General features: G+C 51.6%; 12 protein-coding genes across 28 annotated transcripts; 6 read left to right on the top strand and 6 right to left on the bottom strand.

The window, feature by feature from the left end:
• Positions 1-44,955: 44,955 nt before the first annotated feature.
• F9 (coagulation factor IX) lies at positions 44,956-57,263 on the top strand. The gene is made up of 8 exons (XM_061359720.1): positions 44,956-45,091; positions 47,874-48,037; positions 48,335-48,359; positions 50,205-50,318; positions 51,984-52,112; positions 54,266-54,504; positions 55,281-55,398; positions 56,679-57,263. Exons 1-8 carry the CDS (start codon positions 45,025-45,027, stop codon positions 57,224-57,226), a joined length of 1,404 nt encoding a protein of 467 aa, XP_061215704.1. The 5' UTR covers positions 44,956-45,024; the 3' UTR covers positions 57,227-57,263.
• Positions 57,264-58,698: 1,435 nt separating this feature from the next.
• On the bottom strand, positions 58,699-120,545 carry MCF2 (MCF.2 cell line derived transforming sequence). 3 transcript variants are annotated; one of them, XM_061359708.1, is made up of 30 exons: positions 120,393-120,545; positions 108,668-108,736; positions 108,056-108,170; positions 103,612-103,702; positions 97,162-97,281; positions 95,997-96,113; positions 87,988-88,137; positions 85,187-85,311; positions 84,518-84,632; positions 84,022-84,141; positions 82,496-82,687; positions 80,782-80,973; positions 80,471-80,642; positions 77,518-77,606; positions 76,873-76,961; positions 76,570-76,636; positions 74,650-74,765; positions 74,467-74,536; positions 74,023-74,115; positions 73,274-73,366; positions 72,206-72,331; positions 71,260-71,481; positions 68,817-68,909; positions 67,821-67,899; positions 67,272-67,335; positions 66,652-66,758; positions 66,459-66,571; positions 66,070-66,182; positions 64,491-64,591; positions 58,699-60,641 (listed from the first exon to the last, which is right to left on the bottom strand). In XM_061359708.1, exons 1-30 carry the CDS (start codon positions 120,517-120,519, stop codon positions 60,601-60,603), a joined length of 3,381 nt encoding a protein of 1,126 aa, XP_061215692.1. In that variant the 5' UTR covers positions 120,520-120,545; the 3' UTR covers positions 58,699-60,600. The 3 variants fall into 3 exon arrangements, with proteins under 3 accessions (XP_061215692.1, XP_061215694.1, XP_061215693.1); XM_061359710.1 differs by lacking the exons at positions 103,612-103,702; positions 108,056-108,170; positions 108,668-108,736; positions 120,393-120,545 and adding an exon at positions 101,425-101,660; XM_061359709.1 differs by lacking the exons at positions 103,612-103,702; positions 108,056-108,170; positions 108,668-108,736; positions 120,393-120,545 and adding an exon at positions 101,071-101,247.
• A 5,014-nt stretch (positions 120,546-125,559) lies between these two features.
• Positions 125,560-186,487, bottom strand: ATP11C (ATPase phospholipid transporting 11C). 6 transcript variants are annotated; one of them, XM_061359705.1, is made up of 30 exons: positions 186,309-186,486; positions 165,037-165,156; positions 163,277-163,366; positions 159,684-159,764; positions 158,596-158,703; positions 157,865-157,993; positions 155,408-155,511; positions 154,463-154,513; positions 153,532-153,596; positions 152,910-152,991; positions 152,408-152,558; positions 151,448-151,645; positions 150,449-150,610; positions 149,980-150,137; positions 149,048-149,119; positions 148,166-148,239; positions 147,409-147,512; positions 146,651-146,832; positions 145,889-146,152; positions 145,009-145,183; positions 144,240-144,342; positions 142,110-142,255; positions 141,695-141,754; positions 140,552-140,679; positions 138,066-138,201; positions 136,551-136,616; positions 135,402-135,505; positions 133,789-133,942; positions 131,193-131,283; positions 125,560-128,920 (listed from the first exon to the last, which is right to left on the bottom strand). In XM_061359705.1, exons 1-29 carry the CDS (start codon positions 186,333-186,335, stop codon positions 131,194-131,196), a joined length of 3,384 nt encoding a protein of 1,127 aa, XP_061215689.1. In that variant the 5' UTR covers positions 186,336-186,486; the 3' UTR covers positions 125,560-128,920; position 131,193. The 6 variants fall into 6 exon arrangements, with proteins under 6 accessions (XP_061215689.1, XP_061215688.1, XP_061215691.1 ...); XM_061359704.1 differs by lacking the exon at positions 131,193-131,283 and adding an exon at positions 130,001-130,096; XM_061359706.1 differs by lacking the exon at positions 125,560-128,920 and adding an exon at positions 130,001-130,096.
• A 9,509-nt stretch (positions 186,488-195,996) lies between these two features.
• On the bottom strand, positions 195,997-200,175 carry ARL13A (ADP ribosylation factor like GTPase 13A). 2 transcript variants are annotated; one of them, XR_009726430.1, is made up of 8 exons: positions 200,089-200,175; positions 198,828-198,898; positions 198,407-198,656; positions 197,997-198,102; positions 197,563-197,920; positions 196,867-196,911; positions 196,307-196,408; positions 195,997-196,032 (listed from the first exon to the last, which is right to left on the bottom strand). XR_009726430.1 is itself a non-coding variant. In XM_061359719.1 (6 exons), exons 1-6 carry the CDS (start codon positions 200,145-200,147, stop codon positions 196,898-196,900), a joined length of 858 nt encoding a protein of 285 aa, XP_061215703.1. In that variant the 5' UTR covers positions 200,148-200,175; the 3' UTR covers positions 196,755-196,897. The 2 variants fall into 2 exon arrangements, 1 of the variants encoding a protein (XP_061215703.1); XM_061359719.1 differs by lacking the exons at positions 195,997-196,032; positions 196,307-196,408 and having other exon boundaries at positions 196,755-196,911.
• Positions 200,176-201,833: 1,658 nt separating this feature from the next.
• XKRX (XK related X-linked) lies at positions 201,834-211,653 on the top strand. 2 transcript variants are annotated; one of them, XM_061359699.1, is made up of 4 exons: positions 201,834-202,257; positions 206,904-207,240; positions 209,082-209,341; positions 210,903-211,653. In XM_061359699.1, the coding sequence occupies exons 2-4, from the start codon at positions 206,951-206,953 to the stop codon at positions 211,646-211,648; spliced, it is 1,296 nt and encodes a 431-aa protein (XP_061215683.1). In that variant the 5' UTR covers positions 201,834-202,257; positions 206,904-206,950; the 3' UTR covers positions 211,649-211,653. The 2 variants fall into 2 exon arrangements, with proteins under 2 accessions (XP_061215683.1, XP_061215684.1); XM_061359700.1 differs by having other exon boundaries at positions 202,134-202,257; positions 207,152-207,240.
• A 1,274-nt stretch (positions 211,654-212,927) lies between these two features.
• Positions 212,928-217,892, top strand: NOX1 (NADPH oxidase 1). The gene is made up of 13 exons (XM_061359721.1): positions 212,928-212,976; positions 214,138-214,253; positions 214,771-214,881; positions 215,232-215,316; positions 215,391-215,536; positions 215,613-215,794; positions 215,917-216,055; positions 216,144-216,236; positions 216,325-216,560; positions 216,633-216,795; positions 216,892-217,038; positions 217,211-217,335; positions 217,426-217,892. Exons 1-13 carry the CDS (start codon positions 212,928-212,930, stop codon positions 217,550-217,552), a joined length of 1,719 nt encoding a protein of 572 aa, XP_061215705.1. The 3' UTR covers positions 217,553-217,892.
• A 908-nt stretch (positions 217,893-218,800) lies between these two features.
• Positions 218,801-225,760, bottom strand: CSTF2 (cleavage stimulation factor subunit 2). 5 transcript variants are annotated; one of them, XM_061359713.1, is made up of 14 exons: positions 225,701-225,760; positions 225,494-225,572; positions 224,668-224,837; positions 224,208-224,344; positions 223,996-224,115; positions 223,754-223,903; positions 223,509-223,626; positions 222,764-222,826; positions 221,591-221,650; positions 220,894-221,035; positions 220,407-220,558; positions 219,842-220,119; positions 219,358-219,483; positions 218,801-219,234 (listed from the first exon to the last, which is right to left on the bottom strand). In XM_061359713.1, exons 1-14 carry the CDS (start codon positions 225,756-225,758, stop codon positions 219,112-219,114), a joined length of 1,776 nt encoding a protein of 591 aa, XP_061215697.1. In that variant the 5' UTR covers positions 225,759-225,760; the 3' UTR covers positions 218,801-219,111. The 5 variants fall into 5 exon arrangements, with proteins under 5 accessions (XP_061215697.1, XP_061215698.1, XP_061215700.1 ...); XM_061359714.1 differs by having other exon boundaries at positions 223,509-223,575; XM_061359716.1 differs by lacking the exon at positions 221,591-221,650.
• Positions 225,761-226,375: 615 nt separating this feature from the next.
• TRMT12 (tRNA methyltransferase 12 homolog) lies at positions 226,376-229,532 on the top strand. Its single transcript, XM_061359698.1, has 7 exons — positions 226,376-226,496; positions 226,640-226,787; positions 227,116-227,305; positions 227,383-227,533; positions 227,612-227,721; positions 228,450-228,607; positions 228,681-229,532. Exons 1-7 carry the CDS (start codon positions 226,426-226,428, stop codon positions 229,119-229,121), a joined length of 1,269 nt encoding a protein of 422 aa, XP_061215682.1. The 5' UTR covers positions 226,376-226,425; the 3' UTR covers positions 229,122-229,532.
• Positions 229,533-230,312: 780 nt separating this feature from the next.
• SYTL4 (synaptotagmin like 4) lies at positions 230,313-238,500 on the top strand. 2 transcript variants are annotated; one of them, XM_061359711.1, is made up of 17 exons: positions 230,313-230,426; positions 231,007-231,169; positions 231,260-231,475; positions 231,936-232,045; positions 232,187-232,301; positions 232,454-232,561; positions 232,749-232,869; positions 232,955-233,042; positions 233,171-233,274; positions 233,354-233,440; positions 233,906-234,084; positions 234,210-234,312; positions 235,097-235,258; positions 236,221-236,326; positions 236,658-236,757; positions 237,175-237,383; positions 238,216-238,500. In XM_061359711.1, exons 2-17 carry the CDS (start codon positions 231,060-231,062, stop codon positions 238,356-238,358), a joined length of 2,061 nt encoding a protein of 686 aa, XP_061215695.1. In that variant the 5' UTR covers positions 230,313-230,426; positions 231,007-231,059; the 3' UTR covers positions 238,359-238,500. The 2 variants fall into 2 exon arrangements, with proteins under 2 accessions (XP_061215695.1, XP_061215696.1); XM_061359712.1 differs by having other exon boundaries at positions 230,316-230,422.
• Positions 238,501-239,291: 791 nt separating this feature from the next.
• SRPX2 (sushi repeat containing protein X-linked 2) lies at positions 239,292-243,867 on the bottom strand. The gene is made up of 10 exons (XM_061359725.1): positions 243,266-243,867; positions 241,658-241,744; positions 241,371-241,562; positions 241,092-241,268; positions 240,616-240,742; positions 240,404-240,525; positions 240,141-240,320; positions 239,939-240,072; positions 239,740-239,861; positions 239,292-239,511 (listed from the first exon to the last, which is right to left on the bottom strand). Exons 1-10 carry the CDS (start codon positions 243,333-243,335, stop codon positions 239,331-239,333), a joined length of 1,392 nt encoding a protein of 463 aa, XP_061215709.1. The 5' UTR covers positions 243,336-243,867; the 3' UTR covers positions 239,292-239,330.
• A 525-nt stretch (positions 243,868-244,392) lies between these two features.
• TSPAN6 (tetraspanin 6) lies at positions 244,393-250,431 on the top strand. 2 transcript variants are annotated; one of them, XM_061359696.1, is made up of 8 exons: positions 244,393-244,544; positions 244,628-244,816; positions 245,693-245,767; positions 246,408-246,506; positions 246,655-246,810; positions 247,383-247,466; positions 249,057-249,156; positions 249,783-250,431. In XM_061359696.1, exons 1-7 carry the CDS (start codon positions 244,458-244,460, stop codon positions 249,123-249,125), a joined length of 759 nt encoding a protein of 252 aa, XP_061215680.1. In that variant the 5' UTR covers positions 244,393-244,457; the 3' UTR covers positions 249,126-249,156; positions 249,783-250,431. The 2 variants fall into 2 exon arrangements, with proteins under 2 accessions (XP_061215680.1, XP_061215681.1); XM_061359697.1 differs by lacking the exon at positions 245,693-245,767.
• A 1,537-nt stretch (positions 250,432-251,968) lies between these two features.
• Positions 251,969-261,967, bottom strand: TNMD (tenomodulin). 2 transcript variants are annotated; one of them, XM_061359723.1, is made up of 7 exons: positions 261,853-261,967; positions 261,597-261,731; positions 258,196-258,336; positions 257,001-257,102; positions 254,426-254,579; positions 253,225-253,397; positions 251,969-252,682 (listed from the first exon to the last, which is right to left on the bottom strand). In XM_061359723.1, exons 1-7 carry the CDS (start codon positions 261,898-261,900, stop codon positions 252,473-252,475), a joined length of 963 nt encoding a protein of 320 aa, XP_061215707.1. In that variant the 5' UTR covers positions 261,901-261,967; the 3' UTR covers positions 251,969-252,472. The 2 variants fall into 2 exon arrangements, with proteins under 2 accessions (XP_061215707.1, XP_061215708.1); XM_061359724.1 differs by lacking the exon at positions 257,001-257,102.
• Between the last annotated feature and the right edge of the window lie 17,756 nt (positions 261,968-279,723).

Below are 279,723 nucleotides of genomic sequence, written 5' to 3'. Positions count from 1 at the left end.
TCACCCAGGATCCAAAGATGAACCTCACCTAGATTACACTGAGCAGTGATGCACCGTTCCTCCCATTTCCTCTGACCGTGGCACTACAGCCATGCCGTATCACTCCCATGCCTCCTGTTCGTTTCCAACTGAGCTTGTAGCTGCCTCATAAACCTTTCACATGTCTTAATCAGATGGCAGCTGGTATTTCTCATGTGTCAACTGAGTTTTGATGCTATGACATGCACATTGCCACGGGTGAGCACAAGCAACGAAAGGAGAAAGACATTTCCCTTTGGTTTCTATAGATTCGCTTGAGCCCTCATGACCCATTAAATTCCCACCTCACACAGTGGCTGGCTGTGACAGTGGCCTAGCAGCTTGCTTCATCTTAGAGGAGAAGCAAAGCTTTAGCTCTGCAAGACAAGTACTGTGTGACCCAGAGGCTTTCCTTTACAAAGCAGACCGCAGGTAAGCTGGGGATTTGGATTTGCTCAAGGCAGAACATGCAGCTACAGCCTCTCTCCTTCCAACCGGCATCAGGTGCAGGTCCTTGCCTCACCAACCCAGGAGGATGTGCCTGCTCATCCTTTGAAGAAAACCACAACCCTTTAGGAGATGTTCCCTGTTCAAAGAACTGCGTTTGGAACCTGTGGCTGTGCAAGGGGAAGGAGTTTTAGCTGCTTTGTGTGTATTTATAAGTCTCTTTCTAAAGCTCCATATCAACTACGTGGACATAACTGATTTTCCTTTGACTTCTTGCTCTTGCCTCCTTTCAAAGCAGTAACTAAACAGTGCATTCCGATCAGGAACATTGTGTGCAGCACTGGGGTGCGCCAGCACTTGGCATTTTGGTTGAAGGCAGGACTGCACTCGGGTTCAGGGCTGGTGACAGCAGTCAAGTGTAGCTACAACTTGATTACTTCTTGTCATTCCATTCTGATTTGGCCTTTTCCTGAGCCGTTGCTAGCTGCTGCCTTGGAGCACCACAAAGAAATGGTGTTTTCAGGCTCCTTGTTCACCATTTTTATCCTCCCAAATTATTCCTAAGGTATATATATAGGTATACATCATTCCCACTTCCTGGTGGGACCAGGCTATCTACGGGTACGTTCTTTATAGCCACAAGGTTTGGCTTCCTGTGACTCCAGTGTGAATGATCCCTCAGCATCTTTTAATAGCTATCGCTATTTTGCATCCCTTTTTGGTCTTTTTTTCCCCTCGAGGGAATATGCCAGCAGGGATGGGGCTGAAATCCTGCTGGATCAGGAGCAGAGACAAATGCTGCTCTGTTTGTAAACACTCCGTGGCTAAAATTAGCAGGAGTCAGAAGAAGCATGGATAGACTTTAGGCTCCCCAAGCCATCCTGAGGAACGTCACAGGCGCATTGACACATCTGCTGCTGGTTTAAATAGCAACCAGCATTACCCAAGTGCCCCCCCACACTGACTGAGGATACCACCACCAGTGATGAAGCACATTTAAAGCTGGAGAAACTATCCAGATCCTCCTTAACACCTTGGAGATACTGGATGGAAAGCCTCGGTGAGCTGGGATGTTATCCTGTGTTTCAGGGTCTGATTAAACGTTGGAAAAGCAGGAAAACCCTCACAGTAGGAGGAGCAGTTTTTAAGCAGGTTTGTGCTGTGCAGTTTCAGGCTTGAGGGAAAAGTAAGCCACGCTGGGTACTGCAGACAACATTAAGCAGGATGGGTAACCTCTATATATGTCTCTCCTTTCAGCAGTCGTGGGCAAGGGCATATAAAACTGACTTTGGCTGTGTCTGCAGGGAAACAGGACAATAAAGAAGCAGTGGTACGTTCAGTGTGCTCAATAAAATCTATGCTCTCAGAACACACTGCCAACCAAACAATCTGAATGTATCGCGTCAAGCATTAAACTCAAGTCTCCATAGATCGTAAAGGAACAACTTGGCTGGTTTTGTTTTGAAATGAGCGCATACAAATACCTATGTAAAGCTTCTTTAAAAGGCACAGCAAAACCATGGCATCTTCTATTTTTTGTCATCTCTTGGTGTCATAAGACTGAAGGAGATTAAAGTGTATACAAGAGAAGTAGGCGGTATATTGGGGGTTGGAACTGGATGATGTTAAGGTCCTTTCCAACCCAAACTATTCTATGATTCTATATTCTAGAAAGAAACAAAAAATAGTGGTAAAGCCAAATGAAGCAAACATCTTCAGAAAAGGCTGGAACAATACTATGTGCAGTTTTAGTCAGTGTTGGAGGATACATTCACTTTCGATAGCTGAATGTTATGCAACGCCTCTGCCACCATCCTCCAAATGCTCCTTAGTTGTTATGTGATCTTACAGGCCTTACAGGTTGAGCTCTGGTGCTAAAGCACTGAGGAAAACACTGATCTGTGTTCTCATCCAGTGCCTTGCTCAGGGCAGCCTTTACAAAATCAATTGCAAGGATGAACACTTGGGTTTTATAGCTGTATAAACCATGAAGGGATTCTTAGAGATGTCTTAACTGGTTTCATTGGAAAACTTCATAAAACCTGTGTTTGCCAGTGCCAGGCCTCTGCGAATTTGGAGGTGTAAGCATTCTTATGAGAAAGGACAGGACCATCTTGTGGACTGCAGGTGCCCAGCTGTACTCATATACTGGGTGGTCTTGAAATCCTGCCCAACCCAAACAGTTGTGATGCCCTATCCACCGTTGGTTGGAGGTGGAATATACACTTGTCTAACTCTGCACTGCCTGACTGGATCCTGCTCTTCCCTGTGAAGTTCTGGAAAGGATGCTGGGGATGGACTCTTCATTAGGGACTGTAGTGACAGGACAAGGAGTTAACGGGTTAAAACTGAAACAGGGGAAGTTTAGGTTGGATATAAGGAGGAAATTCTTTCCTGTGAGGGTGGTGAGGCACTGGAATGGGTCGCCCGGGGAAGTTGTGAACGCTCCATCCATGGCAGTGTTCAAGGCCAGGTTGCACAGAGCCTTGGGTGCCATGGATTAGCGTGAAGTGTCCCTGCCCATGGCAGGGGTTGGAACTTGATGATATTAAGGCCCTTTCCAACCCTAACTAGTCTATGATTCTATGATAGTGCAAATTCATGCCTAGAAACCTTAGGTTATCAAAAGAACTTGCTGTAAGAATAGATTTTATTTAAGGCAGAGAAACAACTAAGCTGAAAAGTCCAACTCCTCCCTGCTTTGTGTTACTGGCTCCACTGGGACAAACCTAACATCTTCATCTCCTCCAAAGAAATGGAGAGAAGAATTCAGAGAGAAGGGATTGCACCCCATTCCCTGGCTAGGAGATCTTACTGAGCTTATTCTGTACAGCTAATACAATTAGTGGTGCTGCTGGGATTTAATTTGAGGGGAAAGAAAGAGAAAATACTAAACTAGAGGTTTGTAATGGGCAACCAGGATATTGTGGACACTCAGCTTTATTAAATATAGCTGCTTACCACCCCACTGACTGCTCAGTGCTTTGCTCTTGAAGAGCAGGGGAACTGCTCCAAGGGAAAGGGCTCCATACAGTCCTGTCTATAGGAGGCTACACAGCGAGCATTGACCCTGGTGGTTCTGACTGCTATGCTCTTTACAGAGACACAGAATTAACCAGGCTGGAAAAGACCCCCAAGATCACTGAGTCCAACCATTCCCCAGCACTGCCAAGGCCACCACTGACCAAGGTGATTCAAGGCACAGCCTCACCAGTGCCCAGTACAGGGGGACAATCACTGCTCTCGTCTTTCACAGCACTTCCTGCAGCAGACCCATCTGAGCCCTTCAGTAACAGGGCATCCAGCATCATCAACAGCAGGGACTTTCCTCTTGGGACACCCCAATCCATCACTGCTTCTCAGGGTGCTGCCGTCATTGGCCACAGCTCCTCTGCACAGCCTCATGCTGTCAGATGCTCTCCATTTAAAAAGGGGTATTTCTTCCCTCATTCTTGTCTAATCCTGGACATTAAGGGCTTGTTCCCATTTCAACCAGTTGTAATCATGGGCTGATGCCAAGCACAAAGGACTGGGGCATGCTCTCTTGAAACTCCCTCCTGCATGAAGCACAGTAGGAGAAAACCTCACCATGATGGGAGAGGGCTGCCTGGGCAGGCTCTGGGGGCAGCAGCCATCCTGCTGCACAACCACCACCAGCAGCAGAGGTGTCACTGGGACTGAACAGCCTCAGGTTCAGTCTAGAGAGAAGCAAAGCCCTAACTTAGACCTTCCCAGTAATGGACATGGGGACACCAGAGTAGGTGACAATGCACACTGCCATCCCTTGGGCAGGCACATGTTGTGCAGGAGGGATGCTGATGCACCCAAGGCCACCAAAAGCCACAGATCCCATCAGACAGGCTCACACATGAACCCAGAGCTGCTATATTCAGAAAGCAACAGCAGCTCCTAAAAAGAAGCAATAAGAGTCAAAGTACGTGACTGGAGGCACTTTTGGAAGAGCCATATCCTTTCCATTTAAAGTGTGGTGCCTGTCGGCATTCCCGTTTCTCTGCCCTTGGCAGAACACACGCACATACACCCTCTCATGCCCACAGAATCCTTGGCTGCGATTGAGATCCCCCAAATCTTTACCATATGCAAAACATCCCATCCATTTCAATAGGAGGATTATGGGAGTAGGAGGAAGCTTAGCACAAACAATAGCTGTGATCAGACCCAGCATGCACGAGTGGTTTGTGGGAAGTGCAAGACATATCGAAGATGGCAGGTGCTGCTCCTGAGAGCTATTTATACTCATGGAGTCACTCTAGAAACCCTTCTTACTTAGCACACTCATAGGCTTCCTCTTCAGAGGGAGAGGAGAGGTGTGGAGCACGACTGCACGGGCCAAGCCTGTCTTTTGGCAGATAACAGAATTAAGCATTGCATCAAAATCCCTCTGCTGTCTACAAAGAGGGGTAACCTGCTGTAACCAGCTTCAAAAGCAGGAGATATATAACAGGAGGGAAAAAAGGGAGTAGATGGGAAGCAAATAAAGCATTTTCCTCTTGGAAAGCACTGATCTTAGAGATCCAGGCTCTGCTGGGATTTGGCTTGTTCTGTTCTTTGACAAAGGAATCCCTGTCTCCCATAAGAGGTAAACATTTGGTAACCAGGACTGGCTGCTTGCTTCTGAGGTTTAAGAAGGTGATGACTTCTTGTCCAAGAAATGCATTTGGGGGGGGTTTGGCCCCAAAAAGGGCTTTGGCAGGCACAAGACTCAGAGCAATGCTGAGGGGCTTATGGCTGTGGCACCAGAAGATGCTCTTGCACCTTCTCCCCGAATCACTGCAGGGCCCTATTACAGGATGAAGGCTTCTGAATTCAAATGGAAACAAACCCTAGAGCAAGGACCATCTGGGGACATCAGAGTCTGTCACAGCATTTCTCAGTTGGAGTGAGATGTTGTAAACCCCAGGGTTAATGCCTTACACACTCTCCTTGGGCTCGGGGAGGAGTAGAGATGCCACCACTGAACCCTGCATCCCCACTGTGGAAACAGAGGGAGCTGTGATTCGGGTGCCCTTCCAGTGATAACACCCCCAGTGCTGTCATCCCCGCTTGTGTGTGTCTGCAAAGAAGTGTTTGAGTTGGAAATAACTGCTATTTCTGACTGAGGGCTCCAGTTGTGAGCTGTGTACGATGAAAAGGTTAGTGCCGACGTTATTGACATGTCAGCACGGTTCAGAGCCTCTAACAGAGGTTAAAGAAAGCAAGTCAGGATGAGTGTGACCTATCCTTTGTAGTCCTAATCTTTAGGCTTTTAGCCTGACAGATCTGCATTAAAATTAATGTGAGTTTCTGTGCTAAAGCTGGGAAATGGACTAAAAATCATTCTCCTTGTGTTCCCTTATTACAGCTGCGTAGCTTTCAGTCGCTCCGCAGACGCAGTTCTCGGAGGCACGAGCAGCATCATTACCAAGTATCACTGTCACTGTGTCAGAACTAAGGCAGTAACCCAAGTCTCAGCAGTGAAAAATACCCCCAAACCTCATTAGCGAGCATCTTCTTTAAAGCAAACAGCCACAAGCCATTAATCAGAAAAGTTTCTAATTTCAGACACGAGTTAACTGAACTTAAAGGGAACAAGCAGCTCTTAAAAGCTGCCACCACAAGTGCATACGCATTAAACTGGAGAGCAGTGCAAAATGCCCTGTTTCATTACCGATTCCAGGAAGTGCTCTGCCAGAAACAGCTTGAGGAATCTAGGAAACCTGCAAATTCCTCTCAAGGATTCTATATATTTATGGTACTTGGTATTCCGGGACAGAGCTGAGGTCACCACCATGGTATGACTGCAGATACTTTTGGAATTAGTGAAGCAGATTCCATGCCACATCCCAAATGGTTGCAGATGGTGAGAGCTGTCACCCGCACCGAGAGGCGCAGGGGGGCAGAGACCTCCCCCAGCAAGAAGGCTGTTGGAGGTAGAGGAGGGCTCCATCTCATGCATGATGCTGTTGTGTTCCCATCTCTCCTGTCCTTAAGTTTGTTAACCCATCAGTAACCTGGGGCCTGTGGGGATGCTGGAGGAGAACTCTTCATCAGGGACATTACAAGGGGTGATGGGTTCAAACTGAAACAGGGGAAGTTCAGCTTGGATACAAGGAAGCTCTTTGTTGTGAGGGTGGTGAGGCGCTGGCACAGGGTGTCCAGAGAAGTGGTAAATGCTTCATCCCTGTCACTGTTCAAGGCCAGGTCATGGCAGGGGGTTGGAACTGGATGATCTTAAGGTCCTTTCCAACCCAAACCATTCTATGATTCTATAAGTTGGGAGGGAGAGGAGTAGAACAGGGAAGGGCACAGAAGGGTTGGCAGTGGCCACAGTATATCCCACTCCAGTGCCTGGGCTCCTAAAGCTCTTCCAGACCAGTGTTTCTGTGATTAATGACCTTAGGACATCAGGATGGATGCATGCATTTAAAACCAGTATAGAAGGGAGCAACCTGCTCTAGTGGAAAGTGTCCCTGCCCGTGGCAGGGATTGGAACTGGAGGAGCTTTAACTCCCTTCCAACCTAGTCTGGGATTCTATGATTCTTCAGCAGAGATCTCTGCTCAACATCACTGCTGGGTCCTCAGAACAGAGCTCTGTCCCCAGAGAGGAGGGAGGGATGCGGGTGCCCTGAGCAACCCCAAGGCTGGGGAGCAGCTTTGCGGATGCTGTGTGCCTGCATCTCGCATTGCCACCTAGTGACTAGCACCATAGCCCAGCAGCCTGCAATAGGCTGGGGGCAATAGATTTGCTCCCATAAGAATAAAACCACAGAGAGGCACTGGCTCTCTGCTCACCTGCAGCCAGGGTCACTCCATTACCTGCCCTCACGTCCAGGCACCACAAAGCCACAGGGTTTTAAATGAAAGCCTTGAGTGGTTAATGTACCAATTACTGATCACAGCGGTTACTGCTAAAGCAAGCAGCCAAACACATCAGTAACGTGCATGGGAGGGACAGATGCTTTCTCTTGCAAGTGAGCTTGCTTTGCCGGATGCTGCACTTGTAAAGCAGATTGAAATCAACAGTACAAGTGACTTCATCCCACTGAATCTAACCAAATTTGACTATAAGCAGTTTAAGGATCTTTGTACGGTGTTCTTGGGTACAATATTCTGTCATATTTGTTTTTCCATTAAAGGATAATTAAAGCAAACAGCATCAGGCAATAATTTGAAGAGAAAAGGGAACTGAATCAACTAAAAACTCCCTTCTTTGTGCAAAATGTTAGGTACACCTGTATTTACTGATGTCTAGTGGGGCAAGAGAACGCTTCTTGAGAAACAATTCAGTTTCTATTCCTGAATCGGTAAGAACAATTCCCATTAAGAATACCTAGAAGAGCTACTTCTTCCTGAAGCAGGGATGAACTGAGAGCTCTTCACTAATGACTTCTGATTCATTTCCTCAGCTACCGGTAATGAAGTGCTGCTGCATTCACTTCCAGGAGGGAGGCCCCTACTCCTTCACCTTCTGAGCTGTGCCTAGTACATGGTGCCAGGTTTTGCCCTTTCCTTAGTTAGAACTTGGAAATGAACTTGCTCTAACTGGATACCTTTGGTCCCATGGAACAACAGGTTATTCCTAGCAGAAATATTTGCTCTCCAAACTTGCTGTTTTAACTGTGCTGCTAGGAATACAGAACGGTCAGCAAGGACATCAAGGCAGCACCCATCAGCAAAGAATTAAGGTTGGGAATCACCACAGAGTCACATAGACAAATACAAGGAAGTGATGTGCAACTTCATCTTTTTTTCCCTGGAGCCACCCAGCAAGTAACATAAAGCATTGCCATACCCAGAAAGCATTTTATGGCTTTTCTGGGGCTCTTTGTTATCCAGCAGCACTGAAGTAGCTTCCCATGGCCGGTCCTGCTCTGAGCTATATGGAACCAGTTCTCAAAGACGCAACATGCTTCCCACACTCCAGAAAGAGCCAAAGCTCATTTCATGAAGCTCGTATCAAGCAGCACAACCCCAAGAACTGAGAGCCCTGCCTGTGGGGTCATTACCCACAGAGGAGAGCCTGGTGCCTATTCCTTCCCCTCAAAGCTGGCGCTGGTTCCCATTGCTGCCAGTACATTTCTGCTTGGTTGTACAGTCACAAAAACTCACATCAATTCTCCTGCTCCATTAGATGTACTGAGCCCAATTTGGCCCTTGGTCAAACTCATAATTAATGTGCAATGATTTAAAGATACTTCTTAAAGAGCCCACTCTCCATACTATTATTGTATGCAGTGCGGCTACTTAGCTTGGACTCACCTTAAGCAGGTTAAAAGGGCTCTCCAACTTAATAGAGAAAAAAGATAGGCTTTTAAACCACATGAAATATGCCCTAGAAACTGATATAACAGTATTCACCATTGCCGGACTCTAATGTCACTGCTTATTAGCTGAATATAACCAGGTGATGACCCTTCAAAGCATTACTTACAGCTAATGGCAAGATGGTTGTTTCTGGCAGCAAGCATAGGGGTGCAGGTGGGCTCTGGGCATCTGAGCCTCTCATCCATCCATCTGCTTTTGAACACAGCCTAATGAAAGAAGTTGCCCTTTGTTCCTTGAAGGATAGCAATCATAGAGTATTTTGGGTTGGAAGGGACCTTAAAGATCATCCAGTTCCAACCCCACTGCTACGTATAAACGCAAAGAAAACAAGGTTCCATCCAAAAATGTTGGTATTCCACAAATTCCTTATTTGTATCTTTTCTCCCTCTGTCTCCTTTCTCTTACACCATTAACTAGATGCTAGGAAAAGCAGGGCTGGACCTGTCCTAGCTCTGAATCATATTAGGCTTTTAGTTAGAAAAGTCATGTCACCTAATCCCATGCAAGAAGATGCTCTAGAAGCACAGTGCTCATGAAATGCTGAACAGAAGAGCACTGCCTGTGCTCCCAAACATCACAAGCACTCAGGTCCAAGGTCTGGCACATCTCATCCCCATGTTCTATTAACAATGCCTTTGTCACTATAGATTAAACAGCAATGGATCAACTCTCATAAAAGCCTCTTGTTCTATTCCCTTCACCCTTTCCCATCTCCCATCAGTGGTGCATCAGCCAGTTGCAAGTGCCTGCTCGTGTTTGCTGGGCAGTAGAGCTGGGGCCCTAAGGATGCTCTCTGGGCACGGAGGAGCATGGAAGTCCCCAGGCCCAGGGAAACACACAGTGTTTGGCAGCTGCACGGTGCCCAGTGCTCTTTGTGAGCTGCTTTTCAAGGGTTGGGTTGTATGAAATGTTAATTATGATTCTGCAAGTTCCCAAACGCCCATTCAATTAAAATCAAGCTGAAGATATAAGATCTGTTGCAGAATGACACAGCAAAGCTGCCATTCAGTTTCTGTCCCATTTATGGTTGTGTTTCCTTGGATTAGCCCCATTTTGTTGGGCTGCAGAGAGACAAACCCATCTTTTGTGCTAATCTGGAGTGTCTGTAGCAGGGATCACGATCCTCTCTCAGAATAGGGTCTGTGCAACACTGTGGGTGTGAATGCCTCTCTGGTTTGAGATGCTTGTAGCATCACATTCACTGATTCCTGCTGTCGGCAGGAAAGTCTCAGTTACCCCCATGAGGGGAAGAACATCCCCACAGAGAGGAAAAGCTGATGGAGTGGGTGCTCTTGTGTTAGCTGTGGGAGAGGGGGAGCTCTCTCCTCCACTTTAGAGCTCAGCAGTCACTATTAGCACTAGATGGGGGTTTCTAATGGGCTAGCTAACGGTGACGCACACATGGACCTGACTTCCAGGTACCCTAATCAGAGAGATGAAAGGGCTTTTTTGTCCATCTGTGTCTGAGGGAATTTTGCATCCATTAGCAATTATGATAATGGATCTATTTCCCCAGAATTAATTGCTCCTTTGCTCGAGTCCTAGACAAGTTTGCTGTAAAAATTAATTACTTGGCATATACAATATGCTTAACAGTCAAGTAATAAGCTAATTTTCAGGCAATCCATGCAGGGTCCCAGTCTCCCAACTTCTCAGAGGTGTTTCCAACTATAGAGTGAAAATCAGCTGTTGTCTCTCTTTTCCCATGGTATTATACAGCCCCAAAGCATCTGACCTGACACTTGACAGCTCAGGACCCAGCAAAGAGCTCAGGAAAGCACAGGGGTATTAATATAGCCTACATCTTCAAAATCCCAACCAAGCAATTCCCTCCTCCCAAACCCCCTGATGCTCTCCTGAGTGTCAGCGTGCATTATGCCTGGAAGTGGATGAGGATAATGCCAGCAAGCAGTGGAGAATCAGATTGGACAAAGCGCACTGATCTCCTTTCTCAATTCCCATCTTCCTCCTGGGAGGGCATTTACACCAGTGCTATGTGCCAACAGGGAAGAAAAGGAATAGTTTTGTTATCAGGAGATCCCCCAGCGCTAAAAACGTTCAGCTTTAGATCCCTTTCTGGTTCAGGGACTTGATGTTGCATCTCCCCACCTCCCAGGAATGCACTACATCCATTGTTGAGGTAGGGGACCCAAGACACCACACATGGATATCTCTGCTCTCTGCTGTCTAAGACAACTTGAGCTCCCATCACTGCCTCTTCTGCAGGCATCCTGCTTTCTGCCAAGCTACCAGTTTTTATAAAACCAGAAGAAAGCCAAGATTTTGCAACCTCTGCTCTTTTCTCCAATTTGGTTGGAGCTGACCAAGAATATTCAACAGAGAAGGACAGCAGGATCACAACAAGGCTTCTTTTCCTTAGGAAAACAGGCTGACAATTTGCAGAGCATGTTTGCAAGCAACCTAATTACCTCTCCTGAGCAAGCTGCCACCCACCAGGTAGCCCACGGTAACTGATGCTACATACTCCTATTGCCTGCCCCGACAGCAAAGCAAAACAGTTTTACTTACATCAGCACAAAGATGTTGGATTTGATCAAGATCTGATCCTTTTGACCAAATGCCTACAATAAGCAAAGCTAAACTCTTTCTGTGCATGCATGAACATGAGATAGTTAATCTGCTTAGTCTGTAGTACCTTAAAAGAACAGGGATGCTTGGGCATTTTTCTTGCAGTTTATTGTAGCTATTTGCAGTCCCTGTTTCTCTCAGTAGCTTAAATATTAGGGTTTTTTATAGCTCTCAAGAACATATGTAGTACTTTTCACAAAAACCCCATACAAACAGATGCAAAGGGATTGTACTTGCATAATAGACATGACCCAACATGTAGATGCAAATGAAAGGAGACAAGCTGGCAGAGGACAGAGAGGCTGGGTGCTCAAGCGGGAGAGCATGGGTAGCAAGGGTAGGAGCCTCCTGGGGCAAGCTGGCCCCTGCAGACCTCCTCAGAGCCAGTACATGGGAGGTTTTGCTCCTATTCACTAATGAGAACTGAGCATCCAAATGTGAGCATCAGCAATCACCAATACAGAGATGGCTTTCAGAAGTCCTGCCCCAAGTGTGGAAAGTGCTCCAGCTCATGAGGAAATCAACGGTCAGTTCCCATGGGTATCAATGGGAATAGCATTAAGCTAAGGTTGAGCATGTATGGAAGGAAAAATAGCAAACATACCTAGAGAAAAACCCCCAGACTACCAAACCAGACAAACAGCACCCTCCTGATAGTAAAGACCACAACTTCCAACATAAAACTCTTTTTTAACCAATGTGTTTCACAAAGAAGTGGTAAATGCTCCATCCCTGGCAGTGTTTAAGGCCAATTTAAACATTGGGTTACATGATTTAATATGAGGAAGTTAGAGCTGGATGATCTTAAGGTCCTTTCCGACCCTATCAATCCTATAATACAGGTGCCTTTAGCAGTAAGACCATCCTCAACCCATCAGCAACCAACCTAAGTGTTAATATATCTTCTCTTTAGGGAATCAATGTTGAAAATGCACGGAAGAGCCCTGGCTCAGTGATTTTCTTAACCTCCTCCTTGCCCTTGAGCACTCACAGCCCATACAAGGAAAGAGCATTTCTAATTTCACATGGACATATGTTATACAACCTCGCAGAAGAATGCTGGAAATGATCATCCATGGAGAGCATGGGGCTTCCATCTGGCACTGCTTTAAGACTGACAAAAATACCCAGCAGAATCACATAGAAAATGCTGGGATCACCCATGGCCTGGATGGGGTCTTCTAAGGGAAAAGGTGGGGAAGAAAGGCAATAAAGGCAATGAAAATCAAGCCCTCTGCAAAAAGTCATTTCAAGTAGAAAAAGGGGGATTTGTGGTTTGTTTTTTCCCTGTGGTGATGTGAATGTACCGATTCCTGCTGCAGGGAGCCACACAAACCTTTTCCTCAAGTTTTAGTCACAGGAGGTGGGGAAATCACAAGCACCAAAGGAAGAGAGATCAGGATTAAAAGCATGGAATGTGTTGTTTCTGTCCCAGAAAAATCAGTAGAAAATAAGCCCATCAGAAACCTTCAGTTCTGTGCTGAATGCAAACTGAAATTTGCCTCCATTCGGAGCCATAAACAGCATCTGTTTAATGGAGAATTGTAAGGGTACAAAAAGGTAGGAGAAGAGATATCACATGGGAAATCATCACACAGTCCTCATACCCAAGGATAACAGCTTGAACTGGATTCCGAGTTTGGAATAACAGAAAGCAAACAAATATGGACAGATCCATTTTAAGCCTCCCAAGTGGAGGCTTCACCCCACTGTGATCCAAGACAGAGATGGGAAAGTTTCCACAGGGCCTCTTGCTCCCATTCAACCAGCTGCACTTTTATGTGCTGGGAAATGGAGGCAAAGGGCTAAATCTCACATAACACAGGAAAAACACTTGGCGAGGAATAACTCACAGTGAAAGCCAATGCAGAGGCTGCAGCATCACACTTGTACAGACTTCCAACCATCAGCCAGCCTGGGTAAGACTTTTTACTGTAACCCAGGGTATTTATTTCTGGGGAAACTCTCAGATTTATTTCATAGCAGGGCTTTAAATGGAAAAATGAGCTGCTTTCCTGAGCCTCCAGAAAGCCCATTACGGCTTATTATGGCCATTTTGCATCTGGCTGGAGCAATGAGAAGTTTTCATCTCATTTAAAGGGGGTTTATTAAGTTAAGACCACAGATAGCATTTGGAGATATTGCACAAGTTATGAGTAACAGGGAAATGTGAGAAAGGACTCTCCAGACAAAAAACATAAGGCAAAGCAAGCCTATAGCACGACCTGATGATAGCAAGGACTGTACCTCTCCTCTGTTGCTGCTCCACTGGTGGTCATAGAAAGAACATGACATCCTTTCATCCCTCTCACATATCTGGCAGCCTCACCATTCAGCACAGGAAAAGGAAGGAGATCTTCATCTTCTCTTGCTCTTTGCAGCTGAAATGCTGTGTGGTACCAGGAACAGGGACCCCTAACTCAGAGGCTGCTGCTGCAGTTGCCTCTTGGGGACCATTTGCCCCATCTACTTCCCAAGCATGAAACAAACAGGACCACATCCCCAGTCACATTGATGCAAACACCTCCTCTTGCCTTGGCTGTGTATTTTATCTGCAGCACCTCCCTGCTCCCCTCCCCTCATCACACACCACATGTGCTTTGTTTCTCATGAAGGGGCTCAGCAGCAGGATGCTTCAGTGCCTTCCACCACCTGCACTCAAACTGGAAATCAGGAAGGTCAGCACTGAACCCAGGGCTCCCTGCTCTGCCATTCCATACTGTCCCAACCTGGGGGCAAGTAGATAACTGCTGCCACCCTGATGCTGGGCTGGACCATGTTATCATAAGCTGGCTTTATCCCTGCTTATTTGCCCAGGCTTGGTTCCCAAACCATCACAGTATCCACACCCTAAACCTCCCCTCTATCAGTTTAAAGCCATTTCCCCTTTTCCTATTGCCCCCTATCTATAGGAAAAGTCCCTCTCCATCTTTCTTTCAGGTCTCTTTAGGTACTGGAAGGCTACTGTAAGGTCATTATCATAGCTTAGCTCTCTCCATATCCCCAGACAGACCTGCCTGCGCTCTTGACACACACGTATCCATGTGTTTGGGCAACATGAAACCTACTTTGCAAGCCCCATTCCTGCCGGAACACATCCCTTCAGCATCCCTTCCTTCAGTGGTGTTTCTAGGACTGGTACAGAAAGCATTCATTGAAGCCACTTCATCACAAACCCTTCCAGGGCCTTTGGCCATGTCACTACCTTATCGCAGCTGGGAAGTGGGTCAGTATCTCACCAGCACAGGGGGTGTAACACAGGGAAAGCACTGAATGAAAACCAGCTTCATAACTCCCTGGCACCGTTCTTAGAGGCTTAGCTGCTCTGCCTGGGACCGGCTATTTCCCAGCCTGCAGGTTTTGCTTCAGAACATCCAGAGGAAAGCAGAGCAGCTTTAAACACTATGCTTAAGGGAAACAGCTGCTAAATGCCTTGGTTCCCTGCCTCTCTGCAGAGAAGGATGCAAATTTCTGAGTCTAGGCAGTTCCCAACCAAGAAAACCCAGTTTCTGCCTTGCAGTGTTACTGCTCAGTGCTAAGAAATCTTCCCCTTTCTCCGAGCCACGATGAACTCAATCCAGGGGGAAATGTTCTCTTAAAATAAGGGGAAAAGCAAAAGGTACAAGGCATAAAGCAGTGTGGTGCCAGTTCTGGCACCGGAGCACCCCCAGCTTCACCTCCTGGCACAGCCTCTCCGTGCTGCCTCCCTTTTCCCATACACCAATAGCAATAAAGGCAAGCAGGTTTTATTTCAGGGTGTGCAGCTCCTCATTTTATAGAGCTATAGACTAGATGTAGATGGACTAAATGTTGATAGATCCTCTATCTCCCGATTGCTCCTCAAGGAGAACAAGTGCCTTTGAGACCTCTGAATAAGTATGCTTTAAGACCAAAGTGAAGAGGCTGCAGAGTGCATCCTGCCTGTGTGTTACCAAGGGAAGATCTCAAAGGAAAAAAACCCACTCCAAACTGTGTGAAAACAAACTTAACTGGTGAAAACCACAGTTGGGAAACACCCCAGGCAGCTGTTCTTCAGCTATCTGGGGACCTGCCAACTCTTACATATCAGCTTTGAGATGAGAACAAGTGTGATACATTCCCACCAAGAGGGTAATGGTTTTGAGCTGTTAGCACCTAAAAATAGGCCTGTGTTATGAAACTACCTCCTCAGTCATAACTGGGGTGTCACTGGTCTAATGCACCACCTCCACCCAGAAGCTGATGGGGGTCCTGCATTTACAAGGAGTCACGTGTATGAGGAGTACAAGTTACTCCCAGGGAGATTCCAGTTGGAAACAAGAGGAAACCTTTTCCCAATGAGAACAATCAGTCATTGGAATAATGAGAGAACCCCCAAATGGTTTGGACTGGAAAGGACAGTAAGATCCACTAATTCCAACCTCCTGCCATAGGCAGGGCTGCCTCATCCAAGCCTCTGTCCAACCTGGCCTTCAACACTGCCCTGCCCAAAGGAGTTGTGGATGCCCCAGCACTGGGCACTGTTAAGATTGGGCTGGACAGGGTGCTAGGACATCTTGTCTAGGTCATGCTTCACCTGGAATGGTTGGACCAGATGATCCAGCCTGATGTTCTGTGATCCTGCAAACCCACTGAGTCAGGGAAAGGCTCCTGTTGCTGTTGGTATGCACAGGGCATCATCAGTGCAGGGCCTCCTGCAAGCCCCACTCACCAGGCTGCCACACAGGCTGAAATCATCACCAGGAACAGGTCCTCCCACTGCCTATGCCCAATTCACCCATGAGTCAGGCAGAAGGACCTGCTCCATCCCCAGCCAGGGCAGCAGTGTCTGCAGCACCATTGTCCATGTTTCCACCGGGGTAACACAGGATGATCATTTCTAAACATTACCCTTTCAGTGCACACAGAAAGCTCAGTGTTAATCTCTCAACATTTGCAAGGAAATCTTTTTAATCAGTAATGAAAGCCAAACATTATCTAGCCCTTATTGACCTGCAATGACAGAACACCGCTGCTACATTTCCCCCGTGCCTCTTGCCCAGGTTCGTTTGACTCGATCTACGGTTGGTGTTTATTCTTAGCTCACAAGGCTCAAAGAGTTTATATTATTGATTTGCTGTATTTCAGGTCCAATCCCTCGGTGCCCCTCAACCTGAATGAATTAAGTCAGAAAGAGTTAACACCTTTACGTCCAAGACACAAACACAACGGGGGTTTATATAGTCCAGACATCAATTTGCACCCTGCCAGTGTTCAGCACATTAACTGGGAAGTGCCAAATGCTGCAGTAATATTGATAGTTGCAGCAGCAAAGATATTCACAAACAGAGCCTGCTCCTAGCAGAGGAAAACGCGATGTATTCAGGAAAGCAGAGTGAAGAGGCACAGCAGAGACATCCATGCAGCATGGGAACCATCCTTCCTTCACTAATGGCTGTACTGGTGGTTTGTGACCCTGTGTGCAAACGCAGACACTGCAGCACTTTCCATTCCACTTTCTCTCACCACTTATTCATGTCATGTACCTCATACAGCTGGTCTACAAGTAGATGGTAAGCACACAGGGACAGGGGTTATCACTTTATCAGGTGGTTACGTGGCACTCGCTCGCTATCTCTCACCAAGGAGTGTGAACTGAAACTAGTAGATAGAAGGTTCCAAAGCAAGGAGAGGCCATTGCCAGCAGCAAGCAGTGACCCATGGAATGCCTTCCCCTGCAGGTTTGTGGGTGCTCATAGCCCACAGTGATTTAAGGAGTGATTGGACAAGTTTATGAGGGAAAACTTCATCAGGACCATTAGAAATAAATGCCTCTGCTGCAGGAAATCCTTGAGTCACCGATAAAGAGAAGCTTGTATGTGTGTCCCAGGCATTTCCATGTGGCAAGGAACCATGATATTCCCAGTTGCACAGGATGCTGTGGTCCAGCATCTGTATATACAGCTCCTCTTATAGAGCTTCCCATGGTATATTTAGCTCTGCTTTGGACAGGTTGAGACATGCTGACAACCATAACCTGGTAGGCTTCAGTCTTTCAGATCCTCGTGGCTTCTCTAACCTCAAGAGGGGTCTCTAATGCTCCTACCATGCTCCACTGATGCCTGTAGATGCTGATTTGGCAGCAGAAAACACATGTGTGTCATTGCTCTCCTGAGAGCTCTATGGTACATAGTGCTGTTCCTTGGGCTTTCTGCAATGTATGAGCTTTTCCTAGAGCATCTGCCTCCTTCTCAAAGGGGGCTGACCCAGTGTTTATTTTCAGCTTAGAGGAACCCGAAGCCACAGTAAATGTTCCATAATTTCCATGTTATTTTTATCTCAATATATTGCATCCCTGAGGACATGACAAGAGGAGCTTCAAGAAGATTTAATAAGTAGCGCAGAGAGGGTAGGAACAGGCTGGACCACCTCCTACTCTGTAGTAGCTATGGGAAAAGTCTCCCAGGTATGTCAGCTGCATACAAATGTGTTATTTCTTTCACTCTTCAGAGCACCAAGCACCAGCCTGGGGCATCGCTGCCTGAGTGCAACCACAGGAACACACTGTGCCCAGAGGCATCTGAAAACTGCACTGATCCGCAGCGAGGTGGGAGAGCAGACACAGAGATGGCCCAACTGCTTTTATTTTCCCTTCCTTGGGAGCCTTCCCAATGGATCTGAACTGAAAACGTGCCTGCTTCAATTTGGCTACACCAGTAACATAAGAGCAGCATCAGCCACTGCTGTGCACCATAAGTGGCAAAAAGGTTCCTACCTCTTATTCCCAGTGTCACAGATGCATGCCGAAGTCACCTCTGTAGTCAAACAAGTAGTATCCAGGAAGCATTTCAAGCCTTGGCATTGGGCATTGTCATGTAACAATAAATCTTATAAAGGAAATATGACTGAAAAAGCAAACTATTGCACTAAAATACGGAACCCAGGAATAGAAGAACCTCAGACAGGAGACCCTGCAGTACTTTAACCACCAGTAATGGGAATCTTGAAACAACTACTACAACAGCTCACCTACCATTAATGTGTTAGCCATCAGCCCTCTTTTCATTGCAAAAAGCAGAAGCAGAGTACTCCAGCACTTGGTAGGTCCATAATCACAATCTCACCCACCTCCTTGTGCCAAGCAGCATTTCACAGGTTCAGCTTAGCCCTTTTCCATTCATGCGGAGTGGGTCAAGAGATGCAGTGTGCCGACGTGAATAGTCAGCTTCTGCATTAATGCAGTTGCCTAGCTAAGTGTTTTTCCAATAGACTTGTGCTGGGGCTGCATGCCCAGCCACAGCAAATTTATAGTGACCACAGGGTGACAAAGCACTAGAATATTAAAGCCTTTGTATTGCAATAGTACTTGGGAATTGCTCGGTTGGCTCTGAAAAGTAGCTGTAACTCTATAAATAGTAAGTACTTCATCACTTCTTGCCCACTTTAAACACACAGCTGTATTTCAATCATGATTCAGAGTAAATCAAATCCCACGGGAGGTATGGTAGAAGTGGTGTGTGTGCCAGAGATGCACCCTAAGCTCATATAAATCAGCACAGCTCCATTGATGCCTGGGGAAAGGATTCCAGTTTATGCCAGCTGGAGACCTTCAGGGCAGTGTTGGTATCACTCTCTTAAGACTGAGACACAAGTAACTAACAACGAACATCAGATTATTCACTATGGTCCTCACTGTCCTCCTGGGATCTACTGAATAGAAGGCACTGTAAAAGGGCTTATCCTCTCCTACGCAATTCACTCCTATAAAAATACTAGAGGACTTGTTTAGAACTACTCATGGTTTGCCATAAATCTCAGTGCTATGCAGTGGTACCTTTGGCTTCGGAATATTACCTGGAAATTAGAAACCCAGTGAGCCATTGATTTTTAAAATGCCATCAATCCAGGATTTCTTCACAACAGGACGCAAATAGCCTCAAAGTAAATTAGTGTTTACCAGAGGGGAAACGGGAACAGGATCTATATCCTAGGTAGTGCTATAAACCAAAAGATTAATGAAACCTTCACTTGAAAACCCTAATGGCCAAGGATCTAAAAAATGTCCTCGTAAAAGGTAATATTAATTGGAGAGCTATGGGGAAATGCACAGCTGTTGGGTCACGAATGTCTTTTCCTCTTCTCTGCAGCTGTACAGCTTGCTGTGCACACCGTGTTCTTCTGAGGTGGGATTATAACTGCCTTCTTAATGCATAGCTGCGCAGTCTTAGGTCAGAGGGAATCAAATCACCCAGCCTGGCTTCCCATGTAACACAGGAATATGTATTTTACCTATTTATCTCTACACTGAGCCCAACAACTTGATGCAGCCGGTATTGTCTTAGCCTCAGAAAAGAGGTCTTTGGCTCAATGCTGCCTTTTCTCTGAGGGTGACTACACTCAGTGTCTCAGAACGAGTGGAAATACTTCTATGCTGCTGCTTTCAAAGGACTGTGAGGTACCAAAAAGGCAGAAGCAAAGACTCTTCTTATCCCATGTTCCTGAAACCTGGCTTTCAAACACACTCTGCTGGTGGCATCAAAGCATCAAAGTCCTCATCTGCTCCCGCAGGATAGTGCAACAGGCAGAGCCACCGCGCAGCATCAGCGCATCCACTAAAGAGTTAAGGCAGCACCACATAAAAGCAGGCAGCAGTGCTAAAAATAGAAAACTGTTCAAAAAAAGAAAGAGAAAAAGAAAGGAAGAAAACCCTCCTTCAACACATCTGAAATAAATCCATTTATTCCTGGGTTTCATAGAAACCATACAGCTGAAATTGCTACAGGATAATTCCTTATAAGCCTTATACGAAATGTTGCTGTCCCAGAGCCCCAGTACAAATCCTGGCAAGAATATTGGAGATAACAGATTGGATGCCATGGAAACCGAGACAGACCTAATTTGAGCAGTAACCATCGCTGTTATTTATTTAATTCCGATAAGCCATCTAAATGTAGAATGACGAAAGGTTCCTCTTGCACTAAAAATAGCAGGCTTGTAATATTTTAAATCACAAATCGCTTGTGTTTAACAATATTTTGGGCAGCTGACAGGAACATTGTGCATGCACTTTTGAAAGCTCAAAATTAACCCCCTTCTGTTTCATATTGTAAGAAAAGAGCTTCATCCCTTCCTTTTACATTAACAGTGTGCATTAGGGGTCCCTTCCACCAGCCCAAGCTTCTTAAGGGAGAGTGGGAGCTTGGATGTCCCTGCTGCCCCTCTCATCCTTCCTCAAGCCCATGTTGGAAAGAAGGCAGAACTGGGCCATAGGAACCAAATTCCCCTTCTCCAACCGATAAACAAGGATCTTCTGTGGTTGTTTGATGTGAATATCTCCATAAATACAACACATCCCGAGGCTTTGCGTTGGTTTGGAGCTGGCTGACAGCTTCCATCTGGTTTTGCACCCCTGCCTCCCATTCCTGAGCTGGAAAAGCAAAACCTCACAGGTGTAAATTAGCTATTTCTGGAGCTTTGGCATTCTGCAATGCTGCCAAAATGCCTGGAAGCAGAGGAGAAACAAAGCTGCTGTTGGGATGCCAGTATCACCTCAAGGACCAGATTGAATTTCATCATGTCTTGGCTATGTTTGTCCCCCTTGTAATCTTCACTGTTTCACAGCAGGAATAACACCTCCATTTCTCTCCTGGTTTGGATTTTAACCTGGAAGTGTAAATGCAGATGTATTCCCTGGGAGGTTGTACACACTGTGTACAACAAATAAAGAAATCCTAGATGTGCTCTGCTCCTTAGGAATTCACTCCTTATTGCACTCCTACCTCTGAACAGATCTTCATCAGCCCTACTCCTGTCCTTACAACCCGGGTCCTCACAGCAGCATTAGCATTTGGCTTTTGTAGGGAGCATCAGGAGCCACCCATGCCTTGGGAACCTCCTTTTCCTTCTCCCCCTGCCTCAGTTTTCCATTTCAACATCTTTGGTGCAGGTGGCAAGGAAAAAGCAGCTGCTGACAGCACTAAGCTGTCCAGAGAAGCCCAATGCATCAGCTGGGCTAATGACACTATAGAGCTGGATCCTTTTAGAATCATATAAAGGTTTGGGTTGGAAGGGACCTCAAAGCTCCTCCAGCTCCAACCCCTGCCACGGGCAGGGACCCCTTCCACTGGAGCAGCTTGCTCCAAGCCCCTGTGTCCAACCTGGCCTTGAGCACTGCCAGGGATGGGGCAGCCACAGCTTCTCTGGGCACCCTGTGCCAGCGCCTCAGCACCCTCACAGGGAAGAGCTTCTGCCTAAGAGCTCAGCTCAGTCTCCCCTCGGCCAGGTTCAAGCCATTCCCCTTGCCCTGTCCCTACATCCCTTGTCCCAAGCCCCTCTCCAGGTTTCCTGCAGCCCCTTTAGGCACTGGAGCTGCTCTAAGGTCTCCCCTTCAGGAGCCTTCTCTTCTCCAGGCTGCCCCAGCCCAGCTCTCTCAGCCTGGCTCCAGAGCAGAGCTGCTCCAGCCCTCGCAGCATCTCCATGGCCTCCTCTCCACTCACTCCAACAGCTCCACGTCCCTCTTGTGTTGGGGGATTTGCCAGTTAACACCAGGTAGCACTGATGACATCCACACAGCAGTGCCAGCCTGCATCAGCAAAGGGTCCTGGCCATGGCACTTCAGGGAAGCCTGGATTTTGTACAGAAAGGAGGGAAATGACCACAATTCCATTTCACTGTGCAAGTAGCTGAGCTCTGTAGCATTAGCTGAGCCTTTCTTGTGTGCAGCACAGGGCTGAGGGGGGACTTGTCACTGCTGTTTTCTTCAGTGGTTCAGAAGTAGGACTGCAAAGAAAGATATTCTGGGCAAGAATCAAAACGAATAAGCATCGCCTTCAGGATCTGTCACACTGGAGTCAGCACGTACTGAGCTTCCATTGCTCCCGTTTAGAAACAGGGAGCAACGCTGGGATATTTATAGCCTTCAAAGAGCTTTTCCAATGGGTTGAAGCTCCAAGGGTCCATGCTAGGATGGACAGCAGTGATATGCTATATTAGTGTACCATGATAGACCATGCAGTCTATATATGGCACAATAAGACTGGATTTATTTGGGGCAAGTACAGGTTACGACTACAGCTCTTTCCCATTTCACTGACTGTATGCCACAGAACTTAAAGCCAGTGTAAGGCTTTAATGGTTAGCAATTACACTCAGAAGTGAAGGACCCATTCATCAGGTTGGGTTTAATCTCAAATATGATATGACTGCAGAATGAATTATTCCACAACACACAACTCATGTTATCATGGTAAATGAGATCTTGTTGGGCAGGCTCAAATGAAGAATCAGATGTGGTGGTTTCCTCCAAAACCCTGCACAAGGCTCCTAACAACCAGGTTTTGTCTGTCACAGGAATTGGAACTGCTTCTAACCCAACCTTCCAAAGGAAAAAGCTGTAGCAGGGAGAGGGCGTGTGAGATCTCACATCCTGGTTAGCTCTTTTCTCATTAGCATCTGCAAAGATGCTCCTCTTCTGAAGAGTATCTGAAGGCTGCTTTTCATAAAGGAAACCTCTCCCCAGTTATCCAAGTAAGAGCAAAGAAGCACTTTCTGAAAGGAGTTTTGTTCAGGTGGTTTCACAGCGCAACAGAACGCTGATTATTCAAATATAATAGGAAGATGTTGAATAATTTCAAACAGATTTCACAGAATAGATATCAGACTGTCTATGCGGAGCCACCTAAATCTATACTGAAATCCCTATGTTAAAATGGCCAAATAGAAGTTGGCTGTTACAGCTCATATCGTTGTTGGTATGAGTTTGTTGGCACCATTTCAGTTTTCCTTTCTAACTCTCCTCCTTTCTGCCACTAAGCTTCTTCCCTGCTGCCTCTCTCTGCCTTTCACTAAGGACACATGAAAACTACATTTGGCTTGGAAGGTGCTTGAACAGCAGCACCTTTGAAAACTTGGACCAAGACTTTGAACGATACCCAAAGACTTCAGTGACCCTAAAGGGGTGATGTGGTGCAACCACTCTATGCCCATCTCCTTCCTTCTCCTTTGGAGACCCCATCCACCACCCACCCATCTGTGCTGATAGCCCAAACCACCAGAGAAGGACCTGCAAGGCTTAAATTGATTCCTTGAATTACACATAATAGTGTGTCCTAAATTTAAATAGGCACATTTGTGACTGCAAACTTCAAGGGATTTGTCTCCATACACAGTAGTGTGCTCAAGATGAGAATCCAGCCACCATCTGTATAACAACACAGTGCTGTTCAACACCAAACCCCTTTGCCACCCCTTCACTGCTTCAAAGCTGAAGCAACTTCATTACAGCAGAGAACATGGGAAGAAGTTGTTAATTCTCTTTAATTCTCGAGCTGCCCTTGACATTCAGCCCAAAGACATGAGTGTACCGAAACAAGTGTAAATAAGGTTAACACATCAAGAGAATTGCTCCTAAAACTGAAATATGCAGTCATCTGCTGACAGCAATCTATTCTCGCCATGCAGAGTCATAGCAGGGCCACTGTGACTACAGCTACGGTTGAGTCAGCATTCCCATTACCAACTGCCATTTCCAAGGATTTGTGTCTTGGACATTTGAGAAAACACAAAGAATTCTTGGCTGGAATTTCCATACAAGCTCCTTGGGCCTGATCACGCTTCTGCTCTCCACCTGGTAGTCAGCTGTTCCTACACAGCGTGAGTATGAAACACTCCAGCACCGAATTACTGGAGCTGGAATCACTTTGCACAACCAGGACTGAATCCATCCCTGCAAAATCACTGCCTCCGCTGAACGTGTGCATCAGCAGCCTGCCAGAGCTGGAGAGTTATTTGAGTTAGAATCACAGAAATAGGCTTTGGCACACGATTTCCCCACTGTGCTGGGTAGCACCATCACAGAACCGGGTGTGTTATAACCTGCAATCACAACTGTTGGATTTGCAGTCAAAGTTTTTCCCTTAAAGACAGCTGTGAATGGGTTTACTGGAGTTTTGACTCCTGCTTGCTGTAGACAGGCAGGCTGACAGCTCCTTTGTGATGCAGTATTCACAAAGCTATTACCAGGGCTTAGAGACTGTTTGTAACATATTGTTCAGCTGCACAGGATAGATCTTCTGCAATGAAGAGATTATTCAGTGACTATCAGTTTAGCCATGGGAAGAGGCACTTTTACCAAAAGAGGGAGTAGAAGAGTGGTTGTGTGCACATCGGCTGCCTCACTATCACCCTGTGTAACCAGAGGGATGCTTAGCTCAAGATTTATGTCAAGGTTCTCCATCTGGCACAAGTCAGACCACAGATTCACACACCTACATCAACTGGGTGAATTGTGAGAGCCACCAAATAACACACTGGAAGTTACACCAAGGGTTCATTCACATCAATCATGGTTTTGCCTGCCCGCCTGGCCACTAAAAGCAACTTCTAGTCATAGAGATGCTCACAGAGACCATGAGTTAATTTGACAAGTTAATTTTAAACTACTAATTCACATCCTACAAGCTGGTTATGTGTAGCAGTAGTATGTAAAAAATACAACTTAGAGTTGCTCGAATGAATCTGACTTCACCAGGGTTATTCTGAATGCGAATGGGTTATTCTGTCCCTTCTCAATGTTACAAGAGCATTACAACACTACATACTTCTCATAATAGAGGCTAACCTGGGATGGAGAGAGTATTTTTCCATAGCTGCTTTCCCTGTCTCCCCCTGCCCTCATCAGTGTCCTGGGGTAGGTATGGAGCTGCAGGAGCCTTTGCAAGCAGTGATGCCACCTGCTCTACCTGCTCTTTTGAGCATCCCCAAGCTGGAGGACTTCTAAGTCTTCCTAACCTATGGACTCTACTGGCAGAGCTGAGTTCTCAGCACATACTTCAGTAAGAACTACTCTGTTTGGTGGTGTTTATACAAAGCTTTAATGAGCTTTGTGTTTTCACTCCCTTTTCTTTGTGCTATTTTTCCCCTGAAGAAGGTGATTTTATGCTACCGGCTCTCATGCACTAGCCCTGAGTAGTAAGAAGACTTTGTTCTTTCCTGCCTTATGAAGCCTTCATCACCACATCCATTCCTCTGCGCTGTTTCTTCCCCTGTGTGATCCATTGTGGCTGTCACCCTCTTAATGGCATTCAAATGGAAGTGCCATGCTGTCAGCCTAATCAGTGCTAATGATATAATTTAAACGATCGACTACTCTTCAGAGACTGTGTTTAGTTGTTTTAGACATTAAAGAAATTGAAGAGAAACAAAGCTAAAAGCTGTAGACCTCAGAATGCTGCAAAGTAAATCAGGCACATGTAATTTTGGCTAGAAAACACCTCACAGCAACTATTTATGTAAATATTGAGTGCGCCTCAATGAGAAGTGTAATTCATCTTTTCTCTGGCTTTTCCTAGCTAGAACTAAATATTGCCATTGGGATATATTTAAGTTACACAGAAAAATGAATACAAGTCTCAATGGGAGGCTTCAACATGGAGAAATACTTAAGCCCTTGTGTAACTTTAAAAGGACATGAATAGTCCCACTGAAGTCAATGGGATTTAATACACATGCTTTAGAGACAAGCTGAAGCACAGCCTGAACAAATGTTGGTTTCATCTTGCAGAATTGTGTGACCTGATACCCTACTTCCAGCTGCAGCCCAGCTCTGCTGACTGCTCTGCATAGAAGCATAGAATGCCCAGAGAAGCTGTGGCTGCCCCATCCCTGGCAGTGCTCAAGGCCAGGTTGGACACAGGGGCTTGGAGCAAGCTGCTCCAGTGGAAGGGGTCCCTGCCCGTGGCAGGGGATTGGGACTGGAGGAGCTTTAAGGTCCCTTCCAACGCAAACCAGGCTGGGATTCTATGATGGCTCTATAGTACAGCTATTATAAAACAAGAAGCCAGGGAAAACTATCCACCAGTCTATTCATTTTGTGCACTTGTCAATCATTAACCTATCATCACTGACATTACACTAGGGGCCCTACTATCTGTTTCTGACAGTACCCTCCTACAGGCTTTTTTCATCACCAGCACATGCCTCTACAGCAGCAGGAGGCCCAGCAAAGACTTAAAACACAAACACACCTCTATAAGGCCATGAAACCTACAGGAGCCCTCAAGGTAGTAGGTGCAACCACAGGGATTGGTATCTCCAGGGATGGACATGGTCCTCATCTAACTGGGAGAGGTGCCATGTGGGAGCTTGTAAACCATCCTAGACAGTGCTAAGGAGAGGGAGGGTATGGACAGGGCACCGTGTCACCCATGTGGCTGTCAGGCTCCCAGCCATTACAACCTGAGTGTGGGACCTCTCTCCTCAGTGTCTCTCCCTCTATCCCAGCACAGGTAGACATCAGGCAGGGCCAGTCACTGGGGTCAGGAGAGGGGCTGCAGCACACCCATGACCCCCAAAGGTTCTTCTGCCCCCAGCATCCCTCCTTTGATCCTATGGATGCAGTTAGGGACCTACTTGCTCCATACAACCCATGCAAGGGGGTCAAGCTGAGTCCAAATGCTTGTCATCTAAATCACTATTTCGCCTTATATTCTAGCAGGTTTGGGTCTGTGAGCTATAAATACCTTCTAAAAAGGGAAGGAGGAGATAAACTCTGTCAGGCAGAAGAGCAAAGAGGTGATTTAAATATTAAACTCTCCTTGTCTTTGAAAGGGTTTGATGTGCCTACAAGATGATTTCCTTTCTGTAGGCAAAGTTTCTCCGTAGCCTTCAAATGAGCAGCATCAGAGAGGTTTAACTGTGGACAACACAATCTCCCAGCTGTGTCAGACAAGGAGCTTCATCCCTACCCTATTTAGAAGGTTTTCCAAGCTTCTGTTGCCAAAAAGGGAGCAGGCAAGCTGAGCAAACCTGTTTGCTTGCCAATTTAAGGATTACAATTCGAGTGAATGCTATGGCTCTGCACACCAAAGCGACTAAAATATTGACAAGGCTACTTCCAGGACTGATAGCGCTGCTCAAAAAGCAGCACAGTAAATAGGGCAATTGACTGGAAGCTAAAACGGTGCAGGCTTTCTGGACTAAAAATTCCTTCAGAGATATTTATTAATTCATTATTCAATGATGACGTGCACAGTGCTGCACACACTGAAACAGGAGGCACTGCTGAAACTGCTTCTTGAAATTCTGATTTGCTTAACGTATTTAGTCCATTTTCATGCTAATTAAGGAGCAGTCAGGAAGGGAAACCATAGACCTGTGAGAGGAAAAGCAGACCCCATTGAAATGAGGTTTGTCCCTTCCACCCTTCCCCACAGCTGGAATTGTAAATGACCTTATAGACACCGTCATGTAATTCAGCCGTTTGAAGCAATCACAGCTACAACACAAACTGCAGCTAGCATGGGTCATGGTCAAGAGTTAGACGTAGAATCACAGACTGGTTTGGGTTGGAAAGGATCTTAAGTCATCCAGTTCCAGCCCCCTGCCATGGGCAGGGACACCTCACACTAAACCATGTCACCCAAGGCTCTGCCCAACCTGGCCTTGAACACCGCCAGGGATGGGGCATAAGACACAAAATGCATTGCAACTGCTGGCAAAAGCAAATCAAGCTACCTGGAGCCTGCCGTGCTCCCAAGCCAGGCTCTTCTGCTCCCTCAGTAGCAGTAATTGTACATCTGGCAGCAAGGATTGGAGCACAAAAGCAACTCTCCAGCCATTGCAATTGGGAGTGGAGGATGCCAGAGCTGGCTGACCAGCTGGGAAAGAGCAGGTTGTGCCAACAGGATCAAAGACTAATCTTTCTGAACACTGATATTATTACTCTTGAGCTGCAGGTTTTGGGGGCTCAGGATTTTCAGCTCCCTCCATCTGTTTGCCATCCCCCCCACCTCCTTCCTCAGGCAACAAGCAAAGTCACCCACAAAGAGCCAGTCTGTGGAGAACAAGGGGCTGGCAACTGCAGCCCAAATCCCAGATTCTGTGCTTACAACAATTGCCTTTGGACCCCATCTAACCATTAAAGTAGCATTTGTTGAGACAATGCATTTCATACGGGTTCCAAGGCTCTTCCAGACAGAAGTCCTTCCTTGACTGACAAGAAGAGGCTGACCACAGCGTTGCAGCAGGCCTTGCTGGAGGTTGGCATGACATGGGAACTGCAATCCATCACAGTGGAGAGAAGGCAGAATTCCCATTTCATTTTACATATCAAGCTGAAAGCAGTTTTCAAAACGTTTCCCAGAAAATGTTGCCTAAAAAAAACTGGCAAAATGGGTAAAACAAAAGCCTGTGTTAGAGAGCACTGCTCCAAGAAACTCTCTCTTTGCAGGTACCTATTCCAGCATTTCACAGTTGAAGTGGAAGGAGAACTACCCAAGAGATTTTGTTGCAGAGACTTGGTATAAAGAGACTCCAGAGAGGAAACAGGCAGTTGCATCTTCCTAGATCGCTCAATTCTTAGAGCTATTTGCAAAGGATATGAAATGGGATCTGGGTGACTTCAACCTACGCAAGCTTTATGAGCAACTTCATTACTTCTCACTGCTTTACTCTTCTGTTGTCATTGAGAAGCACCAGCAAAGCTTTGGTGATACTTAGTCCTCTCTACACACTAAGAAAAGGCAGAAAGGAGTTCTCCTTCTAGAACAAGCCCTGACTCACGGTGGTGAGTCAGGCTATCATTCATTTTAGATTGTCTGATAGCTCTGAATCTCCAGGTTTGGATGGGTGCACAGATCTTTCCATTGGCAAGTGCCAGAATTAACTCTCTACACACTCATTGAATGCCATGACCTCCTAAAACCAGCTTGAAGTGGTAACTTGCACTGCCTTTAGGAGCCATAACTGATCGTTGTCTTCAAAGCCTATGCTCTCAAAGTGCATCTGTTTGCATAGGAACTCCAAAGCTACTTAATATTTACAACTCATCATTTCAGCTTTGACTCTTCTCTGACATCCATCTCTAAATAAATACCTGATCCACCCAAAACCTGTCCAAATGCACCCACCCAAACTGACCCTATTGTGCCTCTGAGGGATTCCACTGCACTTCCATTTGCTGGTGCTCTTGCACCAGCTGCAATCTCAAGCTGCAAATTCCATTTGAGAAGATGTGCCAATATTTTAGGTGCACAATCAATATGCTGGAGATGACAAATTATGAAGGAGGAAAGGAATAGCTGGCCGTAAAGCATGGCTTCAGTGCTGAATTAAGTAGTCTAATAAAGTGACAGCTACCATCATGCAACACAGAGTTCTGATTCACTCTGCCAATGAGTCCATTATTTCAAAGAAACATTTATATGGTATTTATCTCGGCCTATTCATCAGCTCCCATCAAATCAAGAGTGACCCTAAACTACGGATTCTTTACCCTTAAGATAGAGCTGTGAAAATTATAAGGCAAAAGAGCTGAAAGTTACATTATGGATAATGCAAAACCATGAGCTAGCTCTCTATGTATGGAGAACTTCCACTGCAGCTTTGAAAGCAGTGGTCTGCCTATACCAAGCAGCGAACGACACATGTACAATGCATGTGGGGAAAGCACTTTGCAATGTTTAGTAAGTGTTTTCCTATTAAATTTGATCCTGATTTTTAAAGCAATCACAGAATCATTAAATGGTTTGGCTTGGAAAGGACCTTAAGCCGCTCAATGGAAGGATCCATCCATTTGCACCACCTGCAATCACAGTGCTTTGGGAAGTCTTCCCCTTGCAGCTTAACGTTTTCATCACTGCAGGAAGAAGCACAAGCAAAACTGGAGCTTTTTGCCTAGAGGTTTTTTCCCCAGATCACTCTATCTGTAGAAGCTGGTCCCTAAATTCCTTATCCTCCTCTTTAACCTTGGTTTTGGACAAAGACCAACCCAAATAGACTTTGTTAGGGGACAGCCCATGCATTCTTCTTAATGGACATTAGCTGAGCCTTGCATTTCCTTCTCCTATCTGCAGCAGCTGGTGCAGGCGAGGGCTGACTTTGTGGCCATCACTACATGACTTTTTAATCTAGAAGTACTGAGGTGAGCAGTTAGATTCAGAGGTGTTGAAATGAGATGCAGAGACATCTGCCTTCACAATTTGACGGAGCGCGGCATTATTCCCTTTCAAGTGTGAGAAAAGCAGATGGGTTTTGAAGTCTGCTCCTCTAATGGAGGAAAAGGTGCTGGAATGTGGCTGTTTTGAATCGGAGAGAATAAAACAGTAAAAATGAGTGTGAATGAATGATTGCCCTGTCTCCCTCCTACATAAAAATACCATTAGCTCCTTTCTTGTGCCTCATGTTATTTACTGACTAGGTCGCTGAGAAGCCTGTGTTCTCCACCCCGAGTGCTGCTGCTGAATGCACAAATGCTTTGTTCCAGAGGGTAGATTGAGGGAGGAGAGGCTCTCCCCAGCAGCAGCTAACACTGTTAGTGGGGTCAAGCATGTATTTCATCTGCAGTGACAGCAGGCAAACCAGCACCTGAAACTCTTCCAGGTCATCCAGTTCTAGCCCCCTGCCATAGGCAGGGATGCCTCACACTAAACCATGGCACCCAAGGCTCTGTCCAACCTGGACTTGAGCACTGCCGGGGATGGAGCATTTATCACTTCTTTGGGCACCCTGTGCCAGCGCCTCAGCACCCTCACAGGGAAGAATGTCTTCCTTAGATCTAACCTGAACTACCCCTGTTTCAGTTCGAACCCATCACCCCTTGTCCTATCACTACAGTCCCTGATGAAGAGTCCTTCTCCAGCATCCTTGTAGCCCCTTTCAGATACTGGAAGGCATCTCCCCACAGATGATCATGTTTCCTCCATAACCACCCATGAGGTGTGGGGAGATGCAGAAAGCAAAGCAAATCTCATTGCACACAGGAATTTGCGATGCAAAAACAACATCAACTCCGCTAGTCACCTATGCGGAGGCAGAACAGAGGCCAAGCAACAACCCAGCTCCAACCAAAGTGAGAAGCCTTGAAAAACAGGCTCCTGACTCGAGCAATAGACATATTTATTTATAGAAATAGAAAGTTGAAAGCTTTTCAAAACATTTCTCAGTAAATAGGGCCTTAGGTTCCACTGCGTGATAAGGGAGCATAAGGAATAAACAGAGGTAGAGAGCCCTCGGGGACAGGAAGAAATGTGAACATTAAATCTGTTTGTGAAAATACTTTGCTTGTAAAATAATCTTTCAAGCACATTGGCAGCAGTTTATGCAGCAAAACCCAGCAACCTCAGGATCAGGCCATTTTGGAAAAGATAATGAAACAGGAGGTCAAAGCACATCTGAAGAGGCAGGGACGGCGTTTACTTAGCCTCAATGCTTAACGGCAGCTGAGGGATGAATTTATACAGCACCCTTCTGGGCAGTTTCAGCTTCCATTCTCCTATTCCAGTGGCTTAAGCATTTCTAAACCAGCTAATATCTAATCTGCAGTGAAACAGCTTTTCTCCTTGTAGCTGGGCTAAAAAGACAATCCAAAACGCCTCTCAGACTGTGGGGAGCTGATGCTCCAAAACCTACCTAGGCCTTCGATTTCCCCCCATTCTGATCCAGGCTGTCATATTGTATAGGCTGAGAAAACAGACACAGTCACCTTGATGCCCATCACTTGCCATCTGCACCAAGTGAAGCCAGCTAGATAAAGTGCCCTTAATGACTTTTGCCATGGAAAAGTATGGATTGTTGTGCCCAGGCAGTTTAATAGAGGGGAGACAGACTAGAATGGAGAAGCGTGGTGCCCAACAAATGGAGAGACACCCCAAAAACACAGAAACCACCCCAGTTCTGGCCCCCATCAGCAGACTCTCAGCTACTCCTAGACACCAACGGCTTGCAAACTCACTGCTGATCTTGCTTTGAGCAAGAGATCAGACTAGATTCCTTAGGTCCCTTTCCACAAGATCTCTCCTCTATGGTTACAAAGTGCCTATATGGCATTGCAAAATGCCCAAAGAGGAGGAAAACCACCAGCAGAAGAGTGCTCAGCAGCAATTTGCTGTTTAATAACTGGAAAGGGAGACAATGAAATAACTGAAATAACAGTGGTGGTATTTGGGACCCTATTTGGAGGCCTCAGGATGGAGGTGTAATAATACAACACCTTTTTGTATCGCATAAAGACATCTACTTTGAATCAGCCCATGTCACCAAGCCAGACTCTTCACATTTGCCTTATTCCCAAGAAACATTCAGCTTCCCCCCACAACAGTTGCATACATCACAGCTTTGATCCCAAAGGGAATGAGTACAAGATAGATGCTTCCCTGGTGGTTGATAATGAAGGCTCAGGTGCGAACACTGGGCATCAGGTAATGCTTGCTGCTGAATGGGCTGCCTGCTGTAGGGCAGTAGACCAGAATGCTTGACCTCCTCTTGTTCAAGGCACCTGCATTACTCCCGGATGCACGGCTCGCTGTGTGTTGCCAGTCAAGAAGATAAACCCGTGAACACCAGCCTCTGCAGAGCAGCAAAGTGAAGTGGTGTTATGCCAAGAAAGGCAGGATGATTCAGAGTTGCTTTTAGATTACAGGGTTCCTTCAAAGTGGCAGCCATCTGCAGTCACACAAGCTGCAAGACAAGTGCCTAAGGGAGACAACTCAGTTGCTTGACTAAATGAAGTGGAAGAGGCACCTTATTTGCTCTCACCCGCTCTAATTGCTGCTGTTTCCATCAATTTTGGGGCATGAATGTTGAATAAGAGAGTTCCTATTTTAAAACCATCCTTGGTTCTTCACTTGTGTAAAGCCAATGGGAAATAGAAACAAAAAGTCTAACCTAAAGCTTTGATCCTGCAGATTCCTGGAGATGCCTTTAATAGAGACCCTCTTGGTGGAATGGGTTTCCATCTCCATGATGTGCTGAAGCCACACAATTCTCCCCAGGCTGTTAGATTTCAGGTTCAGAAAGAAATGGGGACAACCTCTGGGTTTGGATTCATTCCTGGGACTCCTACCCTGGTACAGGGTGAAAGAATTGCTTTGAACCTCCAGCCTAAAGTACATAAAGGTCTTCCCAGTGCATCACCTCTGTAATTCCACATCAATGCTAAATGCATCTAGAATTCTCCATCAGTGGTCCTTAGCCATGACCTCTGTTATTGTCCCAGTGACCATTCACTCATATTTCTTATGTGAAGACTCTTTTCTTCAGCTTCCAAGATCTCATTAGAGCTTTATCTGCTATATTGAACAGCTTCCCCTTACAACCTTTTGTTCCAGATGTGGAAAGTTAAGACTTGCCTTGATTAACACCAACCTGTTATTCTAATAGCTAAGCCAATTGCTCAGGTTTCTCACAATGAGACTTGTCAATCAACCCTATTGTTTTGGTAAGTCTTCTTAAAGGGAACCCCCATTAACCCCAACCCATTTTGAACTGCTGACCTAGACAGACTTGGTGTATATAACAAGTACATTAGCACAATGTGTCCTTCCCAGTCTATACGTGCTCAAGAACCGCATATATCAAGAACCACTAACATTTTGGCCATAGAGGAGCTCATATTCAGCTTATTTCCCCTCTGGCCATTCTTTACTATTTCTTCCCATGGCATTATCCCAACCTGTGCACTAGAATCTCATTGCCAATGCTATTTCCAGTCAGCTGGAAAGTATCATGGAAAGGGAGAAGGGAGCGAGCTCTCAAGAGCACTCACAGCACCACCAGCTGACAGGGATCATTTTGAGGACCATTAGTTAGGCAGTTTTAAACCCATCTAATACACACAATAGTAATTTCATCACTATTTACTCCATACAAAGAGCTCTGCGGTAACAAATTAGGTGTCTTGCAGAAGCCTATGCATATTCTGTTGTATCAAAGCATTTTAACCAACTAACCTTGTAATCTCACCCCAAATAGACTATATCAGACTCCTTCAGCAAGACTGCATTTCCTTTAACCCATAGTGATAGGAGCAAAGGAGCTTTTTCCTTCCGTAACTCACTGTTCATACCAAGAGTCCGTTAAATCTGTGATTCCCTGCATACATTCAAAACCCAGCTCGTTTAGTCACTTTTTATTCCCCTTCACTCTGCCATCACTGTTTTATTTGCATTAGCTTGAAGCATAAACACCAAAGACTTAAAAACCTCCCTATTCACAGCAGGTAAGAAAAAGAAAAGAGAGGAAAGACAGAGAAGAAAACAGCAACAAGAAATAACTCTTTCCTCCTGCATTTAAACTCATTTTTATTTCAAAGCACTGCCTGGTTTCTGCTATTAAATGTACCACAGAGGCTACAGGGTAGAAGACTACAGAGATCTGCCAGAACCATTCTGTGAATGTAAAGGGAAGGAATGGCTGGCAAGTTATCCGCACACTGAGCATCAGCAGAAGGAGGATGCATCAGATTTGCAGGGCGGTTAAAAACAATGGAGAGAAACCAGGCTTACTCGTGGCTCTGCACAGGCTGCTTTCTCAGAAGGGCTTGGTTTAGCTCGAAGGTTGCTTCTGTTAGAAAGGATTCCTCAACAAGGATATTCACTAATCAGGGGTGGCAGGTTCTGCAGAACATTTACATCCCTTCAGGTCTGTGAGGAAATGCTACAGAAAGACCCCCCCACAAAGAACTCTTTGATCAGCTTCTAACGCCGCTTCGACTCCTAGAGGTGAATCAGCAGCTCTCTGAGCTTTCAGTTCTGCAGCAGAGGACCAAAGGCCTCAAAGATACGCAATCAGCTCCTCTAAAAGATCACAAGTAAAAGACAGAGGGGCTCTGGGGCTAGCTGCAAAATCAAAGAGATGCGTTCCCATTTTGCTTCTCTTTCATTCCGCAATCCCCGTCTGGGACTCAGACCACTTGTACAGTTGGCAGTGGGTCTTTCCACCCAAGAGGCTTTCCCTTTAAATGAGCCTAGGGCAAAAGCCTGGATAAGCCTTGTGCTTGGTGGTCATAGGTATGGTTCTGTCCCTTCCCACCCCAGTCCTAGGTTGTGTACTCTCCCAACCAGTTGTTTTTAACAGGTTTTGCTTTTAAGCTTCTTTTGATTCCTTCCCCTCCTATCCCCCATCCCCACTGCTACTGGGCAATTCCCAGACTCTTCCCTTACTCTGAGGGGAGGAACCTGTCTCTAAATTCAAGCCCGGATCTATGATGACTGCTTTATACTCTGCTATAACATCACTGCTCCTTTCCTCCTGCAGGACACAGAATGCAGGTTAAAAAGTGCCAACCAACAACAGATCCCAACCAGATTCTGTGTCAGTCTTGCAGAGTACCTCCAGCCTTCGGGCTGTGTGCACACTGGCAGGATCTAGATCTGCTCTTTTCTGTAGGTATACATTTTGTAGTGCTTAAAAGGAAACCAGAGAGAAAAACTGATATGGAAAAGAAAAACAAAGGTCTTCAAACTCAGCTTGCTTAAGTCTCTACAGAGCCTGTGCTGGGGAAAAGGGTGTTACTAAGGTTTAACTCTGACTAAATTACCTTCTGGAAGGCTTAAATTCCTTCTCCAGCTAAAGAGAAATCTTCCCCATGCAGGACCACTGCTCAGTGGTGTTGGTTTTGCAGGAAGCTGCCTGCAGAAGGAACCCACAACCAGACCTTTCCATGTTGGAGCATCCAGGGAGAGGTCTGCTCCCAAGAGACAGGGCTGGGAATATGGGGCCTGTGTCTGCAGTTCTCACACTGCCTAACTGGGAGCAAGTCAAATCCCAGTTCTATGCGATACTTAAAGCTCCTAGAGGTGGGATGCTATGCATGAACACCAGGGATACTGTGTGTTCCCTGCAATGCATTTCGTACCCAAATCACTCCTTTCGCTTCTGGTACGTTCAAGTTTAGTGGCACACATTGCAATTTGTTTGCCTCTGATGAGCTTGTCACTGTTTAGAGCAACAATGAAGACACAAATGGCATTTAGAGCTTTCGCTCGGTAGATTAGAGGCATTAATTAAAACTCATTTGATTTCAGGCACAATAATTTGTTTTCCTTCATTCTGCCATCAACAGTTTTGGTGCCACCTTATCCTTTGCAATGAAGCCCGACTGCAGCAGCCCTTTTAGCTGAGGGCTCAGCCAAAAGACAGGCACCAGAGAGGGGAAGAATACAAGACAGAAAGGATGCCTTCAGAGGCTGAAGTAGCAGACTCAAGAGGGAGGGTTGAATGTACATTGTGCAAACGAAGTTAAGAGGCTCAGCTGAAGACAAGGTGTATTACCTAGCTTTATATTTGCTTATCTATGCAATTACACACTTGTGAGAGAGTCCTGCCTCATTTAATAGGTAATATTTCCTTTTCTCAAGCTTCTTATTGCTCCGTGTCCCAGAAATTTTCACTGACAATTCAGTTATACGTGGTAGGTTTCATGCATGACAGGAACAGTCTGTGCCCTGTACAGACCCTCCAAAAACACTACTGGTCTTACTGGAACAGGATGCCTAAAGAAGGGGTAAATGCTTCGTCCCTTGCAGCATTCAAGGCCAGATTGGACAGAGCCTTGAGTGACATGGTCTAGTGTGAGGTGTCCCTGCCCATGGCAGGGGGTTGGAACTGGATGATCTTAAGGTCCTTTCCAACCCAAACCAGTCTGGGATTCTATGATTCTATAATGGGGCATTGACCTGAAAGGAGAGTCAGGAAGCTGGACTAACTCTCTAGAAAACCAGAGCTCTCCAATCTGGCTGGGGCATTCTTTCATTGCACTGTCATGGGCAGGCTCTGCTGGTTCCATCTCTCCTATTTCCCTGTGGGTTCATGGTGGAGAGGTTTTCTCTCCCTGTACATTGGTACAGATGACCATTGTGAAGCCCTTATTTCCACTGAACTCTGCATGTGTTGATAGGGTGCACACACAAATGCAGGACTTTCCCATAAGAATAACCTTCCTACTAAGTCATTAAAACAACCTACCGTGATCCTTCCAGCTATAGTTGACCCAACAACCTTTACAGAAGATAACTTCGCAGGCATTTACCAATGAGACAATTCTCTTTGGGAACACACATTTCAAATGAAGGTTTTCACCACTCCTTTCCTCCCAGGAGGTACCAGGCACCCCTCCAGGCAAAGCAATGCCAGCCCCATGTGCACTCACCATTCAGGGGTTCTTTTCCAGCTGACAACATGATGCAGATGAAGTCTGAAGTTGCATTTGTAGTCACCGTTTCCTTCACCACTGTTCACTACAGTGTAGAGAATAATTTTGAAGATTTAAAGCTTTTTTACTGGTTTTTTAAAGAAAGAAATAGTGCAGGCAGTTCAAGGCGTGCAGGAGGAGATAAAGTTTCCTCACATTTCCCAAACCTCAAGTTGTTATCCTCCGAGATTACAGCAGCTGTTTGCTGCTCAGCTAAAGCAAGGGAAAACCAGAACTTAAAACAGGGCAATGAGCACACAAGGGCCCCACGTAGAATCCCAGAATGGTTTGTGTTAGAAGGGATCTTCAAGCTCATCCAGTTCCAACCCCTTCCCATGGGCAAGGACACCTCAAACTAGACCATGTCACCCAAAGCTCTGTCCAACCTAGCTTTGAACACTGACAGTGATGGAGCACTTACCACTTCTCTGGGCACCCTGTGCCAGCGCCTCAGCACCCTCACAGTAAAGAATTTCTTCCTTAGATCCAACCTGAACTTCCCCTGTTTCAGTTTGAACCCATCACCCCTTGTCCTGTCACTACAGACCCTGATGGAGAGTCCCTCCCCAGCATCCTTGTAGCCCCCTTCAGACACTGGAAGCTGCTCTGAGGTCTCCACGCAGCCTCTTGTCTCCAGGCTGAACAGCCCCAACTTCCTCAGCCTTAGAGAACAACTTGGTGGATCTGCCTAGAGAAATCCACCATTGCTCCTGTAAGGTCAAGCCATGATAAAGAACCACAAAGGAGATTTAAGGGAGGAAACAAAACCAAACCCCATTTCCAGCTGTACTATATAGAAGACAAAAGCATCAATCATTGTTCCAAACACTGTAATCTGACTTGAAGGCCTTCTTTAGAAATGACATTTGCTCTTTGGTTTTAATCAAATGGATTGCTTTCCTCTTTAGAACGGGGCTGAGCCTTTGAACATTGCTGCAGAGCAGAGATGCTAATAATAAATCATCGAATCATAGAATAGTTAGGGTTGGAAAGCACCTTAAGATCATCCAGTTCCAACCCCCGTGCCATGGGCAGGGACACCTCACACTAAACCATGGCACCCAAGGCTCTGTCCAACCTGGCCTTGGACACCATCAGGGATGGAGCATTCACAACTTCCTTGGGCAAAATAAGTATTTAAAGACTCAGAGCTCGAACCTTTCACTTAAACTGTTTGGTCACCATTGACATTGAAAATCTTCATTTTATGGTGATTGCTCAAAGATGTTCATTCACTTCCCCAAGAAACCCATGAGCCAGGAAGGTAGTCCATAAATAACTGCCTTAGGAATAACCTTCTGGGCATTGGACATAGCCCAGATCAGATTTTCAAGCGTGTTGTAAATTACCCACAGTCGGAGCACAGGTCAAACATATTTACAAGCATTAAGCTTCGTTCACCTCCCATTAGTGTTTTAAACCTGGAGCAGACAATGCAGTGTCCCAAGATTCAGTTGTGCTTGCCTTCAGCCTCAGGGGGTTATTTATCCCTGTGCTAACACAGCAGCCTTGTCTCCTGGCCTTGCACTGGTGCAAATGTCCGTAATAACCAGAAACATCATCTGAATTTCCTATTATAGAATCATAGAATAGTTAGAGATCTTAAGGAAAGGACCTTAGAATCCTCTAGTTCCAACCCCAAATGATTGCTTGTGATTAAGGATGGCTTATGATTAATCTGACTTGAGTAGCAGCATGATAGCTAATGCAGGAGAGCAGAATTGTATGGGAGGAGATAAGGGAGAAAGGAAAAGGGAGGGATTGCCCCTCCTGAAGAGGATACAGATCTCCTCTTTAAAAGCAGCAGAGTAGTGGCTCTGTGGGATAACAAGCACTAATTTAGGTGCCGCTTTGTACCACGGTCATTTAGGTCCAACACAGGCTGGAGGGTGACCAAGCAACTCCTGGGGAGGTTGACTCCAGTCGCTTGTGCAAGGTACAAATAGACTCATTTAAAAGCTCATAGACTCCCATAAAAGCTCATAGGCTTTTATGGATTAGTGCCTCAACTCCCCTGAAGTCTCAACTCTGTGCTAGCTAGTCCTGCTAGCTGCTTTGCTTACTAGCCTGGCTTTGTCCAGGGACTGGGACACCAGTGCTATCACAGCTCCAGACTCCCAGCCACAGAGTTTTACAGCAAGGCAGCTCAATGAGAGAAGGCCGAACTCACAGCCCCCTTACAATCAATGATGCTGGCATGAAGGGGCAGCACAATTTGGCCCTAAATCTACAAGAAGATCCAAGACAAGGTCAACAGTTGAACAACTTGAGCAAGATGAATTGTATTTCCATCCTGCATTCCCTGCACTCAGATGGAAAGCTCAAAACTTTGAAGAGAAACACACAGTCCTATATTCATTTATGGGAAGAGCATCCGTAGCATCTTCCTGTCAAATCAGGATTCATAGCTGGGAGCTGTGATGCTTTTTAGAAGGAGCACACATCACAAACTCTTCATGTTCCCATGAGTTTGACACAGCCTTCAAGATAAAAAGCTGATGTGAAGAAGCACCCATCAAAACCCCTTGGGAGATGCTTTTTGTGATTTCTGAGATAATCCTCTGCAATTTCAAATTGGGATCCAAGCCTGAGCTGTGGAACTCATGCATTTTTTCAGAGACGAGCCTAATTTAGGAGTGTGTCGTATATTAGACATCGCATCTTTTAACTGGCTGTATTGCCATGCATGTGGGAGATTTCATTTGATTTATGAAGCTTACAATCTGCTTCAACTCACTGTATATTCATTGTCATACAACCCTAATTGCAAAGAGTGCTAGATAGGGCAAGATGGAGACTTTGCCTAAGGTAGGATAGGAATGCTGCTTCTTTGAGATGCCTTTGTATTAGTTTAAATGAAAACCATTCACTAAAGCTGAATTTAGCAACTTAAAGTTCAATCAGTGCAAATCTGATGAAGCACCATTGCATTCTGTACCATCACCTCGGGTTCCAGCCCTCATCTGCCCCTTTGCATCCATCCTGTTATTGTCAGGGCTCTCAGCATCTTCTGAGCAAAGCATCAGCAGATGGAGCAATGGGTTTGATGGAGGAGAAACACCTTTCAGAGCTCTGTTTCAAAGCAGCCTCCAGAACTCACATTCACATCAGCAAGCCTGGGGTAGCACAAGCCTCTATCCCACACCCATGTGCCTGGGCTGTGACAGAGGTTGTGTCATCTCGTGCCAAGACACAGTGGCAAGCCAGCTTTTGAGCTTACATTTAATCTAGTTCTTGCTCTCTACAATGATGTTCGAACTTGGTGACCTACCTGACCCATCCAAACCCGCAAGAGCTGCTGTCTCCTCTGAGCTTTGTTTCATTGCTTTATCCAGAGGCTGAAGGAGAGATGGCAAAGTCTAAATTCAGAGCAGCTTTGGTATCCCGGTGTATCTATCTGTATTTGCACTTTCTGCAAAGATGATGACCAAACCAAATCCAGATTTCCTTTAAATTTGGCCTATTTTAAACCAAAAAAAAAAGACATTAAAGCTGCTCCTGTGAAACATGCTGCTCCATGAATTAGTAATTGTGTTTACCTTCTACATTGGGAATTCATTGCCTGTGTTTCTGTTTCTTGCTGCCACTCAACACGAGGAGCTTTTATTCGGATGAGCCTGTTTCAAAGCACTTTAACACCCGTGCGGAGTCAGGAACTGATTTGCTTTCTGACAGTTATTTACTTCCCGTAAATATTTCACAGGCACAGGATCTCCCAGATGAAAGCAGAGCTTGCTCCGTGCTCCTGCTCAGGAGTCTAATTAAAAACTGAGTAAAATGGGAAGGATGGAGCTCAAGTGCTACCCGCGATGGATGTATCTGGAGGGAATTCAACAAGGGGATGTTGCTCCTTGGAACAAGTATTAAAGCCTCTGTGTAAGAGCAGAAGAAAAATGACCAACATGGGAACTGAAAGCCCTAAGATGGATATAAGGGGAGTGGGGGAGAAGCTTTCAGAGCCAGCACAGCTCCTGCAGTCATCAGCAGCATCTCCCTGTGCCTTCGGTCCCACCAGCCCAGAGCCAAGAGGACAGGGCTTCTTCATCCCACCCATGGCATATCCTCACCTGGGGCAGGTCACTAACACCACTGACCTCCTCATACACCTCAGTACCCCCCAGAGGCTATGGGGCTTGTAACAGAACCGCTGCTTCCTCCTGTGTGTTAATCATTACAACAGAATGATAGGCACTGCAAAGGACTCCCTGGCTGTGCTGCATCTATATTTGGATAACTTCCACAATCACTTCTCCAGAAAAAGCCAGGGACTTCAAAGTAATCAAATAAAGAAGGAAAAGAAAATAAAGATCAAGCCTTATTTTCCCTGGCTTCTTTTTTCCCCTTTCTCTTTCAGAAATAGCTTGTTTGCTGTTGGTTAAGGAAAGATTATTTACCACCCTGTCTAGAGGGCGAGGGCAAATTGCAATTTGCTGAAGGTTTTGAGTGAGGATTTTTCGCTTAGAAGAGTGCACTTGGAGACAAGGGAGATTATGAACAATCCTTTAACAAGATCTTCGAGCCATCAGGATATTTAACATTATTGATCAGTGCAGGCAGAGCACATTTTAAAGGAATCTATCAGATTAAAATGGAAATAGCTTTCTTGTTCTGACTTCTCATAAACTTCATTTCCCCTTGCAGCAGAAAGCTTCTCCAATCCAAAAGACAGGCAGAACTCAAACCTGAGGTGGTGGCTATAATGGGAGCACACTGCATCCCTGCCACCTCCTGCCTTTGACACAAATACATCCTCAGCAACTACATGTGCGTGATGGTTCCAATAAAAATGGGATATTTCAACAACAAAAAGCCGCAAACCTAACAACTCCAACCAGAAGACCCATCTCCTAACAGCTTATTGCCACAGAAAGCCTTTGTAATAGGAAGGAACATGACTTGGGGATGTATTTTCCAATACATAAAGGGAACCTACAGGAAACATGGAGAGGGGCTTGGGACAAGGGCCTGTAGGGACAGGGCAAGGGGAATGGCTTGAACCTGCCCGAGGGGAGACTGAGCTGAGCTCTTAGGCAGAAGCTCTTCCCTGTGAGGGTGCTGAGGCGCTGGCACAGGGTGCCCAGAGAAGCTGTGGCTGCCCCATCCCTGGCAGTGCTCAAGGCCAGGTTGGCCACAGGGGCTTGGAGCAAGCTGCTCCAGTGGAAGGGGTCCCTGCCCGTGCAGGGTTGGAACTGGATGGGCTTTGAGGTCCCTTCCAACAAAAAGCAGTCTGGGATTCTGTGATTCTATGATTTCGAATAGCCTTTGTTTGAGAACAGGAAGACCAAATCAAAATATATCCAGATCTGATTGATGTCACCCACCTAAATGGCTTTAATCTCCAAAGTGTCCATGGTGGGGGTCAGAATTCTGGGGATTTTGTTGGCAAAGAAACACTTTGCTTTCAAGTTAGTGCTCCAGAAGTTGATAGGAATTTGTAGCAAACAATAGAAGTCATTTGTATTAACAGCCTTGTTTATTCTAACGATGCTGGTGTTTTCTGTAAAGATTAATTAGCAGTAATGTTGCAAATACTATTACACGTGAAATATGCACCATAAACCCAAAATAATTTGACTGACCTATGTTCTGAAGTAAAATATTTATAGTAATGAGATTCTAATTATCCTTTGTTACGGCAGGCCATTCTCTACACTCCTCTTTATTGATAGGAGATGTATTGTTTCAGCATCTTAGCTGAATTTATTGCCTAGCATTTGCATTTGCTCATACACAGAAAATGAGAGATGATCATTACCACCTTCTCTTTGCATCCAATTTACATCGACAGCGCGTTGCCTCATCCTAACTCATTTATCTACCACAGAAATTTGATAACAAAAGCTCCTGTCAGTGATGAATAAAGATCATTTCCAATGGAACAAGAAGGAACAAGATGAATGATAGGTTCCAGGACCTTTTGTTTGCTCAAGAAAGGGAAAATAAAGGATTTTTTCCACCTTGGCAACACAGATCTCACAAGGCTGCAACTTGCATTCAGCATCTCCTGTTTACCTGCAGCTGATGGGTCTTTTCTGCATACGAAAGTAACTCGTGCAACCATCAACGCCTCTCCCATTTGCTTCACAAAAGAACATTTTCAATCTTTTGGACTGAATGCACAGGATTTATGGTTCAGAAGCTCAAGCAAACACCTGAACAACTTACCCAAGGGCTATTGGAGCCTCATAGCAACTAACAGCTCTCCAGCCTGCCAGACACAAGCACATCCAACACAGGGCATGCTCTGCACCTCACTGGGTGGCACAGACCTGCTTGTGAGCACTTGTGAGCACTATAGGGCTCTCTTGCATTGACAACAGCTTGCTTTGCTGGGTGAAACCTGCCAGCTCCCCTCTACAAGCTCTTTTGCTGTAACAAGCCATCAGATCCTGCTCACCTCTTGCTGCCGCTCTTAAGCACAGTATTAGATCTAAGCCAACGCCAAAACCAACACCACCACCAGCACAGTCAGAAATGGGTCTCTGCTTTAAATTGCCTTAAAATGCCTCCATCTAAGACCTTTTGGTAGCTGGGGCAGAGCACTGCAAGCCCCAGATGTGCACGGGTGCAATGATGGATTTCAGCTCTGCCTTGTGCATAGGAAGAAGCAGAAACTGGGAAGCAGGTTTTGAGGACCAGGCCATCAGCAGAAAGCCCCCAGGGTGGAATGAATTATTTTGGCCTACTTCTGCTACGAGTGCTCACGGAAGGGAGGGGGAGAGAGGGGAAGAGATTTCTGACCTTTCCAGAAGTGAATGCTTCATTTATTTCTTTACAATATTCAGTATTTTCCCAAAAGCAATCACTTGCTATGAAATAGCTCTTCAGATTGAGGGATAGTCAGAAGAGGGGAAGAAACAGGGTTTAAAAGATGCAAGTAACTCAACATTAAATACAAATAGTTTCATATGAAAACTTATTCTTTCTTTTCTGTATGAAAACCTGCTTTTTTCCCTGTTTAATTTCCCTATCTTCCCTCCTTTTCAGTCTGCTCTTTGGCCAGAGTGGATCAGGAGCAGCTTATAAACCTGCCCTAGACAAAGGCTACCCTGCAGCCAGGAGCCAGCATCCTATCAGCACATCCCTATGCCAGCCCATTGTCCAAGCCACCAAGTAGCAGGTTCCTTCCTCAAACTCCATGTGTTTCCAGGATTTGCCCCAGCAAATCTGGATAATGGACCATTAGTCTCACCTCACTTCATCCAGGTTTTCAGTTAGATAACCCACCCAACACAAGGGATTGTGTTTGCTGACACAGCCCTGCTCCAAGAGTGCCTGTTATCCCAGAGGAAGCATCATCTATAGGGTTGTCTTCAAGGGAATTGTGCCTGCTCTTTTGGACAAAACGGATTATGCTGAAGCCTTTGTGAACACTGCTGTGGATTTTCTTATGGCCAACAACATCACCTGGATAGGAATGGGAATTCCAGTGCTTTAAAGAGGGTCACTGAAGCTGAATTGATTTACTGTGCCATGCTTAACCCACAAACACAGCAGCAATACCCTACAGGGCAGGTGATGAGCCCAAGGACTGCAATTACCTTGTACCTGGACATGCCCCCTCCACTAACACCCACTTCAAGCTTCAGCAATGGCACATCTGGCGACCTTCAATTAAAGGGTTACCCAGAGTCAATAAACAACCACTTGCACTTTGGAACTATTGACTGAGCTCCACCACCCGCACAATCTGTTAGCGAGTGGCTTGGCCAGTGGGAAGATGGCAAAGAACCCCCTCGTACTCCTCATCTGGCTTCTGGGAGCTTGTCTCGGGGCCCAAAGTACAGGTGGGTTCCTTTAAAACCTATGGAGTGCTTGGCTTTTGGTGCAGGGGGTGTTGGCACAGTTTGTCACTGGATAGCGGGACAGCTTGTGTTGTGTCATGAGACAAGAGACTGGAGGGACTGCTGTGTTTCATAGCTCCTTTCTCTAAAGCTCTGGGGATGAAATAATAGTTCTTATGTCGATCTTCCTCAAAAAGTGTCACAGGGATTAATTTATAAGAATAGGATTTTTCTTTTTTTCTTTTTTTTGCAGTTTTTAAGCTGGATTCTGCCATTTTAGAAGGCACATTAAAGATTAAAAAGGGGAGAGCGTTGCTGGTGGAGTAACATCCACAGCTCCGCGTGTGCCATCGCTTTGTCCTGGAGTACAAACGAGTGCCCACATCCATAAAACAGCCAGTGGATTTGCCACTGTGAGAGCTGTTTAAAGCCAAACCCAGCGTGAATTTAACAAAGGCTGTGAGATGCAGCCAAAACCGTAGACAAGGTAGAGTAGTTGATGGATGTGGGCAATCACACATAGTAATGCAGGCTGTTGCTTGATTTAACTGTAGCAGCAACGTTTCCAGCAGAGGATGGTTCACACCCAGGGTAAGTAGTTGCTTAGTGCAAGGCCTTTCTTCTCTCATTAAAACATGGCAAAGAACAGGTTAAAAACGTGGTCTTTCCCCAAAATGTTGGCTTAGCAATGAAGAATGAGCAGAGGCTCATATTGGTACCATCACCAGGGTGAATCTGCTAGAAAATACCACCTTCAGCTGTCAGGACAGGTCTGTCCCATAGCCCAGAACCCCACCACACTGTCTCAAACACTGGTTCAGAAGTTGCTGTGTCCTGTGTGAGTATATTCCTGATGTGAGGATGGCTTCCAGACAGGGTGAGTACAGTGCCTGTGACCCTGTGGGGCCTGTAACCTTTAGTTCAAATCCAGTTCTGCTTGTAAAGCAGTATGTGAGGTCAGGAAGCGAAGGAGAAAGCCTATAGAGATGTCAAGGAGGTGAAGCTGCTTTCATTAAGAGTTCTCTCCATTAAATGCATTAATTGCAGCCAGTGCCTGGCACATCCCTCTGGGGAGAGGTGAAGGAGCAGGTCTAACGCAGCTATTCAGTTCACACATGGGGATGTGTGGCTGCTCTGAGCCCTTTCTCCAAGCTAGAGGCTTGCCCATGCCATGGGGAGAAGGGAACAAGTCTCCTCCAGCAAGGCTGTACTCCCTCCATGTCTCCATGCTCTCAGCCAGTCTTGGGGGTCTATATTCATGTAAGCCACAACACTGCACCCGAGAGGGGACCAGTCACCCCACAGGGGTTGCAGTGATTGAAACCAGCCCAGCTTCTTCAGAGATCAGAGCTTTGCCCACCAGTATCTAATGTCAAACAACCAGATGAAGGTCAGGATCTTAATGCAGCCCAGTTTTAACCAAAACCATACCAGCAAGAGGAAGGCAGAGGTGCCACCTTGCTGTATGATGATTAAAAGCATTGCAAAAACTATTAGTTCAGTCTCTTACAGAGGGATCTTTAGGCGATGGAGCTGGTTACACCATCAGGGCAACGTGTAAATCACAGCAACCTGCTTGGGGGTCATCAGATCTCACCCAAACTGACCCTATGTGGGTAGAGAGAGGCTGGGACCTGCTCTGGATCAAGAGCAGAAGCCGGCCATGAGAAGGAATGAGCCCTTGCCCCTCATAGTCCATGCTCTCCTTAACCCTCAGAGGAACCAGGCTCACCCACAGGTACCTGAACTCCTTCCAGCATAGAGCCCCCAGAGAAGGCTCCGTGTCCTGGGTATCCACCAGCAGCTCCAAGACTTGCTCCAAGACTCTACCGTGCCATCTGGTGACTAAAAGGGACATGGCTGCGAGCACTAAGGGAGGTGGAGAGCGAGGAGAGGCTGGGGAGGCCAAGCAAGAAGCTGCAGTGAGTGAATGATGTCCATTTGAGAACGGAGGGATGCGGGAAGAGAGCTCAGCAGGGATGGAGGGCTCCAAGAGGTGGGTCAGGAAGAACCCAGAGAAGATGCTGACCTTGCTGATGGGGTGTGTGACCCTGTCTGATGAGCATTCATGGTATAGCACCATAATGGGACTGCACATCCTTGTGCCCTTCACCAGGCAGCCACCAATGCTGGTGGCCACCATGGACATCCCATCTAGACTGGGGGTCCCTGCTGCTGCTTTCAGCCCAGCAGCTTGGCCAGCAAGTGGAAAGTGGATTCACAGCATCCCACTGACATAACATGGCCCACGGGGTGAGGAAGGCTCATGCCACCCCTCCTGCCATCAGGAAACAGTGGTACCCAGGCACAGAGAGAAGCAAATGACCCTGGCTTCCAAATGGCCTTTCACACCCAAAACAGGCAGAGACAAAGAAGGACAATTTCTGTGTCCAAGCAAGACCTCCTTAAAGAGCAGCATGAAAGAGCCTATCATTTCACCCTCTCAAACAGATTATTCCAGTCTGTGCATCTGTGATAGGAGATACACCATCTGCTTTAGGGTATATAAGCACCAAACGTCAGCACTCCCAATCACACCTTCACCATCAGCCATTTCTATCTACTGCTTTAACCCTTGGTTCTCCAGATTAGATCCTAAAGTTAAACACTAAAGAAACCTCACGTAGATGGTAACACCCCTGAAACATCCCCAGCCATGGGGCAACAAAGGGGTGAACACATGGAAAGGGCCTGCTTTTGAGGAGAACAGAGCCCAGAGAGCCCATCCCTGCTGCATCACACGGTGCGTGCTCCTCTCTAGCCCCTATTTCTTTTCGAATCACAGTCTTCATCGCAAGCAAAGAGGCCAACTCGGTTCTGCAGAGGCAAAGGAGAGCCAATTCAAACAGACTGGAAGAGGTTATTCCCGGGAACCTCGAGAGGGAATGCATAGAGGAAAAATGCAGCTTTGAAGAAGCCCGGGAAGTGTTTGAGAACACAGAGAAAACAGTGAGTATCGCTGCTGCAGAATACCAATACCCTGCTCCCTCCACCTCTGTAAGCCTTTCAGGTGAGGGGAAGGAGTGAACAGCAAAGGGAAAACCTGCCAGGGCCAAGTGCAGATCTACTGTGGTTTATCCTCACTTGTGATCCATCAGTTGGGCTGGGAACTGCTTTAGAGGGATGTTGGTCACCACTGGGATCATGGAGGTCGCTGGTTTCCTGCAAGTTTTTTGCTTTAGAGTCATCCTTTTAGGACTTCAGGAATTAGAAACCAAAGGAAACTTTTCTTCTTTTCCCTTTCAGATGGAGTTTTGGAAAACATACATTGGTAAGAAAACATACACTGCTTTCCTCCTGCTCAAATGCACAATGTTCATCCCTTGGTGCTGCCTGTGCACGCAGGACGCGTTATCCCAGAGCTGGTCAGAGTCATGCACCCTAAATCCTGCAGGCACCCATTTGTACACAACCCAAATACTTAACATTTTCTTTGCTCAAGCATGGTTTTTAGAGCAAACTCCAGAGAATAAAACCAGTCCACACAGAGCACTGCATCTGTTGAGCCCGGGTCACACCTTTGGGTTTCTAGTTTCAGCCCTGCTGTAGACTAAACAGGAGAGCAGTAACTGAGAGCCCTTCAGCAAACAGCAAACACTGTTCTCAAGCAGAGCTCTCCAGATAAGGCACAGCCCCATGCAAGCACAGTGTGAATCCCTAGAAATGCCATATTCAATTGCAGCCTTAACATGACCGTAACAAGCAGCTGTTTGCAGTTCATACCCGCGCTCCCAAACCCTTGCTTCTCCATCATTTTCCTTCCACCACCTAGGTTTTGCTTTCAGCCTCCATCCACTATGGCTCCTCAGTCCCTTACCAAACGATTTCAATGCCCACTAAAACATCTGAAACTAATTCTAAGGATATTTCAATAAATGAACTGCTCTGTAGGCTGGCGAAGGGCCCAGAACATCTCACTAAAAAGCCTTAAATAATTCACATTATTCAGTCCAGACTATGCCATATAAAAAAGTTACATTTGCATTGTAGGATTGTCCTCTGAAAAAGCAGCTCAAATGAAGCTCAGCACTGCATTTCCCTGCTCGCTGTAACCAATTAGCTCTTCAGAAGTAATGAATGCCATACATAACACTATCATCCAGGTTCACTGTTCAGCTTACAAGCTGCTCTTCCCAACAGCAGCCTGCAGGAGCTCACCCCTTGCACAGCACCAAGTGGTACCAAGCACTGATTGCAGCCTCCATCACCATGCCTTAGACAAGCTTGGAGCAACCTGCTCTAGTGCAGGGTGTCAAGGGGTTGCAACTGGAAGAGCTTTAAGGTCCCTTCCAAACCAGTCTGTGATTCCATGATTTTGCCCCTGTTTGTAACCTGCCTTCTGCATTCCAGCCCATTCCTGGAAGCACCATTAACAGCCACACTTACTGGTGGGACACAAACACATCAAGACATTCGTTCCCCTTCCTCCTTGTCCTTGCATGACCATTTCAAAGCACACTCCCCTGATATTCAACATCACTGACTTCCTCTTCTGAAGTGTTAGATCACCAGGTTTGCAGTACTGGGTATTTCTGTTGAAGCCTCAGCTTCTCAGCTGTAGGCAACTGTGAAAAGGAAAACCCTGACATGCAGAGAGAAATCTAGACCAGCTGATAGCAGTGCAATGCTTAGAAAGAAAGAGCAACTGAGAGTCTCAATCCTAATACAGTGAGGGCTCCAAACCCAAGTGGCCATGTCCCAACCTTCACAGAACAAGGATAGGGGTGTTAATAACTCAGATTAGGACATCCTAACCACTCTCAAGGAAGCAAACCTTCTAACTTAGCCTAACTTAGCCAGGACATGAGGTCCTGTTGAGATGTTGCGTGAAGGACATTGAAGAGTGTTGCTGAAACAAGCAAAATTCACCTACATGGGACAGGCTACATAATAAGGACCCTGGTTAAAGCACTGATAGTGATGTTACCCCAGTGCTGATGCTGTCTGTTGTGCACTTGGGTGTGAGATCTGACTTACTGTCCGTTCTCAAGAAGGAAGGTGTGCAGTCCCTACTTGTCTTTAACAGAGGGCTTGCACAGAGCAATGCTCCAGTGCTTGGTCAGCACCAGCCATGGTGGATGCTCATGTGTGTTAATTCTCTTCTCTTCTCCCCCAGATGGAGATCAGTGCGATCCCAACCCATGCAAAAACGGAGCTGTTTGCAAGGATGCAGTAAGTTCTTATGTGTGCTGGTGCCCACCTGGGTATGAAGGCAGAAACTGTGAGATAGGTATGTACTGGGGGCTCATCCTGTGGTTGCTCTGCCCTGTTTGAAGTCAAAGTGGACATAGAGTTTCATCCTACTAAAGGGCTGTTTCAGACACATTTGCCTTGCTGTAGGGCACAGCATGAATGCACCGTTTCAGCCCGTTGGCAATGGAATTAGGGGTGAACACGGCTGGGGATGCAGGAGCAGAAGTGCCTGTCCTCTCCTGCCCTTGGTGAAGCCTCCACTGAGCACTGAGATGCCTGCTCTCACACAGGGGCCAACAGAGACTCAGGCTCAAGGTCTTTTGCTCAGCACACTGCGGGCTGCCAGCACAAATGTTGACACAGAGACCTTCCTTTATCTCCCCAGCACAAGCCCTTCTGAGGCTGCTCGTCAATCCGGGACGACGTGCTCACCCACTGGAAGCAGCAGCTTTCCATTGACCCCAGTGGGGCCCCCATCCTCTCCCTCCTTCACCCCATCCCTCTTGCCAGACTGGGCAGCAGGGCAGGATTACTGCAGCCCCCTCTCAATAGCACTCAGCTAAATTCCTAATTATAATTATCACCAGCAACCTTGATTCTGAAGGCAAACAAAAGGCAAATATTTTTCCCCGATGGGTTGAGGAGTTGATGAAACCCAAAGAGCTGATAATTTAAGCAAGAGGGATATTCAGCTCTTATAATATAATCAGGCCTGTGCGACTCGCATAATGTGCTAGACACGCTGCACTAATAAAAGATTCTCTTTCTAGTTGTGCTGCTGCTCTGGCAAGAGGAGAGTACGTTGAAAAGAGCATTTCAAAGCCGCATCCTATTTAAATAGTCTTATTTCAGGTTTCTGGTGGAAGTGAGACAGGGACAGAAATAGAGCAAGAAGTGAGGCGTGAAGAGGAGCTCTGTAAAAATAGTAAATGATGGCATGAAAATGGCTACAGGAAGGGAGGTGTCCTTGAGAAGTAGGAGTGGAGTTAATCTGCTGTGAAGAGACTGGAAAACTCACTGAGAATTAAAAGGGTGTCTGTGGTTTAGTGGCTTCCCACCTGCAAGAGATGGGGTTCCCACCGCAGAGTGCAAGTGGGGTGGGAGAAGACACAGGCGAGCATTGGGAATCTCGCTGTGCCTTGGGTTGGGACCCGTTTCATCAAGCATCCTGCTCAAATGGGTGTTCCACGTCAAGCTGTGATGATTGATGGGTATGTCAGGAAGAACATATGGCTTTGCCGGAGGTTTTAAATACAGAGCCCAGCTACAATCCCAGGACAAAGCCCTTCTTGGGGTCAGGGTTTGCTCCCATTCGGCACACGATGTTCCCCGCTAGCATCCCGCATTGCCTAAGCACGGGGGGAGGAAAAAGCAGCACCACGGTGGGGAAATCACGTGGCTCCTGACCAAATATTTGCAGGAGGCCTTTGTGGTCCGGCTGCCAAACCTCAGACAGCAGCAGGAGGCTGTGCCAGGGCTCAGAGGGGCCAGTCCTCAACCTCCCGTCTCAAAGAGGTGCCCATCATGAGCAAGGATGTGATTTAGATGGAGGACACTCTCCTTGCAGACAAGCATCTGTTTTCCATAGCCTGGAACAACCAGGGTTGGGTTATAGGGTGACCCCAAAGGCCCAAGTCCCAATAAATCTCTGAGCAGTTGTATTTCAAGAGAGCTTTCTCAGTTTTGTTTCTATTTCTTTCAGACTTCACTTGTGCTATTAAAAACGGAGGCTGCAAGCACTTCTGCAGGCACGACCCGCCACAGAAGGTTGTGTGTTCCTGTGCTGCTGGCTACAGACTTCATGAAGATGGAAAGTCCTGTGAACCTACAGGTTAATTTTTAAGGGCTTTTAAGAGATTTGGGTGAAAGTTTCCACAGTCTTGTCCTGGATTTAGATACATGAATCTCATAGAGATGCAATAACCTGTCAGAAACCAGCCTTGTTTTCCTGCTTAGCCAATGTAAAGAGCCTCACCCTGCACTTTCTCAAAGGCAGATGTGGGGTCAGGCATGAAGGATGCAATTTAAATACCCTTTTTTTAGCCTAGGTGAGTGGAGAAGGAGGATAGTTGTCCAGGAATTTGCTCACAAAGCAAAGGCTGCTTTCAGATGGCTGCTCACACAAGACCTCTCTCACTTGCATCTTACCTTTCTAGATATGGATCAGTAGATTTCTGGAGGCAGAAATGTGTTGTTCAGCTACACCAGCCTATATGCTGGTGTTCATCCATCCATCCATCCATCCATCCATCCATCCATCCATCCATCCATCCATCACTCCCATGTTCTTCCAACAGGAGCTGCTATTCAGTTACCAATCCTACATTGAGGATGCTGTAGACTTTTTCCAAACAAAAGACAATCTTTCTTACTGTAAATCCTCCTGGGAGTTCATTTCATGGCTGATCATCATGCAGTGTCTTATAAGTGGGTGGAAAAGTGAAGCTTTAAGGTGGTGCTGTCCTCCTAACAGTGCATACCTTCACACAAAGACCCTCAACAACACTTAGACTGTGATTTAGCTGTGGTATTGAGTAAGGTGGAGGGGAAATGCATTGCTTGAGGTTACAATTTCATAAAGGGCTAAAGAATAGCTGATTCTTGTTATATTCCCCAACTTCACCCTGCTCGTAGGCTGTTACAACATCTCTGAAGTACACCAACACGTGCAATCCCAACCCACCACAACACAGCAAGTTAACTGGGCATGAAGCACACCTTGCAGAGGAAAAAGGAGATGGAGTAGAGAAATATTTTGTCATCTAAGGTCAATCTAACTCTTGATGCTGCTTGATTTCTAACACCTGAGTGTAACAGATCTGCACACCTAAGCAAGCACATGGCACCCACCCAGATGAGTTAGTTTCTGAAGGTCTGCTAGCTACAGGAACACTCTGAGCTCCTAAAGCACTGACTTTCAGCAGTCAGTGTAGGAAGTATCTTAGGCTGGGAGGCCTTCTGTTGATGGACATTGTTAGAGCTCAGGCCTGTGTTGCCCAACACACTGTATCACTTTCACTGGACCAGAAAGTTTCACTGTTAGCAATAAGATCATCTTTCAGGTTGGGTAATTGCCCTTCCTGCAAAAGCTTAGCTTTGGTTGGCTCTGAAACCTTCATTTCCCAGCCTAAACCACACAGGTAACACTGTCCATCACTCAACACTGACTGAATCCCTATTCCTAAAGCGACCTGTGCAAAAGAAGCCTGAAACCCCAGCAGGCCACACTTAACATCTGATTTTACACTAATGTTTGTTTGCTGTCGAAAGCTTTGCACATGAAAGACAATGCCTGATGCTATTTACTGTTTTGACTGCCACTACCAGCAGGAACTCGGCGCACGCTGCGTAGGAGAGAAACGGGAAGAGCTCATCTGAAATGAAGCTACAGATGAGATCTTAATTAACAGGGGAAAGCTACAACTCTATAAAGAGTTTATTAATGTTTTCCTCACCTCGGTGCCAAGTGGGATTATCTGTACAATTGGCAGATACGAGTATTTCCTGCCCTCTCCCAGCTGCACTTCTATTGTACTGGAATTACTGGCTATAGAAATGTCAGCCAAACTCCCAGCAGGAATCCCTGGTATGCACCTCAGCATCCCATGGGATAAGGGCGCAGCTGCACTGTCCCATCAGACACGAGCTCCCTCAAGCTTTCTTTTTTCTCCGAGCTGTTCAGATGTCATTTCTACAGGCCAGAAACAATGCAGGATTTGATATTCTATGCAAGGGGGTTGGAACTAGGTGATCTTAAGGTCCTTTCCCACCCTAACTGTTCTATGATTCTTGTATATAACCTGCACTGTGGCTCGAAGGCACAGCCATCTATTAGCAAGGAGAGCATGCAGTGAGGCCACAGCCTGTGTCAGTCCTAAAAGAGGGTGCTGAGACGAGGCAGCATTTACCTCCTCACCTACCCCTCTGATGGCTGTAATCAGTGTGACACACTGCCAGTCCTAACCATGCCCATTTCTCTCCCAGTGCCCTATCCCTGTGGGAAGATCACGGCTCCTGAAGCAAAGAGCAAGCTCACCCGTGCCATAAACACCTTTGAGCACTGGAACGTCACCACCGAGGAGCACGATGATGCTCCCGATGAGGGGCTCGACAACACCACGGAGACCAGCACGGCTGCCACCACGAGAATCACACCCATAGTCAAAACAGGCACCCGGGTTGTTGGTGGGTCTGACAGCATGAGAGGAGAGGTGCCCTGGCAGGTACTGCCTATTTCTGCAGCTCCCCTGCAGCCCCAGCAATCGCTGCCTATTCATTCCCTTCTGAATGCAGGCTTATCTCCCTTCCACATACCCAAAGCCTATCCCTGAGGTTAGTGTATCAGTGGATCTCAAGGCTAACAGGAGCACAGCTTCTTTCTGTAACAGCTCTATGGCACAGTGACAAAGCTTACCTGGCTGAGGGTCTGCCTGGGAAACAAGCTGGAAGTCAGAGCCACAGAAGCTTTATCTGGGTGGGCACAAAGGATGCAGTTTTGAGCTATAGCAACAGATTGCCCAGCAGTCCATCAATTCACTCAGGTTAAGCTGAAGGCTGAGTGAGGGGAGCTTTGCAAGGAACAACGCAGCTCCATCAGCCTCAACAGATCCATGATCATTTATACCACCAAATACCCGCCCTTGTATGACACCTGCCAAGCCCTGCTGCTCCTTCTTTATCCAGCCTGGGACATCCTAGTCCTCTCTACCTCACCAAAGTGCCATCACTGCAAGGGGAGGGATGCAAAGAGACCCCCAACCCACCACTCTGCAAAGGCCTTTTAATTGCTGTCAAAAGGGAAGTTAGCTCCTAGCTTGGATCTTTCCCAAAGCATTGGCCACCCTCTGTGACAGCACAGGGCATGAAGGCACAGGGACACTCCAACAAGCAGCACTAGGTCTGTGCAACCTAACCACAGCCAGACAAAATCTCTGCTCCCCACTCTCCTTCCCCATTGACTTACACAAAGCCTGGGTGTGATTTCCCTCTGTTCCCACAGGTCCATCTGGTGGACAGTAAAGGTGTGGGCTTCTGCGGTGGGTCCATCATCAACGAGAAATGGGTGGTGACAGCGGCACATTGCCTGCAGCCAGGGGACAATGTCACTGCTGTGGCAGGTGAGCACCCAGCACAGGCGAGGGATGGGGCACTTGCACTGGCACAAGAGACTGCACAGAGCCCTTGCGGAAGGCCAGGGATTTCAGTTAAGATGCTGCTCCATGAGGAGGGAATGGAAGAAGCGTTCCCCTCCTCTGTCCTTTGCCTCCCCATTCCCACCCCTGAAGCACGTTCTCAGGTCCCCAGCAAGAGTAAGCAGACATTGCATAGGAAAAGCCTTCTGAAAGTCTTCCCCCACATCAGTCTCGCATCCCCACTGCAGAAACACAGCTGACGTCCACAGTGTGCTGCAAACCCTGCTCCCAGAGCACCCATCACCAGCACCAGCCACCACCCCGCATCCCCCAGCACTGAAAGCAGCCTCACCTCTCCCGATGGGCTCCGTGCTGCTCCCCGCAGGCAGACGCAGCAGGCACAGGGCGCTGCCGGGGCCAGGAGTGCTGCAGGTGCTGTTCAGAGGCCATGGTCTGCTCCGGAGCTGGCAGCGAGGCAGCAGGGGGGAAACGCACCCTGAGCCTGGTGCGCTGCGAGGAAAGGAGTGGGGAAAGCCCCCCTGCTGCGCATCCTTCAGCAGGACACAGCCGGGAGAGGGGACCCGGCTCCCCGCACACCCACCCGCTGCCCCTTTGCCAGCCCAAGGCCACAGGGCACTGTCCCTTCCCTCTGCCTGCTGCACAAGCAGGAGGGCAGGTAAGAGGCTGCCGGCAGCTCCATCACAGGAGCCCGAAGCTGCACCTTGCAATCACGGGCACCTGAGCCTCGTGCAGGGACCCAGGGGCACCTGTGAGCATCAGGGGGGCTCTTTGTAGCCTCCTCCACCCGTTCTGCCCTGTGGTGGTGTGGGTTTGGAACAGGGAAGGTCAGGTTTATTTTCAATGAGAAATGGTTGATTTCAAGCAAAGGGTTTTAATTCTAGAGGTTTCCCCCTTTGATGCAAGGGCAACGTCCCCTTACAAGGGTGCTAACCCCCTGAAACACCCACACTGCTGCTAACCTTGGCCAAAGCACCCGGGCCCTTGGCACTTGATGGGCTGCTGCGTGCCTGGGGGCACAGCTGGGGGTCAGGCCCTGCTGGCTGCAGGGACCCAGGAGGTGATGCTGCGGGAGAGCCTCCAGTGCCCCTTGACAAGGAGCAAGCAGCTTGGCCTCAGCAGAGCCCGAGGGCTGGGGCGTGCAGAGCTCCCCCCTTTACACCCCCCCATGGGGATGGCATCCTCAGGCCACGGTCGCTGGCCCGGCCATGGAGGGCTCCATCCCAAGGCACCACTTGCCTCTGCAGGTGAATACAACACCAACGAGGACGACCACACGGAGCAGCGGCGCCAGGTGGTGAAGATCCTCCCGCACCCCACGTACGACGCCAGGATCAACAAGCACCACAACGACATCGCCCTCCTGGAGCTGGACCGGCCGCTCACCTTCACCAGCTACGTGACGCCCATCTGCACGGGCAGCCGGGAGTTCACCAACGCGCTGCTGAAGCACGGCATGGGCACGGTGAGCGGCTGGGGCAGCACCCTCTTCCGCGGCCGCCCCGCCACCGTGCTGCAGGTCCTCAAGGTGCCCTTCGTGGACCGGCCCACCTGCCTCAAGAGCACGGCCACCACCATCCTGCAGAACATGTTCTGTGCCGGCTTCCCGGCCGGGGGCAGCGATACCTGTGGGGGGGACAGCGGAGGGCCCTACAGCACCGAGATCGAGGGCACCTGGTTCCTCACGGGCATCACGAGCTGGGGCGAGGAGTGCGCCAAGCCGGGGAAGTACGGCATCTACACCAAGGTCTCCAAGTACCTGAAGTGGATAAAGGAAACCACGAGGCTTACCTAAACTAACCCAGTGCTGGCGATGGACTGGTTACGTGCAGAGAGAGGCGTGCGTCAGAATCACTGCGTTGTAATAAACCTCTCTGAGTGAACTGATTTCTGCTCTTGGAAGGTCAAAGTTGAGAGGACGCGGTGGAAATGGGGTGATGAGGAAATAAAAAGGCCTTTTAATTACCCGTGGCTGCACTGCTGAGTGGGGCAAACCCCCAAACCCCGAGTGCAGAGGCTGGTGGGGATGCCCTGCGGCACTGTGCCACCAGCATCACCCGTGGCTGCTATACCACTGGCAAATAGAACCCATCTCTGCAGCAGGAGGAGATGAACACACAAAGCATTGCACCTGCAGCGCTCTTGGCCAGATGTTTTCACATGAACAAAGCCAAGATGGATCACATCAGTAAGAAATGCTCCTCCTGCTTTAGGATAGCATAAAACTGGCTGTATAAATGACCTAAAACCTGCATAAAACTCATCTAAAGGCAGTGGCCTGCTTTATGCTAATGGTTTCTGCTAAGCCTTGTTGGCATTATGAAGAGAACTGCTTAGTGCTCATTACCTGTCTTGGTCTCCAGATTAATCATGTTAAGAGGCTGCAGCCATAGATGCTGCTTGTGTTGATGGAGACAGTGCATTGCCCTCCCCATGGGGCTTGTGGGATGTCCCCTGAGTGCAGACAGTGCGGGACACCCCAGCCTGAGCAGAAACCTTGCTAGGAGGTGCCTGCCCTGTGCCTGGGATGGGCAATGGCACTGGCACACAGGGAGAGGAATGTGGCATCCCATGGAAAGGCTATGATGGGCAGAGGTCCTCTGTCAGGCTGATTCAAATGGGCTTAGTTCAAGGGGAGGGAGTGATGCCAGAGGAATGGAGGTTACCTCTGATCAGTGCTGGTTCATCTTGTATCTCCTTCCATGGAAAACTGCAGGGGTGCACAGGGAAAAGCATTGCCTTGTGGAACCACATCATGGATGTGCAGCTCTGCACAGGCTTCACCTCATTGCAGCCACCATGCACAGGATCAGGCCATGTCTCCAGATGCAAAACCCCATTGACAGGGGTCCCCCCTTCCCACTGGGTGACATGTGTCCCCCACACCACCTCCAACAGGTCTGTTGCTGCCCCTATAGCCCCAGTGTACCCCACCATGAGCATGGCCCCATGGTTCCCAACCTGGACCAGTGCTGGGATGCGGGATTGTGATGGAGACCCCCTGAGCCAGGGCAGAAGATCAATAGCTGCTATTTCAGATGCTGGTATGAACACGAAGGTGCCTCTCCCAGTTTCATTGCCACTACATCCAGCAGGAAGCTAATCAGATCATCCCCCACTGCTTGTTTTAAAACCAAAATGCATGTAAAGAGGTTATATTTGTTCCAAAGAAATTAAATAAAACCAATACTGTGAGAATCACTTTTTTTCCCCTCAAATTCCATAGCAGAGGTTCTATTGGGACAGAATTGCATATTCCCAGATGAATTTATTTAACAAGTTTTTAATCTTTAAATATAGATTTAACACATTTTTTTACAGGTACATATACAATATAGTCCATTTCAACTTGCAGTCAGAGAAAACTCTCCACTGTGATTTACCCCTATACATGAAGAGCCTACTTCAACAGCATACTTAAGGTAAGATACCATGTCGTGTGCAAAGTTTCAAATGTTAAAAACCTCGGACTGTACATTCAGATTGGCAGAACGGATCAACCTCATAAATTAGGAAAAGCTCAGATTTAAAACTATGGAAGACAAAAAAGGTTAAAACCATCGAATATGCAATGTGTGCTCTGTTTGAGACAAGTATTTACAGTTGTACCTCAAAACGTGTACTCTTACCACAAGAATCCTTACCACTAACACCAGCCCCAAGAGTCACTGCAGACACTCCTGGTTTTCCACCTATCAAGTGCATTGTGACCAGTTTTGATGTGGATGGAAAGAACCATCAGTGACTTTAAACCCCTCTGCTGTGGTTGCCAGTGGCTGAAGAACACTGGGACCTTCCCAGTTCCTGCTCAGTCCATACTCAGCTGGTCACGTCTATGAGGGTGTACAGGGGTTACCCACAATACTGGCCACCCAAACTGGAACCAGCCCACTGCTGAGTGCCAGCGTGGTGGGGAACCCCCCGAGCACCCACAGCCATCAAGTGGGTCAGTGATTCCCCCATACAAAAACGGTCACCAAATAACCCAACCCCAATGTGTTTGAACTTAACAGCGTGGGACTGCATCTAAGAACCCCTGGATCACAAATCAGAGTCAGATCATCAAGGTCCCCCTTTAGTCCATGGTATAAAGCAGTTCATTTTGACGGGACAGAGCAAACTCACTACCACATGCAAACTATTAACCCTGCTCTCGACACAGTCAGATAGATGCTCTTTGCACACATCTGCTTAAAAGTCAAACCACCTGTACCTATGTTCTACAAAAGCAAAACTAGACAAAGAAACACCAACTTAAATGGTGAGTGTTCAAGATGCTGTTTTCTTTCTCAAAAGTTCAATAGATACGTTATTGTCAAAGATGCTGAAAAGTACAGTCTTAATCACAAGAACATCCTTAGTGCAAACATGGACATTTAACTTGGATTTATGGCACGTGTTCCAAAAGTACATACATTTAATGTAAACTTCAACACTTGCTCTATACAGGTTTCAGCCTTGGGATGCTTTGGGACCCTAAGTGATTGGTGACAACCCTGAGTTGTCAGTTTGACCTGATCCAAACCTCACTGAAATCAATGGGGCTGACTGCAAGGGGCTGGAGTCAGGCCCTAAGTGCAAAAAGAGGATCTTGAGTGTTATTGCATCTTCACGTGTGAGTCAGCCAGATGATGCTCTTACAGAACATTACATTCACATAGCTAATTAAAACCCAGCCATAAAAATCAATTCAACAGGACACAGAGCTGCTTTGTTTGCTTTTCTTTTTTTGGTGGTGATGGGTTTTTGGTTTACCAAACCTCAACTCTTTTATTTGCAACTTCAACAGTGGTCAGCTAATATATGGAGGTAAAGCCTTCAACCTGTAGAGGACATTTCAAGCATCTAAACAAAGTGTCAGGGAACTGTAGTGTACTTTTCTGATGAAACGTGATGAATGCCATGGAAAAACAGCAGGTAAAATGAACAAAATACTGTACTTTCCAGAGGAGAGGAAAGAACAAAGGGATAGAGCAGAAATGGCTTCCTTGATGACTATGAGAAGCTGCTTAGGACCCCGGTCCCGTTCAGTGCAGATGAAGCTGTGGAGGTCTGTGAATGTGATGAACAGTACAGGACAACTCCAACTATTGTGTTATTTCTCTGTAACACTTAGTTGAAAGCTTCCAAAGAGCATCGAAAATGGGATGCTACTAGTTCACCCTCAATTCAAGGGGAACTAAACTTTCTCGTGTTACACAGGGCGGCATCTATAAAGTAATGAAGAATGATGTTAATATTAAAGCATCTTACTCCGTGAAATACATTGCTCCCTGCAATCACGTAACATTTGTATAGCATGAAAAACCCAAGTGCTCTCCTGTGGTTCTCCTTACAAGCTGAACTCCCACTTGCTTCAGTGAGAGCCTTGCTTAAGGCAGGACCACAGGGTTTGACTCATTTCCATCACCTATCACTTGAGTATCACAGCGTGACCAGCCAGTGTCTTCTCTAGACCCCTTATTTTGTCAGGCTTTTTTACAGCATTAGGAAATAGCTGTTCTGCAAAGCTGGCTGGCACTGGGTTGGGCAAGGAGACCCTGCTTTATGTTTCAAAGGCCCAAAAGAACTCAACAGTACCTCTAATGGACCCCGCATACATACAAAAGCCTGTGGCTGCATGTTAAAGTGCATGAGTTCTAGTGCAAAGAGCTGTGCTACATCTGCAAAGCTACAAATGGCATTTTAAGTGGAACTTAGGCAAAACTGGTGTGTTTCAGCCAACATGCTCATGCCAGCCCGCAGGAGCTCAAGAGATCAGCCACCTCTGATACCCCTTATAGGGCAGATTCAGGCTGCAGAAGGGGCTTCTCAAGCTCAGCAGACTCCATCCCCACCGCCCTGGCCAGCAGGAGCAGAAGACATGCAAGCTTGGAGCTTCAGGCACTACTAGTGGGGGAAACCTTTACTCAGCTTTATTGCAAGAGCACACGCAGGGGATCCCCTTAAGGCTTGGAAGAGATGATTTAGCAAGAGGGGTGTTAAAACAAACTACAAGAGGGTCTGGTGTGTAGAACAGGAGCCTGCATCCTCCTTAAGCCAAGTGGGTGCATGCCCCTTGGCATGGAGCATCCTTCCGTACCTGCTCTGAATACTCCCTGCCTTGGGGCTCTAGTCAAATCCTGCCATGGAACATGTTTTGCTGCTTAAAAGAACTTGGAAGTTGTAGCAATATTTCTTTTATAGATATAATAAGCAAAGGCATTTATCACTGCTCCTATTTTTCATCTGAATTCCTGGTTTTGTTCAGCCTACTCTATTTGCTGCTCTCTCTAAAATAAACCAGTCTCATGCAACCTCCACGCAGCACGTGCAAACCAGACACTTGCCCTTCTCTCTACCCAGCTTCTAAAGGCCAGGTGAAAGAAGCTGCAAATGCTTTGGTTCTGTTTTGCTCTTCCTTCCCCCTAAAAAATCCACCACGGATTCACACAGGAGATAGGATAAATCTATTGAGCAGAAAGCAGCAGAAGAGGCGCACAAGAAGTGGTTTTCAAAGCAACCTCCAAGCCAGCTATCTTCCACCCAAACAGCTTCATAGCTTACATGCAAGCCAAGATGTACATAAAGCTTAATCAGGTTTCCTCCTTTGCAAAAGGGCATATGCATCAAAATGCTTTCTTTATCAAGAGTTACGTGGCATTGCCAACAGTAACCACTCATCTATAAGGACATTTATTTGTGCCAACATGTGAAGGAAGGAAGAGAAATCACCTGTGGATGCGTTCGGGTGTTTCAAGCTGAGCTCTGCACGCAGGCTGCATGGTGGATTTGCAAGGCTGGCAATGGGAGGGGAGCAGAGCATTGACCAAATACACACCTGATAACTTAAACTGGGCAGCAGAAAGTTCCCTGCAACTTCATTATGGTTTGTACTGGCTCAACACTGGGATAATTTGCAAGAGGGGAGAGGAACAGCTTGGAAGCGTGTGGGTATCAGCCATCCTGTGGTGGGAGCTTTCTGTTAGGGCCTCAGTATAAATGTAAGAAAACATGTTAGGGTAAGAGAACCATTTCATCTATCCATCTAAAGGCTTTGCACTGAAAAACATCCACATCTCAGGTCTGCATGGATTCTGGTTGTGAAATTCTGTCATTGGAGATAGATTTCTATTTACTGTGGGCACCTGGAGCTGAGCAATAACCCTATAAAGGGCCAAGAGTGCATCTATCCCAGCACTGAAGTGACCCCAGCATGCTCTAAGCTCTTGGGGTCCCAACGTGTTAATCAAGCTCACCCTGCTTACATGCAAAACAGCCCTTCAGCAAAGCAGCTATTAATGTATGAGGGCTACAGTGCTCCCTCCTGCCCCTACTTTGCTCTACAAGCTTGGCTGCCTAATTCTACCTCTGTTATACTGGAGCAAGAGCTCCATCTTCTGCAGAAGCAGGAAAGAGCCTAATCCAGACTGCATCCCTGAGCAGGCAGTGGGACAAAGTCACCTGCAGTATAAAATGACCAGCCCATAGAGGAAAGGGAATTGCTAAATGCAAAGGTACGGTTTGAAAGTGTTTTCAGAGTGCAAGTACATTATGGCTATAAGGACACGTCACTGAAAAGCTCTAGGAATAGCTCTAGGAAAACATCCTGCCTCATCCTGCAATATTGCCTGGAGTGCATGTAAAATTAGAATCATGCCTGGAGACTGCATACACCATCAGCAACAGGGAGAGAGAACAGGCTTCATCTTGACAGGGAAAACAGAGCCCAGTGCAACACGACTGCAAAGCACCCGAGACTCCCAGGAGGAGCTCTCTGTGGTTCTGCCTTGTGAAATCCTCATCCAGCAACATTACAAAGCAGCTTGGAGCTGTGGGTCTCCAGGCTTTGGGGGATATGACCACTGACAAAGTACACTGGTGTTCAAAGTTTGCCAGCACCCTGTTTTCTAGATGAATTTATGGCTGGAGAACACTCCTGCACAGGCTCTGGTCCAGGACGCAGCGAGATGTGATACCCAGGCTTGCTAAGAAGACAACACGCAGTACTCCAGGGTGGGAGTGTGCCAAAGGGAGTCCTCTCAGCCCCACTGAGATCCTGCTACAAGCTACCCCTTATATACAGTCAGAAAACCTCTAATCTGTGAAATTCAATTGCCCTGCATCAAAGGGGACAGAAAATACCTTCATCTATACGAAGGATTTCACTGAAATACACTGGAAAAGCATCACAAGCTGACTGGGATTTTAAGCCTTTTAAGAAGGCTTCCTTCATGCTCAACAAAACAATAGATTCTGACAAAAAAAAAGGAAGTATTTAAAAAGAGCTCTACTTGCAAAATGTGTTTCATATGGTCAAAACGAGTGTATCTTTATTTTAACTGGACTAAATCTATGTGGGTTTTCTGAGCTTCTCCCATGGCAAACCCTGATCTCCCGTTTCCAGCGGACAGCATGGTGATGAGGCAACACATGGAGCGGTGATGGTGATACACAGCAAGGGCGACAGGCTGCTCTTAAGGCATTTTCTTGTGTCCTCTGTTATGCTTCCCTGCCTATTTCTATGTACATTTATGGCTAGAAAATGAGCAATAGGAGGTTTGAGACTAGAAGCCTTCTGCCAGAACCTGGTAACCTATTACAAATGCTCTTCTAACAAGCAGGCAGCAATGAGGGCAAAGGGAGGCAGAAATGAAGTATTGCCCCTAAAGTGCTGGGGGTCAGGCTACGGCGTCTTTGGCAGCAGGAGGAGATTTTGCCTAGACACCTCCTATTCCCATGGGATTTGAGCTACAGCAGCGAGGAGGCAAAGCAGTCCTGGGAATCCCTGCTCAGACTCCATCTCTTCTCCCCAATCTTCTACTCAGCGCTCTTGCAAAGAAATCTATGTATTTAAATGCTTGGTTTTAATTTACTAGTGCCTAAGTGTCTTAAGGTGTTAACAAACAGCAAAGTAAAAGCTTAACTGACTACTTTGGCAGGCTTTTGGGAGTAGCTGCTTGCTGGTTTTTCCTGCAGAGGCATATGCAGCTGGATTTAGTACATCGAGTGTAATGCGAATGGCTTAAAAGACCTGACTGGAGTTACAAGACACGCCTGCTAGGCGTGCTATATGATACCTGTGACTTTGGCATTCCGAAATCTGCAGTCGCCCACCACCAGCTGCAGGCTGTGCACAGGAATCCAGCCTTCTTTTCTTCTGTTGAGGTTTTTCACCAACCTTTGAACGACAACGGCATTAGTAAAAGCAGCAAACCAGCCCAAGGAGCAGTTCAGTATGGGCGCACTACACAACTCTGGGTGCAACCAACATTGTGCTCAAAGCAGGGAAGCATTTTAACAGGAGCTGAGTGTGCATTTAAAGTGTTCTTTTCGCCTAAATATAGGAACCTAATTAAAAAGCCTACATAGGCACAGGTGCCTTGGGCCCCTCTCTAGTCAATGGAGAGGAACAAGGCTCTCCAGAGCACACATTATTCTGCCTGAGACCTCCAGAGGTACCAGTTTTCCTCTATTGACTACTGATGGAGCCAAGGGCAGTAACTTCCTTCACTTCTCTGTTATTGAGCTAGACTGGTGGATGAATTTAATCAGGATACTGTAAGTATATTCAAGCCAAGACTGAGGCAGCTGCAAATACTCATGCTCATAAATGACATCCCTCTGTCTCATGCAGTGAAATATGTCTAACAGAAAAGACTTGGTATGAGAAATCTGTAAGAAATCTTTGCTTGGCACTGGCCAAAAACACCATGAGGGGTGGTGAGCATCCAGCAAAACTGAGATGCCTTGCATCTGGCTTTTGCTAACAACAAACTGGTTCTGCAGGATGCAGCTGGACCAGATGATCACAGTAGGTCCCTTCCAACTAGAACAGTCTGTTACTATTCCATTCATTCCATTCTGATTGCCCTTGAAGTGCAAGGGCTGAAGATGTCAGCCAGGAATCCTCCACAGGGCTCCACGTCTGTGCATTTATGGGCTAGTGACTGTGCCAATCTGATCCAGGCTCCTGCTAATATCACCCTTCCCACATCCCAAACACAGCCTCAGCGTGCTGTGCGCTCTCCTACCCAGAGCCTGGGCTGGCTGATGAGAGCTAGGCAGGAACCACCCTGGAAGGGAAAGAGAGCCAGAAACCAGCCAAACTGCCCCAAGAATCAGGAGAGGGCACACTGCCCTCGGACACAAGGATGGTTCAACAGGCAGGAGACTGGGCATGGTGACTGCCCAGGCAACGCTCGCAGCACTGTCATCTTGTGAGCCACAGCTTTAAATACAGCAGAGGGATGGTGGTCCACAGCCATTAACAGGGTAACACTCATACAGCTGTTTGAGGGAGGAAAATATCCTGCAATTACTCAATATTGCTATTAATAAGCCCAGAGGAACAAAGCCAGCAGCTGAGCTGGGTGGGCAAAGAGCTCAATCTTGAAGCATCACGAAGCACGGCTGTGAAGACATTGGTAAAACAGAGATCACCCAGACACCCATGGCAACAGAGGTCCTCACATGTTTTCCCAGCCAAGCCAGTGCATATGGCCTCTAGTCTTGGCAAGGGAATGAACTCTCCAGCTTTCTGGAATAGTCTAAAACTGAATCAGCAGCTGCAATGAGCGTATCACCAGGCAAGCAAAGCTGCACAGCACTGCCTGTATCTCTCTTAGAGATAAAGCAAAGTCATCTTAAAATACCTACCACTGTCCCTCACCATCTTCATGCAAGAGCTGAATCTCATCCCCGTTTTTCACCAGCAGGTCCTCTGATCCTCTCCTCTTGCAGTCTGCAAGGGCTTTGTACCTTCCTGGAGACTGTGGCAGTAAGACAAAAAGATCCTCTTTAGCTGCATTTCCTATCACACAGCTGTTATACCTGACTGCCTCAGGGAACATGATGGAGCCTTATCAGCCACCTTAACTGAAATTACTTCTACAAGCTGCAGCTTAGACACCTCCCCATTCCCCACGTTGAGATATGGGAAATAGGAGAGTCCTGGAGGAGACACATCCATGATGCAGTGAAGCAAAACAGAGCAAGATAATCAAAGCAGCACCCGGCACTGGGACTATTGCATCTCTTGTACTAACCAGCTGGTTCCCATCCTCCTCTTCAGTGTCGGAGCAGTTGGAGAGGTACTGGTTACCGGACCACTCCTCCAGCCCCTCGCAGATCTCCAGGGACTGGGACATTCCTGGCCAGCCTGCAAGAGAGAGTTCAGCTCAGGTTGGGGGTACCCCAGCACCTGCAAAGCATGCCCGAAGGAAGGGGAAGGGTCCGTACTTCTGTTGGGCTTGTTTTGGGGGGACGGGAGACCACTGTCAAGCATCACCGGGCTGGTGCGCTCCGAGTCATTCTCTTCTGAGCTTATGGAAGCTCTCTGCTGCTTTCTGAGGGGTTCAAACAGAAAAGGAAAGAAAAGAAAAAGAAACAAAACTTAGCTTTATTTTATGAATGAACATAAAATACATGAGGTTTTACAGAACAGGGCCAGAAATAATAATAGTACATCATAGAATCCCAAATTGGTTTGGGATGGAAGGGACCTGAAAGCTCCTCCAGCTCCAACCCCTGCCGCAGGCAGGGACCCCTTCCACTGGAGCAGCTTGCTCCAAGCCCCTGTGTCCAACCTGGCCTTGAGCACTGCCAGGGATGGGGCAGCCACAGCTTCTCTGGGCACCCTGTGCCAGCGCCTCAGCACCCTCACAGGGAAGAGCTTCTGCCTAAGAGCTCAGCTCAGTCTCCCCTCGGGCAGGTTCAAGCCATTCCCCTTGGCCTCCTCTGGCCTCACTCCAACAGCTCCACGTCCCTCTAGTGCTGCTGCCCCAGAGCTGGATCAGGACTGCAGGGGGGTCTGGTTTACGTTTTTTGGGAGGGGAAGTACAGTTGCTCATGGGACTCACCCATCACTCAGCTGGGAGGACAGCGGGAGTTGGTCTGTGCACAAACCCGGCTGCTGCTTTTCCACTGCAGGGAGGACAAACACCAGCTTAACACCCATTTCTTTCATTAGGAACCATCAATCTAGAAGCATTGCTTTAAAGGTCAGACCTTTTATACAACCCCAGTGATTTCTGTTTAGAGAAAAACAGACCCAGGGACTCTGGCAAACACAGACTTATTTATGATTAAGATGGCATCTTAGCACAAATTCAATAGTGAGCAAGCTACTGAAGATTATAATATGCTTAAAACTAGGCATCTGCTATGGATTTGTTGAATTAAGCCTATGATAACAAATTTGAAATTGCACTTCTGTAATTCGTTTTCACATAAGCACCTGGCCTCAACTGCTCCAAGTTATGTTATTTCCCTGTGTAAGACTTCACTCTGGTATCATGCTGCTAGGCTGCTTCTGCAAATCAATTCTCTGGTGAGAATGAGTGGATTTGAAGATCAGCAATGTGAAAATAGGGAAGGTTCTGCTGCAGAGAAATTGGTCAGAAAGGTACCTTTTATAAGCTCCTGCTGCTTGAACAAGATTTTTCTGATTTCATTCAACCATGCCATCTTCAGATCTACTGTTTGGGCCTGGAAGAAGAGAAAATGAAGAGGCATCCATTATAATGGTTGAATGGAACCTTACTTTTCTGTGCTGTTATTATCCGAAATCTCCTTTTATCCACAGCCACCACTAAATTTTAACCGTTCCTGACCTTTTAAAACTGGTGATCCTCATTACAAAGGCAAAACACAGTGGAAATTGTGGAGCCATCAGTACAACACAGGGAGTGCAGCAATAGCACACGTGTGCATGCATTGTACCTCTGACAAAATACCTGAAGGGCCAAATCTGCCTTTTGAACATACTTGGCTACGTACAACTGCTTTATGAATGTAAGCAGGCTGCTGTGTTGTAACATAGAGGAAAAAAAGTATCAGTGAAAGCTATGGGTTTTCCTTTGAACACCCTCTTCGAAAAACATTCCATCATCATAGATTTCTATTCAAAATGCTATAAAAGGAAAGAAAACAAAGCAAAGCAAACAAGAAGGAATCTGGTCGAGTTACTATTTTGTAGATAACTCAAAAGACTACTGGAAATTGCACCACAGAAGCTAAGACTTTGCTCTGGGAGTAGTTCTGACATCTAATTGTAGAGGAGCACAGAGAATATATGAAGTCATGGAATGATTTGGTTTGGAAGGGATCTCAAAGCTCCCCCAGCTCCAACCCCTGCCACAGGCAGGGACCCCTTCCACTGGAGCAGCTTGCTCCAAGCCCCTGTGTCCAACCTGGCCTTGAGCACTGCCAGGGATGGGGCAGCCACAGCTTCTCTGGGTACCCTGTGCCCATGTCCCAACACCCTCACAGGGAAGAGCTTCCCTGTGAATGAGGAAGAAGAAATGCAAGTTAAATGGCTGCTAATCCCATAAAGATCGATGGGAGACACTTCTTTAACACTGTTGAGAGCATGCACAAATATCCCGGTATCTGAAGCTACCAACCTGCACGACATAGACCTCTTCTCTCCCACTGTACCAGATTTCAAATTTCCGATGATCTCCTTTCACATTCTCAGTTATTCCAACTGCATTCATCTGAAAAGCCAAAAGAACCCCAAAATCAAAACCTCTCCCTTTTCCCTACCAATCCGGGCTCTTTACAGCACATCAAACAAACCTGTTTTCAGCCAATTTAACACATTCCATCAACTTTCCTTTCAATAGCAACTGAAAGTCATTACCTGACTTCCCCACCCTGACTTCCCACCAGCTTGCTGTACTTACAAATGCTTTCTGAAACCAACCAATGGACCTCAGGGGACTTTCCATTCGGCAATCTGTCGAGCGAACTGAAAAGTCATCTCATACCACTTCCAGCATGCAACTTCTCAGATGGGGTACATGAAGCTCTATCAATGCATGGCACATTATTGTTCTACATACATTTTTTTTTCTGCCATGTTATTATTTTCTCCCTTTAATTTCATGTTTCATTCTTTCAGCAAATCTTTAAACCCCATTTGTGACACCCTTAGGTCCTTCAGGAGTTTCAGGTCAACTTCATTCAGTCTCTGACCTAAGTCCAGAGGTATGCAGTGTAGTGCCATGATGCCTTAGGAAGCTGCATCAGGCTTCATGCTGATTTTATGAAAACCTAGAAAACTTAAAAGACAGTGTTATGAAGGATGTAGAAAGGGCAGCCTAGAAAGCACCTCATCCAGACACTGCAAGCACTGTGCATCTTGTTTAGCACAGCAGCTTATAGAGAGGCTCCAACACCACTACCCAGGCATCAAGGAATTAGAAGTTTCACCTCCTCTGCTATGAGGAGGTGAAGAGAAGTGTCAGGAATAGACATATTTAAGGTCTATTCATTCATGTCAGTGGAATCCGAAATTCAGTTTCCTCCCTCTGACCAGGATTTACTGTCCTCAGTAAGCTGGGGTTCACGGCAGTGCAGACCATGCTGGGTCAGTGTAAAGCTCATCTGCATCCTCTGCAATGGTAGTATATGGCACTGATTTCCTTGCCATCACAGTGAGCTATGAACCTGCATCCTGTAAGCTACTGAATTCCAGCTGAAGAGATATTGACCACTGGATGTTTTGCATAGCGTGTAAAATACTATCCTAAGGGGTTCTGTTGTTCGTGTTAACAGACATCCAGTTACAGCTTGCTTTAATTCTGAATCCCAAGGAAACATTCCTGCAATGAAAAACAATTCCCTGATATGACCATGAATCAAATACATGTCACATTCCAGGGAAATTATTCTGCCCTCAGGACAGCAGTTCTGAAAATGGCTTTGTGCGGATGCAACCCTGCAGCATCCATGGGTTCTCTAACCCCAACCTCTCCATGTGGCACCACAAACAACTGGAAAATAAGCCCTCTTGAGGCAAAGCAAAAGCCTGGCCCCATTGCCTGGAGTTCTAAGGCAGGATTTTCTCCTCCAAGCAGGCTTTCCCCAATCTGCCTCTTCAGTTCTTTCAAAACCATGCCTGCTAAAACAAGTACTCCAGGGAAAACAAGCTCTCCAAAAGGAAAATGATGCAGTTTGGGGAAAACATTCAAGTACCTTAACATATGGCCTGGGATTTGCTTTTAATACACAATGGGTAACATGCACAGACGCATCTGCTCTCACTTTACTTTCTGACTACTTGTGGCATCTCCTTCCCAGACCCTGCTAGGTCAGGGACCTGCAGCATCTAGGGGCTCAGCCTCCAAGTGCCCTTTTTCCCCCATTTTAAGATAAATCCATATTGGGGGTTAATTTATCAAGATGTTAGAAGTGCTCATCACACACAGTATGCCAGAGGGCCAATTTTGGAGGAGCACTTTGGGATTTGTGTTGATAATAGTTAGCATTTACAGCTAACAGGGGTTTATGCCCCTCATATATTGCTCTTATCTGAGAATTGTAATTTTAGCTGCAGTTAGAGCCTGACAAAGAAGAAAGGCAATGAGGGAGAAGAGTTATCTGCATCCTCCTGGCTGGGAAATAGGGCTCCAGAGCAGCCAGGCAGACCCCAGCCCAAGGGATAGCCCTGGGGACCAGGAGCATGAGGAGCTTCCCAGATGGAAGATGCAAAGGGCCTCCCTGGTTCCATGCCTTGTATCCAAGCCTGGAAAGCAGACTAGGGCAGGGGGAAAGGCACCTTCTCATCCCTGGGACTTGCCCACAGCTCCATGTCCCTGGCAGATGCCATCACATTTGTGCCTCCAAAGTCCACAGCCTCTCCCAGCTCCTGCTTCAGCTATGGGTGTCCTCACAGCTTATTACAACCAATAGCTTTTCATGGACATAGCACTTTCATATGGGGCATTACAGCCCTTAATAGCAGAAAACAAGCCACTGCGGTAGAGAAAAAATACTCTCTGGGTCTGCAGGGTTCCTGGTTCACAACAGACATGGCAATGGCCCCAGGTAAAAAGTCCTTACTTTCAAAAAGTGCTTAAAACTGTAAGATGAGGTTTTGTCATATCCATCTCCGTGCTCCTCTCGCTTCTTGCAGAAGACCAAGGCCTTCTCATACAGGAAGAGATGCCTCTGCATTGGCTTGAACCTGGCAAGATCCTTCATTTTTGTGGGGCCTTTCCGGTGTCCTGTCCAAACACTGAACGATCCTTGCATCAACACCTTCCCCAGTTCGCTCAGGTCACCCTGGGGAGAGCATGAGGAATAAAGCAAGTAAGAGAAAGGCATCAATTGAAACATAAGGATGGGCCAAATAATGGCAGGCAATGGGGCCAGCTCTGTTCCAAGGCACGTTGCTCTAAGAATAGGTCTTCCTGGAAAGATCAGATGATGTTTTGGGAGTGAGGGCATGGTGCCAGCAGGGAAGCAGAGGTGAAGCAGGGCTGTGGCTAGGCTGTGTAAAGGGATGCAAGTCAGTAAGTAGAAAACTAGGAAGATAGGAAAGCTCTTCATATCCTACGGAAGTCCAGACCAAGGGCTACATCAGTGGGAGAGGGCAGATGAGGTTTGAGGTCTCAGAGGATGGACTTCTCACAGAGGCCAGGACTGAGACCAGCAGCTTAGAAAGCCCAAACCTCACCTTTTCCTGAAGCCCTAGGGAAGACAACGACTTCAACAGGCAAGGAGCATTTTGTTAAATGCTGAATGCAGACACCTCACAGCAGAGCTAAGATGCACGCTGGAAAATACTCTCAAGAGCCACCAGGTGGCAAGTGTGGGCACTATGCGGCTTGGATAGGTCCTTTGGACGTGCCTGTTTTCCCAAATCAGATGGAAAACTGTCCCCTGTAAGAGCTCTATCATCCCATTCACTTTGTAGCTCTTCTAGTACAGCTTTCAGCTCATACATTCTGGGACACTGTCTATTCCCAAGGCATCATCCCATCTCTCATCACCCAGATCTACTCACATCATATCCTGTTATTGAAATCTGATGCATGGAGTCATTGACCGACTTTAGTAAATCCAACATTGCAACCAGAGCTTCTTGAAGTTCCTGAACTCCATCACAGCTCGTGCTGTACTTTAGCAGCTCCTGAAAATAGGAATGGGAGAGCACAGGTTTGCACTTGAACAAAGCAGACTTTGCCATCTCGCCCAAGGTTTCCAGTGCCCAAGAGCAACCTACACTGCCTGGGTTTCTTCTGTCATGTCATTAGAAACAAGACTCACACTAAAGTACAATGAGTATGAGGTGTGGGACACATCACTGAAGCATGGCCCCTTTTTGCTGGGTTTCCTCAAGGATGGTGTCAGGTTATAAAGCAGCATCACGCTCATCTGAGTTCTTGGTGTTGTGTTCTCCTGCTTGGTAAGAAAGGGGAATTGAGGCTCAGGTTTTCCATTAGCTGCCAATATGCCTTCAAATGAGGTCGCAGCAAAAAAAGAAAGAGAATTTATAAAACCCAGAGCCTTAAAGTCAATAAATGGAAGGCAGATTAGGGAATAATACCATTGATATAAAACTACTTTCATTTCTGATCTCCTGTGCCCACTTACAGCTTCCTGTGTGCTCATCCTTCACTCAAGAGGTGGGGTTCAGAAGCCACTACCCCAGTGTTATTCCCATTTCACCAAGTGGGAATAACAGCACTGCTTTGCCTTCAACAGGGGACATGAGAATAAATGTGTTAAACACTACAGCCACTGTAACAACCCAAGGAGACGAGATGCATCAATCTCATGTATTTCATTCATCACACTCTTATGATCATCTCTGATTGCATTTGCTTAGAAGAGTTTCTATCATTTTGTGTCTCTGAACAGATTCAGTTTTTCTCCCCTTAAAAAACGGCTTCTTCAAAGCACTTATTCCTTTTTCAGCTCTGTGAGTTTCCGTCTTCACTGGAAATCACTCCTAAGATAAGCAACATGTAATCTAGAGCTTGGTGCTGATTTACAGGTAACCTTCAACTGGAAAATGAAGTGGCAAACAAACCTATCTCCTGATGCCCTTTAACAGCAGAAGAGGAAATACCTTCAGAAGTAATTGGTATTTTGTCAGGCGCTGCACTGGTTTGAGCAAATAGGAATCCAGCCCAAGTTTGTGCTCTAGTTTTCTTTGGCATTCCTGGAACAAAGAATTCTGAGTGAGTTCTGAACCAACTCAGTAGTTATTCCTACCACTTATTCCTAGGGAGCCTATGAGGATGCTGGAGAGGGACTCTTCATCAGGGACTGTAGTGATAGGACAAGGGGTGATGGGTTCAGACTGAAACAGGGGAAGTTCAGGTTGGATATAAGGAAGAAGCTCTTTACTCTGAGGGTGCTGAGGCACTGGAATGGGTTGCTCAGGGAAGCTGTGAATGCTCCATCCCTGGCAGTGTTCAAGGCCAGGTTGGACAGAGCCTTGGGTGACCTGGTCTAGCGCAAGGTGCCCCTGACCTCGGCAGGGGGTTGGAACTGGATGATCTTAAGATCCTTTCCAGCCCAAACCATTCTATGACCCTATGATTCCAACAGCATGACTAGTGTGGCTTAATGACTCCAAAGATTTCATGTAAAAATGTCATATGCTGCCTGGAAGTAAAGGAATTTTATTAAAACATGCAAAATCATATAAAGGATGGACTTCCCTTAAAATCCTCGGATACAATGAACTCCAACTGCTATCTTTGTGAGGCTTCCATGCAGCAGTAAACAGAACACATGGGATGCTGAGGAGGGTGTTTAGGACAAGTGAGTGCCCCAGGATAATGCCTGGCTCAATGGGAACAAAGAGCTCACCTGGAAGAAGGTGCTTTCAGAGCACTGCCTCCACAAGGACTCCGACCGGGGCTTGTTCTGGCAGTACTTCTCATACATCTGGAAATCCTCACGCTGTAAGGGAAGCCGAAAGGCAAGTCATTCACATGCACAACACCTGCTGGACAGCCAAACCACACGAACACCCATGCTTTACATTTGCTTTTCTCTCTGTTGCCAGCTTCAACATCTAAAAGTCACAGAGTTTGGGTTAAAACACCCCATTGCTGGGAACCACAGTGTAGTCATGACTGCTGCTTGCCCCATCTGCTGCTGGCCATGCACCCACGCTCCCAGTCTCGCTGCTGGTGCTGTGGATCAGAGGCATCAGGCTCAACTGGCATAACTGAGATGTCTCAGAGTACGACAAACCAGGAGAAACATTGGCCTTCCAGCCTGCTTTATATGTGAAAATGAGTCACCCACCCTGTCTAGGAAACAAAATCCCACTCTCTCGGGTGCTCCCAGGCAGCTTTCCAAGCTGTGCAGGAAAATTCTGCAAGAGATGGGAGAAGAGGCAAAACGCAGCAGTGAGCAAGGTACGCTTTGGGTACCGAATCGTCACAGGAAATCAGTCTGACAAGGATGGGAATAAAGCCAGCATCATACTTGTTGTGGAAGTCATATATCTCAGGCATGTTACCGAAGAGGACATCCTTCCTGTTCCTCAGCACAGGAGGCATGAGGATGAGCATGGCAGGGTTATCCATCTCAGCTCTGTAGCCCTGCAGGATGCAAAAGGGGCTCATCACTCAGTTGGTAAGGGTTTGGCCTGTCATCCCCTCAAAGGCAGATGAAAAGGGGACATGAACAGACTTTCAGTACAATCTGCTTTGTTTCAACACATAACAACCCTTTTATTTCCTTATTTTTGTATCCAAACCCCTGTCCTTCAGTCCCTGGGAACAACGGTTGTGGTGCAGCAGGGAATGGCTTAGGATGACTCCCATGGGGCTGGCCAGCACTGCAGAGATGCTCTTTATTCACCAAAGGCAAATCTCAGCCGCTCTCTCCTTGCTATGGCCTGGCTGTGGGGGAGCTCCCAGAGGAACACTAGTCCGGGTTGAACACATCTGCTGCTATGACCATGGAACAGGGGAGTGATAACATGTTTGGGGTATACAGTTACACACAACCTCACGAGAAGCAGTGCATGAGGTGGCTTGTCACAAGGCAGAGACAGCTTGAGATCATATATCAAAATCAACAGGCTTCCTGCTCTTGTGCAAGACCTGCTGAGCACTAGAGTCTTGCACTCCTTGATGCCTCATGATCTCTGTCCTCTGTGGCTCCCTAACCCTCTCGACATCACAGCCTCCCAAAGGAGAGAGGAGCTGGAAACCACACCACTGCACTCTGAACTGTTGGGTGGCAGCAGGAAATAATGCAAAGTTCCCCTTGGGAATGTCACATCAACACACCAATGCAAAAACATCACCAAAATGGGTAGGGAGAAGGCATGGCTAGAGCTCAGGACCATCACCACAAAGAAGACATCAAGTGGCCATTAGCCACAGCTCAAGCTGGCCACGCTAGTCACTAAGCATTGCACAGGGAGCTAAGGCCACACTAAGAACTGAGGCCCTTTTAACACGAGCAGCAGGAATGTTCACAAGAATTTATTCAGTATGCACAGCACATCTTCTCTGGCTTCCCAAATTAATCTCTCACACTCGCTGTGCTTGGAATCAGTATTCCTTACACTAAGCAGGCATCTTGTAGTTGATTAAGGATGCAGGAGAAGATAACTCTCTGGAAAATTAGTCATTTATATTTACCCACTGCAAGCAGGCTGCGCCCTTTAAAGGAAACACTATTTTCAGAAAGCTTTAGTCTATCTGTCCATATTTCTCTATCTAGACTTGATATGCATAGCAATAAATCTGTGTGCTTGCCAACTGCTGTATCACACAGTGTGGTTCAACACAACAAACATCAGCGCAGAGCAATTACACGTAACTACCTGGAGCCCGACAGATTTATACCCTGCTTGCTCCTGGGTTAAACATGAAGGGGGAGAGCTCTTTAACAGCCAGCTTGGTTTGGCCATCAGCAAGAGCTCTATTGGAATACATCAGAAGTGTCTACAATGGCAGGATGAGAAATTATAAGCTGGTTTCTAAAGCAAAGTGCATTCTGTGTTCACAGACTCAGGACAGGATTCTCCCAAGAAGAAAACACAAGCTTCCTTGTCTCCAAAAGGTAAAGGAAATGAAGGAACAGCTACAAAAATCACAGCTTTTTGTACATTTCCCCAGGCACTGATAAATTACCGGTGCCTCTGTGTACAAACAGAAGGTTTCTCCCCCATTCTGGATGAAAAGCTCATCCTGACACCAACTGTTCCTGCAGATGCTTCCAACAAAGAAAACCTAAGGAGGAAACATGAACATTTATGACTAGCTTGGGATCTGACAGTCTGGTGGAAACCTGCCCCACCACATCTCTGCTTGGTTTGAGAGGGTGGCAGGTTCTGCTCTGTGCAAGCCACCAGGGAACTGTAATGAGCAACCTGAAGAAGTGACTCACCGTCAGGACCGTGAAGAGCTCCTCCACGTACACCCTCTCCGTTTCAACAAGCTCATTTATGACATGGCTAAAATACAGAAAGAAATAGAATTATATCATCTTTGTGTGTGTAAAAACCTCCATGGCACAGTTCAACCGGCCCAAACCATACTGTGACCTCATGAACAACCAGCATAGGGATGATAAACCAGGTAAAAGCACAAGAGATGCCCCCTACGTCTGGTTGGAGGAACCCACGGATGGGGCAAGGACTGGCCAGAAGTAAGCATCATGTTGAGTGATGTAAATGGGGTTAAAACTTACCCTTTTAGTATATCCAAGCTGTCATCACTGTCTGAAATAAAATACTGCAAGGAATTCCTTTTTTCCTGGTAGTCGTGCATGACTTCAATCTGGAAGAGAAATGGGATGCACTGGGAATTGCAGCAGGGAGGTCATGCAGAGCCAGGATGGGCCCAGCCCCTGATGTTGACATAGGAACTTTTAAGGAAAGGATGGAATATGCTTCCTTTTAAGAAAACCTTTGTAACATACAGCTTTTATAGGGCATAGAAGATAATGGACAGCCAAATATTCCCAGAAAATGCTCTGCTACATAAAATCTGGGAACACTGGTAACGTAATTCAGTAGTTCATAGGAGAAACATCAGCAGATGGGCAGCTTTCCTGTCCAGTGACAGACACCTCTGCTATACAAACAGCAAATCCAGGAAATAGCACACAGGAAATCAGTCTCTGTGACTTGGAAAAACAATCCCAGATAGATCTCAGGTACTGGAGTAACCCAACTAAACCATATGGATATGAAAGGGTTTAGGGTTTGCTTGGGTTTCTGAAGGAAACAAAAAAGAGCATCCTCGAATCGAAAGCCTAAATACAACCAGTTATTAGAAGGGTTTCAGCTCTTCAGTGCATAAAACACATTCAGATTTCATGAATAGTTTTTACCTTGCGAGAACTTGGGGTTTTTCTTGATGTTTTCTTCCCAGGGAGAGAGAGATCAAATGAAAACTTCAAACTGGAATTAAAATCCACACCTTGGGCAGAAGAAAACACAAAGGTGTCATGTGGGTCTGTAGCAAAGGAGATGGCTCACACGGAAACTAGTAAGTCACAAAGAAAAGCGGGATGTGTTTTAAGAAGGAATAGTTAGCTAGTAAGAGAATCATAGAATAAGAGACTCAGAATGGTTTGGGTTGGAAAGGACCTTAAGAACATCCAGTTCCAACCGCCTGTCATGGGCAAGGACACTTCACACTAGACCATGCTGCCCAAGGCTCTGTCCAATCTGGCCTTGAACACTGCCAGGGACGGAGCATCTACTGGGATAAATGGAGCCTACTGGGATACTGGTTTAAAGTCTTTTTATGAATGCAAAGATGCTCAGCTGTATAAACTGTTTCTCCACCTTAGAAGAGTTTATTGCTATTGTTAATAAATAACTACGATTTGTAATACTCATACAGCATCTTTCAAATACTTCTTAATCCTGAGTAGTCAATGTCACTCTTCACCCAAAGGGTCTTTTTCCTCAATAGAAAACAGCAATAATGGATTTCTCCAGCCTCAGTGACAGCTCCACATGCCAGCAGCTGCACCAGATTCTGACATGGACCAAAACTGAACATATTCTGATGTGCAACATTCACCTTCTTTGCATATAGAAAAAAGAGGCTAGAAAAGGAAAAACAAAGAATTAACTGGACTAATGAACTATCTTTCCATTAGGGTGAAAAGGGCATCACAGCACATACAAATGCAACAGCAACTGTATCGCCACTGAAGGCTTGGAGAGGACTGACACTGAAGAGCCACCTTTTGTGAAACAGAGTATGTAGGGATTAAAATGGATGCAGAGGAATGCAAAGCCCTCATGGAAAACAGGGCCCCCATCTTCACATGGAGCTGCTGTAAGATAAAGCTATGATGTATTATCACACCACAAGGCCTTAGACCTCCACATGTAAACACACCACATGAGGAAGGAGAGAGATGTGGGTGCTGGAGAGCAGATTGGAAGCATGCATTGTGGTGTGACCCATCACAGACAGAAAGACCTAAAAGCAGCAAGGACTTGCCAGTGGTCCCAATGGGAGGAAGGGAACAACCGATAGGAAGTGAGACAGGAGATGGTCATCAGCTGTACCCCAGTGTTCTGCTGCAGGGGTGAATTTACTCCATCACTAGGGCGCTGTTGCAGCCTCCTGTACCACTTCTCCACATCTCACTACGTTTTATGGCTCAGGATAGGATAGCTTTTATACTCCCCCCAAAAAAGCAGTTTCAAAATTAAACCCACATTTATCAGACAGGCTTCAAATCCAGGGTAGAGATGAAAGAGGAAGTGTCTGTCCTCAGACAGAAAAAGAAAGGGCTGGGGGGACAGAAACAAAGGAGAGAAAAAGAGGACAAAAGCACCGTGCTCGGAGGTGGTTTGGTTTCAATCCGTGCCATAAAACCCATCCATCTCAAAGCACTCCCACCAGAGCCCAGCATGTGTCTTTGACACTGCACATCACACCAGCAGGCAGGCAGCAGTTTGATGTTTTGTATCAAACAGGGGTCCTATTAAATGCTCTCTCTGCATGATCTATCCAAAGAGGAGCCTTTTGTCTTTCCCTGCTTGCTGGCTATGCCCATTTCAACACACTTTATCATCTCTTTCAGGAAGAGGATGGAGTGCCTTTGCAAGAAGAATGTGCATCCCATAAAGGCATGAAATGAGTCCAGCCAATTGACGAAGGTCTCACAACATCCCATTTACCCCTACTCTTTAAGTCAGTATTTCCTCCCTAATGCTCTCCTGTTTCTAGAAAGCTGGGTAAGCTGTTAGGTAATGGGCAATACTCCTGTTTAAAGACCCAGAGCACTTTCTCTCATTGAGGAAAAGGGTTCAGAAGGCAGCATGGTGTAGTGAAGCCTGGGAAGAGGAAATCTGGGATTAATTTGCTGCACTGGCCTGCATCTCAACTAGTTTATCCCCCTCACTGCCTTTACCTTCATCCCCATCCCTCCACTAGCTTGGCTATTCACATTATGGACTGGAGCCACATTACTGTTGCATGATACCTGCTACAGTTCACCATACCAATATTCACTAATTCATCATAAAAATTCTGTGTTAAAACACAAATGTTTCATTGCTTTCTTCAGTCAGATCACCAAATTTAATATTCCCACAAAACATAGCACGTCCCTGGTTTAAAATACATGGATGTTATTTCAGAATACTGCCAAGGATTGAAGCTTTAATGTTATCATTTAAAGCTAACACTGTGTCACATCCAGTTACCAAAATCAGGGCAGAACATTCAGTGACCTCAGCTCAACCAGAATCTGTACTTTTATGGGCATTAATTATTCCATAATTGGGATTTAAGGAAGACATCCTCGAGGAATCAAAGGGAATTAAGCATTCGGCTCAGTTCTGTTCATGAGATTAGAGCTCATCTCTCCAAGCTTCTTTACAAACATTAGCCTAACTTCATGTCAGCTCCAGCTCAAGACAGTCACAGAGAATAGGTGTGCTAATGCATTTATAAACCTTGCCTTTTCTCCCTGGAGTACTAATTCACCAGTGTTCAGCTCCGTAGGATGCTAGTAAAGCAGAACTGGAAGCACACAGTGTTTACAACTCTCTTATTTCACTGAGTAGGAAGTGAAAACAACCACCAAGCAACCAGCCCTATTATTCACACACGTATGGGAACACAAAATGTGTTTCCACATGAGGCAGGACACAAAACTGGGAAGACAATAAATCATCTCATATACCTTCAGCATCACACAACAACTCTGGATCAGGCAGCACGGCTGAGCTGGTTTCTCAGAACCATCCTCAGCTTTACTCTTCAAAAGGAAAAATATCATCTGAAAACACCATGAATGTAAAATATTTTACCATGTTTAGGGGAGAATAACGGTGATTTTGATCTGGGTGGGTTCTCTGGCCTTGGGGCTACCAACTGGACAGGCCGCACGTGTTTATCCAGCAGCTTCTTGAAGCAAGACTGACGGTTCTCAAACATGCTTCGGACGTTTTCAAGCTTGACCTGCACTGACTGTATCTGGCACTGCGGAGAGTGAGAGAGACTCCTGTGATCAAATAACTACCACTATTCTGCACTTTGACCCCAAACAGAGGACTATAAGGCTGACAATCCCACTCACTTGCTGTATGCTGTGTCACAAGGAACTGGAGGGGTTGCTTACCTTTAGTTCTGACGTTAAGACTGACTCAAAATCGCAGTGTAGGGCTTGGGGATCATAGTTTAAGTAGGCTGAAGAGCTTTCAAGAAACCTTTCTATGTCCTGGAGAGCTTTCTGAGCGCCTTCTTTAGACTGGCACTTATCCATCTGCTGGTTGGCAAGCAGGTAGGCACCTTCATCACAGCACTGCAGAGCCTGGTGACAGCACAGGGCAAGCACAGAGAGCGGGACCATCAGTGGTACCCCTGCTAAACCAGCGCTCCCACGAGGAATATCATTTACCAGATCTGTATGTTCAACAAGGAGCTAAGTAGTACTCCTAAAGAGCTCAGCAGCTATTGGGTTTTGATTAATAGAAAGGCTACATTTTGTCTGCAGGGCCCTCAACATAGCTAAGCTGTGCTCCCACTGGATAAAATCAGAGCTATAACTGACACAGCAGCACTGCTTGGTGCACAGTTGAACCAAAACATAAGCAGATCTTTATCCATCCAACCCAGAAAGCTGAATGAACACCACAGAGTTTACAAGGAGACAGGCAGGGGTTTTGTGGTAAAAGCCTGGCTCGGTGCAGGCCTGAACTGTGAGAAATTATCAAAGAAAATTGCATTCATGTCTGAAATAAAGAAAAAAAAGGATTTCAAATCGTACTTTAAACTTCCAACATTTAACGCACATTGGCAATAGGCTCAGCTGGCACTCACACACTGCAGTGTACACAGGCATGAGAAGATCACAGAATGGTTTGGGTTGGAAAGGACCTCAAAGTTCCTCCAGCTCCAACCCCTGCCATGGGCAGGGACCCCTTCCACTGGAGCAGCTTGCTCCAAGCCCCCGTGTCCAACCTGGCCTTGAACACTGCCAGGGATGGGGCAGCCAAGAGGACCTGTGAACAGGAAAGGAGACCATGCAGGGCAGGACCATGGCATGCTCCAGCAGAGCCCCTAGGCTACCCACTAGCACCAATCAGGACTGCCAGGAGCCCAGGAGAGGACACTGCCTTGCAGCCAAGAGGCTGCTGAGGACTGAATGGCCTCGTCCCCACACATTAGTGCAATACTGAGGTGAACACACAGAGGTAAAACAAGTCTCAAGTCCCCCAAACCAGTGAAATGAAACAGGGCCAAACCTCACTGCTTCTCTTAATAGCCTCAAGCATATTACAGCCCTGTGCCTTCTGGCCTAATTAGCGTGAATTTCCCTAAATGAGTATTTGATGCTGATTAAGATATCAAGAAACGTTGAAGCCCCACGACTCCACTTCCATGCTAGCGCACAGCAGCTGTGCCTATCTACCAATCTGTCACCTCATTTTACAGTCAGCTATGCTCATTCTTAATAAATCTCTAAGAAAAACGGGCTGGCATTTATCCAAAAGCATCCCTTCTATTGCATTCAGTGTAAAAACCTCGAAAGTCAATGAATAGATGGATGCAGAATGAAATCATGACCAACAGCAGCAGCTGAACTTGGGTGCTCTGAAGAGATGCCCACCTCTTTCTGCTGACTGTTCACAGCAGCAGCAGGTAGCTGTTTGCTCATTTAACCAGCTAAGTGAGGGGTGAGGCACTCCTCCAATCCCTGCGGTTCACTTTCCTACTCTGAACTGCTGAAGCAAAGCTGCAACTTTTAGATGCTCCCAGCTAAGAAATGGAGATGCTAACCCCATGGAGAAGCTAATATCTGCTTCTCAGGCCTGGCTGTCTCTGAACTCTACCTGCTGAAGGCGGGTATGGAGATCCAGGGTCTTCTGCAGTCGCATCTGCTTCCTTTTGATCTCATCAGACAAGACATCAGAATGGTGCCGCAGCTCGTTGCATTGCTGGCAGATTAAGTTGAGGGCATAGTGATGGTTCGCTGCGAGCTGGTGTCCGTGCAGTATCACCACCTGAGCCTTCCCTATCAGATCCTTCAGTGAAAAGAAGAGAATGGATTGCACACTTACTGAATATCAAAATATCTACATATAACAACACAGAATCAGAACATCACAGAATCACAGGCAGGTTTGTGTTGGAAGGGGCCTAAAAGCTCATCCAGTCCCAATCCCCTGCCACAGGCAGGGACCCCTTCCACTGGAGCAGCTTGCTCCAAGCCCCTGTGTCCAACCTGGCCTTGAGCACTGCCAGGGATGGGGCAGCCACAGCTTCTCTGGGCACCCTGTGCCAGCGCCTCAGCACCCTCACAGGGAAGAGCTTCTGCCTAAGAGCTCAGCTCAGCCTCCCCTCGGGCAGGTTCAAGCCATTCCCCTTTCCCAGATTTCAGGTACCCAGAGATGACTGCTGTTAGTAGGCAGAATAGGTGGCTTACACAGGATAAAATGCCACCCATCAGCTGGGAAAAAAACCACCCTTTTGCTATCCAAAAAGAGGATGAAGAAGAAAACAGCACTTCTCCAAACTAGCAATGCTGGAAACGTACTGCTGCCATCCCAGGAGCTGCACTCCATAAAAACCTGTGTCTCATATCCAGTTTAAACACACTGTGCTCATAAACAAAGGCAACTTGGGCAGTTAAGGTTTATGGTGAAAACAAACTAGGTCCTTTGCAGCAAAGCTTGGTGCTGGTCAGTGCAATGGTTGTGTCTTCTCCAGGGCTGGCTTTCTGCTGGGACTGCTGCCCTGTTGCACCCTGCCTGCCTCTGTCCACACACATTTCATCCAAATGGCCAGAAAGCCTTCGATCCAGATCCTTCAGGATCCCTCCGCTCACCCTGACCCACTTGCCAAGCACATCCCTTTAGAGAAGTCGCATCCTCCACTGGGCTCCTGTGAATCATCTCTCTTCCCTCTTCTTTCCCCTGCATCTCTTAGTCTTTCTTCATCCATATGTTGAGTTCAAACCACAGACACATCAAGATAGCAACTTTTTTTGCTTCTCCATGTGCCTGGGAACCAGTCTCTGCCTATTAGCACTGCTAGAGCACTTTGCATATAAATAATTCTTCTTCCAGCTCCTTAAATCCCACGCCTCCCCTATGTTCAGACATTTATCTGCTCTAGATCTTCCTGGTGGCTCAGCGATTTATTTTAACTATGATAATTAAATAGCCTGTTTCTGCCTTGCAGAGTGATCACAGCATTTCTGCACACAGCAAAGACACAAAATCGATCCTTTTCGTGCAGCCACTTCCCAACAGATTACACTAGAAGCAGGTAACATCAGAAAACACCTCCTACCACAAACACAGAACGTGCCTCTTGCGTTTCATTAGTGCCTCTTTCTTATGCAAGATTCTCTCACCTGAGCCATACCATCGAAATGAGCCAAGTCTTTGAGCCTTTGTTTTACTTGGAGGGCACTGTCACCAGTGTCAGGCAGCTCTGCTTGCTGCCCCATGAGAAATTCAATGGCATTCTTGACCTAGACACAAAGAAGAAGACTGCTGCAAAAAGGATACAAAGCACAGGCAGAAAATCATTTTCAGAGTGAAGTTAACCACACTTCAGCCAAGACTGCTAAATCCAAGCATAAAACTACAGTCCAAGAACTAATTACTGCACTCAAAGATGCTTCTATCAGCAAAATCTCTGTGACTGCAGGGCAGGGATACCTAAATTAGCTCTGAATGAGGAAGCACAGTGGTCTCCCCAAGCTCGCCAGCCCTGCCAGAGCCAAGGAACTGCAGCAGGAATCAAACCCTCCTAAAATACAAAGCACAAAAGCTTCTCTCATCTCCCCTCCTTTCCGTCTCCAGCTCTTCCTTCCACCACCAGCAGCAGCATGGATCCAATCCTACCTCTTGAAAACTTTGCTCAAACTTCCACAGTTGTAAATACTGCTCCATTTTTAACTGGTGCTTTTCCCAGAAGCCATCAAAAGCAGTCTCCATCTCACGCAGCTGGCCAAGTAACCTGCAGCACAGGAAAAGGGGAGGACTGGAACAAACAGAGGACAAGCAGAGATGGACAATCCCTAGAGAACGCATGTTCAGGCTCTTGGGATGAAGTTACAGATGCATATATATGAGTTGTGAGGAGCTCAGAGAGAATGCCCATGGAATCACCACTGCAGAGGACAGCACCCATGTGCAGCAGTTGTTGCTATCTCTATTTACCTGAATAACACAGAATCCCATTCTGTTTTGAGTTGCAGAGAACCTTAAAGCTCATCCAGTTCTAACCCCCCTGCCACGGGCAGGGACACCTTCCACTAGATGAGGCTGCTCCAAGCCCTGTCCAAAGTGGCTTTGAATACCTGAGAGCCTGGCATGAGAACCCTGCATCTGCTCCACAGCCTCCTCAAATCAGTGCAGGGAAAAATCAGAGCACATCAAAGTTACCTGACAAAAGTCACCCAGCAATTCGATGGCTCTGGAGCAAACACTGGCATCTTTACCTGTTCAACAGGTGACTTAATACATCTGTGCTTAAATCACTTGAGCAAAACAGGACCCTGGTGCACTCACCGATTCACAGTCTCCCAGTCCCCAGGCCTTTCGCGGGGTTGGTCCTGGCTGCATTCCCCAGAGTCTGGCTCTTCAAAACTGCTCAAAAGCAAGTTTCCCTCTTTGGTGACTGCTGTAATATCTTCCTGCATAATGCAAAACAGTTCCGAGTCATTTGCTGAGGCGAGGATAAGTCGTTTTGTGCTTCTCCTACCTGAGTTTCTCTGTATGAAATGAAGCACTGGCATCCATCAGAACAAAGGACTCCCAGCAGATGTTTTAGCACCCTTAATGTAGGGTTAGCCCCTGGAGCTGGAGGAGGCTGAACCACAGACTGGTCACCAAGCTGGGTGGAAACTGGCACACTTGAAAACATCAGGCCACTAAAGGATTCAAGAGGCAGGAGGACAGCATTACCATGGGTCCTCGTTGGGGAGCAGGTGAGTTGGTATTAGATACCTGTCTACAAGTTCATACATTCAAGCAAGTATTTCTGCTTGAACGCTGTGCTTCTCCATCAAGGCCACTGTAGGATGTTGTAAGAGGAGCATCCCATAGTGGGATAACTGGGACTGAGCCTGTACCCATAAACCTGTAGAAGCAAATCACCACTCTCGATGAGGCTCCACTTAGAGACAATTTAAAGCCTTGGTGTGCTCACTAGCATCAGCTGAGGTGCTTTGTGCTGTGCTGGGCTCAGCCCCATACAAACAGGTGCATTTAGTCACTTATTTTCAGGAAGAAAAGAGACCACACATAGAGGTCAGGAGGAAGGAATAGGAGTGGCTGAAGAAGCCCTGAAGGAGAAACCTGTTGATGGCTCCACTGAGCAGCCAACTCACAGAGGAGTGAGAGCCCATCCTAGGAGATGGGCACATTTCTATTGCGAGAAACAATGGCAAAACCACTTTAAGGAGAAGATTCAGAGAACACAGACTTGCTTAAGCATCTGTCTGCCCCATACAGCTCAGAGCAACCTAAACACAAAAGCACCTTTAAGGCAGTAGCCCAGGAGCAGGACATGGCCACAGGAGCTTTTCCTCTCCCACGCACAAAGTGTCCACTGCCAAATTGCATCCCTGTCACTAAAACATCCCAGCAGATGATCACAAGGCAGAACCCCTTCTTCCTTTGGCACAACCACATGCAGGAGACCCAGAAGGGATGAGGAATTCTGCAGCACGCTTTAGACTGCAGGCAGCTGGTATTTCATCCTCATACATCTCCCTCCCCAGAGCCCCGCACTCCCCTTTTGATTCAAAGCTTTCATTATACGCGTGCCAAAGTGGCCTATCAGAGAGATGTTAACTTCATTTCTTCCCATTCAGTCTATCAAAGAGGTTCATTTCTTAGTTACTCTGTTTAATTAATTTCTGCCATTTTTGTCATTGTGTTTGCAACCTGCTCCTGTTCAGTATCACAGCTACAGAAATCACTCTGATCAACTCATTATCTGGACTCAGGAATCACATGTATGAGTCTTGGGCATGTCATGAGAGAGACAAGGACCCCGTGTCTTGCTGTCACCACAGTCTGTGCACGGTTTCTCATCTGCTTTCATCCTTCATGGGCTTAGAGGGAACAGAAGAATAAATCCAGTGGATTTCATTTCAGTCAAAAGCCAACGAGTGGGTTTGATATTCAGAATTAATAGATGAGGCATTAAAAGCAACAGATGCCTTGTACCGAGTGCTGCTGTGCTTTATATGCAAATGGAAACACAGGACATAGTTTATTTCCCCACAGTGTGTTACTGTTTTATACACAAGACTGCATTGTGTAGTTTGTGTTTTCTCCCTACACTTCAGATGTAATCCTAAGCATGAAGTTTCAGTCAGTAAGTCCTACTGCAATACATGTAGCTGCTGTTTTACACTACAGCTCTCTCCATGCTCAAAGAATAAAGGACTACTGGCAGTATCTATAAAGATACTCCCTACACACACACACATTTATGCCTACTCACAGCACACTTTGGATGTCATTCTGCGTATTTCTTACAGGCAGCCTTCTGTGAACTCACAGTCATGTCAATGACAAGAGATTACAAATGAGAATAGATACACTTCTTTGACTGATGGAAACTAATCCTGTCATACAGCAAAGGAGCTCATCCTTGAGGCACACAGCATAGCTATTAACAAGCGAATTGTTTCTGAAGCGAGGGTTTGGCGACAGGCTTCTGCTCACCCCAGGAAGATGCAGGAGCAGCAAAGACAACAGGATGACATAGCAGCATCTGGGGGCACTAAAGCTTTCCCTAAACCCTATCACAATATTAACCTTAAAATATTAAAGAAGCCAATGCTGTTTAAGACAAAACAGGAAGGTTCCTGCTCATTCCCATCCGGAATGCTCTGTGCAATGTGCTCACACAAAATCTTCACTTTGGGTGCTCTCCAGCACCGTTCACTTTAATCCCCCCCAAGGGAAGCAGCATCAGGCAGAGGGTCCTTGGGCAAACCACCCCTCCAGAGCTGCCAGTGATCTCTGCATGCATCTTTCTCCAGGATGGGAATGAAGCAAAAGGACTCCCATCGGGGGCACAAACACTGAGGTGATGAAGCCTCCCACCCGCCCTCCTGCCAGCGAGACATGCGAATCCCGCAGGAGGAGCATAGCACAGACACCAAAGAGCAAGGAGGCGGCAACAGAGACAGGCTGCTGGATGCTGGCAGGGTAATTGGCTTCAGCGGATGGGTAACCTACAGAAGGAGTCATGCTGTGTTTTATCTTGTCTGTCAACACATACACATGGCAGGAAGGCGGAGATCCCACCTTGTGGTGCAAACAGGGGCTGGAAACATGATGCTGATCCTTACCTTGAGCTGGTAGTACTTCTCTGTGCGCAGGGCCAGGATGCGTTCAATGGAATACATGTCATCCGGTAGCTCGGTCTCTGCCAGCTCCGTGCCAAAGGACTGTAACAACTGGGCAATTTCCTTCACTGTTAGAGCAAAACTCTCTATGGCCTGGTGGGAGATGAGAATTACAATCAGCATGGGATTTGGGATGCTCCTGCAGCTCATTATCAGTGCACAAAGACCCACGGCTCAGATATACAGGGAGGCAAACAGCTTGGTGTGAGAGAGGTGGGTGGGATGTGCAGATGTGTGCTGTGGTGGATCAGCTGGCGGCCACCAACATGTGGCTCACAGTGCAGACTAAACCCACAACAGGAATGTACTGGGCAGAGACACCCGATACTTGGCATTTGCTACCTGTTCTGATGCATTCTCAGATTTTTTTCTGCTACATAGTGGAGGTCTATGGCAGAAGCCACCAAAGGATCCATCTCACATAGTCATAGAAACATTCCATAGAATCTTGGATTCGTTTGTGCTGGAAGGGACCTAAAAGCTCATCCAGTCCCAATCCCCTGCCACAGGCAGGGACCCCTTCCACTGGAGCAGCTTGCTCCAAGCCCCTGTGTCCAACCTGGCCTTGAGCACTGCCAGGGATGGGGCAGCCACAGCTTCTCTGGGCACCCTGTGCCAGCGCCTCAGCACCCTCACAGGGAAGAGCTTCTGCCTAAGAGCTCAGCTCAGTCTCCCCTCGGGCAGGTTCAAGCCATTCCCCTTGCCCTGTCCCTACATCCCTTGTCCCAAGCCCCTCTCCAAGGTTTCCTGCAGCCCCTTTGGGCACTGGAGCTGCTCTAAGGTCAGGCTCCATGGACTTCAGAACCTGCAGCTGACACAACTGTTCCTGCAGCCATGGTCCTTCAACTCAGGAGTGGGGTGACAGCTTTCAAAAGGCTGAGAGAACATCACTGAGTGTCCTGGCTTGGGTCTAACGGTTCTGGCTCAAAGAAAAGCAGAGGAACCCATCCCAAAAAGGCACAGGAGTGCAGAGCACCGCTTTATTTCACATGCAGGATCAGTGCAGGTGGTGTTTCACTTGTACTTCATCCTGCAGAGCAGCACGGAGCCCTGCTGAAAGCTGACAGCATCACCCAGCACATGCACAGCTGTGACAGCAGCAGCGCTGCTGCAATCACAGCGGGGTTACTCCACACAAGAGGCCTGGGGCATTTCTGCATGGGGGGAAGGTGCCCAAGGGAGAACCTTCAGGTCTGGGCACTCTGATGCCCAACGCTGCAGCCTTCCCCATCCCTGCCTTGGGGACCAGTTCCCAGGGGCAATGGGAGGCAGCACGGCCCCAGCAGCACAGGCCAAAGGCAAATACAGTTGGGGTCACTTCTCAGCTCTAAACAGCTCCCTCCTGGAGAAGGCTTTCTAGCAACTTCTGCTGCTGCCCCTTGCTGTTGCCAGGAGATGGGCACCACCCATGGAACCCTCATGGAACCCTGATGTCACAGTGATGCTGGAGAACTTGAGGGGCTGCTGGGGCCACACCCCTTCAGTCTGCTGAGCAGCAGGACCCAGCCTGGCTGCTTGGGGGATGCTTGGAGCCAAGGGCAGGAGCCAAGTGATGAGAGAGACCTCTTCAGGGGAGGCATCCTCAGCTTGGGCCATGCCCCAAAGAGGTGACACGGGAGCACCTTGGGCTGCTGCCACCGCACCTCCCACAAAAGAAAACTCCTTCAGGGTTTGCCTGATGAACCCTGGGCCCTGACCATGCAATTCTGTGTTTCAGAGACCTCCGCACCCGACTCCTTCCTCGTCTTCCTATGGAACCTCGTCTCCAGCTTCCAGTTCCACTCCATCTGGTGGGGAGACAACGGGAGCTGCGTGGTTATCGCAGATAACCTCTTCGAAGATGAGGTTCTCAGCAAGAGGACCGCACGTCTGGCCCTCCAGGCTGAGAGCCTGAATGAATTCCTCGTCCGCCTCCACCTCCACGGCTTCTGCAGGATGGAGGAGGATATGGCTGTGGAAATCCCCATCAGGGAGCTGCAGGCAGTGGCAGCAGCAGGGCCTGCTCTGGGACAGGTACGTTGGTTCCCCCGCACACAAAAGAACCCTCAATCACCTTGTGGCAGCTGCTCAGTGCTGACAAGATACACGGCAGCACCACCATTATTCCCAACAGGCCCATGCCACACTCAGGTGCTCTAAATGAGACCTGTTTGGGTTTCTCCATTGGATTTTAGCCTTTTGAAGCCCCTACACTTCTCTGCTCCCAGCAGCTGGAAACACAAGGGTGGTTCTGACTGACCAAAACTCTACCCTACCATTGCATTCAGCCAAAACTGCTGAGGTTTAAAATGCCCCACAAAGTCCTTTGGAACACCCGCGTTTGCCTTTTCCGATGCAGATGCCGAGTTACCGGCTCTCTGTCTCTCTCCTCCTTGCACCGATGCCAACTGACTCCTCTCCTTTGCATTTTGTAGCTGCTCTTCTTCTACCATCCATATTTCCAACGGGATTACCCCAACCTGGAGCAGATCCAGAGGATGGCAGAAAGCGCCATGGAGCGCCTGAGAGCGGCCGCTGCAGCCCCCCCGAGCACCAGCGTCCAGGACACCAGGACGAGAAGCCACCAGCGTGGTGCTGAGCCTGGTGCAGGAGCTGCAGAGGAGCAGCACAACACCCAGCCCTCTGCAGCCACCCGCTCCACCCGCACCAGGCGCGGGGCTGCTGCATCCAGTGGCCCCTCTGCCCCAAAACGGAGGCGGAGGTAGATAGGAACAGCCATAAAGTAGAGAGAGGGTATAGGTTAGGGTAGGAGTAAGTTACTGTTGTTGTTGGTGTTTCAGTAAGTTATATGTTAGTATAGGAGTACGTCACTGTTGTTGTTGGGGTTTCAATAGGTTATAGGTTACTATAGGGGTAAGCAGTTCTGTTGTTTGTTGTTCTCTACAATATTCTTTTCTTAGAATCATAGAATTATAGGATAGTTGTAGTTTAGTTTAGTTTAGTTGTAGGATAGTTAGGGTTGGAAAGGATTTCAAGAGCTTCCAGCTCCAAGCTCCCTGCCATGGGCAATGACACTTCACAGCAGACCATGGCTCCCAAGGCTCTGTCTCACCGGGATCTGAACACTGCCAGGGATGCAGCATTTACCACTTCCCTGGGCACCCTGTGCCAGCGCCTCAGCACCCTCACAGGGAAGAATCTGCCTCATTCCTCAACTGAACTTCTGCTGTTCCAGTGCAAACCCATCACCCCTTGTCCTGTCGCTGCAGTCCCTGACGAAGGATCCCTCTCTGGCACCCTTGGAGGCCTCCTCACACACTGGGAGCTGCTCTGAATAAACATTTCTGATGTAAATGCCATCATTTCTCATCAATAAAAGCTGCCGTGTGCTGTCTCTGCAGTCTCACAGTCGCTGTCTCCACACCCAGGCCGGGGGTTGCCTTCAGGGACATGAAGGGTTTGGCTTCAGCCACAAAAGCCAAAGGTCCCAGTTCAACGGCAGAGGCTCTGCCCGTGCTGCTCTGCAAGGCAGGGGAGCACAGGAGCAGCCTGGCTGCTCGGCTTCTCCTCTGCACCTTAAAGACCACCTCAAAGCTCCTCCAGCTCCAACCCTGCACAGGCAGGGACCCCTTCCACTGGAGCAGCTTGCTCCAAGCCCCTGTGTCCAACCTGGCCTTGAGCACTGCCAGGGATGGGGCAGCCACAGCTTCTCTGGGCACCCTGTGCCAGCGCCTCAGCACCCTCACAGGGAAGAGCTTCTGCCTAAGAGCTCAGCTCAGTCTCCCCTCGGGCAGGTTCAAGCCATTCCCCTTGCCCTGTCCCTACATCCCTTGTCCCAAGCCCCTCTCCAGGTTTCCTGCAGCCCCTTTAGGCACTGGAGCTGCTCTAAGGTCTCCTCTTCAGGAGCCTTCTCTTCTCCAGGCTGCCCCAGCCCAGCTCTCTCAGCCTGGCTCCAGAGCAGAGCTGCTCCAAAATCACTTCTGCATTAATCTTCACCCCATCCCATTTAGCAATCTTAAAAAGCTTGGATTTAACAGGCACCCTTTAGTGGTGCAGAGCACCACTTTATTTCACATGCAGGATCAGTGCAGGTGGTGTTTCACTTGTACTTCATCCTGCAGAGCAGCACGGAGCCCTGCTGAAAGCTGAGAGCATCACCCAGCACATGCACAGCTGTGACAGCAGCAGCGCTGCTGAAATCACAGCGGGGTTACTCCACACAAGAGGCTTGGGGCATTTCTGCATGGGGGGAAGGTGCCCAAGGGAGAACCTTCAGGTCTGGGCACTCTGATGCCCAACGCTGCAGCCTTCCCCATCCCACCTTGGGGACCAGTTCCCAGGGGCAATGGGAGGCAGCACGGCCCCAGCAGCACAGGCCAAAGGCAAATACAGTTGGGGTCACTTCTCAGCTCTAAACAGCTCCCTCCTGGAGAAGGCTTTCTAGCAACTTCTGCTGCTGCCCCTTGCTGTTGCCAGGAGATGGGCACCGCCCATGGAACCCTCATGGAACCCTGATGTCACAGTGATGCTGGAGAACTTGAGGGGCTGCTGGGGCCACACCCCTTCAGTCTGCTGAGCAGCAGGACCCAGCCTGGCTGCTTGGGGGACAGTTGGAGACAACGGGTGGAACCAGGCAGTTTTGGAGAGCTCTTCAGAGGAGGCATCCTCAGCTTGGGCCATGACCCAAAGAGGTGACACGGGAGCACCTTGGGCTGCTGCCACCGCACCTCCCACAAAAGAAAACTCCTTCAGGGTTTGCCTGATGAACCCTGGGCCCTGACCATGCAATTTTGTGTTTCAGAGACCTCCGCACCCGACTCCTTCCTCGTCTTCCTATGGAACCTCGTCTCCAGCTTCCAGTTCCATTCCATCTGGTGGGGAGACAACGGGAGCTGCGTGGTTATCGCAGATAACCTCTTCGAAGATGAGGTTCTCAGCAAGAGGACCGCACGTCTGGCCCTCCAGGCTGAGAGCCTGAATGAATTCTTCGTCCGCCTCCACCTCCACGGCTTCTGCAGGATGGAGGAGGATATGGTAGTGGAAATCCCCATCAGGGAGCTGCGGGCAGTGGCAGCAGCAGGGCCTGCTCTGGGACAGGTACGTTGGTTCCTCCGCACACAAAAGAACCCTCAATCACCTTGTGGCAGCTGCTCAGTGCTGACAAGATACACGGCAGCACCACCATTATTCCCAACAGGCCCATGCCACACTCAGGTGCTCTAAATGAGACCTGTTTGGGCTTCTCCATTGGATTTTAGCCTTTTGAAGCCCCTACACTTCTCTGCTCCCAGCAGCTGGAAACACAAGGGTGGTTCTGACTGACCAAAACTCTACCCTACCATTGCATTCAGCCAAAACTGCTGAGGTTTAAAATGCCCCACAAAGTCCTTTGGAACACCCGCGTTTGCCTTTTCCGATGCAGATGCCGAGTTACCGGCTCTCTGTCTCTCTCCTCCTTGCACCGATGCCAACTGACTCCTCTCCTTTGCATTTGTAGCTGCTCTTCTTCTACCATCCCTACTTCCAGCGGGACTGCCCCAAGCTGCAGCAGATCCAGAGGATGGCAGAAAGCGCCATGGAGCGCCTGAGAGCGGCCGCTGCAGCCCCCCTGAGCACCAGCATCCAGGACACCAGGACGAGAAGCCACCAGCGTGGTGCTGAGCCTGGTGCAGGAGCTGCAGAGGAGCAGCACAACACCCAGCCCTCTGCAGCCACCCGCTCCACCCGCACCAGGCGCGGGGCTGCTGCATCCAGTGGCCCCTCTGCACCAAAACGGAGGCGGACGTAGATAGGAACAGCCATAAAGTAGAGATAGGGTATAGGTTAGGGTAGGAGTAAGTTACTGTTGTTGTTGGTGTTTCAGTAAGTTATATGTTAGTATAGGAGTACGTTACTGTTGTTGTTGGGGTTTCAATAGGTTATAGGTTACTATAGGGGTAAGCAGTTCTGTTGTTTGTTGTTCTCTACAATATTCTTTTCTTAGAATCATAGAATTATAGGATAGTTGTAGTTTAGTTTAGTTTAGTTGTAGGATAGTTAGGGTTGGAAAGGATTTCAAGAGCTTCCAGCTCCAAGCTCCCTGCCATGGGCAATGACACTTCACAGCAGACCATGGCTCCCAAGGCTCTGTCCCACCGGGATCTGAACACTGCCAGGGATGCAGCATTTACCACTTCCCTGGGCACCCTGTGCCAGCGCCTCAGCACCCTCACAGGGAAGAATCTGCCTCATTCCTCAACTGAACTGCTCCTGTTCCAGTGCAAACCCATCACCCCTTGTCCTGTCGCTGCAGTCCCTGACGAAGGATCCCTCTCTGGCACCCTTGGAGGCCCCCTCACACACTGGGAGCTGCTCTGAATGAACATTTCTGATGTAAATGCCATCATTTCTCATCAATAAAAGCTGCCGTGTGCTGTCTCTGCAGTCTCACAGTCGCTGTCTCAAAGCTCCTCCAGCTCCAACCCCTGCCACGGGCAGGGACCCCTTCCACTGGAGCAGCTTTCTCCAAGCCCCTGTGTCCAACCTGGCCTTGAGCACTGCCAGGGATGGGGCAGCCACAGCTTCTCTGGGCACCCTGTGCCAGCGCCTCAGCACCCTCACAGGGAAGAGCTTCTGCCTAAGAGCTCAGCTCAGTCTCCCCTCGGGCAGGTTCAAGCCATTCCCCTTGCCCTGTCCCTACATCCCTTGTCCCAAGCCCCTCTCCAGGTTTCCTGCAGCCCCTTTAGGCACTGGAGCTGCTCTAAGGTCTCCCCTTCAGGAGCCTTCTCTTCTCCAGGCTGCCCCAGCCCAGCTCTCTCAGCCTGGCTCCAGAGCAGAGCTGCTCCAGCCCTCACACCTTCTCCATGGCCTCCTCTGCACTCACTCCTACAGCTCCACGTCCTTATGTTGGGGGTCCCAGCGCTGAATCCCTTTAATTCCTCTATTTAAACCACACTGGGAACTTCCTCCAGGTCACATGTTTTTGGAGATGTATTTGGCTTCTTGATGATGGATGTTTCTAGCTTTACAAGCCCAAAGGGCAGGTTACAATGCAGCACGGAACCATGGGCAGCTCATCCGCAGCTTCATCAGAGGGTAAGGGAGGGAGCTAAATGGAGATGAACCGGACAGAGTGGGATGGAAATTAGTGCTGTTGGTACCTCCAAACACATGCCAGGCAGACAGTGGGAGCTCTGGACACACAGCATAAAGCATCACAAAGTTCATGGCGCGAGAGTGGAGTTACTCCAGCTACAGTGTCTTGTGCTTTTGACTTTATGCTGATCTCCACATCTGCTTGCGTGGATGATGCTGAAGGACAAGGGACGCTAAGATGGCTGGTGTATGTTCCATTGGTGCTGTGATTTGTTGGGAAGGTAAGTGGGAAACCAATCTGCCATTCAGCTTATAATGATAGGATAGTGTGGTTTGGAGGGGACCTTAAAGATCACCTAGTTCCAGCCCCTCTACCACAGGCAGGGATACAATCTGGGAGACAAAGTCCCAGTTAAAACTAATATTACAGCAAGCATAGAAACACGTAGCAAGGAACAGCTCAGGGAGTTAAACACCTCATTCCTGGCAATATTAAAGGAAAATTCTTGCAAAGAAGAAAAACCATAAAGGAAATCACCTGAATCCTCTGCATTTGGTCAGCATGCAGAGAGCAGTCTCATTGCTCTGGTTCCCAAACACATTTGTGATATTAATCACATGAAACAGCCATTATGTATATATAAAAAAGGCCTATTTTTGTATCTACCATGAAGGGAATTTTAATAAAGACTTAAAATAACAAATCTTTTGGAAGCAGCTTCAAAAGGAGCAATTTCAAAAGGAGGGAGCTCATCATCTAATTCCTTTATAAACCCATCAAGTGCCTAATGCCACTTGATTCCTTTGCAAATATGATACAAGAAATGCATTTGGCATCAGGGGTCACTTCCAGCTACCCGTTACTCATTGCCTTACAGAAAACCTTCCTCCATCCATCCCAAACGCCCAAGACCCCAGTGCTCAGCCCCGGTACCTACAGTCCTGAAGATGACCCACTCGCTGTGGCAATACTCCAGGGTGCCTCCAAACTCTGGGGTTAGTTGTTGTTCATCAATGTATGTCAGCAGGTCGCTCACTGAGCTCAGCATAACAACCTACAAGCAAGGCAACACCGTTACTTGGTTGAGCATCACTTCTAGCTACACACGATTCAAGCCTAAGAAGCTTTTATGTATCTAAAAACCAGGTTTGCTCTAAATACTGTTCTACAGAATGGCTTTCTTCTTATGCTTATGGCTTAATAGGGCTTTTATTTGATGTATTTGACCATTCTGGTAGGCCAACCCTGATCTCCTAAGTGCTTTCTTCCTTGAATGCAAAGCACAGAGCAATGCTGCAGCATCTAACTGCAGAACAGAGCTGGAAGCAGAAGGAATGCAGGGTTTTGCAAGGAATGACCAGTAATGTAGAAAAACAGATATGCACTTTAATAAGTTATGAAGCCAGCTTCACACAAATATATATTCATGAGGCTTTGGGTGTCTTGATCTGCCCTGGGATAAGTCATGAATTTTCAGGACTGTGCAAATGGCAATCATTCATTTTAGAGTGAAAAATGCAAAGCTTGTGAAAGTCATATTATTTCCTAAAGGAAAATATTAGTTTGCTTTATGCATTTGGAATTGCATCAACTGAGACTCCATAAATGTACTGTACTTCTCTTAATTATTATTATGTCCTGTGATCAAGGTGGCTTTAGAAGCCGTGGAAACTCTGACTCAAAGAGCATAAAACACCATTTCAGTCGCTGTTTTAGAAACAAACACCAACATGGTGATGGTATGGAGTTTAGACTGAGATGAAAATGGGTGGAATTCATTGCAAGAGCCTCACTGGACATGCCTTTTGACTTTTTAGACATTAAACAAGCTCTTGAGCATGGTTTTATCCTCCATGCAGCCTGTATGGGGGATGAGAACAGGCTGAGAAGCCCACCAGCCACTACCATGGTACTCTGGTGGGGAGGAAACTGCACAAGAGAAGATGAAAAATGCTCAAGGAGAGGTTTGATGGAGACTGATTTGGTGGAAATAAGGCATTCCTGGCAGGGACACTCTGGGTGCCTGCAGAGTGGGACACTGTCACCCTCTGACCTGAGGTGCACTGATCCCACACAAACACAACAGCCCTGCATGCTCGTACCGGTAACTTGAGCAGAAAATCCTCCTGACTGAAGCGAAACCCAATGTCAGTGAAGGTGCGCTGGAAAAATCCCGTGGGACGCAGAACCATCACTAGGTGCAGGTTCCCTGGGAAAGATGCCTGCAAGGGAAGAGAGAGGAAATCCACTCTAAGGACACGGCAGGTCCAACAACAGCTTCCAAACACCTATAATGTACATAAAGTTCAGCATTAGGACTTGAGGAGTGAAACTACAACTTAGCAAGGAACAGAGGAACATCGAGAGGAATAACAGACAGATTGAGGCAGCAAAATGTATTGCCAAACTCACTAATCACCCTATAACTGCATCAAGCATAGTCTTGTTCCTGGTAATTACCAGGCAACATATCATTTATGGTAAGAATTTGGAGTTCCTGTCTTCAAGCATATGGTTGGCAGGCGCATTCCAAATGGATCTGTGGAAAGGGTGTTTAAGAGTGAAAATGAGGTTTTAAGCAAGTAGGTGTCGTATCATTAAATTATGCCTAAGTGCATGATGCAAAGGATTAAGTTAATTAAGACATATGATTTACTCTGAGATCCTGCCAGGCCAGGTTATATTTCTCCATATATTCCTCTATATATTACTCTCCTCCTTGAAACACAGTAGTAGCATCTATACCAGTGGTGAGAGTAATGAACACGCTTAGGTGTTTTGCACTGCAGGGCACTTAATCTGTGCCTTCTAAACCAAGACTGCTCCTGTAAACATGCATTAGTGTTCCTTGAAAAAGCCATGATTTACAGTTGAGATCTCACATCCATGAACTGCATCATAACTCGTTTTCTTGTGTAGGAAAGGTCAGGTTGTGGCTCCCACTGCCCACAACGTCACTTAGAAAAGGACAATGAGTTTTAGGATCAAATAAGCCACATTAATTCAACACATTGATCTGTTATTATTTTAAGTAGGAGCAGGGAAAAAATGAATTCATGTGAATTAAGTGCCAGATTCCTACCCTTTGGAAGTCAACAAGAATGGTGCCAGGGACAAAGATTTGGCATTACAACCAAGCAGACCATTAAACAACAGACACGTTGGCTGGCTCCAAGCCCTGGGTGCTGCTCCTCTGTTACCCAGTGCCTGGTCAGCACACAACTGCTGCCAGCCCCAGGCACACAGCGATGGCCACAACCCATCCCTGGGGAGACCCAACAAACCAACATCCAGCCCCATCAAACATGCCAAAGGTCTAACCCTGACCATGGAGTCACCAGAGATTTGCAGCTCCGAGGTCTTGCCCAAGAGCACATGGATGAGAGGCTGCAGGAGATCCAGGTTCAGCTCCCTGCTCCAGTGCCTGCTCAATTAGCTCTACAAGGAAGATCAGCTCTCCTGCAGGACAACCCCAAGTAGGTTCTCCAACAGCCCAGCTACAAGACACAGCTTTGATGATAAACCCATCTCAGAGACCCTCCTCAGTTCAGAACTCGTAACTTTAGTTTCTCATATAACTAGAAAGAAAATCATCCACAGGGTACTGGGTATCTCCAAGGAGTTGGAGTGGTTCCTCACTTTGAGGACAGTCTCTGCCTGGGATGCAGAAGCCCTTCCCTGAAGAAAGCATCACCAGAACTGGGATGCAGAGAACCTTCCCTGAGGAAAGCATCACCAGAACTGGGATGCAGAGAACCTACCCTGAGCAAAGCACCATCAGCTCTGGCACAGGCTTGTAGGCATCTTGAATGAGCTGAAAATTAACAGCATTCATATTTCACTGGAAGGCCTCTGGCAAGTTCATCATCATCCTCTCGTGCAGTCCAGAGAATTGGCTGCCTCTCCCACCTCACTACATTGGCTCTCTATTGAACCCAGCAAACGCTGGTATTGCTCTTTCCAGGGCTGTTGACTGACCAGGCTGGCCCTTGACACTCTTCACTAGGCACTAGGAGATCCCAGAAAGAGATCTGTCAGTCTGCATTCATGGCAATGTCAAGCCCTTCCCTCCAGACCTGTGAGTCCATCATGTGTCATTCCCTCATGCCCACCCCTATGTCCACCTTTGCTTCATTCTACATCCTGGTCATTTCCCAGTGGGAATTTCTTTGCAGACAGGCTAACAGTAGCATTCTCCAACAAGGTTTCAAAGATATCACCAAGAAGCCACCATAAGCTGTAAACCTCGAAGGAAATGATGCTTCAAGACAGGCCCTCCATCCCCGGCATTACGGCTCAAACTGACTTGAACCAAAGCCTTGTGAGGCCAATGGTCTTCCAATGCTTTAATTGCTTGGAGGATGTAATTTTAGGTCCTTCTGCACGGTAATGAGTCCACTCTTAGTGCAACCAAAGGTAAAATGCCTGCCAAAACCACACTGGAATAGCTACAGGGTGTGAAATGCCTCGCTGAGAAGAAAGGTGCCTTTGGACACCTTTTGCTTCCTGAAGGCAGGATGCCAACACGACATAGGGGAAAAGAGCATTACCTGGCACTCACATCCTTCTGCAACACCCCCCACAGGGCCAAACTCCCCTTTGACACAACTTCACACCCATACACACCCAATGGGCAGCTGGGTTTCCAGGTGATTTGATTTCCATTCAGTTCAGAAAGCATTTGGGCCTTTCTCAGCTGATTTTATCCACATAGATCCGAGGTCAGCGCTTGTGAGTAGCTACAAACCAAGAAACAGAGCTTTGCAAACGAGACCTAATGTATTTCAAGCACTGAAAAAAGACAAAGCCAAAAATAAGCTTGCAGAAAGATAACCACCGATCAAACCATGTCCTGTACCCTACTACAGACTTAAGAGAAAGGAATAAAGGTTAAAACCCCCGTATATATATATATGTGTGTGTGTGTGTGTGTATAAATAAATATACATGTAATTATAAACCAGTAATTTCTCAGAGAGATAACAGATGGATTATATCTGTTTAATCACTGCTGCAGTTGTAGTTTCTAAGGGCTGAGGTCTAGTAAGTTACCTGCAAACTCAACTCTAATGATGCTGCTGGAAAAAATCCCTTCCCCACAATACATTCGGGAAAGCAAAGACAAAAGAGCCTTAATCTTGCCTTATGTTTTATCTTATTACTTACAACACTACAAAGAACCTTGTGCATTTGGTGACCTTGGGGTTAGGTAACAAAACACAAAAGAACCTCCTAAAGCCTGTGCCCTCTGCTATTGCTCTGCAGCATACCAGGAAAGGGGAAAAACTCTGGGCACAATTCCACTAAACCAGGCAGTTGGCAACACTTCATTACTATTAACTCTCTCCCTGACCAAAGACCATGCTCAGGACATGCTCCCCCTTCTGAGGACACAAACGTGTGTACCTTAAGGTCCCAGCTCAGCAGCTTGTTTAAATGGATGCTCAACTATAACCCCACAGACAGCCCTGATATAATCAATATAGACGAACTAGGCTAATAAAGCACAAGCACAGGCATGCACTGAAAGCATCATAGTTATCTCTTCAGTGAATATATCATCCTGATGCATTTAATGTGATTTTCCCCCATTTTAGGAATTCGGTTTGCAGGGAATATTGTTCCCTGCAGCTCACTGGGATATTCAGAAGGTCGGAAATCAATGAACACAAAGAAAAAGTAGTATCTGCCACTAAGTTTGCTTCTGAGTGATGGAGACTGAGGCTAGTGGTCCTTACACATACAGGTGCTGAAGTTCATAGAACCACAGAGCCATAGAATCACAGAGCACCAGGCTGGAAGGGGCCTCAAGGATCATCTGGTCCAACCTTTCATGGCATAGCATGACCTAAACAAGATGCCCTAGCACCCTGTCCAGCCGAGCGTTAGAAGTGTCCAACCTTAATGACTTTCTGCTGTCCCTTAAAGTCACACCGCAAAATGCCAGGCACTGCTCGTTTGAGCTTTAACTCCCCCCAGAGCTAAAATGAAACTCCCAAGCGCTCTGCTACCTTTTTTACAGCCGGCTGCAGAATTAACCCCCGAAGATGCTGCGAGCATCGCTGCCGCACACCTCCCACCCAGGGCCCGCTCCCTGCCAGCGGCTCTCTCGTACCGTACAGCAGCGCGCACAGCCTTTCCCAGGACATGTCGCGATGCGACAAGCGGCAGCACTGCGGGACAGCGGTGCCCGACGCCCGCCCGCACGGAGGATGCTCCTATAATCACTCCATTAAACCGGCTCCGGTCAATACTCCCGCTTCCTCCATCACCTCCCGCACACCCCCCCGGTACAACGAGGCCTCTCTCCGCCGCCCCCCCCGCCCTCTCCGTGCTCGCTGCAGCAGCCGGGCCCGGAGCCTTACCGCAGTGCTGCCGGCCCGCCGCCCGCCGCGCCGCGGGCTCGCCTCGGCCATCGCCCCGCAGCCGGACCGGGACCGCACCGGACGGGGCGGACGGGACGGAGCCCCCCGCGTTCCCCCGCTGCTCGCCCCGCAGCCGGGCAGGGCAGGGCAGGCAGCAGGCAGGCAGCAGGCAGCCCTGCCGGCACCCGCGCTCGGCTCGCAGCACCGCGCTCCTTCCTTAGCGCCGGGTTTGCTTTTAAGGTGGAATGCCCAAAATCATCCTGCAATCAAGGCCGGCGCTTTTCCCTCCGAGGATTGGGCTCGCAGCGATCCTCTCGCCCCTTCCTCCCCGCCTTGTCTCAATGCGTCTTGTCAAGTTCTTTAGGATTATAGCGGTGGGGGGGGAGCGAGGAAAGATGCTCCTGCCAAAACCTGAGGTTCGACCCGGGCTGCACGGCCTTGCTTCCAAATGCACGTAGCACCAGCGTGAGCCTGCTCTGCCCGTGCAATTAGAGACATACACAAAGAGTTAAGCAAAAATCGGTCTGATCCTACATTTTTCTGGATCAGATGCACAAGAGCAGAGCTGCAACCGCATATACACATGCTGTAAAAATAGGACACTGTGCATTTGAAATGCAGCTTATTTGCACTTCTTTATTCCAAACTCATACAGAGATCAGAAGACTTTTTTATCGCAGCATGGGTTTATGACTAGAAAGAAATCAAGATGTGCTCTTTTATGTTACCTGCACAAAGGCAAGTCCAGCCAAACTCCTCCTGGACACAAAGACCAGACCCTGGGTTTAAGGCAAGATTCCCAAGTCTTAAGATTTAGTGGACATGGGTTTCCTGCTTGTCACTCCTCTTTACACAGAGCACCTCCACACTATTGACACAGACAGCCCCGATACTCCAGGCAGAGTCACTCCTCTACATGGACACGCAGTGCACACAGGCACACAAATAGGGTGGATACTCAAAGGTCACCCCATAATTAGATTTCCTTATTAAGCACAAAACAAATGACACTTCTGTAGAAGCCAGAAATTAGGACAGGGTTCCCCCCTCCATCTGAAACTTCCAAACTACACAAAGCAACCGCATCATCCTTAAAAGATGCTCTCAGTAGTAGCGAACGCTGGCAGTGGAATTGAATTTTGATGCTCCCTTTACAGAAGTACTTTTAAAAAGCTCTTTCTTCCCTGGTGGCATGGTAACCACGCTTGGAAATTCAGCTTATGACATCCAGGGAAACCAGAGCCCAAAATACCGACAGAGGCATCTTATGCACACTGCAAAGAGGTAAACCCTTCTTCCTTCCACAGGATGCCCATCAGCAAAGCCTGACTTTCTGAACCAAGTTCAGCTGGACCAGTGTTACATACTAAAACAGTGTAAGAGTTAACTTTATCAGATCTAACCACAGTGAGGTAAGAGCTTTTCCTTCAGTATAAACCGTTTGCTCCATTCTCCATCAGATGGACCAATGCCTTTAACTGTTCCATGATTAAAGGCACCCAGAATATTTTCATTGACTTACCCACATGGCATGGGATGGCTGGAAAAGCATTTATTGGCTCCTACCTACCCGTGCACCTATAAACCTGACATTCCTACATGTGCATGCACTGCTGTAACCCCATGATCTGATTTCACAGCACACAATGCACTGCTGAGCTGTAAAAAGCTCATTTTGAGGTAAGTTCACCCAGGATATGTGCTGATGATGTGTAGCACCTCAACATATGTTGTATTTAAAATACATGAATGCATATATAGACATTTAAAATAGCTTTTGCCACCCATGCCCACATACAAACGCTTGTGAAGCCTGTTTTAAGATCCTAACACTTTCAGTCACTGACAATTGGGTAAAACATAGTCTCATTAATAACCAGTGTCTAGAAAGAACATGTATTAAGCCACCATCAAAAGCACAGAACAAGGCACAAACCCCATTTGAACCACTATGAAGAAGTACAAAACCAAGCAAATGAATCAGTTAATACTCAAAGAGCTCATTTACACCCTCAAATGGGGCACAGAGCTGTGCCTGAGTTAATTATAGTGCCATAAACCAAACTACGACCTAGGGAGAAAGCATAAACATCATTGCTCCTAGTTCCCACTGATTCCTTGAAAATGATACATAATGAGGACGATGACTTAGTACATTAAAAGATATTAACATTAAAGAGGACTTACTGCTATTTTTTGGAGAGTCATTTTGACTGATGTCCATGTGTCCAATCTTCTATCCAGGATCAGGATAAATCTGGTGTCTGACTCATGTTGACTGTGAGATAAGAAAATACCAATAACCACACAACACCTTAAGGGAATGTGATTCTATTCCCCAAAAAACCTCCAGAACACGGAACACAAACCACAGTGTGCCACTGCCACAGTTCCCTGAGCAGATTCCAACAAGAAACTTGGGAAGCCCACCTTAGGGTGAGCCCAGGGTGAAGCATCACTTCGAACTGCGCAGGAGGTGGAGGCAATACATTAGTGAAGACACACATCACTGTAGACAATACCTTGCCCTTGGAGCCCACACTGGTCTGGAGAAGACCTCTGAGGAGGTCCAAGGAGGCAGCAGCAGCTGCTCCAAGATGCACATCCCTTTGTGGTCAGCTCTTCCTTCCGATGGGACTTGCCACCTCCTTGCCCAGGTTACAGGAACCAAGCCATGACTTGGTTTGGCATAAGGCAATAGAGGAGACATCACACCAGGGAAGAGTGATGCCAGCCTGGCAAGGGGAGAGGGGGAACTGGGGCTGGAATAGGCTATCAGGGCTTCCCGAGGCCCCATTGGAGAGGGGGTGAGTGGTAGGAGGCACTTTCTAACACCCTCTGCATGCACAGGTTTCCTAGCATCCCTCTGACACCCAAAGCCTTTAAGCTGCTTTGAAATCCCCATCCTTACCAGTCAAGACAGCAGCACCAGGGATGCCTGGGCTGGCAGTGAGCTCCTTACCCACCTGTAATTCAAACACTGCCTTCCCAAGCTAACTGGGCACAGCTCAACCAGCTCAAACCATGAGGATACACACCTCGGGGCACCCTGAGTTACAAACTGGCATCATGTTTGCACACAGGTAAGGGTACACCGGCTTGTAACCCAGTCCTCTGATGTGAATGTATTTACAGGAGATGTAGGTAACATCTACAACACCTACTTAGTGGATGTTGAAACCGGATAACACATCCCATGTGCTAGGCATGTCCCTACCCTATTGCTGCAGAGAGGCTCCCAGTACACGTGCTGGGTCAGGTATCTGCACTAGGCATAGCCCCATGCAGGCACCGGCTTTGGTACTTCTCATGTTTGGCAAGTGAAAACACATGGGGGATCACTGGGAGGTATCACATGGCAGACAACACTTGGCAACTCCACTGCATGAAGCCAGTGAAGGAGCTCTTGCTCCATGCACATCTCGCTGCTCTGGCATGTGATAGCCACACAAATACACTTAAAAGGAATTAGAGGTTGCACCACGGGGAAAAGACACAGAATTCCCTCTGGCTCATAATAACAAGGCACTGATACAGCAGATACAAAGGCACCCAGCTCTGTCCTACAGATAGATCTTTAGGATCTCCACCATCACACCCCAAGTGCAAAGGTTTCGTGTGAATGTATACATTGCTATTGAGGCAGAGCACACAAGAGCAGACAGAACTGATGGTGTATTTTACACATGGGTGGAACACAGAACTTTGGCATGTAATGAAGTGTGAGATTACACACTGGGAGCAGCACCGGGCATGGCTTTTCAGCCAAAATCTTTTCCAGCTAAAACAGTTTTGGCAACATGAAACTGATGCAGGTTTCTGACAGCTCTGTTCACCCCCTCCATGAGATAAATGACTCAGGTGGGAGCGAGGGGGCAAAAGGATCCTTTCGTTTGAGGGACAATAAAACCCTTTTTCAGCCCATCCTAAAGCTTTTAAAAGTCTCTGTTCTAGGTGGAACAATTCCTCAACCTCCACTGTCTCCCAGTCTGGAGAGGGGCTTGGGACAAGGGCCTGTAGGGACAGGCCAAGGGGAATGGCTTGAACCTGCCCGAGGGGAGACTGAGCTGAGCTCTTAGGCAGAAGCTCTTCCCTGTGAGGGTGCTGAGGCGCTGGCACAGGGTGCCCAGAGAAGCTGTGGCTGCCCCATCCCTGGCAGTGCTCAAGGCCAGGTTGGACACAGGGGCTTGGAGCAAGCTGCTCCAGTGGAAGGGGTCCCTGCCCGTGGCAGGGGTTGGAGCTGGTGGAGCTTTGAGGCCCCTTCCAACCCAAACCAGGCTGGGGTTCTGTGATTTCCCAGCAGGCTGCCATTGAAAAACCAGACCCAGATCCATAGTGTTCACAGAGCACTGCTCCCAGCGGAATGAAACCTGAAGAAAAAACCTATAATCCAAGTAATTTAGCAAAGGCAGCCAGGCTGTAGCGCACTGTCCATTCATAACCACATGCCAAAGTTTGCCATCTACTCAGGACAAGGTTATACTCAGCTACCTTTAAGCACACTCTTCTACTTCTATCAGTTCCCTTACAGACACAGAGAAAGTTCCAAAAGCCTTGAAACCTCCTGTGGGAAACGCTGAATTTACCCTGGAGCAAGCCCATCACTGTTTGCAAGCCAGGCCTTGCAGTTTATCAGCTATCCACTCCCACAATGTACCTTTTAGACGGACAGTAACATTCAATCAGTGCTTTCTCACTAAGGTTGCAAGGGCTGCGCATCTGCATCCAGCAGCAGAATGATGGAGACAGAGAACATAATCAAGGATTACTTCTCTCCGGGAGCTTCTTGTCACTTCTTTCCCCTTCCCCTCAATTTTGTGTGTATTGTAGAACACATCAGACTAAAAATAAAGGTTTGGGATGCTTTGCAGGAGGACTTGAAATCAGATCCCGGAGGCTGCACTTGTGAGGTTTATCACAGGATGGACAGGCTCCCTGTGGCTGGTGGGCTCAGAGCAGGACTGCAGGACCTAGGAGCTGCCTAACACTGAAACTCAGGGGTATTTATAGCCACCAGCACCCTCTGCAGTGTCACTACTCTGTGTTATCAGCCATGGCTCTGAATCACTTTGTACCACACTTCCTGATCTAAGTGAAACATGCAGAGCTTGTCTAACATCAGCAAGTTGGAGAGTCAAACAACATGGAATGGAATGGAGCAGAATGGATCAGAATGAAACAGAATAGAACAAAATAGAATAATCAGAAATAGAGTAATTACAAATTTCATTAGAAATTAGATTAGAAATTTAATTAGAAACTGAATTAGAAATGGGATTAGAATACACCATTTCAGTTGGAAGGAACCTACAATGATCATCTAGTCCAACTGCCTGACCTCTATAGGGCTGACCAGAAGTTCAAGCATTATTAAGGTCATTGACCAAATGCCCCTTAAACACTAACAGGCTTGGGGCACCGGCCACCTCTCTGTAAGCCTCTGCCAGTGTCTGACCACCCTCTCAGGAAATAAATGCTTCCTAATGGCCAGTCTAAACCATTCCCACATGTACTTTCACTGGATCCCAGGGAGAAGAGCATCGCCCTGGCCACATCCCATCCTCAGGAAGCTGCACAGAGCCATGAGGTTGTCTCTCAGCCCCCTTTTCTCCTAACTGTGCAAACACAGGGGTCTCAGCCACTCCTCAGAGGCCGTGCCTTGCACTGTTTCCAAGATGGTCAGGTACTGAGGCAGGCTGTTATGATGGCAGGAGGAGCAGAGAAGCATGACTGAAGTGGTTCTCCTATAAACATGCTGAACGTGTCTGAATCACTGCAGGCTCGCAGCTCTCATTAGCTTCTTGATTGAGTTGGACCTATTAGAGGGACAGCAAGACTGCTCATCATGCTAATGCCAGGGTGTTTCCAGAAGCCCTGGAGAAACTGGGCAGAGCTGGGAAGTGCAGATGCCCACAGGACTTCAGAGTCCATCCAAAAAGAGGCCAAAGGAACCCAAGGCTCTTTTCCTTTCCTTACATCTTCCAAGGCAGCCGCTGATGGAAAGCTCCCATGGAGCTGCTGTCAACCTGCTCTTTCTGCAGGAAGAAATTTGCCAAAACAGGCACTATTCAAGGAAATTAAGCATTCCAGGTAACTGAGTCACGAGGCTCAGCAATAAGGAATAGGAAGGCCATTAATCTAAGTATGTGGCACAGGCTGCTTAACCCCAAGACATGGGAGCTGTGGCACGCTGCTGAGCCAGCGCGTGGAATGGGGACCCCGCACGCTTTGTCCCTGTAATTAGTCCCTTCCTTGGGTTCATTTTGCTTTTTCCACAGTAATGACTCTCCAGTTGTACATGTCAAACACTGCTCTGCAGCAGCACGGCATATTTAAGCAGTGACACATGTCCAACCTTAAGGAAAGCTTGTTGTTAATGAGAAACTTAATAAACTCAATTTATGATACATGCAGGCCAACAAGTCAGAGGGATGATGGCCACTTTTTACCCTGCAGTGACTGGCACATTAAATACCACGCTTGGACTCCATAAGGGCTTGCATCATTCCATCTTTTCCCTCTTACTTGCTTTGAGGGCTGAAGATAACGCATGGCACTACCATGAAGATCCCCTGCCTGACCCAAGCAGGTCTTACCCATCACAGACAAGAGCCAGAAGGGAGCCACATACCTGGGGACTGATGTTAGGTATGTGAGGACTTTAGATACGATCTCCTCAGGTACCTCGTTGAAGCGAGCGTTGTCAGGGAGGGTGATAATCCAAGCCTTGTCCTTCCCTCGGCCACCTGGAATAAGGACAAGGATGCTTCCCTGGGTTGCTTTTGAGGAGGGCCAGCAGCAAAGCCCAGGAACACAGGTTAGGTCAGAAAACACACTGCCATCATTACAGAACCCTGCCTTTGATTTCAAGCACAACACACATGCAGACGTGCTAGAAAGAAACGTATTAGGTACCAGGTATCTCCTTTATTTACTGAGTGTACTTTACATGGGACAGCAAAAGAAGGCAGAAATACAAGGACAATCTGGAACCTACAGAAAACCATTTCAAACCAAAACCCTTGTTAATGTGTTGAGTGCTTGAAGGCAAGAGCATTTTACATGGCTTGAAACAGAAACCCAATATGCTCTTTCAAACTGCCTCAATGTTTTATTAACAACCTTTCTAGTGGCACTGGAGGCTACCTGATGGATAATATCCCATGTGGAGTATCATTTTGCCAAATAGCATGGAAGTTTGTCTGGGCTATTTAATTACCACAGAGAAGTTCACTGTACTCACCAGAGAGAAAAGCAAACCCCTTCATCAAATCATCGCTGATGTCCTTTGCACAGATGGGTATTGTGGTTTCTGGCGAGGGGGAAAGCAAAAGCAGCCATCAGAAAGGAAAGTAAAACTCCAAATGCTTATCAGTGTGCTCACCCAAAGGTGGGACTTGAACCTAGTGCAGCTTCCCTGAATTGTATATGAAATCTCATAACAAAGGACATAGAAACCTCCTAGAAAACACTGATTCTAATGACTCCAGCAGGGCAAATGCCATAAATCAGCAGTTAATGTATTCTAGCAAGTGTACTAAGGGAGTTTGGGTGCTCAACAGGGTGTATCCAATGTTAATTGTTATATTTTGAAGTTACTAACTTCACTCCCTATTCAGGACACTCCCCCAGTGCTCCCTAACCTCGGCAGTGCAATGGGATGAGGCTTCTGCTGGCATCAGCAGCATCCAAGGCTGCCACGCTGGGAACAAGGCTGGAGTTTCACACTGTTAGAGTCTTTAATTTTGAGCAAATGAGCTTCTGAACTCGTGGTTCCATGGAAAGGCTGTGCTGGCTTTGGGTTATTAGATTTCTTTTTAATTAAATAATGGGAGAGGCTGGTTCCATGCCACGTTTAGCACACTGACCATGTCAGCAGCAATGGAAGGTTACACATTGTTTTACCTGGGAGAAGGAAACACAAACCAGACTGAACACAAGGGGTGCTTAGAGCTGGTCCACATTTATCTATAAACAGGATGATAGCTTAAAATGAAACAACCTTCTTCCTGCAAATAAAGGTTCCCAAGCACATCTATACAGATTAGAGTCATTGTGCTCTCCAATAATCACATTTTAAACACTGATTATATAGTCGGTCCTAGGGAGTAATCTTCTGGCTGCTTCAAATGACACAGGTTGCATACTTCAACACACTCCAGCATAATCAGTATTTATTCTACTTCACTGTTTCCAAAGGCCTTCTGCTCACTTCAGCTTTATCTATGGATTTTTTGGGCCCTTAGTGGGCTGCACGGAACAGCAGCACCCAGCGGTGCAAGAGGTGATGCTCCTGCATCCCCACTTGCCATGGGCTCCTCTCTGCTCTGCCGTGCACATAGCTTTCCCTCTTATAGATAAAAATGTGATTTCTGTTTGGTAAGGACAAATTGGCATCTACAGAAGCATTCTTCATTTTAACAGGCCACAGAACGGGTCTTGCTAAGGAAGAAGTTTGTCTTGCAAAGCTATTTCAAACATTCGCATTCAACTGCTTCACCTGACTCGAGGACAAGCTGCAGCCACACATTTCTCCTCTACCAGTAGATTTCGTTCTCCAGGTCAATAGTTTCACACTGATAAAGATGCATATTTAATAACTTCAGGGGCTCCAACACATGAAGCAGATGGTATTAAACACGCTGGGCTTTGAAAATACAAGACCAAAGACATAGCCACACTTATTTGCCTCGGAACAGCGTGGGGCTGCTCAGCAGCCTGTCTGCCTTTGTAGTTGCGGTGAAGTCAGCTCACCTTCCCTACCCACGGCTTGGCCATGGACTAGAACACCCCTGTGTGACTCAAGTGCTCAGCTGTAAAAGCAATCACAGCTACAGGTGTACAAGTAAATGAGGCTTTTGTTTCTGGTTCTGCAGTGATATGGGAGGGATGTGCTGGTTGATTGAGAGCTGTCAAGGAAACAGGCTGGGAGAGCATTAAAACAAGCTGGAGACAAGTATGGTTGGGGAAAAAAGCACTTTCCCACAAATACTTTCAAACCTCACTTTATAGAAGGGAATACAATCTCAAAAATGCATGTTTTAACCCCAGAGTGCAGTGCTTATTCTCTCACATCTCACCTACACTTTATCATAGAGTCATATAATGGTTTGGGTTGGAAGGGACCTTAAAGCTCATCCAGTCCCAACGCCCTGCCATGGGAAGGGACACCTTCCACTAGAGCAGGGTGCTCCAAGCTCCAAGCTGCTTCCCAAGGGATGACATTACTGGAAAAGGGCACCCAGCCCTGTCAGAAAACCAGCCCCTTCCGAGCAGTCCCAAAATAACTCATTTGAGGAAAAACTAGGTGGGAGTACTTCACTTCAGGCAGGGAAGACTCAGGGAGCATTTCCCTTACATCTCCCATCTCCTGTAGTGCAGGAGAATCCAACAACCGACAGAGGAGCGGGATAACTGCCCTTTGGTAAGGTCAAGGCACAACAATAGGCTGATTGTGCTCCCATCAGAGCTGCTCCTTGGCCACCAAACTCAACCTCTTGGGCAAACATTAGGGAAAATCAAGTGTTGGCACCAGATTCACAAGCGTGTTGCTGTGCCTGAGGCACATCAGTGGGATGCTGCTATAAATCCTCTACAGAAGCATGACCCTTGTCCTCAAATATGAACCTCTGGAAAAAGAGCAGTGAAAAGCAGTGGGGCCCAGATAAAAACAAGGCTTCAGCTGATGTGCATTAGCAAACTGGGGGGGTTCTTATTTGGAGGACTATCTTGGGACAGTAAAGACCCCAGGGATCAGCCCACACTGGCTATGAACCGCACAGCTTGCATCTCGCTGGCACAAGGCAGAGGAAGTCCAGGTTTCATGCAGGTCCACTCATTCCTCTTAAAATAGGCTTTGAGATCATCAGCTACTATAGACTAGAGCTGTGCTGTTATAAAATCAAGCCTGAACCGCCTTGTGTTACAGCATCCCAAACAACACTGCTAACCCCATACAGTCAGTATGACCTCAGGCTTTAGGGTCTTACTAAAACCAAGCAGCATCTCAATGATAAACTGTTAGAACAGTGTAGTAACATCTTTGATATAGGCTCTAACCTGGGTATTTATAAAATGCTGCTGCAGTTATTACACTCAGAGACTCCTCTATGGAGGAGATCGTTGCCATGACACAGAGTTTTGGAGGATGCATGAAGCCAAGCGGGGACAAGACAAAGGGGAAATACAGAGCTCTGTACCCCATCGAGAAAAACTAACGTGGCTCAGCAGGCAACCTGCTGACTCAGCCCTGTCCCCATCATTTGGCTTACACAGCCCACAGCGTTTTGCTGGGTCCTCTCCATAGGACCGTATCTCGAGGCTGTTGCACAGATTGCAGCTGTGAGAATGATGCTCACTGTCAGCGATCCTCCCTTTTGGGGGGATTCAAGCATGGAGGGACTTCCACAAAGGGTGGGGAGGGGACACCTACAGTCTGAGTCCAACTCCCTCTCATACACCTCAAACGAACACTGAAGATCCTTGCTCTTTGGTCACTATTGTTTTCTTTCCCTTTCCAAACTTCACAGCAGACTGCAGCTGTGTCACACATCTGCCAAGCTGATGGAGAAGCGCTTTGCCCTTCACAACACTGCCCAAATATTGTTTGCAGCTACAAAACCCGTTTGGAGATGGCTTTGTTGTGAATGAAGAACGGCAGCTCTTCAGAGGGCTGCTGCCGTAGTCTAGGAAACAAAGATGGAGTAAATCAAATGAAACGGGTAAAGGACCACATTGAGCTTCTTGTCGGCTGCTTGTCCATTCAGACGTCTGCACCCAGCAAAGCAGCATTTATTTGGTGCCAAGGGAGCCTGCGGAGCAGCACAGTTATAACCTATTCCCACTTCTCGCCGTGACTTTCTGGGCTAACCACCAGCCAGTGTCTGCCTCTGGTTGTCCTCCTGTTCCTTTGAGGCTAAGGATAAACCAACAGCATTTACAGGAAGGTCTGGTGCTTGGGGGGCCCCTGTGTGATGCCAGCATCAGTGTGACCCTCCCAGAACAGCCCATGGAGAATAAGCAAGGCTGGGTGTGAGGATTAAGCCATCCCCATCTCATCTGCTTTATGCAGGAATGGGAAAGGAAATCCCTTGGAGAGAGTGCCCCAGCCATGAACCCAGTGCAATGCAGAGAGCAGCCCTTTCCCCTCCTCCTGCTGAAGCTGCTCTGCTTGGCAAAATTAAACATTTATTGGGGCAAGGAACAGAAACACAGTCAATGCACCACCCTGCAGTGTGATCCCCTAACTCAGTCTGCATTGCTATACCCACACGAAGCACTCAGAGAGGCCCTGCAGCCCATCACTGGGTGCACTCAATGTGGATGAGGGAAGAAGAAAAGGGGGACATTCAGAGTGATGGTGTTTGTCTTCCCAAGTCACTGCTATGTGTGCTGCTGTGGCTGAGCACCTGCCTGCCCATGGGAGGTGATGGATGGATTCCTTGCTTTGCTTGCGTGCATCGCTTCTGCTTTACCTATTAAACCGTCTTTATCCAACCCATGAGTTTTCTCTCTTCCACTCTTCCAATTCTCTCCCCATCCCACCAGGAGGGCAGAAAGCAGCTCTGTGGGGCTCAGTTGTGTGCTGGGGTTAAACCACAACCATGTCCTAGGACGAGCGGCTGAGCCTCACCCTTCTTTCTCACCGAACAATTCTCAAAGCCTCTGGACTCAACCCAATCCACAAGGAACATCCCCGTTCTCCCTATCAGCACACCACATCCAGCAAGCAAGATGGGGGAAGTGATGATGGCAGAAGCACTGGGTTACACTGCCTGCCAAGTGCCAACCAGCAGTAACCAGCATGCTTGCAGGGGGTCTGTCACACAGCACGGAGACGAGTGGCCAAGTGCCTGTCCCTTGGGAAGGAGCAGGGCAGGGCATGGCAGAGAGCAGTGTTCAACCCATATCTTCCCATGGATCACACCCCACCTGCATCATAGGACAAGGGGTAATGGGTTAAAACTGAAACAGGGGAAGTTTAGACTGGGTATAAGGAGGAAATTCTTTCCTGTTAGGGTGGTGAGGCACTGGAATGGGTTGCCCAGCGAGGCTGTGAATGCTCCATCCCTGGCAGTGTTCAAGGCCAGGTTGGACAGTGCCTTGGGTGAGATGGTTTAGAGCGAGGTGTCCCTGCCCATGTCACGGGGGTTGGAGCTTGATGATCTTAAGGTCCTTTCCAACCCTAACTATTCTATGCTTCTATCATGTCCAAGCAGTGGCTGCCCTGACGAGTGCATACCCTGGAGTAGGATCCTCATTTCCTCATCCACCCTCCCACACCCCTGTACCTGTCCAAGGATAGGACAGGACGCTGTGTACAGGCAGAGCAGCGTTTACACAGTGTTTGTGGGAAGCAGAGCCAGGAAGGGCCGAATCCTTAACAACAGAAATAACATTTTTAGCTATAAGAGGAACAAATGCGTGCATGGAAGAGCAGCGAGAGCCCCTGGCCAGGCAGCGTGACGCTGGTGGAGATCCCGTGCTGAACTGCATGTCCATGGCAAGCAGAGAATGGGACATTGTGCTCCCCAACAAGGCCTGCTGTATTCACCAAAAGCTTATCCCCAGGACCTGGTCTGAGCAGAGAACTGACAGCCAAGTCCTGGGGCTGCTTCCTGGCTTCGACACTAAACTCTTTGGTAGCCGGGAGCAAACTGTGTCTCCTGCAGCTTCAGTTCCTCACTGGGGATGGGAACAGACACAAGTGCCAACAGGATACGGTGCTACAACAGGGCAATGAGCATGTCTGATGCCAAAGGGCAGAAAAGACCTCAGCAGCCCCCATCCATCAGGCTGATGTGGTGTCCATGGGTCGAGCAAGAGCTAACATCAAAGGGGGGTGTTAAAACCCCTGCTGACCCTAACATTGGACGGTGTAGGACCAACATGGACAGCTGGGGAAGAAAAGGTCTCCACAACCCACAGGACTGGTTTCTAGATGCACCAAAGAGCTGAAGGTCTCCGGATCAGCACTGAAGTCCACCAGCATAGACTTGATGGCTTCCTCCCCATGGATCTGAGGCCAAGGGATCATTCTTCCCTACAGGTGAGTTTTCAGAGCACGCTGGCTTATAACAAGGACTCCTAAAGATTCATAGTGCAGAAAAGCAAAGGGGCCCAATAGTAAGAGACATTTCTACTCATTTCCACTGCAGTCACCCAGGGCTGCAGAGCACACAACAGCCTAATGCTTTATAGCTGAGGTAACAGCTTGGTCACAGATACAGACCTGTGGGGACCTTTTCCCCATGTGAGGAGCAAAGTACATCCTGCATCCATCAAATTCCCTCCTCTCCACACTCGCAAAGTTCAGCTGCTGAAGAAACTTAAGGACTTGGTTGTTCAAAGTGGAAAACCTGCTGAGGTCCTCTTCTGCATTTGCAATTGTACATTGCAGAAGCTACCTGTGTAACCGTCAGTCATCTCTAAGAGTAGTGCTCAGCTGCACACACCTCTGTATGCACCAAAACCACCTTCAGCTGCTCACACATCCTGCCCTGACACACAGACACCCACTGGGGGTACCTGTTGCAAAGGCACTGATGCTGTCCATGGACCAGACTCACCTTTAGCCATCTCAGTGGAAGAACAACACTTGCTGCTGCTGCACTAACCTGGCACACTGCAGAGTGTGTAATTCCAGGTGGGGCAGCCATTCCCTGTGCCAAGGGAGCAACACAAAAGAGCCATTAAAATATTTATGGCAGAAAGCTTCAATACCCTCAACTGCTGCACGTCCTTTGTGTCCCCTGCCCGTGGGGACAGCTTGTACCTTGCTGTGACTAGAAACTGCATGGGAGCATCTGCATCCCCCAAACGCTGGGCACCAGCTCATAACTACAGCCAGTCACATCCAGGTTTCATTTGGAGGAAAGATCAGTAATTAGATTAGGTCTATAATGCCTACACTTCTGGAAGACATGATGTATTGATCCTGAGGAAGATGATGGGGCTTCTCAGCCTGTTCTGTCAATAGGCTGATGGCAAACCTCCACCTGCCACACGCAAACCTCCCAGTACACGCTGAACAGAGGCGCTTGCAAACCCCACTTGTGCAGGGTGATTGAGCTGCACCTCCATCATCACAATCCAGGGGACAAGAGATGGCAGAGCTGAACCCCATCCCTGGCAGTGTTCAAGGCCAGGTTGGACACAGGGGCTTGGAGCAAGCTGCTCTAGTGGAAGGGGTCCCTGCCCATGGCAGGGGTTGGAGCTGGATGGGCTTTAAGGTGCCTTCATCACAAACCAGTCTGGGATTCTGTGAAGTTCCAGTTCAGCAAAGCAAAGGGCGTTTTCATCAGGGACCTAAAGGGCAGCAGCCACCACACCACTGCTTCAAAGGAACACCCATGCCTTGTGCATGATAGGCACCGGCCCCCCAGTACAGCCACCACCCTCCATGGCTGCATGGGCATGAACACAGACCCCTCTTCCTCAAATCACTGTCCGTATGTGAGCACGCTGCAGTGAAAACCATGATGTAAACTTCACCAGGAGCATCACCTCATGTCACAGATGAGAAATCAAAGCACTTACATCAGGCAGAAGCACATTAAAAGCACCCAAGGATCTAAAAAGGCTGTGGAAAGCCTCAAGAGGGTTGGTCCAGCACTAGGTGTGATGGGTTGGTCACCACGCCAGGCTCAAGGACTCCTTAAATTAACCTTTGTCAGCCTAGGGAGGATATTTTAAGGAAAGGCTCGCTCTTTGCAAGCCCTTCCTTTTATCCCTCCCCAAGCACCTACTCCAGCACAGTGTAGGAGGCAGGATACGGCACCAGATGGTCCTCTCTTCTGACCTAGTGGCTGTGCTTCTCCACCGAGGCCTTCTGGGGCTTGTCTGCAGCGGATGTTTCAGCACAGAGACATCTCCATCCCCCAAAGCTGGGAGTGTGTTCAGCTAAGAAACCATGCAGCAAAACCACCCTGAAATGAAGCTTCTGGAGGACTAGAATGACCTTTTCAAAAGGCTTTAGATTTATACACACTCGGGAGAAGAGTACAAATGCAAAGGAAAATGATGTGAAAGAAAAAATAAAGATAAGAAATAGGGAGAAAATGTTAACTCAGTGCAGAGCAGGCTTGTGGACCATCATGCAGGCAGCTGAATCATCACCTTACAACAGGAGCTGAGCAGCCATTGAAGATGCACTGCATCCAGGCATGCACAGAGTGACCCTGGATCAGGAGTGATGCTGGATCAGGCCCCAGAGCAGGAACCTCTGCACATGGGCATCCCTCCAGCATCCATCCATCAGGAATCACTGGCTGAGAGCAGGAGCACCCAAAGCACTGATGTGGCACATCTGTGGTACCGTACTGACACACCAAAGCAGCACAGCCTCCTTCTGCTCACCATGGGGCAGTGGGGCAGCCAGCTCAGGATCCCCCCTTTATGGGAATACCATCCAGCAAGTCAGTTCTGAGAGCTGGAGTGAGCACAGAAGTGCCCCCAAGAGCCAGGGCTGAGCCATGCTGACAGCAAGGAGGATGCTCACAGGGGGTTGAAAGCTCCAGGGTGTTCGCATGTAATGGAGACCACTGAGGTTTTCTGGGGTGTGGAATCTCTTCCCATTTAGATTTGACAGCTGACAAACTGGAAGCTTCACTTGGAAAAGGCAAAGCAAAAATCAACTACATGGCAACAAGGCTTGTGTGTTCCGGAAGATCCACTAATGCACGGGAACAAGATATTGGATGCTCCCATGTTTCCACGCTCTGTCAGATAAACTATCTGTCTTCTCGCATCACCCCAAACCTAAGTGAAAAGTGGGAAAGATAAAAGCCAGCTCCACTATACAGGAATTGACATCGACTGCAAGAAACGTAAGAGAAGTTTCTTAACACCCACCCGTGTGGATTCAAACGCAGTGTGGGAGCTGAGAAAATCCAGTTCCTTGTGTTTCTGCTACTTAGGAGCTTCAATGTACTTTTAGTTGTCTCCTAGTCCCAATTTCAGGCATTACGAGAGGCTCAGGTGCGCATCAGCACCAGGGCACGTTTAGCATCTGCCACCAGAACACACCTTCCTGGCCAACATCAGCAGCCTCCAAACCACAGCCCGGTTGGAACTAAAGGCTTCCAAAGCCAAATAAAACCATCACAAAAGCATACACACCTCAAGCACTTCCCCATCACCATTCAACCCCATGCAAGCGGTGTTTTTTCCAAGCCAAATTCCAGCTTTGTGCACAAAGCGACCCTTGGAAGATAGCAGTGAAGGACCCCATCACCTGCCTGGGAACATGGAATTCAGTTCACTGAGGTCAGCAGAACAATGGATTTGCTTTTACAGCTCATAGAGCCAGGGAACTAAAAGGTGAAGCCAGGTTCCCACAGTGGCATCACCTGGAAACTCAGCTGCAAATTGTTTATGGCCAGGTTGGAGGGGGCTTGGAGCCAGCTGCTCTAGCAGAAGGTGTCCCTGCCCATGGCACGGGATGGAGCTGGAGGAGCTTTAAGGCTTCTTCCAACACAAACCATTCAGTGCAAATGGAGATGCCCAATTCTGGCGTTCCCCTGTTGACAAAAGCACATCTCCAAACCCAGCCAAGCACTCTCCATCCCGGGAGCTCCTGACCCGGCACCGCTGCCAAACCAAGTCCAGTGTTGCCCATGAGGAAAAGGGGTTTGGAAAACAAGGCAGCATCACCCAGCCCCTTCCACCACAGCTCCTCGTACTCCTGGTCCTCTGCACCCAGGTTTGCAATGGCCTTCAGTGGGGCAAGCTGGCAGATAAGAGCACTGAAGCTTTGGCAGAGAGCAAGATGGGGAGTGCATGACCTGACACCATACATACCGAAACAAGCAGCATCACACCAACATGGTCAGTCAGTGCAAAGGTGCCTGTTTGCAGCTCCAGGATCTCCCTGCAAGTCCTATCCACCAAACCTGACTTGAACAAAAGGCTCCTACCACAAGCACAACCACTGACATCGAGCTCCGACCCTCCAAGGTAAGCTCCATGTCTCCAAGCATCCTCCAGTTTGATGCCAAAGACAGTGCTTTGGAAGAGTCCTTCTTCCCTGCCCCCCCATATTTCCACTTCAACAACACTTGAATTGCTTTCCTCCTACTCAGCCCTGCTGTCACTTCACTTTTGTCCTGCTAAATGAATGATAAACCATTAAACTGTGGTTGTAGCAAATGGGACGTAGGGAGAGGAAGCACATCCCACATACTACTGACTGCTCCCAGACTACTACTGCTCCGTGGTCCACCCAACAGGGCCTACCTTGATGGCAGCACAGAGCTTCCACAGGGAGGGAGCCCAAGCCATTGCAGAGATGAGAATGGCTCTAAAAGGCTTGGGATTTATACAGGCTTGTCCCAGGTATGGGGAAAACACCACCTTCTACTGGAAACAACCAAGTTTCCTACACCAATGCATGAAGAGAAATGCTTAAAGCACGGTCCCAAATCAGGCTGAATGCTCGGAAATCAGCGATGAGAGGAGAAAGAAAACCCTCTGATTTACTTTTAATCTCGTGATTTAGGAAACCTTACTCCACTTTGTATCTTTCTCAATATCTCATCTTAAGATTCTATGTAGGTGCCAAACCGCATGTCCAGACCCTGCAGCTATAACCACACAGAAGTGCTTTTGTGGAGATATCTTGATTCCCTATGAGCATCATACAAAGGTCATCTGCCAAGAGCTGGTCAGAAGACAGGGCTCATGCTAAGGGAAACCCGCTGCCCGCTCTCACCCATCACATTGCTCACAGAAGACACTGTTCACTATCTGCATCCCCATCCTCGTGTCACCCCGCTCCTGTTCCAGCAATGTGGGTGTTTCATCGCTGGTACCAGCACAAGGAGGATCAGACTGCTTTAATCACATCCGTTCCAGCAGCTCCCTGTGCTGCCTGACCCCATCACCCCTGCCTCTGTTTCCCTACTCCCCATGGGGGGTGCAGGCAAAGGAGCAGGGCAGCAGGGGTCCAACAGGTGGGACCACAGCAATAGAAGGTGCTGCCATGGGCATCATCCAACAGGACATTAGAACACAAGCAGCACCGGAGAAGCAGTGACACACTGGTAAAATCCTCACCTATGACTTGTACTCCCAATACATTCCTCCTGCCCCCCAAAGTGTGCTCTGGGATGAGACTGGAAGCATTTCTGGGGTCAGTGTGTCTTTGGTGTGCCGGGCAGGGCTCCAGGCTGTGGACAAGTGAGCAATGATGAGTGCCTTCACCGCCTGACAAGGTACACATCCCATCGCAAGGCTGGAGCACCCCAGAACGCCACCACATATCCGGGATTCTGAGAGACCACTGCAAGAAAAGCCACTGCTCTCCTCCACAAGGGAACAACATAAAGAAGCCAGGGCTCCACAGCTCCTGAGCAGATCGTTGTCCATCCAAAGAGGCAGGAGAGCAGCTTACAGCCAGGGAGCAAGGAATCACATTGCACTTGCTTCTCGCATGGAGGGTCTGCAGCCATACAGCACAGCAACATCATCACCCATCAGTGCGTTCCCCGACACAGCCTGGAACTGAGCGAGGTTTAAAGCCCGAAGGGTGAGGGAGGGAATAGGGGGAGACACTTCACACCCATCTACTGCTCTTCCACTTCAGAAACGGGGAAAGGCACATCACAGCCCTCAGTCCTCAGGCTAAGGCGCAACTTCCCAGGGAGGACTTCTCGAGCTCTGCCCATGGGGAGCCTGAGAGCGGGGATTAACACCGGCAAATACCCGAGAACAACCTCCCGTCTTCCCACGGCATTTCGAGCCGTGCATTCCAGCACAAGGACACACCGGCAGCACAACGCGAACAGCTTCTCCTCACGAACCCGTCCTCCCCGCAGGACACCACAACACCGACCCCCCCCCCCCCCGATGACCGGGTACCCCCGAGCCCCCCGTCCCCGTCCCAGGGCCCCTCCGCGGAGCCGGAAGCCGCGGCGCAGAGCGGTGTCCGGATAACCGCGGGTACCTGTGCCCCCCGCACCAGCACTCACCGGCGGCGGCGGCCTCCAGCAGCGCGGCGGCCCGCAGCAGGCAGTAGTACCGCTCCATCTCCCCCGCCGAGGTGCCCCCCGGCGGCGGGCGGGCCTGGGCCGGGGCCGAGGCCGGGGCCAGGGCCATGCCCCGCGGCTCCGCTCCGCCGCCCGCACCGCTCCGCCGCCGCCGCCGCCGCCGCCGCCCCGGGCCCGAGCGGCCGCCGAGGCGGGGCCAAGGGAAGCGGGCGGCCGCCGAAGGGCCCCGGGCCCGCCTCTTCCCGCCCCCAGCCCCGCCCGCTGCCGAGCGCCGCCGGTGCCGTGGTTCCGGCTGTGGTCAGCCCCCTTTTCGCCGCTTTTTATCCCCATTTTACCCCTTTTATCACTTTTCCCCTTCTTCTTCCCCCCCCCTTTCTTTCCTTTGTTTCCTTCTTTATGCATTTTTCATTTTTTTCCTTTCCCCCCGTTTTTCATCTTTATTTTTTTCCCTTTTACTTTCTTCCTTTTTTTAATTTTCCTTCCCTTTTTTCATTTTTTTGTTCTATTTTGTTTTCTCTTTGTTTTTTTATTTTTCCCTTTTTCCTGTTTTCCACCCTTTTTTTCCCTTTTTCCCTTTCTTCCCTTTTTTCATTTTTTTTAATTTTTCATTTTTTCCCTTTTTTCTTTCCTTTTTTCTGATTTCCTTCCTTCCTTTCCCCCCCTTTATCCTTATTTCCTTTATTTTTCTTTTCCTTTTTTTTCTTCCCCCCCCCCTTTTTCCCCTTTTCCTATTTTTGTTTCTAATTCCCAGCTGCTCCCCACTGTCCCAGCACACCCCCAGCAGCCAAACCCCCTCCCCACCTTACTCCCTGTTGCACTTCACTACGGAGAATCTCATTAAATCATAACCAGTGTTTTCCTGCAAGCCCCATTCAAGCAAATTCCCCAACCAACACATGGGAACATGAAGCCATTCCCCAGCCAGAGCTGTGCAGAGCCCTAAGCACAGCACCGGCCTGACCCACCAGCCTCAGTTTCCCCGATGCTGAGGTTCAAATGATGCCAGCTCATTCTCAGCTGGAACCTGAGCAGCCCAGGAAGGCAGCACAGAGAAGTGGATGGTCTTGTTTTTCCAAAAGAGCCTTTTAATTACGCTCCTCCCTGGAATAGCCACCTTTTCCCAGCACTCCAGCAGGCAGGGCCATTAATTCAGGAGCCGAGGTCTAACAATGGTACTATGAGAAACCCCTTCTGGCAGACCTTGTCCCTTCCTACGCTGACCCATTCAATCAGTGCTCCTCATTCCTAGCACAGCAGATCCTCACTAACTGAACAGCAGGCAATGTTCTGTCTGGTTATGAAGCATATCTTGTGTGACATCGAGGGTTCCTGTGCGGTTACTCATCAAAACACCCAGCTCAGGTGCACAGCACTGAAATGTGGTTATAAAATAGCCTTATGGTAGGTTATGAGCACAGAAACACAGCCATGCCACGTTCATCCTCCTTTCTTATCACAGGAATGCTCTTTCCCCTAAACTGCTCATGCAGAAATGAGGCCCATCTAAAATCTCTTCTTTATTCTGACTGATACATACCCACTTCTAACACTGGCTTTGGCACAACTAAAGCAGTGGAAGATACAGCTATGTTATCCCTAAGGTTTGGCACTCAATCCATTTCTTGCCCTTTGAACAGAAAGCAAAACAACGAAGCCTGGATCTGGACCAGGTCTTTGCAGCCAATGCACCCTATCCGAGCCCCTGGACTGCAGCAGTGGATGCCAGCAGGAATCCCGCACCTCCCAAAGCAGCATCTCCTCCAGCCAATTCAGCTGGCACAAGGAAACACCAGCCAGCTCAGCACGGAAAAGCTGCGCTGGCTCAAACAGAGGGATAATTGGTCATGGCTTTTCCTTAGCATCAGTCCCTCACAAGCCTGTATGGCCACAGGGATTCCTGTTTCGGAAACCTGGCTGCGTACAGTCCCTCCTTTTGGGCATGTCGGGATGAATGCCCAGCTATCCCAGCAACACACTCAGCACAGGCAATGTCCACTTGTATTTACACTGCCAGAAGCTGTTCCACATATCTGTCTCCCCCAGAGACAAGTGTTACACTCTGCCCGCCCGAGGAACGACAAGCTGAGATAAAAGGAACAAGGAAACAGATAAAAAGCAAACAAAGGCAGCCAGAAACACGGATATTTCTTTTCCAGGGATTTTCCACCCAGGCTCCATAACAGCATTCAGTGCCCTTCCAGAGGCAAAACCTTGCCTGCAATTGCAGCACCTCTGTTTGCAGAATGGGTGCAATTCCTTCCCCTTAAATCAAAGGGAGAAAGGTGTAGGGAGAACTCCTCCTAATGTCATTAATTCCAGGTTAAAGGCTAGAAAGAAACCCCCCAACCCCAAACAAAATTCAAAACCTTCTTTTTCTCCCCCAAAATGAAGGCTAGAAGGTTCTGTTGGGAATGGTGCCATAATCCAGATTTGAGAAATCACCCTTCCAAAATACCCATTTATTCAGCCAGGAACGGTCCATTTTAGGCAGCCACAGACATCTGAGGCCTCACAGTGATGCAATCACCTTTTGTGACTGATCCGGATAATCCCAACAGCCAATTCTCTGCAGTATACACTTGTATTATCACTCAGAGAAAACACAGGTTTCATTTCTGCAGCTTCCATAAGCTCCTGCCTTCATCTTTCATCATGGGACCACAGAGAAAGCAAAGGGCTGAGCAGCGAGTCCGGCTGCTCCAGCCCCACGCATCGCTGGAGGCATCCCTTAGTTAGAAAGCATGTTGGTAAATGTTCACCCGTCACCATCAGCTCAATCCACCCCATCTCCCAGCCTGCCCTTCAGAAACACCTCTCTCCCGACAGCTGCTGGGGAAAACACGTTCTGGTCAAAGGGGTAATTTAACTTGTCACCCTCAATTCAGCCTGCCCCAGCTCCCACACACAGTCCTGCTGGTGCCAGGTAATTTCTCCAAGTGCTCCCATCACTCCAGGGCTCAATTGTCGCACTGGTTTGCCCTGGCTTACCCAAATCCCATTTTTCCTGCTACGCCACTGCTGCAAGCATCTTTGCCCCACGCATCACCTAGCCCCATCGGCCCCAACTCCAACAGGCAGAAACGGGGTAAGAGGGCTTTGATTTGTTCTGAGGGTGGTGCTGAGAACTGGAAAAACAGAGCTGGTTAAATGTAGTTTGGAGTCAAACTGATGTGGAAGGGAATTGCTCACCTCTGGAATAAGCATAGCAACATCAAAGACTTGTGCAGGAGTGTAATTAAGCTCTGGTTGGTTTTCATAAAGTGGGATTTTTAGGAAGGTTTCATGTGCAAGGCAGCATCACCCCCAACCCAGGGGTACCATCCACTATGGACTGTTTCCGAGCTGGTCTAGGAGGAGCAGAGCCTCCAGACTGGCACAAATCCTGGCCCCACTGTGGCCAGTTAATCCTGCACTGATTTCATAGACTGGTTTGTGTTGGAAGGGACCTCAAAGCTCCTCCAGCTCCAACCCCTGCCACGGGCAGGGACCCCTTCCACTGGAGCAGCTTGCTCCAAGCCCCTGTGTCCAACCTGGCCTTGAGCACTGCCAGGGATGGGGCAGCCACAGCTTCTCTGGGCACCCTGTGCCAGCGCCTCAGCACCCTCACAGGGAAGAGCTTCTGCCTAAGAGCTCACTCAGTCTCCCCTTGGGCAGGTTCAAGCCATTCCCCTTGCCCTGTCCCTACATCCCTTGTCCCAAGCCCCTCTCCAGGTTCCCTGCAGCCCCTTTAGGCACTGGAGCTGCTCTAAGGTCTCCCCTTCAGGAGCCTTCTCTTCCCCAGGCTGACCCAGCCCAGCTCTCTCTATGTCAATGCGAGCAAGAGGAAGGACTCCGCTGCCCCACTCTCACTTGTTCCCTGGGTAAGATGTGCCTTGTTTGTTGTTACAACCCCAGGTTGGAAGGCAGCACACACTCAGGAGCACACACACACACCCTTTCTCCAGGCCACAGCGTGTTTCCAGCTCAGCAGGTTATCCCCAGACATGTGGAGCTTTACCGAGCAAACCCCTTGTGCCAGGGCTGCAGGAGAACAAGATGAGATGGGGACACTGCGGCCCCTTCACTTACCAGGAGCTGCCATCACACACTACCAGCCTGACCTTTGGAAACATCCGTGCTAAAAACCACCTTACCAAATGACATTGCTTCTCCTTCCTAACATGAAGGCCTACATGAGCATTTTAAATGGTAGTTTGGTGCTCCCTGAAATAGCCGGTGACCCGCAGCCATCACCCATCATTACATTTACTATGGCTGTCCCATCCTCCTTGCTAGCCAGCGCGGAGTAGAACCATCCCCAGCTCTTCAGATGCTTCTCACTATCACTCACTCGGGCTATTAAGATTCTGAATGCGTGTATCTGGTTTCCAATAGTACAAGCTGCTTCTTAAAGGTTAGAGTTTGTTTTAAATAGCACAGCCATCTGTCCTCCGGTGGCTGATGGGAGCTGGAGACATCCAAGCAGCCAAAACAGAATCCTTCAAACTGCCGCTTTGTCATTACAAACATTTAGGTTTGAATCACACGCCTCCTATAAAAACTCATAGGAACTCCATATATTTCCCTTGTGTCTTATACAAACACTGAGTCCTGAAGTTGCATTGGGTTGTTGGGGGCTCATCCATGCGAATATCCGGCCGAACTTCAGCAGGTACTTGACAAACCACACAATAATCCTCATTTGGGTGCTTTTAGTCTTCGAACTAAAAAAGCAGCTCATTTATTACAGGTAGCCATGGCAGAACCAATGCACAGCATTAAGAACAACTCTTTGTGCCTGTATGGAAGTCAGGCACGTGGACCTGCCTTGTTTTAGGCAGCTCCTAAACGCCAGCTAACGCTCTAACTCCTCTATAAAGATAAATCAGTTTATACCCTTAATTCACATGTCTTAATTTGACATGAGTCCTGAGGGAAATGGGGTCAGAGCACATGGGGCAGCTATGTGTAACAGCTACTAAGAGTGAAATTGTTAGTAACCTGCTGAAAAACACACAAAAGGAGAAGCAACCGGTAGTTCCCATCGGAAAACCAAGTATGGCCTTGCTGGTATCACCCCCCAGTGAAAATGCCCATGGTCCCTCTTGTACTGCCTTGGAAAAGACCCACATTAAAACCATCACCCAAGGAGACAAGACCAATATATCTATTAATCAGAACAACATACCAAAGTTTATTGATTACTTCAAACAAAAGTCTCTGTAATGAAAAAAGAGCAAGTTGCATTCAGAAAAGGTAACATTCACATTCAAGTTCCTTTTTATATAAAGCAACATAAATGTATAAAATTGCATTTAAGTGAAAAAATGTAAGGTTGCAGTCCTCTTTATATATATATATATATTCTTGCAAGAAGCTGAAAATGTATCTTCTTGTTGCCTGTATAGAATTTACACCTCCTATATACTACATGGTTTTAAAAACCCCCGAGCTGGGCAATTGGATAAATGGTGCAGTATTGGGTAAGTTTTCAATCTGTGTGGACACAAATTCAATTTGAAGCTTTTCTGCAATTCCAAGTCATTTCTAACATCCTCAGACGGATCAGGGTTAGTTTTTGAGAAGTAGCTGTGACTACACCAAGTTCCTCTGTTATCACAAAGCAGTTTTAGAGGGAATCTTAATTACATTTCTTCTCTTGCAGTGTCACTAGCCAGGGATTAAGCTTCAATCAGTTCTGATGAAGAAACCCCAGCCTTTTTTCCTTCAGGTTTTCCCACCGATGAGCCTGTACTGACCTTTTAGCTCACTAATGAGCACCGTACCAGTGCAGCGTGTGTACGGGACATGAACAATCACAGCATCGCACTGTCGGGTTACTGCCACTCCAGCATCCCGCTGGCTTACACCCTACAGCTCCTATCACCACTTTTTCTTCCCTTTTCAACCCAAAAGGGGTCTCCTGTTTGCCCTGATCTCAACCCATCCACAGCAACAGGAATTTCACTTCTGCTGCTTCTGAATGATGAGGATCAGCTTCTTCTGCCCAACACCATAGCAGTGCACTAGCTGAAGATCCAAGCCCAAGAAAACCTGCATTTCAGCCCAAAAGACACCTCCTATTAATTCCACCATACCCCTCAGCACACCTGCCTTGGGTTTGAACATACAGCTATTGCAATGGCTCGCTCCATCCTGAGACTGGACACTTGGAAACGGGAAGAGAAAGGTTTGGTTCTCAGAAGGCTCCATCTCAAAACAGGCTGCAGAAATGAGCCCGTTTCTGTGGCTTTACTGGGACAGTTCACACATACATGGCAAGCTTTGCTCTGTTCCCACTAACGTAACCAGCAAAACCTCCACAGGAACAGACTTGGACCATAGGAACAGAGCACGGCACAAAACAAACCGAGAAGCAAGGTGGCAGGCTTGGGACCATCCGGGCTTGGAATGGTTTTGAATCACAGGAATCAGGCATTTCAGCGCCTGCATTTTAAAGGTTATGTAAACACAAGTCAGCAACTGTATAGTTAAGGAGAAAGGTTAGATTTGGCATATAGAGCTTATCTTCATTGTAGTCATCGTATGCTTCATCTGTAGGCACCACATTTTAGCAAGAAAAGTTGAGAATGGGACAAGGTCTGCAAGTTGAAGTCTAGGTCCATGAAATGAGCTAGGAAAAGGGGAAAAAAAAAGAAGGAAAAATAAAAGCTTTGCCCATGGGACACATGCTGGAAGTGCAGCTCCTTACTTGCATGCAGCAAGGAGGCGAGCCGCGGTTGCTAACGAACACCGCTTGCATCAAGGCCAGTGCAGTGTGTATAATACAGTGGTCCTCTCCGTACATCCCCTCCCATGCTGGGTGACAGAAGAGCAGCCACTGGCCATAGGGACTGGGCACATCCCTTTCCCACTCAGGTAAGGCCCATTGCAAAGTCCTCGTGATGCACACCACAACCTGCCTGAGCTGATCCGCATCCTGCTTCCCCCGCAGACAGAGATGGAGCTCAGGGATCGCAGCTGGAGAGCAAGACTCAATGAAATCTGTTGAATGGCATCTTCATCTAGTCCCACAGGGTTGCTTCTTTGCATGTAAGTGACACAAAGCCTGAGTGAGCAGGAGCCAAACACAGCCCCTCTGGAATGAGGCTCCAGCACTTCCCACAGCGGTGCCTCTGCAGCGCACCGGGACCAGGGGAAAGCAGCATGAGGCGGGACCTTCACACCCAGCAGTGGTGGCACACAGGGTGCTCCATCACTGCTTATGACTCCACGCAATGAAAAAAGCTGCTTTTTCCACATATCAGAGAAAAGAATAAAACCAAACATCACATCAGGCATCTCACCTCAGCCTAAAGAGGAAAGTTCCCGTGACCATGGTACAGGTAGAATTAAAAAGAACATGCCAATTTAAAACCCAAAGAAAATGTAAAATGAAATCCAAGTTCCTGCGTTCCTTTCATTTTCAAACCGGCTTCTTTTTTCCTTAGTGCAAATAACTCAAGATGCAGTTTGATAAGCCTGCAGGATTACAGGCACAGCCCATGTCCCCCGGGATCATCCAAGGGCTGCACTGTCACTCAGGCCTTTAAAGTGTTGAAGCAACTGCACAGTGCAGCAATGTAAGCACAACCACATCAGCCCGGGCAAAACGGCTCAGCACAGCCCAACTTCCAACATCCACGACAGCTTCCTTCCATCAAACCCAGCCACAACATGAGGGAAAAGGATCTTTTCTTCCCCCTCCATCAGGAATTAACCCACCAGCAAACAGTCTGCGGAAGGATGCTCAGGCGCTTCCTGAGCATCAAACGCTTCTCCATATGGACACCACACTGCAGATGGACCACAGGCTGCTTCCAGCCATTCCCAGTGGAGGGATGTATGTGACTGAGCACTATGCACTGTCGGTGAAGATTCCTCCTGGATTTTCAAGTATTTCTGCCACGTGCATCCGGCAACCCACAGTTGGGAGGGGGCAGCCCCGCACCAGGCGGATGCTCACAGGGCTGCATCTGCAGGAGCAGGCTCTTCCCGTGCCTTTGGGGAGCCCAAAGGGCTGTTATGGGGTTTAAGTCTGTGCTACTTCTTTGGTCAGGCAGAGCAAGAGACTTCAGCAGCTCTCTGCTTGGACAGATCTGCAATGAACAGAGGAAGCCCCCGTATGAAATGGGGCTGGCATTGCTCTCTTGCACTTCAATTCATGCTGTTTTGGATGAATTCCTAAAGATGCTTTCTCAGCCTCCAATGATGTAGAATTGGTAGGTTTAATTTCTGGGGGGTGTGGGGATGCTGCAAGACCAAAGACAAACGGGTACCGTGGGGCCAGTACCCTGGCTACTGCTTTATCAGCATGGCTGCTTACTGTTCTTGGTGAGACTAAAGAGAACTGTAAGGTTAAAACCATGGTTTTTCCTACAGCATGACAAGATGCAGTGTTTGCACGGAGCACTTCAAAGTATCCTGAGAGGATATCTTTCTGCCAGATTAGTAACAGCATCTTCGTTCTTCACGTAACCATTCTCTATACGTTTGTACGAGACTAACATAGGCAGATCAAAGGGGTCAGTCTGCAAAAATCAGAAGGAAAACACACGTGTATTGCAATTGTCACATTCCCAAACTCCCAAACCTTTTCCTGGGTTACTTTTAGAGGGAAATATTTCACATTTCATAGGAGAAGAAGAAAGATCAGCCCGTGGTAAAAGTGCCAAATGTCATTCACAAGTAACAGGCCAGCAAAACGCTGCATAAAGTCCAAAAGTGGTGCCTGCCCCAGCCCAGCCGCCTCCAGCACCAGTATACGGCAGTGGAGAGCACCACCTAACGTCTGTGGGGAGGGATCACGGCTCAGGATCCATGCCAGATGCATTGGAGGCATGGCAAGCCTGGCTCTCTGTGCCAGCCCGATTACACTGATCGCTTCTGAAGGGGCTGCAGCACTAACAAGCTTTGCACCAAACCTGCAGTTTTAGGCTTGCAGCTACATAATATTTCACCTAAAAAGTGTGAATTCAATCAGGCACTTTTACTGTTTTACCCTGCTACCAGCTTACTACGATGTTTCAAATCAGCTTGTACCAGGATGCTCTCTGTGTGCGTATGTGCATACAGACACTGAGGCATACACTGACATAGACAAGTACACGTGTTTAGTATCAATCTATGCAGATGAATTAAAACGTACTTATTTCTATCTGACAGAGCATGCACCCTAGAAAAAGGGGGTTTGATACCATTCAGATGCAATATTGGAATCATTTTAATAGCTGACACTTGAATGCTTCACTGCAAATACACCAGTGTTAGCTTTTATAACCAGTTAGCAGGATTCCCCGGCTGCATTTTCACGTTCAATTATCTGTTAATATCAGACTAAAATACCAGTTCTATTGAGAGCTTTATTGACATACTGCAAAACACTTCAGTGTGAGAGGATCTGTGCACATCCAGGATGCTGAAGAGGTTGGACCGCACAACATCCCCACATTAAAATGCATCCCAAGCATTGCATCTCCGTTCCACAAGGACAGCTGCCCCACACCGATAGTCAAGAGGATTACAAGAACCACAGCTTAATTGATCTGGGGAGGTTACAGTTGGTTAATCGATGCCTTTGAAAACCATCCCGACTCCTTTGGATAGGGTACCTGTTACAACACATTAGACTCATCTGAGAATGTTCTGAAAAGAAGTGGTCTGACAGAAGGTCTGGCCGACACTGAATCAGGTGCCTTCCTGCTGCTCTGCAACAGCGAGGCAAAGAGACTTATAGAACATGCAACACACACCCCTGCCTAATGGTCAAACTATACAAGACACACACCATTTGACAGTTAAGTCACATCCTAAGGGATGGAGCAATACACATACTCTAAATACCATGGTTATGAATTCTGGATGGGTTCTGCAGCGTAGGAGGCACAGAGGGTGTTCAGAAAGTAGCCCTGAAATGGTCACCTTTGGGTGAGGTTTATGCTACAAGAGCTTTTGAGGGAGGAGGAAACCATCCGTGATCTGCACGTGACTGGTATCTTACAACAGTGAGCAATACTGGAGATCTGCAGTGAAACCAAATGCTTGAGACATGGACTCCAGGCACCCACCATCCCCATGGTCAGCAAGTCAGAGACCATCCCTTGTTGTAAGGGTTGAGTACAGCAGGTTATTCACTTGGACAAACAACGGCAGCACTAACAGTGGTACCTCTGCTCCTGGAGCCAGGCTGAGAGAGCTGGGCTGGGGCAGCCTGGAGAAGAGAAGGCTCCTGAAGGGGAGACCTTAGAGCAGCTCCAGTGCCTAAAGGGGCTGCAGGAACCTGGAGCAAGCTGCTCTAGTGGAAGGTGTCCCTGCCTGTGGCAGGGGTTGCGGCTGGATGAGCTTTAAGGTCCCTTCCAACACAAACCAGTCTGGGGTTCTGTGATGCATGGAGCAAGATGGGCACTTGGGGACCTCCTCCAACATCAAACAATGCGGAGCTGTTTGCCAAATCATCCACAGGACCATCAATGTTGAATCCACCTTGCCCAACGCTTTAGAGTAGTTTGCATCTAGTCCACTAACACACAAAACTACAGCTGGGGAGAGTGAACCAGCATTGGCTGCATCCACCCTACTTGGACATCCTGAGCACGACCAGCTCATCCACCTGAGGTGCAGCTGGAGACTGAAGGGGAAGAGACAGCCTAAGTATTAAAGCAAAAGATCTAAATTAAAGCAAAAGGAGAAGGGAAAGCAAGGTTTTGCTGGGTGAGCAAATCTAAACATAGGTTTCCAGGAGTTAGGCGTTAGGAAAAAAAGCAGTGGAGCAAGCAACACATAGTGACTCAGAAAGGAAATCACCTTATTCACTCCAAGAAAAGCTGTGATTGCTGGAAGTTTGAGAAAGCATGAAGATAGTGGATGTTCCTGAGGAAGGAAGGCGCTTCGTTACCTGGTTCACAACAGCACAAAAGACAGAAAATTGCAGTACAAGAAAGGCAGAAACCGAGGCAAACACAAATGCAGTAAAACAGGATAAAGAAAGGAAAACAAAAGGAAAACACATTTCCACACAGGAAGTGTAGTAAAGACTGAGCAGAGCCAATGCGCTGTTATAGGGAACTTGGGGTGGATCCCTGTCCCATTGACTTAAGGGCCAATACCCACCGACCTGGCTTCAACTCTATCCTCCCATTCCAAAGGGGACCCTCAGCTGTCAATTTGGGGGTTCAGGCACCTAAATAACATCCCTCATCCTGTTTGTCCTTTAATTCTCCCCATGGGAAACTGATCCCCAATATTAACCTTAGAATATTCATAAAGGGTCTTGATTTGAAACCAACTAACCTAGTCTTGGATGCCTTTACAAACGAAGGGACTGACTTTGGTGCCTGAGTGCTGACACAGACATCTAGAGCTGGTATCTGCTGCAGGCATCTTCCAAAGCTCAAAATGTACATGTAAATACGGCTCAGCCCGTGCTTAGTTTGGCTGCACATATGAAGAGACTTCTCTGGTTGAAATGTACTTTGCTTTGCTAAATCATTTCACAAGAGCCTTTTTTAACACATCTAAAGGACTCCTGAAAGCAAGCATTGCTCAAGGGAATGGATCCCCTGGCCAAGTGCTGAAGGCTGCTCCTCCTCCTCCTCTTAGGGGAGTTGAGCTTGGGCTCAGAAACCCCTGGGTCACCCTTCCAGGTCAGCCTCCTCAAGTCACTCCCAGCCTGTTCAATGGGGGTGTCAAGCTGGAAACTACTAAATCATACTTAATAGGAGGAAATTACATGGAGCCTCAAAGAATTCAACCACACTTCTTCAGCCATCTCTATCGCTTTCAACTTGAATGGTTTGAAGGGGTTTTTGTCTTGCAGATACACATCTCAATCCACAGACACTGGGCCAAAGTTTTACTTGGAATGTTACAGGAGAGGAAAACCTTTACTACTGCATTGAGGCTTTTAAAATTGAGGTTAGCATCAGGCTGAGAGCTGGGCTGGGTCAGCCTGGAGAAGAGAAGGCTCCTGAAAGGGAGACCTTAGAGCAGCTCCAGTGCCCAAAGGGGCTGCAGGAAACCTGGAGAGGGGCTTGGGACAAGGGATGTAGGGACAGGGCAAGGGGAATGGCTTGAACCTGCCCGAGGGGAGACTGAGCTGAGCTCTTAGGCAGAAGCTCTTCCCTGTGAGGGTGCTGAGGCGCTGGCACAGGGTGCCCAGAGAAGCTGTGGCTGCCCCATCCCTGGCAGTGCTCAAGGCCAGGTTGGACACAGGGGCTTGGAGCAAGCTGCTCCAGTGGAAGGGGTCCCTGCCTGTGGCAGGGGTTGGAGCTGGAGGAGCTTTCAGGTCCCTTCCAACCCAAACCAGTCTTATTCTATTATCATTTATAATAAAGACCCAAGGTAACAAGTTATCCCAGTTGAGGAAAGTGCACTGAAACCTCACAGCATACAAGAGTTTCAACGGGAGAAGCCTATTTCAAACCTCAGTGTTGGGAAGGTCTCCCATGGTCTCCTGGGACATGGACACCCTCACTGGGCACCACATTGCTGGTCTGTGTTACCTTCCAGGAGCCACCAAAGCATCTGCTGGGTGTCAGCACAGGGGTTATCGCACACTAACAGCACCGGCCCCTGTCCCTTCTCCTTGCCCTAGCACTGCCTAAGGACATGAAACCCAATGGCAAGGCACCACGTGCTAACCCAAGGCAGGACTTGCTGCTGCTGCTGCAGGGAAAGAAGGGCTGCAGGAGGGAGGGCAGGCACAGGGAGCAGCGGGGGCATGGCTGGGGTGACAGCGCAGTGCTGCAGGGATGCTGAGCACCACTGGGCAAGCAGAGAGCAAGGGAAGGACTCAGCAGGGCGTGAGTGGTGAGCCCGGCATTGCTGGCATTCACCATCTGCAGGAGCAGCAAAAACAACTTGCAGGAGATGGCTTCCACTGCTAAAACGAGCCCTCCTCCTCCTCTATAGCAGCAGAGGAGAGCTGTTAAGGAACCAGACCGCTTTGAAGGAGACCTTCTCACTGCAGGGTAACACAGTACGAGCCCTTGGTTATTAAGGGGAGTGGGCAGACATGACAAGACCTGACCCTGATCTCCCTGCACCAACACCCGAGGACAGACTCAAGGGGAGCACCATGGCTGTGCTCTCTGACATGAGTTTCTGCAGGACACAATAAGAGGGGTTTGCTGCTCAGCTCAGGTTTGAAAGGGACATTGCATTTCACAAGAGACAGCAGTTTCCATCCAGTGATGGCAGCCAAGGAAAGTGAGTCTCTCCTCACTACATACACAGGCAGTATTTTTAGACGAGCTTCCTGACATTTCTGGCATGTGAAAGAGTGAGATGAGACTCTAGAAAGCCTTCCTCGAGGTGCGAGTGGCGCACGGTGCTGCTACGGGTTCAGCTGGTGCTGGAGCCTAAAAATACTGTGCAATAAATACATCCCCTTGCTCCTTACCTGATGGCTCTTCTCTTTCATACTTCTGAAAACTATCAGGAGAATCTCGGGGAAGAGGCTGATAAAGATCAGCAGGATTATTGCCAGCCACGTGGAAACTGAAGTCAGCATGTGGGCAAATACAAAATACATTCTTTGCTGCTTCAAGAAAGGCCTGAAAGGATACAAATGCATTGTGGTTAACACAAACTCCCCAAGAAGGTCAGGATCACAGCAGGTTCAGATCACACCATCAGCAATAACACCTCCCTTTCAGATGGGGATGGGTACAGCACAGACACACACTGCCCATCCGCTACCAGTGCATCTCCTGCCTTCAGCTGCACTAGTGCTGGAGGTCCTGTCACCTTACATGATGCGTTCTGCATCTTCCACATCTGTTTTGTTCCAGGGTGTGGAGGGGTTTGGATTTTGCTGCTATCACTGAAAGATAAATTATTCCCCTTGTCAAAAACCAAATCAGTTCATTTCAACTTTGGGCTTTGCTGTAGCTTCTGGTTTGCTTTTGATAGAGGGAATCCAGAAACTCTTGGTCCCCACAGGTTATTTGTTGTTTCTTCCCTCCCTTGATGATGGAGAGGAGCTGACAGATGCTCATGAAAAGTGCCTCATAAATGACTGATGACAAGGCTCCCCAGTGCTGTGCATGAACCCCAAAATACGGAGCTATGAGAGTTAAACACACCAGTGGAACACTCACACATTGCAGCACAGAAGCCTGGTTAGATCTCAGGTCTGCATCTGTTGGTTGGGAACACTGAAGAGTTAAACAAAGCCTGTGACCCTCAGTTTAACTGTTTAAATCAATTGCACATCTTTATTAGCAGGCTGCTGGATCAGGGATTTAGCCAACAACCCATGGGACAAGCCCATGGGAAAGCAAAGGTGAAAAATGGGAGATGCTCTCTGCTGTGAATGCCAACATGAACGTCTAATTCCAGCATGGAAAACAGGAAATTAATAGTACTTGTAACATACTATTTGTTTTCCTGCTTTTGCAAGACATGAAGACTAAAATCCTGATTGCCTTCAAATCAATGAGAATTCCTTCTCCTCATCAGATCCAGGATTTCAGCAGCAAGATCTGTGCTTTTATCCTGCTTATTCTCTCCCTCTTACGCTGCCCCAGTGTTGGGTCCTCTTGCTCTGCATCTGCCTCATCTGCTCCTTCCCTTCTGTATCTCTCATGGGTTCTTCCTTTCGTTCCCATCTACATGCACAAACAGATCCTGAAATATTTATCCCAAAACCTCCTAATGAAAGACAAGGGTCTCAGCATCAGAAATGACCTCAAAGGCAGAAAAGCAAACCATCTCTTGCCAAAGCCAAGCACTTCAATGACAACGAGGGCTTTATCTGCTTTCAGGCTGACAGACCTCCTCCAGCCATCTCATCATGCAACAGCCCTCCTCCAGCACCAGCCGTTAGTGTGAACTGGATGGAGATACCATCCCTTCCCTTCCCAGTAGAGAAAGGAGCATGGCTGCACACACCCTGACATCCATAAATTACTGGATAACCCAAATGAGGGGATGCTGCAGCCACGTCTCCCACACAGCCAGTGCTGGGCATTCCCCTAGGAAAGCACCACGGAAGGAAGAACAGATACTTGCCAAATGACTCCTCCCCAGAAGAATGAGAAAAACACATAGAAGGCAAGGGAGCCCCAGATCACAAAGTGGTTCATCCACGTCCAGAATCGGGTGTCTAGTGCTAGCTGTGTGAGTAACAAGAGAGAGAGAGAACAGGCATTACATGCAGAGCACACCTCATTGTATTTATATGACATCTCGGGCTGGTTTCACGTTAAGGGTGAAGGTTCTCCAAAGAGCAACCTCTGTACAGGTGCACCAGGGAACACAGAATCATAGCACCAAGGGACCTTAAAGCTCCTCCAGCTCCAACCCTGCCACGGGCAGGGACCCCTTCCACTGGAGCAGCTTGCTCCAAGCCCCTGTGTCCAACCTGGCCTTGAGCACTGCCAGGGATGGGGCAGCCACAGCTTCTCTGGGCACCCTGTGCCAGCGCCTCAGCACCCTCACAGGGAAGAGCTTCTGCCTAAGAGCTCAGATCAGTCTCCCCTGTTGTTAGTGCAGGTGTTTTCAATGCAGATTGGCACAACATCAACAGGGAACCAGTGAGGTTCTAACTATAACTGACACTTTTTAATGGGATAAATCTGATACAAGCTCTGCTGTGACAGGGAAGAGATGTCTAAAGGTTACAGGGTCTGTAATTGCCTCCTGCCACCACCTGCTGTCCTGAACCAAACATAAAGGACTTTTTGTAAGGTCTTATGCAAACTGTTCCTTCTGGAATGCTCTGGGAAACAAAGCAGGTTTGCTGCTGTTATCTGACAGATGTGCTTCTGTGATCCTTCTGGTGCTTGTTTAAGCCATGTCTGAAACAAGGTGGACAAACACAAGGTCTCTGTTGCTGCTCTCTTGCTTGAACTGAATGCCAAGGGGTAAAAGTGTGGGGAGAAATCAACCACAATCAACTGAAGCTCTCAAAAGAGGCCAAATAATGGGATAATAGTTCAACTAAGACATAAATACTTTACAGTAGTACAGCCCAGGAATACAGACCACAGACTACACAAATGGTCAATGAGGAAGTTCTGCCTCTATGGAAGAGAAGATTTAAGTGGTGGGAAGTCCTAGAAACTTCATCTTCAACACATTGACTGCATGATCCGACAGCACATCCACATGCATTGGGAAATTACTACAAGTGCCTGCAGAAGGAAGGCAGATGCTCACCTTCAGCGTGACGGTGAATACCAGCACGGTGAAAACAATCGTCCCAAAGGTCCAATTCCCAAAAACCTGGAAAACACGTTACATTGCCACAGGCATCTGGGTCCATCCCCTTGGAGAGGCACAGCAACAGCGATGAGGACAGGGGTGCAAGCAGGGACCGGACGGGAAGGATGGGATGGAGCAAACTACTACGAGGTGTTGATGCTCAGAGAGGCGATTGCTACCCACTACTCTACCCTGTGCCATGCAGTGCCACACAGACGGAGGACCCAGAGCTGGGATGGTGACAGGTACAACCTCCTACTAACAGCAATGTCGATAACAAGTCATTGGACCACCTGTATGCCACGATTTCTTGGTAATTTACTCAGTTTCTGCTTTCTTGCAACACCTGTGCTCATCATCTCAGTTTGCAGAAGGCACCAGGGTGTATTCTGCCATCTGGTTTGGGCTGCAGGTAACTAGCGACTGCGCACAACAAAGAAAAGCAGATACTGTCTATGAATCCAAATGATGGCAATGAATGGGAGGGATGCTTACCAAAGGCTGTCAAGACCTGAATGCATACATCAAAACAGAAAGTGAAATGTAAAAGCTTCCAAACAATGCAACAAAAATTCAAGTCAGTAGGAGCAAAAAAGGAGTCAGTCAAACAGACATGGATACCATGAACAATTGCTGGTAGCAGTTCTCACAGGCAGAAGTGCCAACAGAACAGGACATAACCACACAGCTTCTTTTAGTGCCACACAGACTTGACCTCTGAAGGCGTTTGCAGGGCAAATCAGTGCTTCATGTTCTAGTAAATATAACCTGAATGGCTATGAATACAGAAAAGCTCTGAATCTACAATGTGGGGGCTTGACTATATGTAGCTGGGGCTATAAATGTCGGCACTGATGCAACATATGCAGACGCATGGATTTCATCAGCTTTTTTCCAAGTGTTTGCTGCTAAAAAAAGCCTAAGGTGCTCTCTGGGGTCGGAAGAGATGGGGGAAAGAGGCTTCCCATGGATGGAGATGGGATAACACACTGCACACTTCCATGGGGAAAGGGTCCTGAGATAGCCCAGGACACCGCATCTGCACCAGGGCTTAGCTCTGTACTCAGTGAACCAGCAGAATTAAAAGAAAGAAAGAAAAAAGGGAAAAAAAGAGAAATCCAATTTCTTTTTTAACCTGCTCCTCCCCTGGGCCATTGCCTGGCATCACACGGAACCATGCAATAGGCTGTGCAAAGCTCGCTGGGCTGGAATAAAGCTGTGTGTGAGACTTAGTTCTTTTACCTAGCGAGTTTAACCAGCTCTGCCCTGTTTCCATGGCGATTTGGGAAACGTTTCATCTGAAGCATCTGCTGCAGAATCACACCATAAGCAAGGCTACGCTGTCGGACAAGACTCGAGACACCGCACACATTAAGCGTGTAGCTATTCCCTGCCAGGCGTAGAGAGGGGCATAGGGCACAGAGGCAGCAGTCCTCGCTCTCCCCTCTGGGTGTGTTTTGGTGGCATTACCTTTCCGTTATCTTCCAACGATGAGTTTTGGAACAGAAAATAAACCCCAAAGAAAAACACGAGGCCTTCAAAGGCGCCCAGAAAGGTCCAGTACAGGAACGGCCTCCACTGCAGCATGGCATTATCAGAAACCTTCCTGCCAAAAGAGGGAGCAATGAGAACATCAGCATCACGTTTAGGATGTGCTGTAAAGCCCTCTGCAGCCAGGAGATCAGCTCTGGAGCAAGGCCTTGCTGTAGGGGACAAGGAGGTGAAACACAAATACCTGCCATAGATGTCTGCTATAAGCAGCTGCTGGTCATGAGTGACCGTATGAGGTTCAGCATATTCTCTCCCTATCAAAACAAAACCCAGCCCAAAGTGAACAGCTCTAACACCATCCTGAGCCTCTCCCACACCCCCTGCACCACGCACGGTGTCTGATACCAACTGCTCAATTTCAAAACCACAGCAGCCATATGGGATGCAGCGAATGCATCGTGTGCTCCCCTCTTTTTGCTGAATGCACCAAGTCCCTGGTTGAAAAAAGCTCTGCAAAGCCCATTCCTGGAAGCGGTGTCTTTCTGAAAATAACCTCCCGAATCGTTTGGAGGGTGTTTTTAACACGGGGGCTGCAGCAGGAGGCTTGGAATACTGCATGGATGAGATCTGGCACAGAGGCAGCAGCAGCAAAGGGATGCGCGATGGGCAGAGCTCTGCATGGACCACAGGCAGAGCCCAGGGAGCGGGGGGCAGCTATCAGGGCAGGAGGGAGTCAAAGTTTCCTGCATCTTTATCTTTGCAGATTACTTTCTTTAAAATCTGAAGATTGATGGGGGAGAAATGCACCAAAAATCCCCATTCTTTTCTCATTTTAACCTTTAACTGTTGAAGCAATACGTGGATTCCCAGCAAGATGCACCTTGCAAACCGGTGTGGTGCTGGGCTCCTAAAACTGCAATTTCTAAACCAACCCCCTGTTGAATCCTATGCACGATGATGCAGCAACAGTGCTCCAGCATACCACAATCTGGGCATGAGTAAAGAACATGGATAAACCAGACTGCATTGCAAGGAGAGAAAATACATCCCTCTGTGAGCTCTGTTTTGCATTCACACTGAAGTCCTGCGGTGCTCATCGTAAACAGGCTTTTAGAGCCCCTCAGACTAGAGATCTGCAGTGCAGCAGCTCAGCACTGCACACAGCAGCAGTCCTGCATTCAGCAGCACATACATAGGCATGACTATTCAACCTGCAGCTACCTGCCTGCACAATTCATGCTTTCCCTCAATGAACAGACCCCAGAGATCAGTCGCCAGCCCAACGCACGGGGCTGTTGTTATTGGTCTATGTCACACAATATTCAATTACCTATTTAAAGATACAAGAGGTGGCATTTTGCCATACAAGTGGAGGAAGACGGAGGTCTAATCAATCACAGATCTGAGCATGCACTTCAAAAGCACCCAAGCCCTTTCCTACCCTCACAGTGCTTGTTGCATTCTGATTTTTCCATACCTAAAGTAACATTCACACAATGCCTTTAGGCTGTGTGATGTCTGATTCCCCACCCTGACCCTGCAAAGGCATCACTCTTGGCTTGAGCATGGTCCTGCCACACACAGCTCCTCCATGCTGAGGAGCATCTTATGGTGGTGACAGGGCTTGCACAGGGCAGTGGCCAAAGCAGTCCCAACCTGTGCATGTTGCCCATCAAGGGAATTAGCAACAGGGATGCACGAACAGGGTCCTCCCTAAAAAAGCATCCTCCTTAGTCCTTCCTAAAGGGCTGCACCCACGTGTGAGTACATGGACAAAGGTGGCAGGAAGACGGAAAGCACCTCTGTTTCCATGGGAGGCTGGATCCTCTCCCCACTGCAACCAAGGAAGGGGAGAAAGCAACCAGCAAAGCAGAGAGAGGCAGCCTCCTCTTAAACTGCCTTTTTCCTGGGCAATGCAGCAGAAAACTCCGAGTGTGTGGATCAAAGAGCAGAATCCCCTGGTAACAGGCTCTGATCTGGGGATTTGGCCTTTGGAGGGGAAGCCTGGGGGATGATATCCATTTAGACAAGCTGAGAAACTACCTGCCTGAGCTGGGCTTCAGAAACATTTGTCTTTCTCAAACTGAAAGGACCTCCTTTTCCCCCTGAAAGGCAGATCTTCCCTCCATCCATTACACGCTTCATCATTGGCTTGGCGCACGCTGCCTGGCCCAAAGCTAAGGTGAATGGATTGATTTTTCCTATGGATGAAGAATTCCACCTAGAGTTTATTTTTCTTACAGACACACAGCAGTGCAACTGGCCAGACCAAATTCTGTTATAGAAATAGGCAGCAAACAGGACATTGCTCAGCTCTAACACGGAGCCAGCAGGGACACACTGCAGTTCATGGTGACCCCATCACCAACACGGGTGCTGACACCAGCTCACACGCCTGCACCAACACAACTTAAACCATGGTTAACCAAGCTGTGCACAGGCTTACCCAGTCCAGTGCTACTTACATATAGAGCTGAGGATCCGAGGTCAGCGTGTCGATGTTGATGTGCTGCTCCAGGAGGCTGTAAGCCAGGATGGGTAGTGATGTGAAGCAGATGTTGTACATGGTAAGATAAGCAGCATCGTACAGTGGCTTGAAAGAGGAGGAAAGGGTCAAATGAGACAGAAATTCCACTTTAGAAGTCTCCCCATAAAGAGATTTAAAGTTTCAAGCTATTGCCTCTGTATGTACCCTATACAGATTCATCCCTTTGTCACAACCACATGGGATGGTTCCATTTGATAGGGGTCATGCTCCATGCAATGCAAGCTGCATGGCCAGCACCCCGCTCCCATTGCCAGGAAGTTTGGTAACTGGCTGGTCTCATCTCCAGCTCATTCTCCACAAAACCATGATTCAACAGCCCTTCTCACAGCTTTCCTGTGGCTGCTCTTGTGCTGCTGGTTCTATTTATACACTTGATGTCTCCTGGGACTCTCTAAAGGCTAGAGTGGTTTAGAGGAACTACAGCTTCTTCTTTTAAAGAGGGGGAAAAAAAGGCAAGTGCTTCTGCCAAGAGAAGCAGAGAATTATCTCCTATCATTTACCCTTCCTCACCATTGCTTCGGAACCCAAACAAGCCCATTAAGCTGACACAAAGGCCAAAGCTCTCATCCCCAAGCACATGAACCCCGCTGTCCGCATTGATCTGTCCCTCTGACGCTCACTTGGACTAAGCAAGTGATGACACTTGGGATGTCTCTTTTCAAAGGCTGTCACGAAAGAATGAGCTGTTCTGCCTTTTAAGAGGCACTTTCAATGCAGGGAAATGCAACACAGGGGAACAAATCAGGGCTTCTTTGAAAACAGCTTCATTTAAGAGAAGCAGAAGCAGCAAAATCGGGTGGTGAGAAACCAGCTAAACCCCTCTCTCATTACTTATCCCTGGGTGGCGGATGGGAAAGGAAAGAGAGCAGATTCTTTTCAGCTATGGGTCTCAAACACGTTATGCTTTAGATAACAGCATTCAGCAATAAGGTCAGTTCCTACTGTCCTCTATGGCAAGGTAAGGAAGGGAGAGGGTGCTATGAGCCAAGTCTCTGCTAGGACACCTCACTGCGCCACTTGCTCTTTATCCTGGCTCCACACACACGTCACTGGAAGTTACCTGCTGTGAGAATCCACAGAAGAACTGGTATAAAAACTGCGGCAAAATGAAGCAGAGGTTCTGGGGAAACAAAGGACAGGCCGTGAGCAGGGCACTGAGGGCTTCTCAGCCTAAAGCCAAATCATTGTTCCTATCAGCAGCAGCCATTGGCGCCTGACATGACGCTACCACACAGATCAGGGCACTGTCTTCTACCAAGCACAAAACTAACCCAAGGAGCAGTTACTGTGTGCAGAAGGGAATCACGCTCACATTCCCCTGTAAGCAGTAGTTCCAATTGACAGGCACATGGCAGAGCCATGTCCTGATCCAGGGAAGGAAAACAGAGCTACACATGATCCTGTTTAGTATTTGTTTCTCTTCCTGAAGTAATGCATAGCATAAGCAAAGGCATAAACTGCACACAGCCCCTTACCTTATAGAAGAAATACTGTACAAGGTGTGCAATTCTCACATAGTATAAATGCCCATGTGCTAGTAGCAATTTTCTTAAATGTTTGAACTTTGGCACAGCATAGTCACTGTTTCTGGAAGCCTGGCGTCCTTCTTTGCCTTTTATACCTGGAGACAGAAGCACGGCAAGGGGTTAATCCCTAAGGGACTGGAATCTGGACTGATGCTACAGTATAGGGTTAATCCCTAAGGGAGTGGAATCTGGACTGATGCTATGGTATAGCGGTAATCCTTATGGGACTGGAATCCAGACTGATTCTGTGGTATAGGGTTAATCCCTAAGGGAGCAGAATCTGGACTGATGCTGCAGTATAGGGGTAAGTCTTAAGGGTCTGGAAGCTGGACTGAGGCTATGGTATAGGGGTAATCCTTAAGGGACTGGAATCCAGACTGATGCTGTGGTATAGGGTTAATCCCTAAGGGACTGGAATCTAGATTGATGCTGTGGTATACGGTTAATCCCTAATGTACTGGAATCTGGATTGATGCTGTGGTATAGGGTTAATCCCTAATGTACTGGAATCTGGATTGATGCTGTGGTATAGGGTTAATCCCTAACATACTGGAATATAGACTGATGCTGTGGTATAGGGTTAATCCCCAATGTACTGGAATCTGGGCTGATGTTATGGTGTAGGGTAATCCCTAAATGACTGGCATCTGGACTGATGCTGCAGTATAGGGTTAATCCCTAATGTACTGGAATCTGGGGTGATGCGGTGGTATAGGGTTAATCCCTAATGTACTGGAATCTGGATTGATGCTGTGGTATAGCGTTAATCCCTAATGTACTGGAATCTGGACTGATGCTGCAGTATAGGGTTAATCCCTAATGTACTGGAATCTGGACTGATGCTGTGGTATAGCGTTAATCCCTAACATACTGGAATCTAGACTGATGCTGTGGTATAGGGTTAATCCCCAATGTACTGGAATCTGGGCTGATGTTATAGTATAGGGTAATCCCTAAGGGACTGGAATCTGGATTGATGCTGCAGTATAGGGTTAATCCCTAATGTACTGGAACCTGCAGTGATGCTATGGTATAGGGTAATCCCTAAGGGACTGGAATCTGGATTGATGCTGCAGTATAGCGTTAATCCCTAATGTACTGGAATCTGGAGTGATGCTGTGGTACAGGGTAATCCCTGAGGGACTGGAGCCTGGGAAGATGTTAAGGCAAAGGATTAATCTGGACAAATGCTACCTAGGTTTGTTCACATCACTGTCTCAGGGCATGACATAACGCAGTATTTCCCCCCAGTGCCCCAGGAGAGTAACACACTGACGTGCTGCAATCCTCAGCATGGTTTTGGCTGCACACCACTCAGACCTGCCTCTGGAGGTTCTCAAGCTGTATTTAGGTGGAGCTGTCTGAGCTCCTATGGAGGAGTGTGGGGTGGCGTATCTCAGCAAACCCAATAACAGATAAGGAATTGGTTTCCCCAGGGCTTGCCCACATCTCTCCCAGCCTGGTTATTTCACAGCACACGCCTGGTTGTTGCAGATGTACCCACAGAGCTGAGCTCAAGAAAGGCAGTTTTGTTCTCTCGAAAGCCACATCCAACCCAACTGCCCTGGGACCTCATTCATTAGAGGGCACTGTGGCATTTCCAACAGCCCCACATAAAGAGGCTGCTCCTTCCCTTCCATCAACCCTTCTTTACTACAGAGGTCTCCAGTGGTTCAATGTCACACACATGGGGCATACAACAGAGCGGAGCATCAGCCCCCAGGAAACACATGGGGGTGCCCAGTGGACTTACTGGCAGCTATGATCTGTTATCCTAATACAGTCTGGTGCTCTCATTGCACTGCCTGTGCCACAGCTGCCGGTAACCAGCATCAATCTGCTGCTTCTGCCTTTATTCTGAGCAGCAACCAACCTTTACCACCTTCAGTTTGGCTGTAGAGTTTTTGAAGGCCAACTGTAGCTATGACTGATGAAGAGTGGTGCTGCTGAAGGTGAGCAGTACATGATGATACCCCCTGCAGTGGGATCAGTGTAGCCATGTGCAACCAGAAACACCGACTGAGCCCCAGCCAACAGCAGACAGCTCTTAGGCATCAGATGGGTGTTATCAGGTCTTACCTATTCCAACATGTGCTTCCAGAATCATACTGACATCGTTTGCACCATCCCCTATGGACAGCGTTATCGGGCTCCCTTTGGTGTTCTTCACCATCCGCACAATCTAAACCAACAAAGGACAGAGCAGAAACCAAACACTCAGTTAAAAAGCCTCCAGAGACCCCAACTGCCCCATTTGCAAGAGCCCCCCAGGACAAACAACCAGGCAAAAGAACACCAGGAAGGTTCCCATCAATAAACCTCCTTGTTACTTCCTTCCCAGTCACCAGCCAGAGCAGAAGCCAGGATCCAGCTGCACAGGGATGAAGGACAGCGTTTAAAAACAACTGCCAGGCAGCAGCATCCCACCCTTCCCTGCTGCCAGACCCTGCTCTCCCAAAGATGGGAGTTCTCATGCGTTTTGGGGGGCAGGAAACCCTCCTGTGTGGAAGAGGGGCACAAACACACTGCTTATCAGGCTTGGATCCCATCCACTGGAGCGAGGATGTCATGGACTCCACTTGAGGAATTTGGAAAGGGAAAAAGAAGAGGGAGATTTGCTTAATTCTGCTTGGCTTGGGTATGTGGCTTCCTGCAGGCATATTAAACAAAGGGTTTACATTTGAAAGACTGACATGTTCCCATCACACTCCCAAGCTCAGATGAGGCTTACACATAAGGCTGTAGAAGCCCTAGGTGATCATGATCAGGTCAAGCCCCAGCTGATGGAATAAAGGTGCATCACACCACACAATGATGTGCTTGAGCCCATTAAAAGCAGCGTGAATACCTGTGCTTTCTGCAAGGGAGCCATCCGGCAGCACAGGACTGCAGCACACTTCAAGCAGATCTGCAGAAAGATGTTCTTGTAATTACTAGAACCGGAGTCCTGAGAAGGGTTCAGTATCAGCGACAGTGTTGAGCCATCTATAATCAGGCCGTACTCTTGGGTCAAAGTCCAGCTTCTGCAATGCAAGGAACATGCTTGAAACAATATCAGACTTCAGGAAGTTAGCGGCTTGCATCATAGAATGGGTTGTGTTGGAAGGGACCTCAAAGCTCCTCCAGCTCCAACCCTGCCACGGGCAGGGACCCCTTCCACTGGAGCAGCTTGCTCCAAGCCCCTGTGTCCAACCTGGCCTTGAACACTGCCAGGGATGGGGCAGCCACAGCTTCTCTGGGCACCCTGTGCCAGCGCCTCAGCACCCTCACAGGGAAGAGCTTCTGCCTAAGAGCTCAGCTCAGTCTCCCCTCGGGCAGGTTCAAGCCATTCCCCTTGCCCTGTCCCTGCATCCCTTGTCCCAAGCCCCTCTCCAGGTTTCCTGCAGCCCCTTCAGGCACTGGAGCTGCTCTAAGGTCTCCCCTTCAGGAGCCTTCCCTTCTCCAGGCTGACCCAGCCCAGCTCTCAGCCTGGCTCCAGAGCAGAGCTGCTCCAGAATCACTTCTGCATTAATCTTCACCCCATCCCATTTAGCAATCTTAAAAAGCTTGGATTTAACAGGCACCCTTTACTAATGGAACTGTGTAACTAAGTTCAAAGCCAACCATCACTAGAGATGATGAGCAGAGTGAAGGAGCCGGTCCCCAGGGCCATAACACGGTCCTATTTCTCTATAGGCTTTGCATCTACACCCAAAGCACACATGTGCCACGTCCTCTTGCTCACTCACCTCTTCAGTCCCCCCCGGCTTTTGGGAACATCCTGGATCAGCTTTTTGTGGTACTCCATCAGCAGCTCATGGAGCCGATCCTCCTTCCTCTCGCTGTCGCCCACCGTCCTCGCCGTCAGCTCCAGCAGCTCGGTGCTGGTCTGGAAGAGCCTGCAGGCGTAGCACGTGGACTTGGCAGTTTCCATCTTGTCTCCTGTCAGCACCCAGACCTTCATGCCAGCTGCGTGCAGAGCTTCGATCGTCTCTGCCAACTGCTCCTGCAGCCTGCGAGAAGCAGCAAAGCATCACTTCATGGGCTGGGCCTTGCTGCATCCACAGAACCCTTACTCTGCAGGTAGGAAACACCAGCTCAAGACAAGCTGGAGAGACCACTGCCATAGGAATAAGGATTAGAAGTCAGCAATCCCAAGCTGTTATTTGCAGTCAAAAGAAGCAATCACTGCTTTACACTGCCAGACCTCAAGTCAAGAGTAAGAGTTTAATTTACACATGCAGTTACTACATCTGCAAGCGAAACGGGATCTGTTTTGATGTGCAAATTAACGCTGCGTGCTTAATTCACCCTCTAGAAGCTCGAGTACTTCCGTAGTTTCATTAATAAATCCTAATTCTTACTACACCAGCCAATTTTAGCAACTAGGGCACTGTGTAATGGTTGTGCCATGGAGTAATTAATTGTCCTGGACACTTCCAGCATCCGCCTGGATGCTCAGCTCCACCGCAGCAACACCACAGTGCTGGTGGTGACGATCACCTCTTTACCTGTCTTCTACAGCTGTAGCCCCAATCAAGTGCATGTCTGCTTCTGTGTCTTCAAAAACCTTTGCCATCTTTTCCTCCCTGTCCTGCAGAGCCATCTTTGCTTCATTCAGCTGTTTGTCTATTTTGTCATACTCCTTTTGAGTGAGTTCTTTGAAGGCCACGCACAGCGTTCTGTAGCCATCCTGGTAGGGGAAAGAGGGAAAATAAAGTGGACAAATGCTCTAAAAGCAGGTTTTCTCCACTCCCCACTTCAGGGTTAGTGCTTTTCTCCACCATCACAGTGCTTCCTGGCAGTACTGACCCTGACAGCAATGACAACTTGGTGGCTTGAAGACCAATTTCTCTGTGTTTATACAGTAACTTCTCCCTATCAGAGTAACCTTATGATTATTATGTGCATTTAATATGGCAGAGAGAAGGACCAGTGCTGAGAGCGTGCATCCAGCAGGGAGAGCAGGGAGCACAACTGGGACCAGGCACTTCTCCCCCCACAGTAAACAGCCTGCTCTTGTTATGTCTATTTTTAACTGGCATGGGAGATGCTTGGACACAACCGTGATGGAGACCATATAAGTAAACCAAAGCTCAACTAAAGGTGGAGGCCAACGAAACAGAAAGGGAAAAAAGCCTGGCTTCAAACCAATGTGAAGTGACACTCAGATTTTCAACACTTCCCTCCAAAGCAAGGCCACATCCCTATGTTTGGAATAAGGCTTTCCTGACCCCAGGAGCCAGCCAAATTCCATCCACGTGCTCACCATAGCATTGCGGTCCACATGGACTTTTGTTTGTTGGATTTCTTCTTGCTGCACCCTTGGAAAAATAGAGGAGTCTGCTCCTTTACAGAAGAGAAGCAACTTCCCTAAAAGCAAATTATAAATAGTTTATAGCCATCACATGCTGTAGAGAGACTTCACAGCTTCAATAGCCCCAGCAAGTGATGCAGAGGGAGGAAATCTGGCAGGACTAAAGGCAGAACTGCTGGAAGCCCAGTGGTCTTACACTAACCTATGCAAAGCCTTCGTGCCCTCAGGCTGGGCATGGGGCTGTCCCTTCTGCCTCTGAGCAAGCTTTCTTCAACAGGCTGCACACAGCAGTTTAGTTTTTCCTATTTAGAAACTCTGGCAACCTTTCTAGGGAGGATAAACCCAGCATCCTATAACCTTTTGGGCCTGACACTTGAGATGGATGGTGACCTCTGAGTTTCTGTCTCCTATCCCCATGAAATCCCATCCTACTTAGGGGATGGGTCTCACTTCTCCCCCCATGTATTTGTACTTTCAGGCTGGAACAAGTCCAGCAGCAGCTTTCCAGCTTTCTCCCCCCGTCATCTGCTGCTGGTCCCCAATGGCTGCAATGGAGAAAATCAACTCTATCCCAACCAGCCCCACTACAGAACTTAGAGCAGCTTAGAAAACCACATAGCTTTGCCTCTGGGTTACAGCAGTAAAGGATATGGTCTATATTTGCACATATGCACACATGTATGAGTCCACAAATGCATTTTAACTGTACCTGTGGTGGTTCTCACAATGACGCTCATACGGCGACGGACAGGATCGAAGTTCAACACATGGAGAAGTTGGTACCTTCAGAAGAAAATCAAGCAGCTTAGTCTCAGTAGAAGAGAACCAGCTATTTAAGACATAAAATCACTGAGTTTTGCTGCAGGAATCAGTACCCCCCACACTGGGCAATGTGCTTTTTACAGCTACTGCACAAGAAAGTGGAGTCAAAAGCCCCCCGGTGCTGCTCTGAGCATGGGGCTGAGGGTGCTGGTGCCCAGCAGTGCACTGAGCCCAGGCTGCAGCACCGTGTACTGCAGGGCAGAGACACTGCCTCCGACAGTCAAACAAGGAGTTCCACTATAAGGGCAGCAAGAAGTGAAACTCGCTTGGGAAGGCAAGGTCTCAGGAAGTGCCTGGATTAGGTCAGTGATCCTCGGATGTCCCCCAAGCTGTGAGCAGAGGGGGAGTCTCATTATTGTCAGCTCAGAAAGGGATGGCAGCCATATCACACAGTTCAGGGTTATAGCACCCTGCTGTGAGGCCCCATAAGGCCAGCAACCACCCCATGTATCCCAGCAGCCACTTGCACAGCGGGGTATGGATGACAGATACACGCAAGAGACTGCAGACCTGAATTTAGACACCACTAAAGCCACCAGCTGCTTTTAGCAAGCAAAACCTTTCAGCCTGCACCCTGCTGTGCTGCACTCTGAAAGGGATGTGAGTGCTGGGGCAGGTGAGCATGGTCCAACAACCCTCACAAAGGAACAGCTCTGCCCTTGCCAGGTTGGCCACATCGACCACGCTCAATGTAGGCTGGGTGGGAGGCAGTGCAGCACAAGCAGCCCTGCTCCTCAGCAGCATCACCACCACCACCCCCAGCACTTACATTTCAGTTTCGTTCTTTTGGTTTCGGATTTTCATGAAATCATTTTCGAGTCCTAGAAAAGTGAAACCATACCTGTCAATAAACAAAAGGACAGAACAACATTGAAAACACCCATTGGCACAGGTCAGACATTCACAGCGTTCTCATTTCACCTCCTGCACAGCACAGAACGATGAAGTTAGGGAGCCCGAGCTAAAAAGCCTGACTGGATGTCTGCCTGCTCCATGCAGAGCCTGCTATGATGGGCTGGCAGCACTGCCATGACCTGGGGGAGCTTGGCATCGCAGTGCACAGATGCTGAAAGCCTCTGGGTGCAGCCCTCTGGGTCTCCAGTAGATTTACAAGCCATGAGCAAGTACATAGGGCTGCAACAGGCTCTGTCTAAAACCTAAGGGTTGGTAATAGCATAGAGTGGTTTGGGTTGGTGTGGACCTTAAAGCTCATCCAGTTCCAGCCCCCTGCCATGGGCAGGGATACCTTCCACTAGAGCAGGTTGATCAAAACCCCATCCAAGCTGGCCTTGAGCATCTTTGGCAGGATTGCAATGTGGGTTTGGGAACAACAGCCCATCCCACTGCACATCAAGGATGCAAGCTGGCTGCAGTATGCACACAGTTACTGTTCCCTGTTTCTTGTGGGTTAAAACACATGGCTATGGGGGCTCCACCAAAGGAGCCTCTGCCCCAGCCAGGCTCTGCAGCACCAAGAAGCTGCTTAGCGAAGACCCTCTGCAGAGCATCCCTGTTACACGAAGCTCATTTAAACCCACAGGCTCACATTGCTTCACAGAGCTGAGGGTCAGGCCCAGTGCTGGTATCACAATGTGCTTCCCATAGAGCACTATGGTCTTAACTGGGGAAAGGGGCCTACTTCCTTCATATAACCCTCACCAGAGAGAGGGAATGAACATCCCAACACCTTCATATCCTTACTTTTCCGCGCCTTTCACCAACGCAATCTCGTCTGGGGAAGAGGAGATGTAGGTGTATTTGCGCTCTGGTTGCCCCATCAGCCCATCCACTTGGTCTGCTTCCTTGATCTGCACAGTGTGGCATAGGCAGAGGGCTCGCAGGAACAGCTCCTCACGGCTCTAGGCAGGAGGAAAGGAGGCCTTGTTACCAGCTTAACACCATAGACTAGTTAGGGTTGGAAAGGACCTTAAGATCATCCAGTCCCAACCCCTTGCCATAGGCAGGGACACCTCACCCTAAACCATGGCACTCAAGGCTCTGTCCAGCCACCAGGGATGTACGCACTGAGCCCACCTCACAGCCCCTGGTGGTGCTTTTGGTGTGTGCACGCTTTAAAACCACATCACCAACACCCACTCTTCTGGCTGTATTTACCCAGCCAGGAGGCGGCCACAGGCCCCTAACAGCCATCAGCACGCACATTCCCTACCTTTTCTGCTTTGCCATAGTACTTTAGGGGTCCGTCGGTCTGAGAGAAGCCATCCACCTCCGAAATGCAGTCCTTGTACTTGTGCCCATCGATGCAGCACTCAATGAACTCCATGCTGTTCTCCGTCAGAGTCCCAGTTTTGTCCGTGAAGACATATTCCACCTAGAAGCAAGCAAGCAGGCTGCCCCACTGCACCCCAGAGCCATGCACCAGACAAGGAGCCCCCCAAAACAGCAAGCCTGAGGCATTTTACTGCTCCTCTGCCAATGGTGGGGGGTACTTTGCTGCTATCCTAACCTGGCCCCTCCAAAACACACCCAATAGGAGTTACACCACTGTGTATTCTACTACTTTGCTCCTCAGAGCAGCTCCTTTTAGTTCTCCAGCTCACAGGTGCCTGAAGACTGAAATCCATTTCTATGCTCATCTCTTTCCCCTCATCCTCTTTATTGGGTCCTTTGCTATAGGTCCTAGTGCTTCTATAGCTGTTGCTGCAGGTCTGCTGCCTCCTTTGGGGGCTTCATGTTGGTGCTGCATTTAAATCAGGTAATTGCTACTCCAAATACTTATTTATGGCGTTTGAAGGCAAACAAGAAGCTGGAGGCACTACACAGACCCTCTCCTGATGCAGATAAGGAAAGGGAAGCCTGAGCTGTCTCATGCACATCTCTCTGAGCATGCAATTTTCATTAGTCCTTGAAGAGACATCAGGGTTTTCATCTTCAAACTGAGGCAGTGAAAGCAAAACCATCCCGACAGGCAGAGCCCTGTGCCCGATATTCCCCAATATGGAAACAATTGGCATGACCCAATTCCTGCTCTTTCATGCACTATTTATAACCTTATCCGTTTCATGGAGCGAGTGGAATCACATTAAATGGAAAGTGCCACCAAACCGGCTGAAGCTCTGCCCTGAGGGGACCACAAAGGGCTGCTACAACAAAGCTTCTATCAGGGGGGACGTTTTCACCCAAGCAGATGCAAACAGCATGTTCTGACCTGCCCAAGCTCTTCGTTCAGGTCTGAGGTGTTCACCAAGGCCCCCTCTTTTATTTCTTCATCATACATCTCCTTGTCCCAGGAGATGAAGAAGGAGCCCAAGAACTTCTGCATCTCCACCGTAACATACATGGAGACTGGGATAATGAAATTGAAGAGGACCATGAATGACAAGAAGTCTGTGAACATCCGCAGGACCTGCGATGGAAAAGAGGGAGAAGATGATGCAGTCGGTGCCCGTTCAGGGTGATTTACATCAACACCTCTGGGGGTTTAGAGAGCTTTTCTCTAAGGTTAAATGGAAAAAGACAACCTGAAAATACAGCTAAGATACAAAGCCAAACTCCAATTTGCTTTGATGCAGAAATCTCACTGTCTTCTGCAGATCTACAAGGGTAGAACACAAGAGTGCACCTCACTACTTAACAGTGATCAAATGATGTTTTATTCAAGTATATTCCCCTCCAAAATACACTAGAGTACAGGCTCATTCTGATCTCAAGCAATAGGAACAAGGAGCAAGCTACGGCAAGTGTACAACTGATGGAGTGACATCCCTGTAAATCCTACTCAATAATCCATCAAATAACCAATCTCTATACAGTTCCACTCACTCTTTCAGGCTTGACTGCCTGTGTCTCAGCAAGCTGAGGAAGCTGCTTGACGTGACCCCAATTCAAGTTTGCCTACTCAAAGCTCAAAGATAGCTCGGGTTCAGATAAGGATCCAGGTTAAATTGCCTGCTGTGTTTCTATGATAGAGAGTATTTATGCTTTGCCTTGCTCCATGCAAGCACTGCAGTGCACAAACACGAGAGAGGCAGGAAAGCAACACAAAGAGCAGGAGAGACAGAAGGAAACAACAGCCACAGGGCTCACTGGTCTGGTAACAGACTCTATCACACTAAATAAACCCACCCATATAAAGCCAGAGGAGGGGCTGAAACGCAAATCCCCTTACCTTGAACGTCTCCTTCTCTTTCTTAGTCTTTTCGTTGTACCAAGGCTCATCATTAAAGGGATTACTCTGCCACACATACTTTAGAGTGGTGCACACAGTGGCCTTGCTCAATAGGATGCACAAATACACTATCAAGAAAGCGTTGATAGATCTGAAAAACAGGTTTCTTCCTTCAGTTCTTGCAGCTATTTTTATGCAGGAAACCATGCAAAGAAGCAGGAACAAGACTTCCTTTTAAGAAGGGAATTACAGAACAAGCGCTTTTGATATTCAGGGTCAGTTCATGTATATTAACATCTCTTAACTTTGTTTCCCTTAAATAACAGCTATTAAGCGATGCAGCTTCTTGAAAGATAACTTAATCAAATACACACATTTTCTATGCAATCAGAGAGCATCTGAAACAAAAGGCAGCAGATTAGGGGATTATTTCTCTACAAGTCATCCATTGAAACCCAAACCCAAACGCTTTACCCATCTTTTGCAGATGAGAAATACTCACTTTTCTACAGCAGATCGTTTCTGAGACTTCCCTTGGTAGTTCAAAGCCATTTTCGTTTCCATTCCAGTATAGACGGCAACTCCTACAGGGTATTAAAGCAGGGCTCATAAGGGACTTGCAGCCCCAGGCGGACCCAGCTTGCATTTACACGTATGGGGCATCAGCACTTACATGAAACTCAAGTCTTAGAAAGGCTTCTGTTCAGCTACAGAAACCTCCAAGGCTGCTAAGTAATGTAACTGTGTATATCCCAGAGCATTGAGCAGGAGCCTATGGGCCACATACAGTCAGAAAAGCCATCAGTCTTCCCTAGCAGCATCATCCTCAATCACAAGTGTCTGGGACTGTGATCCTAGCACATTCTCAGCGAAGGATTTGAGATCAACTCCCTGCTTTTCCCATCTCAGGTAACAAGAAAAGCTTGTTCAGGTGTATTAACACAACCTGCACAGCTTGGCAGCACTGCAGATACAACCAGCACCTCCTGATTTCCCCCCTTCACCTTTGCTATCAGCTTGCATACCAAATGTAGCTGCATTTCCTCTCCAGATTTAGTGATGGACATCTACATTTGCCATTATTTATCCAAACTATGTAAATAAATATAATAATAACTGTTCACCATAAATCTTCTTGGTATTTTTGAGGGTAGCACCTTTCAGCAACAGGTTTTCAGGACCCAAAGACCTAAATGTAAAAGAAGTTATAGCATTACATCACTCATAGGACATTCAAACTGCTTTAGAATTTAGACCCAGAGATAGACCATAAAGCTAAACAGATGTTTTTTAGACCCGATTACTGGATCTGTGTGTTAAATTGGGCACTGCTTGAGTTTCTTTCTCTCTTTATATACTTATATTTCCATTTTATGTCACACAGACTATTCTTGGTGCTCAAAGTTCCAGATTTAACAGGAGATTATCAGAGAGGCTTTTGAGGAATATGTGCCGAATGTTCAGATCTCACATGTTCCATACTTACATAAAAACCAGATTTGGAAGCCCTCAAAAACCTGTCCATTCTAACACAGCCAATCAATGGCACCAAAATTGATGGCTTATTTTGCTCCCGTTCATGTTTTCATTTCTCTTTGAAACCCCTACCCACGACCCTCTGTTGCTTCTAGGGTCCAGACAGACAAACCACGGCACAAATCACAGCCAGCATCACTCTGGGGTTTGGTGACTTACAAACATAATTTGCTTGTATTTTACCTGAAACACTGTGAAGTTTAAGTTTCTGCTTCCCTTTGAATATCAGCATTTGGCAATTGCCTGGTAGATTTGTTCCCCACCAGCATGGAGGACATTACCGATGGTCCTGCACTGCTTCCCCAAGAGGGGCTCAAACAAATCACAGCAGGGCAGTAAGTGGAGAGGTTGACTACAGGCCTCCCTTAGTAATGAAATACATGGAGTGGTTAAAGTAAAAGCCACCATTTAGGGTGAAAGAAAAACCCTAATGATGGCGGCACAAGTTCAGATCCTTGAAGTTCCATGGGGAGGCCCAACCTCTTTGAGGAGGGCCAGTGAGAGGGCTGCAAGACCAACCTGGCTACGGGCTCTTGGTTACTTCTGTAGATGATGATTCTTCCAACAAACCTGCAATAAAAACACGAGGAGCTTGTGCTACAAACACTAGAAACACACTAAACAGAAGTAATGAGATGGAAGCAAACACAAACACGTGCATTTGAGAGTTCAGTGCTTCAGCAGCGTGGCTGCGCGCAGGGAAGGGAGAAGCCACACAGCCCTTATGGCCAGGGATAGCCAGCAGCAGAAGCAGTGCCTGACCATGTCAGTGCACCCCAGCACATCCCCATTACAGAGCACAGAACCCACCAACCCTCCTTCAAGGGATTTAACCACAAGAACCAATTATCCTGGAAGTCATTCATCCCAGTGCATTTTACTCGGGAAGCAGAGTGGCCTGAGGATGGGCACATGGACCATGACCACAGCTGAGCCAACAAAGAATAAATCATTTCATCATGCCAAGTGTTGCAGCAGGGAGGTTTTGCTGTGAAGGAACCAAGCCCTGGAGCAGTGCAGTGTCCACTTCACCATCCTCATATGGGAGAAACCTGGCAGCTTATCACTGCCTTGAGAACCTTTTGGTCTCTGATGAAAACACCCTTTGCTTTGTTGAATTGAAACTTTACAGAACCCCAGACTGGTTTGGGTTGGAGGGACCTTAAAGCTCACCCAGTTCCAACACCTGCCATGGGCAGGGACCCCTTCCACTGGAGCAGCTTGCTCCAAGCCCCTGTGTCCAACCTGGCCAGGGATGGGGCAGCCACAGCTTCTCTGGGCACCCTGTGCCAGCGCCTCAGCACCCTCACAGGGAAGAGCTTCTGCTTAATGTCTAAATCTCCTCTCTTTCATCTTAAAGCCATTCCCCCATTATTAGATGCCCTAACTGGTGGTACTCAGGTGTCTGTGGGGAGATGACACCAGGCAGGTGCAGGGCCGGAGGGGCAGGACAGGCAGACTCACTTGTAGAGGTCAGGCTGTGGCTGTTCACACTCAATCGTAGCAGTGAGGGTGTCGATGGCTTCATCCGTGCAGAGCACAGTGGTATCCCGCACTGCATAGTGAGTCTGGGCAGAGAAGCACAGCATCACCACAAGCCCCCAGCAACCCAATCCCCACGTTTTATACCCCATTACTTAAAACACCACCAGCAAAGCCTTGTCAGCACCAGCAGCTCACCCAAACCCTCACCCTGCTCCCACAGAGCATCTCTCAGGGATAGGCTGAAGTCTGTAAGTTTAAAAGGAACCACAGCAGGAAGGAGCTGCCGAGGAAGGCGTGCTCCACAAGCAGAGCATCTTTGGCTTGTCCCTAGGGTGGGGTGATGCTGCAGGTGCCCCCAGGGCACAGGGTCTCCCGGGGACCACCGATCCAATGCTCCTGAGGGTATCCAGACAGCAGCTCAGGCGCACAGGGACGAGGCAGAGCGCTCTCAGACTCCAGCCTATTTTTAGCAGCCGCTGTTGCGAAGGTTCATCTCTCACAATTAACTGGAAAGCCCACAAAGGATCCGCTCGCTGCCTCCCGGGCTCTATTTATAGGAGCTACTCAGAGCTCCAAGGCACACTGGCTGCACGGCAGGCTGCCTCCATCCATCCCCAGCAACAAATCCATCACAAAGCTCCTCCGCTCCTTACGGCCGCATCCCCCTCTCATGCATCCCCGGGGGACCGTTACGCTCCACGCACTGTGGTCATGGCATCAGCAACGCCCACCCTTGTGCTGGTGTGGGAGCCTGCCTGGCTTTTTGTATGGGAGGCAGAGACACAAACACAGAAATGCCCCTGGTATAAACCATGGGGTTTGTGAAACGTGATGCAAAGCTCTGCCCCGTACCAAACCCTGCCCTTGTTGGAGGGGGGGGTTGATGCTGCTGTCACCATGGATGCTGTGCAATTACTGAGTAGTACTTGAAAGCTTCCACTCCACAATCTCTGCACCCTGGGTCCCTTAATGTATTTAGAAAACATGTTCTTTTAGGTAACCTATGACTGACGATTTGTGCTTCAAAGAGCCCTGACAAGATCCCCTCTATAGCTCTGCTCCGGTTTCACAACCAGGCATCCTTCCCGCATCTTTGACCTGACATGCCCCAAACACCACAAAAATCCCCACCAGGTGGCCAGCAGATACCAGTGCAGATGAAGTTTGGGCCGTGCTTCCCTGACCCCTTTTGTGCAGCAAACCCTGGTTCCTCACGTTAAACCTATTTCCCCAAACAGCACTGCCTTTTCTATGCCCTTCCCCTTCAAACTCCTCTTCATCTCATCAAGAAACAGGAGACAGCTCCCAGTCACCTACAGGAATCCAGAAAGCAAGAAGAAAACCCACTGCAGTGCTTCATGCAGCAATCCCACACTGCACTTGGACTCAAAAGTCAGTAACAACGAAGACTCTGAGGCTATGTGAGCTCAGGCATACAATACACCTAACACAAGTAAGCAATTGCCTGTTCAACATGGTTACCTATTCCCAGCCTCAAGCCACTTCAAAGCTCCACTCCTCTTCACTAGTGGAACCAGCCTGGTGCACCAGCACTGCACCAGCTCCTACACAGGATTTCCAGCACTGATCAACAGCCACCCTTAAAGAGACAAGCCACAGAGCCCGTACCATACACATCAGATTGAGAACAGCATCCCCACCGACTTCAGAGCACGCTGGAATGAATCAGGTCATTTTGAAGTACCTTCCAGTCTTATACAGATACTAGCAACTGCAGGAGTAAGTACTTCTGACACACAAGTGCAATGAAATGTTCATGCCTTCTGATGTCTATCAGGGTTTTTTGCTGTTACTGCTTCTTTCCCCAGGTTAGAGCAGGCAGCATGAATAAAGGAATTAAAGCTGAGGAGGAGATCCATCCTGAGCGAGAGTGGTGTTAAATTCCAGTGCCTGATTCAGGGAAAGGGAGAACAAAAAACCCCAGAGGCGATGTTGTTCTCACGCTGGTGAAGAATTCCCCAATCGGATCTGGAAATACTGCCTCAGAAAGTCCCTGCCCGCACAGGGAAAGCTGAGTTAAGCACCAAATACACTGGCATGGCCTGGAAAGGGAGCTGAAGCAGCTGCAGGTACTGCTTTACCGACACGGGGCTGGAGCAGGGAAGCACTAACACACTTCCCGTGATGGGCACAAGGCAGTGAAGCTGCCTCAATGAGTATCAGTGCCATTTGGGGCAGTATCAGCAGAAATGGCTGGTGGAGATAAAGCAGAAAACAACCCCCAGGGGCCCTCGGTGCTGATGCACAGGGAGCAGACAGAGGGAAGAGCTGTTAAATCCAGCCACGGGGATGGGCTCCACGGGAGCACCCACCACTTACACACACACAAACCCTGTGCCAAGCATGGCTTCAGCTCCAGGCCCCCAGTACCTCCAAGCACCAGCTCCCAAACTCTGCCCCATCCATTCCCATCACCTTGAAATTGGACTCGCCATCGAGGCTGGCTGTAGTGACATAACACGTCCCGTCAGTGCTGCTTGAGGCCAGAAATATCAAGTCACAGGGGAAGGTCTCATCGGCTTTCACTTCTACTATGTCTCCAACCTGGACAAAAGGAAGCTTTTTAGATGAACAGCTTTACTGTTGTCATTAGATGGTCGCAGATTAAGCCCCTCTCAAAACCTACAAGAAATGATGTTGGCTGAAAGGGAAATCAGGGTTCAAGAGGCATGTTGGTCCCTGAGCATCACTGTACAGCCCAACAGGTCCACCCAGCCCAGCACCAGCTCACAGTGCCCACGTGGCACTGCGTTTACTCCTCTGCTATAGAACAAGAGACTGCACTTGTCTGAAGTGTGATGTGATAAATTAATGTCAAAGCTAAGTGTACTTTGCTGGTGTCCTTGAGAGAGCTGGAAATGGAAGAGGACTGCCTGTCCCGGGGAAGCGCAGAGCGCTGACGGATCTGTCACTTGTCAGCCCCGGTACAGCTTTTGTGAGACAGCTTCTCAAAAGCAATCAAACAAAAGGCAGCTTCTCTCTTGAACCAGGAACAGCTCTTGGAGCACCTCATCCGACAGCGAGCTCACTGGGGCAGCTCGAACCTCAGCGCATCCCTCCTCCCTGCTCCCGTTTCCGCACCGCACACCCTCGCGTTGCCATCGGCTCCAGCGGTACCCACACACGAGTTCTGTGTGAAGAGTTACCTTGATTTTTTCACTCTCCTTCCGCACTTGCTTTGCATTTTCCACAATGAAAACATTGCTTTTGTTCACTTCGTTGTCAGCTCTGTGCCTCAGCCAGTCCTCGTATCCCTAGGCACACAAACACAGGCGACACAAACTCAGGAGGTAGCAAGCAAACTAACACAAGAGGATGAGTAGGGATGGAGAGGAGAGATATTAAAGCCATGAATAAACCAAGCAGCCCTCAGACCTCCTTCGTGCGTGACAAAGCATCCACCAAAGTGGCTCAGACTGAATCAATTTATTTTAATAACTTCATATGCATATTTGACAGATTCAGAACAGATTAAAAATAACACACACAATCTATATGCAGTGCATGCAACGAGCAGCTCAGCCACTGTAACGTGTTGCTATTATCCTCAGCGTTGGCAAGAACAGGCTGATAATATGAATAATACACTTAGCACCCTGCAACTCTTCCCTATGGTAACGCAGGATGAGACTCTTCCTCTTCAGTCCTTAGTGAAAGAATGAAACATTCAGATTGGAAGCAAATGGGTTTTACTCCTGCTCTCCCTTTCTGACCCCTGTAGAAGAAGCTTCTTTTATCATTCAATCCCCCTGTAGAGGATAGTTTTAATGGCCCACGTCCAGATGGTGGGAGGAAAAAGGGCTTTTAACACCAACAAGATGAGGACACACATTTTCAGCAGCTGAGTGGCTGAACAGAAACTGGCCTTTCCATTTACCACCATGGGAGCAGAGCGTGGGCTATGCTTAGAGCATGGCTCTGCAAAGACTCAGAGAGTATTTCTAAAGAGAGAAGAAAAATTCAGCTGTAACCTTTACTGACCCTCACAGTTTGCTTACAACAGTGCCTACAGAGATGCTTCATATTGCCAAGAGAGACCAATAACCACACTCAACTGGTGCTCGCAGCCTCTCTTGCAAAGCACCAGTACACATGCCTCACCTCCTGAGAAGGGTTCACCAAACCTACCAGCCCATTTTGGTGACTTCAGACTGTATTCAAACCACACACTCATGGTTTTCCTCTACCACAAGTGCCAAAGAGCATCTTCCTCTCCCCATGCTGACACTGGTACCTGTTTGATAGCTGTAACAGTGATGACAAAGAAGAGAGGGAGGCCACTGGTCACCGGGCTGGTCGGCGTGTCCACTATCACCTGCAGAGAGAAGAAATGGACTGCTGACAAGTGGGTTGCAGGAAGCAGAAGCAGCAAGAACTCTGGTAACAGGAAGAATGGTGCTTATCCCATTGGGTGTACGTAACAACCCATCAGAGAAGGAAGGGACACATGAGAAGGACCACACAGGCATCCCCAGGAGTACTCTCCTCCATCTCCACCACCTCCTCCTGAAGACCATGGGATATCCTTGGGTGGGAAAAACCCTATCAGAAGTAGCTTAAAACCTACATTTGACCTTGCTGTAGTGGGAAGCAAAAGCCTGAATGAATGGGCTAATGAAGATGGGCTATGTAAGCACAAGTACTCAAAGTGTGGATGCCAACAAGCCTGCTCCCACCATGGGGTGCTCTGCAGAGGACTGAGGCAAGGAAGGACGATGAGCAGAGGCAGAAGCAATGAATGAAGGGAGAAACACCCTAATTTCTCACTGAACCACAGGAGGGTTGTTTCTCCTCTTTAATAGTGAAGATGGAGCACATCTGAAACCTAAAACACAGCTGGTTATGAGGAGGAGGACAACACCCATTGCCTTGAACTATCAACACTCAGAGGTTAAAAATAACATGCATCAGCCCAAATGACCTATGAAATACACTGCAGAATGGAACCTGAGTATTCAAGTAAAACAGACATCCACACTTTGCCTTCAAGCTCTCCAATTTGGAGTTCTGAGCATGATTTAAGCACAGCGACTGCCTCGGGGGTAGATAGCTGGATCCCTCCTGAGCTCACTGTGGCACTCAAGCAGCAAACCCAGGCTCCTCCATCATTAACTAAACCTTCGGGCTGCAGGTTCTGACTGTATCATGAGTTAGCCTGAAGGGTATGAACACCAGAATAGGTTCATAACTAGGAGGGAACAACGTAAGGGGAGGACTGCTCCCCCTTCATTTGGCCATTTCCCTGCTGTCTCTGCAGAGGATGGGAGCACAACAGGCAGATGGTGAGGGCTGTGGAGAGGGGGAACCTCGGCAGAAAGGCTTTGTGTGCCCACAAAAGGGCTTTGTCTGCCTCCACTTGTTTGCACTTCCCTGGCAGGCTCACAACCAGCAGCATCTGTATGTGTATTGTTCTGGCTGCCTGCAGAAAGCTGTGCTGAGGACAGGGCTGCTCTTATCAGCTGGCAGGAAGCTATGTGGATTTTAACCCTGCACTCTGCAATGTTACCCTGTGGAACTGCAGCCCCAGCGAGAAGAGCCAGAAGGTATTGAAGTGGGAGGAATACACCCCAAGAAGCAGCCAGGTAAGGGGTGTATGAGTTAAGTATGAACTAAGATAAGCACAACAGGAACTTCCAGGAACACAAAGCCCTGGCTCATTCCAACTGGTGTAAAGGTAGAAACTAGACTTTGGAATAACAACTTCATGAGAGGATAGATCCATGGACACATTGCACACAGCACATGTAATGGCCAGTCAACCAGGGTGGCATCACTGAATATAGGCAAGTCAGATCTTGGGAATACCAAAGGAGTTTCGGCTTTTAGCTGACAAAGGCACTGAAGACACAGTTGTGTGTATTTTGCTTAAACAAAATGATTTCTGCCCACACAAACACTGTTTTATGGACACAGGAGCACAAACATGAGATGAAGTCCCTGGAATAACTCATTTATGTGTTTGGACACTGCATTCCCAGCGCATCCCGTGGCTGAATACTGCTCTTCCCCTTTGTGGCTGGTAGAAAGCCGAGGGACACACAAGCAACAAGCCAGAACATCAAAGGCAGACTCCTTTGAAGCTATTTTTGAGCTGTTTCAGGACTTCAGCAGCTGCATTTGGATCCACTTAAAAGTGACAAAATCTTGTTATTTAATAGTTTCTTCCTAACTTATTGTTTAGGAGACTGAAAAACAGTCCAGAAGTCACCCCCATCAACCACAAGGGACATTTTTCATTGCTGGCACCTCCTAAATTAACTTAGTGCCATCAGCTTGGTCTGCCTACAAACACACTTGGACTATGCTTACTCCAAACCAGCCTCTTCCACCAGGAGCTTACTCTCAGTTCCCTCTGAATGTTGCAGTAGATGAACCAAAGCACTACTGTTAGTGCTCTATAGGTGTTTTCTGTTTAATGCATGTACTTCCTCTCTCTAAAACAAGAGCTGCATTTGGAATCAAGGAGTAATAGCCATTTTGATAGAGGGTTTCAGCAGCAGGTAGAACAGATGCACCAAGCAACCCCCAAGCGCTGTGATACTTCTCATGCAGCACATAGGGCAATTCCATTAGTTTAAAGATAAGCAGCAACATTTAAGCTATAGATACCATTTATCGAGGTATAACCCTTGGTATTTTAAGTGAATGGAGTGGCCTTGAGTGCTTTTCTAAGGCAGGTGGCATCCCAGAACAACAAGCACCCAGGGGCAGTCGGTTACTCTATACAGCAGCAAGTGTATTAGCGCTGTCAGGTTGGGTTTAGTTCACTTGGGTTTGTTGTTTCTCTAATAGAGCATAAGGGTTGCTTCCCTATTTTAAAGGTGCCCACAGAATAAAACCAAGGAGGGAAAGCCAGGCTCTTCTCACCCACATAAACCTGTGCTTAAAATGGGCAAGAAGCTGAACTACAGCTGGTTTTGGAAGTATAAAAGAATGCCTCATGTTCTTCACGGTCAGAGGGTCGAAGATAAAACGTGATACCACATCACTAAATGGCCAGCTACACAAAAAGGACATCCTGATCCCAGGGCATCGCTTGGGTTCGAGGTGGATTACAAATTCAGCCTGACAAAATGGAGCAAGGCCAGTGGAATCAGGAGATGGAGGCAAGCCAGATGATGCCGCATAGATCGGCCTTTCATGTGATGCTGCCAGGATGAGCCATCCATGGCCGTTATCCCAGGATCCCCCCTCTGCAGCAGCCACCGAAATGACTACAAATCATAACTCTTGACTCCAAGGATAAAGCACTTTAGACACTCATCTCTTAAACACACAGCCTAGAAGACAGTGATACCCCAGACATGAAGCACCAAACCCCAGATAAGTCCATCTAACAGCAGGATGCTTAGTAGCCCCACAGTGCCATTTAATTTGCTGAGGTAGTGTTCTAATGCCTATCTTCAGCCCTAAAGCAGCTTCACCTTCCCAAAGCTCAAGCTATGCATTTGCCTGAGTATAGCCTGTCTCTCCTGCTTGCCTGGAAACTCCCTCTAACTAAGATATACAGATATCACATAACTTGGGAAAACACAACAGAAGTAATAAAAGTGACCAAAAAACTAGACCTTAATTCTGTAGCATCAAATGTACCGTCACCAGTTGAGTGATCTCAACACTGAAAGAGTTATCATAGCTTTTTGATTGTTGTAGCAGTCAAACATCATCTCAGACAGTCCCCAGTTCTTTAATGCTTGGGATACCTCAATTATAACACAGCTTCCAACTAAAGAAGAGCCCAAACATCTCTTTCTAAGCACCACGGCCACTGCTGAACCTCAGTTCAAGCTGTGCGTGCATGAAACCCACCCCTGGCGTAGCTCTTACCTGCACGAGGAAGATGATGAGGAAGTAGAAGTTGGCAATTCTTCTAAACTGCTCGAACAGGTTCTTCGGGAGGAAGTTCCAGAGGGTGTACTGCGGGGAGACAAGGGGGGGTCACCAACACACCAAGGAGATACAGCTACAAAAGGGGAAGCATCTGCACAGAACAGGAAAGGGGTTGGTGCTTTAACCCAGCGAGGAGCAGCACAGTGAGGTGGCTGGTGTGCTCCAGGGAAAGGTCCAGGTCCCTGCTTCAAAACCAGGAGCACAATGGGTACCACCGAGCTCCTGCTTCTACATCCAGGTCCAGCCCTCCCTGTTGCATCCTTAAACACTGGTCTCACAGCTTTGTTTCTCTGCTTTAAAGCAGGAAACTATTTCTCTTTTGTCAAACTAACCCAAAGCACGTGGCTGGAGATGGTGAAGGGAAGATAAAACCAGGATCTGTTTCAGCAGACAGCTTCTAGGTAGACCTGATTTCATGAAGAGGCAACACACAGCGCTCAGATTCCAAAACCCATCTTAGAGCTGCCTTCCATTAAAAGAAAGTCCTGTTGCCCACATAAATGTGTTATTAGATTGTGGCTCAGTATCATTTTCAGAAGGCTGCTGAATCATTTGCTTTGGAGAACATGGGGAACTTAAGAACAACGTGGGAGATAATGGGTCTAATATCTGATCTTTCAGTCTGCCTCAAGCGGTAATAAGCAGCCAAGTCTCAAGACCAGTGTCCATTTGATAAGTAAAGACTGGTCAGGTAAGAAGAATCCATGCCCAGCAAACGTAAATGGAGAAAAAACAGCAAGGACACTACATTCAAGAATAAATCAGGGAAGAAGCAGAATTAGTGCTAAAGCAAAGCATTGTTAGAGAGGGAACTGAAACAGGAAGGACCCTCTTGTGTGCCAGCGAAGCATCAATGGGAATGTGACACAAGTTAAACATAAAACCTTTCCTCAGCATAAGCTGAGACAGCATAGACATAAATACAAGTAAGATCCAAGCTGCATAAAAAAAGGAAAGAAGGAAACCCCCCCCTTACAGCTCAAGGACATGAAACTGATGCCGAGCATCCTGAATCCTAAGCGACATAATCTGTATCCAGCTGTGTTGACAATATGGGATGCCACTTGTTTGATATTTCCCTCAAATTGGCTTCGAAGCTTTTGAAACAGCTTCATGAATGTCATGGAAAGAAAAAGCTAAGCAGAAGGCAGATGGGTGTCATCGCAGCTCTCCACCATAAACAAAAGCTGCATTAATACCGTCTGAATGTTTCCCCTTTCATCCCAAGGGATAAACAGAGCATGGTTATTTTTGTCCTATCTCAGGAGAGGAGAAAAAAAAACACCCATGGACCAAAAAAAGAAATAAGGGAATTGTGTTTTCCTATCCATTTATAAAATACCATTCCCACTGCCTTCTGCAAACCTGAGATGCTGGCATCTCACCCTGTGTTACACTTCACCTGTCCTCTCTTCCCAAAGGGAATGCCAAGATACATTTAAAAGGAAACCCCAAAACAAACCAAACCAACCCCACAAACCCAATGTGTCCATGTGCTTTGCTCTCACCCAGCCTAGAAGAAAGGAACTTGTACACACCCCCACTGGGATTGATAGGAAGGAAAAGAGGCCAATAGAGAGGCTGGAGCTGTGGTGTATGGTACGTACCAGGCTGCTCCACTTGCAAAGAGACCCTGCCATCCATCCCTGAGGAATCCAGAGTCCCTACGTTACTGTGGACAAGGGGATCAAGCTCACCTTGGAGGAGACGATCCTGTTGTCGCAGAACTTCTGTGCCACGTACGCATCTGTTTCCAAGACCGGCCGGTGCCCGACCACCACGGTGCGTGTCCCGACCCGCTTCTCCTCCCCAGCACACTGTGGGGCAACAGGAAAGGGGGAAATTGGCTTTGAGCTCAAAAAAAAGAGGTCAAATATTTGCATTAACGGCTTCTAGCTGAATGCACCGCAGTGCTCACTGGAAATAAGGTGGCTGGAACCTTAAAAGTTCCCTTCTCTGCTCCAGCAAAAGGATGGAGAACAGAAGCACACATAAGGTCATAAAGCAAAATCAATACAATACTGAGCCTACAACTGGGGTCCCCACCACTGCTCAGCCACTGAGCCCCCAGGTCCACAGTCCACCAGGACAACTCCTTGCTGATGTTCACCATGCTCCTGCCCTACGCAGGGCAGCTGGTCACAGAATGGTTTGGGTTGGAAAGGACCTTAAAGATCCCCCAGTTCCAGCCCCCTGCCATGGGCAGGGACACTTTCCATGGTGCCATGATTGCAGGCCCATCTGCCAGGCGAGTTTTCCTTCTCAAAGGAGAATATATCTTGACCAAGCACTTTAAGTCATGGGGAATATCATTTGTCTGCTACACAACTCTTCCTAGATCCAACCTGTAGAGCCCTTGGGTCTCTACACAGGCTTTAAACCTGGACCTCATGGGTACAATGGAAACTGCACCCTCCTTTACGCTTGCTCTCCTGTCAAACCCTCAAGTCCACCTTAAACATCCCAACACCACTCTGGTGCTCAAAGAACTGGGATTTAGCCTTAAGGAAGACGCACTTCTGCTATTGTGATATGTCCCACAAAACCAGAACTAACAAAGCTGTTTCACACCCCAAGCTTCCCAACAGACACGTGGGGTGCCAGCACTGCCCGCTTGTCTTGCTGGGGGTTTATTTTAAAGCAGGAGATGTCACCAGTGAGTGATAACCTGGGCTTGCTGCCCTGCAGCACCAGGGGAAGGACGAGGGGAACTGCAGCAGAACAACCTCAGAAGGGAAGCAAAGTGGCGTTATAGGAGCCCATCACCATGGGCTCTGTTTCCATCAGCTTCCAGCACCCTCGAGGCTCTCTGTGGACTGGAAAAGCCTCCTTTGAAAAGCATCAGAACTGTGCAATAGGTTAAAAACCAGCTCTTCATTCTGCCCAGGTTCCACCTCGCATACAACAAATGTCCCTGCCGCAGATGCTCAGAGCCAAGGGAGGAGAGCCGGCACCAAGAAGTCTATCGCAAGGTCAAACCTAACATTACAAAGCGTGGCCTTAAAACACCTATAAAGCGTGATCTTAGGCCAAACTAAGGGGGTTTTAGAGTTGTGGATTTCAGAACATGAGAGGATTTGTCACTGTTCATGGTTCAAGGGCATAAACAGGCCACAGGGCTGCTAGAGCACCAGCGGACACTGTTCATTCTCCACTTAATCATTAATCTTCAACCCTAGAGCTTGTTTGCTTTGAAACCCCACCAGGGCAGCTGCCACAGATGCCAAATCCCTGCCCCGTGTCAGCTGCCCGTCATGGGCTCAGCCCTGGCTCTGGCTCAGCATCCTGCTTATCCAAAGGGCCCATTGCAGGGAGCTTGTCAAGGGAAACCCAGCTAGAGAAAAGGCACTCTGAAAAGCCATGCTGAGCAGCAAGGCTCAGCGATGCTGAGCTCAGCGATGCTTGGGGAAGGGTAAAACACCAAAAGGAAAAGCCTAAACTAAAAGGTAAAAACCTAAGCCAGCCCTATCCATGTACCTGGAGCAGCGGCAACTGAATGGATCCGGCTGCTCCAGGAGCAGGATCTGCCCAAAGGAAGCAGCAGCTCTTCCTTCCCCTGGCTCCCCACCCATGTCTGCAGCACCTTTAATCACAGCAGTGCTTTTACACGCTACACGTCCTCAAGCCTCCACGGGATGATGCTTAGAGCAGCAGAACAAAGCTTCTCGCAGCCCTACCCCATGCCCCTGCATCTCCTGGATGCAGAGCCTGCAGCAGCCACCAGCACCCAGGCAGCTCCCATCTCCACTGGGCACATCTGGCGCCTCCAAACATGGACCGGGCACATCTGCATCCCAGTTAGGGAACACCAGCCCAGCACAGGGTGACCACCCTCCCAGCCTCATCACCACTACCCACAGCAGCAAACAGCACATCTGAATGAGAAACCAGACCCCAAAAAGGTTCCCTGATGCATCTGCTGCATTACGGATGTCGCAGCTATTGGTCTTGCCAACATGCACCCCGGGAGTGAAAGCCAGAGCCATTCATCCATGCCACAGCAGTGCAGGGGAGCAGGGACAGACTGTCCCCAAGCATGAAGTCCCTGTCAGGAGCTGGAACCAGGCTCGTGCCTGGAGAGCATCCCTCCGCCATGGGGAGGAAATGAGAGCTTCCCTGCCATGCTGCCAGCAGGGTGATGGGAAGGGTGAGGGTTTGCCCAACACAGGCATTGACATGGGAAGTACAGAGCTCTGGTTAGAACGGTCCTGGAAAAACATACACAGGGATTCACTGGGTAACAGTATCCATAAACAGCCACGGAAAACCTGGAGATGTGAAGCCCTGGGGCTTTCACCCCTCAACTCCCCTTCAGTTATGGACATGGAGCTGTTGGAATGAGTGCAGAGGAGGCCATGGAGATGCTGCGAGGGCTGGAGCAGCTCTGCTCTGGAGCCAGGCTGAGAGAGCTGGGCTGGGGCAGCCTGGAGAAGAGAAGGCTCCTCAAGGGGAGACCTGAGAGCAGCTCCAGTGCCTAAAGGGGCTGCAGGAAACCTGGAGAGGGGCTTGGGACAAGGGATGTAGGGACAGGGCAAGGGGAATGGCTTGAACCTGCCCAAGGGGAGACTGAGCTGAGCTCTTACGCAGAAGCTCTTCCCTGTGAGGGTGCTGAGGCGCTGGCACAGGGTGCCCAGAGAAGCTGTGGCTGCCCCATCCCTGGCAGTGCTCAAGGCCAGGTTGGACACAGGGGCTTGGAGCAAGCTGCTCCAGTGGAAGGGGTCCCTGCCCGTGGCAGGGGTTGGAGCTGGAGGAGCTTTGAGGTCCCTTCCCACCCAAACCCATCTGGGATTCTATGAGCACATCCCACAAAGATCCATGGTGCACCGGAGCCCTCTGCACTGGCAGCACAGGGACCAGTCCTCACTCTCTGGTCTACCCAGACTGCCACCACCTCTCCTGGCATTTCACTCCCCATTCCCTCCACCATCCCACAGCCCCGCACAAGGTGCTGGCTCAGCTCAGCAATTAAAAGCTCTTACTTTGACAAGCCCACCTCCAACAGCTCACTAATAGATTGCTAAGTCTTAATAACAGCTCTCAGCGGAGACGTAAGACGAGATTTAGGGAGTAACTGCCAGGCTTTGGGGAAAACCATAACCCATGCAGATCAGCAGGAGAGGATTTAGAGACTTTTCCCAAATGCTTTTCATAAAAAGAAAAAATTAATTCTGATAGGAAAAAAGAAAAAAAAAGGAAGAAAATATTTCTTGGATCCAATTCAAACAGCAGCCTCGTTGCCTGGGGGGTTTTATAAAGCCCATGGTCCACAGCACAAGGGTCAGCCCGTGCAAGCAAAAGCCAGTTTGTTCTGCTGTTTAGAGCGAAGCCTGGCAAAAGGATTACTGGAGGGAAACAGGACTGTGCTCCCCCCATACACCTGCATCACATCCCTGTGCCTCAGGCATGGTGTACACAGGAGCGCTGGGAGACCAGAGTGATCCATAGGGATGAGTGGTGTCAAACTGCCCACATGAGGGTCTGGGGGTGCTCTTGGGAGACCCAATAACCCAGATGAGCTCCCAACAGCACCCCAGGGGACACCACACACCCCAGGAATCAAAAGGATGGAGAGGAGGAGGTTGCTCTTGAGAAGAGCCACTGCCCTGCCTGCATCGCCTGAAGAGCATCCCTAGGGATGCAGGTCTCTCCTGCAGTGATTCAAGGTTCAGTTCAGGGCTCCTGTTCCACTCCCCCAGCATCTCCCCAGTCCATCATTGAGTTAATCACTCAAGAGGGCATCCAAACCAGATGTCCCCTGAAGGAGCTCAGCTGGAAGGCAACACCTACAGAGTGAAACACAAATCACGGGAGGTCAAGATGACGGTAGTGATGCTGTCCTGCCAGGAGCATCCTCTCGAGCTGGCAGCTCACCATCAATCCTCACTGCACACCTCGAGCAGGACCAGGTGCCTGGGATGCAGTAATCAATAACAGCATCACTGCCACTGATGCAGGCACACACAGCAGGGCAGAGTGCTGCTGTACTACGTCCCCCCTCACGCCATGGATAAATCCAGATACAGAACGTATTCCTGTTAAATATCTCCATGTAACCCAACTTCCCTGTGCTTTCAACTTGATATAAAGCTCACTTATTGCCCAAAGCAGCAGTTCTGAAAAGAGGGCATATGGGATAATGCTCTTGTACCTTGTCCACATTTAAAAAGCCCATCAACACACATCAATAGGTCAACTGAGGCTTGGCATTTTGCTACAAGCTTTTCTTGAGGAGTCAGGAACAGGTACAATTTAAAGGGCACCAGATCAGCACCATAAAAGCCAATGGATGCAGCTAATGACCCAGCATCATTTATGACTTGGAGTTGTTGGAGCATTACACAGAGATGGCAGAATTACATTCACAGCCCACACCACTCCCCATATTCTTTGCCTGAGCTTAGACAAGCCTCCCTTCATGCCCCTTTCCCACATGGATGTCCTGCCCCAGCACAGCAGCTCCCGCCTGGAATAGCTCCTCTTTCCCTGTATTTCTGGGAATCCATCACAGGAGCAGGCACAGGACCTGGCACTCAGAAAAAAACCGCAAAACTGGGTAAAAATTAGCAAACCTGGGTAAAAATTAATGGAGCGAGACCGAGTTCAACAGGAGAGGTGAACCCGCGCTCTGATGCCGCTGCTGACAAGCAGCCACTTGAAGGGGGCTATTTCTAGGGCAGCTGCAAAACACAGGGTTTAATTATATCCTCCATATGGAAAACAAATGTCTGCGCTACCTGCTGGCCCCGTTTCCAGAGAAATAGTGGCAGAAAAAGACATATCCCCATCATTCCGTTTACTGCAGTCTCAGAAAGCACCGAAATCAGAGCGAACTGAGAGCAGAAAGAACTCCTTTCATGTGTGCTGGAGATATCTTCAAGCCACAAAGTAAACACTAAATAACAGAGGGAAAATAAGGCCTAATACAAACCACAGGCATCTTAAAGGAGTCATCTGCTAAAACAAGAGATAATTATACAGTACAAGCACAAAGCTCAACCCTTTCAATGGAATCACAGCTTATATTAAATAGATGAAGGGGAAAGATTAAATCACATTACGCAGCTTAGAACTCGTGAATGGTTTAAAGCCAAATCACTCCCGTATTGCTCCATTTATCACAGAAGTAGTTGAGAAGACGACCTGGTTTACCAAAAAAGCCTGCAGAAATAACACCACCTCCAAACACAGCCTGTTCCAGCTCCCGGCTCCTTCAGTGCAGAGCCACCCCGAAAAACACATCCACAAGGCTAAAAAGGCTCCATAAATTTAGCATTGCATCCCCAAACCGCCCTGGAAAAGCCTCTCCCAGCACAGTGACCTCATTGCCCACCCACTATCTATTGAATTGCATTAGATTCCTACCAATGTTTCTTTCCCTCTTTGTCCTTAGTCATTTCTAAACAAATACAAGCGATGCTCTGGGTAAAGCCTTAATTCAGCAGCAAGGACTATGCTTACCCACAGCGACCACATTTTTAGGGAGATGTCCTGATGTAGAGAGAGAATTCCAGCGACTGGGATCAACCCCAGTGCCCTCCCCTAAGGGAAAGGGTCGATAACACGCACAGTCCTCTGGGAAAAAAGAACATTGCATTTCAAATACACAGAACCCCCAGGTCCAAGAGAAAGGGCTGAAGGTGAACACAGCTCCAAACTCACTGACCACAGGAGAGGACTTCCACTGCTCACCCCTAAGCAGATGAAAACCATGTGAGCCCCAGACCAAGAAGAACAACACGCAAGAGCAAAAGGGAGTCAACAGAAAATAACAGAACCACAGAATTGGTTGGGCTGGAAGGGACCTTAAAGGGTTTGCCTCCAGCCACAAAAGCCAAAGGTCTGGGCACTCTGATGCCCAACGCTGCAGCCTTCCCCATCCCACCTTGGGGACCAGTTCCCAGGGGCAATGGGAGGCAGCACGGCCCCAGCAGCACAGGCCAAAGGCAAATACAGTTGGGGTCACTTCTCAGCTCTAAACAGCTCCCTCCTGGAGAAGGCTTTCTAGCAACTTCTGCTGCTGCCCCTTGCTGTTGCCAGGAGATGGGCACCGCCCATGGAACCCTCATGGAACCCTGATGTCACAGTGATGCTGGAGAACTTGAGGGGCTGCTGGGGCCACACCCCTTCAGTCTGCTGAGCAGCAGGACCCAGCCTGGCTGCTTGGGGGACACTTGGAGCCAAGGGGTGGAACCAGGCAGTTTTGGAGACCTCTTCAGGGGAGGCATCCTCAGCTTGGGCCATGACCCAAAGAGGTGACACGGGAGCACCTTGGGCTGCTGCCACCGCACCTCCCACAAAAGAAAACTCCTTCAGGGTTTGCCTGATGAACCCTGGGCCCTGACCATGCAATTTTGTGTTTCAGAGACCTCCGCACCCGACTCCTTCCTCGTCTTCCTATGGAACCTCGTCTCCAGCTTCCAGTTCCATTCCATCTGGTGGGGAGACAACGGGAGCTGCGTGGTTATCGCAGATAACCTCTTCGAAGATGAGGTTCTCAGCAAGAGGACCGCACGTCTGGCCCTCCAGGCTGAGAGCCTGAATGAATTCTTTGTCCGCCTCCACCTCCACGGCTTCTGCAGGATGGAGGAGGATATGGCTGTGGAAATCCCCATCAGGGAGCTGCGGGCAGTGGCAGCAGCAGGGCCTGCTCTGGGACAGGTACGTTGGTTCCTCCACACACAAAAGAACCCTCAATCACCTTGTGGCAGCTGCTCAGTGCTGACAAGATACACGGCAGCACCACCATTATTCCCAACAGGCCCATGCCACACTCAGGTGCTCTAAATGAGACCTGTTTGGGTTTCTCCATTGGATTTTAGCCTTTTGAAGCCCCTACACTTCTCTGCTCCCAGCAGCTGGAAACACAAGGGTGGTTCTGACTGACCAAAACTCTACCCTACCATTGCATTCAGCCAAAACTGCTGAGGTTTAAAATGCCCCACAAAGTCCTTTGGAACACCCGCGTTTGCCTTTTCCGATGCAGATGCCGAGTTACCGGCTCTCTGTCTCTCTCCTCCTTGCACCGATGCCAACTGACTCCTCTCCTTTGCATTTGTAGCTGCTCTTCTTCTACCATCCCTACTTCCAACGGGATTACCCCAACCTCAACAAGATCCAGAGGATGGCAGAAAGCGCCATGGAGCGCCTGAGAGCGGCCGCTGCAGCCCCCCTGAGCACCAGCGTCCAGGACACCAGGACGAGAAGCCACCAGCGTGGTGCTGAGCCTGGTGCAGGAGCTGCAGAGGAGCAGCACAACACCCAGCCCTCTGCAGCCACCCGCTCCACCCGCACCAGGCGCGGGGCTGCTGCATCCAGTGGCCCCTCTGCCCCAAAACGGAGGCGGAGGTAGATAGGAACAGCCATAGAGTAGAGATAGGGTATAGGTTAGGGTAGGAGTAAGTTACTGTTGTTGTTGGGGTATTTCTGATATAAATGACATCATTTCTCATCAATAAAAGCTGCCGTGTGCTGTCTCTGCAGTCTCACAGTCGCTGTCTCCACACCCAGGCCGGGGGTTGCCTTCAGGGTCATGAAGGGTTTGGCTCCAGCCACAAAAGCCAAAGGTCCCAGTTCAATGGCAGAGGCTCTGCCCGTGCTGCTCTGCAAGGCAGGGGAGCACAGGAGCAGCCTGGCTGCTCGGCTTCTCCTCTGCACCTTAAAGACCACCTCAAAGCTCCTCCAGCTCCAACCCCTGCCACGGGCAGGGACCCCTTCCACTGGAGCAGCTTGCTCCAAGCCCCTGTGTCCAACCTGGCCTTGAGCACTGCCAGGGATGGGGCAGCCACAGCTTCTCTGGGCACCCTGTGCCAGCGCCTCAGCACCCTCACAGGGAAGAGCTTCTGCCTAAGAGCTCAGCTCAGTCTCCCCTCGGGCAGGTTCAAGCCATTCCCCTTGCCCTGTCCCTACATCCCTTGTCCCAAGCCCCTCTCCAGGTTTCCTGCAGCCCCTTTGGGCACTGGAGCTGCTCTAAGGTCAGGCTCCATGGACTTCAGAACCTGCAGCTGACACAACTGTTCCTGCAGCCATGGTCCTTCAACTCAGGACTGGGGTGACAGCTTTCAAAAGGCTGAGAGAACATCACTGAGTGTCCTGGCTTGGGTCTAACGGTTCTGGCTCAAGGAAAAGCAGAGGAACCCATCCCAAAAAGGCACAGGAGTGCAGAGCACCGCTTTATTTCACATGCAGGATCAGTGCAGGTGGTGTTTCACTTGTACTTCATCCTGCAGAGCAGCACGGAGCCCTGCTGAAAGCTGAGAGCATCACCCAGCACATGCACAGCTGTGACAGCAGCAGCGCTGCTGCAATCACAGCGGGGTTACTCCACACAAGAGGCCTGGGGCATTTCTGCATGGGGGGAAGGTGCCCAAGGGAGAACCTTCAGGTCTGGGCACTCTGATGCCCAACGCTGCAGCCTTCCCCATCCCGCCTTGGGGACCAGTTCCCAGGGGCAATGGGAGGCAGCACGGCCCCAGCAGCACAGGCCAAAGGCAAATGCAGTTGGGGTCACTTCTCAGCTCTAAACAGCTCCCTCCTGGAGAAGGCTTTCTAGCAACTTCTGCTGCTGCCCCTTGCTGTTGCCAGGAGATGGGCACCACCCATGGAACCCTCATGGAACCCTGATGTCACAGTGATGCTGGAGAACTTGAGGGGCTGCTGGGGCCACACCCCTTCAGTCTGCTGAGCAGCAGGACCCAGCCTGGCTGCTTGGGGGACACTTGGAGCCAAGGGGTGGAACCAAGTGACGAGAGAGACCTCTTCAGAGGAGGCATCCTCAGCTTGGGCCATGACCCAAAGAGGTGACACGGGAGCACCTTGGGCTGCTGCCACCGCACCTCCCACAAAAGAAAACTCCTTCAGGGTTTGCCTGATGAACCCTGGGCCCTGACCATGCAATTTTGTGTTTCAGAGACCTCCGCACCCGACTCCTTCCTCGTCTTCCTATGGAACCTCGTCTCCAGCTTCCACTTCCACTCCATCTGGTGGGGAGACAACGGGAGCTGCGTGGTTATCGCGGATAACCAATTTGAGATTGAAGTTCTCAGCAGGAGGGAAGCACGCAGGGCCCTCAATGCTGAGAGCCTGAATGAATTCATCGACCGCCTCCACCTCCATGGCTTCTGTAGAATGAAGGATGATATGGTAGTGGAAATCCCCATCAGGGAGCTGCGGGCAGTCACAGCAGCAGGGCCTGCTCTGGGACAGGTACGTTGGTTCCTCCACACACAAAAGAACCCTCAATCACCTTGTGGCAGCTGCTCAGTGCTGACAAGATACACGGCAGCACCACCATTATTCCCAACAGGCCCATGCCACACTCAGGTGCTCTAAATGAGACCTCTTTGGGCTTCTCCATTTAATTTTAGCCTTTTGAAGCCCCTACACTTCTCTGCTCCCAGCACTGGAAACACAAGGGTGGTTCTGACTGACCAAAACTCTACCCTACCATTGCATTCAGCCAAAACTGCTGAGGTTTAAAATGCCCCACAAAGTCCTTTGGAACACCCGCGTTTGCCTTTTCCGATGCAGATGCCGAGTTACCGGCTCTCTGTCTCTCTCCTCCTTGCACCGATGCCAACTGACTCCTCTCCTTTGCATTTTGTAGCTGCTCTTCTTCTACCATCCGTATTTCCAACGGGATTACCCCAACCTCAACAAGATCCAGAGGATGGCAGAAAGCGCCATGGAGCGCCTGAGAGCAGCCGCTGCAGCCCCCCCGAGCACCAGCGTCCAGGACACCAGGACGAGAAGCCACCAGCGTGGTGCTGAGCCTGGTGCAGGAGCTGCAGAGGAGCAGCACAACACCCAGCCCTCTGCAGCCACCCGCTCCACCCGCACCAGGCGCGGGGCTGCTGCATCCAGTGGCCCCTCTGCACCAAAACGGAGGCGGAGGTAGATAGGAACAGCCACAGAGTAGAGATAGGGTATAGGTTAGCATAGGAGTAAGTTACTGTTGTTCTGGGGTATTTCTGATATAAATGACATCATTTATCGTCAATAAAAGCTGCCGTGTGCTGTCTCTGCAGTCTCACAGTCGCTGTCTCCACACCCAGGCCGGGGGTTGCCTTCAGGGACATGAAGGGTTTGGCTCCAGCCACAAAAGCCAAAGGTCCCAGTTCAATGGCAGAGGCTCTGCCCGTGCTGCTCTGCAAGGCAGGGGAGCACAGGAGCAGCCTGGCTGCTCTGCTTCTCCTCTGCACCTTAAAGACCACCTCAAAGCTCCTCCAGCTCCAACCCCTGCCACAGGCAGGGACCCCTTCCACTGGAGCAGCTTGCTCCAAGCCCCTGTGTCCAACCTGGCCTTGAGCACTGCCAGGGATGGGGCAGCCACAGCTTCTCTGGGATTAATAAAAGAAATTACCAAGAACCAACACTTTGTCCTTTAAACCATGGTCAGCATATGATGAGGCTCAACACCCTGACCTCATCCGTGGTCCTCATGGAGATGACCATGTGATGGATGATGTGCAGCACAGCATTATCGACCCACACTGCCCTATACTTAATGCCACTCAAAGTGCATCCAGTGATGCATGTAGCCCTGGCCAAAGCCTGTCCCGTTGTCTCCCCTGTCCCGTGGACATGCTGTTTCACCATATGGGCATGCAGGAAGGTCACCTTCACCAAGGACGATGGGCTGGAGAACAGCAGAGCCCAACCAGGCTGTTTCCTGGAAAAGCTGACTTGGACAAATAAAGGCACTGATAAAAGCAGAGACAGACAGGGCAGGGCGGGGGGAGCAGGGGAAAGGGCTACTTGAAAGATTTAGGAAGGGTGGAGAGAGGAAATACAAGTTTCTTTCCCTAGATAACACATTTACAGCATGGTCCAGCCCTCTCCTTATGGATCACAGCTTCTGTTTACTGTCAGGTTCACATATGATGCAGAAAGCCATACAGCAAAGCCAGCATCCATCTGCTGGGACAGCATCATTTCAGCGCTGCTGGCTTATGGGAAACCTCTTGCTCCTGCTTCAAACTATCCAACCTCTAGAAGTTCTGAGGATCTCAACTCTTTCTTCCCCTTTCTCATCTTAGAATACAGGCAGTCTTTTTGTTCTTGGCAGTCCAAAGGAAAAGTCCGACCAACACGCTGCCAGCACTGAGGATTCAGGCTCATAGGAACACTTCAAACTTGAGAACTGAAAAAGGATATTGAACAAGAGCCAAATGTTTTGCAGAGGTCACAAAGCAAATACAACGAGGTCTTCCCATCTCCGAACCTCCTGCTCAAGCTGTGAGCATATGTCTGCTCATCGGCAGCTATTTTAGCAGGGCACAAGCTCTGCAGAGCAGTGATTTGCCCTGGCAAAAGCTAAAATAAGAGCAAACTGGAAAAAAACCCCTTCAAGTTTGCAGTTGTCCAGCTTGCATCAGCCAGCAGAGCTGCAATTTGGTGGTTTTCCCGTTGCTTTCTGGTCCTCCAGCGCCTGAGCTCTTCAGTTATGGAAACAAAAATGCACCCTAAATACCATGTTGGGCATCCCAGCCCAGCCAGGCTTTACTCTGCCCTCTGCCTCCTACAAGCATTTTGCCCCTTTTTAAGTCTTCCCATCATTTCAGAGCCAGGCTAACAAATTAGCAAGGAACTCATTTCCCAAAGCAGTTTCCTCCCTTTCCTTATGGAAGCAAGGATGCTCACCAACAGGGGCAGATGCTGCAGACGCCATCACTGCAGCAGCCCAGAGGCTGGTACCCAGGGCTGCCCAACCTGCATCCTCCAGGTAAAGCTTTCTGCAGGGAGGATGTCCTACTTCCCACGTACCCAGAGGGATGGGAGGGCAGGTCCAGGCGTCATGAGGTGACTGAGCCCCACACCAGCATCATGGGGTGATCATCACCTGTACTGCAATGGGTACCCAAGGTCCAAGCCCCTCCACTCAGATGAAGTTTTTCAACTCAAAAAACCCCTAAAAGCTGCGTTTTTCTAACCCACCCTGTGCTCTACTGCAGAGAAATGTCTTTACAGAAGTAGCAGGAGATAAAAGGCAGAAGAGAAGGAGAATTTACCTACTTTACCCATTGCTCCACATCCAAAATCAGCCCTAGATCTCACTGGGAGCAGTTTATGTCCGGATACCGCATTAACCACCAGTTTCACCCACGGGGCTGCAGGCACAGTTACACAAGGATACTGAATCAGTGCAATCCACCCAGTCAGGACAGAAACCCTCAACATGTGGCCTAGAACTGTTTAACTTCAGGAAATCCTTTTGGCTCCTGTTCCTGCCAGGCTGGGTGAAGCAGCTGCAGAGCAGCTCCAGTGAAGCACAACTGCCTGAGGCTGACCGAGCATCCGCACTGAGCAACACCAGCACTGCATTTTGCAGTGGGAAGGAAATCCACTTATCCACAGGGACATGAAGGCAAGGACTGGGACAGCTCCAGGATGCTGGGCTTGGTGCTCAAAGGGTTTCAGTGTGGTCCATCAGCTGCAAAACAGGGCAGCATCCCGGGAGATGACTCAGAGCCATCCCCATCCACTGGGATCAGGGTGTTCCTACCCTCACAGTTACAAGAGAAGCTCAAACCCAATGTTTCCTCTCTTTGCACATCTGATCTTCCCACCCTGCACTTACTGGAATGGTACTTGTCAAGTGGAAAGTCCCACTTCCATCCATTCAACTGCCCAGGAGGAAACCACCCCGCAGAAACAATGTCTTAGTGATACGGTTTAGTGGTGGACTTGGCAGTGCCGGGGTAAAGGTTGGGCTTGATGATCTTAAAGGTCTTTTACAACCTGGTTGATTCTATGTGCTTGAGAGTGTTGATTTGGCTGATGCAAGGATGATGTCCTCTGGGTATCACAGCTAATTCTAGTGCACTCCCTCAGCAAACATGTGTAAGAAAAGGGGAGCTGGAAGTAAAGGGCAATAGAGTAAGAACTAAACAAATAGGAATAAAACCCATCCACAGCTCAGAGCGAACAAGACTGACACACAAACACCACTAAAACATTAGAAATCAATCAATATTGCATTCTAAGCTTGGCTTTGCAGCCCATATAAGAGCAAGCCTGCTCTGAGCGGGTACCCCCAGTGTAGCCCCAAAGCAGTGCTCAGGGCACTACAGGTAGCTTGGCTTTGTGTGAACAAAAGGAAGGAATTCCCCAGAAATTACCCCAAAAGGTGGCAGGGCTGCTCACGAAGTGCATTTTGTGTTTTCCCTACATTTAATTTCCCAGCAGTGAGATTTTATAATGATTTTTTCCCTTTTAAGCCAACTGAGACTCCAGCAATGGAGCCCAGCATCACTGCAGCCTGTTGGTGCTTGGGTTTTATTACTGCTGAAAAGATCTTGGATTGCAATACCAAAGAAAGGGAAAAAGCAGCTTCAAATAGTCAAGTCTGGCCTGTTGCACATCTTACACAGCTCTTCTAGAGCCTTAACAAGACAAATAGCATCCCTCTGGCTTGAAAATCAGTGCCTCTGCCACAATACTGCAAACAAATTACATCTACCAAGTGAGTGTTGCCTCTGCTTCCTGCTTTAATAGCTTTATATCACCTTATGAAGGTATACAGCGTGCTTTAAGATAGGCCAGACATAAAGACTGCTTGCTGCCCCATTGAAAATACACAGCTAGGAATTACCAAGCCCAAGGGCCCTTTCACCTATAGATGCTGCACAATCCAGCTGAAAACACAAGGGAAAAGCACACAGCAAAGCATTACTCACCCAAGGCCACAAAGGAGCTTGACAGGAAACCTGTTTGAGTTGTGAGAAACACCAAGGAGCCGGATTTGCTCTCAAAATACCTGGCTATGAGGGCCTGGCGTGCGCTCATCCCTCCTTTCTGCTGCAGGAGGAGAGGAAAGAGCCCTTTACAAACAGCCGGATCTGAACTAAGTGCATCAGGCTTTCAGTAAGGAGAGCAGGACAAATATCTCTGAACCACAGCCGCTATCCATTACAACTGGATGTCAAGAGCAGGCATGCCTTTAGATTAAACTGGCTTCAGCTCGAATTCCACCTTAAACTGAATGACTAAAGCTATGGGATGCTACAAAACATCCTGGCTACACCCGAGAAACAGCCCATATACAAAAATACGTACTTAATGCACCTATATATTGCACATATACATAATGAATGCATGCACATTGTATACATGTATATTTAATGCATATATATATTGAAGTCACTGCAGCCTGTGGGCAGAACAGGCTTTTCCTGACACAGCAGCCAGGCAGGAGCTGGGAAAGGGCAGGAGACCTTTTAAAGCAGGGAAGTTTCACTGTTTCCTCAGGCTACAAGTTAGGAAACCAAGCTTAAAACAGCATGCCCATCCCCTGCAGTACCAACATCACCCTCCTACCCTGTACGGGTGATGGCAACCCGTGCAGCAGCTCCATGCACAAGTCTTGGAGTGAAGTTTATTGCAAAAAGCCAAATGCTAAGTGCCCAAATCAAATGGTAACCAAGTAGTGAACAAGTTGCTGGTGGGATACTGGATAATTCAAAGCAATTCAGCAAGCTGCAGTGTGATGGTTACACTGAAAGCAGCAGGGGCTGCCTTGTAGTTGTAGAGCCAGCCTGAGAAAAGGGTGCAGGAGACACAGGAGAGCAAAACTATGGAAGAGAATAGAAATGGCTTATAGCCATCAGCAACATGAGCAGCAGTGTCCCTACTCCCTATTTCCAGTGAGCAGGGCACACTTTCTGACCAGCACGGTGTCCCTAAGGGGAAGACACAGTCTGAGCACAGCATCTCCACCGATGCATCCTTCATGCAGCATCACTGCTAACAACCACCCAGCAGCATGAGGCTCCTCAATACAGGAGCTCATCACTGACATGCAGCAAAGAGCCACAGCCCAGCACCCTGAGCTGCTGGGATCGGCCTCTGCATGGTCCCACCAGGCAGAGAAAGCTGCAAAGCTCCAGGTTCACAAGGGGAAACACCAGATAATGCCTGCCAGGGATGGGGCAGCCACAGCTTCTCTGGGCACCCTGTGCCAGCGCCTCAGCACCCTCACAGGGAAGAGCTTCTGCCTAAGAGCTCAGCTCAGTCTCCCCTCGGGCAGGTTCAAGCCATTCCCCTTGCCCTGTCCCTACAGGCCCTTGTCCCAAGCCCCTCTCCAGGTTTCCTGCAGCCCCTTTAGGCTGCTCTAAGGTCTCACCCTTAAGGAGCCTCCTCTACTCCAGGTTGAACAGATGGCCATGGGATGGACAATGAGAAGCAGATTTAAATCTGAACCCATAGATAAGTGTTTTCTAAGCTCACTATGGGATAAAATATCTAGGCACAGGGCAAAAGCAGCCACCTGCTCCTAGCATAGCCTAACTGACTCGCCTGGGCAGGGCTCAGTGGGGACCAGAGGACACTTTAGGGCAGAAGGGCACCAAAGCCACCATCCAAGCTGGGGAATTCACACAGGAGAACCTCCACAGCACCCTCCAGCCCCAGCACCCACTTCCTGCACACAGCTACATACATACAGGAAACTCTCTCAGAAAACCCCAACCAAATGCCGCCAGGGCAGGGCAAAGGGGTTAACAGTGCACTCACCCACCCCATGCCCACGTTCCTTGTCCACCCCACAAGGACAGTGGGTTAAAGTCCCCCAAAGGGATACACAGTCCCACACCATGAGGAATTCACAGCCAGATGATGCTTTCCTGTTGCACATGTCTTGCAGATAAGAGATGCAAGAAGCGTGGGTACCACGGGAGGAGGATGCTCACGTGGACCCATCCTGCATCACTACAAACTTGGCCACTGGCAGGATAACAACTTTGGTGTGACGGTTCCCCTTGGCTTACAGACTCCACCAACAGCCTCCAGCAGCTTTGCTGCTAACTGGTATTAACACAGAAACCTCTCTCTTCAAGAGGACATCAACGGTCACAGCCAGAAAGCGGCAGTTTTACTCAGAAAGGAAGTGCACAAACCAAAGGCAACAGGATGAAATCAGAGGCAACGCTATTAATAGCCAGCCTGTTTGCTTTTACAGTTTTGGTTGTTAAAAGCAGATTGCCATGCCTTCAGCTGCAGCTCCGGACCTTCCCCACACAGCCCACACTAGCATTATTACTCTTCTATGCAACTGGAGGCACAAACGATGCTGAGTGTTGAATAAAACACAGCCTCGAGACACGTGTTCCTCCCCACTGGGATGTTCCTGCACAGCACAGGTTTAACTGGCAGCCCCATTTCCCATTAATGTTTGACCAGTGCTCTCCAGTCCCCCCTTACAGCGATTCCCAACCTCTCCAAACTTTAACTACACACATGAATTTTTCATGCAGCTGCTTGTCCAGTGCTGGGAAAGGAGGTTTTTGGTTGAGTTTTATGTATTTATAGCCAAATGGTTGAGCTATTTCTGGGAGTAAGGCTACGGTTAGGACACTGCTGTGAACGGTTAAAGAGATGGGTACAGGGATCTGAGAAACTCCCATAGGATGGCTAGGGTTGGAAAGAACCTTAAGATCATCAAGTTCCAACCCCCATGTCCCTATTTTCCAGGGTAAGGACTGCAGCAGTGGGAAAGAGCCTTTTGCAGCTCCAAGTTCCCCATTTGAGCCTCTGATGTCTCTGTGGTCGCACATGAGCTGCTAAAGGGGAACTGGTCCTTATCAGGTTAAACAAACACCATAAATTCCAGCAACGGCCATGAAACAAAGTCACTCCATTGAAATCCACACTGTTTGGCAGCAGAACGGAGACACCCCCAACCCCAACCTTTGCTGCTGCAGGGTTTGGTCACATCAATGGAAGCAAAATGCTTCTGGTGCCAGCTGGAGCCAGGCACAAGGTAGTTGACATAGAGACTTGCTCTCAAGGCGTTAACATAGCTGGAGTGTGGGGGGGGGAAAGGGTTCCAACTCCCACCTATGCTCTTCTTTCCTATTAGGATGGGAACTGCAGTCACACACTGGCATGTTTGGTTCACACTCTCTATCAAAAGGCGAGCGTGAAAGAAAATCACAGATGTGCTCCAGGTCCTAAAATAGACTTTATTACACATTTGCTGCAAAACCCAGAGACGGGAGCGTAAACCAGCATCCTCCACCCCGCGCTCAGACATCTCCCACATCGCTGCCGGGGCTCCCCCACTCCCCAAAGCCAATGGGGAGTTTATTCCCCTTCTATAAAGGGACTTTGGGCCATTTCTCATTGTCTGCTGGTTGAATGGGTCTCAATGGGGGTGTTTTCCTGCAGAGCACTGGGTAGGACATGCCCCGTAGTGCTCCACTGCATGCCCCACTTCTTCCCAGGCTTGAGTCACCTCCCCAGCCTCCGGTACACACCTCTTAGGTCAACAAACACCTTCTCTGAGACCTTCCTCCTGCCTCTATTCCTCCCCAAGGCTTTGAGGCCAGCAGGTTGTGGCTGCCCCATCCCTGGCAGTGCTCAAGGCCAGGTTGGACACAGGGGCTTGGAGCAAGCTGCTCCAGTGGAAGGGGTCCCCGCCGGTGGCAGGGGTTGGAGCTGGAGGAGCTTTAAGGTCCCTTCCAACACAAAGCATCCTATGACACAAACCACCCTGTGCTGGTCCTGCCAATGGCTCTGCCTGGGGTGGGACATCCCAACCAAGACCCTCTCCAAGCAGCACCAGCCTTTCTCCCCCTGCTATCTAAGGATGGGGGGACCACAGGCTGGGTATGCAGAACTACAGCAAAGCCTCAACGGAGCCCTAAATCCCACACCAGGCACCACTTGTCCATATATAAGCCCCCATTCACAGGCACAGGATCGGTCCCACACCACTTTGGGAAGGGTAAGGGTTTGGAAAGGAGATTTGTGACACTCCGAATGACTTCAATGACAGAAACCCTCCTGGTGGCAGCACGGTGGCCACAGCCAGGGGATGCAGAGCAAGGGGAGCCTGCCTGGGACCCCCCCATAGGTGACATTAAAGCCAGCCTTGAGCACCCATCCCCTCAACCCTGCCCTGGGGTGGTCACACACTGGTTTTCACATTAGGTAAAATAAGCCCTGGATGGAAAAGCTCCAAGTGAAAGCATCACCAAGCATGCAAATTATGAGTAATGGTTACAGAGGCTTTAGGGCTGCACCAAGCAAACCCCTGTGCTTTCCTTACTGTCCCTCTGCAATGTGTTCCAATGGGGACAACAAAGAACAGGTCCTGACCCAGCGAAGCTGCCAAATCCCATTGGAGGACCCCACACAGCCGCATAGCCAACTCAGGGGTAACCCCATCACTGGAGACCCTAGGAAACTGGTAAAGGAACATCAAGACAAGGCAAAGGCACAAAGTCACAACACAGGTCCAGCCCAGGGACAAGCACCACATGCCTGTCTAAGAGGCATCTCCTTTCCCCCATCATCCAACAATGCTCTGGAGAGCCCCAGCAGTTGCTAAGCACCAGGGATTTAGCAGGGCATGGGCAGCAAAGAGGATCAGGCCCCAGGGTATTTAATTAAAAGGGAATAACACAACAATGGTCCTGTTAGACCCTGCACAAACACACACAACAATTTCTGCTCCCAATTATAGACTGATTGTTGTTACCCTGGGTTTTAAACAAGAGGAGGAAAATACCAGGGAGCACAGAGGCAAAGAGACCCAGGCGGGATGCTCAGCCAACACCAGGCATCCCGAGACAGGGGATGGCACCCATGGGTGCTCCCCATCCTTCCTGCACTGATGAGGGCAGCAGCTGAAATACAAGCTAAATAGGAGGAAGAACTGTAAACAACAGGGGCATCAGCAACTTCTCTTGCTGTGTTTCTCACTTGCTTCTCCCAGCAGCTGGATCAGCACCGACAGAGCTGTGCTGTAGCTGTGGCCTGATGGATGCACACAGCCTTACCTCTGGAAAAACCCAGAAGTCCTTAAGGGAAAACAAGCACATTGTCTTTGAGGCATGACTTGGGGACCAGCAGCTCCCAGGTGCTGCCAAGGGAGGCTGGAAGTGGGTATCACTCATCCCGAAATCCTACACAAGGCGACGGATGCAAACTCCCTGGTCACCAACGCACTTCCCTACTCTACTCCACAACCCTCCCCACAGCAGCCATACAAGGAGCATGACACTATAAATAAGACTCCGACGGCAGAATCCATTCCCAATAAAGAACTGAAGTTCTATTTCCAAGTGAACAGTGTGTCCTGGAAGTGGATTACCTGTGGCAATTCAACCCCACCTCCCCACAGCGATCCCAACCCCGCTCTGCTTTCAGCGGGGATGATTTCAGCAGCGTAAATTGAAGTTCAGAACCCAATTTGCTTCCGCAGCAAAGCAGCCCCATATACACCACTCTGCCCTTCTTGCTTAACATCCCCTTGTATACTCTACCCAGGATAAGAAGCTTATGGGAGGGACAAACAGAACCACATAACAGTCATGTTGATAGGGCAAGGCATGTTCATCATCCCTAAGCTCTGAAATACATCTGCAAACAGGGTTTAATATCCATTGGTATTTGAGCCTCTCACAAAGACCACAGAGCAGAGGTGACAGTGTTAGTCTAAGTAGCCCTATGGGATCTTAAGTGTCAGATAAACTGCAGCCTTTAATAACACAGAATCACATACTGGTTTGGGTGGAAGAGACCTTAATGCTCCTCCAGTTCCAACCCCTGCCACGGGCAGGGACCCCTTCCACTGGAGCAGCTTGCTCCAAGTCCCTGTGTCCAACCTGGCCTTGAGCACTGCCAGGGATGGGGCAGCCACAACTGCAGTGACAATGCCACTGCCAGAATAGAAGCATCACTTGAAGCCCTGTGCTGCTCATCCATATCAACACCATGGGTTGTCCTCTCCTCCATAGAGCAGGAACAGGGACCCAAAGCTCCTGCGAGATCCTGCAAGGCTGGGGACAAGGCAGAGCCACTGCAGCACAGTGAGAGCTGCTATCTGCCCATGGCTGGTGGACCCATGCACCAGCTTGATAACAAACAGCTCAACTGCCCAAATGCCACTCTCAAAGCCAGTATGTGGAAAACAAGGTCCAAACCCCCTCAGCAACACTTTCAGCTGCACTCAGAGGAGATGCTCCATTCCCCAACCACCTCCTGGGGTAGGAAACACATAACACAAGGCAGAGGTAAACTCAGAGCCATCAAAGCCAGAAGCTGAGATTAGAGCCGTTTGTCCCCAGGGCTGCAAACCAGCAGCTGCAGTAGGTGTGCTCTCCACAGGGTTACCCAGAGCCTGCAACAGAAACACAGCCTGCAAATGGGAAAGGGAACCATTTCTTCCCCCCCTCCAGACTTAAGGATGAGATTAAAGTCCCTTGTGCAGAAAGCCTGGAAATCCAGCCCAAACAGCTCGCTCCACACCAAAAGGGGATGTGGGAATGCATCTCCCAGGGGTTCCAGCCTTGCAGGCAGAGCCCGTTATTCTGGCAGGTAACGGGGTGCCAAGAGATGCAATGTGCCTCAGGGAACAGCTCCTGAAGCTCCACGGGTGCCTTCGCTGCTCTAACCACACACGGCTGGTGTATAAACTCCAGGAACTCCGGGAACCACGCACCGCACGATAAATGACACCCGTAAATAAAGAGGAGCTCCTGACAGTGCCGTTAAAACACCGGGTTCAGCGCACTTGCTGCGGAAGACGGGAAAAAATGAGTAATTACAGAGTTCAGGCCAAGCAATGAGGTCACGGTGAAATCTCCGAGCCGCTTATGTGGCACCGGGAGGGGATTCTACGGTACCCCGGGTGCCAAAGCGGCCGGTAGCACCCTTCTAAGTGCCCTGCATCCCACCAGGATAAACCCGCGGGTTCCGTGCGTGCTTCCAGGCACCGGGATGTGCCCTCCTCGAGGTTTTGGGGTGGGAAAGGGAAGAATACGGCTTGGGCACTGACAGCAACAGCAAGTTCCCGCTTGCAGCCGCAGCGCGGCGGGGCCCTGCCGTGGGGTTCCCCTGCGGCTCCCATCGGGAGCGCTGCACCCCCACCCCGACCCCGCACCCCGGGAAAACCACCGCTAAACGGGAAATAGCAGCAGGAAACGGCAGCAGCAACAGCGAGCTCCTCCCGCCCGGGCCCCGCACTCACCAGGCGGCTGAGGCTGCGGCGGAGCATCGCGGCAGCGCCCGGCCCCGCCGCCCTCACCGCCGCATCCCCGCTCGCTCCATGCTGGCGGGGCCCCGCCGCGCTGCGCTGCTCCGCACGGCAAAGCCCGGCCCGGTTCGGCTCGGAACGGCTCGGCCCGGCCCCGCTCGGCTGCAGGCACTTCCCCCGCGCCCCCGCTTTTGTCCCGCCGCCGCCCGCCCCGGAGCAGGCTGGGAGCTGTAGTGCGGGACGGGGCCGGCGGGGGGAGCCCGCACAGCCCCCGGGGCTCGTCCTGCGGATGGAGGCAGCGGCAGCCCCGCTGCCCGCCCCCCAGCGCTGTGCCGCGGGATAACGCTCCGGCACGGAGGCGCAGGCACCGCCGAGATGCTCGAGCATCACAAGCGCCTCGGAGCGCTGCCCCCAGACAAGGCTGACCAGGGAAGGTGTTTCCTTCTTCCCGCTGCGAACTGCTCCCGGGAGGCTCCATGCGCATCCCGACGAGCACATCCCGCAGGGACAGCGCTGGGTGGGTAAAGCAGCTCAAAGAGCAAGTCCGGGCTCACTCCTGCAGCAGCTTTGCAATGCCCGGGCACAGAAGCTGACCAGTTCTCCCCGGTGTCCCCATTCTTTCGGCTGCACACAGGCCAAACCCACACCCCTCTTCCCTCCCGGTTGGGATAACACTAGCAGGAACAGCACTTAGCTGAAATGCTTCCTCAAGGGAGCATCTTCCCATTCCAAAGGGTACAGAACAGGGGAATGTTTCCACATAAACCACCAGCACTGAGAAAGACAAGATGTAACCTAACAAATCCTATCATGTTTTTGACATTGCTATTGCCTGATGGTAAAACAGCCTTTTCTGGAGCAATATCCCCTGTAACAGCACTGGGCAGAGAGTTTTCCTGGTGCTTCCCCTTGCTGGCAGCCCCAAGGATCTGTGGGAAGCAGAGGGCTGCTCAGTCCCAACACCCAGGAGCCGCCTTCATTTCAGCAGCCAGCATCGCTCCAGTCTGAAAGCAGACTTCCCCCGGACACTGAGCAAAACTCACCTCGTTGCACCACGACTGGGGCCAGAGGACAGCTACGGGCTTCCAGAGACCTGGAAAACACATTGATTCTCACTTGGCATTTTAAAAGCAAGAATAGCACCGCAGTGATTTGCTATGACGATGCTGAGGCGCTGGCACAGGGTGCCCAGAGAAGCTGTGGCTGCCCCATCCCTGACAGTGCTCAAGGCCAGGTTGGACACAGGGGCTTGGAGCAAGCTGCTCCAGTGGAAGGTGTTGGGACTGGAACTGGATGAGCTTTAAGCTCCTTTCCAACCCAAACCATTCCCTGATTCCATGGCCAAGGCTCAAACCACCACGTCTGCCCTAGGAAGCACCACCTGTGTGTCAGTGCAACCCTTCCGCTCCTCCCTGTGCAGCTGCACTGCTCCTTACCTTGCCACACAAAAGCCTAACCACAACAGAGGAAACCAGGAAACAATGCTCAGTACTTTTAAACACATCCTAAATAATGAATGGGGATTGTTCAGCACCTTCACATAATGCCGGACCAGCTCAGTTCCAGGCTTCCCTCCCCACAAAACAGCAGCACAGAACTAAACTTAGACCTTTGGCACTGCTTTTGTTACTTTTCTGATGGATATCAAGCCTGTTTCTGTTGGCTAGAAGAGGGAGCTGTTGTTCTCTGATGTGTTCCCTGCTTGCGTGTTGAACAGAGCAGTGAGTATGGTGAGCCACCAGCCTTTGTGGCCAGGCACCCACTGTTGCCAAGGCAGCCTGGTTTACCTGGCCTATAGAAGACAGCTATGTTTTGCCCTTCAGTATGTTCCTAGAGATGCAGTTACTCCTCATCTCTCACCCTTACTAGCTGCAGCCTCTATCCAGTTTAGTTTGGAATGCTGATGTCCCTATTTTTATAGAGGTTTGCTGGAATTAGAACTAAAATGCAGCACTGTGATACGGAATTAAGCATCAAACAGGTAATTCATTACCTTTAATGCATTGTCAACAATGCCTGTGACCAAGGTATTAAAGAGCATATCCCTGCCTCTTTTCCAAGGAGCTCCCAGATGAAGCAGGTCTCCCCTGCTCATCCAGAGCAAGAACCAGGCTCCCTCCATGAACCAGACTGCTTAAATCCATCCATCTCCCTATTTACCCTGCACAGCAAGGGCAGGATTTCACTGGAGAAACCAAAGCCACTGCCACCTCCCCTTTAGCTGCTGACACAGTGGCCTCGGGGCAGTGAAACCCCTATCTCAGCAGAAACCATCCCCACAAAGAGAAACAAGAGCCTTGACTGGGCTTTTCACACCCTCAAACAGCCTGGGTGATTCAGCTGCTGATTCGGTAACTACTGCATCAGCTCCCAGGTCTTTTACATGCGAATCTGCTTTTAATGCGCCTTTTAACGCCACAGACAGCTGGTCCCTATGCAGACAACACACAGGGGGACCAAAGGGGCCTCCTGCATCCACACATGCCCTGCCCGTGGCAAGGGAACCACAAGGGGCAGATCCCAAGGGGAATTCTGCATGATACAGCTCACTTGGGACTTCAATTAGCAGCAGAAACTAGTTATCTGGTCCATCAGCCAAGCTTTCCTTGACAGTCTGCCAACCAGGGCATTAACTAGGAGTGACCTAAGGGATTGCTATGAGCTGCTCTCTACTTGGGAGAGTCCATTACATCCTTTCACAGGACAGTTTAAGTCCTGAAACCTTTGCTTTTAATATTGGCAGCAACGGAAGCTTTCGGACATCAGTGCTTGGTAGGTAGATTAATAAGAGTCCAGAGCCAGCATCCCCCCTAATCTTAGAACACACACATACAGCCTCGCTGCTTTGTTTTAGCTAAACCCCTTCTTTTTGTGATGCTCTTTGCTTTTCTGCCATCGTGTGGCTGGTTGGAGGATGAGAGCTGTCACTAGAGCAGGCCAGCAGCTTGCTATGCCTTAAACCAGGTTATGGATTCTCAGGGCATTCGGAGGTGTATTGAAGTCCATGGAGACGCATTGCTTCATGATCCATCCCACCTCCTCATGACTACTGCAGGTTTACCTTTAATGTTGTGATATCTTGGAGTATATCTCGTTAATCCAATTGTTCAGATTGGCAGCTGATGTGGGCAGCTTGTGGATCTTATGCTTATGTTGGGGAATAAGATCACGGAAAAGGCACTATCTGACCACCATCACAGCTACCCCCTTTGGAAGCGATTCCTGGCCCTCTGGGAACCATCCCAAGGCCATTTCCATCTGGGAAAGTCTGAGTTCATGCTCAGGGCTGCTCTAGTCACTGCACTGTGCAGAGACTGGCAGGGCTCTATTCCGGTCCATGGGAGCCTTTCCCTGCCTTGCTTGGGAAAGATGCCAAGGAGGAGCTGACAACACCATTATCCCTCTCTCCTGAATGGGGCAGATCCTTCACTGATCTGGTGACAATGGTTGCTTCACATGGAGAACATTTTTGCCAGCAGATCCCAAGGCAGGATCCTGGTCTGTTCACACAGAGACCTTCAAATCCACCTTCAGCCCTGCAATGTGGTCTCTGCTTATCCTGTCTGCACAGCACTGACTGATGGGCTTTCTGAAAGAGGCCAAAGCCACCCAAACACTGCATCTGCTGGGGTTCCACACACAGCCTTTAGCTGCTGACATCCATGGGTATTTCCCACTGCCCCTCACTAGGACATGGTGTAGGCTTCATCCTCCCCCTGTGCTCCTCTGCCTGGTAAAGCAGGTCTCATCCAGGACCAGGAGCAGCAAATGAGCATCCAACATGCCGTTGAGGGTGTTACAAGGAGGAATTGCATCATCCTTGCAACACACACACGAGGGAAGGAAGCCAGTAACTGTCTGCAGAGGGGTTCACTTGAGGCATTCCTCAGTGCTTCCCTTGGGCCCCATGCATCCCATTCCCCTGGATCACTTGGGCCCCACAAGCACTGATTGAGAGCATCACACAGTGCCAGTTTCCAAAGCCCTGCTGTGCTGCCTGTGCCAAAACCATCTGCTTTGGTCCTACAGCCTCCTCTGGGAAGTCACAACCTGCAGCAGGGACCTCCCAGGGAACGCTTCCGAGCTTTCCTCAGCCTTCCTGGAAAGAGGAAGGACCAGGCAAGGTCAGAGCCTGCACTAGCACTGCAGAGTGGACTCAGCAGCAGCATCCTTGCTGCGGTATCCACAGAGCGAGAGGATTTGCACACGCTTTCCTCCACCCCAAGTCCACTTGAAGTGAGTTCATCCCTCCATCAGCAGCTGGTTTGCTGGAATAGGGCACAGAGCTCAGATGCTGGTCTCTGCAAGCCTGTGCACCAACTGTACCTCAAACACCTACAGAATCACCCCCATCATCTTTCTACAGCTGTGCTACGCGTAGAAGGCAAGCTGTAAAGTCTAATGCAGGGTCCAGTTTGAATGGCAAGAAACAGATTTACACCACCAGGTCAGGGGCTGTGGCTAGGGTCTTTCTAAACCCAGCTGCCCTGAAACACAAATGCAGTTTAATGAGGTGAAAGTTCTCCCACAGACAAGGCCTGGGCTCTGAGCACTGCAGAGGGCTTTAAAAGGAAAACAAGTGGGGCTCTTGATCCCATATCCAGTGATGCTCTGGAGCAAAAGCCCTTTAATTAATACACTGAATCTTTCTCAAGAGGCACTTTCCCCTTTTAGTCTATTCAAATACGCAGTGACTTGGAGTGATAACTTAGGAGACACCACCAGTTTTAGTTGAAAACATCCCCTTTTAAAGCCAAGCTTTTTCTAAGGGGGGGAACACCAAATATATTTGGTCTGTGTTGTGACAAACCCATATAGCTCAGACCCCAGCACATTCCCTTGTGCCCTGAGACAAATACATCCATTAAGCAGATTTGATTCCTTCCTTCCTCCTCCTGCCAGCAAAACCAGCTCCAACAAGGCTCATTTAACCTAGGAAGGGAGAGTTTTCACATTTCCTTCATTCCCAGTCCTCATTACCATCTCTTTCCCTGCAAAGTCCTCATAGCCTCTTCCATAAGAATCAAGAGCGGCTTAAGGAGTTACTCTCACCTGATCGCCTTGCTTTCCCCCAATAGCTCTGCAGGGTACATGACAGCAAACAACCCAGCTCTCATCTTTAACAGGATACAACAGAGGATCTACAACTGACAAATACCCAGCAGAGCCCCTGTTCATGGTCATTCATCATTCAGTGAGAGCTGGAAGAGGGCAAGCTGCCCCGACATCACACACCAGCACCTTTCAGCCCATGCTGGGACTGCTGCCATGGAGATCAGCCCTGCCCTGGTGCTCTTACCCAGAAGAAACAGGAGTATTTCCAAATGCTTCCTCTTTCTGACTCAGCTGGGAAGCTGCCCCAGGAGCTTGCTGGCTCCCAGCCCACCTGAGACAAAGGGTAGGAGCTGCAGCCATGGGAGAGCGTACATAGAACAACAGGAACCCAGCCTGGTTTGGGTTGGAAGGGACCTCAAAGCTCCTCCAGCTCCAACCCCTGCCAGGGGCAGGGACCCCTTCCACTGGAGCAGCTTGCTCCAAGCCCCTGTGTCCAACCTGGCCTTGAGCACTGCCAGGGATGGGGCAGCCACAGCTTCTCTGGGCACCCTCTGCCAGTGCCTCAGCACCCTCACAGGGAAGAGCTTCTGCCTTATCTCCAACCTGAACATCCTCTATTTATATAACAACCAACTTCTCAAGCTGCAAAACCCACCCACCCCAGGCTTTCACCAACCCAAACACCCATTCCGAGGTTTAAAACCCAATAACCTTGCTCATATATATCTACTTAAGCACATACATACCACAACCAGCCTTCAGCAACACTGCAACCTGAGAAAGAGCTCCAAACCTCAGCGCTGCCTGGTCAGCATGCTTGTGATACATCCAGCCTTATCCCAAGGGATGGCAAAGCCAGGGAGCAGAGGCTGCTCGCTCCCACCAGCTACTGCTGCTGTAGGGCAAGAGCAGCTCATTACTACTGTTATAAGTTCATTAACTTTTTACCTTTGGGACAGAACAGAGAGAGAACTGCACAGGAAAGACCTTCACCACCCCAAGAGAGCCCTACCCTTCCCCTGGCTATATATATGCCCTACAACTTGTGATAGCAATTATAGGGAGGGAATGAGGAGCACCTGCAGGCACCCTACAGGATGTGACCCATTGCATTTGCCTCACAACGCACCCCTTAACAAGTGTTGTTTGCACTCAATTGCCTTTACAGCACTAAATCCCAGGGTGGTTTGGGTGGGAAGGGACCTTGAAGCTCCTCCAGCTCCAACCCCTGCCATGGGAGCAGCTTGCTCCAAGCCCCTGTGTCCAACCTGGCCTTGAGCACTGCCAGGGATGGGGCAGCCACAGCTTCTCTGGGCAATGTTCAAATCCCAGTCTCTGGCTCCCTCTCCTGCACTTTGGGGTTAATGACAGAGTGGACAAGGAGCCCTGACACATGGAGCATCCCAAACCTGGGCTCACCTCCCCTGTCCTGTCTCTTGGGGCATGGTGTATCCTCACTGCAGGTGCCAGGAAGCCTGATTCCCAAAGCATCTCTGGAAAGGTGGTAATGATGGTGAGACCCACGGTGGCTCACACTGCCCCAGCAAGGCTCATACAGGGGGGGAAATATACCTGATTTGGTTTTTATTAATGCAATACAACAGTGGTGGTATAGCAGGAGATGTGCCATGGGGGATCTCCTGCCCTGGCCGCATCTGTGGGACAAGTCAAGAGCTCTCAGTGGGGGTTTCAGTCAACATCACCTTCCTCATCCTCTCCTGGGGGTACAGAGGAGCAAGGAAGGGTTACAATGAAGTGTAAGTGCTGGTTAAGCCCAACCAGCATAAAGAAGCAGGAGACAGCACAGCAGAGTCAGGGCCGCATGGTCCCATCTGCCCTGCTCTCCCTCATCTCTTCCAGATGCCCTGTACACAGGAGGGCTGGGCAGTGTGTTCATCCCTGCCCAAGCCCTGTTCTCCCCACCCCTCTTCTCAGCTGAGCCGCACTCTGCCTCCTCCCCTTCACTCTTCCTCCCACACAGTTCGATTTCAATAGCGACAACAGGCATCAGGCAAAACGCGGTTGTGCAAAGCAGCGCTGGTGTGAGGAGGAGGGACCAGGCGTGGGTGTGTGCCCACAGGCTCTCCCTGGAACAGCTCCTCACCTCCTCCCTTCGCCATCCAGCTCCATCAGCAGCTTGCAAAGCTCAGACAAGTGCAGCCTCCCTGTTGCCCTCCATCCTTCAGGCTTAGAAGGACACGTGCCATGGAGAGAGCTGCCGGTGGCCGTGACGAATGGTACCCTGAATGAGCATCATCGAGGGGAAGTGGGATGCAGACATGCAAAACACACTCCTGTGTCACCAGGTTGCTATGAACACATCCACAACCCACGATAAACACCCGTGGCAGCAGGAACCAGCTTTGGCCTGGCCTGACCCACCTGAGCCAGCCCCTTTGGAAACCTGCACAGAAGGATGTGCTAGATAATATAAAATGGATTAATGCAAAGCTGCTCCTTGCATAAGATGCTGTTGGTACCACGGACTTCCTGCATCAACAGACTGAGGATGGATCTCCCTGGGGTGGTTGCTGCTGCATCACTTCATTTGTCTTGGCACTTGGAGGCTCAGTGCTCCCCAACAAACCCAGGATCTGTGGGAAGGTGCCAGTCCCCCATGGGACGTGTTCCCAAGGCAAGCACTGGTGCTGGGTGCACCTGCCAGCAGATGGGACGTGCCTGGGCAGAGCTGCACCTCGCCCCACTGGCAGCAGGACCAAGCACTCCTCCTTCCCTTGCTGGTTACTGAGCTGTAAGGCTGTAAGATGGATAGCAGGAAGAGAACAATGGCAAAAGGAGCCCTGCCCATTCCAGAACGCACCTCCTGCTCCAATCACTGCTCTTCACACATGGCAGGAGCAGCCCAACCCATTGCCCATGGCCATTAATTGATACTTTCAGGTTATCTTTGATCACGTAGGTCCCAAGATCCCATTTCTGAGATGTTTCTGGCTTTGGGATAGGCCATTTTTAACACAGGGTGGTTGCTGCTCACCTTCTATAGAAGATAAAAACCCTTGGTAGGTGCAGACCAGGATTGGCTCCTGGATGCTGTAGGGTTTAGCGGCTCTACAGCCATGGAAACACCAGGATAAAGGGGCTTGCTTTTGGAACACATGAGAACCGCCTGTCTTCATCACTCACTGGGGACCAGGGGAAAGTGTGTGAGATGAACAGAACCGGTTTCTCAGAGCTCACTCCCAGGGCAAGTTTCACTCAGCTGCCCCGCAGCACCAGCCAGGCCAGTTCTGCCTTTGGACTGGTCTCACTGGTGTCTTCTCCAGCTTTGGTGCCCATACCAAGGACCCAAACCACCAGGAGGCACAGGGAGCACCCCATGGAAGTGATCCATTGGAAGGAGACTGATTGGTAACCCCAGTGGGTCCCCATGAGGGCACACATAGCCCTGACCATAGGAGAAGGGGCTCCACCGCAGGCACAGGTCCCTGCTTCGCCCTCCCGCATCACTCACAGCAGCAGCACCACAGGGATCTCCACCACACAGAGACAAAGGGTTACTAAAAGTGTTGCATTTATAGGCCAGTATTAACCTGTGCTGTTCCTATTAGCAGTCTATTAATGTCCATTATGTCATAGAATCAAGGGTTAGGGTTGAAAGGGACCTTCAAGACCACCTGGTCACTGGTGGCTCTGTCCCTGGCAGTTGAACCCGAGTGATGCAGACTTCACAGCAGGCTGGTCAAGGTGGAGCAGCCCCAGTTTCTCTTCCTTTCCCTTCTCAGCCCTGCCCAGGGAAGGGCCTCAGTGATTGTTCTTCCCCCGGACCACAGAGGCAGTGCCTGTTAATCAGTAACCATGGGAGCAGAGCTGATTCAGGTTGTGCTGCTGAGCACGGGTCAAGCCAGGAAGGGAAAACTGCTGCACCAGTGACTTCATGTCCAGTGTTTCCTGGGCTGATGGATGGTTTCCCAGCACATGGACCAACCCGGAGCCCTCTGGATACAGCCAAGTCCCTGTGATAGCATCACTTTGCTGGACGCGGATGTGTTGGGATGCAGATGGTGCTCGTGGTCCAGTCGCAGAGCACACACCAGGGGGGCTGCAGGGTGCCCACTGTCAGTGATGCCAGTGGGGATGGATGAAGCTCCTCTGCAGACCCTCCATGACCACCTTCACCAGCAGGAAAGAGACTTGTCCAGCTGCAACCAGGGACTGAATGAGGGGCTGAATGAACCCCTGACCTGCACAGACAGCTTTGCCTGGGCACAGGTCAGCTCGAGAGGGGCTTTTCCCCTGGGATGCTTGCTCTGATCTTCCTCTTTCCCACACACTGAGCCGGGTTCAGACCGAGCCTTCCACAGCATACTAACACAGGGTTGGGAAGTGCCCGCTGTTCCCCTTTCACTCAGGACTGCAGCCCGGCTGCCAGAGAGGCATCTTACAAAGGGGCTTTGGCTCGCTCCTGCGATCCCTGGTTTTCCAGCCGTGCAGAGGACAATGATGCTGTTCATGCCCCAGGACTGCCAGCCCTGGCCAAGCACCCCATAGGCCCTGCCTGAGCATGGGTCCCACTGCAGTGTGGGGCTCCTCGGAGCCACGCATCCCTTGGGATGTGCTGTCCGTGCTCAGGGGGCGATGGCAGACGGCTGCTTCCTCTGCTCCTGCCTCATCTTCAGGGCCAGCATCGCCCGGCGGTACAGGTCTGCAGGAGGGACATGGGGAGGGCTGAGCACAGGGGCAGCTCCAGGGCCCAGCAGCCAGCCAGGCTCCAGCACAGGGCACTCTGGTGGCCTCCCACATCCCAGAGGTGGCACATCTGCCTCCCCAACACCCCCCCAGCCCTGCAGCAGCACTTGCTTGTGCTGTCCCCACACCAAGCACCCCATGGCCAAGTGCTCGTGCACACCTTATGGCCCTCTGCTAACAGGACAGACCCCAAGTGCTTTCCAGCAGCATCTGCCCTGGGAAATACGAACCGAAGGTGCTTGAGACCTCCTCATGCTGCTGCTCCACAGCGGGATCCTGCGACTTGATTTTATTCTTGATTTTCTTCTTCTTTTTCTTTTTCACGGCCTGCACTGGATGGAGGAATGCACAACGTGAGGAGCTACATCAGAGCAGGGATGCGACTGTCACCGAACCACCGAGAGGACTGCGGCTGGTGCAGTCCTCCATCACCTCCACACATCAGCCCCTGTGAGATGCTCACGGATGTCTCCTCTTCCCAGCTGGATCTCTGTGACCCCGCTCTGTGCCCAGCTGATCTGATGGAGGTGGCAGGGAGCGGGGGTGCAGCTCTGCTGTGCTGTCCCCAGAACACCCTGTGGGGTGGCCCTGGGGTCCCTGTGTGCAGTGCAGCCCCCCAGCCCCTCTCACCTGGCTGCAGGGTGGCCATCGCTGTGGGCACCAGCTCCTCCTGCCCGACCCTGTTGGGGGGCAGCAGCCCCCCAGCAGCCCCCACTCGGCCGTCACCCCCTCCTCCTGGTCCCTCCGGTTCCTCGGCTGGGTTTGGCTGGCCCAGGCTCTTCTTCCTCACCTTCACCTTCCTCTTCTTCCTCCCAGTGCCCTTAGCGCTGTCCTCCTGGGCAGGGTAAGGGTGGAGAGGGAAAGCATCGGAACTCCCCTTCTATCCCATCCCATCCCATCCCACCCCATCCCATCCCATCCCACCCTATCCCACCCCATCCCTATCCTATCCTATCCCATCCCACCCCACCCCACCCCATCCCATCCCATCCCATCCCACCCCATCCCATCCCACCCCATCCCATCCCATCCCATCCCACCCCATCCCATCCCACCCCATCCCACCATCCCACCCTATCCCATCCCACCCCATCCCACCCCATCCCATCCCATCCCATCCCATCCCATCCCATCCCATCCCATCCCACCCATCCCATCCCATCCCATCCCATCCCCCTCCCATCCCATCCCCCCCATCCCATCCCATCCCATCCCACCCATCCATCCCATCCCATCCCATCCCACCCATCCCATCCCATCCCATCCCACCCATCCATCCCATCCCATCCCATCCCCCCATCCCATCCCATCCCATCCCATCCCATCCCATCCCACTCCATCCCATCCCACCCCATCCCATCCCACTCCATCCCATCCGATCCCATCCCACCATCCCATCCCATCCCACTCCCATCCCACCCCACCCCATCCCACCCCATCCCATCCCATCCCATCCCACCCCATCCCATCCCAGGGGGGCGCTCACCAGGGGCAGGAGGCGAGGCACGGGCCGCGGTACCCGGTTCTCTCCCGTTATCCCCGCGCCATCCCGGGCATCCTCCGCGGGGAGCAGCGGGTCCCTGCTGGGCCGAGAGCACAGCGAGGGGTCGGGATGGGGATGGGGACAACGGGGAACAGGGACGGGCACCCCGGGACCCCCGCACCCACCTGCGGGCGGGCTGGCGGCCGCGGGCTGCCCTGGGGCCGGGGCCGGGCTGCGGAGCGGCGGCGGGCGGCGGGGCCGGGGCCGGGCCGGTGGGGATGGTGCGGAGGAGCCAGCGCAGCCCCTGCAGCGTGGTGCGGGGCGGGCCGGCGGCGGGGCCCCGCTTGGCGGCACAGGGCTCCTGCGGCGGAGGGGCAGGGTTAACCCCGACGGGCACCGCGGAGCGGGCACCGGCAGCGGGGCAGCCCCGCACTCACGATGCGGCAGGGGGAGCGGTTCTCGTTGACCAGGCGCTCCAGGGACAGGCGCTCGATCAGCTCGCAGGGCAGCAGGGCAGACGCTGCGTCTTGCTTGTTGGCCAGCCTGGCGCATGGGGAGAGAGGAGCGTGACCATCACCCCGGCCTCTGGGCGCCTGGCCGCAGGGAAGGCTGGATGCTTTCTCCCAGTTTGGCTATGATTAGGTGAAGTGTTGCCCAAGCCTTTGCCAGGCACTGAAACCCCACCCCAGGGATACCCCTAAAGCATCACTGAGGTCCCCTTGTCCCAGCATCCTCCCAACAGCCCCTTAGGTACCACATCCCTTCAGCATCCAAGTCCTAGCAACGAGTCCCCGCTCCCTCCTTCACCTCAAACCCTACAGGTCTCATCCCTAGGACCCAGCCTTACAATAAGAGGGGCTTCCCGGAGACATCAGGGTGGCTCAGGACGCGGCTCAGGACCCTGCGGGCCTCCTCCATCCGTGCCAGGTCGCTGGAGTCCAGCACGAAGAGGAGCCCATGGGCTGCGCTGTAGTGGCTGCGCCAGGCGCTGCGGGAGCGCGGGGCCCCGGGCAGGTCCAGCAGGGTCACCTCGAAGCGCTCCACCCGCAGGCGGCTCTGGCCCGGCTGTGCCGTGGGCAGCCCCTCGCTGGGCAGTGCTGCGGGCAGCAGAGGGCAGAGAACCGGGGCGGTGAGCCCGCAGCATCCCTGTGCTCTGTGCCTCCCGCTCCCCATCCCACTGCCAGCTGCAGGTGGGCCTTGGTCCTGCAAGGCTCAAGCACTTGGTTGCAAAGGACCATAAAGCTGCTGCCTCCAGTGCAGCTCCTCACCTCTGTCTAGGTCCATGATGACAGAGGTTTTCCCAGCGTTGTCCAGTCCCAGCACGAGGAGCGTGACCTTCCTGTGGAGTGACAATGGGATGTGCGCATCCCAGAGACAGGCTGTGCTCCCTTGGGGACCACTGACCACTGCTGGCTCCAGGGCTCCCCTAACCCTGCCCGTGGTTAACTGCTACCTCAGGAGATGGTGATACAGGCTCTGGATGAGCTGAGGATGAGGGCAGGCTGATGGAACCCACCCCAGCACAATGGGACAGACCATTCAACGTGCTACATACATCAAGGATTCCTTTCCATATCGCACAGGATTAAGCAATGATATGCACAGGCCAAAATGATCACTCACTCCTTACATGCAGACAGTTAATGATTGCTCTTTGTGCCCTTCCTTGTAGAGGGCTGTGGGTTTACACAGCCAGGGAGAGGTAGCAAGGGCATTTTATGAGCTTCTGCCTGGGCTCAGGAGGTTTTTCCTGCTGCCAAACCGCCCTGTTTGGTGTGCAGCAATGCACAGAACGTTTCCCCTGGTATAGCAGTGGTTCCCAGTGTTGTTTTCCTCCTTAAACACACTGTGGGTGCTGCAGCCCTGCTGCTGGCATTACAGCAACGTGTCCTGGTTGGAGGGACAGGGCCATGAAACCTCTCACTGCTGCAGGGTCTGCCCGGGCTGGGGCAGCGCCATCCCCAGGGAATTAACCTGGGTCTCCCAGCACATGCAAATCCCAGCCTGGTTTGGGTTGGAAGGGACCTCAAAGCTCCTCCAGCCCCAACCCCTGCCACGGGCAGGGACCCCTTCCACTGGAGCAGCTTGCTCCAAGCCCCTGTGTCCAACCCGGCCTTGAGCACTGCCAGGGATGGGGCAGCCACAGCTTCTCTGGGCACCCTGTGCCAGCGCCTCAGCACCCTCACAGGGAAGAGCTTCTGCCTAAGAGCTCAGCTCAGTCTCCCCTCGGGCAGGTTCAAGCCATTCCCCTTGCCCTGTCCCTACAGGCCCTTGTCCCAAGCCCCTCTCCAGGTTTCTATTGGCCCCCTTCAGGTATCCCCATCCTCCCCGGGGAACCCCACTGGCAGTGTTCCCACCCCTGCCCGCCCAGCTCCTGCCTGTGAGGACACGCGTGTGCCTCGCTCTGCAGTTGGGGCCAGTCCCTGCAATGAGCACAGCTCTCACGGTGCTCCTGCATCAGTGCCCTCACTGATAAGCTCATGGATAAACCCCCCTGGCAATCCCCAAGGAGAGCACACAGGGACCTACCTGATGGGCTCCTGTATGGCCTGCAGCCACGACCAGCAGTGGGAGAAGAGGTGGAACATGCTCCCTGGGGAGGGACGGCCTCTCTTCAGCACCTATGAAGTGAGGAGCCTGCTGTGTCCCCATGCTGCATCCTCCTTTGCTCTCCCCATGGCAGGGAGCATCTCACCCCATTCCCAGCCCCACTGGAGATGCCCCACGGGTCTGGACCCCCATTAACCCCTTCTTGCATCCAAACAGCCTCTTACCTTCTCGTCCCCGCTGTGCTGCCCCTCTCACATCCCCTTTGCTCAGCAGCTGCTTAAACCTAATCTGGATTTAAATGGTTTACTCTTTGCGGCTTCCCTAATCCCAGTGGGTCGTGCCAGGCCGGTGGCCACTGGGACATGGAATGCCATGGGGCTGCACACCACATTGGGTGGCATAGCACAGCATGGCACAGCACTGCGTCACCCACCCGGCTGCTTTGTGTCTCCATCAATGTGGCAGGGACATGGCCTGGCAACCATGGGATGGGCAGCTGAGTTAGTGCCTGCTCTATCCCTGCCTCCTTGCTGCCTAATCCCTGTGTGGATGCATCTCTTCAGCCCCTCATGGTGTGCACGGCTCCATTGGCCACCCAGGGTCCCCTCTGTGCTGCTCTGAGGACATCACTGCTCACTGCTGCTACTTCGTGCTAAGGAAGCACACCCTGAGCATCAATAGGTCCTGTGCTGCCTGCAAGAGAAACACCAACCAGCCCAAGCAGGCACCTGGCTGGGAGCAGGGAGGCGGGGGGGGACCCTCAGACAGTGGGGCAGGGAATGAAAAGCTCAATATGAGGTGGCAGTGTTCAAATCCAGGTTGGATGGGGCTTTAAGGTCCCTTCCAACCCAAACCGTTCCATGATTCCATGATTCTATGACATGAGACCTCCCAAAGCCACACCAGGGACCAAACAAGGATCCCACGAGCTCACCTGGGCCTGTGCTAAACCACCCAGTGCCAGCAGCACTACCTTGACCATCCACGTGCCAAGGATGCTGAGATGCTTCCAGGCATCCCACAGCCCCAGGGTTACCCAGGGCGCAGCCCCTCACCGCAGCCTCACACACTGCAGTGTGTGAGGAGCTGCCCAGAGCCACGCCATGGGCAGGGAACCACCGGTGGTTAATGATTGATGAGGTTCCTGCAGCGTATCAGAGCCACACACAACGATATCTGGGGCTGCTGTTCACCCCATGCTGCTGGTGGGACACAGCCCTGTCCCACTCAGCTCCAGTTATGCTGGGAACAGTTGTTCCCATTATGGGACCAGCAGCAGTGCCAGGTTTGCAGGAAGCTTTTTGCTGTGCCAGAATTAGCTGCACCAGGGCCAAAAGGACTCGCTGGAAGCGATAACGCCTGCCTTTGTGCCTAGGGGAGGCACTGCCAGTGAGAGCCAGGCAGGGGCCGGGAAGAGGCATGACCAGAGGTGCTATCCATAGGGATTGCCATGCGTCAGGAGGCATGCATAGCCTCCCGAGGGGCAGCAAGAGCTGGTGTCCGTCCCCCCAGCAGCAATGGATTTCCAGAGCAATGGGTGCCCTGCTGCTGTTAACACAAGTGCCCCACATCCCTGGTGCCAGCAACTGGGAACCCCCGGGAGCCTGGAGCAGCTCCAGGTCACCTCCCCACGTACCACAATGGGCACAGAGGCTGGGAAACCCTCCAAACCCATCCCAAACCTGGCAGAACCCTCCCTTGAATCCCAAGCGGCGGCGTGAGGGCCATGCCCAGCTCCATGGGCTCAGGTTGCAGAGCAGAGGCTGGCCCTCATCCCACACAGACACGGGGAGAGCAGAGGGAGCCCCTCATCCCGCACGGCAGGGACCCCCCGGGCAGTGCCAGTGGGTACCCGCCGCCTGGGTTTCCTTGGTGACTGTTGCCAGGTGAGAAACTCCGAGGCAGAATTTATCCTCTTGGATAACTGGAGGTGTTCCTCTCCGGAGCCATCACCGGAGCCCCCCAGGGAAGGCTGTGCCCGGGGCACTGGGGCTGCTCAGCCCCTGGCATCGCTTCCCCGTGTTTTGGGGCTATTTCTGCCTCGCTGGAGTGCCGCGGGCGAGGGAAGGAGGCGAGAGCACAGGAGGGAAGAGGAGCGCAGATGGACACGGGCTGGCGGGCTGCCCTGCCTTGGCTTCCCTAGACCCTGTGAGTATGCACCCCAGCTGGCATCATCAACCCCAATGAGACCCCAAGGTGAGGGGCTGAGTGAGGGGACGGCAGTGGCAGGGATGGGGAGCTTGCACATGGGGAATGACGGCTTGCAAGGGAAAGCAGTGACCAGTGCAGCTCTGTGGGGGCTGCCTATAGCATTTATCTTGGGGTGATGAAAACCGAGGTGATGGCAAGGACCCATAAAGCTTGGCAGGAGCATTTCCAAGCTGTTCTGCTTTGCTTGGGATCGCATCGACTGTGGCCAAAAAAGCAGGGCGAGGGCATGCCCAGGCTTTGGGGAGGGACTCATCTCTCTGTTGAATGGCTCCGAGGCGGCACACGGAGGCAGCGCGGATAGATGCGCCGTCCCTTTAAATCCCAGCACGGCTCTGGTGGTTACCGATAACCCGGATCATACGAGCTCCTAAATCCCAAGAGCTAATTACAGACGAAGGCCCAGCGGTCAGGCTGGAAATGCAAGATAATGACAGCCTGTGCCACGCAGACCTGGTGGCAATGGGGCAGCGGGGGTGTTTGCTGGCACGGTGGCAGGGACTAAAGCAGGATTGCACCATGGCTTCCACACGGGCACCGAGCACAGTGGAATCCGGTTGTGTTCCCCACCACCAGCCCAGCAACCACCCTCTGAGCTATTTTAGGCACAGAAAGTTGTTTTTCTAGAGCTCTCCTTGCTCCCCCTCCATCACTACCATCACCCCGCACCAGGAACAGGAGCAGGGGAGATGGGTGCAGGGAGCTGGGTGCTTCTCACCCCATTTCCAGCCGGGTGCTTCCCAGCCACAGCACACACAGATTCCCAGGAGAGGCTTGGATTTGACTGGGGTTTGTGTCATTCCCTGGCGCCTGCGGAGGATGCCAGCTCTATGATGCCCTTTTGATGGCTACAAGCCCTACCCAGGCTCCTACAGTGGTTTTGCTGAGAGCATTACCGTGCAGAGGAGAGTGTAACCCATCCCTCCTGCCTGCCTGGATGCCTGGGCATGTGCAGTGCCTCCTGGCTGGGTTAGCAGGGTGAGCTGTATACTCTTACAGGAGGCGGGACCAGAGGGATCGGTTAATTAAAGTCATTTTAACCCTTCCTGCCCTGGTTTTCTGTTACAGCATCACCCGGTGCCTGAGCTGGGACTGTACCCAAAGAGGCACCACCTATAACTACTGCAAACACCCATAAATGTGTTGAAGTTACCTTGAAGATGGTAACTCTTTCCTTGTTAAAGAATTGAAGCCAGGAGTGGCTTGGCCCATGCCAGAGGAGCACAGGGTGCCTGCTTTATGGGCAGCACCAGGCCCAGCACTGCAGTGAGATAGAGATGAGCTCCTCAGGGCAGCCATGAGTTTATATCCCAGCAGGATAAGGGAGAGAAGCTGGATGAGGAACTGGGGTGGTAAAAGCAGCCTCATGATGAAGTAAATGGAAAGAAATTCCCCAACCAGAAACGATTCCACAGGCAACTGGGGCAGGAAAAAAAGGCAGCTGAGTTACTGAGGCAGCAATGCAGAACCCAAACAGCTCAGGCTGTCAAAACCAGCAAAGCTATTTCCAAACTAAGTAAAGCATTCCCGGCTCAGAGATTCCTGGGACCCCGGTGAGGTCCCTGCTCGCTGCGTGCGGAGCCAGGGAACACTGATTCCCACCTCACCCAGCACGTCCCCGCCATGCTGAGTGTTTAATCCTCCTCGGAGCGTGTTGCTGGGGTGGTTTGGGGGTGAAAGGGCAGCGTGGTCCCCACACCCCCTGCTCCACGCTATGTGCGGGGCTATATTTGGGAAGCCGGCAGCGTGCGCTTGGCTCCGGGAGCCGCTCCGGGTCCTAGTGCGGTGCGGTGAGGATGGGAGAGCAGAGCCCGCGGGCTGCGATCCCACCTGGGCTCTTTAAGGGCTCTGGCAAGGAGCTGCCTTCCATTCCCATCTCCTCTTACAGGAGCTGAGCCGCCAGGCATGTGTAAAGCACACACGGCTATTTTCAGAGCTGGAGCCTGCTCCCACCCCACGCTCAGCCCAGGCTCCCATAGACATCAAATCCCGGCAGGCAGACAGCCCCGTGTTCAGTGTGTGTGAGCACCGGCACTGACAAAATAATGGAGGCTGGGATTAAGAAAACAATGGAGCTGGGATGCTCTCTCTCCAGCACTGACACCCGGCACTGGTGGCAGGGCTTTGGGAATCCCATGGCAGGCGGTTGGAACTCGATGAGCTTTAAGGCCCCTTACAACCCAAATAGAAGTGAACTGCAGCCCATCGAAACTCCTTCACTTTCCTAAGTGGTCCTAGGAGGTGCCAGCACAGTCCTCGTCTGTTTGGCACCTTGGCTTATAGCCTTATGGGCACTTCCATGCTAGTTCTGCATCACATTCACCCCATCCAGGCCCAGTTCTGCTCCAGGGTTCTGGCCCAGCATCCAGGCGCTGCGGCTGGGGACACAAGGGTGGGATGTCCTTCGGTGTCACTAAAGCAGTGCTGGGATTGCAGGCAGAAGCACGGGTCCAGGGAGCGGCGGTGGCAATGGGGACAGGGTGGCTGGTGCTATCTGTGACACAGGGAGTGTTTATGGCCTGCTGTTTACACCGCAGCCAGGTAGGGTTAGGCTGGAGGGATGACTCACAGCGTGCACCAGGACACAGCCCGCTGCTTGGGTCAGAAAATGGGATAATAGCTGGTGTGGGAAGCGCAGTGAGGCTCATCCCACCATTCCCATCATGGGTGCCGGCACTGCCCGAAGCAGGACTGGAATTCTTGAGTGCTTAAACAATTGCTCATTTCATCACGAAACAAGGGAAGATGAAATCATCAATGGGATGAGTCGGAGCCCAGGCTCTGCTCAGGCGAGGCTTGGTGCCCTGCCAGGCTCCCGGGGGGTGCTTTTAATTTGGTTAAATGGGAGTTGCATAAATGGTGTGAGTTGCCCCTTGCTCTGCTGCTGCAGAGGTTTGGATGCAGTTGGCAGTGCCCTATCTGAGTGCCAACCCAGGCCTATGCACAGCTCCCATCCTGGGTATCCACAGCATTCGGCTCCTTCCTTCGGATGCTGTTCCCTTTGCCCTCTGTCCCACTGGGGTTCCTTTTGGAGAGGCTGTTTCCAAAACCAGCTGGGAAATACATGACTGTCATACCAGAGCTGAGCGGTCACACGTGGGTCCCCATCTGCGCCGGTCAGGCCAGTCCCTATGAGCTCATGGTGCTTGTGGCTTCCCAAAGCAGCTCCTCAGCTGCTCGGAAGGAAAAGTGCTGAGACCGGGATTGCTTCTGTGTGGGCGCAGCCTCGGAGGGCTCAGGTGGTTTCGTTCCCAGCTTTGCCACTGATAAGCCTGGTAAAAAATGGGGGGAACTTGTGTGTGGGGCTCGGGAGGGTTCATGCTTTTGGCTTGCATGGGGCTGGGGGAGTGATGGACACAGCGTGGGCACCTCCCTGTGAGGTCTGGCTGCTGAGGGATTTAAAAGCCACCTAAGACTGGAAGTCTGCCTAAAGCAGGGGAAACCGGGGGACCTCAAACGCTCCTTGCCTTGTCCCTTCTCTCCCAGACAGCCAGCGTGTGCCCAGGCTGGGCTGAGTAACTTGGCAGGCAGCGCATGCTTGGGAAGGCAGCACATGGGCATCCTGGTGCCAGCACCACCGCTTGTGAGGGAAAGGCAGGGGTGAGGGTCTCAGTGCATGATGGGCAGAGCAGGGACCTCATGGCTGTGTGGTGACTGAGGTGTGGGGCTCAGCTTGCTGCCCTGGGCTGGACCACAGACACAGGGGATGTGGGGCTGAATGGTGGGCTCAGCAATGGGATGTTAGGCTCTATCAATGAGGTCATATATCCCGTCCCCTTGAAAGCGTGTCCTTGAAGGCAATGGGAAAAGCACCCTGTTGCTCAGCTGTAGGACAATGTGGTCTTTACTAATTCCTGCCTGGAGCTGGGAGCATCCAGGATGGAAAGGCCACATTTCTGCTGTAACACACTCCCCAAACCTCGAGACCCATCCCAGCTGCCTGCAGACCTAAAGGGATGCTCCTGCTGCAGCTCAACTTGCTTAATGCCGGAATGCTCCCTGCCCCATGGTGGGACCCTGCTGTCTCCAGGGATGACAGCCCTTGCCTGAGTGGCCTCCTGATGTAGCTGCACTTTGGGGTGCTGATGGCTGCCAGGACACAAGGAAGCCAGCACTCTGCAGGGAGGTCCCAGGGAGGATGCTTGGGGGCTGCAGGGGGAGTGGCAGGGCTATGGCTGATGGGGTTGTGGGTGCTGCAGGGGTGCCCTGTGCTGGTAGGGGGTTTGGGATGGGGGTCCTGGCTTGTGGGGATGTCCTGGAATGGGGGTACCCGGCAGAGGCAGGGAAGGAAGATCCCGGGATAGAGGTGCTGGGGCTCCTCGGGCAGGGGCTCCACACGGGTGGGCACCCGGGTACCGCACCGGGAGGGTCCCTGGCCGGGGTGTCCCGCCCCCTGCGCCCGTCGGGGCGGGCCCGTAGCGCTGCCGGTGCCTCCCGTCCCGTCCCCGCTTGGCTCCGCTCGGTTCGGCGGGGCCGGGGCAGGGGCAGGGAACCCGCGGCGGCGGTGTCACAGAGCGGCGGGGGAGCCCCGCTGCGCCCCGCCCCGCTCCGCTCCGCCCTGAGCGCGGCTCCTCTCCCCGCTGCAGCCCGGGATGTGGCCGCGGCGGGGCTGAGCGGCCGGGCCGGGGCCGCCATGGACGGCCCGAGCGGGGGGTGCCCGCCCGCCGCCCCGCTGCGGCCGAAGCTGCCGCTCGGCATCGTGTTCTCGACGGCGCTGTTCTGCGGGGAGAGCGCGGCCGCCGCCGTGCTCTGCTTCTCCTACAGCCACTCCGACGACCGCTTCTGGCTGGCGCTCACCATCTTCTTCATGCTCTGCCCGTCCGTGCTGGTGCAGCTCACGCTCATCTTCGTGCACCGCGACATCAGCCGGGACCGGCCCCTCATCGGGCTCATGCATCTGCTCCAGCTCGGGCCCATCATCAGGTGAGTGCCGCGGGGATACCCTACAGGGGTGAGGGCAGGGTCTCTCCCGGCAAGCCCGGAGCTGCTCCTGATGTGCCCCCATCCTGTTCCTTCCTGGGGGCTCTGCTGCTCCTGCCCCATGGGGATCTTGTGCTCAGCCACCAGCACCCAGCGGTGCCACCGTCCTCTCCAGGGGCTGCTGCCTGCTCTCCTCCAGGCACTGCTCGGCTCTGCCAGCCTGTTGCATCTCAGTTGCTCTAAAGGTTCTTCCCACTGCTGCTTCCTGCAGCCCAACCGTTCCCTCTGCCTCTGGGTTTTGCCCTCTTCTTGCTTGGGCTGGGAGCACAGATGTAAATCCTGGCTGGGTGCTCGAGGGAACAGGGGTCCTGCGCCCCCACACACACCCAAAAAGGTCCCCAGCCCTGGGGCCAGCTTTGGGCCGTGGAGAGAGGGGCTTGGTGCAGGCGTGGGGCTGGTGTGGAAGCTGGGGTCCACTGAACCGCACTGGGAGAGGAGGCGGGTGTTGCACAAGCCGGAGAGGTGCTCATCTCTCACTGCTTGGGAATGCTGTGGAGCCTCCCTGGGCTGTGCCACCCTGCTCCGTGAGAGCACACAGAGAGTGCTGTGGGCAGCATGGCAGAGCCACCATGTCTGATGGGTCCTCCTCCAAGGGCACGCTTTGGGGCACACCATGGCCTGTAGCACACTTCTGTGGCACCAGGAGCAAGCAAGGTGCTGGAGACATCCTTGTGATGTTTCATCTTCAGAGGGGGCCGGGGAGCCTCACCTCGGTGCCATCAGCCATTTGATGGGCTGTGGGGACACATCAGCCCATGCTGACCCATGGTGATGCATCAGATGATGATGAGAGTGCTTGGCTGCTTGCAAGAGCCAGCCAGGGATGCTCAGGGAATGCTTCTTGCTGGGCTGGAGATGGAGCTGAGAAGGTCTGGCAGGGCACTGGGACTGCTGGGACTGCCCATGGAGCCAGACTTCATGGATGGAGCCATTTTCCCGTTAGAGGTTGCAGTGAGCCATGCGCATTGGCCTCATCTGGAAAGAGAATGTATCCAGAAACCTCATTCCATTTGGGTCTGAAACAGAGCAACTCCTGCTGCCCTAATGAGCACTCGCAGATAATTACATCCCATTGGCCCCAGAGCCAGCTCATCCCTGGGTGGGAGCCAAGCCTCTTGGATGGGTCCTCCTCTGCTGATCGCCTCCAGCCCATGCACCCCACTGCATGGCTGTGTGTGGAGGGGAGGGGGGATCCTTCCTCACAGCATCCCCTGCGCACACGTGAGGGTGTCCTGAGGGGAAAGGGCTGCAGAAGCGCTCTCTTATCTCCCCATGGCACACACAGCTTCCCCCTGCGCTCCCCTTCCTGCCGGCCCCACCAAGGAGGAAGCAAGCATCGAAGCCTTCTACAAGAGGAGAGATCAAAAGCGATATCAGAAGCTTCTCTGGCCTCTGCTTAGAGGAAGACATGCTCTTTGTGCCAATGGGGGAAACGGAGCCCAAGGGTGACGAACCACTTCCTGTAGCTCTAATTCTGAGAAGAGCTATGGTTTTGTACCCTGGATGCTGCACCTCTTGCATCGGTTGTTGCATCCCTCATTGAGGTGGTTGCTGTCCCCCTGCCCTACATGCTTCACCCTGAGTGCTGGAGCAGGGATCCTCATGGTGCTGGTGTGACCCTGTCCTCATCCTGACATCCAAGGGCCAGCACTACTGAACGCTCACTCACATCATTTGGGTTGCACTCAGCAGGGTCAGGGTCCATCCAGCACTGGGTGAAGGGGGATGCACTGGGAGGGGGGGGTCACGGTGAGGCTGTGGGTGACACTGGCACATCCCTGCAGGTGCATGGAGGCGCTGGTGGTGTACTGCTGGTCGGGGAGGCAGGAGGAGCCCTACGTCACCATCACCCGCAAGCGGCGGCTGCGGAAGGGCTACGAGGTGGAGATGGAGCAGGAGATGGGTCACTCGGAGCGGCGCCTGGCCACGCACCGCAACGCCTTCAAGCGCATGGCGGTCATCCAGGCCTTCCTGGGCTCCACGCCGCAGCTCAGCGTCCAGCTCTACATCAGCATCCTGGAGAAGTACGTCCCTGCTGCCCGAGGTAAGCGTGCCCGCTGCATGGGGTACCCCCAGGGAGAGGCTCCATAGCCATGGGTGATGGTTGGCACCCCACAAAGCTCTGGGGGAATGGTGGCCACTGGATAACGTGGAGCACAACCTGCACTCGCCCATCCCTGGTTTGCTTTTCCCACTCTGTGCTCTCTGGATGGATGTGATCCTTGGGAAAGTGGGAAGAGCTGGACATGCTGCTCCCAGCCCCACCGCTCACAGATATCTGCCCTACAAAGCCATCCATGCACCCAGTGTCCTGTCCCATGAAAATGCCATGTCCCTGCTCCATGTTGCTCCAGTCTGCATCAGTTGCTGTTGTTTTCCAGCTAGCTACATGCTCTGGCTTCCTCAGAACCCCTCCATTGGATCTATTTCCAATGACAGAAATAGATCAAGTAGAAATAGATGGAAATAGAATAGAATGCTCTGGCTTCCTCACAGCCCCTCCATTGGATCTATGTCTGCGCCTCTCCCAACAGCCGCAGCTCCCAGTCCTGTGCTTCCATTGCCAGGCTCCTTTGCCTGCTCCCAGGATGTTGATGTGCTCGGGGCTGGATGTGCCAGAGCAAGCTCTTAACTCCCACTTCGGCATGCTGCCGAGCCGGACGCGCAGGAGCTCTTGCACCACTGCACTGCAGCGCCTGGGGACGGAGCTGCCCTCACCAACCCACTCTGTGGCCATGCTGGGAGCCCAGAGCTGTGCCCATGGAAGAGGGAACATGGGGGATGCCCCAGAGAAACCCCCTCCTTGGCCATATCCCCCTGAAAGGGGGTTTTAGGGAGGGGGAACATCAGAGGGAGGGTGAGCACCAGTGGCCCTCCAGCAGCAGATGCAGGAGGTGAATCCAGGTTGTCACATCATAGAATCATAGAATAGTTAGGGTTAGAAAGGACCTTGAGATCATCAAGTTCCAACCCCCTTGCCATGGGCAGGGACACCTCACACTAAACCATATCACCCAAGGCCTCCTCCAACCTCACCTTGAACATTGCCACATTCCAGGTCATTCCCTTGCAGATCTGATGCCTGAGCTCAGTCCTGCATCTCACAGCCATCACCATTGGCATGGCACAGCTGGGACCAGATACTTCCCATTTGTTCCATTGCAGTTTTCCTGGGTGCAGTGGATGGGAGCAGGTGCCAGTGTTCCCTATGGGTGATCTTCATCCTGAGTGATAGGACTAGGGGGGATGAGTTCAAACTTAAAACAGGGGAAATTCAGGTTAGATCTAAGGAAGAAGTTCTTTACTGTGAGGATGGTGAGGCACTGGAATGGGTTGCCCAGGGAGGTTGTGAATGCTCCATCCCTGGCAGTGTTCAAGGCCAGGTTGGACAGAGCCTTGTGTGCCATGGTTTAGTGTAAGGCATCCCTGCCCATGGCAGGGGGTTGGAACTGGATGATCTTAAGGTCCTTTCCAACCCAAACCATTCTGTGGTTCTATGATTCTATCTTGCCCCTGGATGAGGCTGCCTCTTGAGATGCTCTTGGGGTGCATGGTGGGCTACAGTCCCCAGCGCTGCCTGACTCCTCTGCCCTCTCCCTTTGCAGCGGTCCTCATGGGCATCTGCCTCGTGTCAGTCACCTACGGAGCCCTCGTCTGCAACGTCCTGTCCATCCAGGTCAAGTACGATGACTACAAGGTCCAGCTGCGGCCGCTGGCCTTCCTCTGCATCGTGCTGTGGCGCAGCCTGGAGATCTCCACGCGCGTGGCCGTCCTCGTGCTCTTCAGCACCGTCTTCAAGCACTGGATCATCCCCATCGCCCTGGCCAACCTGCTCATCGTCTTCTTCACGCCTTGGGTGCAGTTCTGGCGCAGCGGCACCCGCCTGCCCGACAACATCGAGAAGAACTTCAGCCGCGTGGGCACCGTGGTGGTGCTTTGCGCCTTCACCCTCCTCTACGCCAGCATCAACATGTTCTGCTGGTCGGCCGTGCAGCTCAAGCTGGCGGATAGGGACCTCATTGACAAGTCTCAGGACTGGGGCCGCCTGGCTGTGTACTACGTGGCACGGCTGATGGAGAACACGGCCCTCGTCGTCCTCTGGTACTTCTTCAAGACGGATGTCTATGAGAACGTCTGCACCCCGCTGCTGGTGGTGCAGCTGCTCCTCGGCTACTGCCTGGGCATCTACTTCATGCTCCTCTTCTTCCAGTACCTGCATCCCTGCCGACAGCTCTTCCAGCACAACGTGGCTGACTTCTTGCACTGTGTTTGCTGCCGCCGGCACCCGCCGGGGACCCCTCTGCACCTCGAAGCACCGTACGAGCCTGGTGTGAGGCACAGCATCGTCTGAGGACAGCCAGCACCTGGCTATGGACGCAAGGATGTGCGGCACAAACCAAGCACTGCTGGCCCTTGGTCCCTGCGCATCCCACAGCGCCATGGGGACAGGAACGTGTTTGCCTGCACACACATGGACATAAAGGACTTTGGGATGCCCAAAGCGCCGCTGCAAGCAGCCGCTGTGCAGTGCACAGCCCTATGGGTGCCCTGACAGCCCAAGCTGCCCGCTGCGGTACCCTGGGGACACGAGGACAGTGGGACTGTTTTAAGCAGTAAAGAACCTCTGCTGTGGCTGCGTGTCCGGGTGCTGGCGCTGATTCATGTGAGGGTGGGACCATCACCGTGGCGCCGGGGCTGGCATGGGTGCGCACCCATTGGTTGTGCTCACGGGTACCAAGCAGGGGCTGTGCCAGTGGGCACTGGGGTGAAGGGGGAGCCCCGCAGAGGAGCTGGGAAGAGAGGCAGGAGCACTTCGGGACAGGGGCCTGCCTCATCCTGCACCTCCGTCAGCGTGGCCATGGCCGCGGGCCAGGAGCAATCCTGTCCAACCTGTTCCTCCAGGCCCTGGCTGCTGTTCCCAGCAGAGCACCCAGCACCGCAGGGCTCAGGGCGCTGCCATGGGGGGCAGGCAGGAGGGGAAGGGTGGCTGACACAGCAGCAGGGATGCTGGTTGGACCCAGGCATCCCGGTGCCAAATCAGGAGTGTGACCCCCAAATCCCCAGCATCCTTTGTGGGGTCAGCTCGGGGGGGAGGATGCCGGTGCCAAGCTGAGGGTGCTCATGGAGGTGCAGCACCACCAGTGCTTAGTCTTAACTTACCCACCCTGGGTTGGATCCTGGCATCAGCACAGTGCTGGGATGCTTCTCCTCCTCCTCCAATGGTTTCCTGTAGAGCAGGGGCAGTGAGGGCTGGTGAGGAAGGCCGGGAGCAACACCACAGAGCCGAACCCTCTGCACCTTCCTCCCACCTGGAAATTCCCTTCCTCCAAGCACATTTTGTCCCCAGATAGCACAAACACACCCAAGGAGCACCCTGATGGCCTGCAGCACCCAGCCATGGTGCCATAGGGAACCCCTCCATGGTGACCGTACCCATCCAGCGCAGGGGGCTGATGTCAGGGCTGTCTGATGGGGTCAGCCCTGCCTTCCTGGAAGGCAGCCTTTGAAACCAGCCCGCATTTCCTCAAAGGCTCCGGAGGGGAAAGTCCCTGAGGAGCTGCTCCCATGGCCGGGGCTGCCGCTGCCTCCATAAAGCCCCGGGCAGGCAGCCCCGGTACTGACAGTGCACCATGGGCAACTGGCTGGTCAACCACTGGTTCTCTGCCGCAGTCCTCGTGAGTGTGTGGGGCTGGGGCAATGCATGGGGCTATGGGGAGGATCACAGTGGGAAAAGGGGGCTGATGGGCAGGGAGAGACAAGCATCCCCTCTGCTCAGCCAACCTGCAAAGCACCGGTGGCCAGGGAGGGATGGGGTTCCTAAAGCTCAAGGTAAATGTGACTTAAAGGAAAAGGGGATGCTGAGGTAAAGCTTCAAAATGCCACCACTTTGCCTGGCTGCTTTGGTTGGGAATCTCTTCTCCCCATGGGAAAGCAGAAAGCTCCTGTGAGGGCCTGCACCAGGTGATGGTGGACCCTGTGGATGACTGGTGCCGTGCCGTGGCATCACTGGTGTTATGGGGCTTGTCTGGGTGGCGCTGCTTGGGAGGAGCTGCAAGTGCATGGGAAATGGGGATGTGCAGCTTAAAATCATGGAATGTGCTGGAAGGGACCTCAAAGCTCCCCCAGCTCCAACCCCTGCACGGGCAGGGACCCCTTCCACTGGAGCAGCTTGCTCCAAGCCCCTGTGTCCAACCTGGCCTTGAGCACTGCCAGGGATGGGGCAGCCACAGCTTCTCTGGGCACCCTGTGCCAGCGCCTCAGCACCCTCACAGGGAAGAGCTTCTGCCTAAGAGCTCAGCTCAGTCTCCCCTCGGGCAGGTTCAAGCCATTCCCCTTGCCCTGTCCCTACATCCCTTGTCCCAAGCCCCTCTCCAGGTTTCCTGCAGCCCCTTTAGGCACTGGAGCTGCTCTAAGGTCTCCCCTTCAGGAGCCTTCTCTTCTCCAGGCTGCCCCAGCCCAGCTCTCATCCGGTCACCTTCATTTCTTTAAACTCCTCAAAGCAAACCACACAAGACATCGGGGCTTTGGGAGCTCTCTGTGTTATGGGGTGCAGCAGGGTTGGGCAGGGGCTGGCAGTGCCATGGGGCTGCAACTTCCTCCTCCCAGTGTCTTCCCCACGCAGCCCCAACCACCACTGGGATCTGCACCCGCTTTTCCTCCTTCCTTATCATGGTGATGCATGGGGCTGTGGTGACCCAATGGTCCTTTTGCTCCACTCACCCTCCCCACCTTCATCCCCATGTCCCGGCCCCATGCGCTGCCGCAGCTCCCATGGAGCAGGAGGCGCTGCATTGTCCTGGTGCACCCTCATGCTAGGGGGAAAGGGGGGTCCCCCATGAGGTTGCGGCTTGTCCCCGCAGGCAGCCTGGCTGGGCATCAACATCTTCCTCTTCACTTACTACTTCCTGTTCTTCGACCGGGACGAGCGGTATTTCTACACCAGGGCCATCCTCGGGGTAAGGTTCTCCCCTGCAGCACCCATGCCTCTTCCTTGTCCTGGCCTCTCCCAGCCTGCTCCATCCCAGTCCACAGCCCATGCTGGTCCCTGTCATGTCTCAGCCCAGCATCACCCACTCCCAGTCCTTTCATAGGATCAAATAGGTTGGATAAGATCTTTAAGATCATTGAGACCAACCATTCCCCAGCACTGCCAAGGCCACTACTAACCCATGGCACTCAGGGCCTCATCTACATGGATTTGAACACTTCTAGGGTTGCTGGTTCCACCCACTTCCTTTGGGAAGCCTGTTCCAATGCCTGACCACCCTCTGGGGACAAAACTGCCCTTTCCTGGCTCAGCATCACCCCTCTTCCCAGTCCCCACCCCAGCATCACTCCACCTTCCATTCCCCATGGCAGCATCGCTCAACCCCATCCCACCCAAGCCCCATGCTGAGCAGCACGGCTGCAGGCAGACGTACCCAACCTGTGGCATGGAACAGCAGCGCTCATCCCTCCTCCTTCTTTCCCCAGTCCGCCTTGGCATGGGCTCGAGCATCAGCCAAGTGCCTCAACTTCAACAGCATGCTGATCCTGCTGCCCGTGTGCCGCAACCTCCTCTCCTTCCTCCGTGGGACCTGCTCGGTGAGTGCTCCATGGTGGCACGGACAGTGTGGCCATCCCCATCCCTATCCCCATTCCCATCCTCATCCCCATCCCTATCCACATCCTCATCCCTATCCTCATCCCTATCCCCATCCCCATCCTCATCCCCATCCCCATTCCTATCCCCATCCCCATCCCTATCCCCATCCTCATCCCCATCCCTATCCCTATCCCCATCCCCATCCTCATCCTCATCCCCATCCCTATCCCTATCCCCATTCCTATCCCCATCCCCATCCCTATCCCCATCCTCATCCCCATCCCTATCCCCATCCCTCATCCCCATCTCCATCCCCATCCCCATCCCAACGCCCCTGCCTGTCCCGCAGTGCTGCCGGCGGACACTGCGGAAGCAGCTGGACCACAACCTCACCTTCCACAAGCTGGTGGCGTACACCCTGGCCCTGCTCACAGGTACTGCCCCGCACAGGCTGGGGTATGGTGGGGACCGGGAGGCGACCATGCGGTGACTGCCTGTCCCCTGCCAGCCGTGCACACCATTGCCCATCTCTTCAACCTGGAGCGCTACAACGGCAGCCAGCAGGCCATGGACAACAGCCTGCCCGCTGTCCTCTCCAAGATGCACCTGCAGGGCAGCAACAAGTGGCTGAACCCCATCCACTCCAACCAGACGGTGAGTGTGGTCCCGGCATCCAGCTCCCCATCACCACCTGCCCCTGCATCCTTAACCCATCCTGCTGTTCCTATAGACCGTCGAGTACGTGGCCTTCACCACCATCCCGGGGCTGACGGGGGTCATCATCACACTAGCACTCATCCTCATGGTCACGTCCTCCACCGAGTTCATCCGCAGGAACTACTTTGAGGTCTTCTGGTACACGCATCACCTCTTCATCATCTACTTTGCTGGGCTCGTCATCCATGGCATCGCGTAAGGCTCTGGGCAGCAGGGAGTTGGGGTCCCCATTCCCAGGGCTCCCCATTCCCAGCTGGCTTCGTGCATTGAGGCTAAACCCTGAGCATGAGCTGGGCTCAACCCTCATCTCCCCACAGCGGGCTGGTGCGTGGACAGACAGAGGAGAGCATCAAGGAGGTGCATCCACACCACTGCGCCCAGTACCTCACACACAAGGACAAGCACTGCAACCATGACTGCTGCAAGGACCCTGAGTTCGGGAGCATCCCTGCCGAGGTAGGGCAGTGCTAGGATGGAGGCAGGGGGAGAAACTCTTGCCTTTCCCTTGGGATGCTCCAGCCCTTTGCTCTGCTCCATCCCACAGTCCTGGAAGTGGGTCCTGGCCCCCGTCCTCCTCTACATCTTCGAGCGGATCCTGCGGGTCTGGCGTGCGCAGCAGAAGGTGGTTGTCACCAAGGTGTGTGGAGCAGGAGCACGTGTTGATGATGGCCATGGGGAGATGGACAGGAGCCATTCTGGGTGCTGAGCCCCATCCCTCCCCACAGGTGGTGATGCACCCTGCCCGCGTGCTGGAGCTGCAGATGCAGAAGAAGGGGTTCCGCATGGAAGTGGGGCAGTACATCTTCGTCAACTGCCCCTCCATCTCCCTGCTGGAGTGGCATCCCTTCACCCTCACCTCTGCGCCCGAGGAGGACTTCTTCTCCATCCACATCCGGGCAGCTGGAGACTGGACCGAGCGCCTCATCGACACCTTCCAGCAGCAGAAGCTGGACATGCCCAGGTAGGCTGGGGACCACTCAAATGGGCTGATGTGGGGAGGCCCGGCCTCTTATCCAGCTCATTCCCTGGCCAGGATCGAGGTGGATGGTCCCTTCGGCACAGCCAGTGAAGATGTGTTCCAGTACGAGGTGGCCATGCTGGTGGGAGCAGGCATCGGTGTCACCCCTTTTGCCTCCATCCTCAAGTCCATCTGGTACAAGTTCCAGCAGGGTGACCAGACTCTCAAGACCAAGAAGGTATGGATGTCCCATGGGAGCAGCGTGGGTTTGACATGTCATCCTTCCACCCCTCCTGCTCTGCTCTACTGCAAGCAATCCCTCTCTGCACCCCAGATCTACTTCTACTGGCTCTGCCGGGACAAGGGCGCCTTTGCCTGGTTCAATGACCTGCTTGCCTCGCTGGAGCAGAAGATGGCTGAGTCGGGCAAGGCTGACTTCCTCACCTACCGCCTCTTCCTCACTGGCTGGGACACCAGCATTGTGAGTTGACCATGGGCAAGGGGGGCACATGGGGTGGCCCTGGACAACCACGGCAATGGCTTACAGGCAGTGGCGTTTGGTGGGCATCAGCATTGGATGCTCTTCCATGGCGAGGGACCGTTGATGGGCTCAGGGGTGGTGGCAGGGTCCTCACTGCCCCTGCTCTGCCCAGGCCAACAACGCGGCGCTGCGCTTCGACACTGCTGTGGACACGGTGACGGGGCTGAGGCACAAAACCATCTTTGGGCGGCCCATGTGGAACAGTGAGTTCACGTCAGTGGCTGCAGCACACCCCAGGTGAGAGCAGGGCAGGGGGGTCAGGGTGCTGGGGGCACCCATCCTCCCCGAGCCCCTTACCTGGTGCTGATGCCCCCATGCTGCGTGCAGGTCGGTGGTCGGTGTGTTCCTCTGCGGGCCAGGGGCCCTGGCGAAGAGCCTGCAGAAGTCTTGCCACCAGCACTCCAGCCTGGATCCCAGGAAGGTCAAATTCTACTTCAACAAGGAGAACTTCTAAGAAGCAGGCAGAATGGGAGCCCTGCGGGCAGGGGACCACGCAGCTCACCTCATCCCCCATGCCGGGGGTAAGCATCTCCTGAAGGGTACGTGCACTGAAGCCAGGCGAGACAAGGCAAGACTCCCTCTCCATGAGAAACCCGAGGGTCAAAGACTGCTCTGCATGGACCCCCATTGATAAACCAGAGGCACGTGCTGAGATGATGCTGCTGGAGCAGTGGGAAGCAGCAGGAGCACCCAGCAGGCTGGGCAGAACTGTGGGACAGGGATGGGACATGACCATGCTGAGCAGGCACTGGGGATAAGCGTGTCCCTCCAGGTTTAAGCAGTCCTCTGCATGAAAGGGTACATTAAACTTGATTTCCTTTGCACTAGAAGGCTCCTTGTAGGTAATGTCCCCCCTCTGCTGTGCTCTGGGGAGACCCCCTCTGCAGCCCTGATCCAGCTCTGGGGCAACAGCACAAGAAGGACGTGGAGCTGTTGGAGTGAGTGCAGAGGAGGCCATGGAGATGCTGCGAGGGCTGGAGCAGCTCTGCTCTGGAGCCAGGCTGAGAGAGCTGGGCTGGGGCAGCCTGGAGAAGAGAAGGCTCCTGAAGGGGAGACCTTAGAGCAGCTCCAGTGCCTAAAGGGGCTGCAGGAAACCTGGAGAGGGGCTTGGGACAAGGGATGTAGGGACAGGGCAAGGGGAATGGCTTGAACCTGCCCGAGGGGAGACTGAGCTGAGCTCTTAGGCAGAAGCTCTTCCCTGTGAGGGTGCTGAGGCGCTGGCACAGGGTGCCCAGAGAAGCTGTGGCTGCCCCATCCCTGGCAGTGCTCAAGGCCAGGTTGGACACAGGGGCTTGGAGCAAGCTGCTCCAGTGGAAGGGGTCCCTGCCCGTGGCAGGGGTTGGAGCTGGAGGAGCTTTGAGGCCCCTTCCAGCACAAACCATTCCATGATCCAAACGCAGCAAAGGCAACAAATCCTGCTCCAGCATATGCAGGGAAGAGGGGAAACCACCCTCCCTGTGCAGGCTGGGCTGGTATCCGATTGCTGTATCACTTACGGGATAGAAAGCCGAGCTCCCCATCCTGCCCTTTGCTTACCCCCTGTGGAGAGCTGTGAACAACAGCATGGCACATCAGAAATCCATCCTTGCTCTGCTGCTGGGAGAAGGGAGGTAGGCGAGTGGTTTGCATTAGCCTGGATGCTCCCAGAACCCAACAGTCCCGTTCGGCCTTCATGAGAGACCAAACAAGGCAACCAGAGACATGACTTTACTCAAACCCTCCTCCCACTTTATTTCAAACATCATAAAATATACACACAGGAAAACAAAAAGATGAATGGGAAAGGAAAATGTGATGGGGGGAGGAGAAACCTCTCCCGAATGCAGCATCAGCTCAGGCAGCAATGGGAAGCAGCTGCCATGGAGCATCACCTTCACCACACACCAGCCAGTGAGTGCTGCAGGAAGGAAGGGTAAGAGTGAGCCCAGCATGGAGAGGAACAGCAGAGCCCCGTTCTGAGCTCTGGTTCACTGAAGGGGAGCAGGCACAGGCTGGGTTAAGGCCATCACCTTGTCATGGGGCTCCTGTGGACTTCTGGATTTGCTCCTTCAGAATGAGGATGCTCTGGCGCTGCTCCGGGGGCAGCATGGCGATCTGGTCTGCTGTCAGCTGCAGAACCTGCATGATCAGAGCTGCCTGTGGGGACAGGGGGGAGTCAGAGACAGGGTTACCAGAGCCAGGAACGGCTGCTCCCACCACTGTGAGGCACATAGGAAGTGCTGCTCCCAATGCCTCACCCTTTCGCTTTTGTCCTCTCACCTTCTCGTGATCCTGGGGGGTGACCTGGCTCTGGCCAGGGCTAAAGCCGCCGGGCTGACCAGCTCCTTGGACTCCTGCTCCAGGAATGCCTCCTCCCTGCATGCCTGCCCCGGCCATGTTAGGAACCTGTGGGCACAAGAGATAAGGTAAGGACCAAGGGGGTCTCTGGACTCAGCCATGTGAATACAGGAACATAAAGCAGATATCAGATGGATGCCCTCACGGCCAGCCTGAAGACACCGGAGCATGAAGAGACATGGGTTTTATGATCCCTCCTGCCCCTCCAACTCCTGCACATCAGAAGGAGGTGGAGAGGCCCAAGCCCTGTCCTGTCCCCAACAGATGCCTGTGGAGAGGGGTTGATGCTCCAACCAAAGGCTTGCATTCCCAGAGGTGTTGCTGCTGCAGGATGTGATCAATCCCCACCCAGCCCCAATCTACAAGACACCACCAGCATCCAACCGAGCAGAGGTGCTGTGTGTACCTGGCGGGGCCCCTGCGGGCCACTGGCTCCCATGCTAAGCGGCCCAGGACCCTGTATCCCACCAGGCATGGGGCCACGCGGGTTGGGACCAGGCCCTCGAGGCTCCAAGCCCCGTTGCTCCAGGACCCTGGCCTCCATAGCCCTGGCTTCCAGCACTCTTGGCTCCAGCCCTCGCGCCTCCAGGGCTCGCGCTTCCAGGGCTCGCGCCTCCATCACCCGGGGCTCCAGCCCTCGTGGCTCCAATCCTCGTGGCTCCAGCCCTCGGGGATCTCTCCCGACTGCAGAGGAAAGACAAGGCAAGATGTTGGAGAGAGCAGCGATGCAGGGAGCATGGAGCGAGCCCCCTACCTCCTGTGTCTGGGGGTCAGAAGGTGCAGGCCTTGGGGCAGGGAGGACATGGCTGGAAGAAGACTTTTCCCCCACGGGACTGTCCCTCCTTGCCCTGGAGTCAGCTGTTCCACTGCCCAAACCCCGTCCTGTGTCTCCTGCTGGGGCAGTGGGCTCCATTCTGACTCCTTGCCTGTGCTCTTTAAAGCCACCCATTATTTCATGCCCCCTCTCTCACCTCGAGCATCCATCAAGGGCCCCCGCGGCTCTCCCATCAGTGGTCGGGGTTCTCCCATGGGTCCCCCCCTCATCTCATGGGGGGGGCCCCGGCTGTCATGCCCAGGCATATGGTGCATAGGGGCTCCTTGGTGGGGCGGCCCAAGGTAACCTCTGACGCAGAGAGACGAGGAGAGCAAAGCAGGAGGAGGAGAAAAAGCGAGAGAGTTGTGAATCAGACTTGGCTGGCTTGGCACGGTCTGGGCAGAGCGCTGGGATGTGCCCCCGAAGCCGGGTGCAGGGGAGGAGGGTGAGGCTGGCACAGGGACGGGTGCTGTGGGCCCCATGCCATAGGGCTGCTGCCACCACCCCGGGGATGCCCCGTCCCCGGGGAACTGGGCCAGCCCCCATGGGCAGCACCACACACGGTGCCATCCCTGTCCTCAGCGAGAGGTCACCCTTGGGCAGGGGATGGTGCCAAGAGCTCCTCTCCTTCCCTCTCCCCTCACCTGGGCTCCACTTCTCCAGTGACTGAGAGCAGGGTCCCTCCGCGAGGGTCATTCGGGGCATCTCCCAAAAGGCCTCGGGGCGGCGGGCCACTAGCAGGTAGAGGTCCACGCTGCATAGGGGCCCTCGGGTCTGGCATGGGCACTGCCAGGGAGACACACAAGAGCTCGTGAGGATCTGCATGACCAGTGCGGTGCTGACACTGTCCCCCAGCGCTCTCGGGGTGTGGGGCAGCCCCACACTGCTCCCCTGGTGCGGGTGGGTGAGCTGTGCTGACTGCCGACGGGGCAGCCCCTCACACAGGGCCACAGCGCACCAAAACCCCTTCTCCGCCTGCTGGTTTTATCCTTCTCTGGCTCTGCCTCAGGGTTCTTATAGCTCCAGGTGGCCAAACCAAGTGTGGGTGCCCCCATGGCCAGCCCTACAAGCACAGGCATCAAAACCCTGCTGATGTGGGGCCAGGAGCAAAGCAAGACCTGGTAGTGAGGTGTCAAAGGGGGCTGCATCCTAAGCAAAGGTTTCTCCTAGTGCCTAGCCCTAGCCTGTTCTCTCCTCCAGCCCCAGAGGACGCCCTGCCTCCTCCTCTCAAGCAGGGCACACAGAGGGACCTGGCAGCCCAAGCAGAGCAGAGGCAGCGCTGCTCTCTGCACACTCCACACGAGCTCCATGGCAGGAGAGAGCAGGCGGGTACTGGGATACCTTGAACGCGTTCGATAGACGCAGGCCTGGCAGGTCCCACGGGCGAGAGCTGCAGGTTCCCTGGGCAAGCAGCAGGAAGAGAGGGAGAAGAGCAGACACGTAAATAGTGTATGCACACATGCACTCAGCTCTGGGACAGCACAGGGTCACCTCCGCTCCCTCGAGTCCCCTAGGAAAACCTATGGGGATGCTCACGCTGCGCATCTGGCTCCATCAACCTCTTCCACTACAGGCGTGATGCACTGCTTGGCACAACCCTTCCCTCACTCACTGTGTGACATGCAAGGCAAGAGGACATCCTGCTGGGACAACGGGCATGCTGCAGGGCCACGCTGTGCCCCACGATGCACAGCCAGCTCCTACCCTCCTCACAGCTCCCTACAGCACTCCCCAGTGCCAGCTTTCTGCCTGCTCCAAACCTTCTGGGTGCCAAGAACTACCTGGTTGCTCTCAGGAAGATGGTGCCCACCCCAAAGAAAACAAAGAGTCCAATGCCCCTAAGACCAGAGGGGCTCAGAACAGGTTCCTCAAACAAGGCCTATGATACAAGTCAAGGCAACAGGGGTGTCAAGTGCCTGCGTGCCTCATTACTGGGAGAACGGGAACCCGGCGGGTGCACCGTAAGGAATCCGGCTGCGGGGCTGGGCCGTACAGACCGTGCCTGCGGAGGGAAAGGCAAGCATCATTCCCCTGGGAAGTTCCCTGCCAAGCCTCGCCCTCTCTCTGCATGCAAAAGCGAGGGCCCAGCTCCCTCTGCCGGGCACGGCGACGCGGCTGCAGCTCAAGCTGCTTCCCAGCACCCAGGCAGCGGAGGAGCAGGACAGGGACCAGAGAAGGGCAAGCTGTGCCTGCCTGCACAAGCACAGGGACAGACACGGGCTCACAGAGAGGTGGAAAACACAGGCATGTCCCGCTCGGTGGGCTCTGCAGGGGCTGGCAGCTCTCCTGGCTTCCAGAGCACAACATGGCACAGAACAAAGTGGGGTGTGTGTGTGGGGTGGAGCAGGAGAGCTGCTGCTGCAGCCTTGTGCCTAAGCGAACAGACCCAGGGACAGGGATGGGAAGGCTGCAGGGAGCTGGCAGGGGCTCTTGGTACAGCTCTGCTCAGCACCCATGCCCCGGGCCCCACTGGAGGCTCACATGGCACACAGCACTGACCCATGTGTGTTTTACCTTGTCCACGCTCCAATGGGACAGGTCCTCCGCCTGGCATCCCAACCTGCGGCTGCATCCCACCTGAGGGGGAACAGGAAGAGATAAGAGCCCTCCTCAACCATCCCTGCACTAATATCAGGCTCCTCTGCCCCCAAATACCTCCCCATTCCCTGCAAGGATCTGGAGGTTTACTTGAACACAGGGATAAGCCAACTCTCTGGACCGCTGCTGGCAGCAGCCACAGCCACAATACACGGTATGGGACTATGTGTGCTCTCACAGAGCCAAGCCTCTGGCTATCACAGTATCACAGTATGTTAGAGATTGGAAGGGACCTCAAAAGATCATCTAGTCCAATCCCCCTGCCGGAGCAGGAACACCTAGATAAGGTTACACAGGAACGTGTCCAGGCGGGTTTTGAATGTCTCCAGAGAAGGAGACTCCACAACCTCCCTGGGCAGCCTGGTCCAGTGTTCCGCCACCCTCACTGAGAAGTTTCTTCTCAAGTTTAAGTGGAACCTCTTGTGCTCCAGTTTGTACCCATTTCCCCTTTCACTGTTTGCCACTGCAAAGAGCCTGGCTCCATCCTTGTGACACTCCCCCCCTTATATATTTATATACACTAATAAGGTCACCCCTCAGTCTCCTCCAAACTATAGAGACCCAGCTCCCTCAGTCTTTCCTCATAAGGGAGATGCTCCACTCCCTTAATCACCTATGGAGCTATGGGGGGGTCTGTCTTCAGGACCCATTCAGGACTCACCTCCTGGAGCCAAGGGCCCGGGGCCCTGCACAGCGGCTGCCATCTGTCCTGGGGCTGGCACTCCTCCCTGCATGGGTGGCTGCATGAGAGGGGGAGCGCCGTTCACGTGCATCCCACCCTGCCCAGAGAGAAACCAGACCTCAGGGAAGCCCCAGTACCCAGGCACCTGCCCCCCAGCTGGGAGAGCTGGAGCTGGCAATGCCCAGCTCTGCCCTGCACAGCTCATGCATCGTGTAGGCTCTTACTATGGGTTGTGGCTGGGATGAGGGGGTATTCTGTTGGTTCAGCTGTGCGTTTGGCCCTGGCCCAGGCCCTGGTCCAGGTCCTGGCCCTGGCACTGCCTGCTGGTTGCTTGAGATGAGAGGAGGAACGCTGGTCTGGCGATGCAGGATTTTCTAGGGGCAGAAGGAGAAAGGAGTTTTCTTCCCCTCTCAGTAGGCTGCCACCAGTATCCAACCAACCCTGGACAAGGCAGCAAGGGACAAACCAGTGCGATCTCCGGGTCCACAATCCTCATGACCACTTGGGCTTGCAGCAGGGCATAAGCCAGCTGGGGGTTCTGCAGCAGCATGTTCCTGGCTTCCTGGGGGCTGTTCTGGACACACAGCTGAGAAGACACACGAGATCAGAGCTGGAGCAAGGCACAAGGGCTGCATCCATGGCAGAAGCTGTGCTCACAGGGTGCAGCCTTCCACTCACCTTCATCTGCTTCATGAGCTCAAACATCTGCTCGGGTGGCAGGCTGGCTACCGCCCGGCTGATGGATTCAGGGGCATCTTCAGGATTGACAGGGTCCCCGTAGGGTGATTCTATGATGGGTGCGCCTGTGCCCAAGCCTGCAATAGAGTTTGTGACCTCCTATGGCAACATGAACTGGCTGTAATGGGCTCATCAGAAGGGAAGCCCCACACCATCATAAGGAAAGGGAAGCAATGAAAACAGGATCATCTGGGAGAGAAAACAGCCGAGGGCATGCATCCCTCTTCAAGACTACTTGGTGCATCGCATGGAGCAGGCCAGCTCTGTGAGGTCTCATGGAAGCAGAGGCTGCTTCCATGAGTCTCTCTGCCAGCTCCACAGCAGAGGCCCATATGTAACGGTGGGAAGGGCAGGCCCAGCACCACAGCAGTGCCCTCTCCAGCACAGAGCTCACACTCACTCTTGAGCTCCTCCTTGTTCTTCTCGCTGGCGGCGTTGTCGACGCGCAGGGCCCTGCCGCTGAACTCGCGCCCGTTGAGGTTCCGCATGGCGCTGAGCGCTGTCTCCTGGTCCTGGTACTCACAGAAGCCATAGCCCTTGGGTTTGCCTGTCTCCCTGTCATACACCAACCTGCGGAGCGAGGAGGAGAGAACCACACTGCTGAGGGCAGTGCAGGCACCGAGCAGTGCCCACCGCCCCCCAGTGCTTGACGAGGGATGTTGGGGTGCACCATGCAGGTGTGAAGGCACTGGAGTCAGGTTAAGCCCTAACTGAGAGCCAAAAGCCTTCTGATGGCTGTTCCCAAAGCCCCAGTGTCAGGAAAGCCACCAGCACAAGCCCCATGCTTCCCATAACCCCCCAAAGGCAACTTCTGAGGACACAGAACCGGACTGGCTGCTCCCGGAACTCCCAAATCCTTCACTGAGAGCTCTCTGAAGCCTGGTGCCAAGCCAAGAAAACATCCCTGTGGAGCAATCCCATCCCTTTGCACAGAGCCTCAGCAGGACCTAAAGCTTTACCTGCCTCAGATCCATGCCACCAGTGCCTCCAGCCTGGAGACCCCATGGAACCACCAAACAATTTGGGTTGGAAAGGGCCTTAAAGCCACTCAATCCCACCCCACTGCCATGGGCTGTTGTGCTAGGGCCGTTAACCCCTTCATCCCTAGGGAACCCCGGTGCGGGACCTCAGTGCCTGGCCCCCCACAGCCTCAAGGCCGCCCTGCTCCGCTGCCACCCTCCCCTAAAGGAACCTAAAGGAAGCGCGGAGGGAGCCGCCACCCTCACCTGAAGCTGACCACAGGCCCGACCTCCGAGAAGATGTCCTTGAGCTGCTCCTCGGTGGCTTCGTACGGGATGTTCCCCACTGCGGACACAGACAGCGGGCACCGGTCAGCGAGGGGGGCGACCCCGGGCCCAACCGGCCCGCTCGCCCCAACGCCCGCCCTCATCCCTATCCCTGCCCCTATCCCGGGCCCCGGCCCCGGCGCTGACCGAACACGGAGCGCAGGGAGCGGTCCACGGCCGGGTCCCGCACCGACAGCCCCGCCATGGCGCCGCAGGGCCCCCGCCGCGGCCGCCGCCGGTCCGGCACCACAACCGTCCCCCCACTTCCGCTTCCGCTTCCAGCCGCAGCTCACATGGGGGCGGCGGTGCACCGGGGAAAGCGATCCGGCCGGAAACACGGCAGGAGCGGGGAGCGGGATACGGGGATACTGGGGTACCGGAACACCGGGATACAGAGACACCGGGCCGAGGGGCGCTGGATGCTTGCGGAGCCCACCCGGACACAAGGTGCCGGCTCCCGGGGCAGCCGCACGGCCACAGCAATCGGGCACCGGCCCTAAGGCAGAGCGTTCCGGGTATCCCACCGGCCGGTATCGCATCCATTGGTACGTCAACCCTTATCCTCCGGGAATCCCACCCCGGAGCACGCCATCCCTCGGGCACGCCCTCCCTCACATCCCGGACACGCCATCCCCACAGGTATCCCACCAGCTGGCACCCCATTCCATGCAGCAGCCAATCCCCATCCCCTCCCCAGAGGATCCCATCTCCCTGGGTACCCCACTGCCCCTGGCACCGGCTGCGCTCCAGGGCAGCCAGATCTCGCATGGCAGTGACAGGGACCCTGGCTCTCCATTGCAGCCTGTGCCCTTTTCATAGGCAGCCACATCCCTGCCCTCTGATGACATCCTTCCACCCTGGGGCTTGGCAGGATGGAGACCATGGATACCCCCATCCCCATCCCTGCACTGGCCACGGAGCCCCGGTTTGCCCAGTGCCTCAGGTGAGCCCGGAGGGGGCAATGGGGAGCCCTGTGTCTGCTCAGGGTGCAGGCAAAGGGGGCCAGCCCCACACCCGTGGGTCTCTTCCCTGCAGTGGGGTGGGCTGTGGGTCTGGGGAGGTCCTAACCATGCCTTGGCCTTGCAGGGAGCATCTGGAAGCGGAGCAGCTCCTGGACAAGCGCTACCAGCTGCAGGAGGTGCCGGGGGGCCATGTGGCACTGCCCGTGCTGGAGGAGAAGCTCTCCCTGCTGAGCCTGCCGCAGGAGATGCCCTGTGGGCTGGTCCGCATCCAGGTTGGGACAGCCCCTGAGCCCTGCTATAGAATCATAGGACAGTTAGGGTTGGAAAGGACCTTAAGATCATCAGGTTCCAACCCCCTGCCATGGGCAGGGACACCTCGCTCTAAACCATCTCACCCAAGGCCTCGTCCAACCTGGCCTTGAACACTGCCAGGGATGGAGCATTCACAGCCTCCCTGGGCAACCCATTCCAGTGCCTCACCACCCTCACAGGAAAGAATTTCCTCCTTATATCCAATCTAAACTTCCCCTGTTGCAGTTTTAACCCATTACCCCTTGTCCTGTCACTAAGGTCTCATCCCCACGTGCATCCCTCCCGCAGGATCCCATCCCCTCCAGGGCACTCCGCCGGCGGACGCCTGCCCAGAGGCTGCGGGATGAGCTGCGGCGGCTGCTGGGCGAGAGCTGGTCGGAGGAGCTGGAGCGAGATGTGCCCCGCGCCTGGCAGCGCCATGGGGACCTGGTGCTGCTGAGCGAGGACAGCCTCAGCGCTGCGCCCTGGGAGCAGCTGGGTAAGGGGGACGGGCTCTGCCGGCCCCATCCTGCCCGCAGGGCTCTCCCCAGAGCTCCCGGGATGGATGTGCTGCAGGTCCGGTGCTCTGGGAGACGGTGGCATCAGCGCTGGGGGCGCGGCGGCTGGCCAGGAGAGGACGGGTATTGCCAGGCGGGATGCGGTCCCCCAGTGTCACCCTGCTGCTGGGCCAGGACCCCTGGGTGGAGCACGTGGACAATGGGATCAGGTAGGGCAGGAGCTGCGGTGCAGGATGTGGCCCCTGCAGGGAAGGGGCTGCCCTCACCGGGTCCGTGGTGTCTCCCAGGTACACGTTTGATGTGACCAAGTGCATGTTCTCCCCGGGCAACATCACGGAGAAGCTGCGGGTGGCATCGCTGCCCTGCGCTGGGGAGGTGCTGGTGGATCTCTATGCAGGTAATGGAGGGGTTTGGCAGGGCAGAGAGCAGTGGTGCAGGGACCTGTGGCATCCAGGTGGATGTGGAACTTCATTTCCAGCCTGGATTGGAAAAACACCCAGGCTTAGAGCTCCTGTCTGCTCTGTGAGCCCTCAGTTAACTTGGCACTGCTGTCCCTCCTGTGTCCCTGGTGCCTTTGAACAGTTCAGATGACCTTGCACTGCTGTGTACCTAGTGCTGGTCATGGGAATCAGGTGGATCCAAGGGAAACATTTGCCCTCATATCATTTCTGAAAGGCTCCTGAGCCTGTATGGATACACTTTCATGAAGGAAAGGACCTTAAGATATTCTAGCTCCAACCCCTGCCATGGGCAGGGACCCCTTCCACTGGAGCAGCTTGCTCCAAGCCCCTGTGTCCAACCTGGCCTTGAACACTGCCAGGGATGGGGCAGCCACAGCTTCTCTGGGCACCCTGTGCCAGCGCCTCAGCACCCTCACATTAAAGAACTCCTTCCTTATATCTAACCTGAGCTTCCCCTGTTTTAGGTAAAATAAGCTCCTTTGTAAATAGGACAGTTTGCTCCTGAGGAGGAGGGAGGGATGAATTTCCATTCCCCAGTGTCTGGGCTTGTTCCAACACAGAGCAGAGCAGGTTCAGAGACCCAGGGTGTCAATCGCATCCCACCCTGCCCCAGGGGAGGTGCCTGGCCCCTTCCCTCAGCTGCTGCCACCTCCTGCCCCCCCAGGCATCGGCTATTTCACCCTGCCCTACCTGGTACACGCAGCAGCCGCCTTTGCCCATGCTTGCGAGTGGAACAGCCACGCCGTGGAGGCCCTGCGGAGGAACCTGGTGCTGAACGGCGTGCAGGACCGCTGTCGTGTGCACCACGGGGACAGCCGGGAGGTGAGCGCTGCCCCAAGCCACGGACCCCATCCCCGCACTGCATCCCCTCACCACCCCTTGTCTCTCCTTCCAGCTGGAGCTGCGGGACGTGGCGGACAGGGTGAACCTGGGGCTCATTCCCAGCTCGGAGGAGGGCTGGCCGGTGGCGTGCCGCGTCCTCAAGAAGGCCACGGGTGGTGTTCTCCACATCCATCACAACGTGGAGTCTGTCCCAGCGGGATCCAGCTCTGATGGAGAAGCACAGCACCCAGCGGAGAGTGGTGGCAAGGAGAAGCAGAGGGCCAGGATCAGACCAGAATGGAAGAGATGGGCTGAAGCCACAGCATCACGGATCCGGGGGCTGCTGGCAGAGCTGCATGGGCAGGCGTGGAGCACCAGCATCCTGCACATTGAGGCGGTGAAGTCCTATGCACCCCATGTGCATCACCTCGTGCTGGACCTCCAGTGCCGGCCAGCACTGCCCACAGAACCCACTGCCAGCTCCCCCGTCACCCCAGATCCCACAGGACGGTGATGCTGGAGCACGGGTGGTGGGAGATGCCACCACTGCCTGCTGATAGCTTGGCTGTGCTTTGCATCCCCTCATTCCCAACGGCAGTGCCTTGCGGCGGCACCAGAGGATGCACTCACATGGGATGTCCCTCCAGGAGCCATATCCAGGCTGAGGATGGAGCAAGTTGGAGCTGAGAGCACTCCAGTCCTGCCCATCACTGCCTTGGACTCATAGTGGCACTTCCAGTTCCATTTTCACGCAGGAGAGAGCCACGGGGTAGAATAAACCCTGGATTCCTGCTGCTTTTCATTTCAGCAAGTCAGGGACAGGCATTGTGTCTCCATTTACCAACGTGCTTTTTCAGTGTACTGAAACCAGGTCTGTTCATCTCGGTTTCTTCTCACCTTTCTGCAGAAATAAGGATGTTTCTTACCTCTTGTGTTGGTGTCCATTTAAAACATGAACACTGGTGCCAGTGTGGGGCTATGGCCTGAGGAGGTTGAGTCTTAGGGTGCTGTGTGGAGGGGCTTGGGGAAAAGAGTCTTTGCTCTCAAGCTCTACCTGTGAGCCCAAAGCCCTCTGCATGAGCCTTGTGTCTGTACCTGCGTTGCAGAGAAGCCTCCATTCCCAAGGGATCTCCCCCAGGCTCTTTGGTGTCTCGGTGCATCTTCCCCTATGTAGATGCCCCATCTCCTCCTGCAGCGCTGGGAACCTCTGTCCTAGGGCAGGGATCCCTGGGATGCAGCCAGCGTGTGGGCAGAGCCCTCACGTCTGCTTTGGGGCTGCTCCCAGCTCACTCCCACACCCTGCGTGCCAAGAAGCCACCTTCCCACACCTCGTCCTGTTTCCCTATTGCCTGTGCTGCTGCGGGCACAAGGAGCCTGATAGGAACCACATTGCCCACGAAGGACAAGGACAGAGACTGGAACCTTGCAGTGAGGCCCTTGGGTCTCAATCACATCCTGCTGTCAGCAGGGACCCCTAGGGGCAGTTCGGGTGCCTGTGCCCTTCCTACGGGCCTGTCTGTGTGTGCTCTCTGGGAGGAGCTGCTTCCCACGGGGCTGCGTGCAGGGGAGCAGCGGGGGCAGCGCGCCCTGCTCCAGGCACCGAGCGGGGGGAGCCGTCCCCGGGGACCCGGAGCTGTGCCCGAGGGGAGGCGGCTGCTGAGCCCCAACCGCGGGGTTGGACACGCCGGGCACCGCCTCCCGCCCGGGCCGCGCCGTCGGTGCCGGAGGTGCTGCGGGTGCGGTGCCTTTAAGGAGGCGGCACCGCCTTCTCCCTTCCCTCCCCGCTGCTGCCGGGAGGCGCCGGCCGGAGCCGAGGCAGGTACCTGGGGAACGGAGTGGGGGGGGCGGGTGTTCCCTTCCGTCCCGTCCCGGTCAGCCTCGGGGCTGCCGCCTGTGCCCGCCCCGGCGGCCCGGGTCGGTGTCGTCGTTGTTTCCCGGTCCCGTCCCTTCGCTCCTGTTGCCCCCGCGCTCGGCAGGAAGGTCCCTTCCATCGGGCTCGGTAGCAGCCGCTCCCAGCCGCCGTCCGTGCCTCGACTCTCCGGTGCCGTCGGGTGTGCAGAGACCCCCGGGTGGGCGCCCCGGGACCGGCTCCGTCGGGGCGGGCGCTGCGGTGCGGAGCGCGGCCGGATCCTGCCCCCGCCGCCCCGGGTCTGTGGGTGTGTGTGTGTGTGGGTGCAGCAGCCTGGGGCAGCGCTTCCCCCCGGGCCGGCTGAGGTCAGCGGGGCTGGCGGGCGGCCCGCGGCAGCGCCGTGCCCTGGGCAGGGCCGGGAGGAGCTGGGTGCGGGCGCTCGGGGCGGGGAGGAGGAGGAGGGAGCCAGCCCTGCCCCGGCTGCGGGCACCGGGGCACCCAGGGCTGCGATCCGGGATGCGGCTGTGCTGAGAGCAGGGCTTGCTCCCAGCACGGACGCGTCCGGACACTGCTGGTTGAGAGCGAGCGATCCCGGGCGCAGCGATGTCGGAGGCCGTGGATCTGTCCTTCCTGTCGGATGTGGAGAAGGATTTGATCCTGCAGGTCCTGCAGCGCGATGAGGAGCTCCGCAAAGCGGAGGAGAGGAGGATCAGGTGGGGCTGGGGCCGGGCAGGGCGCTGGTTGCCTCCCTCCGAGGGGCGATGGGAGCCGTCGCGGCTCTGACACTGCTGGGGTCCGAGCAGGCGCCTCAAGAACGAGCTGCTGGAGATCCGTCGGAAGGGGGCCAAGCGCGGCAGCCAGCGCTACAGCGAGCGGACCTGCGCCCGCTGCCAGCAGAGCCTGGGCCGGGTCAGCCCCAAGGCCAACACTTGCCGGGGCTGCAACCACTTGGTGTGTCGGGACTGCCGCTCCTACGGCCCCAACAGCGCCTGGCGATGCAAAGTCTGCTCCAAGGAGGCGTGAGTACCGGGCTGGGACCGCTGCGTGCCCCTCCTGGTCCCATTTACCCCAGTTTGATGCCCCATGGTCCTTGCCTACCCCCACTGGTCTTCAGCGCAGGGCAGATGTCTCTGCTGTCACTTCCTAGGGTGGGCATCCACGGTTGGGTGATGGAGAGCTGGGTTAGGACCTACTCTTGGGTCTTTGTGCCCTCCTGTTCTGTTTCCCCCCTTACTTTACTTCAGCATCCCCCGTGCCCCTTGTCATCCTGTGTTCAGAGCACCCCAGGTCCTTCCTCTTGGCTGTTCTTGTCCTATAAACCCCATCTTGCTCCCATATTTGCTGGGTCCATCATCTGCCCAGTGCATCTTCACCTGCTGAATGTGCCCGCTGTGATCATGCTCTCTTTGCCTGCTGGCAGCACTGAGGGTGCTGTTGGGGTGCCCCCCTGCCCACCCTCACTGCTCCCCTGCCCTGCAGCGAGCTGAAGAAGACAACAGGCGACTGGTTCTATGACCAGAGGGTCAACCGCTTCGCCAACCGCCTGGGCAGCGACATGGTGCGGCTGTCCCTGCGGCACAAGGCAGCAGGTAGGGGTGCCACAGCCATGCCTCCTCCTGCATCCCGGCCCTCTGGGTGCTCCAGCCTTCCCTGCTTGGCTGGGAGCAGCTCCTACTGCTCCAGGCGATGGGCTTGGTGCGTTGGTTCTCCTGATGCCTCTCTCCTTCCAGCCAGCAAAAGGGAGACGGTTGGACAAACCCTCCTCCAGAAAGCCCAGCTTGGGGAGCCCCAAAGCTCCTCCCCAGTGCAGAAGCAGAGCCCCCCAGCACCGCGGGAGGGGCCCAGGTGAGGATCCCGCTGTCTGCTCCGCTCCAAGCCCCAGGCATTCACCGCAGGGATGGGAGCGATGCTGCTTGGCTCGGTGTTGGCACAGCAGCTCCCTCTCAGTCCCTCCTCCTTGCCAAACAGGACATACCTGTGGTTTGGTTTGTCTGCAGCTTGTTTCCAGATGCCTCAGACCCTCGGGATGGCAAAAGCGACACAGAATCCATGGAAAACATGAGCCTGGATGGCTACAGACCGAGTCCTGGTGGGCTGGGGGGCAGGTGAGGGGCTCCCCTGGTGGGCTGGATAAAGCCACTGGCTCTCCCAGCCTAGTGAGGGCTGAAGCCTGTCTGTAGGCAGGCAGGTCCAGTGCTGCAGGGAGCCTGTGGGGAGATGGCACATCCTGGCCAGCCCTTGTTCTCCCAGCTCTGCCCCAGCCTGGGACAAACCTTTCCATGTCCTCCACAGGAGTAACTCCCTGGAGAGAGCCGCCCCTCTCCGAGATGGAAAACAGGTTCCTGCACCAGCAGGACCTGCTGCCTCCAGCCTCACCCTCCCTCTCCACTCCAAGCACGTGTTCTCCGGACGGGTGCGTACTCTGTCCTGGCTGTGGGACCGGGATCCCCATGGGATGCCCATCCCTGCCGTGCTCTGATGGGACCTGTCCTCTGCAGGATGCTGTCGTGGGGAGCCGCAGCAGCGCCTTGGAGGAGCACGAAAGGATGTTCAAGAAGAACCCGCGTCGGGTGGTGAGGCCGGCGGGTGAGCGCTGTGTGTGGTGCAGGGGGGTTTGGGTGCTGGCAGGGGTGGTGGGATTTTGGTGCGGGTGGGAGCATCAGGGCTGTGCATGCCCTGCACCACTGCCTCCCTCCTCCCCATCCCTTGTGCAGACTACACCAAGTCGGTGATCGACCTGCGCCCCGAGGACTTCGTGGGGGAAGGCGGCTCTTTGGGGGACAGGAGCAAGTCAGTCCCAGGCCTCAACACGGAGCTGGTGAGACCCTCATCATGGCATGGAGCTGGCTGCCTGGCTGCTGATGCTCCCCATGCATGGCTGGTCCATCTCCTTGCAGGAGGAGGAGGAGGAGGACATCGATAACCTGGTGGAGATCCATCGGCAGAGGGTGGCCCGGAGCAGCCTGCGCAGCGGCACCTCCTCCGTGAGTCATGGAATCATAGAGTCAACCAGGTTGGAAAAGAGTCCAAACATCACCCCAAGGCCATCACTAACCCATGTCACTGAGGGCCTCTTCTACGTGGTTTTGAACACTTCCAGGGATGGTGATTGTACCACTGCCCTTGGCAGCCTATTCCAGAGTCCCCATGGCATGGGGCCATGCTCTGCTCTGCTGTGGGAAGAGATGGTGGAGAAGGGGAATGGGTGGGATGAAGGCAGGATGGGCAGCCTCTGGGCTGCATGGACAAGAGATGTGGGTATGGGGGCTTGAAGGGAATCAAAACAAGGAGACCTAGCTCTCTTCTATGGAAGACTGCATGCAATGGGATGCACTTAGCATCCATTCCCAATCACGGGGATGAGCGTGGCTGTGCAGAAGAGGCCTTGCTGAGGATGAGGCGGGACTATAAGCGATGCTGCACTGGCTCAGCCCTGCCGTGTCTTCCAGAGCACACTGGGGAGCATGGTCAGCATTTACAGCGAGGCCGGGGACTTCGGCAGCGTCGCGGTCACGGGGGGGATCTCCTTCTCCTTGAGCTACGAGCAGAAGACACAGACCCTGTTCATCCACGTGAAGGAGTGCCGCCAGCTGGCCTATGGGGACGAGGGCAAGAAGCGCTCCAACCCGTGAGAGCCATGGGGTGATGGCTGGGTTGGGGGGGGATGTCTTGGCAGGGCAGGAGCTCTGGGGTTGCCCTGGGAGGCTCAGTGGGTCAGTTGTGGTGAGGCCTTGGTGCTGTTCCTCCCATCAGGTACGTGAAGACCTACCTCCTGCCCGACAAATCCCGGCAGGGGAAGCGCAAGACAACCATCAAACGCAACACCATCAACCCGCTGTACAATGAGCTGCTCAAGGTGATGGGGATAGCTGGGATGCAGGCTTTCAGCCCTGGGGATGCTGCTGGACCAACCAGGGGAGGGATGCGCTCCAAACCATGGCGGGATTGGCTCTGCAGAGGACCCATATCCAAACACCCTGAAGGCTGGGAAGACCCACTCAGGCCTCTGATGGGGCTGTGGTGTCAAGCCCTGGGGCCACAGTGGGGTGGAGGTGCAGATGTGGATGTGGTCACAGGCTGCCTTCCTGGCCCTGTGGCATCCCCCAGCGCTCGGTTCTGCTTGCCTTGTGCACTGCTTTCCATGGACAAGGCTCCTGGACACACTGCAGGCAGGTTGCAGTGGTTGGAGGGAAGCAGCGTGGCTGCTGGGGCAGAGCTAAGGTGGTTCTGAGCCCAGAGGCACATGGTGCTGCCCTTCACCATCCCCACTGCAGCCTCCATAAGGTGATAGGACTGGCTGGCTACATGCTGGAGCCTGGCAGCGCATCCCTAGGGAGGCAGGGATGGAAAGTGGGAATTAGTTTGGTTCCCAGGCTCCTACCACCCTGTGTTTGCTGAGGTTTCACCACCTGAGGCTCAGTGGCCTGGCAGAGCTCCGCTTGTGGTGGGATGGGGTGGGATGGCTGGATGCCATGAATGCCCTGGTCCTGCCTCTGTATGGGCTCTGGGGAGAGCATGGTCTCCTGCACCACTGCCCCAGCACTTTGGGGTTGGGAAGGACGACAAGCATCCTGTGTGCTCCCATTGCTCCTGATGTGTGCGCCCTGCCCGCTCACGGGGCTTCTCCTGCCTCCCCCCAGTACGAGATCCACCGGTCCCTGCTGCCCGAGAGGACGCTGCAGTTCTCGGTCTGGCACCACGACCGCTTTGGCCGCAACACGTTCCTGGGCGAGGTGGAGGTGCCGCTGCACGCCTGGGACTTCCAGAGGCACCTGGAGGAGTTCCTGCCCCTGCACGGCAAGGTGCTGCCCTGTGCCCGCAGCATCCCTCTGCCCGGGGCGGTGTGGGATGCAGGGGATGCGGGGGATGCGGGATGCAGGGGATGCGGGATGCAGGGGATGCGGGATGCGGGGGATGCGGGATGCGGGGGATGCGGGATGCGGGGGATGCGGGATGCGGGCGATGCGGGATGCGGGCGATGCGGGATGCGGGGGATGCGGGATGCGGGGGATGCGGGATGCGGGGGATGCGGGATGCGGGGGATGCGGGATGCGGGGGATGCGGGATGCAGGGGATGCGGGATGCAGGGGATGCGGGATGCAGGGGATGCGGGATGCAGGGGATGCGGGATGCGGGGGATGCGGGATGCAGGGGATGCAGGAGCTGCCAAAGGCTTGTTTCAAGGCAAACCCTTGGGGAAGTGAAGCCCCCAGCAGCAGGCAGCAAAGCTGCCATAGTAAATAAGGGCAGAGAGCCCCCCTTCTTTTCCTCGCTAAGTCCCCTGTGTGATGCTGTGAAGCTTGTCTCTGCTCCATCAAGTATTTCCATGCTGTTTCCTGGCTCTGCCCCAGCTGGGAGGAGTTGGAGCCAATGCAGGGAAACAAATGGTGGAAATTGGCCTGGATATCCTGCTGTGATTCCAGAGCAAAGTGGGGATGGCCTTACTGCAGCTCCCTGGCAGCAGATGCTGCTGCTGGGCTTGAGGCTGCTTCTCTGGACTAACTCAGTGTGGGCTCAGTTTTGTGTTGTTGAGGCTTGTGGAAACCCTTAAATAGGGTTTCTTAAGGGAAGTGATGGAGCCAAAGAAGGATCCCAAAGTCAGACCTGGTGATGCTGCGGATGATCCATAGGCATTTGTACCAACTAAACCACATCTAGGAGAGGCCAGCCCCTTTGGCACAGCATGGGGGGGTGCTGCAGGCAGGCCAGACCACCACCATGCCCACTTCACCCACCAGCAGTGTTTGAGTCTTTCTCTTTGCAGATTGGGGTGGATGCTGCCAGTCTTCACCAGTACAAGGGGGAGCTGGTGGTGTCCATGAAGTACATCCCATCTCCCAAGCACCCTGTGGCTGGGCACAGCAGGAAGGGTGAGTGCTGTGGATCAATGTGTAGTGTGTGGGATCTGCTTGTGGCCGTGAGAGCTGGGTCTGGGTGGGCTTCTTGCATGGTGCCACTGCAGCCTTCCCCTCTGCTGTGCTTGCAATGATGCTCTGGGTTGGGGCACACCTGGCTGTCCTCAGGCTGGCCGAGTGGTCCCAGTGCCTTCATGCGGCTGGACCAGTTGTCTGCCCTCACCTCACCAGTAAGGGATGGATGTAGCTGTGATCTGTGCCCGAGTCTAATGTGTTTGGCAAGACCTTGCTAGAAAGGTGGTGGAGATGAGGGTTGATTGGTTGTGCTGTGGTGGGCTTTCCCCAGGCAAAACAGGGGAAGGGGGCGAGCTCCAGGTCTGGATCAAAGAAGCCAGGAACCTCACGGCTGCCAAATCCGGGGGGACCTCGGACAGCTTTGTCAAGGGGTGAGTGTGGGTCCTGGATGGGCGCTGTGCTCCCCGGCTGCATCCCAGGGCACTTCCTAGCACTGCTGTGGGGACATGGGGAGGACAGGGACTCTGCTGGCTGCCCAGAGGGAAGGTGCTCCTGGTACCAAATCCCCTGGGTTCTGCTGGTTGAGAGGTGATGGTGGGACACTGTGTGCAGGGCAGGGCTCCAGCTGCCACCACAGGCACCAGGCAGCATAGCTGGGATGGGATGGGATGGGATGAGCAGCCTCTGGTCCTTGCCCTTGCCCATCCTCAGACTGCTTGCAGTCTGCTGAGGAGCTTTAGAGGAGGCAGAGCAGAGCCCCAGCCCCTTGCAGTGGTCCCCGTTCCCAAGCCCTGTGAGGGAAGGTGGGCTCAGGCCATGCTGCTAAACCCAAGGGGCTGCTTCCCCAGCTACCTCCTCCCGCACAAGACCAAAGCCTCCAAGAGGAAGACGCCGGTGGTGAAGAAGACCCTGAACCCGCATTACAACCACACCTTCGTCTACACCGGCATCAACCCTGAGGACCTGCAGCACATCTGCCTGGAGCTGACGGTCTGGGACCGGGAGCCACTGTCCAGCAATGACTTCCTTGGCGGTGTCCGGCTTGGAGTGGGCAATGGTGAGGAGTTCTGGGGTCCATCAATCATGGGGACAAGGAGTTCTGGGGTCCGTCAAACTATGGGGATGAGGAGCCCTGGTCCCATCAAACCATGGGGATGAGAAGCCCTGGGGTCCATCAAACCATGGGGATGAGAAGTACTGGGGCCCATCAAACCATGGGGATGAGGAGCCCTGGGGTCCATCAAAGCATGGGGACAAGGAGCCCTGCGTCCCATCAAACCATGGGAACGAGAAGCCCTGGGGTCCATCAAACCACGGGGATGAGAAGCACTGGGGTCCATCAAACCATGGGGATGAGAAGCCCTGGGGTCCATCAAACCATGAGGATGAGAAGCCCTGGGGTCCATCAAACCATGAGGATGAGAAGCCCTGGGGTCCATCAAACCATGGGGATGAGAAGCACTAGGTCCCAGCAAACGATGGGGATGAGGAGCCCTGGGGCCCATCAAACCATGGGGACAGGGAGCACTGGGGTCCATCAAAGCATGGGGATGAGAAGCACTGGGGTCCATCAAACCATGGAGATGAGAAGTACTGGGGTCCATCAAACCATGGAGATGAGAAGTACTGGGGTTCATCAAACCATGGAGATGAGAAGTACTGGGGTCCATCAAACCGTGGGGATAAGAAGCACTGTGTCCCAGCAAACCATGGGGATGAGGAGCCCTGGGGTCCATCAAACCAAGGGAATGAGGAGCCCTGGGGTCCATCAAAGCGTGGGGATGAGAAGCCTTGGGGTCCATCAAACCATGGGCACAAGCAGCCCTGCCTGGGAGTGCCTCGCTGCAGGCAGGGGCAGTGATTTCTGCCCACATCCATCCTTCCCACAGGCATGAGCAATGGGCAAGCTGTGGACTGGATGGACTCCACGGGCGAGGAGCTGAACCTCTGGCAGAAGATGTGTCAGTACCCGGGCTCGTGGGCAGAGGGGACACTTCAGCTCCGCTCCACCATGGCCAAGCTGAAGCTGTAGGCACTGGGACTGGGGAATACAGTCACTGCATGGCCCAGCAGAGCTGCCAAACGGGGCTTGTTCTGGTTTACCCTTAGGCTTTAATAAACATCACCTTCTCTAAACAGGCTCGGGCAGAAAGTCTTCTTGGCCCAGCTTTGTTCCTTTTGTCTTAGGCTTTGCACCAGCGTTCAGGCTGAACTGGAGTCCTTGTGGATCCTCCCTTTATTTCCCCGCAGGCAGAACGCTTTGAGATGTGGTTGGGTTTTTAGTCCTTTTCATTCTTCCTCCCACCCCCTGGGTTTCACAGTCTGCTCCCTCCTTGCCTTCTCCACCCTTCTCCTGCTGCCTGCTTGCAGGACTGGGGCAGCCCTGCACATCCCAGCCCTGGCTGGAGGTGATGATGGTGTTGGAGAGGGCCAGGATGGAGCCATGCAGGGTCACCTGGGGATGATGCTCTCCATGAAGCATTCATTCCCAAGCCTGTCCTCAACACACCTTCCTCCAGCACTGACTTTTAATAACAAATACATTTATTTCAAGTTAATTCTATTGCCAGAACTGCTCCCAGGAAGGGTGCCTGGGGCTGGTAAGGGGAAGCAAGGGGCAGGGGGAGATGCTGAGCCCTCATTGGGCTGCTGCTGGCTGTGCTGAGCGTGGGGCTGTAGCTTTGAATACAGACTTTATGGCAGGACCATGCCCAGCAGGGTTGACCCGGGCCATAGGGAGCGGGTTCAGCTTGTGCATGGGGTGAGGATGATGATGATGAAGCTGCTCTATTAGAGGCTGTTTATTGCCCTGCCTGTCCCCTCTGTTTCCCCATCCCTGGCGTTGAGCAGAGGCCCTCCAGTGTCTCCCACCATGGTCCTGCACACATGGCCCCATCCCTGCTCTGTGCCAGAGCAGCGGGCACGGGGCTCCCCTTCCCTGCAGCTCCTCTGCAGTGGGCAAGGAAAGCAGGGAGGGAGGTGTCCGAGGGGTCCCATCGCTGCCTCACTCGCAGGGGTCCCCGCTCTGCGCCCGCCGCGCCGCCTCCCTCTCGCTCAGCAGGTACGTGTCGATGAACACAAAGAGCTCATCGGGGTTCACGGGGCGGATGTAGCGCTCCCGGTCCATGCCCCCCTTGTCCAGCAGCACCGCGTTGAAGTGGGAGCGGGTGAGGCGCAGGAACTGCCTGAGGGGTGCAAGGGGAGCCTTAAGGCTGGAGGGGGGTGCATGGAGGGCTGAGCCTGCCCACCCCGTCCAACAACGCTTGTGTTCTCTGCGGGTGTTGGCTCCCATCGCTTCCTCAGGCCTGGGGATGCTGCATCCAGACCTAACGGGGGTGCCCCACACTGCAGCACAAGAGGTTGTAGCTGGGTTGGTTTGTCCACAACCGAGGTAAGGGATGGTCCCCCCTCACCTGAGCTCCTCGATGATGCCAGGGGAGAGCCGGTGCTCCCGGATGCGTCCCACCTCGTGCGGCGGCTGCCCCACCAGCTCCACAGTGGTGATGTGACGTAGGTCCAGCCCGCAGGCAGTTTGCTGTGGATGGGAGGGGTGATGCTGATGGGATGCTGGGGTGGAGGTGGGAAGGGAGGCAGTGGGAAGGGTCTCCTCACCTGCAGCATGGACATCTGCATCTTGTAGTAGCGGTTGGAGGGGTCGGGGGCTGAGATGATGAGGAGACGGCGCTTCTCATGGAACTGGTCCAGCAGGCTGGCGGCCGAGCTCACATCCGTGTTGATCTGCATGGCTGGGGCGAGAGGGGAGGGTTTTACCCCATCGCCCCTTCCCCATCCCTTCACCCTGCCCCACACCTACGTGCACAGATGGGCTGGGAGCCCGTCCACTGCTGTGTGGACTGGCAGACCCGCAGGGAGCTCCCCATGCGCTCGTAGCCCCCCTCGCACTGGTACTCGCAGGTAGCCCCATAGTTGTTGCCGTCGGAGGTGCAGGAGAGGTGCCCGTTCTGCGGGGGCTTCAGCACAGGGCAGCGCCTCACTGCGAAGGGGAAGGCTGGTGAGGGCTGGGAGCGATGGGGCACGGTCCCAGCCATGGGGTGAGGAGCCTGGGGGTGGCTTCACCTTGGACACGGATGCTGAACTTGCAGCTGGCTCTGTTGTAGGCCTGGTCATGGGCCGTGTAACGGATGATGTGCTCTCCTTCAGGGAATTCCGAGCCGGGCTCTGGGCCCCGCAGCATCACCCTGCATCCAGCAGAAGGGTTTCATCCAGATCAGTGGTACCCAGCATGGTCCATAGCCCTACCAGCAATGCTGAGAGCATCTTCACCTCACCTCTTGATGATGCCATCCGCAGAGTCCTTCACACGGGGGGGGTCCCAGTAGACGGTGGCAGTCAGCTTGCCAGGCTCGGCTATGCGCTCCCGGGAATCCGGACAGCGGATCTTGGGAGGCTCCATGTCTGCCCATAGGGAGGAGAGGCAGTTGGGAAGGCTGTGAGAGCTGGGTACCGGTGCTTGGACACCCCAGGGTGCTGCGCTCCAGGATGCGTAGCACAAGCATCCCAGAGCCAGCAAGACCTGCTGTGGAATGCTTCAGTCGTGGACCAATGTGCTCTGTGCTACCCATGCTTTGGGAATAACAGCATCTCTGGGAGCATCACTGATGGGTGCCCAAGGACACGAGATGCAGGAGTTGGCACCTAGCGATGCCTGGGTGGGATGTGGAGGTGATACCTGCCGGCACCCCAGGGATGGAGGTGACCTCTCCTTGCATGCATGGCGCTCTGAGGACAGAGGGGGAGAATTTACCTACACAGACCGGCTCGCTGCCGCTCCAGCGCCCGTCCTCCATGCAGACCCGGCTCCGGTCCCCCTCCAGCTGATACCCGGGCAGGCAGGAGTAGTCACAGCGGGAATCCATCTGCACCCCGGCCGAGCACACGTAGGAGCCGCGCAGCACCGCGGGCAGCACATGGCACCGGATCTCTGCCGTGGGCAAAGCCAACAGGGGAGGGAGGGAGGGAGGGAAGGGGCTCCCGGGCCGTACCCGAGGGCAGGGCTCGCAGTGGGGCTGGGGGGCTCACTCACGTCGGCAGTACGCCATCCCGGACCAGTGGCGGCTGGGCAGGCACTGCACGGCGCTGGGCCCCACCAGCCGGTACCCGCGGGCACAGCTCAGCTCGCAGCGGGTACCCAGGCTGCTGCGGTAGGAGCCGCCGCGGGGAGAGAAGCAGGCGGCATCGCCGCGGTGGATGCTGAGCGGGGCGCACCACTGCGGCACTGCGGGGCAGGAGCCAAGTGAGGGGGGTACCCGGCCCCACGGTGAGCCGGTGTGCCCATGGGGAGCCCCGAGGGATGGGTTGGGGTGGGGGTACCTCGGTGGTAGTCCAGGGCAGGCTCTGGGGGCACGTCCTCTGTGTACACCTCGTTGGTGTGGCTCTCGGAGGGGTAGTAACCAGACCCTGGGGAGGAGGAAAGAGATAAAGGGGCTGCTGTGAGATGGTTTGTGGTTGAAGCAGCACCCAGGTGATGATGGCTCCACGCACCCCCCGGCACTGAAACATCCCAATGAGAGATTCCCATCCCTGTCCTGCTGCTCCTGGGGCTGGCACCAAGGGTTAAGCCTGGCAGACAGTGAGCCCAGTCCCCAGTGACACTGTGTGTGCTGGCACTGGCTGCAGACTAAACAGTGGCAGGAGCCGTGGTTATGGCAGGAAACAGGCGCTGGCACAGAGCGGGCTGGCACCGACCCCTGGCTTTGCGCTGCTGGGAAGTGCTTCCACCCGCTCCGTGGCACCATCCAGCATCCCGAAGGAATACAGCATCCCAAAGGAGCAGAGTTGCCCTCTCATCCCAGCGGAGCCCCTGGCCAAGGCAAGGGATGCTGCAGCCCCCCGCTCCCATCAGGAAATGTGAAGTTCCCGGAAGGGCTGGCCCCACACCACCCATGGACCCATGGATAGCGGGAGGACAGCCTTTTGCCATCCTCTTGTCCCCACATGGGCCAGGGACCAGCAGGCAGGGGCTGAGGGCTTTGTCCTCCCCATCGGCGCCGCGGCAGCCGCGGCATTCCCCAGCTCTGAGCTCACGTTTCCGCTGTGTTTCCGCTGGCCCCCTCCTCGCCATCATCCATCCCATCCCATCCCATCCCATCCCGTCCCACCGCGCTCCCTGCTCCCGATGGGTTGGGAGCGAAGGGAGCCCCGGTAAAGCAGCACCCCTGCTGTGGCTGCAACTCCCCTTCACCCTACTCAGGCTTCAGGAAGGGGATATCCACCGAGCCCATTCCCAGCAGCAGCCCCGGGGAGGAAACTCCATTACAAATCTTTCCGACATGAACTTTATTACGGAGCAATTCCCTGCCGCTTCCCACAAGCTCCATGGAGTTGCCCACTCGTTCCCACAAGCCTTTCATCCCAATGTGCTTCCCACGCTGCCCTGGGGAGCGGGATTGGCATCCATGGATGTCAGTGCCCCCCCCCAAGCAAGGATGCTTCCTGGGGGGCTATCAAGCCCCTCACCAGGGCTCTATGGATGGATCGCACTGTATCCCTGCAGGCAGATGTGCCATTTCACTGTGACATTCCCCTTCTGTTCCTTCTCACCTGGGGACACTGGGTAGGAGCATCCCGAGCCAGCGGTGCTGGCATAACGGCAAGGGGATGGGAATGGGATGGGAGCAGGGAAGGGGGAACCCCCCCAAACAGGACAAAGGCGTTGATCCCTGACCCGGCTGTGGGACCGAGTGCTTGATCCAAGCAAACATCTGCATGCGGTGTCCCGTGGGAGCAGGGGGTCAGCGGGAACGCTGCAGGCGCGATGCAGAGGGATGGTTTTGCTCCTCTCTGGATGCCCCCCAGCACCCGCTCTGCTCCCCCACAGCGCCCCGTACCCCACAGGCACCGCTGCTCTCCCCCTCCCTCCATCCCCCCCGATGGCAGCAGGACCCCCCCGGCTGCATCCCCATGGAGCCCAGCACTCACCTTCATGCCACGTGGATGACACCAGCCTGGCCAGGACAACCAGCAGGACGGGGGCCGCATCCTGCGCCATGCTGGGGGCTGTGCGGGGCTGGGGGCAGGACCACGGCCCTGCTGCCTGCGCTCAGCAAGCCTGCTTCTCCCCTCTGCTGCCCGTCCCCAGCATTCAAAACCCGTGAGTCAGGCCCAAAACGATGGGGTTGTTAAAAATAACAAGTCCCAGGATCTCCCGTTTTCCAACGCACCTCCGGCTTCCCCCTGGCTTTGGAAGGTTGTGGGATCCTTTCCCTTCGCAAGCAGAGCCAGGAGCCTATCTGAACACAGGGGAGAGCCGAGCCTGTGCCAAGCTCCGGGAATGGGGTTCTGGGATGCTAAGGATGAACCCCTGGGATCCAGGACCCTTTGTGCCGGGAGGGAGGGAGAGCCCCGCTGCAGCTGCGGGCTCCGAACGCGGTCCGGAGGCAAACGCTTCCAGCTGGGAGCTGTTTTCCAGCTGAGGTTCGGCCCCGCGGCGCAGAGGTAATGAAGCACGATCCTTAGGACCCGAGTCCATGGGGCTGAATGGGAGGAGGCAGGGGTTTGGGGTCTGGAGCATAGTGATGAGGGCGGGCGAGGGATGAGCCTGGCATGGGCAGGTAGAGCTGGCGTGGAGCGGAGGGAGGGGGGGCTCTGCCTGAATGCACTAATTATGTGGCAGCCAGCAGAGTAATTAACAGCACAGCTGGCCTGGCAGCGGGGGGGGTGGGTAAGAGGCCATGTGTGGGGACACCCCCGGGGAGGGGATGGGGTGCCCGCCCTATGGTGGCTGTGTCATGTGGCTGCCAGACTGGTCCCTGCTCTGCTGAGGGGGACATATGGGATGGAGCGGGGGCCATGGTGGGGCAGGGGTGTATCGACAGTGCTGGGGGTGGGGGCATGGGATACAGGAGGTGACATAGGACAGGCAGGGGGTGGTATAGGGCAGGAGAGCAAGGACTGGGTGGCGTGGGCAAGCAGAGGGTGACACAGGGCACACGGGAGGTGATGCACTGGCGGCGTGTAGCCTGCAGGGGGCGACACATAGAGGCAGCAGCTCCAACGCCTTCGGTCGCGCTCGGCCATTTCCGTGAGCGCTCGGGCTGCTCCGGCAGCGCTCGGGCGGCTCCGGCGCGGAGCGGGGCGGAGCGTGAGCGGCAGCGTTCGGCCCGTGTCGGCCATGGCGTCCCCGTCGCGGCGGCTGCAGACGAAGCCGGTGATCACCTGCCTCAAGAGCGTCCTGCTCACCTACACCTTCGTCTTCTGGGTGAGAGCCTATCCCGGCCCCGCCGCCTGTCGCGCCCGCGCCGCCCTGTCGCGACAGTGGCGAGCAGTGCCCCGTGCCCGCAGGTGTCGGGCATCGTGCTGCTGGCGGTGGGCGTGTGGGGCAGCGTGAGCCTCGCCGTGTACTTCTCGCTGCTGGACGAGAAGGCCACCAACGTCCCCTTCGTGCTGGCGGGCGCCGGCACCGTCGTGGTGCTCCTGGGCACCTTCGGCTGCTTCGCCACCTGCCGCGGCAGCACATGGATGCTCAAGCTGGTGCGTGGATGGAGCCCACCCGCTCCTGACCCCTCCCGGCACGTCCCCGACCTCCCTGCCCCGTCCTTCCCCGTCCCATCCGTCCTTCCCCTCGCAATCCCAACCCCACCCCATCGCAACCCCGTCCTGTCCTACCCCGCCACAGCCCAGTCCCATCCTACCCCATCATACCCCATCGCAACCCTGTCCTGTTGTAGCCCCCCACCACCACATCCCATCCTACCCCATCACAACCCTGTCCCATCCTACCCCACCACAACCCATCCCAATCCCGTTCCATTTTACCCCATCCCAATCCCATTCCATTTTACCCCATCCCAGCCCTGTCCTGTCCTACCCCATCACAACCCTGTCCCGGGCTATCTCATCCCAACCTTGACATATCCTACCCCATCCCAACCCCATCCTGTCCCTAACCCTAGCCCTGTCCCATCTTACCCCATCGCAACCCTGTCCCATCCTACCCCACCACAACCCATCCCATTCTACCCCATCCCGGCCCCGTCCTGTTCTACCCCATCACAACCCCGTCCTTCCCTACCTCATCCAGACCTTGGCATGTCCTACTCCATCCCAACCCCATCCTGTCCTACCCTGTCCTGCCCCATCTTACCCCATCACAACCCTGTCCCATTGTACCCCACCACAACCCCAGCCCCATCCCATCCTACCCCATCCCAGTCCCGTCCCATTCTACCGCATCCCACCCACATCCCATCTTACCCCATCACAACCCTGTCCCACCCTACTGCATCCCATCCCTGACATATCCTACCCCATCCCAGCCCCTTCCCATCGTACCCTATTGCAACCCCGTCCTGTCGCACCCCATCCCATCCCATCCGGCCCGTCCCACCCCGTCCTTTCTGCCTGCAGTATGCCATGCTCCTGTCCCTCATTTTCCTCATTGTCCTGGTGGCCGCTGTCGTGGGGTTTGTCTTCAGGCACGAGGTGAGTCTGGTGCTGGTGTTAACCCAGGTACAGTGATGGCACTGGAGGGACCAGTGGGAGCGGTGCTTGCTTTAGTTAAAATAGGTTTAAACCAGCCTAAAGAGCAGCTTGGTCCCTGTAAGACCATGGAGCATGGAATGGTTTGGGTTAGAAGGGACCTCAAAGCTCCTTCAGCTCCAACCCCTGCCATGGGCAGGGACCCCTTCCACTGGAGCAGGGTGCTCCAAGCCCCTGTGTCCAGCCTGGTCCTGAGGGGCCCATAAAGTCCCCATAGGGGAGAGGCTGTGTGCACGCTGCCCCTCCACCAGAGCAGGCTGAGTAGCCTGGACTTTAATTCCTGGCTTTGGTCTATGTTCTGCGGTAATTTCTGTAATTAACTCATTAAATGAAGGCCTCTGAGGCTTCCTGCACCGCGGAGCAGCCTCTTGGGGGGAGCCGGCACCGCGCACATCCTTGTTATTACACACACACAGCACCCCAGCCTGCCCTTGAATACAGCCTTCACCTGCCTGGGGACAGGGAACGGCTGCTGGCCATGGCCAGACTCATTCCTGCCATCACCAAGAGGTGACTAACATGGGGCCACGGGTCCCCGAGCACGGCAGGGGACGGCAGCACCGCAGAGACCTCTCTTTTGCAGATCAAGACCAACTTTGAGAGTAACCTCAACGTGGCCTTGAAGGACTATAACGTGACTGCAGATCAGCACAGCAAGGCTGTCGACACCATCCAGAGAACCGTGAGTGCTCCACAGTGGTGGTGGGAGAATGGTTCTGCACCGGGGAGGTTTGAGTTTGGGAGATGCTGGGTGAGATGGGGGCAGTTTGTGGGGAGCTAAGGGCATGGGGGTGATGGTGGGATATGGATGACTGTCCTTCCCCCTCCAGCTGCACTGCTGTGGGGTGCAGAACTACTCGGACTGGGGGAGAACTGAATACTTCACCCAGAGAGGCATCCCCCAGAGCTGCTGCAGGAGCCAGGATGACTGCTCAGAGGAGGACCTGAAAGACCTGGGCAAGGCCAAGCTGAAGGTGTTTGTGGATGTAAGTGATGCTCAGCAAATCCCCCTGCGTGCCCTGGAGGTGGGCAGGGCAGGGCTGGGTGGGTGGAGAAGGGCTTCTCCTTCCTGATGAGGCTGGAAAGAACTGCTCCCTGCAGCCCAGGAATTCCCCAAGGGGGGATGTGGGGGTATGGTACAGAGAAATGAGCCCTTCCTTGTGCCTCATGTCCCCTCCGCTCCTCCCTTGGAGCTCAGGGACCAGCCAGACGCAAGTGTTTGTGTGCAGCTGAATAAGAATGTCATGTCCCAGTGAAGTATGGGCACTGCTGACGTCTGCCTGCCCCGGTGCTGCGCAGGCAGCACTGACCTCACCCTGCAGGTGATGCAAGGGATGTGCCTCCGATGAGTCACTGCTTCAAGGCAAGGACCAGGAGCACCTTGCTCAACCCAGTTCCCTTGGGAGCAGCCCAGGGGCAGCCCTCCCCTTGATAACTGGGCTGGGAGCTGCTCACTGATAGGGGAAAGACTTTGACAAGGTCAGGCAGGAGAATGGGAGCTGGTGTGTGCTGTGGTGATAAGCACTGCAGCCACGTGCCTGCTTTCCCTCCTCGGCAGGGGTGTTTCTTCCTGGTCACGTCAGTGATGGAGTCGAAGATGAGCATTGTGGCTGGAATCTCCTTTGGCATTGCGTGCTCCCAGGTAAGCCTGCTTTGCCTGGCACAGGAGGAGCGGAGCGCAGGCACTGCTGTGGCTCTGCAGGTATTTGACTCCTGCACAAAGGCTGGTGTGTGTGCCTGTGTCAGCCAGGGAGGAGCAGCTATCCCGCACGTTCCCCTTGGGTTTAACCTCACTGTAGTGCTGTCCCCAGTCTCTTACACCCCATACTGAAGCACCAGCTCTGTTTCCGTGAGCCCTGTTTGAGACCAGAGCTCCTGCCTCAAACAGCCGGCTTCAGGGAAAACCAGATGGAGCCTGTGCTGGGCAAACCCCCTGCGTTTGCTGTTGGGATCAGATGCGTGCCCTTCCTTTTCTTAGCCACTGACCTTCCTCTTCAGCAGGGGGGTGTTTTGGCATCGCTTCAGCGTGGCTGCATCCCTGTGAGTGCCTGTGGAGGGCACCACTTGTGCCACTTACCCTGTTCTCTGTGTCCTTCTCCCCAAGCCCTCCTTTATCCTGCAGGACACTTCCTGCAGGAGCTGCAGCAGGCTTTATCCCATCAGGAAACAAGGGGCCCCTGGGCCCCTCCTGTAGGCTGAGCACTGGGCACGCTGACGCCGTGATGGGGTTTCCCGAAGTGCTCTGCAGCCTGGGCTCTGGGATGGCCTTGACTTCAGAGGGGCTGGAATTCACCTTTGTTATCCAGCACCTATGGGCTGTGGTATGAGCTTCCAGGTGGAAGTCAACCTGCGCCAGCACAGGGGGAAGGAACCCCACTAGGATATTCCTCCCATAGCAAGCACATTGCTGTGTGTTCCCAGTAAGAGATGGGTTGAACTGGGGGAGAAGTGGGAGCAGCAGCTCCTGGCTGCAGCTTGTGCTTCCAAGTGCTTTTGGATGGAAGTGGGAGAGACCGAGAGCTGGAGCTGCAGCACCGCTGACCACACTGTCCTCCTCAGTGAGCTGTGGGGTCACTGAGACAACATGCAGTGGGGAGCTGCACGCTCCCAGATCCCGAATTATCCCGGCTGATGCCAGGCTTGGGGGTTGTAACCGGTTCCTGGCTTTTATCCCTCTTCCAGCAAGCCTTGCTGAGCCATGAGGCCGGCTGGGACCCATCATGCAAATGTGCCTTTAACTTTGCTTGTGTAGGTCAGACTCCAGCAGGATGTGACCCCAAATGTCTGCACAGGGGCTGGGAGGATGTGTTGTGATAACAAGAGCGTGTCCTTCAGATGCTGATGGGAAAACACCAGCCTTGTCCTTGCCACGAGGAGAGGTGGCTGCTGTTCTCTAGTGGCTGTGTAATTGGCTGTGATGCTCCTGAGATCCATGTAGTCTCCAGAATTACTGTAAAACAGTAGATGCTTCATGAAGCAAAATGTAACAGGATGGCATGAGGAGCATCTCTTGTGGGGAGCTTGTTTGGCTGATACCTGCAGGATGCTCTGCTTGAGCCTCTCAGTTATTCCAAAGCAGGGCACAGCAGCCTCTGTTGTGGTTTGTAAATCCCACTGTCCATGCTTGGATTTTATAATACTGGGGTTCTGGAGCAATATATCAGGCTTTACCCCTCAAAAACCACCATATCCTGGTTGTGGCTACCTCTGATGTGTGTTTTCTCTTTTTCAGTTGGTTGGCATCATTCTTGCCTGCTGCCTGTCCCAGTACATCACCAACAATCAGTACGAGATGGTGTAGGTGGCCTCCAGCACACTGTGGCTGTGGCCAGGTAGGCCTGTCCAGTGATGTAAGTGCAACGGGCAGCCTCTGCATCTCTGACTGCTGCCTGGTCACCCCTGGGGACCCTCAGCATGGTGATGGGTACCACCTGGGGGTGTGGGGATAGAGGGCAAGAGAGTATCTGCTGTCATGTGTGCTGGGCTGCATCCCCACAGCATGAGCTGCAGGGTGAGGGAGGGGATTCAACCCCCTCTGCTGCTCCCTGTGGAAACCCCCTCTGCAGCCCTGATCCAGCTCTGGGGCAACAGCACAAGAGGGACCTGGAGCTGTAGGAGTGAGTGCAGAGGAGGCCATGGAGCTGCTGCGAGGGCTGGAGCAGCTCTGCTCTGGAGCCAGGCTGAGAGAGCTGGGCTGGGGCAGCCTGGAGAAGAGAAGGCTCCTGAAGGGGAGACCTTAGAGCAGCTCCAGTGCCTAAAAGTGCTCAAATGGCAGTGCTCAAGGCCAGGTTGGACACAGGGGCTTGGAGCAAGCTGCTCCAGTGGAAGGGGTCCCTGCCTGTGGCAGGGGTTGGAGCTGGAGGAGCTTTGAGGTCCCTTCAACCCAATCCATTCTATGATTCACCTTAAGCTGTGCATAGCCCAGCCTGCTCTGCTAACGCTGTTCCATGTGTTGCAGGCTCTGCTCTCCATGGCTCTCCACCACCTCCAGTTTTCCTCTGGATGCCGCTTCGGGAATCTTGCTTTGAACTGACTGATCCTCTCCCCTAGCTCCTAGGGACCAGCACAGCAGTGTCCTGGTGCGCTCGGGGACTCATCCTAACACTACTCTGCTGTGCCACCGTGTGGGGTAATCGGTTTAGCTGCGGTGGTTACAGCAAGCATGCTCCTCCGTTGCCTCTGTGCTGTGCCTTGTGGGACTCCTGGTGCTCCTCTCAGTGCCTCCATCGGGAAAGCAACACTTCCCGCATCTCCAGCAGCCCCTCTGGATGCGGCTGCCCTTGAGATGGGGCTGTTGCCTGGCCAAAGCCCTTGGCTCAGCAAGGTCTCTGCTTGATGCCAAGCTCTTCTCTCTCATCCCTGCCCTGGGGTTTATATACTCCTTTATAGTTGTACTCTCTGAGGTACAGGCCATAGTGATTCTTTGTAAGCTGTAGCAAGGTCTGGTGATATAGCTCCTGGTGCCTTTCCTTTGGTAGGTGTCCTTGCACCGAGTCAGCTGTGACTTGATTGTCAGTATTACGTGCTGCTTTCACTCATTTTATGTATTGAGTAGAACTCTCTTGTCCTGACATACAATAAATATTAAGATATTTTACCCTATGAAACCACCTTGGTTTTTCTTTCCATCTCCTGGCACTGGGGAGAGCAGCAAACCCCACTGGGAGGTGATGTGGTTGCCCCAGGCCAACCGGTAAGCTCTGTACCATTGCAGCGCACAACACCAGTGCTCACTGGTGCACTCCTGCTTACCAGTAACTCCTGTAATTGCATTTCTTCATAACAGTGCTTGTGTAACGGTGCCGGAGGAGAAGGCCTGGAGCATCCCAACCCCATGTAAATGTGTGGATCGCTCGGAGCGAGGGGCAGGGCAGAGCTGCTGGAGCTGCCTGTGAGCCCAGCCTCTCCTCTGGGTAAGAGACATGTACTGAAGCATCCGTGTTCGTTTGGTACTGCTCATCTTGGGGCTGTTGTCAGGCAGCTGTGCCTTGCTGGTGCCCTGTGGTGCAGTGAGGGATCCTTGGGGCTGGAGGGTGGAAGTGACACGGCTGTGGCGTGGAGCACAGAGGAAGGGGTGGTTAAGCCATGGGTAGGAGCGGTGGCTCCGTCAGCGCACGCCTGGCTGAGCTGCCCCATGGTGCTGCAGTGACCCAGCACGGGGCAGCCCCGCTGCTGACGGAGGAACCCCAAGGGAACACCCTAAACCCTGGTGTGTGTTGCGTTGAAGCCGGGTGAGTCACTCGGAGCACTGGCAGCGTGCGTCAGAGCATGGAAACCAGATCGGAGAGATCAGCCCACAGTGATTGATGGATGGAGGGAGACGGGAGCGTGTGAGAAGCAGGGCCAGGTGTGGATGAACCCATCCGTGTCAGAGGGAATTGTGCCTGCCTCTGCTGGCAGCTTCCTTCCCAGGGCACACATATGGGGTGATGAGAGCGGCTTGGGGAGCCCAGAGGTTCCAAAGCCATCACTGATGGTCTGTGCTGACTTGGGGAGCACAGAGGCTTGTCCAGCCTGCTGGTCCCTGTGGCCAGAGACAGGCACCCATCAGAGGGTGCAGATCTCACCCAGTTAAATAGTGCTTATGTAGACACCTCACTTTAATTTGCAGAGGCATCAGTGTATCCCAGTGGCACAGGCATGTGCTATGGGGATGCCTTGCTATCCTGGCAAAGGCATTGATGTACCTTGGTGATGGGGCTGGACCCACTGAGCCAGGACACGAGCACAGACTGGTTTCCCGCAGCAGCTGTGTCTGGGTGGGTTTCACATGTCCCTGCTGCATTCAGACCGCCCCTCTCATGGGGATAAATGCCTTGAGGGATGCATCAGGAACACGTCGTATCGCCAGGGCTGTTGGTGTCCCTTGGGATGCCATCTGTGGAGCTCTGCTGCTCTGCTCAGCACAGCTGTGGGCAGGGATGGAGGGAGCTGCCCTTAAAACGTGCTTACATCCCCATGGGAGCCGCAGGGATGCAGGGAGGGCCTGGCAGCACCAGGGACACCATGGCTGGCACCCAGCACAGTGGCACTGAGCAGGGCCTGACCTTTGCTCCCTTTGGCTTTGGCCACCCGGTTCCCCAGGGATACTCCTGCCTCCCCGTTGCCCACATCACTCCTAATGGGACTGGAGCTGTCACTGAGCACATCAGAGCACACTGGAACAGCAGGTTGAGGTGAGCTGAACAACTCCCAGTGCCATCAAGGAGCAAATTAGGGACCTCGACACGTTCCCAATGAGGTGAGCGCTGGCAGTCCTGCTCCTTGAGTTATGGATGCTTGTGACGAGGCAGCTGAGCAATTAGATCACTCCCAGACCCATTAAGCATCCCAGGCTGAGACTAAACGGCTTCCCATTTTCTTTGCAATCGCTCATACAAGACGTTTATTGTTTGCCTCTTGCCGCTCAGTGTGGCCACGACGGGCTTGAGCATGGACCCCACAGCCCTTGGGAGGGGGACCACACATCCCTGCAGCGGGGATGTGTGAACACACGGACCATCCAGCCCCATAGCACAGTGCAGGATGCCAGTGGGCAGGCGGTGTGTGCATGGTGAGGGTGCTGTGGTTGGCAGCACCCAGTCAGGTAATGACCTGCATGGTGGGTACATTGGGATGCATTCGGATGGGTGCGCGGGGGGCATGAGCCTACACCCTGCCCAGCATCCGAGCGATCCACCAGTTGCAGGGCATGATGATGCGGCAGATGACCCTGCCGCCCTGGTAGCAGTAGGGGTAGGGGTAGTAGCCCAGCAGGGGCTCGCAGACCCGCCGGCAGTAGCGGTTGGCGCGGCGGCACTGGGCGCAGCAGTACCCGCGCTCGTCCCACAGCGGGTGGAACTCCAGCCCGTTCTCCGACTGCGGGAGAGCAGTGTCAGCACAGGCAGGGGGATGTGGGAGAGAGGCATCCCGGAGCATGGGCAGGGTATCCCAAGGAGCATGGGCAGGGTATCCCAAGGAGCATGAGCAGAACATCCCAAGGAGCATGGGGAGGACATCCCAAGGAGCATGGGCAGGACATCCCGGAGCATGGGGAGGGCATCCCAAGGAGCACGGGCAGGGCATCCCAAAGAGCACGGGCAGGGCATCCCAAGGAGCATGGGCAGGACATCCCAGGAGCACGGACATGACATCCCAAGGAGAATGGGCAGGAAAGCCAGGAGCATGGGGAGGACATCCCAGAGCATGGGCAGCACACCCCAGGGCATGGGCAGGACATCCCAAGGAGCATGGGGAGGACATCCCAGAGCATGGGCAGGACATCCCAAGGAGCATGGGCAGGACATTGCAAGGGGCATGGACAGAACATCCCAAGGAGTAGAGCCAGGACACCCCAGGACACCCCATGACATCCTGGGACCATGGCCAGGACACCCCAGGGTGTGATTCCCTGCACTCACATAGTCATTGACGGGCAGGTCCTCCTCGGTGAGCTGCCGTGCGCGGCGCTTGGGCCCTGGCTGCGCATCCTTCTCCACCTCATGTTCTGTCCCCCCATCCAACCAGCTCTGGCTGTCCACGAGCAGCTCAGGGTCTTCCTCTTCTGTCCCTTCGAGGTTGGCCAGCTCAGGAGCTGCAGGAAGAGCCCAAATGTTGCTGTCAACAAGCAGGGAGCAGAGGGACAAACGCAGCAGCAGGTATTAATGTGCCAAAATCTGGTGCTAAGGCACAAGAAAAGCCCGCCAGCAAGCTAGCTGCACTCCATTGCCTCCTGCTCTTAGCAAGCCTGGAAGGGCTGTGGGAGGTAATACGGTGAGAGGAAAGGGTAGAGAAGGCATGTCCTGTGTCCCCCCCTGTGCTCATGGGTGGTGGGTACCCATGGGTGGTGTTTGCATTATCATCATGCTGTGGGGAAGAACCTCCTCATGGTGCTGCTGTGGGGGGAACTTGTAGAGCCCCAGCACAGTGATGGGATTTGGGGCAGATTAGGCCCAGCACCACAGTGACATTGATTTCCTTTGCTGAAACTCAACTGCAAATGGGGTCTGATGGTGGGGACTGAGGAGAAAGGGGCCAGCAGCCTCCCTCCCTGTGCAATGGGGATCTCTGATGTCCACTTGCTCCCAGGAGCATCAGTGGCTATGAGCTGAGTGGTACCCATGTGGGATGAGATGCTCCTCGATGGCTGCAGAGCGGAGGGAGGGTGTTTGAAACTAGCTCAGAGTGGGTTAGTGAGTGGGTAATTGCACTGGCACATCTCAGAGGCCACAACCTCTGTGAGGGCTCTGTAGTGAGCAGCTGGAGCTGCAACCCCATTTGTGTGATTTAGATGCAGACATCTGCTTGTGCTCGGGTGTTCCCGCAGTGATGAGCATTGAGGTGTCCCCATTTCCAGCAGCGCTGGCTTCTTTACAGGTACAAAAGGTTCAGGGTTTGGTTTAGTTTTGCCTTGTTATGAGAAAGGGAAGTGGCCACACTGCTAAGCTCCTGTTATTGCACTGGCCATGCTCTCATGGTCATGGTCAACATCATGTTCATGTCTGAGGTGTACAATAACCCCCAAAAATGGGTTCCTGCTGCACTGGGGGACGTGGTGGGTGATGGGGCTGGTCCCAGCGAGGGGGCTCCCATGTGCTTTGGATGGGGGATGTTTCCTTGTACCTGCTATGGGCGTGGGGTGGATCCAGTAGATGGTCACGTTTCTGCAGATGTCAAAGATCTTGGAGCTCTTGAGGAACTCCTTGTTCTGGATGGGCTTTTCCCCGGGCACCCAGACCACGGATTGCTCCAAGTACGTGGTCGTGATTTCTTCTCCCTGCAAGAAGAGCCAGATTTCAGCCCTGCATGGTGAGACCATGCTGGAGAGAGTCCAGCGCAGGGCAACTAAGATGATGAAGGGAGTGGAGCATCTCCCTTACGAGGTAAGACTGAGGGAGCTGGGTCTCTATAGTTTGGAGAAGAGGAGATTGAGGGGTGACCTTATTAGTGTATATAAATATATAAAGGGGGAGTGTCACGAGGATGGAGCCAGGCTCTTCTCAGTGGCAAACAATGAAAGGACAAGGGGTAATGGGTACAAATTGGAGCACAAGAGGTTCCACTTAAACCTGAGAAGAAACTTCTTCTCAGTGAGGGTGACAGAACACTGGAACAGGCTGCCCAGGGAGGTTGTGGAATCTCCTTCTTTGGAGACATTCAAGACCCGCCTGGACACGTTCCTGTGTAACCTTATCTAGGTGTTCCTGCTCCGGCAGGGGGATTGGACTAGATGATCTTTTGAGGTCCCTTCCAATCTCTAACATACTGTGATACTGTGATACTGTGACACCCTGTGCCCCCCTCGGCTTACCCATCCCAGAGAGCAGCTTGGCTTCATCTGCCTGATGGTGCTCACCCGATGCACATGCAACACCCCGCTGCTCCCATCATGAGCCCCATCTCCCCTACCTGCTTTCAGCCACCACCCCTCTGCTCTCCTCTCCCTGTTCATCATGCTTCAGCAGCCTTCTCCTGCGTGGTCCCCACCATCTGGAGGAGCCTTCTGGAGCGCCCCAGCTCATTTCTAACCCAAGATTAAAGCATCTCCCCTCTGCTTTTCTCTTACTATTTAATTTCTCTCTCCTTCTGCTGCTGATTTTGTGATCGAACGCTTTAATTTATTCCTCACAGAACTTCTTTGCACGGCCATAGACTGTAATTTATAGCACATGTCTCTGCCCGTGCATTAGCCCACGGTGTGTTTTGGCAGGCACTTAGGGAGGGAGATGTATAAAGACTATTGAACAGGTCTGTGCTGAGCTATCTGCCGAGGCCACTTGTATGTGGTGGTGGTGGTAGCCCATAGAGCAAGGTGGCAAATGGCATCTCCTTGCTTTCCAGGAGGCGTCTGGAGCTGTATTTCTCTTGTATAGAGCTTTTCCTCATGGTTTTGGGAAGTCTTAGGGAAGAGCCAGCACAACCTAAGCGCTGTGCGATGCTGTGGGGCCAGAGGCTTGGGCAGCATCAGTGGGGCAGGGCCAAGGGGATGCCACCCCTCAGAGCTTGAATCCCTTAGGATTCAGGTTGGAAAACCCCTCTTCCTGGTGCTCCTCACCTTGCTCTGGGTGCAAGTCCTGTCCTGGCTCCCATTCCCTACCATAGGGCAGCATCCTCTGCCTCCTGCAGGGCATGGAGCTGGGTTTCTCTCCCTGTGTGGCTGGATTGGTCGCATCCTGCACTGCAGAGCATCATTAACCTGACCCAGTCTGGATCGGTCTGGAGAGGTGCCACCTGAAGGACGTTTATCTCTCTGGGTTTTACATTGCAGCTCTCAACCCGGGGCAATGTCTGCTGAAGCCTGGGAAATCCTCTCCCTTTTACAGTGGTAGCTGAAGAGATCCATGGGCATCTTATGGCATAATCAAAGAATCAGCATCTGGGAATCTGGGTCAGGATTCAGGGAATCGCTTCTGCCCATGCTTTGATTCAAACACGGGTCCTGCTGGTGCTTCATCTGCAACGGCTTCCCTGGGGGGCTCAGGGTGCTAACACCCTGCATCCCGCAAAGGGGGATGCGGGGGGGCTGTGCCACCATAGGGAGCTTGGGGATGGGGGCAAGTAAGGATGCTTTCAAGGCACTGAGCTGAGGATAGGCTGTCAGAGAGGGGTTAAAGCCATAGAACCATAGAATCCCAGAGCGGTTTGTGTTAAAAGGGAGCTCAAAGGTTATCCAGTTCCAACCCCTGCCATGGGCCGGGACACCTTGCACAAGACCAATGTATGGATTCACACAGGACAGGGAGGCATCCCCAGCCCCGTGCTTCCCACCTCCAGGGCTGCGCTCCCAAATCCCATTCCTTAAAGGCGGCTGCTCTTTTAAATTCATTACTTCTGCCTCATTCTGCTTGAGAGCACGAGGCTCAGCTCTGGGAGAAACCAATCTGATTGACTTCTCAGTGCCTGCTAATCCTGAGCTGCCTTGCGACCTTTTGACTACAACAGGATTATTGTTCTTGATCTGCGGTATTGTGCTGAGAGGTTTCTGCCTGCCGGCAGCCTAATCCTGCCTCTTTCCACTTGTTTTTAGAAGCAATCCTCTGAAACAAGATCGTTTTATGAGCGATCAGAACTCATTATTCCTTTCTTGCAGCATCACTGGAAGGCAGAAGCAGGTGGGAGGGCGGCGGGGATGATGCTGAGCTCCCAGTGCTGGGCACACGAGAGGGGAACACAAGGGTGTCCTGCTTTATGCACCTACCTCAAGCTCTGGGATCTTGGCCTCTGTCGTCTCAGGCAGGACTTTAGTCTGAGTTTTGATGAAGCATTTTTGAAGTCCCACAAAGAAGATGCCGGTTATTCCCTACAGCATCAGAACAAACAGCAGACAAGCAGTCAGGGCAAAGCAGGAGAAGCAATCCTGTTGTATTGAGGGTGCATAGAATCATTGAATGGTTTGGGTTGGAAAGGACCTTAAGGTCATTCAGTTCCACACCCCTGCCACGGGCAGGGACCCCTTCCACTGGAGCAGCTTGCTCCAAGCCCCTGTGTCCAACCTGGCCTTGAGCACTGCCAGGGATGGGGCAACCACAGCTTCTCTGGGCACCCTGTGCCAGCGCCTCAGCACCCTCACAGGGAAGAGCTTCTGCCTTATCTCCAACCTGAACTTCCCAGTTCCAGTTTGAGCCCCTCACCCCTTGTCGCATCACTACAGTCACTGATGAAGAGTCCCTCTGCATCCTTGTAAGTGCACCAGGTTGAGGGTTTAGTTGTGCTTTTCCCATAGATGTTCTTGTGCAAACCCCATTCAGCGGTGGTGCTAAGATGCATGAAGAGGTTCTCCTAAGGGATTTGCACTTTATGGGTTGGCAGAATTGGTCTTTTTACAGATATTTGAAGGCAGACAGCAATAACATTTTCCTTTGCTCCCCTTCTCCTTATAACTCTCAGGAGCTGTGGTTATCATCAATAAAAACGTGCAGAAGAGCATCTGACCGTTATGGGTATATGAACATCCAGCCCCCGGTTCCTGCCAGGCTATTAGCTTAAAGTTTTGCCATATGTCACTGCACAGGATATTTCCCTACACGTTTTAATTAGGTTTCAGAGAGAGCCCTACAACATTGTCATGAGGGTTTAATGCTCTGCAGACAGAAAGATGCACAGGGCTCGGATAGATTGATGGTGATTGCGTTCCTTCGCAAGGGTAAATCCAATAACTGGGGCTTGCTTTTAAAGATGCATCTCATTGGAACTGAACCACTCCACTATTAAATACCAGTGGAAGCTTATGTAGATACACATCTCTTTCCCTTTGAGAGCATCCCCAGGGATGCTGCATGTGGGTATTGCTCTCCCTGACGCAGGGCTGGGGCTTGCTCCAGTGACCTGTGGTGTCCTGAGGGATCCCATTGGTCCTGCTGCATGGTCCCAAGGACAAACCCTGCTGCACTCACGTTTTTGAAGTCATGGATCTCCAGGATCTCCTCGCTGCCGTTCCCGCTGCTGAAGGTCTCTGTCCTGGCCACCGGGTCGATCTCCATCACAATCTTCTTCTTCTCACCGTGGCTGAAGAACGTGTGTTCCATGTCATAAACCTGCGAGGGGCAAAACCACACAGGGGTCGGCTCAGCCTCACCTGAATTCACCCTCTGACCGGTGGGTGAGCAGGATGGTTCTGGGTACCCTCCACCAGGACAGCTCTGAGCCAGGATGGTCACCTGGATAGTGAAAGGAGAAGCAGCTCCCAGGCACCAGGGCTGGGAAGAAGGGTGGGATGAGGCCAGGCTGTGTGGGGAACATGTATGTCAAGCCTGGGAGATGCTCATCTCACACTTGCACCAGGAGCTTGGCCATGGCTCAGCCTTTGCTGGCGCTTTCTGTGGCATGAGCCTGTTTACATCCCAGGCTGGAATGAAGTCCAGAGCCCAAAGGACCTCACTTTGTTGCTCCATCACTGCATCACTGTCTCACTTGATCCATCACTGCATCCCTGTCTCACTTACTCCATCACTGCATCTCCAGCTCCCTTGCTCCATCACTGTATCTCCAGCTCCCTTGCTCCATCACTGTATCCCTGGCTTGCTTGCTCCATCACTGCATCCCTGTCTCACTTACTCCATCACTGCATCTCCAGCTCCCTTGCTCCATCGCTGTATCCCTGGCTTGCTTGCTCCATCACTGCATCCCTGTCTCACTCCATCACTGCATCCCCAGCTCCCTTGCTCCATCACTGCATCCCCATCTCCCTTGCTCCATCACTGCATCCCCATCTCCCTTGCTCCATCACTGCATCCCCATCTCCCTTGCTCCATCACTGCATCCCCATCTCCCTTGCTCCATCACTGCATCCCCATCTCCCTTGCTCCATCACTGCATCCCTATCCCCCTTGCTCCATCACTGCACTTCCCGTTTGTCCTGGAAAAGCTGAGGTAAATCCTCCCTCTGCCTGGAGGAGATGAGGGATTGCCTGAGGATCAAAGCCCTCCTCCAGGGCTGGTGCAGAGCTTTGGGGCGTAGCAGCCGGCTTCCCATTGGTACTCATCCCTGCGGGAGCCCGGGGGAGCCGTGCCGGGGGAGCAGCCCTCTGCTGCTCTCAGGTGCTCCCCGCATGCAGCCAGCCCCGCAGCGCTCCAGTCTCTGCCGATGCCTGGCCCTTAAGGAATGAGCAGATGCTGTTTGAAGCACAGAAGTGATCCCGCTGGCACTGCGCCTCGGGGAGCCTCTCTTCCCAAATCTAATGGTGTGATGAGGAAGGAAAGGGCTTGTGCAGAACCCCTCCAACCCACAGGACAGGGGGATGATGGAGGCATGGGGATGGGGATGCTCTATTCATCCGCTGGCATGGCTGTGGAGCTGGGAAAGGAGCACTCTGAAACCCCAACCCAATCCCCTTTTGGGGTCCCCTGATCCTTGCACATCTCTCCCCATGAAGGGGTTCAGAGCCTCTCAGCAGCGTCTGCAGCAACAGCATCCCCTGTTTTGCAGCCTGGGTGCAGAACTGGCCATGCAAGTGATAACTGCAGGGTACCTTTACCTCTGCTTAAAACTAGAAGAGTGATGAGCGCCTGGGTATCCATGAGCATCTCCTTTTAGTTAGCAGGAGGTTTTTCTAAAGATATATAGCCACAATGGATGTAGTGGCATGGCAGAAAGAGCCTGCAGCCTAAAATGGCTGGAAACCCATTGGTTCTACCTGACAAAATGCACTCAGTGCCATAAATAACTTCCAGGGGTTAGGATCCCGGGTGGTACCTTATCTTCGAGTGCCTCTCCATCTATGAAGAATGACTTTTGCCATTGCAGAGGTCAGGTAACCCATTTGGACTTTGCTGGCTCATGATGCTCAGAGAGCTGTGAGATGTCATAGGGCTAAAGGTGACACTTGCTGTGTTGGATGCTGCCAAGGAGAGGCCACCCCTCAGAGGAGCAGGTCATCTTTAAGGCCTTTTCTCCACTTCTTGGTTTCATGAAGGGAGCTTGGAGGCAGTTTTGCTCTTCAAAGAGCTTGATTCCCCTTGGTTTAGAGCTCTGAGTGTTAGGAACTTCCAGCCTCCTGCATCCTGCCTTTCCCACAGGATTCCTGGCCCAGCTGGAGAAGCCCATGGACACCAACAATGCCAGACACCAGGAGCATCCCATGCAGCTCCACTGCAGGAACACCTTTGCTTCCTTAGGCCTTGTGAAGGGCTTCCAGAAACACCACCAGGCTCCATCCTCCCCTGGTGCTCACCAGTGAGGATGCTGAGGGCTGGAGCTATGAGAGAGAACCTCCCCTCCAGGGGTTAAGAGCTGGCACGCACCCTGCTCTTCGAGGAACAGTGGAGGCTTTATAGCGATCTTGGCAGGAGCCCGCAGGCACATATGGCTTTGATTGCTGCTTCTTTTCTTTTAGGAGGTATTTATTTCTATTTGCTGATAAAAAGACCAAGTTTCCAGCAAGCAGGGCGCTTCCTCTGCCCAGCAGGAGGGCAGCTTGGACAGGATGCTGCGGCTCCAGCATGGGAGGAGCGAAGAGATTCCATGTGGGAAAGGGGTCACTTTGTCTGTGCATGGGGATGCTGGACAGCTGGCAAGACCCTCCGGTGCCAGGGTGCAAAGCGGGGCCTCCTCAATGGGCATGGGCACTCAAAGGAGGATGAGGAGCACCGAGCTGTTGGCGTCAGTGCTAATTCTATGATTCAAGGTTAAGTGATTTGCTTGGGGTACGGGAGGATATAAAAGGCAGGATTGCCAAGACGCTGGGCAGAGATGTATGGGAGACGTGCAGCCCTGCTGCTGCCCCCGACACACTCAGCACTTAGAGCAGCGTCTGTCTGCAGAGCTGGGAATAAAGGAGCCCAATCCAGTTAGCAGGAGCTCCTCCACAGGCTAATCCATCTCAGCGTCCCCTCGCATTGCAGACACATTAAAGTAAGAAATACAATCCATGACAATCCATCACGGCCGCGTCCTGGCTCTCTCTCCTCTTTATGCGGTGGCATAATGACTTTTCCACCAGTTTCTGGCAAGATAATTGAAATGAAATGGAAAATATTTTCTTACTTGTCATGAAATTTGCTGCCGGTGGAATAAGAGTAACTTTAACTCTTCGTGGCATAGCTCCCATCCCCTCTAATTGTCAGAATGCGGTGGCAGAGAGAAATAAACCCCAGCCTGTGTAAAGTAAAAGCTAGTTATGAATAATAAAGACATTTCTAAATGGCTCATGAATGCTTGTGGTCTAAGGAAGTGCATCTTTGTGAAGTCGCCTGGGTTTTGGGGTGTAGTTAACAGTTTCGGTGGGTTGGGGAAGGGGGAAGGCTCTGTCTGGGGAAGCAGCACTCTGTAATGCTGGATCAGGGGGTTTTTACTTACTTTTCTGGGCGCTGGGTTCCGCAGGTATTTGACACCAAAGAATATGAGGATAAGAGAGATGAGCAGCACGCTGAAGAGCAGCCCGCAGAGCTGGTACCTGGAGCAGGTCCTCTTTCGCCTCTTGGATGCTTCTGCCTAAGGAGTGACAAAGAGCGATGTTTGATGCCGGTGACCCAAGCAGGGGCACGCACACACGGGTACCAGACACTGCCAAGCTGCAGGGGGGGCAGAGCAGCAAGGCAAGCCCTGAACTCACATCCAGAAAGCGGCAGTCCTCCGGGCTGTCCCGAGCCGTGCCTCCCATCGTGTCCTCCGTGTGCGAGCCCGCTCCGAGGTGGAGTCACAGCGGCTCCGCGCTGCACATGCAGCAGGGAGGGCCGGGTCCTGACGGTGCAGCAGCTTCCCCCGGCAGCTCCCGCAGCGCTGCCTGCTCGCACGCCATTCCCAAGCCTTTGGGGGGGAGCCTGCAGGGAGCGGTGTCCATCGGCCGGGGGCAGGGCACAGGGCTCTGGGCTGCTCCTGCCCAGCGCTGCTGCCTGTGCGCTGATGGATGGGCAAGGGCTCCTGGGCACACCTGAGCTGCGGGGATGCGGGCACCGATGCTCTCGGGGGCTGCTCCCTTCCAATCCAAACTAGTCTGTGATTCCATGATTCCATGATTCCATGATTATATGATTCCATGATTATATGATTCCATGATTCCATGATTATATGATACTGTGATTCCATGATTATATGATTACATGCTCCAGGGGCACGTCTGCAGCCCAGGAGATGCCACTGGGGTCCCTGCATGGCATGGGGACATGCAATGGCATGATTCCATGATTCCACGATTATATGATTCCATGATTCCATGATTATATGATTCCATGATTCCATGATTATATGGTTCCATGATTCCATGATTATATGATTACATGCTCCAGGGGCACATCTGCAGCCCAGGAGATGCCACTGTGGGGTCCCTGCATGGCATAGGGACATGGCACCAGGGGAACGTGTGTGCATGGCCATGGTTGTGCATGGGTGTGTGCGTGTGCATATGTATATATGATGTGCATACACATACGCATGAGTGTCTACATGCACATATGTATGGGTGCATGCGTGTGCATGTGTATGTATGGGTGTGTACGTGCACATATGTGTGGGTGCATGTGTCTGCATAAGTATGTATGGTGGCATGCACATACGCATGGGTGTGTACATGCACATGTGTATGCATGGCTGTGCATGCACTCACTGCCAGCCCACAGCAATGCAGTATGAAGCCCAAGCTCTCCCCATTGGCTTAGCCAGGAATTTCCTGACTAAGTTTTCTACTTGTCTCGACATTCCAGAGCTCCCATTTGTTGCAGTCGCACCGTTTCTGCATGGAAATGAACCCATCTGAAGGAAGATTCCCAGCAATGGAGTTTCCAGTCTGAACAGGACGAGGCTCCCTGGTGCCGAGGAGCTGGCACGGGCTGCTTTTCCAAGCTGTTCATCTAATATAAACCTGGAGTGCATCATGCACTAATTAAAACTGCACTGCTATAAAAGAAAACCCACATTAGGCTTGGCTCAGGGTGGGGAATGGAGAAATTGCTTTTAGTAGGTCCAGTGCTGGCTTTGCCGGCTCCCCTTCCCTTAAGCCAGTACCACTTGCTCCAGGATGTAAAACACACCAAGGGGGGGTTAGTGTAATATTGGAGAGGCCAATAACAGAAGGGAACCATACCGAGCAGTGAAAGACAGCAGGTTATTTGGAGGAGAAACATCTCTTTTCAATGGACAGTAGCATTCACAGGCAGCCTTTGAGAGCACCCAATCTAAATGCAGCAACCCTGTGCAGACACGGGCTTTGTGTCCTCACTTCCCACCAGAAAGTTCCCCCTGGAAGCCTTTGTTATTCATTAGAAACTGAAGTATTGGGAAGTGCTTTCTTTCCCTGTCAAAAACAGGGTTTCAAAGGAAAACTTTGGAGCAGCTCAGTTGAAAGACAGCTGTGATGACAGGGGAGGATCGCAGCTGTGCCACTAAGCAGGCACAGCCGATCAGCAGAGCAGCCCATCTTCACAATGCCCCCACCGGGGGCACAGGGAACACTGCAAGTACCACTCGTAAAGCAAATTAAGCATGATTGGTTTATTGCTGTTGTAAGGGAATGTCAAGGTTTTTAATGGCAAGCACTGGAATGCCAGCAGGAGTCAGCTGGAAGGGGTGAAACCCCCCCAGGCTGGGAGTTAACAAAACTCCATAAATACCATTCTGGAGCTCGGTGAGTACTGGGGATGGAGTAGTGGGGATGGAGTGATGGGGATGGAGTGGTGGGGATGGAGTGGTGGGGATGGAGTGATGGGGATGGAGTGGTGAGGATGGAGTGGTGGGGATGGAGTGGTGGGGATGGAGTAGTGAGGATGGAGTGATGGGGATGGAGTGATGGGGATGGAGTGGTGAGGATGGAGTGGTGGGGATGGAATGATGGGGATGGAGTGATGGGGATGGAGTGGTGAGGATGGAGTACTGTGGATGGAATGGTGGGGATGGAGTGGTGAGGATGGAGTGGTGGGGATGGAGTGATGAGGATGGAGTACTGGGAATGGAATGGTGGGGATGGAGTGGTGGGGATGGAGTGGTGAGGATGGAGTGATGGGGATGGAGTGGTGGGGATGAAGTGGTGGGGATCTCACCACTGGGATGGAGACCTCATCTTGCTGCAGCCTATGGGCACTGCTGGCCCAAGGGATGGGGAGCAATGGGATTGAGCACACACAGTGCAGGCACACACAATGCATGCATGTGCAGCCAGCCCCATGTGTCCTGACCCCCATGCAGGGAGCAGGATGGGATCCCTCCATAGAAAGCATTACAAGTATCCAGCCTTGAACCAGGGCAGCAAGTCGCTGGGCAACTCAAATAGTCCTTCCTCTCAGCAGCTGAGCGCTGTGTGACAGCCCCTGGATCCCAATAGGGTGATGGATACTTGGGATGAAGAGAGGGACAGAAACCACAGGAGGTTGCCCAAAGAAGTGGATGCTCCATCCTTGACAGTGTTCAAGGCCTGGTTGGATGGGTTTTGGAGCAACTTGGTCTAGTGTGAGGCATCCCTGCCCATGGCAGAGGGTTGGAACTGGATGATCTTAAGGTCCTTTCCAACTCAAATCATTCTATGAGTCTACAGTGCTGCTCAGGAATGTCTTTTCCCCTCTATTTCCAAATTCTCTGTCTCAGCATTCAGGGTGTCAGATAAAGAAAAAATAGAAAGGTCTTTCCATGAAAAGACAACATTATTTTTTGGGGGGGGGAACCCTCTATAAGATGACAATCAGGTTCTCTGTATAAAAAGCAGTTGCAGTGGAAATCTCCCATCAGTGCCAATGGAAAGGGAACAATCACTAATTTTCCTGGAAGCTAATGAGCGCCAGTGTATATGACAGGGGAGAATTTAATCTGATGCGAGCTGCGGAAGAGAAGCAATACTGATATTAATGTGTGACTAATTGATACCCAGAAGAACATTTGAAATGATTAAAAGCCATTTGATTTCTATACAGAGCAATAAGAGGCTCATCGGGGATGACTGGTGCATCCTTTCAGCTCTCTACATATCCTCAGTGTAGCTCGACTGCTGCATCAAATCTCTGTGCCTGGAAGTGTGGAACTGATTCCTCCTGGACAGCACAAGGGTTTGTACACAGAGTAAGGGTGAGAAGCCTGGAAGGAGTAAAATAGGTCCCCAAATCACTAAAAAGCAGGTTCCCAAAGCAATGGGGCTCAAGCAGCAGCCTCCAGCTGAAACCCCCTGGTGATTAATATGGTGCTCTTTGTTATAATGAAAAACCCATTAAGGTCAGCGGCAGCATCTCCGAACAGCACTAAATTGGAACGATGGAGACAGTAAAGTTAAAAACGAGCCATAATATTAATGTGGATAGTGAATTAATTGGGCAATTCCATAGGTAGTAAGTAAATCATCTCATTTACTGCGGGACTGTGGCTGCAGAGTGCTGTGGTGGCAGTAATGGAGCCAGGGAAGCAACACTGAGCTCCAGCACTTGAAGGGACCCCACTGGATCCATCCCTTTGCTTCTCCTTGGGTGCTGCTGGGGGGTGTCTCTCAGTAGGGGAAATGCCTCTTGCTTTGCTCTTCTGGGTGCTCCAGCCCCAGAATACATAGTCCAGGGCAAGGTGTCTGTCCCCTGGTCCTGAAGTCATGGACCAAAGCATGTGCGCCTGGTCCTGCAGCACTGGACCAAGGTACCTGTACCCTGGTCCTGCTGATGTGGTCCAAGGTATCTGTCCCTTAGTCCTCAGCTGTGGTTTAAAGTGTCCATTGCCTGGTCCCACAGCCACAGCCCAAGGTGTCTATCCCTTAGGCCTCAGCCACAATCCAAGGTGTCCATCCCCTGTCCTGCAGCCCTGCTCCAAGGTGTCTGTCCCATTTTGCTGTTGCACACAGGAAGCTTAGAGCAAGCTGGAGGTAGCTTTACGAAGGGGCTGTTCCCTGCTCCATGTGGGTCTCTCAGGAAAGGCTTCCTTGCCTTTGGGAGAGAGGTGCAGAACCATCACACAGCCCTTGGCCACCTCCCGCTCCTGTTGTGCCCTGGCTTGGGACCTGCTGTGGGGACAGAGGGACGGGATTGACACCAGGGGGATGCAATTGCACACATGTCAGCAGGGCTGCCGGCTCCCTCCTCACTTCCAGCATCCCAGACAGCATACGGAGAGGGGGACAAATCACATCTGAAAGGAAATTGCTCATTAGCCCGCGCCTGATTAGATGGAACCATTTCTGCTTCAAACCATCCCACTTTCTGTAACGTCTGCCAGATGAGAGGACGCCTATCTCCTCTTATCAACCAGCCACATACGGCCTCAGCGAAGGGATGCTGCAGTAATTGGCCTATTCATCACTCATTGTTTATCTTAAGTTCACGTTGTCATAGGGAACTCCAGAGACATCCCTGATTGAAGTTAAGAAACTCCATCATTATGATGGAACTGCCTGGGGAGCTGGGCTGGGGATGCACGTGGCCATGGCGATGCTGTGTAGCCAGAGCAGCTTGTTCCAAGCTGACAAAGCTTTTGGAGAGAACAGAAAGAGATGAATTCGTGGTGGCTGTTCTGATGGAGCCGCTCAGAAAGCTATTACTGGAGACACACACAGCCCATGGAAACCCTGCTCCTGGGAGCTCAGGGGGATGTCTGCCTTATTGCTGCCCTTGTGACTCCCTTGGCAACACAAGTTATTACCAGCACCAAGGAGTTTTATCCTAATGCTGGTTTCATCTTGATGAGTAACAGTTCCATGCCTCTGTTCTACCAGGTGAGTGCCCAGGTTTATTTCAGACACTTGACTTCCTCAGCAATGCTTGCCCATGCACAAGGTTTAGCTCGTCTACAGGTGATGCTGACATGATCATAGAATCATAGAATCATAGAATAGTTAGGGGTGGAAAGGACCTTAAGATCATCAAGTTCCAATCCCCTGCCATGGGCACGGACACCTCACACTAAACCATCTCACCCAAGCCCCTGTGTCCAACCTGGCCTTGAACACTGCCAGGGATGGAGCATTCACAACCTCCCTGGGCAACCCATTCCAGTGCCTCACCACCCTCACAGGAAAGAATTTCCTCCTTATGTCCAATCTAAACTTCCCCTGTTTCAGTTTTAACCCATTACCCCTTGTCCTATCACTACAGTCCCTAATGAAGAGTCCCTCCCCAGCATCCCTATATGCCCCCTTCAGATACTGGAAGGCTGCTATGAGGTCTCCACGCAGCCTTCTCTTCTCCAGGCTGAACAGCCCCAACTTTCTCAGCCTGTCTTCATATGATGCTTGATTTTCACCAGGCTTTGAATATCTATAATGCAAAGCTCAAACCCATAATCCTGCACTACCATAAATCACTTCTCCCTGCAAAGAGCTACTTCCTGCTGGAACGTAATGGAAAGCTATGTGTGTATTGGTGTCACACCATAAAGCATTTCCTTAGGAATAGGTTAAGGGATGTTAAGGAATAGCTCCCAGCTCCTCTCGGAGAGAAGAAACCAAGGAGACCATGACTTGGGGAGTGAAAGGTGTCTCCCTCTGCCCTGCAGTAACACAGGACAGCACAGGACAGAGGCTGTGGCTGGGTTCCCTGGCAGCAGATGGGTGCTCAGGGTGATGTGGGTGCTCCATTGGGACCAATCCCAGCCTGCTCAGGTAGAAGCAGGTTATTCTGCGGTGCCTGTGCATGAGGCCAGCCTGGTTTCTCGAGGCAGTGCAGATGCGCTCAGGTGTATGGGGATGTGTTACAGGATGGATGCTCTGGGCTTCTCCAGCAGCAACAAGAGCATTGGTGCAGGAAGAGGGACCAGGTTCCCCTTCCAGTGACTGCAAGGACCTATACAAGGATGCAGAGAGGGGCTCTTCATCAGAGACTGCAGCAATAGGACAAGGGGTGATGGGATCAAACTGAAATAGGGGAAGTTCAGGCTGGATATAAGGAAGAAGTTCTTTAATGTGAGGGTGCTGAGGCGCTGGCACAGGGTGCCCAGAGAAGCTGTGGCTGCCCCAACCCTGGCAGTGCTCAAGGCCAGGTTGGACACAGGGGCTTGGAGCAAGCTGCTCCAGTGGAAGGGGTCCCTGCCTGTGGCAGGGTTGGAGCTGGATGAACTTTAAGGTCCCTTCCCACCTAAACCAATCTGGGATTCTATGATTCTCCCCTTGGTCATGAACTCAACAGTGGGGAGCCCACAGGGAAAAAACCACTTTTTGCTGCACGGTGCTGGGATTATATGAAGAGCATAACCGGTGTTATCACTGCTTAGTAACCCCAAACCATTTAGCATTAACACACTGAGCATTTCCCACTGGATCAGTTCAGTGTCACACGAGCTCCTGCTGAACTGAGCACGTAAGCTCCAGTTATCCTCCTGTCAGCTGATACATGTATTAATGTTGTTTATTCACTAAAGACAGAGTTGAGATGGCTCTGATCAGGAAGAACCCATTAAAGCGAGGAATCTGAACACAGGTCGTTTGTCTTTGATTGTCATTGACTCTCCCATTGATGGCCTTCGCGATTAACTGTGTTGTGATGCTGCGAGCATCGTTCTGCCTCTGAGCCCACACGCATCTGCAGTGTCCCAGTGGTGGCAGGAGGAATGCCCTGGTCTCCTGGGAATGCTGAGGCTCTGGGGGAGATCCCGAGGCTCAGGAGATGGGGATTTGCCTGTTCTTTCCTCAGTGATCTCTGTGCTGTTCTCCCTGCACCCCAGTCTCTGCTCCTGCCTCCTTCCCAGCTCTAACACACACAGCAAAGCTGCTCGCTGCCCCAGGGTCCTTTTGGGGAAAAAAACAGCTATTTTAGAGATCAATAAAATAAATAAAATGAACCCAGTCAGCAGATTGCCCATCTCTGGTCCTAAAAGGGAAAAGCAGTGGAAAGCTCTGCAGTTCTATGCATTTTGGGGTTCATCACTGGTGCTGGCTCCTCTCTGATGCTCACCAGTGGGGACGACCTGGGGGCACCCAGTTAGGGAACAGCAATGCTTCCATCTGGGGCTCCAGGTGCTCTCCATGAGCAAAGGGGCTGGAGCTAATGCTGCCCAGCTGCCCCTGCCTTGGTGGGTATATAGGCGATGGGAAGGGGGTAGAGGGGTTTGGGCTGTGATGCTGTGGTTCTTGGTGAGAGGAGGGGGGCTGCTGGGCTCCAGGAGCACAAGGATGAGGACCAAGGGGCTATGGTTGTACATATGAGAGCTGAGAAAGAGGCAGCAGCTGAGCTTGAGATGCAGGTGAAGCAGCATGGAGACATCACTGAAGAAGGACCAGGAAACTGGGGCATAGATGCAGAAGGTTGGCAGCAGAGCAGAGGATGCTGCACAGGTGAGCTGTGGGGCCATGGCAGAGCTGTGTGCATCCCCCAGCCCTGCTCATGCCAGGCTGGGCTGTGTGCCTGTGCTGTGATGGGGCTAAGGGGTGTCCTCCTCCTCCTCCTCAGCCATGTGTGAGCACAGATGGGCTGCAATGGGGGTGTGCAGGGGAGATGACAAGCATATTGGTGCTGATGTACCGTGGCACACACCGAGCGCCCGCCTGCAGGAGTGGGCTGGCTGCTGCAGTGCCACCGTACCCCTTCCTGCCCGGCAGCCTGGGGCTGCAGGGCTGTGTCTGGTGGCACTGGGAGCTGCTGAGGGCTGTCCCACCATGACTGGGACCCTGCTCAACCCCACATGACTCAGGCATTGCCCTTCTGGGAGGTACCAGAGTCCCAGTGCTCTGACTGGATAGGGCTCTCCCAACACAAAGCCTCCAACCTGGGCTTTGTGAGAGGGTTGGCTCACACCCCATTGATGCTGGGGCACTGCTGCCGTGGATGGCCCCGTTCTGTTTCCCACTGTCTCTGTGAGTCTTTGCCTTTGGGGTCACAATTGCACACTCTGCATGGGGTGTTCCTGCCTTTGCCATCCCCCCTGATGCACCATGTGGGTCTGTTTTAGTGTCACAACCCCGCTGAGCCTTTGGAGCAGTCTGAGCACGCAGAAAGCATCTGCATCACCTCCTTTCAGGTGACACCTTCCTTTCTTCTCTCTCTTTCCTTCTGCTCTTACCATTAAGGTCTGAAGCTCCATCTCTTCCTCTTGCCCTATTACTACACTCTCCCTTTGCTATTCCCTGCAGGGATCTCTTTTTCCTCCCTCACTGCCAAGGTGCTTCCCTTCCGTTGGGTTTTCCTCTCCTCTTTTGCTTTGTTCCTGCATTTCCTCCTTTCTTCTTCTTTTCCCCTCTCTGGCATCATCTTCCCCTCCCACTGCAGCCCCAGCATCTCACTGCTCCCTCTCGGCTCTGTGCAGACACGGGAGCTGGACCCCCCCATCCCATTGCTGGCCATGGGGTCTGTTCTTGGTGAGGTATTGGCTGGCAAGTGGGAAATCCCAGGGGAATGAGCTCAAGGTGGCTGTCCCCTGCAGTGGTTGGTTTCTGCCTCTCGCAGGGTGCTGTGGGAAGCACATTGTTCTTGCTTACTGGGACTTCCTGCTCGTCGTTTGTATAAATCAGTGTTTATTGGCCTAATTATTGCAGATGCAGAGCCCGATAAAGGTGACTGTGATTGCAATATCTGATAATGAATTTCATAACAAACCTGCTGAGCCTGAAAGCTGCCAGCAGGAACGGCATTATGTCACGTTAATGGCAGCGAGGAGAAACCTCCCCACCAAGCTGCTTTTTTCCCATCTCCAAAGCATGAAGGGTCTCTGATGGAGGCTGCTGGAGCACCTCGGGCTGGTCCAGTGCTGCACCCCAATGCATCTGGGGCTCCTCCATTGCCTTGCCTTGATGGAGGAGGATGGAGCTTTGTGAGGAGGCTCAGGTCCTGCCAGGGTCAGGCTGTAGGTGTGCAGCAGCACCCAAAAGTGCTCGTGTCTCTGCTCCCACTCCCTTCCCAACTTAATCCCACCATGCAAAAGCTGAATGTGAGGCATAGGGAAAGCAGCTCAAATCCACTGCTGTAAATGGATTAATTTAGAAAGTCAGTGGAGGGAAAGGCTTTCTGATAGTGATGCTGACGATAGTGATGCTGGTGCCTGCTCTCACCTCCTGGCCCTATGTGTGCCCCCTGCAGTTCCTCTGCCCATTCCCCACCATGCATGGGGCTGCCCTGGGTCAGTCCTGCCCATAGGGCATGCTGAGATGGAGCAGGTCAGCAGTCATTGTGCTGTGGGAAGTGATGCTGCTCTGGCAAGATGCTCGTGTTGGGGGTTTATAGGTGCATAGACAGCCCTGTGTGATGCTGTGGCCACAGGGCATCCAGTCATGTGGGCCCATCTGATGCCCAAGTGAGGGTGGAGAACCTGTGCTTGTGCTAGTGTCCTTGCCCTCAGCTCCAAACGCTGCCTGGCCTCAGCTCTTGCCTTGTCTTGGTCCTTCTCCATCCTTCTGATGGTCCTGGTCAGAGTGCCCGTGGGTCTGCTCACTGTGCATGGCTCTTCCCAGGGTTTGGACCTGATCTGCAGTTCAAGGCACAATGGGCTTTCAGTCGGTGCCTGGCTCTGCTGAGCCCAGTCTGTGCTGCACCATATCCCTCTGATCCAAGAGCCAGCTCCATCCCACTGCAGGAACTGGGGTGACTTCTTAGAGCTGGATCAGACCCAGAGCATGGCTTCACACCACTGGGCTTGGAGATTTTGCTTTAGTTTGCTCACCAGCACCAGGAATAAGTGTGAAAGGGAAGGAATAAAGACCACAAGAGAACATTTTCTCTTCAATAATGCAGAGAAGCACAGGCAGGAGGATGTACAAATGTGATTTACTCCTTTGCCCCTCTGTTATTGCTGCTGATGGCTGCCGTACCCCATCTGTGTCTCAGGGGGCCAGGGGAATTGCTTGCCCTATGTAATGTGCAGATGCCTGTGTTGAGCCTTCTCTCCCCAACCACCAGCAAAGGGTTGGAGCTGCTTGCTTTGTACCTTTAATATTTGGTTGGCAGCTGCTGTGTTTGATGCTGCTCAATGTGGGAGCAAATTGGATTAACTGAAACGTATTTACTGGGATAAGCAGGGGAAAAACCCTGCTTGAGTGCAGGGCTGTTTGCAGGGACTGGTGCCTGTGGAAGGTGGTTGGGATCCTGGGGCAGGAAAAGCTCAGACCCTGGACTTGCTCTGAGGATGGGGTGGGAAAGGGATATTGGGGGGCCACAGTCCCATCCCCATCAGCTCTTTGCAGCAGGATCTTGCTGTTGATAGTGTGAACAGTGATTTATTGGTGTTATGAGCCATGCACATGAGGATGCTCATCTTCAGCAGATGAAGCTTTCAATAGTGCGGTCTATACGAGGAGCACATGGATACCCCGGGAAAGCTTGCAGAGGAATTTGGGAGATGTGTCTGGGTAACTGAGGGCCAAGAACTGCATTCATCCCACTGCAAACAGAGAGCTGTGGTTTGGTTGTCTCTACACCTGCAAATGACCCTCCCCTGCTCAGGAGGGGACCAGGGCACAGGAGAGATGCAGGCAGAAGGCGGGTGTCCGTGGCCCCCCTGCCTGATGCTCAGCAAGCTGCAGGGCTGCATCCTGCCCTGCCCAGCCCACAGAACGCTGTTGTTTCATTACTCTCTTGTCATTTCCTCCTGGCTGATCCTGTTGTCCTATTGCACAAATAACTTCCCACTGCTCCCTAAGGAGGAGCAGGCTTGGGAGGCCAGGAGAGCCCTCCCCTCTCCTCCCTGCCATAACGTTTGTGAAGCCTTTGATTCCTTCTAACTCTTAGCATCAGGGATGCAGAAAAAGCAGCTCATGCAAATAACCCCAACCAGTTGCTGTCATCATCAAACCCTCCAAAGTCCAATGGCAAATCGGCAAGGTCGGGATGAGGCCATGTCCCCATCCCAGGCACCAAAATGTCACACTGGCCACAGTGGCGTTGTGGATCATTCCCCATTCCCTTTGAGTACCCAGCTTCTTTGGATGCTTGGTTTCCTTCTCCCTCTGCTTGTGCCATCCCAGTGTCCTGGTCCCTCCGGCTCCCATTCTGGCTGGAGCATTCCTGGGGTGCTGCTGTGTAGAGCCTCATTAGCCATGGTTAAATGAGGAGTCAGATGAATTCCAGCTCCAGTTCCTGAAATACTGTTTCAATGCATTGTATATGTCCAGGGGTAAATCTCTGCTTCTATTTAACCATGGGGAAGAGCGTGCTGCTGAATGTTAAGTACGTTATCCCAGGAAACAAAGACTGTGCTCAGTGAATGACATGGCTAATGAATTAGGGAGGGGAGCAGGGCTGGCATCCATTCACTGCACAGGGGGGGTTATTCCCAAGCATAGGAGTGACAAATTACATGATCAATACGGACACTGATCCGTGGTCTAATCTTGCTTAGCCCTGGTAAGCCCAAGATTGATCCAGATCTAATCTTGCTTATCCTGGACAAACCTGGGAGCAGATCCAGATCCTAAGGTAATGCATCCTATGCAAATCCAGAACCGCCCTATTGATTTGCTGGTGTTGTCACCCTGCTTGCTTTCACCTTGCTGCAGAGGGGTTTATCAGCTCCTTGATGTGCAATGCAACCAAGGCTGTCACCCTGATGGATTGGAGGCAGGGAGTGCCTGGCATCCCTGGCTGCAGGGCTGTGATTCCCTGCTCCAATGGGGCTTCTATTAGGAGGGAGGCAGTTAAATGCTGGCTGGGAATCGAGGAACCCTCCATTTGAGTCTCACCTAGCAGTGAGAGCTCTCCTTGCTATCCAAGGTGGTCATGGAGCCATGTATCCCTATGGAAGGTGCAGCCTAGATGAGGCTCTGCTCCCACCGCAAGTGCCCCATGATCTCTCATGCCCTGGAGGTCTCCTGACCCTCCAGCTGTGGCTGCAGTGAGCAGAAACGCTGTAACATCCCATGGTCCCCATTCTTTGCTGCATCTTTGTCCTTGCAGCCAGCATCAATGGGCTCCAGTGAGTCAAGGAGCTCCTGCAAGGCCTTCCTGCAACTCTGATAGCATCTCGGAGTAAAAAGGCCTTGTGCTGTTTAATGTCTGAAGAAATTGGATGTAGAGATATGAAGGTCCTGCTCTCCATGCCTTGGGCTCCTGGCTTCTGCACTGGGATGCAAACAGGTTGCTGTGTTTAAAGGGGGGATGTGCTCCAGCACCTCGAGGTGAGGGGCTCCCGCCCATCCTGCAGCATTCCCAGCTCCATGCAGGTGAGTTGTCAGAGCTTAAGTGCTGGGGGACCAAGTCCTGCAGGCTTGGTGCCAGCTACGTCTGTGCCTGCAGCCTGGCCCCGTGCTCTGCATTGCTTGGAGCTGGGAAGCGCTTTAGCAGTGTCAATGTAACCCAGAAGGTTCCCAAACACTCCAACAGCATTCCCTGAGAAAATAAGCTGCTTCCTGCCCGAACGGGAAATCATTCCAGATCCATCCCAATGTGCTTTTCTCATCAAAGGGGCCCCTTTGTGCTTCTGAATCCAAGGGGAGGAGATGGGAAGAAAACAAAGCTCTTGCTTGCAAAGTGCATCTCCCATGGCTGAATCCATCTGCGTTTCTCCTTTGGCGTGTGCAGGAGGGATCTTCCCACTGCAGCTGGGCACTTCACAGGCTCTGTATGGTGCACGGGGAGGCCGATGGGGCTGGAGCAGCCCAGGTTTCTATGGCATCGTGGGCAGCGGCTTTGCTGCTCGGCTTTTCCAACTTGATGGGGAGAAATTGCTTTTGTCAAGTCTAATTTCAGCTGAGCCGAGCAGGATAAACAAAGGGAGGTGTGGGCAAAGCAGATGGTTTGTCACAGAGCACGGAGCAGGCAGGAAGGCTGCGCAGCTTTTTATAGTGTGTGATGGCCTTTCCTTGCATCTAGCTATCCATCACCGTGTAATTCCCGGGATAAACCGGCCTTGTGCGCTGTATGTGAAATAGCCAAATGTTACAGTGGGATATTCGGTTCACACAGCAGCTGGGAGCATCTGCACAGCAGCTTCCTGCTTGGATCCTTGTTTGGAACCCCCTGTAGTAGCTGCTCATCCCAGGGATCCCATTGTGCTCCAGGTGGGACTTTCCTCTGTGGCAGTGTCAGTGATGCTCCTTCTTGGTGTTATCAGGATTAACAAGGGGTTTGATCTCGCCCTATGGTTCTCCTGTCTGATTACACTCAGACCTCCTGATCCAGGTCAGGGACATGGCTGGAGAAACAGGGAAAGGAGATCTCATGGCCCTGCTCTGCTTGGTGGTCTGGTGTGTATGGAGCTTTGTTATCCATGCAGACACTGATGAGAGCATGGAGAAGCGGTGCTTGGTACCCACAAAGACCTCCCACCCCATCATCTACCCTCGCTAAGGTGCTCCTACCACATTATAGTGATGGGGTGTCCTCTCATGCCCTCCACTACATGATAAGGAGACTTCAGTGCCATCATTGGTCTCATTGCTGCTGTGGGTACAGGCAGGAGGCTGCCTGTGTCCAAGTGCCCCTGACCCCGCTGCTGTGGCCCCGTGTCGGATCCAGCTGTGAAGCTGGGCTCTTTCCCAGCACTGGGGGCACAGCACAGATTGCTGGGTGTTTGTTTCAATAAGAACCATGCTGGTGTTTGCAAACCCTTTTAAATTGCTCTCAGCAAGCGCCTGTGTCTGGAGCAGAGTCTGCTCGCAGCAAAGCCTGCAGGAAGAGGAGGTCTGGGGGGTGGTGGTAGGAGCCTGAATCCTTGCCAGGTTTCCATCCTGCAGAGCATGTCGGGGCCGGAGCAGGGATGTGCTGTGGCTGCTCCCTGCCTGCCTTTGAACAGCAGTCCCTGCTCCGCAACCTCCCCATTAGAGCATCCCTGTGCAATTCCATATAATGAGCAAATATGAAGGGAATCAAAGTATGTTTGAACTCTGTTAATGAATAAAAAGAGGGCTAAATGCCTCCAATAACCTGTTTGCTGCGAAGCTGCACAATGCCTAAACCAGATCTGCCTGTATCAGCTCACGATGTGCAGGTGCCCGAAGCCATGGCAATCTCAGTGCCTGCATAATAGCAACAGCCAGACCCGGTGGGCAGGCGGTGGTGGCTGTGATTGCTGGAGATAAGGGACTTATTCAGACCTGAGTGTGTTTCGTTTCCATGTGGGGCAGGAGCATCCCCTTGGGGAGCACAGCAGGGGACAGCCCCCTGTGCTGCTGGCCTTGATAGCAGTGAGGAAAGGCAAGATATGCTTCCAGGCTTAGAGGGAAACGGAGTTCAAAGGATGCTCTCAGTGGGGAACTGGCTCACATTAAAGACAACGGTCCCTGTGGCATTTACGTGCATTGCAAGAGGACTCTTTGGTGTTTATTTCCCTTTATGTGTTGCTCACGGGAGGCTGAGCAGTGGTGTTGCTGGGTATATGGGGTTCCCCCATCCCGATGTGGGGTGAGCCTCTATTCCTGGCTGTGCAGGCAGCCACAAGCTTTGCTTGGGAAGGCAGGCAGGGTTCCAAGGAGCTGTGTTTTCATCCTTCATTTTGGCCCTGGGCTGGGTGTTCAGGCCTTCCCCTATGGGCAGACAGGCACAGAGGGACAGCTGACCTGGCTCTGTGGTGCCTCTTCCCAGCCCAGCGCAGGTTTTGGGATGCCCTGTGTGGGTGATGGCTCCCATCAGTGGCTTCCTCCATCAGGACCCTCAGTGTCACCCAGTGCCAGCCCTGGCTCTGCAGCTGATTGCTTGCTAATTAAAGTAGGTCATTGAAAGACATTAAACCTCTGCTGGGTAGGGAGTATTTTCACACAGTGCATCACACAAGTGCTGCTTCCCCCTTTGAACATGGTCATGCTAATGGGAATGATGGTTTATTCCCTGGCTGCAGGAGTGCTCGGTGCCCTGAATCACTGCCTCACCTCACCTGCATGAGGGTCCTGGGCTGGGTGGCAAACCAGGGAGAGGATGCTCCAAGAGGGCATGTACATGGAGATGTGCTATGGGCAACTGCTTTCTCTAGCACCCCAGTGCATTCCCCATTGGTCCCAAGCCTGGGTCCCTGGTCCCAGCTCTGCACGGTGTCTGGGTGCCCATTCTTTGACCAAAGCAAGGAGGATGGCAGTGGGGTGTCCCACCATTGCAAACCTGGCTTTGCTGCTCCTCAGTGGATCCCACATTGGAGCAGGCCTTGAACGGCAGCTCCTGTGTCAGGTAGGATGCTGTGTGCCCCCCCTTGCTTTAGGGGTCACCCATGATGGTGGGGAGCATGAAGCTTCCAAAGATGCCTTCTAATAGACCAGTCCTGTTTGCATCACCTGTAAACCAGATGAACACAAAACAGATTGATCTTTCACTGTTAATAGATGAAAATGATAGATGAACACAAAAGAGCACCTTAAAGAATACAGGTTTGGCTGAGGCAAACCACTTTTTCCTCTATTTCCTTCCATTAGGCACTGACCATTTACCCCAGGCAGAGCTCTGTCCTCATGGAACAGCAGAGCTGGCTGGGGAGCAGCAGGCTGGGTGAGACAGCTCTCCTGATGGACCAAGGCGAGATGAAGTGGGCAAACCAAAGGGGCTGTGAGATGGAGGATGCTGCCTGTCAATTCTCTTCAGGAATAACAATAATAAAGCAGAAAGCTATTCCTACTGATCTTAGGTCTTCTCTTGCTCCAGGACAGGATTTGGCCTGCAGAGCAGAGAGGGAAGTTTGCAGCATTGGCAACAGCATGCTGTGATTCAGGAGCGATCCCTTAAACAAGGTTATTACTCACTTTACCAGGCACAGCTATCCATTATGGTTAATAGAACACCACATAAGTGATTCTCAGCCCGATCCAAACAATATATCTTGTGGTCCAGCTGGACTCACTTTTATTCTTACCTCTCACTGGAGGATGTGTTGGCATCAGCAGACATGGAGATGTTGGTACCTGATCGCATGGACAGCCAAGATCTGCTGCTTTCCAAGGGGATGAGTGATGTGAGCTGTTGGATGGGAAGTGTTTGCCACCTCCCTGCCATGTCCTTCTCCAAAGGACAGGATCCATGTTGGCCATGGTCCCAGTGGAAGGAAGCACTGTCTGGGTTGCCCATACTCACTCCATAACAAGAGGGTGGCCTCTCAATGGACTATACTTCATGCTTTCCATCACTATAGCTGCTGTTCTGGCTGCATGAAGGGTGATGTCTCATTGCCCTGGAGCAGATGAGGTTTGCAGGCTGAGGATGGGGAAAAGGACCAGCTTGGGCTGCAAGAGGAAGGCTTTGTCCTGATAATCCTGCTGGAAATGAAGTCAAAGGATTTGCTGTGGAGATGCACCTGATGCAAGGCTGGTGAGAGGGCTCCGTTGAGGACATCCTGCCTGCACACTGTCCCTGTATCCAGCACTGTGCCTGTCCTGCAAGGCTCCAGGAGCAGCTCAAGGAACACCAGGGCCATTCCCTGCCAGGATGTGATTATCCCACAGACGAGGAGCTTGTGGTACCCACCTGCACTAGAGCAGCCAGCACTGGCTCTGGGCATGCTGGGGGCTCTGCTCCATGCCAGCCATCTGGAATCTTCATGAGACACCATGTTTGGTTATCACCATGACAGAACAAATCCTAGCAGAGTATTAATCACTGCTTGGAACAGCATCCACCCGAGGTTTAGTTATGGTAAGCTATGCCAGGCCTTGTCTGACAGCGTGTAGCCATTTGAAGAGCCCAGATTCCAGGCATTTTCCAAGCTTTTTCTCCCTTCTCTCATAGGCAATGTGTGCCATTCACATCTCAGAGTGCTCTGCTGGAACGCCACCCATAGCCTGGCTGTGCTGTAGCATGGGATCATCAGATGGTGAGTCTCATTTTGGTGGGTGAAGATGGTCCATGTGGTGATGCTGAGGCTTTGATGGGTGAATTCTGTCACTTCCCTACATCTGCATTGAGAGAAGGGAGCAATGGGGAGGAGCATGTTGGGATCAGTGCCTGGACCACTGGCTGCTGGTGTGGGATACAGGCAGCATCAGAAACGCCAAACTGCAGGATGCTGCTAACCAGTATCAGTGAGGATGCAGAGCCAGCATCCTGAATGCAGGCACCTTGGTGGGATGTGGGATGGAGCTGGCGCCTGGCCACGTGGCTGCTGCACATCTGCATCGGCTGCTCAGGATGAGGAATGCTTCTGGATCTCCCAGCTGGTGCTCAGCGCTGCGGCAAGAGCTGTCTATCCCAGGAATGCTCTCTCCTGTCTGCTGCCTGCTGGGCAGGAGGCCTGTGGCTCTGGTGGAAGAGCAAGTGAATGCTTAGGAGCTGTCAGCGCTCTGCCAGGGCCAGCTATCTAATCCCTGCTGGAAGGGGGAAGCATGGCAGTCTCTTTCCCATCCCAGGGGGTGGGATGCAGGAATAAAGGGGGAGAAAAGTAGAAAGGAGAATACAGAACAAGTGGTTTAGTTGTATTTGTGACTGGTTTGAAGGTGGATTGGACGGTGCTGGAGCACTGAGCAGGTTGTTGGGCTCTATTTGTAGCCACTCAGAGCAGACACACTGCTCTCTTTCTCTAAATCACTGCCCTTTCTCTCTTGTCTCTGTTCCCCTGACCTTCTCAGTCTGTTTTCCCATGCAAGAACCCAGTGGCTGAATTAGGATGGGCTATTTGTAAGCAGGGCAAGAAGAGCAGACATTCTCCCATCACATAGGATAACCTTTGCCAGCAGGGAAAGGGGCTTCTGCAGAGCAAAGTT

Source organism: Neopsephotus bourkii, unplaced genomic scaffold (assembly GCF_033783945.1).
Source record: "Neopsephotus bourkii isolate Nb327-2 ecotype Australia unplaced genomic scaffold, CSIRO-AGI_Nbou_v1 NB_991, whole genome shotgun sequence".
NCBI classification, from domain to species: Eukaryota; Metazoa; Chordata; class Aves; order Psittaciformes; family Psittacidae; genus Neopsephotus; species Neopsephotus bourkii.
This window is presented reverse-complemented; position numbering and strand designations above follow the sequence as displayed.

Excerpts from the sequence above, each read along its gene's own strand:
- F9 (XM_061359720.1), top strand. The coding sequence starts at position 45,025 with ATGGCAAAGAACCCCCTCGTACTCCTCATCTGGCTTCTGGGAGCTTGT. Across the intron at positions 45,092-47,873 it reads TCTCGGGGCCCAAAGTACAG|TCTTCATCGCAAGCAAAGAG; the intron begins GTGGGTTCCTTT and ends TTCGAATCACAG. Across the intron at positions 50,319-51,983 it reads AGGCAGAAACTGTGAGATAG|ACTTCACTTGTGCTATTAAA; the intron begins GTATGTACTGGG and ends TATTTCTTTCAG.
- MCF2 (XM_061359708.1), bottom strand. The coding sequence starts at position 120,519 with ATGGCCCTGGCCCCGGCCTCGGCCCCGGCCCAGGCCCGCCCGCCGCCG. Across the intron at positions 88,138-95,996 it reads AGTGGGTCATCTTCAGGACT|GCCATAGAGAGTTTTGCTCT; the intron begins GTAGGTACCGGG and ends ATCTCCCACCAG. Across the intron at positions 60,642-64,490 it reads TCGGAATGCCAAAGTCACAG|ATGCCGCCCTGTGTAACACG; the intron begins GTATCATATAGC and ends ATTACTTTATAG.
- ATP11C (XM_061359702.1), bottom strand. The coding sequence starts at position 186,335 with ATGCTCCGCCGCAGCCTCAGCCGCCTG. Across the intron at positions 152,992-153,531 it reads AAATACCAAGAAGATTTATG|GAGTTGCCGTCTATACTGGA; the intron begins GTGAACAGTTAT and ends AATACCCTGTAG. Across the intron at positions 146,153-146,650 it reads GCTACAGCTGTAGAAGACAG|GCTGCAGGAGCAGTTGGCAG; the intron begins GTAAAGAGGTGA and ends TGCTTCTCGCAG.
- ARL13A (XM_061359719.1), bottom strand. The coding sequence starts at position 200,147 with ATGTTCCACCTCTTCTCCCACTGCTGGTCGTGGCTGCAGGCCATACAG. Across the intron at positions 198,657-198,827 it reads CATCATGGACCTAGACAGAG|CACTGCCCAGCGAGGGGCTG; the intron begins GTGAGGAGCTGC and ends TGCTGCCCGCAG. Across the intron at positions 198,103-198,406 it reads TCCGGGAAGCCCCTCTTATT|GCTGGCCAACAAGCAAGACG; the intron begins GTAAGGCTGGGT and ends CCCATGCGCCAG.
- XKRX (XM_061359699.1), top strand. The coding sequence starts at position 206,951 with ATGGACGGCCCGAGCGGGGGGTGCCCGCCCGCCGCCCCGCTGCGGCCG. Across the intron at positions 207,241-209,081 it reads CAGCTCGGGCCCATCATCAG|GTGCATGGAGGCGCTGGTGG; the intron begins GTGAGTGCCGCG and ends ACATCCCTGCAG. Across the intron at positions 209,342-210,902 it reads GTACGTCCCTGCTGCCCGAG|CGGTCCTCATGGGCATCTGC; the intron begins GTAAGCGTGCCC and ends CTCCCTTTGCAG.
- NOX1 (XM_061359721.1), top strand. The coding sequence starts at position 212,928 with ATGGGCAACTGGCTGGTCAACCACTGGTTCTCTGCCGCAGTCCTCGTG. Across the intron at positions 216,237-216,324 it reads AGAAGGTGGTTGTCACCAAG|GTGGTGATGCACCCTGCCCG; the intron begins GTGTGTGGAGCA and ends CCCTCCCCACAG. Across the intron at positions 217,039-217,210 it reads CTGGCTGGGACACCAGCATT|GCCAACAACGCGGCGCTGCG; the intron begins GTGAGTTGACCA and ends TGCTCTGCCCAG.
- CSTF2 (XM_061359713.1), bottom strand. The coding sequence starts at position 225,758 with ATGGCGGGGCTGTCGGTGCGGGACCCGGCCGTGGACCGCTCCCTGCGC. Across the intron at positions 224,345-224,667 it reads GAACAAGGAGGAGCTCAAGA|GCTTGGGCACAGGCGCACCC; the intron begins GTGAGTGTGAGC and ends ACTCTATTGCAG. Across the intron at positions 219,484-219,841 it reads GCCCGCAGGGGCCCCGCCAG|GTTCCTAACATGGCCGGGGC; the intron begins GTACACACAGCA and ends TTGTGCCCACAG.
- TRMT12 (XM_061359698.1), top strand. The coding sequence starts at position 226,426 with ATGGAGACCATGGATACCCCCATCCCCATCCCTGCACTGGCCACGGAG. Across the intron at positions 226,788-227,115 it reads GTGGGCTGGTCCGCATCCAG|GATCCCATCCCCTCCAGGGC; the intron begins GTTGGGACAGCC and ends TCCCTCCCGCAG. Across the intron at positions 227,722-228,449 it reads GCTGGTGGATCTCTATGCAG|GCATCGGCTATTTCACCCTG; the intron begins GTAATGGAGGGG and ends CTGCCCCCCCAG.
- SYTL4 (XM_061359711.1), top strand. The coding sequence starts at position 231,060 with ATGTCGGAGGCCGTGGATCTGTCCTTCCTGTCGGATGTGGAGAAGGAT. Across the intron at positions 234,085-234,209 it reads GGCAAGAAGCGCTCCAACCC|GTACGTGAAGACCTACCTCC; the intron begins GTGAGAGCCATG and ends TCCTCCCATCAG. Across the intron at positions 235,259-236,220 it reads TCCTGCCCCTGCACGGCAAG|ATTGGGGTGGATGCTGCCAG; the intron begins GTGCTGCCCTGT and ends TTCTCTTTGCAG.
- SRPX2 (XM_061359725.1), bottom strand. The coding sequence starts at position 243,335 with ATGGCGCAGGATGCGGCCCCCGTCCTGCTGGTTGTCCTGGCCAGGCTG. Across the intron at positions 240,526-240,615 it reads GCGGATGGCATCATCAAGAG|GGTGATGCTGCGGGGCCCAG; the intron begins GTGAGGTGAAGA and ends TGCTGGATGCAG. Across the intron at positions 239,512-239,739 it reads GGCATCATCGAGGAGCTCAG|GCAGTTCCTGCGCCTCACCC; the intron begins GTGAGGGGGGAC and ends TGCACCCCTCAG.
- TSPAN6 (XM_061359696.1), top strand. The coding sequence starts at position 244,458 with ATGGCGTCCCCGTCGCGGCGGCTGCAGACGAAGCCGGTGATCACCTGC. Across the intron at positions 244,817-245,692 it reads GCACATGGATGCTCAAGCTG|TATGCCATGCTCCTGTCCCT; the intron begins GTGCGTGGATGG and ends TTCTGCCTGCAG. Across the intron at positions 246,811-247,382 it reads AGCTGAAGGTGTTTGTGGAT|GGGTGTTTCTTCCTGGTCAC; the intron begins GTAAGTGATGCT and ends CCTCCTCGGCAG.
- TNMD (XM_061359723.1), bottom strand. The coding sequence starts at position 261,900 with ATGGGAGGCACGGCTCGGGACAGCCCGGAGGACTGCCGCTTTCTGGAT. Across the intron at positions 257,103-258,195 it reads AGATCCATGACTTCAAAAAC|GGAATAACCGGCATCTTCTT; the intron begins GTGAGTGCAGCA and ends CTGATGCTGTAG. Across the intron at positions 253,398-254,425 it reads CCACCCCACGCCCATAGCAG|CTCCTGAGCTGGCCAACCTC; the intron begins GTACAAGGAAAC and ends CTCTTCCTGCAG.